Source organism: Periplaneta americana, chromosome 9, assembly GCF_040183065.1.
Source record: "Periplaneta americana isolate PAMFEO1 chromosome 9, P.americana_PAMFEO1_priV1, whole genome shotgun sequence".
Lineage (NCBI taxonomy): Eukaryota > Metazoa > Arthropoda > Insecta > Blattodea > Blattidae > Periplaneta > Periplaneta americana.
Window position 1 is genome coordinate 176667760 of NC_091125.1, and position 287007 is coordinate 176954766.

The 287007-nt window shown below is 37.5% G+C and overlaps 7 protein-coding genes across 21 annotated transcripts; 2 read left to right on the forward strand and 5 right to left on the reverse strand.

The window, feature by feature from the left end:
• Nucleotides 1-10466: 10466 nt before the first annotated feature.
• l(1)G0196 (inositol hexakisphosphate and diphosphoinositol-pentakisphosphate kinase) lies at nucleotides 10467-108797 on the reverse strand. 9 transcript variants are annotated; one of them, XM_069836481.1, is made up of 24 exons: nucleotides 108753-108797; nucleotides 90986-91164; nucleotides 79694-79876; nucleotides 67650-67790; nucleotides 67344-67434; nucleotides 67120-67274; nucleotides 66509-66610; nucleotides 66245-66435; nucleotides 63168-63362; nucleotides 62234-62320; nucleotides 57881-58069; nucleotides 53641-53732; nucleotides 51375-51512; nucleotides 45011-45245; nucleotides 37854-38062; nucleotides 37180-37786; nucleotides 30305-30422; nucleotides 30071-30229; nucleotides 29860-29945; nucleotides 29608-29780; nucleotides 11918-12292; nucleotides 11651-11839; nucleotides 11417-11567; nucleotides 10467-11343 (listed from the first exon to the last, which is right to left on the reverse strand). In XM_069836481.1, the coding sequence occupies exons 2-24, from the start codon at nucleotides 91097-91099 to the stop codon at nucleotides 10689-10691; spliced, it is 4635 nt and encodes a 1544-aa protein (XP_069692582.1). In that variant the 5' UTR covers nucleotides 91100-91164; nucleotides 108753-108797; the 3' UTR covers nucleotides 10467-10688. The 9 variants fall into 9 exon arrangements, with proteins under 9 accessions (XP_069692582.1, XP_069692586.1, XP_069692585.1 ...); XM_069836485.1 differs by lacking the exon at nucleotides 108753-108797 and adding an exon at nucleotides 108474-108632 and having other exon boundaries at nucleotides 51390-51512; XM_069836484.1 differs by lacking the exon at nucleotides 108753-108797 and adding an exon at nucleotides 108474-108631 and having other exon boundaries at nucleotides 79706-79876.
• A 4920-nt stretch (nucleotides 108798-113717) lies between these two features.
• On the forward strand, nucleotides 113718-145233 carry LOC138706793 (uncharacterized). Its single transcript, XM_069836498.1, has 7 exons — nucleotides 113718-114076; nucleotides 129323-129587; nucleotides 133792-133877; nucleotides 133946-134088; nucleotides 134160-134258; nucleotides 142496-142700; nucleotides 144815-145233. Exons 1-7 carry the CDS (start codon nucleotides 114062-114064, stop codon nucleotides 145031-145033), a joined length of 1032 nt encoding a protein of 343 aa, XP_069692599.1. The 5' UTR covers nucleotides 113718-114061; the 3' UTR covers nucleotides 145034-145233.
• On the reverse strand, nucleotides 129607-192705 carry LOC138706792 (methyltransferase-like protein 25B). 2 transcript variants are annotated; one of them, XM_069836497.1, is made up of 5 exons: nucleotides 192552-192705; nucleotides 165793-166003; nucleotides 159779-160514; nucleotides 153792-153981; nucleotides 129607-134172 (listed from the first exon to the last, which is right to left on the reverse strand). In XM_069836497.1, the coding sequence occupies exons 1-5, from the start codon at nucleotides 192557-192559 to the stop codon at nucleotides 134103-134105; spliced, it is 1215 nt and encodes a 404-aa protein (XP_069692598.1). In that variant the 5' UTR covers nucleotides 192560-192705; the 3' UTR covers nucleotides 129607-134102. The 2 variants fall into 2 exon arrangements, with proteins under 2 accessions (XP_069692598.1, XP_069692597.1); XM_069836496.1 differs by lacking the exon at nucleotides 129607-134172 and having other exon boundaries at nucleotides 151583-153981; nucleotides 192552-192704.
• LOC138706788 (presequence protease, mitochondrial) lies at nucleotides 176138-192555 on the reverse strand. Its single transcript, XM_069836489.1, has 2 exons — nucleotides 191143-192555; nucleotides 176138-178582 (listed from the first exon to the last, which is right to left on the reverse strand). Exons 1-2 carry the CDS (start codon nucleotides 192424-192426, stop codon nucleotides 176747-176749), a joined length of 3120 nt encoding a protein of 1039 aa, XP_069692590.1. The 5' UTR covers nucleotides 192427-192555; the 3' UTR covers nucleotides 176138-176746.
• A 71-nt stretch (nucleotides 192706-192776) lies between the features above and the next one.
• Prosbeta7 (proteasome subunit beta type-4) lies at nucleotides 192777-194885 on the forward strand. The gene is made up of 6 exons (XM_069836499.1): nucleotides 192777-193321; nucleotides 193872-194078; nucleotides 194157-194303; nucleotides 194380-194578; nucleotides 194654-194742; nucleotides 194820-194885. Exons 1-6 carry the CDS (start codon nucleotides 193191-193193, stop codon nucleotides 194830-194832), a joined length of 786 nt encoding a protein of 261 aa, XP_069692600.1. The 5' UTR covers nucleotides 192777-193190; the 3' UTR covers nucleotides 194833-194885.
• A 16135-nt stretch (nucleotides 194886-211020) lies between these two features.
• Nucleotides 211021-231200, reverse strand: Mgat1 (alpha-1,3-mannosyl-glycoprotein 2-beta-N-acetylglucosaminyltransferase). Of its 5 annotated transcripts, none has more exons than XM_069836502.1 (8): nucleotides 231058-231200; nucleotides 222345-222630; nucleotides 222042-222260; nucleotides 218335-218473; nucleotides 217920-218253; nucleotides 212779-212869; nucleotides 212525-212695; nucleotides 211021-211492 (listed from the first exon to the last, which is right to left on the reverse strand). In XM_069836502.1, exons 2-8 carry the CDS (start codon nucleotides 222606-222608, stop codon nucleotides 211379-211381), a joined length of 1332 nt encoding a protein of 443 aa, XP_069692603.1. In that variant the 5' UTR covers nucleotides 222609-222630; nucleotides 231058-231200; the 3' UTR covers nucleotides 211021-211378. The 5 variants fall into 5 exon arrangements, with proteins under 5 accessions (XP_069692603.1, XP_069692605.1, XP_069692602.1 ...); XM_069836504.1 differs by lacking the exon at nucleotides 231058-231200 and adding an exon at nucleotides 230755-230989 and having other exon boundaries at nucleotides 218335-218470; XM_069836501.1 differs by lacking the exon at nucleotides 231058-231200 and adding an exon at nucleotides 230786-230988.
• Nucleotides 231201-249794: 18594 nt separating this feature from the next.
• AspRS (aspartyl-tRNA synthetase) lies at nucleotides 249795-279984 on the reverse strand. Of its 2 annotated transcripts, none has more exons than XM_069836505.1 (12): nucleotides 279825-279984; nucleotides 279445-279503; nucleotides 270945-271032; nucleotides 270688-270871; nucleotides 270055-270157; nucleotides 267730-267910; nucleotides 259635-259778; nucleotides 254869-255040; nucleotides 254455-254792; nucleotides 250610-250690; nucleotides 250427-250538; nucleotides 249795-250005 (listed from the first exon to the last, which is right to left on the reverse strand). In XM_069836505.1, the coding sequence occupies exons 2-12, from the start codon at nucleotides 279483-279485 to the stop codon at nucleotides 249842-249844; spliced, it is 1608 nt and encodes a 535-aa protein (XP_069692606.1). In that variant the 5' UTR covers nucleotides 279486-279503; nucleotides 279825-279984; the 3' UTR covers nucleotides 249795-249841. The 2 variants fall into 2 exon arrangements, with proteins under 2 accessions (XP_069692606.1, XP_069692607.1); XM_069836506.1 differs by having other exon boundaries at nucleotides 279814-279981.
• Nucleotides 279985-287007: the final 7023 nt, after the last annotated feature.

The following is a 287007-nucleotide window of genomic DNA, read 5'->3' on the forward strand; positions in this document are numbered from 1 at the left end:
TGATGTACGAAATCTAATTGTTTTTAATTTTCAGTATACAATACCTCCCTAGCAACAATTATCACAAAATACTAAAAAGAGCAGATTTGTCTGCGTTTGTTGAATGCACATCATGATGCTCACGAAAAGGCACTAATTTATTTTGTGTGAACAAGATTACAAATTTTGAATATGAAGGAAAAGCAGGTATCCCTCTTCTGAAATTTATCCGAAAGGGGAAGAATTACAACTCCCTCCCCCAAACATGTTTCCTCTTTTCTAGGCCTATATGTTTTCATTTTACAGGTGTATTATATGATGCGATATGGAAGCAGATAAATAATAACTGTACGTTTCTCGTCCACATTAAATTCAACGTGTTCATAACGTAGACCTGATATATTGCTTCATGTAGGCTACACAGCTGGCAGTGTTCCTTTTACGAATAAGCGGTCGTACTAATCATTTTCTTTTCATCTGAACTATTGCTAGAATATGCATTTGTGTTTATATTTGCTCTGTATGTTGTTAAATAACTACTGAACATCGTCTTTGGTTAACAAATTGTTCTAGTATTCGTTTTATATCAGTCTTACGGTATTGAATTATGTCCATAACGTGGGCGAGATATTATCAGGCTGGAAAATTCGCTCTGAATGCATTTTTTTACACAATTTTCTAATTTTCAGCAGATTTACGATACCCTGTGCGGTTTCTCTGCCAATGCAGAGTTAATTGCAATTACGGTAATTCTGTTATTTTCCTGACACTTTTATATCCGTTCTCAAACGTACTGATTTAGATTCTTTACCCTACTGTAGGTATTTTGCTCTCTATAAATCATCGTTAGTCAAATGAAATAGCCTATAATAGTTGTTTGCAACGAATTAGTAGACAACCTCAATCCCTCCTGACCGCCTCCCTTACGAATTTCTTTCTCACTTTAATCAAATTTACTTTATACTGGTCCTTAAATTACTGAAACTAGTGCTGAGGTAGTTACGGTGATTTCTGAAGTGAAAATCGTTCAATTTATAAGGGTGAAATCAAAAATAACTTTTGTAGCCTTTCCTTGTCCTTAATTGGAAATTTGAGTAACTTCATATGACGACAATATTTCTTCCTTCTTCTACAGTTAACATAATCGCAGATGGGCATTTCTAAATGAAGTTTGTTACACAGAAACCTTTGAGACAATATTGACACTTGAAGTTCTTTATATAGTTCATCTATAAGAGTTAAATTAGCGCTGAGGTAGTTTCCTTCATACTCAGCTTATTCACCTTACATACATGAGTCTGTAACAGGTTAGGTTTGGTCAGTGCTGTCATGGTAATTTTTTTCTTGGCCATACACCCCACCCCTTGTTTTCTCCCTTGAAATATATTTTACTCTCCTCTCTCTATTTCTCCAATTGTCATTTAATTATTTTTTTTTTAATATTAAAGAAGAAGTAAAGAAATTGTTTTGCTTTACAATTTAATTGTACAAGTTTGATTTAAAGAATACACCATGTAGCACCACCATAGATGCACACTTGTCTCGATGAATCTTGGAGTGTATATTTGCAGCACTTCTTGTTTTTCAACCATTATTTTATATAATTCTGGATTCCAGTGCTGAAGAGGTGGATAATTTTTGTTTATGAACATCAAACAAAATAGGCGGTAGGTACAGTAGGAACAGGAAGAGATGATCTAAGATCTGTATAGATCTCCACGTACAAAACTTAGGCACCCATATGCCGTATGGCTCCTTACAGACAAAATTTTCATTTCCCCATACGATTAATTAAAAAAAAATTGTAGGTTCCATACAATATATGGCCTCGTGTGGCCTCCATGACAGCACTGGGGTCAGTTAGTTTAGGCACTTTTACACCTTGCATATACAATCAAATGCATCTCCACAAAAAAATTCCTTATAAATTGAACGGTTTTCACTTCAGAAATCACAGGAACCGCTTCACCCAGGTAAGTAGTTAGCAGTTAATCATTTCAAAGCTCTTGTTATATTATGAAATAGCATCACACATGCTGCCAAAATAAATGTTCCCAGTGTTAAAATTACAGAGTGTAAATTTCGCTTAGGACAGTTTTTGCTCTGGAAAATTAAAGGAAACAAACAGTATATCAAACCAGCAGCTGAGACACAAAGCACCTGAAATTCGAAAGTGGTTAAAAATTTTTATATTTCGTTCTTTCTTATTTACCAGCAACAGAAGTACCGATATCAGATTTTTTGCAGAGCTAATATCAGAGGCCCCTCCTATTAGAGAATGTTTTGAATATTATTATATTCTGGAAAACTACATTGGCACATCAACCTCCCCTCCCCCCGCCTGAATTCTGGGCTGAAGCACGAAAATTTCGAAATGTACAAACTACAGATGCGGCAGAATATTACCACAATGGTCTTCAGCAAGAATTTTGTAAGACATATCCAAATATCTTCATGGTCATTATATGTATTAAAATAAAATATATACTACATGTGAAGTACCTACTAAAAATGAGAGAAATAGAAATGGGAAGGACAATAAAAAAGTGGAATGGACAAACACTAAGAAACTATTCATCTTGAATCAGTATGAACAATAAGACACTTTTTTTTGGTGTTAGTGGTATAGAATATGAAATTAAGTTGCATCAATAAGTTTTTCGAGTTTAGCATTACTTTAAGTATTTATTGTCCCCCTGTTGGAAAGATGGAATTACTTTGTTTGAAACTTGATGAAATTTTATTGTACCTTAACTCAATTTATTAAGGTACAATAAAATTCAAAATAATAACTGCAGACCATTTTAAAATAAATCTGTTGGATGTAAATTATTTCTTAATTTATTAGGACCATAAAGGTATTGTTACAAGCGATAGATTGAATCATTTTTATCTTAATAATTTAATGTAGGATGATTATTTCGGGAATTGTTATGCTCTAAATTGTGAGGATATTTTAATACTTTTTTAAAATATAAATTTGGAATATGTTTCCAGTTAGTAAAGAGTAATTCAGAGAGACAGAGGTCTCAAGCATATTTATTGACACATGCCAGAATTATTAAATATGAAAAAAAGAGTTCTTGCACTAACATACTGTTTATAAAGTAACCAAATCTTAAGAAATACAGTATATGTACTGGTATTCTATATAAAGGCATAGGAGTGAATATAAATCTGTTTTAAGGAATTCCTATTTAATATTCCTGCTATAGGAACATGACAAAATAAATACAACGCAGCATGGAAGCTAATTCAACTCTTATCGAGTATTGTTGATGAGATGTGTTATGAAGGTAGACCGAATCATTCAATATAAATGTATAAATAGGACGAATAATAATAGATTAATTTCAGTGTATGTAGTATCAAAACTGAAAGCGGTAACTAGTCTATGAATGATGTTTTAACAAGTATAAATAAAATGGACTCTTGACAAGAGACACACATTTGGCTTCAGTAATAACTAGGACTTCAAGGAATTTATGGTAGCTCACCTGTCAGGCAAAACTCTGAATAGTCAGCATTGTCGAACTATAGAAGCGCGATTAAAAAGTATTTTTTTCCCCACCCATTACATATGATTGCTTTTTTCAAGTCCCGGTAATAACATTATTAAATTAATTATCCCACATATTTGGGTGGTGCCTTTCTTTGTTTCTGACATAATTTATGAGAGTTTCTCTTTTACACTTCAATAGAGAAATACTACTTTCAGTGGACAATGAACGTGTAACTCTAATGGAACTCTAAGAACCACAGCATTAATGTTTTCTTCTTTTCTTTCATGCCCTTTAGTTTTTGTTGCAGATAATATCATGCTATTGGATAATTATACATGCACCTTTCTAATACAATTGGCATATATTTCACTGGTCTCAGAAGTAAAATTAAATGTATAATAGCTTCTCGGTGCAAAATATTTACTGAAAATTATTGTAGGATTTGAATAGAAATGTCACTTCTCAGGCAAGGTTATTCGTGGATGACTGTATAATATACAGAAAAAATTAGTGATAAATCTTATATCACCGCCTTGCAAAACTAGCTTGACGTTATTGAAAACTGGACTACAACAAATAAAATTGAAATCAATGTGAGCAAAAGTAAATCAATATGTATCCTTCTGTAAAACACAAAATTAAATTCGTCTCATATACCAATTAAATGGATCACCAGTGTCACAAGTAAACACTTAGGTACTGTATATATTTTAGTAACAAACTGGTTGAAATAAGTCACTAATATTACAAGGATAGCCTGGAAAGCACTAACTTACATTTCTTTATGCGTATTCTTAAGAAAGCTAACCGAAAGTCAAAAGAATTAATGTACATAACCCATGTTCGGTCCACTGCTGTGGAGTAATGGTAGGCACAACTGACCGTGAAATGAGTGGGCCCGGGTTCAAATCCTGATTGGGGCAAGTTACCTGGTTGAGGTTTTTTCCGAGGTTTTCCCCAATTGTAAGGCGAATGTCATGTAATCTATGGCGAATCCTCAACCTCATCTCGCCAAATATCATTTCACTATCATCAATTCCATCGAGGCTAAATAACCTAGTAGTTGATACAACATCGTTAAATAAACAATTTAAAAAAAGACGTCAGATAAGCAGAGGAAGTTACAAAAGCTTGTAGTGGCGAAGAATTTAAAGCGTCTGTGTTGTTAAAAAAAGGGAAGTACTACAAATGACAGAAAAAGTGGATAGCCTATATTGATGTATTTGTTACGTGACATTACACAGGAGATATCACCACATATAGTTGTAAACAACCGTGGATATTTTAAATCTGAAACTGTACTTTAGTGTAATTTTTTTTATTGGGTTATTTTACGACGCTGTATCAACATCTAAATTATTTAGCATCTGAATGATATGAAGGTGATAATGCCGGTGAAATGAGTCCGAGGTCCAGCACCGAAAGTTACCCAGCATTTGCTCGTATTGGGTTGAGGGAAAACCCCGGAAAAAACCTCAAGCAGGTAACTTGCCCCGACCGGGATTCGAACCCGGGCCACCTGGTTTCGCAGTCAGACGCGCTGACCGTTACTCCACAGGTGTGGACATTTTAGTGTAATCAAGTGTTGCTTTGTATAATAAGAACTGTAGGCACAGGGCATACGGTAAATCTCTATATGCATTTGAAAAGATTAGTAATCAACTTGACAGAAATGTTCGTGTGTCACAATATAATTTGTAATATTTTATTTGTTAATGGCACTGTTATTTTTATTAAAGTATGCGATTTAGCATTTACATGTACTTCACAAATGTCTTAATTGTTTCAAAAACAACTAAATGCATTTATGACATTTGGCACAATAATATGAACATTTTCCATTTTGGCAATAAATTACGTGGCAAGAAAATGTTCATGTGTCACACCATATAATATTTAATATTTTTTACATTATTAATTATTCCTTTTCATTATGATTTTCTGTTTATATTTTGGAATGCTTACGTTAAAAAACAGTGATGTGTCTTTCATGAACTCCTAAATATTTGATTAAGTATCCTGTGAAGATCATAGTTACTTCGAAAATGTTACGTGTATGACTATGGAATGACCCATCAGTATTATTAGTATTGTTACAAATTACAAAACCTGAAACTGTTAGAATGGGATCAGGAGTAGTGACAAAAAATGTAATGTTGTAGGCCTACATCAACATGACTATTTTAATCCAGTTTCTAATAGTTTTTAAGGTTTGAAGGCCTTTTGAGGTAAACAGTATTGAACATGTGAGGGAAGGGCTATTTCTTGGTAATGGATTAGGCCTGTATATTTTATAATATTATTAACTATATATTGTTAAAGTACCTAGTAAATATCGTAATATGTATATTATATAATACTGTAAACGAGACAATATCACAGGCTGCAAACTAGATTATTCTTGTTTTTGTATAATTATACGAACATGTCTGAAATAAACAAGACTACCATTGGTTAGGTTAGGATAGGATTACTTATATATTGTAATCAGGCTATATGCACAAATTTTCCAATATACTACTACCATAACTAAATAGGTAATGTTAACATTAATTTTCATAAGTTTTTGTGGTGCAAATTAAAATAATTCAAAGTAAAGTATAACAAAACTCCGACAACATTATAATTATGAACGTCAAATTCTCTTATTTTATTTATTTTTCAGTGTTTAGTCCCTTATTTCCCATTGTTCTTTGAATTTATCATTAGTGAAATATCAATTAACGAATAAATTATGTTATACACTCAGTTGATAATATAAATAATATTCACGACAAATATATAAAAACAGAAGAGATAACGAATCATAATTTAGCCCACCGATAACTTTATAACATGGTCTAAAAATTCTAGCTAGATTGGCTTTGCGCGAGACTCTGCATTGCAGTGTTGCCAACACATAAAATGTGTCCCCGTCAGTATAACATCTGGAAATCCGTCAGAATCCTTCAAAATTAAAAAAAATAATAATAATAATATTAATAATAATAATAATAATAATAATAATAATAATAATAATAATAATAATAATAATACCCAATATATATACAAGCAACTTTAACACAACATACTTACTAATTCTTGATTAAAATAATTATTCGTCAACATTGACTTGGTTACGAGCAAATTTGAAACAGGACATTCTTAAACATAGTACGGAACAGGCAGGACTCTTCAAATAAAAAGTAAAATCTCCCAAAAATGAAACAATTAAAAATGACAGCAGCAAAAAATGTCAAAAGACGATGAAAATCGTAATTCCCGCCAGAAAATCCGTCACCCGTCAAAGCCATTTTTTTCCCGTCCACTACGTTGAAATTCCGTCAATTTCGACGGAATTTCCGTCCAGTTGGCAACACTGCTGCATTGTATTCTATTCAATACAAAGGCGTACTTTATCTTATCTCTCCGCTTCGCCCACGTGACAACTATAATTAGAACTCCCTCGTTCCGAACTTGCCTAGGTCATATAGGCCAATAATATTTATCCATGGTCATCAATTGTCGACAGTAGAATATCTCGTAAGCAAGAAATAATCGATTTAGACCGACCAGACCGGTTCAGAGTTCGTGTCTCGTGATGGTGTTGGTCATTGTGCCATCTGTTGACAATTATTGAACTACATCAAGCCGGCCTCGACTGCAAACCCTAAAGCCTATATAAAAGAGCTATCTGTTAGTATATATGATCTAGGGTATAGCAAATAGCTCATACCAATAAGCTACCGTATTTGATTAGTCACACTTTACTCTTGTTTACTTCCCTTGTGGGCTTCTGTCTTTACTAGCTCAATATGTAACCTGATATATCTACAATCTAGAGGCTTATGATGAATTGGGTTTCAATGCTAAAATATATAGGCCTATATACTTAGCTTCCCTAATTTATTTATTATATAAGAGAAAATTATTATAGTATAATGTTGCAAAATTAATATTTTGATTATGGGTGTGTTGGAATCAATAAAAATTGAAAAACAATATTATAATCAACTTTAATGAAAACGTGTTAATAAAATAAGCCGTGAATGACTGAAATTATGTTGTATTTAAATAAAGGAGTTTTAAATCCATTCAGCCTTGCTAAAGGAAAAGCAAATGAATGTGACATAGTGAATTTCAAGAATTATTTTAATAGATTAATAAATATTAAGAGTGCATATTTCATGGTAAATTGCAATCAATTCATGATCAAATAGACAAACATTTGATGCAAACAATAACCCATCTGACATTTTCGCTACATGCATGTTTGATATCGTATTCCATTCTGCCTGCGTTACATTTTTCAAGCACTCAAAATCCTAACTGTCCTCTCACAATAGGTATTTGATTTCGTTATGTTCCCAGAGAGATGTGGGAGGCCATTCAACTATATGACATGGACCACTTTATTATCTTAATTCTAGTCCCAAAGAAATCACCTGATGAAAGCGAGCAAATGCGATTCTGCACGGATTTCAGAGGTCTAAATTCTGTCATCCATGGCGATTCATATCCAATCCCTAACAACGTAGAAACACTCGAAAGTTTATCTGGTACTAAGTTCTTGAGCAAAATTGACCTATTCAGTGGCTTTTAACAAGTCGAAATTGAGAAAAAGGTCAAAGAGAAAACTACCTTCGGTACACCCATGGGAACCTTTGAATGGAATCATATGACGTTTAGTCTAATGGGACTAATGGATGATGTCCTAGCAGGCTTAAAAGGCGAGTCGGCGTTTGTTTATATTTATGACGTCATTGTTTACAGTTCAACAATAGAGGAACACGCAGAGCAGTAGCGGCCGGTGATCGAAATCCTCGGTGAGGCCAGATGCAATTAGTTTAAGTGCCTCCGATAGGAAATATTTATGATATTAATTATTATTGTTATTATATTATTAATATCATTATTACTGTATTATTATATTATTATTATTATTATTATTATTATTATTATTACTACTATTACTACTATTATTAGTCTATTCTTATTACTATCAATGAAAAATAATAATTTCACTCACCAAATAAGCTGTTATGCTCTGAGTTTCAGTGTGATGAAGCATCCCATATTATGTGTTGAAATTCCCCTTTCTTTCTTTTCTTTTTATTTTTTTCCTTTGACAGCAACAAACAAGGCCAAGAGAAGTTTATTTTGCATCACATTACCACATAACCATTTATGTTGTCCATACCAGGAGGCAATAGAAACTCGCGTTTTAAGATTATGTGTCAGAAAAATTATCCGCGATGTCGTAGGTATCTCGGTAATCTCTCTCTTTATTTAAAACTTCCTTTCTTTCAGTATTATTTATTCTCGAAAAAGGACACTCTAACAATGAATTAACTGCACCAGCATTATTTCTCTCATTTGTTTCTGTTTATATTTTCCAAAAATACATAACAACATTGGCCCAGATTCACTACTGTACTACCAAGTACAATAGTAGAACACCCTCGCTTATGTCATAAACTGAGACATAAGGGGAGAGAATCGAGTGGGTCTCTGCCTGTCAAAGAGCTGGTATTTTGTTATTTATGGCCTATATAGGAAGACAAGTCACCACTGCTATTCCCACCCCACTCTACCCTTGAGGCCGGCCCATGGATGGGAAGAGTGAAACCTGACCAGGCCAGACGAATTGTGCCTCAGCTACAACGTTTTAAACGTAAACTCAAAGCCCGCGAAAGGACATGAAATGCATTAAGCCAGACCCGGCACGAACGATTCTGGCCTCAGGAACAAATTTTACTGCAAAACAGGTCTACACATCACACGCACATAATGTAGCATATTTTCAGAATTTTGTTGCACAAATTGCCATATATGCAAACTTCGAATTTTTTTTCAATATTATATTTTCTCTAAACAAACAAAATATATTGTAGCCTCATATGAAGAGTATTCACTCTGTTGACAACAATCAACTATGATGCCGTTTTTCTCAATATGCACGAAACATAACATAGATGTTTGTTCTCACTTGAGAGAGAAAGCTTAACAGTATCAGTCCAGGGACAATTCTGTGTGGTTCGTGTGAATTCGCTACAAAGTCACAGTTCCAGAACACCATAAAGCAATGGGTAACAAATAAAGAACGCTTGAGGACAGACGAACGACCGTGTTCTGCGATTTTTGTGAAAAACATGTAAGTACCTATTTATTTAAATATTATAATTTGTATTTTGATAGTTAATAATGCAAAGGTAATAATGGTAATAATGTCAATCGGAAACAAGAAAGAAATTTGCACAAATGTGAAATTAATAAAATTAAGTAGGGCTATGTTAAAATTTATCTTCTTAAAAATAAAATTGAGTATGTTAAAATTTATCTTCTTGGAAATGGTCTTTTTTCTCTAACAATTCATTTCAAATGTGCAGTACTATAGAAACAAAATATGGGCAGAGTCTTAGTCGAGAATCACCTTGTATGTAGGCAAACAAGTGTTCCCATATTGCCTAACTACAGAGCTAGTATTAGCATAGGTTCCTGTGCCCTGAGTGGTTTCTGCCGAGTGCAAATCATTTCTCCGGCTGAAATGATTTAATGACTGAACATGTTTCCAAAGCTGGATTATCATCTCGAAAGATATCTAGCCCTTTCCTCTAAACCCACTGTGTGCGAGGAATATTGGAGAGCAAGAGAGTTAATGGCTTTATTGCCAAGAACTCAGTATCAGTTAATAACATAAAAGATATACATGTGGTAGTGACGAGAAGTGATCTACCACACGCACTGGACCTGGTAGGCAGCACAGTAAACTAGGGGGATTCTGAACTCAACCCAATGCCTTCATACATAAGAACAGCAGGGTCCAACAAATTTCGTGAATATGGTTAAAATCGAATGTCCAGCAGTTATTTTGCTATTTTTAGACTGAATGTGATTAAGTTACCTGCCTTCAGAAATAGGGAACGAGGAGAGGATGGGAAGTTGAAATTTTACTGATCAATATATTGCTGATTAGTTGTTACTGCATTAAAAATGCAATATCTGTATCATTCCAATTAACATCTTGTTACAACCAAAATAGTATACATAAAATTGCGAAAAATATAAAACTGAAGTTTTACTGTACATTTTTCATTCACATTCGTTTACTTAATATCACGTAAATAAACACTACTCATCACATAAGCGAACTTGTTCATAATGACACACAAGTTTTATCACCAACTGCACTATCATGTCTGTAGTTTGTACAACCTAAATACTATATCACTCTACATTAAAGCCTCTGGAAACAGAGGCACTGCTGGCCAGCGTGAGAACAGGAACCATCTCTTCGTCATCACAGCTCAGGTGCAGGGACCCGAAGCCCTCCTCTGCTAGGCCGGCAGCCAACGCACTGGACGTGTCCTCCCCAAAGCCAGGAGCTCGACCTGCAGACTCTGGCTCCTTCACCGACTTGTAGGAACCCTCAGTGCTGCCCCCCGAGTCAGATGAGTACAGCTTTGCAGGATGCTTGGGTTCCAACTCTGCCACTTCCTCGCGGATGGGCATCACGGGGCTGCCAAACACCTGAAAGATGGTCTTGCGTGCTGGAGATGTGGCAGTCATGGAGGACGTGATGGTGCGCTCTTCCTCCTCCACAGCCAATGACGCAGAGCTCTCCAGCACCCACTGCCCCACCAGCTTCGCCGGGTCCTTGACACCCACGCGCTCCACACTCGAGGCCAGCAGCAGCGAGGTGCCCTCTTCCACCACATCCGTCGTCCCCTCGAAGTCGAACTCGGAGCTTGCAGACACCGACACAGGCGTCACATCGCCGCTATCTACGGGAGCCTCCTCCAGCAAGATGCCTACATTGCTCAGATCCTGGTCCAACACTGCAGGGAAGATGTTGGCGAATGTGGCCGTTAGCTCACCATACCTGTAACCATGACAACGTGACAACTGTGCCACACTACACTACTGCATCCACTAGAAGTACGTGGCCAACTCACCCTTCATTGCTGATCAGACTTGCTGAAAGAGACATCTCACTGCTCTCCGATGTACCTGTGGCACCGCGCGATGAGAAAATGTCTGACATGCCATTTGGCGAAGAGGGTCCACTGCTGGATACAAAGGATGGGGGTCCACTCCACACAAGGCCTGTGCAAGAGGGCAAGGCGACAATGGCACCATCACAGAATACGCACGCGCACTGACATCAAGAATGTGCAGCCGATACTCACTACTGCTTGGGGACTGCAGACGCAGCACGGACGTGCACGACGGGTTCTTGGGTGGCGAGGACGCAGGTGTACGAAACAGCGGAGCAGACGTCATCACATCCAAGAAGGCGTCCAGCTGCCTCAGTGACAACGCGTTGTGCAGAGTCTCCAAGGGTCTGATAGGAGGCACGCCTCCACACCCCTCAATGGCTGCCACAGACAAGCTGAGAGGTGACGACGGAATTCCCGTGTAACAAAGTAGTGCGACATGTTTCGTTATGCTCTCACCTGACACCGAAGCAGAGTTGGAGATCGCGTCGCGCAGGTTCGGAGCGCTGGACGAGCCACTGATCACTGCCGTGCTGAACAGGCTGTTGGTGGAGCCGCCAGCACCAGACATCTTCTTGGGGCCAAACCCCAGCATCTTGAAGTAGCTCATCTGGCCCGAGATACTGTGGCGATGGCGTCGGCCACCCATGACTGCAAGGGCTCCACCCGTCGAGCCCTGGTCTGTAGCGAGACAGTTAGGGACTGGTGGTGGGGTCAGGGACAAGGAGCGCACAGGCGAGGGAAGGCTGGGACTGGAGTGCGAGTGAGACAGGGGAGCCGCTTGCAGCCGGCACAGCGGGCAGGGTGCAGGCACACACAAATGACAGGGTTCCTCTACACCAAGCAACACAGAGGTGGGGAAGAAGAGAAAAACAGAAATTATAAAGCAAATAGGATTCCTTGCCTGAGGGCAGCGTGTAGAAAGCTGTGCAGTGCAGTAATAAGAATTCAAGACATCAAGATAAGGAAGTTGTGCAAATAATAATCTGTGATCAAACTTATTTCAAATTTATTCGGCTTATCCACAGTTAACCTTGGCGACATTTCTTTTACGTAATTTAGCACCTAACATCTTAATCTGAAACATTTTATAGAAAATCTGGATGGCGAGCACATGTGTAATAATGTACAACGTATTTATCACTATTATTATTATTATTATTATTATTATTATTATTATTATTATCACTATTATTATTATTATTATTATTATTATTATTATTATTATTATTATTATTATATTTGCTTATCCTAATGTTCTACAGTTTGTAATATATCATTTTAAATACTAAGTATGTAAGACTGACTGACAGGATTCACTACTACCTGTGGTTTTGTGAATACAAAGGCATTAGTCTACATATAACGTATTTGAAATATAAAAAAAGCTAACATTTATATTTTCAAAAAAGATAATGTTGTCAATATAACAATCTGCATCAACTAAACCCCCAATTATATACTTACGACTTAAAAAACAACTATTCTGTATTCAGGAGTCAAAGAGTGTGTGTGTTCCGAAATTGAGTTGTGTGTTGAGAATTTCATTTGGATGTGTTTTTGTGTGTCTGTATATTTCGTATTGTTCTAGTGTGTTTAGTTTCTGGCTTTTTGGTTGGATGTGTAGAATTTCCATGTCTGTGTTGATGTCTCTGTGGGTGTGGTTAGCATTTGTGATGTGTTCTTCATATGTGGAAGTGTTCTGTAATTTTGTTATGACTGTGATGTGTTTTTTGTAACGTGTTTGAAATGATCTGCCTGGCTGTCTTATGTAGAAGTTATTGCAGGTGTTACATTTGAGTTTGTATACGCCTGTGCGGTTGTATTTGTTTGTTTGTTTGTGTGTTGAATTGTTTTTGTAGAGTATTATTTGTTCTGTATGCGATATTATAATTTAATTTCTTGAATGAGGTTCCAATCGTGTGTGTTTTTGTTTTCGTATGGTAGTGTGATGTATTTTTTTGTGTTCTTGTGTTTGTGTTGTATTCTTATGTTTTTTGTGATTATGTTTTGTCTTTTTATGTTTTCTATTATGTTCGGGTTGTATCCGTTTTTTTGTGCTATGTATTCCTTGTAGTCTTGTTGGTTCATTGAGTAGTCTGTGCACCATTGTTCGGAGTGCAGCTTGTTTGTGTTGTGGGTTTTCCGTAGAGTTTGAATGTGTGTTTGTTGTCTACTTTTGTTATTGTGATGTCTAGAAAATTTATGGATTTGCTGTTTTCAGTTTCTAATGTGTAGTGTAGCTTTGGGTATATTTTGTTTATGTGTTGATGCAGGTTTTGGATCTGTCTTTTGTTTCCTTTGTATAGTATTAGTATGTCATCTACGTATCTGTGCCAATATATGATGTTGTCTGCGTGTTTGCTGTTGTCTTTGTTTAGTACATATGTCTGTTATATGTAGTGTATGAATATTTCTATTCATATGCTGGAATTGAGTGATCCCATGGGTAGGCCTTCGGTTTGAATGTAATATTTGTTATTGTATGTGAAGTAGTTTTGTTTTGTGATGATGTCTGTGATGTGGATGATTTCTTTAATGTGTTCTTGTGGTGTGTTGTTGTTTTTGAGCAGTTGTTCTAGTATCTGTAGTGTATATCTATGGGTATGTTTGTGTATAGGTTAGTTATGTCGAAAGTTGCTAATGTTGTACTATGTGGGATATGTTTGTCTTTTATTTTATTCACTAGATCTATGTTGTTTTTTACTTTTGTCTGTTTTTCAAATTATATGTTGTTTCTTATGATTCTGTCCATGTAAGTGGCTAGTTTGTGTGTTGGTGCACTGGAGGGAATTTTAATTCAACATCTAGTTCATCACAAACTTGTTGTGCTTTCTCATAGATAGTTTTGAACTCTGTTAGGACATTATCGCGATGAGATTGAAACGCATTCGTTAGTTTTGCTACGTGATGGTTCAGTCATTATCTTCATGTTCACTTGTTGCATACAGGTTCAAATTTGGAGCAATCACTAGGAGGGTCACAATATAGGTCGGATTTGGAGCGGCACATAACCAAAGAATTCCTATAATTTATCAGTTTCTTCTTTTCTTGAACTCTTCCAAGTGTTACGATTTTAAAAAGGTAATGTACTTTTAATTCCATTAATAATTTATGCAAGTCTTCTAGATATTCTGATAATTTAGCGAAGTCTTTTCTTAATAATGCCATCATCACTCTATTGTTTTTTAATGGAAGTTTGTCTCTTGTGATGAAATTTTAAAGATAATTACTACATTCAAAAATTCTAAATGAAAAGATATATTTTCTTTCTATTGCTCTTATAAAAACTGTAATTCATCTTATTTTTGAGCCACTAACATATTGTGTAAATAAATGTCATTTTAATTATGTTTTCCTCAGTTGCTTAAGACTGCCAGAGAGGTTCCTATATTAGAAAGGTGATCCATCAGGACTCGAAAATTATAGACCAATTTCCCTTCTTCCTGTTTTTTCTAAAATATTTCAAACTGTAGAAGGGTTCAATTATATGATTATTTTGAATATAATATATTTTTTCAGATTTTATGTCAAGAATCTTATCTCCTCCTTATATTGTATTTTGGGATAAACTGTCAACCTTACACCACTTATTTTCTCACGAAGCAATAATAAGCAAACTTCAATTGTTGTTTAGTCAACCATTTCAAGACAAGTCTGAACCTCACAAGTGCTACCAACAAGGCACCACTTATGAGGCAATTAGGCCAGGAAATAATGGAGAAGGGTTGTCATCAAAGTTCAATATTATGGCATAAATGATATTATTCTTGATTTATTTGTTAGTAATTTGTCTAACTGCTATCAAATTGCTTTTTATTATGGTCAGTATTCTGATGTTCCTCAGGGATCCGTCCTTAGACCTTTTTTTCTTATGATGATTAATGATTTGCAATCTAATATTAGATCTGAATGCATTTCATTTGCCACTTGCTTTAAATGGAGCTGCAACAGCCCTGGCTCCGCGACCTGAAACATCTACAGAGCTTCCCTGTCCTTCCAGCTTTGGATCAAACTACGGACTGGGCAGTCTGGCCAATGTGCTGTAGGGTTGTCCCTAGCCTCTGTTTCCTAACCCCTAACTACAGACTGGGACAGGTGATAGCTCAATGAGCTGGGTTGATGTTATATTCTTCTTTAAGGGCACAGTGTCCTTTATTTGCTAATGATACCTTCCTATTTCCCACTAACAGTAATGGTTTGGATTTAAATTCTATGATGGCCCAAGTATATGGGTTTAGTTGTAATACAAAACGTAAGTCATAATTCTAAGTTCATAGTCAAGTTAATCTATTACGCATTACTATTGACAGAAGACTAACTTGGAAATCCCATGTTGATTCTCTTTATACATGGGTTGTAAGTAAAGTAGTGGCAACACTGCTGGGAATGGGTCATGCACATTCGTATGCGATACGAGGCAACTGGTGATCGTAGTTGGAGATACCGTCGATGTATTGAATGATAAAACCGGTTGCTGTGACAACAGATGTTGTTATTGTGCGTGGTTAAATGTAGAGCACTATTTTTAGCTGCTCTAAAGCATGTTTACTAAACCTGAGCAGCAATCGTAGATGAAAATCGAGGTAGCCCGTGGTAGAAATGCATGCCAATGTCCGACAAGTGGAGTTAGTGCAAGGTCTCCTTGCTATTGACCATTGCTGGACTGTACGAGAATTATCCATCGAGATTGGACTCAGTCATCAAACTGTGTGGCACATCCTGAAGAAAAAATCTCCACATGAGAAAAATCGAAGCATGCTGGGTTTCTCATAACCTGACAGAAGCACAGAAGTGGCACCAATATGCAATAGCTCAACTCCACCTACAGAGATATAACAATGAAGAGGACGTATTCCTGCAACATGTTGTTGCCATTCACGAGACGTGGGCATGGGCATACGAGCCTGAACTAACATGTCAGTCTAATGAATGGCACCACAAAGGATCACCACGTCCAAAAAAGTGTGATACGAATCCTCTAGGGTGAAAATCATGCTGATAGTGGCATACATTAGCCATGCCGTACTTCAAGACCAAGATATTAATGCAGCATACTACCAACATTTTCTCGAACACAACCTACAATCAGCTATGCGGTGCAAACGTCCAGAGCAGTAGCTGAATTGCTCCATATTCCCCTGAGATGAGTCCTTGTGGCTAGGACTTGTTTCCACGGCTGAAAGAGCTGCTTAGAGACGAGAGGTTTCCAGACATTGCATCAGTGTTCCATGCAGCAGGGCAGTCCATCAGAGAGATTGACAGAAACAACATCGCTAACAGCATTCAATGGTTACCATGGATTTGGCAAAAGATACAGGAACATGCTGGCGATTATACTGAAGGGATCTAAATATATTTACCATGTAAGTTCAACAATATGTTGCCACTACTTTATTTACAACCCTCGTATTAGATTGTCCAGGATAATTAATTTATTATGATGTCTGAAATATTTTGCTCCCAAAGAATTCCTTAAAATTTCTTACTATGCACTGTTTTACAGTATTATTATTTACGATATTAGTCTCTGGATAATTGTAATAATGCTCATTCTACAGTAAAAGGCTATTGTATTTCAACTGATGCCATTGTAAATCTTTAATTATAGTTATTAACTTGTATATTTTTAAGAGTCTGACCAAAGTCAAGAGTAAATGAAGTCAGTATTTTAATATAACTAATGTTCATCCGCGTTCAACACGTTATAATTCTCAATCAGTTGTGCAAATTCTTGTTTAACAACTTCTAAAAGATGTTTTAATGTATTTTCTGTTGATATACTTTATAGCCTTACCATGTTGTTCAAGAGGAGTCCTCCATGAATGTTTAATTAATAATCCGTTTTACAACAATAACTAATTGTTTTATGATTCTCTAAATATTGTATTTTAACTATAAATATAACATTAATCTATTTATGTTGTATTTATATACATTACAATATTGTTGTATCTTTGATACTTTGACAATGAATAAATGAAATAAAAATTAAGTTTTTTTTATGATGGAGAGAAAACTTTTCCTTCTGCCCAGAAATTGACAACCTCTCCAATTTGCACTTCGCATCAATATAAAAATCTAGGTTTCTATCTTAATGTCTCCAACATTTTATTAAAATGATTAAGGCACGTGACTAAAGTCGAATTCTTATTCTGTATCTGCAATGCTGTGTTATGCAAAAAGGGAAAGCATGCCTTTTACACAGTGTTTAAAAATGACTAAAAAAAACTTCGTAGGGTTGTAGACTACGACATTTTGAGCCATTTGAGATAGACAATGCATGTCTGCAAAGCCTCCTTTGAGAGCTACGCCTACGTCACTGTAAAAGTGCTAATCTCTGCAGGCAGGCAAGTTGCTTGAAACTGAAGGCACTTCTGGTGCCTGTAACTCTGTCCATGTTTCAAAAATATTGTAAAAACCTTCGTGACATTGTATGACAGTGCATCTGGAGCTGGGTCAGATACGGAATGCATTCTGCCACATACTCATGTTGCATTGTAAACAGACAGACTATAACTCAGTATTAGCACAGTGGCACAATCGTAAAATGCACGCGTCGAAATAAATGTTATGCATAAAATACTGTGTAATGTTCTCCTGTTATAAAGTCAACATTTCCAATTTGAAGTGACTCAGTTTGTAATATAGCCACCGGCGTGGCTCAGTTGGTTAAGGCACTTGCCTGCCGGTCTGAAGTTGCGCTTGGGACCGGGTTCGATCCCCGCTTGGGCTGATTACCTGGTTGGGTTTTTTCCGAGGTTCTCCCCAACCGTAAGGTGAATGCCAGGTAATCTATGGCGAATCCTCAGCCTCATCTCGCCAACACCAATCTCATCGATGCTAAATAACCTCGTAGTTGATACAGCGTCGTTAAATAACCAACTAAAAAAAAAGTTCATAATAAATGAAATGTAAACACCTTACGTTGTTACGTTCTTTTCTTATTGGCCTGAAGGAGGAACGAACACTGACAACATATTCAATGTGCACTGTCAACACAGACGACGCAGATGTGTTACTCCTACTGTTGATGTATGAGGAGGAAGGGCCTGCTAAAACAACCCAAATGTACTTAATTCTAGTCTATGGTATTGCTTGCAACTTACCTATCTCCAGGGTTAGCACTTTTACAATGACATAGCTCTGCAAGGAGGCATTGCCTAACTCAAACGTCTCCAAATGCCCTGCCCTACTACCCCACGAAGTTTTTACAATCTTTTTGAAACACCCTGTACAGAGAGAAGAAAATAATAATAATAATAATAATAATAATAATAATAATAATAATAATAATAATAATAAAATATATGTATGTTTAATTTTTCCATTACAGCTGCAGCTCAACTCAAGAGCCACATGTGAATAAAACTCATAAAGTGAAATGTGCAAGCTAAGTTCAGGCAATGAGGAGTACACACACAATCAAAGCATTCACCAACTAGCATATATTGATAGCAAGCACCATTTTTATGCGTGAAATGAATTGCTAATTTCGAGTTCATATACCTATATTGTGGAGGAGGCACTTACTATGGAGACAACTGAATGAGGAACTTCAGTGTTGTGATTGTCCTGGCTTTTGTTTCTTGAAATGGAAGATTTGCATTCTTTAACCAATTTAGCAACATTAAATTTTGTACAATTTACAATTCTGGGGACCCGTCCGAGAATGTGAAACACAAGTTGACAGATATGCTGTATAGGACAGTGGTAATGTAGTAGATAGCGTGTTTACGCTGATAAAGGAAGAAGCACTCCAGTTAGAACGAATTTAGGTAACGTAATAAAAAAATTATGCAAAATAATTTACAAATGTTTTAATAACATGAACTAGAGGTTAGACATTCAGGATGGTAGAAATAAAGAAGTAACAAGAATCAGCTGAAACATTTCTACAGCATTAGTTAAACTACACGATAGAGATAATCAGAAGCAGCTACAAATATCTAAGGGATTTCCATTTTCAGAAGGACCTGAGAAATGCAAAGAAGGTTAGGTTAGGTTTATCAAAGATAACTTCATCACTGGAGTGGTCCAAAAATATAAACTTTATGCTGGAAACTCGGGCAGTTTCAAGTTCCTAGTGTAAGTGGAAGGCAATGCTCAATGACTTCACATTTTTTTTTTTATATTAATTCTTTCATAATAATTTTATTTAGTTTCTTCCAGGTCTGAAATCAGGCACACACTGTATATTTACTGGGTGTCACGGATCTAGAACCACTCATAATTGTCGACTGTTTGACAAGTTCTTTTAAGATTTCACAATGATGTTAAATCAACTGGTAATGCCAGTCATGTAGAATTACAATGTGTGGGGAAAAGTTTTACCTGTAAAACTTTCAAAGTATATAATTCACAAATTAGAAAACTACCATTAAACATGAAGAAAACTAAAAGACGACCATCCAAATCCCAAAAGAACCGAACATTTTTATTTGCTGAGCAGTTAGACAAAATTCTTAACGTTGCTCATCCTGCAGGACAGAAACTTCGTACTGGTCAGAGAAAGATACTATGTCTTCTAAAGATAAAAAAATAAATATACATATTTTAAAATCTAGAAACATCTCTGAAAAGAAAAACTAAACGGCAGAAGCTAGAGCTACAGATGCCTCAACAACATACAAATCATCCTATAGGAAGACATTATAGACTTAGCTCTACAGAGGAAGATTCAGACGAGTATGAACCTTCTTCTAAGATTGAAGGTAGCTACAGCACTTGGACACGGTCCATTTAAATTGCACAATTCACAGACAATACTGAGACAGACTGAGAAAATACATTGTTTGCCAGTTTTAGTTTCTGTAAATGGAAAGAACAAACTACTCGGAGTTCCCAAGCTTGCTGCAGAAACAGGCAGAAATGCAGGATGAATGTTTGTGCTTTGTTGGAGAATAAGCTTGGAAAGGAAATTTTGTAACTAGCATGCCACCACCACATGCTGAAATTACATGTTTACACCACCAAGTTCAACTGAAGAAATTCAAGACAATGGAATGGAATTATCCGTGACAATCATTTAAGTTTGCATAATTTTTCCATAGATGACTACTTCAGAAATGTAACGAACATCATGTATTATATAGAGCTGCAAACCAAGGCACACTCTCATCGATTCATTCATTTACTCAATTATTTATTCATTTATTCACTCTATTTATTCATTTATTTACTCACTTATTAACTCTATTTATTTACACTCTTATTTACTTATTTACTCACTCACAATCTATTTATTTATTTACTCATTCATAATCTACTTATTTACTTATTTATTTACTCACTCACAATAATCTATTTATTTATTTATTTACTCACTCACTCACAATCTATTTATTCATTTACTTACTCACTTACTACTCTACTTATTTGTTTATTTATTTATTATTTATTCAATTTATTTAATTTACTTGTTTGTTTGTTCGTTTGTTTCTTTATTTATTTTTTAAGATTACTTAAAGGAATGTTTTAGCATAGTTTCAACTGTATATCTTAAGTGTAAAAGAGTGCTCAAAGCCTTGAAGTATTCAGAAAAGTAATCAATTTTTGCCGGCTTTACTCAAATAACTATGGAAACAAATTGCTTATTAAGACAACATAAGTTGGCAAAATATAAAATCAATGTACAGGCTGAGTCAATGTTTCATATTGCTATGTAACTAGAAGAATTAGACTGTCCCATACTTTCCACCATGGCTGTTTGTGTGATGTAACAGCCTTGAGTAACATGTTATATTAGTTCAAACAGGAACACGGCCAGTTCTCAAACATCAGGATAAAGGTGTATATTGGGATTCATGTAAGATTAGTTCCTAAAAAGCTAATATGGCGTCTTTCCAACTGCTCAGCAAAAGAGGTGACACCAATAAAGCATCACTCATGAGGCAACTAAGTCAGGAGATAATGGGCTAAGTTGGCCAGTTCCTTTTCCCCTCCATTGCATACATCGCTGACTAGTTACATATTACACTAATCAGACTTCACGCGTATACAAACAATAAATTGTTCTTCCTCTGACACTTATCGTCAAGTGAGATGTACTGCCTGATAATAGATGTACAACTGTCAAAAAAAAAAAAGTGGTCCCTCTAGAAACTAAGTTTCCTTCGGGTATCTCCGCTACAATTCGGAGACAGGCGATGTTACATGTAGTTCGACCACGCTGCCTGATATCTACAGTTATGATTAAAGTGTTATGTGATAGCATAATGGTAGCGTTTTGGGCTGGTATTCGTGAGGTCGTGCATTCAAACACAACCTGTGTTTTTGTTTTTTTGTCTTTAAGAGAGAGAGAAAATATAATTGGTCCTGTCTCTTATGACTGTTTTAATAATTAACATCAGGTTCATGAATATATTACGCCATGACTTTATCATTATTTATTATGACATTATGGCTGCAAATGGAAAGAAAGAAAGATTATGTTCTCCACAAAAATATCTTTCGTGGCACAAACGAAACAAACTTACTGGCATCTGCCTTAGAAAATTCAAACAATTATAAGTTCAAAAAACAAAACAAAAAGCCACGATTCAATATTTAGTCCATCTTCCTCCTGTCTCGATCACATCTTGCAGTCGAGTGGGCATGGAATTGACTATCTTTTCAAATAGCAACTGTTCTCAATCACGGCATTTCAGACATCCTGGACGAGCTTCCATAAATCATCAGGATGTCTTGGAAGAAGACTGGGCCAATTTTTCCGCATATGCTTCTTCACCTGTGCCCTGTAGCTCAGTCGGAAGAACGTCCGAAACGTCCAAATTTAGGTGTCATCGTCTCAGGCTCAAATCGTGGTCAATCCTTTTCATTTTATTGTGTTACAGAACAGTATAATGTAATAATACACCAATGTTTGTGGAAATTGCAACACCAAGAAGAATACATGTGACTGGAATGAAATTGATACCACAGATTAGATACATGACAATACACAAATGATTAGAATTATAGAACTGTACCTGATCTGTGACCGTGAGATTTCAGTACGGTGTGAAACCTCCATGCGCTGCAATCAGAGCATCTAAGCATCGTGGCATGGAATCAAAGAGGACCTGGATATGTTCCTGGGGAATCTCCCTCCACGCAGTTTGTATGCGAGTCCACAAAGTGTCAAGAGTGGGTGATGGAGGACTATGACGAACAAATTGCCGACCAACCATATCCCAGACATGTTCGATGGGCAGCATGTCTGGTGAACGTGCAGGCCAGGGAAGCAGTGATATCCATCGTTCTTCAAAGAAGCCTTGCACAATCCTCGCCACATGTGGCCGGGCACTGTCCTGCTGAAATATGGCGTGTGGAGTTGTCTGAAGGAGGGGCAGTACCTAGGACTCTAAAACTCCCTAATGTAGTGGTTGCTGTTCAGATTGTCTTGAATACGTAGGAGGCGAGATCGCATATTGAATCCAATGGCGCCCCAAACCATCACACTAGGCGTTTGTCCGCTATGCCGCTCAACAATGCAGGCTCTCAGATTGCGTTCACCACGGTAGCGTCTAACACATATGCAGCCATCATTGTAGGGCAAGTTGAAGCAGGACTCGTCCGAAAACACTACATTTTGCTACTCAACACGCCAGTGATGGCGTTCACGTGTCCATTGCAGTCTGAGGCGTTGGTGGTTGCTGGACAATGGAAGCCGACGCAACGGCATGCGAGCCACTATTCCAGCCCTCAAAAGACAGCGACGAACCGTTGACATAGACAGGTCCACACCCGTTCAAGTACTCCAACATCGACTCAACACTGTGGATGAAGCTATACGGTCTGTCACGGCCATGCAGACAAGATGGCGGTCACCCCGTGTTGTGGTCACATTAAGTGGTCGTCTCTGCATACGACCCTCTTCTATCCACTGATTCCACACACGCATCACTGTCGCAGCAGCATGCCCTGTACGAGCCGAAATGTCACGCTATGACAAACCTGCTTCTTGGAGACGAACCATTATGCCTCGTTCGAACTCACTCACGTGCTGATATTGCACCCTTCCTCGTCGACGAGGCATACCTGCACTAGCTTCCACGTTTCCACTTCGTTTGGAAGCTCTGCACTGACTGAGCAAGGCATAACACTGACCTTGCTGGTGACACAAGAGACCTCACTGTTGGGCCTATGTGTTTGCCATCTCCCTGGAAACGTAATCAATTATTGGTGGTACACTGTTCTACACGTTTCCTGAGTTTGGAGTCATTCGAGCCATTCTTTCTGGATGTTGCACTTTTCACAAACAGTAGTGTATATGAAGAAAAACTAACACTACTATTATGCAACTATATTGTTTCAAATCTAACATTAAATTTATTACTTTTATCGCTAAAGAACAATAACAGAATACAAATTCATTTATTCATTCATTCATTCACTCATTCAGTGTTCTGCCCAAGGGCAGCTCTTTCACTGCAAGCCCAGCTTTCTCCAATCTTTCCTATTTTCTGCCTTCCTCTTTGTCTCCTCATATGATCCATATATCTTAATGTCATCTATCTGATATCTTCTTCTGTCCCGAACTCTTCTCCTGTTCACCATTCCTTTCAGTACATTCTTCAGTAGGCAGTTTCTCCTCAGCCAGTGACCCAACCAAATCCTTTTCCTCTTCTTGATCAGTTTCAGCATCATTCTTTCTTCACCCACTCTTTCCAACACAGCTTCATTTCTTATTCTATCTGTCCACTTCATACATTACATTCTTCTTCATATTCACATTTCAAATGCTTCTCTTCACTTCGTCGTAATAGAATACAAATGATAACTTAAATATTATTTATATCGCTAAAGAACGATAACAGAATACAAATAACTTGAATATTATTTATAATGTTAAAGAACGATGACAATATAAGTGATAACTGATAACAGAATATAGATGATAACTTGAATATTATTTATATCACTAAAGAACGATAACAGAATATAATTGATAAAGTGAATATTATTTATATCGCTAAAGAACGACAACAGAATACAAATGATAACGTGAATATTATTTCTATCGCTAAAGAACGATAACAGAATACAAATGATAACTTGAATATTATTTATAACGTTAAAGAATGTTAACAGAATATAAGTGATAACTTGAATATTATTTATATCATTAAAGAACGATTACAAAATAAAATAACTTGAACTAGGCTCGAACTTACAACCTTCAAATCATTTAGCAAACACACTACCGCTCCTCTACGAGACGCAGATGTGAATGACTCCTGCTTAAACACCTTGGTTCCAAAACTGCTTCTATAAGTGTATGCATCGTGTAACATCATCATTATTCGAAGTGGACTTAGAAAATATTCGCTGTTCACGAGTGCCGCCATTTTTTATTTTGACAGCTGTATATATTGGCCACAAACTCAATTAGATTGATCAATATTAAAAATATATGTATTTTGTCTGGCAAGATGAAATTCATTGGTTTAACTAAACAGTTCATGATTCATGGGAAGTAACCTAAAAATTGATTTTGTTTGACCACATGAAATGATTAGTACGAACTCCGAAAACCGAATACACTTTAAAATATTTATTGATTAAAGTTCACGTTAACACTTTGTTAAAAACATAAAATTTACTCTGTCACACGTTAAAAGTGTTAAAATTTTTAAAAAGGTATTTACCTTCGACAGACGGCCCGTTTCGACGCTATTTGTCGTCGTCTTCAGTGTCTCTGGAACCACTGCTGATTTTGGCTCTGCGATGTGCAGTTGTCGATGGTAGGGGTGGGGGTGTGTTGTTCCTATGGTGGGGGTTGGCTGTCTGTATGTTATGACGTATTATGATGTCAAACAATGTGTGTGTATTGAACTGTAGTTGCGTATTAAGTATGTAATGTGGGTGTGCTATTGTGTTCTTATATATTTCGTATTGTTCTAGGATATTTAACTGTAAACTTTTTGGTGTGATGTGTAAAATTTCCATATCTGTTTCTATATTATTGTAGTCATGATTATTGTCGATAATGTGATCTGCATAATTTGATGTAATGTAAGGTTTGGTTATAGCTTTAATATGTTCGTTGTATCTTGTATAATACGTCATAACATACAGACAGCCAACCCCCACCATAGGAACAACACACCCCCACCCCTACCATCGACAACTGCACATCGCAGAGCCAAAATCAGCAGTGGTTCAAGAGACACTGAAGACGACGACAAATAGCGTCGAAACGGGCCGTCTGTCGAAGGTAAATACCTTTTTAAACAATTTTAACACTTTTAACGTGTGACAGAGTAAATTTTATGTTTTTAAAATATTTGCTATATATTATTTATAAAATTGTTATTGATTTTTTATTCATATTATTATGTTCAAATTTCAAATAACACTTGCTACTAACTTTCGTTTCATGAATAATGGCAGCTTTTCCAAAGGCAAATGAAGTTGTCAACAGAAAAATTAGAAAGTAACTGTTACTTATAATATCTGTCACTATCGAAATTCGAAACAAAGTTGGCAAAAGAACATTTAACCTGACAACTAGAAAATCACTATAATCCACTAGCACATGTAGTAACGGGGAGAAAATGGTTAGGTTTCACTGTTAGAGTATAATGTAAGAAGACCCAGACTATACAATGACTTCATTGTCAAACGCCTGGCATTACAAAACAACAACAACAACATGCTGACTGTGACTCACGCAGAATGAAGCGGCAGTGACATCAATCCTCACATTATGCAAAGCAATAACGATATTACACATTTAAATATACAGATTTTATCAGTTGCTTGCCATTGGTATTGTGCTTAGGAAGTGGGAAATTAAGATATTAATCAAATTCGTATTAGATTGAGCACTTGCCAATAGTTATTTTATTAAAATAATTTAATTTCCATATGCTTACTTCGACCAATGTTTTCGGCATAAGTAATAACCTGGTTACTGGGATGGTTATCTGTGTGTGTGTCTAATGCTCAGGATTTAACAATGAAGTCATCTTCCTTTTCGCTTCCCAATATTTGGACGTAAGATTCACAAGAGATTCGCAGTTTTCCATGTCCATACCCTCTCACTTTATGCATACCAAGCATTTAGGAGAAGTAAATAAGCCAATTTGATGAAGGCAATCATGACAGCAACCAATGTTCATGAACATGGCCACAGCAGATTTTCGAGGTAGATCAGGAATTAATTTTTAATCTTTTCATGAATTTTTCCATCTTGAATTTTGGTATTTCACTACTGAATTGCTGTTGAAGTTAACTCTCCCTTTTATAACCCTTTTATAACCCTTTTAACAGATTCATATGAAAATTTGTAATTTGTTTTTATGTTGATTAGTTAATTTCTTGGCTCCCTCATCACAGTGATGGCAAATCTATTGGAGAACTATATTCTTATTTAAATTTTGAATTTGTTTTACTATGCAATGGATTTCTTTAATTTTTCCCATTTTAGAAGATACAGTTGAATTGATGGCATGGATTGCAACTTTAGAATTGGATAGGAAAACTATGTTTTTGCATTTGTGTACACAAATAAATATATTTTGGAGTAATGTGTAAATAGCTCCAACTTTGCTGTCAAAACTTATTGTATAACTGCTAACATTTTTATATAAGGAAAAGCAGCTCCTGCTCCAGATCCTCCATCTGTGTAAATGTACAGCCAATCTTTTTCCGGATATCATCTGTTAATTGTTTCCAGAACTGTTAGTAACATTATCTTGGGGGATGTTGAGATTATCAGTTATTGAAAGAAAATATTTGCTAAATATATTTGCAATTTCATTTGGGGCTGACGTTTTTGTATTGTTAGATGTAAGGGTATAGTTTTTTCTTTACTTTTTGATCATCCACTTTCTTTTTTAATTCTGTTCCAAGTTCTCTTGATTTTATTATCAGTGTTTTGTATTGTTGTATTATAGTGTAATTTTTTAGCTTTTTGAATCACTTTGTGTAATATTTTTTAATAATTTTTATAGCTTACTTCTAAGTTTCTATCATTATTATTTCTATTCTGTATATACAGGATGGAAGTGAAATAACCTTGCAGAATGAAAGGGTACACGTAAATGAATAGAAAACCTATATTACGTTTTGTGATTAAATGCACGGTTAATTAGAAAATTAAGTCTGAAGTTTCAGCAGTCCGGCAACAACGCTGCTAACACACACTACTCGTGATACCAGATGTAAGAGGTCAATGAACTCGGTGTGTCTCAGTAGGTGAGCTGCTCTCTGCAAGACGTTACCACTTGCTCGCATCGTGCAATGGGAGAATTTAGAGGTTTTTAAAATTAGATTTATACCAAAACCATGCATGCTATTGAAATACGCCAGAGGGATAAATTATTCTTTATTAGATTTCTTATGGATCCTAGTTGCAATAGTTACCGAATAAGAGATTGTCAAACATTTGGGGAAAAACATTTTTTTCTGAAAAAAAAAAAAACTATAAACTTTCCACCAATATGATATTACAGTTTTTGTTACATACAACATGAGCTATTTGCTCTGGAAATCTGCAAGGCTATTTCACTTCCACCCTGTATAATGACCTCTTGGCTTTGAATGAGATTTTAATACCTTGTGTAATCCATCTATTGTCGGATATTTTTGCATTTTTATACAGTATAGGATAACTGAATTCAAAAATATTTAGAAATGTTTTATGAAACTCATTGAATTTACTGTTCATATCACTTTGACCATATACTGATTCCCATGTTTCATTTTTAAGTTTTGTTTAAAAATTGTGTTTGTTCTATATTATGTATGAATATTTCTGATACGGTAATAAGTTTGATATGGATGAACCCATTCATTATCATTCTGTTTGCGCGTAATATTTGTTGTTGTATGTTAAGTAATTTTGTTTGGAAATGAAAATGAACTGAAAATAACCTCTATAGCCGAATATCTCCATGACTACAGCAAAACTGGTTAGAACACAACGTTTCAGGATACTCAAACAGATGCTCTGGTACATCCCCAGAGGAAGATGGCCAGGCCACTAGGCCTATTACTTTGATCATTGATGATGACGAGGACGATAATGATGATGATCTTTGTGATTTGTATATTTCTTTAAAGTGTTTGAGGTACGTTGTTTTTGATGAACATTTGTTTGAGTATTTTTAGTATTCCTATTATTGCCATATTTGTGTATAATTTTATATGACAGCAGTAAAAAACAAATCGTACAATTGGTGGATCACTGTCACGATGCCAAGCCAATATGGCGTGCAATGTAGCAAATATCGTGATGTGATTCAGAAGGATTCAAGTTTAGGAGCAGTGCTTATCAAATAGTAAAATATATTGAGTTCTTTTACGTAAGTAATTGTTTGAAATGCATATTAAATTTTTCTCCTCGGTGTTTCAAGAACATGTAAAATAAGTTTCGGTTTAAAGCTTTGGTCTATCTAATTACACATTCCCAATAGTGTGCTTGATTTTCTACTTAGGATACTAGTATTATCAAACAAACTCCTGTGTCCACAGTTGATGCAATACTCGTCCAGTGATGTAACCTAACGTATCGAATGTATTTTAATTTTCTTGTTTCAATACTGTGCCTTGTTTTATTGATCCAGAATAAATTTCTGGTCCTACCTATGAACCTGTATGCAGTTCCGAAATGCTGGAATACCAAGTCTAATTGTGATCACATTCAAAAACGCATATGACTTACATCACTGGATTTAATTCCGCTCTTCTTCATTCATTACCTAAAGAAAAACATCAACCAGTTGATAATAGGAAGGGAGACAATCAAGCACCCACATGCAGGACAAGTGAGCTGAGGGGACAGCATGGGTTGTACCGGCAGATCCAGGCCACGGGAACCTCGAACCAGATGAGCCCGATGCATTAAGTTACAATATTCACCATCGTCGAGTTTACAGCATCCCCTCCTGTATCACTTCCTTCAGACACATGAGGTAACAATTCATGCACTCTAGTATCAGAACACAACCAAGTCCCTAATTGCATTTGGCTCTCATTTACATATCAAGTGCAGAGGCACACAACAGCACGGACTGCAGTCTGCAGATGGGGTCGAGTGTCTACAATCAAATTCAGGAGTAAAACAAGCAGTCCCACAACCTTAACAGGTGCAGAACGAGAGGAAAATATTTCCAATCAAGTGCAAATCTATGCTAGAGCTCTAATGTCCCATTCAATACCTTTGTCCACATTGGACTCATCCCGCTGGTGGTCGAAACTGCGAGACCTAGGTTCTGCATCTGGGCTAACAGGACGTGCCCCCGTGTACGACAGGCTGCGTTGTGACTGCTGAGACAACAGCTCTGTTGACAGACGAGATGCCAGGTCCAGGGGGTCACGGACAGGAGAACCCCTGCATCAACATTCACGTCAGATCCTGTTGCACCACAGTAAGGCTTCTGAAGTGTCACACAAACATAAATTGTCCATACCTGATGGGAATGGGTTCAGATGCCAGACGCATCTGCACTTCGGGCTTCTCTGATGGGGATGATTCATCTGACAGGGCAGGTGAGGTCTGCAAGTAAACCAAGACTGTCTCATGACAGCACTTCTATGAGATGTGTTAATGATAGTTGATGGATTTCCGAGTGTGAAAATCATATAGAACTAGCTGGAGGTTGCATGTTACACAAGACTCACAGACTGTGCAGGTGTGTAGTCTGCCTTGCTCTGAGCTTCATCGTCCAGCAAATTCAGCTCCGTCTCTTCCTCATCAATGCGACTTGAGCCCTTCTCACTGCCCTCACACTGTGCACCTCCTGATGACGTACCCTCTTCACTACCGCCCCCTGCTTCTGACTGTAACCAACAAATAATGGTGCACTTAGCTGATCTCTACCAAACTCCACACTGCCTACGCTTTTCTATACCCACCACAGTCTTAGACCCTACAGACTCATTGCGGCTGTGAGGTCTGAACCCTGGACCTGGAGGCAGGTTCTTCTGAACACAGCAGTTCACTCCTGGACTGAAGTGCAGCTCCACGTGGAACCTGCAACAAACACAGTCTTACTTCCTCACCCCGCAGCATGTGAGAGGAATTGCATAGCACCTCGTGAAGATGATAAATGAAGCAATGGCGGAATGCCAGTATCCCATGAAAACCTACCATTAAAGGGTCTTTGACCACTTCAATCTGCCGGAATTCGAACTAGGATTACCAGCATGGAAAGCTAACACTTTAACAATTCAGCTAACGGCGCATCTAGTTTTCTAGAATTCTTGGCCACCCAAAACAGTGAGGTCTGAGTTCTATATAAGATAGAGGCTATGACTTAGATTTAGATTGATCAGTTATTATGTTTACCATTATGTGCTATTTTTCATACAATGTTGGATCTCCAGATTTGTAGGCAGGTATCTGCTGCTCTTGATTTAACAATCGAGTTATTTTCTCTCTTGCTTCCCAGTATTTAGATGGGAGACTTTTATTATGTTGAAGTGCTTCATAGTGTGTTAAATGATTCATATCCATTTCTTTTTCTCGAGAGTATTGTTTACCCAGACAATCATGACCTGTAAGGAGTCTGAACATGGCCACAGCAGATTCACGTGTTGTTGTTCTATGACAGGTTTGAACCTCACAAGTGACATCAATAAGACATCACTCATGAGGCAACTAAGCCAGAAGATAATGGAGTAGGGTGGCCAGTTCCTTTCCTCCTCCATTGCATATATCGCTGACTAGTAACATATTACACTTATCAGAGATTTACGTGGTACGTCAGGAAGTAAATGAAGTTTTTCTAGTAAATTTTTCTGATGAGAATTTTATAGTGTCAGTTGGGAATCGGAAGGAAAAAGACCTTTGGGAATGTCGAGACGTAGATAGGAGGATAATATTAAAATGGATTTAAAGGAGATCGGATATGATGGTAGAGACTGGATTAATCTTCCTCAGGATAGGGACCGATGGCAGGCTTATGTGAAGGTGGCAATGAACCTTCGGGTTCTCTAAAAGCCATAAGTACCTAAGTAAGAGAATTTTCTGTAAGTTAATATTTAATATTTAAATATTATACTTGTAGTTTTTTTTTTTTTTTCATTTTATTTTTAACTAGCTGTACACATGGACTCCACTGTGAACCTTGGTACTAGCTAGATGTGTGCAGCCAGTGGACTCTGCTGTGAACCTTTGTACTAGCTAGATGAGTGCAGCCAGTGGACTCTGCTGTGAACCTTTGTACTAGCTAGATGAGTGCAGCCAGTGGACTCTGCTGTGAACCTTTGTACTAGCTAGATGAGTGCAGCCAGTGGACTCTGCTGTGAACCTTGGTACTAGCTAGATGTGTGCAGCCAGTGGACTCTGCTGTGAACCTTTGTACTAGCTAGATGAGTGCAGCCAGTGGACTCTGCTGTGAACCTTTGTACTAGCTAGATGAGTGCAGCCAGTGGACTCTGCTGTGAACCTTTGTACTAGCTAGATGAGTGCAGCCAGTGGACTCTGCTGTGAACCTTTGTACTAGCTAGATGAGTGCAGCCAGTGGACTCTGCTGTGAACCTTTGTACTAGCTAGATGAGTGCAGCCAGTGGACTCTGCTGTGAACCTTTGTACTAGCTAGATGTGTGCAGCCAGTGGACTCTGCTGTGAACCTTTGTACTAGCTAGATGAGTGCAGCCAGTGGACTCTGCTGTGAACCTTTGTACTAGCTAGATGAGTGCAGCCAGTGGACTCTGCTGTGAACCTTGGTACTAGCTAGATGAGTGCAGCCAGTGGACTCTGCTGTGAACCTTTGTATTAGCTAGATGAGTGCAGCCAGTGGACTCTGCTGTGAACCTTTGTACTAGCTAGATGAGTGCAGCCAGTGGACTCTGCTGTGAACCTTGGTACTAGCTAGATGTGTGCAGCCAGTGGACTCTGCTGTGAACCTTTGTACTAGCTAGATGAGTGCAGCCAGTGGACTCTGCTGTGAACCTTTGTACTAGCTAGATGAGTGCAGCCAGTGGACTCTGCTGTGAACCTTTGTACTAGCTAGATGAGTGCAGCCAGTGGACTCTGCTGTGAACCTTTGTACTAGCTAGATGAGTGCAGCCAGTGGACTCTGCTGTGAACCTTTGTACTAGCTAGATGAGTGCAGCCAGTGGACTCTGCTGTGAACCTTTGTACTAGCTAGATGAGTGCAGCCAGTGGACTCTGCTGTGAACCTTTGTACTAGCTAGATGTGTGCAGCCAGTGGACTCTGCTGTGAACCTTTGTACTAGCTAGATGAGTGCAGCCAGTGGACTCTGCTGTGAACCTTTGTACTAGCTAGATGAGTGCAGCCAGTGGACTCTGCTGTGAACCTTGGTACTAGCTAGATGAGTGCAGCCAGTGGACTCTGCTGTGAACCTTTGTACTAGCTAGATGAGTGCAGCCAGTGGACTCTGCTGTGAACCTTGGTACTAGCTAGATGTGTGCAGCCAGTGGACTCTGCTGTGAACCTTTGTACTAGCTAGATGAGTGCAGCCAGTGGACTCTGCTGTGAACCTTTGTACTAGCTAGATGAGTGCAGCCAGTGGACTCTGCTGTGAACCTTTGTACTAGCTACATGTGTGTAGCTGGTGGACTCTGCTGTGAACCTTTGTACTAGCTAGATGAGTGCAGCCAGTGGACTCTGCTGTGAACCTTTGTACTAGCTACATGTGTGTAGCTGGTGGACTCTGCTGTGAACCTTTGTACTAGCTAGATGAGTGCAGCCAGTGGACTATGCTGTGAACCTTTATACTAGCTAGATGTGTGTAGCTGGTGGACTCTGCTGTGAACGTGGTACTAGCTAGATGTGTGTAGCCAGTGGACTCTGCTGTGAACTTGGTACTAGCTAGATGAGTGCAGCCAGTGGACTCTGCTGTGAACTTGGTACTAGCTAGATGAGTGCAGCCAGTGGACTCTGCTGTGAACTTGGTACTAGCTAGATGAGTGCAGCCAGTGGACTCTGCTGTGAACCTTTGTACTAGCTAGATGAGTGCAGCCAGTGGACTCTGCTGTGAACCTTTGTACTAGCTAGATGAGTGCAGCCAGTGGACTCTGCTGTGAACCTTGGTACTAGGTAGATGAGTGCAGCCAGTGGACTCTGCTGTGAACCTTTGTACTAGCTAGATGAGTGCAGCCAGTGGACTCTGCTGTGAACTTGGTACTAGCTAGATGAGTGCAGCCAGTGGACTCTGCTGTGAACCTTTGTACTAGCTAGATGAGTGCAGCCAGTGGACTCTGCTGTGAACCTTTGTACTAGCTAGATGAGTGCAGCCAGTGGACTCTGCTGTGAACCTTGGTACTAGCTAGATGAGTGCAGCCAGTGGACTCTGCTGTGAACCTTTGTACTAGCTAGATGAGTGCAGCCAGTGGACTCTGCTGTGAACTTGGTACTAGCTAGATGAGTGCAGCCAGTGGACTCTGCTGTGAACTTGGTACTAGCTAGATGAGTGCAGCCAGTGGACTCTGCTGTGAACCTTTGTACTAGCTAGATGAGTGCAGCCAGTGGACTCTGCTGTGAACCTTTGTACTAGCTAGATGTGTGTAGCTGGTGGAGTCAGCTTTGAACATTTGTCCTGACTGGATGTGACCTGGCAGTTGCATCATCTGCGAGCCTCAGGCCTAGCCAGAGCCTTTGTATTAGCCGAACTGGTGCCGCCGGAGAGTGACTGTGGACTTCGTAATTAGTTGATGTATGTTGACAGTAAGCCAGCGAGGAATAAGACTGTGTTCAGATAATAACGCAACTATCCATGTAGGGGCAGAGTGGAACACTGGAGTAGAACTGACAACCTCTCGTTCTGCACTGATTGTGTCGGGGCTTTCCCATAGGCTCCTCGTACTATGTTGGGGCATAGTGAAAGTGTACATGAAACATTGTACTGATTGTGCCGAGACTTTCCCATAGGCTCCCCGTACTATGTTGGGGCATGGTTAAAGTGTACATGGAACATTGGAGTTGAACTGAATTATCCTCTCCTTCTGCCCTGATTGTATCGGGGCTTTCCCATAGGCTCCCCGTACTATGCTGGGGCATGGTTAAAGTGTACGTGGCACACTGGAGTTGAACTGACATCCTCTCGTTCTGCCCTGATTGTGCTGGGGATTTCCTGTAGGCTCTCCATACTATGTTTAATATTTGTTTTTTTTTTTAAGGGTGACTGTACTATTGAGTATATATGGTGGGCTTCCTCGCATTGTACAGTATTTAGACATCTCTCTTTGGGGCAGTGTATTCACTGAGTTACGAAACATTTGTTAAGTCTCTACCACTTCTCCTTGCTTATTTAGTGTGTTAATATTGTCTTATTAGCGGCATGAGTTAATATTTCTAGGGATTATTAATGTCACATTACTCTGAAGTTCTAGTGAAGCTATTCGTTTCATCTTAGTTCCCTAAAGGTGGATTTATTTCAGTTATCTTTCGTTTTATAATGTTTGTTAGTTATCCACCCTTTTGGCAGGGAAAGTGAAATGCAACTAAAAGTGTGTGTTGGAGTGTTTTTCTTATGATTCTTTTATAGTTGCATGTGAAGGCAACATGTTGTATTAAAGTTGGTCGTCCATTGTATATCTGTTCATTATATATTACCATGTCCATTATTTTTATACAAGAGAACTTGATAGTTTCCCCCCGATTTAATTTATTCCTCACCACGTAACCGATTCACGGATAAGTCCAAGAGGGCGGGTAGGCAACCCACGTGCCGGCTCTCTCATTTCTGCTTGTACCACAATGTACAGAAACACTGAAGAACTACGATTTTATTTAAACTTTGGATTAGTTTAATCGATCATTCAATGGTTTTCATTTATTTTTCACATTTTTGGTTGATCTGTTGATACTATCAATTCTATTGTGGCTCTAGAGTCACTTAATATGACTATATTCTTGCAATGATTAATCTAAAGAAATAAATTTTGAAGGGATGTATAAATAGCTTCAACTTCTGCATCAAAATTTGTGGTATTTTTCCCCACATTCTTACAGAAGGCAAAGAACTGACAAGTACCACCTGTTCCAGCTTTCTCAGAATCCATGAGAGAGCCATCTGTGTATATAAAAAATTTAAATTATGGTTTATTTAACAACGCTCGCAACTGCAGAGGTTGTATTAATGTCGCTGGTGTGTCAGAATTTTGTCTTGCAGGAGTTCTTTTACTGACATGAGCCTGTCCCATTTAAACACAATTAAGTGCCATTGACATGGGCTGGGATCGAACCCGCAAGCTCGAGCATAGAAGGCCAGCGCTATATCAAGGCCGACATCTGTGTGTGTGTCTATATATATATGTTCAATAACTTAATGGTTATGTTGTATGTAGAGTTTCTATTGTTATAATTTTTGCTTCTAGAGGAGGAAGATCTTTATTGTTAAAGGTTTTATTTAAGTTTAGGTATCCTGTATATCTATCTACATGATGAATTGGGTTATTAGTACGTAGAAAATTCTCTCTTTGTTTAGGTATTCCTAGAGTTTCTTTTCTTTTAATTTTAGAACTTCTTGTATGAAACTTTTCTGGGATTTTTATATTTGTTCCATTTTTCAGAATCTGGAAGCCTTATTAATTTTCAGTAAGTCAACAGGGCTTGAGTCTCTAGTTCTAATACAATTGGTTTGTTGGCTCAAATAGCTTCTAATAATATAAATTGAGTAGTTTTAACTGCATCAGTTATCAGAATTACAGCTACATTTTCAGTGTGTTCAAGTAATTCTTCATTTGTTTACTTACTTACAAATGGTTTTTAAGGAACTCGGAGGTTCATTGCCACCCTCACATAAGCCTGCCATTGGTCCCTAGCATGACCAAGATTAATCCAGTCCCTACCATCATATCCCACCTCCCTCAAATTTACGTCTCGGCCTTCCCAAAGGTCTTTTCCCTTTAGGTCTTCCAACTAACACTCTATATGCACTTCTAGATTCACCTATACATGCTACATGCCCTGCCCATCTCAAACGTCTGGATTTAATGTTCCTAATTATGTCAGGTGAAGAATACAATGCGTGCAGTTCTGTGTTGTGTAACTTTCTCCATTCTGCTGTAACTTCATCCCTCTTAGCTCCAAATATTTTCCTAAGTACCTTATTCTCGAATACCCTTAACCTCTGTTTCTCTCCCAAAGTGAGAGTCCATGTTTCACAACCATACAGAATATAACTGTTTTCTGAGAGTCTTTTTAGTATTTTAATTCTATTTAGTGCTTTCTCATTTACATGCTTATGCTTTTTCCACGTCAGCTTGTATGAAAATATACTGCCAAGTATTTCGCACTTTCCGTTCTTTGTAAACTAATATCTTGACAAGACAAGTTAATTTCAAATGGAACTGTCCTTAAGCAAAATAGTTGGAAATTAGTTTCTGCTGTATTTAGTCATTAAATTATATATTTACTTAGTTGGTGTAAAGCTGTTTGTAAAGTTGTCTCTAATTTTGTTTTAATTTTATTAGCTTTTTGTGAATTCCAAATAACCAAATCAGCAGCAAAAAGAGCTGTTTTTACTTCAAATTTTTCTAAATGTTTTGGAAGATCATTGATATAGAAGTTAAACAATGCTGTACTAAGAACCAAACCAGAATTGAGGGTCGAGTTCTGTTATAAAATAAGAGGCTATTATTCAGATTGATCAGTCATTATTTATTATGTTTACCAAAATTTCTGCTCATCTTCATATTTCATCGGTTTTCTTCCATTTCCATTACACTCTAAAAGAGAATATGTATACTTTTAATCATGTATCCCAAGTGAAATAACAGATTAGCCTAATTTAACTCTATCTGCCTTAGCCAGAGGTACCTCTCTTCAGAAGACGGGTCCTTGGTGGGGTCCTCATACAGCATGATCACGATCTGTGACATGTAGTTCAGCTCGGACACCATGCTGACGTACTCCATGGCGCGGCGCCACTGTTCATCCTTCCCCACGTCCAGCAGCCCCCCGTAGCGCAGCACAGTGAGCAGGGAGTGCACGTGACTCTCGCTGGTGAAGTAGAGACGCGTGCGCACGTGGCGGCCTGGGCTGGACACGCCGTGTGAGTAGCGTGGGTTCAGGCGGTTTACAGTCTCCTCACCCGACTCTTCAATGTTGCGCTGCAGGTCTGCACGGATCTTCTTGAGCAGTGGCGTGCAGATGCCCTGGCCAATTGTCAGCTTTTCCTGCACTGTGAGTCCGTATTCCTGTGGAATCACGATGTCGGCCAGGTATTTGGCATAGATGTACAGTTCCTCCGCCTGCTCGAACTGCAATGTGTGCTGGTTGTGCTGCAGATCATACTTGATGCAATCATAGATGTCGGGGATCTTCGAGATATCAAATGTCTTGTTCTTCGTGCAGAAATCCTTCTCGATCTTGCCCCATCGCCGCCCCATCAGTTCCCAGGTCTCCCCATGGTACAGGACAGCATCTGCAACCAACAGTCGTCAAACAGTGCTTCGCAGACTAGGAAATCCACACAATCACTCACTGTTTACCTTTGGTCTTGGAATCGTCCTTCTTGACGCGCACTATATTCATGAGCCGCTGAATAAGGTCCTGCACGTGCTCACAGCACTTGACTGGGTTCTTCACGAAATCTAGTGCCGTTGCAATGCTCAGTGCGTTGCCAGGGTTGATCTTGTCACGGTCCTCTGCTGTAAAGTCTCGGTCCTGCTGCATCAGTTCGTGCAGACGGGACTTCGCCCTGCACAGAAAACAAACATTAGTACGAAATTTCGCCGTCTGTAAAGACGTACTCAAAGAATAAAAGCTGGGTTTACTGGGTTCATGGACGAACTGACTTCTAACCTGAACGCCCCTAGTGAAATAAGCTGCTGCAGTGACTGGCTTCTGGCTATAACTGATACTGCTGGTATTTCACTGAATGAAAAGTTTTAAAAAATCTGTTTATAGTAATTTCAAATGTCGAAGCTGATAAGTAACTCTGTTAATATGCTTGTCAGGGCAGTGCAGCCTTAAAGTGTAATACGTGGGACTGCACTATAGACAGGAAATGAAATTGAGCCTACTCTTATTTTATTGTGCGTTAGTTACACTACAAAATGCAAAAAAGAGCTCACTTTATATGGAAAAAATGTTAGATTGTTGTTTGCACTACTATTATGAATGATAACATTTTCTATGCAGTTCAAGTAACTACATGATACACCACTAGGAGCAACACTAATGTATTTTCGAGAGCTTCGTTTATGTGGGGACACTTTCCTATGCAGATTCAATGTCTTCATCTTGGGCAGCATGGTCCGTAATCATGTCAACACTGTGGATTTCTGAAGTCGCTAGACATTGCCAACTGGCACAAAATCCTCCATGTTGACTTCACCCAACTTCTCCTGTACAGCAACCTAATCCTCGTCATCATCCATTATGAAAGGGATATTCATTTCACAGATTGTCATGCCATGTTCCTAACAAATTAAAAAATAAATTAACTCCTTATCAAAACAAAACAAGTTTTATACAGTAAGTCAATAATAGCAGCCTAATCTGTTGTTGTTGATCAATACTAAGGACCTTGGATTTCTTCCATTCTCCTGCAGGAGTCCCAATAGTATTTGGTGAGCTGCGATCGTAAATAAGCATCTATTTTCTTTATCGCTGGGCATTGTAGCAAATGTTCTTTATCCATGATGGAGTCCTGATTTCTACAGAGGTGCACTGTGGATGCTGGTGAGAGGCGAGCCAATCATGTCTGGTTGTTAAGCGAAATATAGCAACAGCCTTTCTTCGTGGTAAATCTGGGATGTTATTACTGTCTAGCAGAATGTTCCCAGGTTTGCTTTAGCTTTACTTCAGGAATTCCTGTTTACAAAGGACTGAACTGTGTGTTTGATCCTGACTTTTGAGGCATGAAAAGAGATTGTATTATTTTGAGTTTGTTCCTTTTTTGGCCAGGATAGTCAGCCTTCTCATTACCTACTGTTCCACAGTGTGAGGATATCCATTGAAAAACTACCTCTTTACGAAGCCCTTGTAGCATTTTAAGAGCAAAAAGAATTTCTCTTACTCGTCTGTTTTCTGGAGGACTCGATGTTACTGCTTGGAGTCCAGAATTATAATCACTAAGTATAACCACTTTGTTAAATTTATGTATGTGATGGAAAAGCTGTTTCAGGGCTGTACTGATTGCTTCTAATTCACCATCATAATGAGTGGACAGTGTTCCAAGAGATACGTAAAAGCTAAAAATGTCACTTAGATTCCTGCTCCAGCGTTACCGTTTATCAAGCAGAAATCCATCTGTATAAATATGAAGCCATTCAGATTTTGGATATCTTAAACCAGCACAGTGTATTCAAGACTAATTTACAAACATGTTAAACGAATTATTCTTGCAACGAAAACGAATGCTCCCCAGACCAAATAGTCGTACTTCAATTATGTAATTACCTCATAGTTTCATCTGGTATGATGTTATGACTGAGATATCTATGTTGTTAATTGTTTTTATTGTAACATTCGGCCATAACTGACCAAGTATATCAGATCTCGCACTCAGACGGATGCAGTTCGGGGTTTGAGATGGTCTACAAGCCACAAGTCATGCTAAAGATGTTTGTTTGTTAATTATTCAATATGGAGTATTGTGCACTACAAAGAACTGTTACCTATTAAGTATACATTACCATAGCACATCCAAATACGTAATTAAGCAATAAAAATATGTACTGTTATGTTACTGAATAATTAATATTTAATATGTGCCGCGTGTATATTTGTAAAATTATTTCATCTCTGGCTTTCATTCTTTCATAAAAAACGCAATGCAAATCAGACATCAAATTTCAGTACGGTACCTCCAAATAACATTAAATTTAACTGCAGTACATATAGCAAATTATTAGTTTCGACAATATATAAAGTTTTCTGTGTGTAAGGTCCTGTTTAGTTCTGCCTTTTATGCATTTGTGCCCAGTCCTTGATTCACTTATGAGCTTCTACAATGACATAAAGCCTACGTCCATCTAAAGGAACTACACTTTCCAATGATGAAAGAATTATTTAAATCTATTAAATGCATATAGAGTGTTAGTTGGGAGACCAGAGGGAAAAAGACCTTTAGGGAGGCCGAGACGTAGATGGGAGGATAATATTAAAATGGATTTGAGGGAGGTGGGGTATGATGATAGAGACTGGATTAATCTTGCACAGGATAGGGACCGCTGGCGGGCTTATGTGAGGGCGGCAATGAACCATCGGGTTCCTTAAAAGCCATTTGTAAGTAAATAAGTAATTAAATAGTTTCTTGAGATTGCCTCATACAAACACACACACTCTCTCTCTTTATAATATAATAATATTTAGTATATTATAAACACATATATTATATCCGTATATTAATCCGATTGTTGTCCAAGGACTCCAAGGCCGCCTTAAATAAATGCAGAGTCATTAGTTTTATCTTTATTACTCTTATATTCGTGGCTAACATCGTATATTAATCTGACGTGGCCATGATATAAAAAGCATTGTTATTTTAAAGCAGATATATCTCGCCATATACAGTAGCGTGCAAATTAATCCGAACACGACATATTTTTACATTTTCTGTCATTGTTGGCCTCACAGCTGCTCATACCGCTTTAATTGACATCTGTAGTACGTGTAATTCCATTGTTGAAGGTCTGTCGTTATTATTTTTTTTATAATATGTGACATTTTGCCTGTCGTTTTGTACTTATAAGCATTTCAGTTGTGTTGAAGACTTAATACTGCAATCCTGTGTACATTCTGTCGTCTTCACAAATGGATACAACTCCACGAAAACGGTCTAAAATTATAACATTAGCAGAGCATTCTTCTATGACACAGAGGCAAATTGCTGCAGAATGTCACATCGGTTTGGCTACTGTTAATTCGATCATAAAACGATACAGGGAGACTGGATCCATCACACCCCAGAAAAAAGGAAACTGTGGCCGGAAAAGGAAGACTTCACCTGCAGATGATCGTTTAATTGTCAGGAAAAGTAAATTAAATCCTAGACTAACTGCTGTCGACTTAACCCGCAAGTTAATGGCTACCACTGGGGTGAATATTCACGTCACAACAGTGCGGCGTAGGCTTTTGGAAGCTGGACGAAGGACTCGTAAGCCTATTAAGAAGCAACTGCAGCAACTGCTAACCCCTGTTATGTGCAAAAAACGCTTAACTAATGTGGGCAAAATTACATCAACACTGGACAGTGAATGACTGGAAGAATGTACTTTTTTCCGATGAGTCTCATTTCGAGGTCCACGGTCACCGTGTTTCTTACGTACAGAAAGGATCCGAAAAAGTACAGTAACAGCAGCTCATCTCCAACAAGCACCCAAATACTCCCCTAAAATAATGTTTTGGGGTTGTTTTACACATGAAGGGCCTGGAGCATTAATACCTATCAAGGGAATGATGAATTCTGACAAATATATTCACTTATTGGAAACTAGAATTGTACCCCAGTTGCAAAAATCATTTCCGGATGGCAGAGGTGTGTTCCAACAAGACCTGGCACCATGCCATACGTCTCGAAAAACCACAGAATTCTTCAACAAGAAGAATATTCAGGTACTCCCCTGGCCAGGTAACTCACCCGACATCAACCCCATTGAGAACTTGTGGTCAATTTGCAAAAGAAGAATGCAAAAAATGGATTGTTCTACAAAGGAGAAGATGATTTCTGCCCTCATTGGTGTATGGTTTTGCAATGAAGAAATGAAGAATATTTGTGGGAAATTAGTGGAATCCATGCCAAATCGTCTCAGAGCTGTTATTAGGGACAAAGGAGGCCACATAGATTACTGAGGTATGTCTTAGATTCTTTTTTTATCCCGTTTGAGTGTTTTTGCATAAGTAATTACGTTGTTCGGATTAATTTGCACGCTACTGTAGTAATGCAGGATTCCTGCACGGAAATATTATGTACTTTGGTACATCATAGCAATATCAGTCCTATCAAAATCTTGCACAGAATAAAACTTATCGGAAATAGTTTTTAAAGAAACTTTTGTTATGTAACATTTTTCACAAAAATGAGTAATAAGCGAGATATTTCGATTTATTTAATTCAGGCCCCCTTAAATAAAGTATTCTGAATGGCATATAGCCTAGAATCTAAGTTACTTACTTACTTACTTACTGGCTTTTAAGGAACCTGGAAGTTCATTGCCGCCCTCACTTAATTTATATTCCAATTTTCATCGAAATCCGTTCAGCTATTTATTATCGCGTGAAGAGGTAACAAACATCCAGACAGAGACAGACAGACATACAAACAAAAATTTCAAAAAAGCTATTTTCGGTTTCAGGATGATTAATTATACACCAATTATTTTTAGAAAAGCGAAAATTACCAGAAGAATTTCGGCAGCAATAGCAGCAGCAGCAGCAGTGTCGAAGTAATGGAACAGCAACCTGCACACCCCTAATTATCATTCAAATGTGTCCGAGTACAAACGAACGTTGGACAGGCCTGCGCTACATTTCTTAAAAGTTGGAAATAAAGTTTCAACATGGGAGTCACAATGAATGACAACATAGCATATACATACGATCAGAAGACTATGAAGAAACAGAATATAATTATGATGAAAATGAGAATTACAAATAAATACTAATAAAACTTAATGTAGTAACTGGTGAAAGCAGTCTAAAACTATTATTAGGAGATGCCAAAGAGTTTATTGATATTTGTGATAACTAGAGCCCAGATGTTTAGGCATTTATTTTGATTAAAATAGGCAGGCATATAGGCACTAAAAATAGTAAAAATAGGCAGTGAAATAGGCATTTATTATTCATGGAAACAGACAAAAAAACTGATAAATACTTAATAAACTATCCCATACAGTACTCACGTTCCTTGGTTACATGTCACAACAAGATGCTTTTTCAAGTTGTCAACTGTCATAGTGAGCCGCCTGTCAGAGAGAAGTTGAAATGTTAAAGTATAAAATACTTTCTTTCAAGGTTAATTGTTTTTTCACAAACTCTGCACACCATTGGTAGATAATGTATCTGAACCGAATTCGCGGACATAACCATGCAGTTTACTACTTACGTATGCACTCACTTTAGGCATGATAAATATTGCAATAATCACGAGAACTGGATATGTTTAATACAAGTTCAGTCCCAAAGTAACATACATATTTGCTACAGTGAAGAGACTATCTTTCCGTCTCTACTTTCTTTCAGAGATTGGGAAAAACCGACTGTGTATTGTCTCAAAAAGAGGGGTGTGAGAAGGGATTAGAGACTTCAAAGTACGCGTGACTTATGCGTGCAAGCAACAAAAGTAATGGGACCTGGAGACTTGCTTTTAATACTTCCCTCTCCCCTTTCTTTCGCTGGTAAACCCCGAAGTGACCTGAGCACTGAGGGTTTTACTGTTCAAACATCTTTGTTAAGTGACATAAAAGATAGAATTGGTAAGGGAGAAAAGTTTACGACTTCTTGAAAACATATATATTGCTGGGGAATAAGATTCTCAGCAAACATTTGTGTGAGGTGAATATATATTTTTAATTTGTGCAACTGTTCTTTTTTTGTTTTTTGATATAATTTATGTGTGGTTTATTTTAAATGCATTAAAAATATACAAAATGTACAATAATGACGTAAAAAGGCTAAAAAAAAAAGGCATTTAACCTTGAAATAGGCAACAGAAGCTAAAATAGGCAAAAAAAAAAAAAAAGGAAAAATAAAAATTGTGCATACATACACTCAGTTTAAAAAAGGCATTTTGCCTAACATCTGGGCTCTAGTGATAATATTCAATATTTGGGAGTTGAAATTACAAAAGAAGGAAGCAATGATTCTGAAGTAACAAAGAGAATAACAATATTAAGGATCACCTGCAACAGCGATGCTGAAAGTAATTTTGTGGAATAAACAAATATCAGAAACATGGAATGTAATGTAAAATTAAATCAATTGGATTTTTTAAGACTCAGCACGACTCGAGCATTATTCACAGATATCTCTGTTTGGCCACTGTTCACTTGCTTTATGAGTGGTGGGCTGCTTGTGCATAATGGTTGTGTGCTGAAACAATTCAAAATTGCAATATGCTGATCTGAATGCTGTTGGTATCTCTCAATATGTACAGAAGCTTGTTGGTGGCACATGAAGGTGACACTTACTAATATTCGTAATGACAATAACTGAATTCTACCCAGACACTAACTAACTTTAAAAAGTAAACTATACAGTTTGTGAAAACTAAACAATTAAAATCGTTTGGACATGTGAAGGGTGGATGCAAACAGGTTGCCAAAGAGGAGTTAGAATGGGTCCAAATGGGGAAAAAAAAGAAGAGTAAGGCCTAAGAAAACACGGCTGCAGGATGTTATTGCAAAATAGTGACGGGGGATAGAAATAAATTGGGGTAGAAATATTCAATTGTACAAAAATTGGGCCCAGAAGAAGTATTACATTTACTGCAGTCCTTCAGCCATAGTTGCATATGAACACTTCCAATGTTCAGACAACTCTTTCACGCTGTTTACAATGACATAATTTTCCCTCCTCCATGTCACCGCTTCACACAGACTAACCTTAAGTTTCAGAACTAGAAATTAAGATATTTAGGAACTTTTCTATAAGGACAGTGCTGACTTTTATTTGCAATGCAAGTAATACTTCAACTCACATATTCTGGTACTTGCTGGAGTCACAGTCGTTGTCCAGGAGTCCATTTGTATTGGCAGACTTCACCATCTGTACTAAAATAGGGGTCAGCTCTCCTTCCAGTGCAAGCAGACCCTTTGCAAATGCTGCTGCAGTCATCTGCACACGACCCTCATCCGATGCGTAGATCTTGAGGTCATGTCGGAATGTGGAGTGCAGGCGGAGTAGGCCCAGGCCTTGTGTGCCAGCATACTCACCTAACAGCACACAACAACGATATGCTCTATTACTACCACAAATCTGTTGTTTCTATTGATTTGCCTATTCTTTATGCCTAAAATTGTCAAGGATAATTTTTCTACTACAAAAACTGAAATCTTATCTATGTAACGATAAGTAGACCGCGGATCTTTAGGAAAAAATCTATTTTTTTTCTATTGATAACATATAGCTTTGGGACTTAGTATTTAAACGTTTCATGAACATTTATACTATTTGAGAGTCCTAAAACAGCATATTTTGACGTTTTAATCTCTCCCTCCCTCCCCCCCCCCTCTCTCTCTCTCCCTCCCTCTCTCTCGCTCTCTCTCTCTCTGAGTGGAGGAGTTCTTCTATTATTCAAAGTTTGAATCTAGCTAACTTTACTGACAACAATGGGCGCAACCAACAGTTTGGTAATTTAAATATGCCTGCCAAGAATTTCGAAATTCAGTATCCAACTGTCATCTAATTCTAACCCAGAGCTTGATTCAGATTATCTTTTTCGATTTAAAAATTTGTCCATGATAAAATCTAAATAAAGCACTTTTGATAAAATAGTTGCATTATTACCTGCTCACACTACTATGTACTGAAACTGACCAGTATGTTCTGACGATTCTAAACTCTATTTTTTTTATCAGAACTTCCTCAAATTAGAGGCTGCCATTAGACAAAGCATACAAAACAATACAAGAACAAAATAGAAGATGAGAGCTAAAAGAGTAAGAAAAAAGGCAAACAAATACACAAACAAACAATGGCAGTTAACAGAAGAAAAAAAATTCAAGTAAAGAATCAATGAAAGCTAAGAAGGAAAAAGAAAAATGATAATGGTGCGTAGAGTACTGTTATATACGTCACCAAACATCGTAAGATGAAGATTACATTTGTAAAGTTTCTTCACACCCATAAGCAGTGCTGACTAGATCAGATGCTATGGACAGTACTCTATAACAGAGTCGCCAGTATGAAAGGATAATTCCAAGCCTTTGGCGTGAGACGAACTCGATAGTTCAGTGGTAGAGCGTCTGACCGGAGAACAGGAAGTCGCAGGTTCGATTCCCGCTCGAGGTTGTGAAATTTTTCTTTCATACCATGGCATGATTGTGACTATAATAGTATTTAAATTCATTAATATATCATACGTCACCAAACATCGTAAGATGGAGTTTTATTGTATGTTGTGGGCTGGAGATATAATATTATGATATGTTTTTCTAATCCATGATATCTTTGAAATAACTTGCAAATCACTGAATAATTTTAGTCACATAATCAAATTTATTGTCTTCCAAAAACAAAGGTTTTGCAAAACTAGATAGATGCAAATCAAAAGTTACATAATGAACACAAATTACATATCTTTTATAATTAATTTTACTTGTATAATATACAAAATCTTCCCTTTATTACTTGGACATCTTCAATTTCCTTGTAGAACAGTTTTGCCTCATCGGATACTTGGAAGAAAAATCCTTACTTTTTTCTGTGGTGACCATGTTACATTTCGGTAATACAGGCACCTGGAATATTTCTTTGTTGCATATTTTGAAACCATCTTTAAAGACTGAAACCTCTATAGGTAGAGCTGTGAAAGCTTGTTGAACAGATTACGTTACATTTCGTCTGTTGTTGCATCGATCTTGTTGTAGGAAATATCACACTAACCTGTCATTTGCAATGGGAGTTTAGTTTTAAGCACTTTCTTTGCACTTGTTTTCAAATCAAGTGCTTCCCAATCAGTTGTTAGGATTTTAACTTTGCCATGATTCTCCAGTATTCGATGGTATTCCTGAGGTGAGAGAATGCTCTCTCGTTTTCTGAGATCTTTCTCTATTCTGCCAAAGACTCTATCAGGAGCCATACAACTGGAAAGAGAATACTCTGCTCTTTTCACATCAGCATCGCCCCATTACAATGCTGGTCTGAACACGAGTCTGAGAATAAATGGATCTGAAACTTATTTTCTAGCTCATTAATGATATGCAATAAAGTAGAAGTCACTTGATTGCATCCCCTGTTTGATTCAGTTTCTAGCCAAGTGTAGAATGAAATATCTTCCTTCTCCTGCGTATTCTTGTGGATCATTATACATACGATGTAAAACCAGATCTGCTCGCAATAAAATACTTCACTGACTATAAGTTTTGGTAAGGGTTGATTTTGCTCCATGTCGAAACAAATTTTGATGATGCTTGGGTTCTCTTCTTGCATTATTGAAAGTCGGTCATCTATCGAGTTTTGCTATAACTATGTGCTTGCATCTATCAAGTTACGATTTCTTCATCCTCTACACACGGTATGAATCGAGTTACGCAAAATCTGACTGCATAGGATGATGCAGAAGCTAAACATCATATGATTGTGATGTATAACTCATTTTCGCAAAATTCTGCATCTATCGAGTTTAGCAAAAACGCTCCTCAATCATTTGTCAGGTTATGCAGGTAAGTAGTTTTACAAAATGAAATTGAAGGAGCCTAAGGTCGATAACAAGTTCTACTCCTTGTGACAGCAGACTGAACAGGGCACAGGCGAATAAAAGTGGGTTCTACTGGCCAAGGCAATATAAACTACTGAAAACATGCATATCCAGAGGCACACATACATACATACATACATACATACATACATACATACATATAGTGTTGTCAAATTGCAGGTCCTTCACTAAAAGCCCAGCATTCTCCAATCTTTTCTATTTTCTGCCTTCCTCTTTGTCTCCACATATGATCCATATATCTTAATGTCTTCGAAGATATCTTCTTCTGCCCTGAACTCTTCTCCCGTTCAATATTCCTTCCAGTGCACCCCTCGGTAGGCAGTTTCTTCCCAGCCAGTGACCTAACCAATTCCTTTTCCTCTTCCCAAACAGTTTCACCATCATTCTTTCTTCACCCACTCTTCCTAACACAGCTTAATTGCTTATTCTGTCTGTTCATTTCACACGTTCCATTCTTCTCAATATCCATATTTCAAATGCTTCTAGTCGTTTCTCTTCACTTTTTCGTAACGTCCATGTTTCTGAACCGTACACTGCCACACTCCACACAAAGCACTTCACTACTCTCTTCCTTAGTTATTTTTCCACAGGTCCGCAGAAGATGTTTCTTTTTCTATTAAAAGCTTCCTTTGCCATTGCTGTTCTCCTTTTGACTTCCTGGCAGCAGCTCATGTTACAGCTTATAGACCCCAAGTATTTGAAGCTGTCCACTTGCTCTACTGCCTTATTTAATATTTGCATGTTATCTTCTTTATTATTCTTCTGATAACCATGATCTTCATCTTGTTTGCATTTATCTTCATCCCATACTGCTCACAGTTGCCATTTAGCTCCAGTAGTATATCCCTTAATATCGTCTCTTCTGCTAACAACGCCATATCATCAGCAAATCTTATGCACTTTATTCTTCCTCCTACTATCACCTCTCCCAGGTTCTGAAAACAGTTCTTCATTAAATCCTCCAAGTAGATGGTAAAGGGCATCCTTGTCGTATCCAGAGGCAATTCCACAATTAATCTTATCCTTGCATATCTATAAAAGGGACATTTCACTTACTGGCACATCTCACAACAATACAACAATCGTGGAACATTAGATGCTTAGGAGAGAGACAGAGAAAAAGAATTACACAAAACTGTGAACTAACATCAAATCCAAATTACATCCATCACAAAAAGATATTTTTTATATACTAATAGTGGATATACTGAGAATATAATAAAAATGTACACTTATTATTTGTAGATTTTTCAAAAGCTTATGATAGTGTGTTTAGAACTCAATGGAGTGCTTTAAGAGAAAATGGAATACTGGAAAAATTAATCAGATTAATAAAATTGTACATAGAAAATTTCCAATGTAAAGTAAAAATTTCACGACAATTATCAGAGAATTTTAATGTTAACACTGGTGTACGACAGAGTAATAGATTATCGCAACTTCTTTTTAATTTTATCTTGGAAAGAGCCAGTTGTAGCACACGTGCAATACAAGTGGGGACAGATTTCTTATCAGTTTTAGCCTATGCCGATGACATAGTACTAAAAAGCAGAACAAAGGAAGGGGGCCAAACAGTAAAAAGGCACTTAAGATGGTAATCAAGAATATGAAAAAGTCAACGAATTCCACTATCTGGGACATAACTCACAGATGAAAATTAAATAGAAATCGAAATTTTTCATTGCTTATCAAAAGCAAGCAGTTGCTTTTTTTGCTCTTAAATCATTAATGATTTCCAAAATGCTTACTACAGCTACAAAAGTAAGATGCTATCAAACAATAATTCTCCCTATTTTAATGTAAGGAGCAGAAACGTCGGTTTTAAAAAAAGAAAACAGAGAGGGCACTGCATCGGACACCCTGGGTTCCCTACCTCAAACTGTATATCTACAGCCCCTCTATAATTCAATTCTGTACCACTCCGTATATTACACCCAGCAGCATACAAAAGCCTAGGTGAAGCTAAAACAAGTACCGAAGAAAATATGGCATAACAAAATAAAAGGAAAGATAAAAGACAAGAAAAATGCTCACAAAAAATGGCAAAATTGGCAAAAGAGAACTGACAAAAAAAGAGAGAGGTTCACAAATTTAGAACACGAAACTTACAAAACAAATCTCATAACCTTATTCCTTTCGTTATTATTAGCCACATAAAATGAAACCTTTTGTGACATAAATGATATTGTTACATAATTACTTCTTATAAGAAAGTACAAGAAGTGTTGGAAGACCTACAACATGATGGATAAATGACATAACCCTCTACAATCGGAACAGGCCTTGTGGCCTAAACCCTGATGGAGGAGGAGGAGGATGAGGAGGAGGAGGAGTAGGAGGAGGAGGAGGAGGAGGAGGAGGAGGAGGAGGAGGAGACCAATATTAACGGAGATATAGCAAATTTACCTTTTGAACTTTCTCTGAATTGCAACCCCAGGCACAGAAAGCCAGCACTCTGTTGACAGGCATATATCACCTCCAACCTCCAGTATCTATTTTTCAAGCACCAAGCATTTACACATAGCTCCCCAACATGCATGTTCTCGTAATCAGGATGTTTTAATCGTATTATTGTGCTTTACATGCATGTTGAACTCCACAGCATTTAGTGCTCAATTAAAACAGGGCCAGCCTCTTTATGTTTTCGTGAGTGTAGTGTCGCCACAGTATTCTTAAAACCAGTAGGAAATCATCGAAGCTTACCAACTTGTAAGACTCATGAATTAAAGATGTGCCTTGCTACTTTGTACTCAAACTGCGCATGTTCTTGCGACAATAATTAACAACCCATTCATTGGAATCATTCAGTTGTTCCTAAAGCCAACAGTATTCATTAACTTGTTGAAACAATGTGTGACATTTATTGACGGAAAAATCCAATAGATTATAATGGCTTTAAAATCGGGTCTCTTCAATATAAAAGTCTTAAATGATAGCAGTGAGTAAAGCTTCGTGATCTAATGTACCAGTATTGCCAACATATAAATTTTAATAATTCAAAATCCGAATAAAATAACAACAGTAACATGATAAATAAAAGCTCTTACAAATTTGATGCATTATTCTTTGAAAAATCTACTTAAAGTAATGATCATGCAAGTTTTGAAACTCTAATATGATCACTATGTCTGCAAAAGTGGCTTTGTGCACTTTTTACAAAAATGAGAGGAGCACAATAGTCTCTATAACTGTTCTTAAAAACTGAAAGTTTATATATTTGCACTTTTGCTAAAGTAAAAAAGAAAGCAACATCGATATAAACATTACCAACATTTTGTGAAGTTTTTCACTCATCTGCAAAACTAAACTGACTTCGGATCACACACGCACAGCGATGAAATTAACTATCACTTCACTAAAACAGTTCTGACAAAATGAAATAATGGCTATCATAACATCCTACTATGGTAACATGAAATGATGGTTTCCTTAACATCCTAATATGCTAACTCCAAGCAAATATGAATAAACAACTTACCAAGTTCCTGTATGATGAAACTAATTTCCTTCCTGCTAAATAACTCAACAGAACTACCAAGATGGTAAATTGCAAAGTTGGCAATACTGCCACTGTGAGCAAGCAACTAGCTACTGAATATAATGGAGGTGTTGGACTACGAACCACTGAGGTGTCTACCTTGGCCACCAGGGTACATGCACCGGAAAATGCGACCCAATTCTTCTGCTTGGATACGCCCGGCTGGGGTCAGCTCTCCCCCCCACTTTAGTATCAGCACCAGCGATGGCTCCTTGGGAGCATCTGTCAACATAACAACACTAGGAAGACAACGAACACTTGCCAAACGTCCCACCACTTGACTTTCATCAGGGATAATACTACTGTCTCATTTTTAGCTCTAACATACAAACTTTTCGATCATTACATAGTAATTTTTTCCATGTTGATTCTTTCGTACACTACTTTTAACACTTGAATATAAATAATTGATTAAATGGCGATCTTACTCGTGTTAATTATGAAAGCATGTGCGGCTTACAGCTGTTTCGGTGCTATTTGACACCATCCTCAGAGCCTATTAGATATCGGTGCTATCTCAACTTCGCTGTCTGTTGTGTGGGTGCGTTCATGTGATGAAGAGCTGTATCAAATAGTGTGTATGTGTTCTGAAATTGATCTGTGTGTTGAGAATTTGATTGGGGGTGTTTCACACGCACACTCCTCTCTCTCTCTCTCTCTCTCTCTCTCTCAATAACAAGAATAACCTCACATGTAGTATTTACAATCCAATGACTTGTCAAAGAAGTGTAAGTGTTAATAACAAACATAAATACCCATTGTTGAGTAAATACTTCATTGTTAAGAGTTCTGTATTGTATTGTACAGTGCGTCTAGAGATAGAGTGGACCGTAGCAGTGGTGGCCTTGCACTGAGTGATAGTTCCCGTGCCTGCCACCATGTCAGTGTTGCAGCTCACGGCTGTTAGTTAGTTGTATCTGTTGCGTATGAAGGATGGCTGTGCACGTCAGGAGTAAAACTGTGTTGTGTTATACTCTTCTGCGAGACAGTAAGCTTCCAGATGTACAATTCCTAGCAGGTCATCAACTGTTCATAACCTTGTGAATAAAGTCAGGAGAACAGGATCTTTTTTGAACAAAAAACGAGTTCAAGAACGCCAAGAGTTGACTGAAGAGAAGCTGGATGAAATAGGGGCCAGATTAGAACACACACCCAAAAATCACTGAAATGTTTAGCGCAAGAGACTGGCACTTCCAGGTCGTCAGCTGCTGTGGCAATGAAACATCTGAAACTGAAGCCATTCGAGGTGACTGTACTTCATGCCTTACAACCACAACACCTATAAGTAGAGCACATCCGTCCATGTGTATCCACTTTCAACCTTCTTCATAGATGAAGTGTGGTTTCAACTCAATGGTTACATTTCTACTCAGATGCTGGGCTACCGAAAATCCCCATATTATTCATGTAGTTCCTCACCATGATCAAAAAGTTGGTGTACAGTGCGCAATAAATGGGAATAGAATATTTTCAGAAGTTTATGCGACAAATATGTACACATTACAAGCATTGAAGAACAATATCACGACAGAAATACAGGCAATCAATCAACAAGAACTTTTGCGAATAAACAGAAATCTTTCTTGGAGATGTAATGAATGTGTTCGCACTCAAGGTCATTATTTTCAACACCTATTGTGATGCAGTATAGTGCGCGTGACTTGCCAGCTGTTTACATGCAAACCTGGCAACTCTCACCCAGTCCAAGGCCACTGCCAGTTCAATTTAGCTGCTTTGAAAATCGTATGTATATTTCATCATTACAACTACTAAAAATGGAACAATATACTATTTTCTACGAAAAAATATCAGAATGCATGTCTAATAAATTTTATTTAAAATGTTCAGTATAAAGTTGCGATGGTACTCCAATGGCTAAGAGTGCTGGACCCAAAATCCTGTGGATCCAGATTCGATCCCCAGCTTATCTCCGATTTATGACTTATGTTGGGCAAGCCCATGGCCCAGATAACACGGGACTTTCCTTGGGAGCTCCAGTTTCCCTGTGACATCCCACAAGTCTCCATCACCTCATCTCATCATGGGTGCATCATAGACCAGTTTTCTAAGGCAACCCTACGCAACGACTCCATCAGTAAATTGGTCTACACAAATGCTTTCTTCATATGCATGAATGATGAAGAGTAAAGTATCCGCTGTTAGTACAAGAAAACAAAAAACTCTAAAACTAATATCAAATTTATTACTAAAATGAGATCGGAATATAGAACTACTTTTGCTCGTTTCCTAATGCATTTCACTCTACTAATCAAGTAAATGCCACATCTGTGATTAATATTAACTGGATATAATTCTAGCTGTAGTAATATCAAATGTTGTGTACTAAAACCTTTACCGTCATCGGAACTGGAGCCACGTGGTCGGCCCTTTGGCTGGTACTTCATCTGCACTTTGCGGTTGATGCCTGAGAAGTGTCCATACCTGCACACACAACAATCAGAGTTCCAGTATTTCTACTTCACTTAAATTTAATACAAAATAGTTTGATTACCTTACACATAAATCTGAAGTCAGCAGAAAACAATCCTAGACCACCTTCCTACTCAAACAAACAAGGCAGATCTTATGTTGTAGTGGTGACTCATTACACTCAGTCGTCCTGGCTGGCTAAGAGGACTGCAGCTACAACACATTTTCTTGACATTGTAAAAATATGACACTGTAAAACAATATTTGTATGAACTTTTCCTTCTATTTTTTATTTATCATTTTTTACTCACCTTGATGTGGTGAAGGGGCTTAAACTTGTTTGTTGTTTAAGCTAACAAGTAACGAAGAGGTACCCACAGAAGCTGCATTAACACCAACATAGTCCCACTATAATTTCCACTATCTAAAGCTTATGATACATGGAGTCCCTCAGTGTAAAATTCTCCGGAGGTAAAATAGTCCCTCAATCGGATCTCCGGGTAGGGACTGCACTGAGAGATGCCTAGAATCGTACTAAAGTACTTATTTGGAACGCCAAAAGTCACACCGTCCAGTCAATCAGAGCCAAGTTTAATATTGAAAAGAACCATATAATGAGACAAAGAGGCAAATATAATACCAAAAGGATTGAAGCATGGTGTCAGTCCAATGCAGAAGCAAAATCCATTCTCCGTAATATAAAAAATGAGGCTAAAAAGAATAAATTCCGTGTCTCATTGGGTAGTACATTTAAAGGCCGAGAATTAAAACGAAAAGGCAACATTAACGAAAGAGATACAGACACACTAAAAATTTTACAATGGAACTCTAGGTCTTTAAGAAACAAAATGAATTTATTAAAGCAAGAAGTTCAAGACAAAAAGCCTTCCATAATATGCAAACAAGAATCTTTTCAGATTGATGATATTTTAAAATTTTACAAATTTGCTGACTATAACATTTTTAATCTGTTTCGTGAAGATAGAGGGGTGGAGGTGTTGTTACCATGATCCACAACTCCATTCATGTAATTGAATCTAAACATCAATTTAAAGGCCAAACTGAATACATCAGGACAAAATTATTATTTCAAAATAGCATTTCATTTTCACTTGTCAATGTATATTTCCAGGCCTAAACCTAGTAATGGATGATATAGAACTGATCCCATCTGATCGCAAGTTCATCATAGTTGGACTTTAACAGTAAACATCACATATGGAATAATGGACCTTCAAATCAATATGGAAACATAATCTACAAATGGTTACTGAATAATGACATCATTTTACTTAATGACAAAACAGCAACAAATCAGTGTGCAAGTACAGGATCGACAAATAACTTATTCTAGATCTCTCCTTCTGCATAATTTCAAAAACTGGAGTGTTGGTGAAGATCTGTCCAGTGATCATCTTCCTGTTTACATTACATTTTCATTCTCTACAAATAACTCGCCAGATAACATGCTACCTAAAACAAAATGGAAAATAAAGTCTGCAAACTGGTGTACGTTCCGTAATGAAACTACAGGATTTAACAATTTTAATGACGAAACAACATTGCCTCAAAAAAGTATCGATTCAAGAACTTCAGAAATTATCGATATCAGCATAACTGCAGCAAAACAGTCTATTACCACTATCGAACAACAATCTTGTAGACTATGAACATCTAATGGAATAATGATTTAACTAAAACAACAACAATCTGCTTGGTGACAATGGATGAAAATGAGGACAGTTGATGACAAAATAAAATAAAATAAATCAAGGGAAAATCTCAGAAGAAGTATTCTTGAAGCCAAAAGAACAATTGGCAGCAATTTCTTGCCTCCTTAAACCCAAATACTCCGCCTACAACTGTATGAAAAAGTTTTAAAGCCATAGAAGGCAAGAGTTATTTATGAACACATCACTCACCTTAAAGATAGTAATCAAAAAAAAAAAAAAAAAAAGCAGAACTCTTAAATTCACACTATGCCCAAAGGCTGGCTAATTATTCATCATGGCCTAAATATATGAACAAAAAATACAATATCTTACAAGTAATTTTCAACTCATTTTTCATCATAATGATATAATAGACAATGCTTTTATCACTGAAGAAATAAACTTGGCAATATCAGAACTACACAATTCTGCTACAGGAGAGGATGAAATCCATAACAGCATGTTATTAACTAGGTTTGCCGTGAAAATACCATATTTCCTATTCCAATATACTACACACACCAATTTTTTATACTAAAATCCAGATTAAAAACATTGGCAAAGATAATACGCACCTGTGTTAAAAATCACTCAAGATTAAAATTATTACCTCTAGCTATACATTCATCCTCATTTGCAGTACTGAAATTGAAACTTCTGGTCAACAGGTCTGGGTTGGTGTCAGACAATGACCAATGTCATGCCACCCTTTCATCAGTATCGGTAAATTCTTTTGGTTTAATTGGAGACGTGGAATTGTTAAAATGTATATATACATAAAATCTCTTATCACTAAGTCATTCTCGTAGTTAAAGATATTATTCATATTAATAATGATTGTAGTCAAAAATGAAATTGAGAAGTGTGCAAAACACGAGAAACACGAAGTCTCAGTGGCCGTTTCTAAGAGTTGTTTCTCACCATGTCTTGTAGCATAAATAGAGCATTAATTTAAATTTGAGTCTCTTTGCGTTTGAATGTAATATGCCAGTTTTGAAGAAGACATTTTCTTATAAAAAAGTGTATTGTAATCGTTTAAATATGGTATAAGGTGTGTTCATTGTTAAGATGTGACTAGTCTTGAAATTCCTGGAAATTCGAAGCAGCCCATTCTTGTCTCCACATATGCTAGATCACTAAATCTGTTATGAGCCAGTGGGAGAATCAATGCAGAGAAGTATGTGCAGAGGGAAGAAACAGAGCATCTTAAACAATGGGATCCAGTGTCGAAGCTGTGACCTCACTGAATACAACTGCCCCAAGACCCCTTCAAACGGAAAATATTTTAACAGTAGACTCAACCTTATATGACAGGAAGGATGCTGACTGGTCTTTGGTGATTGCAATGCTGATGAAGATGGTGATGTTTCAGTTTGTGATGAGTGGGAGTTCATTTGATGACTATGTGGATGTAAATGCAAACATCATCACCAATGAAGCCATGACAATCTCCGAAATATTGAAGATATTCAACAAGAGTTGAAAGAGAAGATGACGGTGATGTAGATAATGAGCCAGCCTCCAACAATCTTGTGACGTTTAATGAAGCTGTTGGGAGATCGGAATTAGAAACTGTGAAATGTTTCGTAATACAGCACGAAATTATGGAACAGATATCACAATTTGAGGGCATGATTTGTTCTTTAGTGCGAAATACTGATACTTCACCCTGTTTCGTGACATGTGCAACATGCTATTGTGTCCTGCCTATCAAACTGCGGTTGCTGAAGATGCGCACAACAGTATGCACATCATTCTCATTACTTACAATATTTCCTAAGTCAGCCTTCACATTAAATAACTAGAAGTCAATAAATTAGCAACGAAAATAAAAAATTATTGTTAAAATTTATAAAATGAAAGTTGAGGTTATATAAATCTTATAGACACTGTCGACTGTTTTAAAAAATCATGGTCAATTTTAAATAATCAGTGTTGACAATTGTACTAAAAATATAGGAAGCAGTTACTGCAGTTTATCCATTATTGACTTGTAAGCACTATTAAAAGATTATACAGTACTTGTAAGTATGAACTACTTAATACTAACTACTTCAATCCACTGCGAATTGAAGCCAAAATTATTTAGGTAATTAATTTCTCTGAGGAAACATTCAAGACATTCATCTTATGCTATATATAAAATCATGAAAAATCATAACCAATTTTGAGAAAACTAACATTTTGAGTTCTTTCAAACAAACTTCTATTCATTCAACATTTAATAAAAATTATTACACTTCATATGCATTATTTACAGATCAACTTACTCGTAAAAATAAAATATGTCCTATATTGCTGGATGGAGAAAGAACACAAAGAAAAATATTTTCGTCTTCAAAAACACACAGCTTCACATGGCAGAAACACTAAGCAAAGAGAACATACAAGAAAAACAGTGGGAAGACACTGAAGAAGCTATAGAACACATCTAAGCTGTGGACTCACATCTCCAGCACACTCTTGAGCTGCTCCAACTTGCCCTGCTTCTCCTCGATCTCAGGATCTGCTGCCCGGTGCTGGATCTCGTTCAGCAGGGAGCGGGCAATGTCTAGGATTTCTTGCAACTGCTTGGGACGCTTCAGCTTCACATGTCCATCCTTGTAGCCATCATACTTCTCGAAGATCTCGAAGAACCTGTGACAAAATATGTAGCATTACCAGTCAAGTGATACAATTCGTGAGGAAAATGAACAAGTCATCACTGTAACATTTTTACCTAATGATTACTCTCGCACAACTTGGGCAATCATTAAAGCTGTCTTAATTGATCAAAATGTGAACATAAAGAAAAACTGCAATTTTCGAATCTTGTTGTTGTTTTCTAATGCCAGGCTTTTGACAATAAAGTCATTTGACCTCTTGCACTCCAATATTTTTCAAAGATATTATCATGGTCAGCCACTGAAGCACAGATTTTGAGGTGTTCCGAATCCATTTCTTGGTTTGAGTTGCACAATGTGCAGTTAGGGGACTCATATATTCCAATTCTATGCAGGTGTTTGGCCAAACAATCATGGCCTGTTGCCAATCTAAATGCACCTACCGACAATTTTCGTGGTAAATCGGGAATTAACTGTGCATTATGATGCAGAGAGTTCCATTTTTTCCCTTGGGATTGTGTTATCAAATGTTGTTTGTTGAAGTCTAAGTATGTAGATTTAATAAATCTCTTCACAGAGTAATACGTAGATTTAGTAACAGGTCTGTAAGTAGCAGTGCTGCCCTTCTTTGCTAAAGCATCCGCATTCTCGTTTCCCAGGATTCCGCAATGGGATGGTATCCATTGGAATACAATTATTTTATTGAGTGACATTAATTGAGAGAGCATTTTAGTTATTTCTGTTGTTTGAGATGAAGGTGTGTGTTTAGAGACTATTGATAGAATAGCTGTTTTGGAGTCTGACAATATAACTGCATTCCTAAATTTATTGATGTGGCATAGAAGATTCCTGAGACATGCACTTATTGCAATGATTTCTCCATCAAAACTTGTTGTTCCATATCCAAGAGATCTATAAAGTGAGAAGAGACAGCACGTAACACCTGCACCGGCACCTTGTTCTCTGGAGATAAAGGATCCGTCGGTGTATAAATGAAGCCAGTTTTGTGGAGGGTACCTAATATTAATTGTCTCTAAAGACAATGAAATTTTCGAATGTTAAAATGTAAGTACAATCATTATATTGTGAGTTCTCAGGTTCCCTCGCTAGACGTCATGGGGCAAAGCGCAGCTGACCTTTCAAGTTGCACAAATTTCGCCCTGATGTTGAAGTTCTGAAATGCCGGAATGTTAAGTTCCAGCACTTTTGAATCATCACAACTCAAAGTCTCAAATTGTCTCATTTCTGCAAACTTTAGATTCTCTAACAAAGCAGCTCACAGGGTTCGACATTATTATTTTACTCCAAAATATTGAATTTGAAGCGTTTCAGTGCACAACTATCGAGATTATAATGACCAAAGAACTAAATTTCACCTGTGACACTTATTATACGATAATAAAAATTTTTTGCTTAATTCTGACATACAACAACGAAATTCCACCAAAAATTCATGAAGACTTTTTTTCTCAAAATGCATGCACACATAGAAAACGTTATTCCAATAATAGACAAATACAAAATGTATGAAACTGCCACCATCTCACCTCAGACTGCAGAACTGTGTGGGACGCTGCAAAAAGCAAGGAGTGTCACTGATATAACAGAATGCTCAACCTTACAGGCTCACTATGCTGCCATCTACCTACTACATAAGAAGTCAAGTTATAACTCTCATCTGAATTGCATGGAACAACTGCACTTCCATCCAGCAGTCGTTCTCAATCGACGGTGACGATCCTGATTGTTGTTCCCTTCTACATGGAGCTGGTCAATCTGTTATGTACGTGATCTGGGTTGCAGGCATGCCATAACATGTAAAGGAAGTCACGGATTGTAACAAAGTATTACTATGGTAAATGTTTTATTTTGCAAATAAGGATCCATTTTCATTTTGTCTGAATATCAAAGCGAATGTACATTACTATAAAAAATAATATATTTATTATCTATTAAGGTTTACCTACTTACAAATGGCTTTTAAGGAACCTGCAGGTTCATTGCCGCCCTCACATAAGCCCGCCATTGGTCCCTATCCTGTGCAAAATTAATCCACTCTCTATCATCATATCCCACCTTCCTCAAATCCATTTTAATATTATCCTCCCATCTACGTCTCGGCGTCCCCAGAGGCCTTTTTCCCTCCAGTCTCCCAACTAACACTCTATATGCATTTCTGGATTCGCCCATACGTGCTACACGCCCTGCACATCTCAAATGTCTGGATTTAATGTTCCTAATTATGTCATGTTAAGAATACAATGCGTGCAGTTCTGTGTTGTGTAACTTTCTCCATTCCCCTGTAACTTCATCCCTCTTAGCCCCAAATATTTTCCTAAGAACCTTATGCTCAAACACCCTTAATCTCTGTTTCTCTCTCAAAGTAAGAGTCCAAGTTTCACAACCATACAGAACAACCAGTAATATAACTGTTTTATAAATTCTAACTTTCAGACTTTTTGACAGCAGACTAGATGACAAAGCTTCTCAACCGAATAACACGCATTTCCCATATTTATTCTGCGTTTAATTTCCTCCCGAGTATCACTTATATTTGTTACTACTCATCCAAGATATTTGAATTTTTCCATTTCTCTGAAGGATAAATCTCCAATTTTTATATTTTGTTTTTATATTTTTTATTTTATTCTTTTGTATAAAGTTTATAGAAAGAATATTTTCTTAAAACAGTACTAGTTAATAAAATGTAATTTTTTTATAAGAAAACATTTCGATTTTCCATTTATATACAGCAATCAATTGGTTGAATTCCAAAATGTTTAAATATTAACAACTGGAGTAACTGCAACTCATTGCATCATGTCCAATGTAAATGAAGTATGAATGAATGAATTGAAATGGGTCGAGCTCTTTCGGTCGTGTGCACGCGGCGACTTAAATGGGCTGTTGTGCCTCAAATGACTTGAACCCAGAAGCCTCCTTCAAGGCCAGAATTTCTCTCAGTCTGCTTTCCTTATATCCTTTGATCCCAACCTATCTGACTCCAAGACGATGCAGTCCCAGCACATTAGGTGTTAATAAGCCCACTACACTTCTAAGCTGTGCACAGTTAAAGAATATGCTATCGTTCTTTCTCCTAGGACCCACTGTCAATGTTCAAGCTTGCCATGCTGGTGAATCACTCATTACGTGATATTCCATCTGGTCCTGATCCCAACATGTCCTGGTACCCAGCACAATGTTACAGGGCATCGAGAACAGAGAAGATCCAGTGTCCTCGGCATTGCCATACCAATCTGTACATTATTTTGACTACACTTAATGTCTGGCTATCAGAGGAGACGCAAATCCGACCCTTGATCCAAGGTATTTCTAGGAGTGATATGCACAGGCCAAAATGGCAAATATTTCGGCCTGCAACACCCAGAGAATAACATAGCCCCATCTTAGGCCCATGACTGCCAGCCCAGGGTCCCCTCTTCTGTCTTAAATCAGACCAGACCCTTGTGGGCGATGATTCCACTCTCCCTGGTGGAATAACAACCATATATAACGGGTCAAAATTGTATTTAGGCCTCATGACATCACAATCCATCGCGAGAATTGGCTGCAACTTCTGAAGCCTTGTGAGGCTGCTGCCCGAATGCCCTTTCAGCAGATGTTTGAAGGACCAGCAGCCAATGGGCAGCCACTCTGTACTACCAAGTCTTAGTGGAGTAGCGTGCATTAGATCCTAGGCTATTTAGCTTCTTATCTGTGTCACCATACTAAAGATACAAAGGTGAGAGAAGGACTAATATCAGAGATATTGAGACAATATCTGGTCCCAATTCTTACCTAAGGCTCTTCAACAGGCCCACAAAAAATTTTAGGCTTTAGTAACCTTGTACCCAATATGTTCTCTCCAAGTCAGCCAAGAATCCAGAGTAATTCCAAGGTAGCCTACTTGACCAACATGAAGCTATGAAACTTCTTCCCAAAGAAGAACATCCAGTCTTCTCTTTCTTGTAAATACAACAAGGTCAGTCTTGTCAGGATTGACACAACTCTCCACAGTCTTAAGGCAATTCTGAACGAGTCCCGGCACTGTGTCAGCAAATTTGCGTATGACCTGCATAGCCTTGGGTGTACAGTCTGCTTTCATTGAGTCTGGCAACCACTACCACTACTGCTACTACTACCACTCTTGTTCAACACAACTGTATGGAAAACTGAAATAAAAATGCAGTACACTCACTTGGGGTGTCTCACCTCCACTTTCATCTTCTGCTTTGGTGTGCGGTCACCGTGTCTGATGACGGCTACCACACAGCGCAGCTCCATCCTGCAAATGCAAGCACTTCAATATCCTCAATGTCATTCAACACTCAAACTGGGGCTGTTGCCTTGAGTGAAACTTTTGACATACAAGAAGTCTTGGAGTTCAGTATAAATGTCACTTCCCTGCAATAATCAGCCACCTCGGTAAATTGTAACCCTTATCCATAATTAAAGTAAAAGTGTACGTACCTACTGTTATAATTATACAGCAGATGATTGAAATGAGGACCATCTGCCTGTATGTGCATCTCCCATCTTAGGAGCAGGTTTTCCAAAACTTGGTGAAGTTCTTCAAACGAAACATTACAAATTTCTCCCCTCATATGTTTCAATTCAACCTCAAAAGATGTCAGATTTATATCTGAGGTCACAAATAGAGATTTACAAATTGATCATCAAACATTTAATGAATGACATATTATGAAAGTTCACAAAGAATTATTATTTTCTTCATAAAAATGCAATCAAAATTAAGATATTCATGTTCATTAAAAAAAAAATACTGAGGACATTGATGATATACTGTAACATTTCAGCTAAACTTCTGCAAGACCTTCATGAATGTTACACAAACAGAATTTCGCAACTGACTGCATTTATGTGACATCGTTCCAATAGTACGAGCACTAGTTGCAACTCATGTCAGTGGAGAATGAAAACACAATTCTCAATTTATAACAATTTAGTTTTCAGAAGCAAAGCAAGACACATAAAGACAAAAGCCTATGCTTAGCATCATATCAACACTGCTTGTGTTTGATTTGATTTCTTTACTACTATAAATTCCACAGCTCGTGAAATAAGTCCTTGTCCTGTAACATGGCAGATAATGCAAAAACTTCATTACTCACATTTTTCCGAAAGTAGTGGGCACAATTGGTGGATCATCCAACTGGAAAGGTACAGACCAAGGAATGTGCAGGGTGGGAGCAAGCTCCCGCAGAATCATGTTCCCCAGGATCTTAGCACAGTCGTCATAATACTTGTTGGAGTTCTTCACGAAGCTGAACCCATTCACATCACATACGAATGACTTGCCATTGGCCCTTGACAACAAAAATAAAGCATAATGAAACTGAGACGTTCAAGCATTATCTAGTGCAAGAGTGAGAAAACCATACCTCTGGAACAAACACTGCAAAGTACGATCAGTAGCGTGCAAGCTGTACTGAGTATAATGCCACTTTAGCTATTAACTCGACAGCAGACATTCTAGCAATCATTTTACTTTTCGTAACAACTGAACGGTCATCTTGCGGTGAAGTCTTCCTTTTCCTTTTTTCTGAAGTGTGAAACACCTCACTCTGCCTCTGTGTTCTGCTATGTCACAGTGTTCCATTTATGAAAACATCAGAATGAACAAAGCAACACAGTATTAAATCTTCAACACAATTAAAATGCTTTGGGTATGAAAATGAGACACATTGCAAAAAATATTAACTCCAGATCTTCAACAATGAAAGTCTGCTACATTGCAGAACTAAATTAAACAAGAATGTGCAGCTGATAGACCAACAATCAAAGAAAACGCTGAAAATTGTCATAGTTCAATTAAATAAATAAATGGTAATACAAAGAGCCTTCATTTGACTGTCTATTTATTTTGAATCATTCAATAAGTGAACAGCATGTAAAATCAAGTAGTGACTACAAGTACCTTCGCACCAAAGAGTCACCTGAAATTATCATAAAAACATATTATAAAGCCAGCTGATAAGCATACTAATAATGTTGTGGAAGAATTCTACATAGCAAAATTTCACAATAGCAACATTCCACTAATCAATGAACAGTTCATGAACGTATCCAACCCATTATATAAACTAGTCAATAGAATTCCTACGTTTTAACTTGAATCTCCCTCAATATGTACGTAATCTTTAACGCCAGCTTTTGTCTGAGCCAATTGTTATAGTGAAACGTTGCATAATACACTGTTTAGCATCACATGTAGGTTGAGCTCCACTTTACATCTTTTAAATTCACATTTGCATATGATGATCATTTTTACTCTTAACACCCACTACTTAGTTTCTAAAGTAATTATCTTTCTTCTCTTACGTTACAGACACGTTTTCACTTCATGGCCTATCTACACACAATGTAATCTATGTAACACATTTATCATTAAGCTTTTCTCCGGCAACATCCTACCTCATGAACTGAAATTTAATTTCATTGGTACTAAGTTATATACAGTAAAATCCCTCGTATCTGGCACTCAAAACAACGGCACTTTTGGCTAGGCCAAGGAAAAAAATGTTTAAATCTGTCAGATTGCCACAGTCTAGGCCGTCAGTGTTGCCACATTAGCAAGTTCGCACGAACTTTAATTTTCAGTGAATATTCGAACCTAAAATTAGTGTATTATTTGTGTTGTGTTTTAATAGAGAAAATCCACACACATTTTATGTTTATTTAATTATGTTCAGGCCGTCAGTGTTGCCACATTAGGAAGTTTGCACGAACTTTAATTTTCAGTGAATATTCAAACCTAAAATTAGTGTATTATTTGTGTTGTGTGATGTGTTTTAATAATGAAAATCCACACAGTTGTCAGCTTGGGTAGCACAGTCGGTATAGCGCTGGCCTTCTGTGCTGGAGAATCCCGGCCCAGGTCGATGGCATTTAAGTGTGCTTAAATGCGACAGGCTCATGTCAGTGAATTTATTGTCATGTAAAAGAACTCCTGCGGGACAAAATTCTGGCACACTGGCGACGCTAATATGATCTCGGCAGTTGCGAGCGTCGTTAAATGAATCATAATTTATTTTCCACCCAGTTTCTATGTTTGTTCAGTTGTGAGCAAGTGATATAGAAATAAGCTTCACATGGCTGCAGTTTCAACACTTGGCACCTTGAAATATGAACTTCTTTTTTGTACCGGTATTTATTCAATTATCCGTCAAAATCTCGTACCTGGAGCCAGCCTGGTCCCTTTGGTGCCGAATAAGAGGGATTCTGTTGTACATTCATTACGTTTCACATGAACACTGAGTCATATTATAATGTTTAATGGTTTTATATTCTTAATTAATTTAAACTTGTCTCACCCGATACATCACGTTGTGAGTTCACAATTTTATATGTTTCGTCATTCTTGTACACATTTTATTAACTCAATGTTGCTTATGCTCTTTCAACTTGTCTAATAGATAATATGTTGTTATGATACCTTCAGATGACCATTTGGTGCAATTTCTATTTTTACGTTCATGCATATTAATTTCTTATGCTGCGTGACGATGCCGGATAAGGCAAAAGTATTTGTAGCCATACTTGTTTTTACATGCTATTCACTTACTGAGTGATTTAAAATAAATAGACAGTCAAATGAAGGCTCTTTGTATTACCATTTATTTGCTTGTATTGACTTATATATAATGTTTGCATTAATTTGCACTCTACTGTACTAAACCCTGCTTGGTTCATTCATCCTCTTCAAATGACCGAACCATTTTAATCTCATTTTCACTTTTGCATCTTTTAATTTTTGAACTCCTAATGTCTGCCTACTTCGTTTCACTTTTCTTGCCTGGTGTATTTTATAAACATAACCGTATTACTACACAGCGTTTTTCATAAGTAATGCGCAAACCAGTCAGACACACCAAACCTTGTAGTTTGAAACAAATACTTTTATGACCAAATTTGTTTGATAACTTTTAATGACACTCCGTACCTTTTACGTTATATGATAGAGAATAGACAAATATATAAATGAAAATATACATGTATTTCCCAAACGCCAATTGTGTCATGAAACTATAAAAATACATTATTTATATATTTCACTGTAATTTACACGCCAATATACTAACAAGATGCATTATGAAATTAGCTCAGTTTCACCTTTCCACTAATCAGCCCAAGAGGGATTCGAACCCGCCATCAAAGTACTAGTTACACATTGCCTTGCGCAAGCTACCTGAGGAGATCGAAGCCACAGACAGTCTGCTTGAAGGCCAGGCACACCTTCCTGGAAATGAGTTTCTCGTCGTTGCTGAGGATCACAGGGTAGCGGATCTCCTTGCCTTCGCTGTCACGTTCCACCTTGCCATCCAGTGCAGGGGACTTGCGTGCCTCGGCATGTGCGTAGTCGGGCCCCACTGTGTACACCTGGCAGAGAACCGCACGTCAGCACAATCTGCACCCACTCTGGCATTCCTCAACCTCTACGGGACCTACAAACCTTCACATCAGTGCCATCGGTCGGCATGAAGTCCTCATAGATGAATGAGCCTGTCTTGCGCACCCTGGACTCTGGAGAGTACACACTGCTGCGACTGCCAATCTGCACAGAGAATAACAAACCTCATGTCAGAGTCTGCCTAGGTATTTACTTCATGGTAGTACAAAGCATTCAGAAATGGTCCATAAATTCTGCCTTCAGTCCTCTTATCAGGGACAGGGTTCTTTTACTCAACTCAACAGTTTTACTTCTCTCCCAGAGGAAGGTATGCGAAGAATTTTATCATTCTTGGCTGAGTTTGAACCTAAAATCTCCAATCCAAAGGCTTGTATGGTATATACTAGACCAATAAGGACAAATGAGTCTGATGTTTGCAGACTGTAAGACAGCTCAGAACATCGGATTTTAAGAGTGATAAAAGTCTACTGCATGACATTTTTTTGAAGAGAAGTATAACCATGGTCCATGCACGAGAAGGCTCTGTTCCTGAATCAAAAGCCAACCTGAAGCTATTTATTCGCTCAAATCTCCTGTAGACTATAGTTTGCAAGCAGGAAAATTAGAGGTGTCAATTTCTAGCATGCTAGACTTCAAGAAACAGAAGTGGCTACCTTTCGGAACAGACGCTGACTGCCTCCTCCTGCAGAAGTAGGGTAGTAAATATAGATGTTGTGATCCTCAGCCGACACCGGCTTCTCCACAAACGGCTTATTGAATACCACGCCATTCACCTCGACATGGTCCTCAGACTCCACCAGTTCGTGATCTGAAAAAGAAGCTCATGTAAGACACCAACGCCCACATTGTTAAAGGGAAACAGAACTGACATACTCACGTTTGGGATCTGGAGAGTCACGATCAAGTACAGCGTAACGTGGAATCTCTATCCCTTCTCCCTCCAAGATGGAATATACTTTCCGGCGATCCTGCACCAGGAAGAAAAGTCAGTACATTAATTCTCTGCAGTGAATACGCATATTTTTATATTTAATTTAATATTTAACAAGAAAAATGTTCTTATACTACATGACCATTACATTCCTTCCAATGGAAGCCACACTGTCACCTTAGAAATCCGTCACTCTCAGACTGGTTTGAACACGTGATCCTTCTATCTAATTAAAGACAAATCTGAACACACCTGAATGTCGTACTGCATGTGCAGATTGTTAATGATGAAAGGGTTGCGGAGGTTGGCATACTGGATGGCCTTATCCAATGGGAAGCCCTTTGAATGGAATGAGATGAGGCAATCGCAAATCGGCCACTCTTCCACCGGCTTCTGTTCAACACATCAACAGATTTGGAGATACCACAACATGCACACAAAATGAAAGTTAACAGATTTGGAGATACCACAACATGCACACAAAATAAAAGTAAAACAGATTTGGAGATACCACAACATGCACACAAAATGAAAGTTAACAGATTTAGAGATACCACAACATGCACACAAAATGAAAGTTAACGGATTTAGAGATATCACAACATGCACACAAAATGAAAGTTAACAGATTTAGAGATATCACAACATGCACACAAAATGAAAGTTAACAGATTTAGAGATACCACAACATGCACACAAAATGAAAGTTAACAGATTTGGAGATGCCACAACATGCACACAAAATGAAAGTTAACAGATTTAGAGATATCACAACATGCACACAAAATGAAAGTTAACAGATTTAGAGATACCACAACATGCACACAAAATGAAAGTTAACAGATTTAGAGATACCACAACATGCACACAAAATGAAAGTTAACAGATTTAGAGATATCACAACATGCACACAAAATGAAAGTTAACAGATTTAGAGATATCACAACATGCACACAAAATGAAAGTTAACAGATTTAGAGATACCACAACATGCACACAAAATGAAAGTTAACAGATTTAGAGATATCACAACATGCACACAAAATGAAAGTTAACAGATTTAGAGATATCACAACATGCACACAAAATGAAAGTTAACAGATTTAGAGATACCACAACATGCACACAAAATGAAAGTTAACAGATTTAGAGATATCACAACATGCACACAAAATGAAAGTTAATAACAGAAAACATGCATAATTATCATCCTGACACCTCAATAAAAATGAAGAAAAACGAGATTTTGCAAAGTCAAAATAATAATAATAATAATAATAATAATAATAATAATAATAATAATAATAATAATAATAATAATAATAATAATAAAAATAGTGGTGGTGGTGGTGGTGGTGGTGGTGGTGGTGATTATGATATCGTTATTGTTTCATGCTACTGAGTTCCTTAATTTCTACAATTTTCACCATTTAAGTTTAACATCAGTTAAATACTGTCAAAATACATGTGCACAATTTTTCTCAAATGTTTATGTTTGAAAATCGTGTCCGAAAAAAATGTTTATTTACACATAATTTCTATTTTTAGTAAACATTTATCTGGACCTCACATAAAGATAATCGATTTCCTAAAAATTTAGAATGTAGCTAAGACTCCTTGTAACGAAATGGAGCATTGCATTGGTTTTTTATTCATTGGTGAAAGAATAGTTTGAAAATTTTATTTATTTTTTTTTTCTGCCCGAAATAAAAAAAATCACAGCATTCTTAATAATAATCATATGCGTAAATGAATACAGCATTTCACGCACAGACTTGTTCTGAATTTGGGAATATGTGTGGAAAGTTTCATTACTCCAGGTACAGCCATTCAGGAGACATTATTTCTAGTAAGTTAAAATGTAAAAACTTTGCTTTGTGATAAAATCACTTTAAAGTTTATAATATGCATTCTGAAATATAGAAACCACTTCTATGGGACAAACTGAATTTCTAGCTTAGAATAAAGATATCGCGATCTTCACTACAATATTCAAGACCAGCCTCATGAGCTAGTGGTCAAAGCTTCTGACTATAGTTCATTAGGTCCCAGGTTCGATTCCTGGTTAGGACACAGGAATTTATCCTTAAAGGGGAATGTTCCTGTGTTCGTCCATGGTCTGGAAATTAGGTTAGGCTTAGGTTTAAGACCTCTCCTGGAACTTCATAATCATCCTATTATAATATCATCGGGGCAGCACCCAAACCTCCAAACCTCAGAAGTGGGTTACAAATAAGCCATTGCCAGGAGAGAGAAATAACAACCTGGTGGCATTGAGGGTGGGGGGAATATTCCTCAAGAAACCTTACATTTTTTTGGCACCATATATTAAAAATGAAGAAAATTATTAAAAATTATCCAAAACTCAGTAGTGCATCCCCTTAAAAAGTCTAGCAGTTACCGATAGATAAGCAAATATTTTTGCCTGCAAGAGGCTCAAAAATCAATTAAACTTACTATCCTACGGTGCAGAAGCTGACCGATGACCAAAACAAAATACAGTAGAACCCCGTTTATCCGAACTTCAGTCAATCGAAAGTGTTATTTTTTTGTCAGACACAAGACAGATACTGTACTCATTCTTTAGTTCGGGAAAGTTACATAATAATACCCATACTTTACTACTACAGCCTCTGGTCCTTCACCACAGTGGTGCTCACTCTGGAAATCAGTGGAGAGCCAATAATAATAAACATCCTCAGTCTTATCCTTATTGTTGTCATTATTATTATTATTATTATTATTATTATTATTATTATTATTATTATCATCATTATTAACCAAGTTAAAAACTAAATTCCAGTCATATTCCTTCTTTGACATCTCTGTAAATGAAAAAGATTTTCAATTAATAAGTAACGCAGGTGTCTGGCCTGCACCTTTGAGAAATTGAAGCCTGAGCAACATTTTGTTAGGAGGATGCCTCTTAGTTTTACAATCGACAAACAATATAATAATTCAAGTAGTTACCTTGAAATTTATTATCAAAATGTCAGAGGATTAAATACTAAAATGCTAAAATGGAGAATTTTTTTGAAACTGCAGTAATAATTATAAAAGTATCTGTCTCACTGAAACATGGCTGCACGAGATTGTTGAACATAATACAGTAATTTATTTCCTATTATAATATCTTTCGTGGAGACAGAACATTACAGGATTCCAATAAAACTCGTAGTGGTGGTGGTGTCACAATAGCAATCAATAACCAAATACAGTGAAACCTCTCCTTCACGGACATCGGAGTGACGTAACAATCTGTCCGCATCTAGGAGGTGTCCTTTATTGGGAGGAAGGTTCCCCAATCTAACAGTAAATTTATAATATGCATTATGTATCCCTTCACGCTTTAAATGAAATGTATTACTGTAGTTTAGTTCTAATACAGTCTACAGTACTACTCTGAACTGCAGTAGATAACACTGTACAGCATTGTGACATGCAATTCTATTCTAGGTCTACAATTGTGCAGTATTGTAACTTACAGTTTTCAACTTAACCTTTACGGAATATGTATGATAAGACTTTCTTGTGTTTACATGTTTCGACCTTTTATGGGTCATCCTCAGAAACATGCAAACAAGGTACGTTAAAATTTAACACAAGAAAGTCTTATCATACATATTCCGAAGTGATACAGTGTTAAAAATTGTGTAATCAAGATGTATTAACCTTTACGTTCAGGTGCCATGTCTCTCGAAACAGAACAACTGATTGAAGTGAAGAGAATAATCCCATAACCCTATCATGCGTCGAATACAATTTCACGATCGCGGAAACCTTGGACCCATCAGACAGATTACATTTTATGACTGTTTATCCACTGGCTTCCAGCTAACAAGGGTTAGCCGGCTGGGCTAGTGGTAGCCTACGAGACCCTTATGTTATGTTTCATGTTAAGGAATTTCTGTACAGTTCTCAAAACTATATTTTCCATTATTGTAACACATTAGGTCTTGAAAACCAAGTTCTGTCCGCAGTCAGGAGGTAAAGCAAGCTTTAGAACTGTCAAATAGCTGTCCGTGTCCGTGTCTGAGAGTGTCCGTAAACGAGAGTTAAATTTATCATTATTTCTATATTAGTTCAGTTGGGACATAAAAATCTGTCCGTATATGAGGAGTGTCCGTATCTTGGAGGTGTCCGTAAGGAGAGGTTTATTGTACCGGAGACATGATCTAGAATTTATCATTGAATATGTATGGATTCAGATATTATACATCAATAGGCAATCATTACTTTTCACCCAATACATAATCTAAAATTTTAAAATCCTATCTTAATTTTCTTGAAATTAATCTTCACTCACATAATTATAGAATATTCATCCTTAGTGACGTCAACATTCCTGGTATGAATTGGACATCTGGTTGTTGTGCTAATGATATACATTATTATGCCAAAATTAAACCATATGCTACGTTTTATCGGCCTCTGCACAGTTAACAACAGACTAACGTATTTCAAATTGGCCACTCATTCTCTAGATTTGCAAGATAACTATCACTCAACCTTTTTCAATAAATCTAGAAGTAAAACTATCTTACTCTACTCATAGTCAACGAAGGTCTTTCCTAAATTATGCACAAGGTGATTACTTGAATCCTTACGTAGTCTGTAAAATTATGACTGCAATTGTGTGTATCAGACTGCTGACGTTCTATTGTAAAAAAAATGCCTTATGTCTGGCATTCCAGTCACCACGACTAAAAGGTCTAGATATCCTAAATGGTTTCAAACAGTTTATGTCAACTTATTAGACGAAAGACAATGCACAAAAAATTATAAAAAAAATTCAAAACTGTTATCTATTATCAAACTTTTACTAATTATAGAAAACTGATAAAGTATTATTCGTTTCAAAATATCGATGAAAATTAAAAAAATGAACCTAAGAAGTTTTGCAAATATGTTGAATCCTTTCGAAAAACTGATAACTACTCTTCTGAATTAATCATAAATGATAAATCAAAAAGATATTGTCAATGCATTTGCGAATCAATTCAATTCAGTTCTGAAAAAGCTTAATCTTAAGTTTGAAAGCAATAAAATCAATTGTACACACTATCTATTTATACCTACGGTAACACAAGACGATGTTAGGAAAGCAATTAAAAAATGACAGCTGACTAAAACAATGGGCACCAAATTTTATAATTAAAGCATGTTCCGAAATTCCTATACCTTTATTAGTTCACATATTTACTGATAAGTTTAGTAATACCTGCTTCACTGTGCTAACATAAATTCTGACTACCCACATAATTAACTGGGTTATTTCCATCATTTTGAAAAAAACAGCAATAATTTCTGTCTTTAAAAAATACAAAAGAAATTAAGTAAGCAATTACAGACCCATCTCTATTTTAAATAATTTCTCAAAAAATTTGAATCACTAATTCACAAATATATTTCCTTTTATGTAAAAAAACTAAATAAATTCTGCACAACACAGATCTTCTAAATCCAAATCCACTGCAATTATCCTGGTCTCATTTAAATCAGATTATACCAGTAGTTTAAACTCAGGGCAAATCGATGCAATATATTTTGATTTCAGTAAAGCGTCTGATGTAATTCCACATAATATTTTATTGTGTAAATGAATGACACAAACACATTTATAAAAATAACAATAACAAACTTAATACAAAAATTGCATGAATGTGCTCTGTGACAAGATTTACAGTGTACATGATGGAGTTATATAACTAATATACATTCTAGTACACATACGGTATATAAAACTAAATACAAATATTTACATACAGAATACTTAATAAATTTTACAGGAGAAAGTTCGTCCAAAGGGCTGGACTCGGGAAGAGTACCTAAAACGCTCATTGCATTTCCGCGTTAAATAGCAATACTTAAGCGTTGAAGCAAATAAGTAGTGCAACAACGATCACCAGTAATGGAGATCAAAATTTGGCTGATTTGAGATATCCAAACTTTAGGGCCATGACTCCAAGGACCGAAGGTCTCCACAGCAAAGGGGACAAAGATATAATTGTCTAAAAGATGAGCATATTTATTGACTTTTTTCATTCACGGCTAATTCAGCAGCAGATGCTGCACGTCTGGAGGTATTCGGCAAGTGAGATGGAGCTAGAGTGTCAACGCAAGTGGAGTCCCAAATTAAAGATTTTCTTCTAGACCATGGAATTAAGGTGAGACCATCGGGTCGTTTACCATCCGTGCGACTACCGGTAATACCTGGTGGTTCCAAAAGAGATGGGATGCCACAAGAAGTCAGAGATCTTTTAATGATATCATTGAGTGATGTACGTATGTCTGGGAATGCACAGCTGAGTGCATGATGGCCATAAACATCAGCAACTCCTCCGCAAATACATTGGTGTGGCTGGCAGAGTTTACAACCAAGGCATAAAGCCATTGCAACTTTAAAGGATGTACTATCTAAAGGGTGCCGATGTGAGGAGAAGGTAATGCGTGTAACCAAGCTCCAGATTCACTCTCTTGAAGAGCTAGGAGACGTGCAATGTCTTGTTCGGATTTGAAAGAAGAAAGGAGTGTATCTAAAATTTTTTGGGAACAGATAATGTCCACTGCTTTTGAAATTCAGGATGGGCAGGAGGATGAGTGGTTTGTGAGGAAGTATACCAACCAGTCAGAGCATCACGCACATGACAGATTTCAGCTGCATCACTGTATAAAGGAAAGAGCGATTTGATGCAACGGAAAACTCCAAAGGCAGAAGAAAGAAAAGCAGGTATACAAACATCAGAAAGTTTCCGAATGCCCACACCACCAAATTTAATTGGAAGACAGGCTTGATTCCAACTAGTATCGGTAAAACATATATTTAGGATCATTTCCAAACTGGATCAAAAAAGAGCACCAGCTTTATGTAGGAAAGATGGAAGAAGCCATAAAGGACTAGTACGCATAAAGTAAGTAAATTAGAAAATATAGGACTATCTGTAAGCTATGTAAACTGGTTTGGAAATTATATTTTATATGACAGACAATCATGTGCACTACTGTTTCTGATGTGGCGAGCCCTGAGGCTCAACTTTGGGAACTCTCCTACTTTTAGTCTTCATTGATGATATGTGCAAAAGAATAAGTTCTGACTGTATATTATTCGCTGACGATCTTAAAACTTTTTGTATAATTAAAAGTAACGCTGAGTGTCAATCCCTTCAAGATATCAATTCAATTGCAAAATGATCGGATGATAACGGGATGCAAATTAATAAATCTAAAACTTACGTAATTTCATTTTCACAAAAAACTACTATGCTAAAAAGTAACTATTACCTAAATAATATATTAATAAACAGGAAAGACTGCATTAGAGATTTTGGTGTGTTAATTGATAATAAATTATATTTTCACAATCTCATTGATTACTTATATAATCATGCAATAAGAATGTTAGGAATAATAAGGTCAATTACTTATTCTTTTTCTACACCTGATTGTCTTTTAATGCTTTACTATACATTCATGACATTGAAACGTGAATGTGCCCCGCAGTTTGAAACTCTATTACAACTACTGATTCGGCTAAACTGAAAAATATTCAAAGAAAATCTATATCCTTATGTTTATTCAGATTTCTGCAAAACAACACCGAGTATAGCTATAAGCAAGTCATCAAAGAGAGATGCTCGGCAAACTACCTGAGGTAGCATGGAAGTCCCACTACAACAATTGCGACCCATTTCAAGGACTTGCGCATATTGTTCTGTCAGCTAAGGAGCTTGCATGCTGATCTGGAGATGCGCTCGGACGCAGGTTCGATTCCCGCTTGGGATGATTACCTGGTTGGGTTTTTTCCGAGGTTTACCCCAACTGTAACGCTAATGTCAGGTAATCTATGGCGAATCCTCAGCCTCATCTCGCCAAATACCATTTCGCCATCACCAATTCTATTGACGCTAAATAATCTAGTTGAGTTAATACAGTGTCGTTAAATAACCACCTAAAAAAAGAATAGGACGCAGAATTCGTTAATGGTGCTATAGGACTGGTTAAGAGATTGGAGGACTCACATTCCTCTTGTATAACGAGATATTTTGTGCAACAGATCATTTATTTAAAATACTTCAAACTAAATGCACATCTAATGTAAATACTTGCAACCATCAAATAAAACAAACCATACGAAATTTTAAAAAATTATGAGTGAAGATACAGTGAACGAGTATCAACATCACCAAAACTTTCAACAGTGATATAACATCACAGTCTTTTCCAGTATCTTACTTACTTACAAATGGCTTTTAAGGAACCAGTACCAACACTTAAAATTCTTACATATGAAAAACAAGGGTCATTTCATAAATAGTGCACAGGTTGGCAGTACTGCATATTGAGTGATGCAACAACAGTGAAAATTACGTCAGTTGCAGTGAAAGCTTGATGAAGAAGCACGTGTTTTGTTTCATCCATAGCATACTCTGTGTTTAAATAACGAGAGCTAGAAATGGTGCCTGCATGTGTCTCGGGTAATGTTACTTTTGAAAATCAAAGATCGAAACTTTACAATGCAAAAACTCCACAGAAATCCACAGTGCTTTAAGTGAAGTTTGTGGTGAATTCACAGTGGACCGTAGTACAGTTTCTCGTTGGGCTTATTGGTTCCCTGTTGGTCGCAAGAGCACAGACGATGACTTGAAAACATGAATGACATCGCAGCTAAATTCTCGCTGTTCCTGCCATCAAAACTCAGCATCTTGACCAAAAAAGCCAACATACTTTGTGAATAGTACGCTACAGATTCATCTCCTACTTTCCCCCAACAACTGATTAGTTTTCGATCCATAATGATGGAAGAATTCTTAAACTTTCAACAATAAAGGAACTGGCCTAAGTATTAATTGCAGAAAATCCATGTGCACTTTTCCTCACTAGAGCAATGGTCAAGTGGTCATTCAGTTAGTACGTCTGAACGTGGAATAAGCAGGCCCAAGTTTAAATTCTGGTTGGGAAAAGTTACCTGGTTCGGGTTTTTCCCTCAACCAATTGAAGCAGAATTGCTGGTTAACTTTCTCGGACTCATTTCGCCATCATTCATATATCATTATCATCCATACCTCAGTCCTGGTTAAGTTCACAGTGCAGTATGCTGTACTTGTATAAGAGCATGGCTGTTTGGCTACTCAGAATACGAGTGGTAAGCACAATATGCCTCAGGCTGCAGTGTAAGCCTCTGAGTCTCTCCTCCATACACGGGAGGGAAAAAAGCTAGAACTATTACTTTTCTGCAAAGTACAATGTCGCAGTTGAGACTCAGTTCATTACATTTACTCGCCATTGACATTAAGAAAGTTCCCAGTGAGTTCCTGTCAATGAACCAATGATGCTTTGGAAAGTGTTTGGTCAGAACATATCTCCAAAATGGCCATTTCCTGCTATCCACGCTTACCGGCAGGCTATAGAAACTATACAAAAGCGTGAGCATCTGTATATAATCAAACAGTGTCCTAATCTATGTTTTTTCATTCACATTCGTATGTAAACTGGAATTCTGATTTTTAAAGGAAAATAAAAATGCTTGTATCTCAAAACAGCGATTTTGGAGTTATCACCACAGAACTGTGAGACATGACCGTTATTATTTTTATGTGGTATGTTGAAATTCACCAGTGAAATAATATGGCATGTATAGCTGCGAAAGGTACATTGTTAACACAGCAATACAACAACTTTGGGCATGGGCGATAGCAAAAAGGGGAGTCCAGCTGAAGAGGGCGGTATTGGGGGAAAAGTGAATAAAAATGGAGAGCATTATACAGAACTACAATAAAAATTAAACATGTCATGAGAATCTTTTGCAAGTGTGCAAGATATTTTGTAGCTCTTTATTTTATTGGACTTGAAGAGAGTGCAATTTATTTTTAACATTGTCTTCCAATATTTGCAATACACTAGTAACTTCTGTTAAAGCAGATTGTCTTTTACTTTTTTGTTATGGCAATCGGCATTTGCAAATTTCGTTAACACTCAATTAGGTCTATTATTGTCCTAACTAGTAATCAAGCTGATATTTTTACTATAAAAACAACTACTACCATTACTCTGATAATAACCAATAACACTGTTGTCGTAAACATACACCGACTTGTACTTGTAGCAACTACGGTACCACAAATTGTTTACTTCCATTGTGTCAAACACTAAAATATGTTTTTAAAAAATATTAAGTATTATTGCCACATTTGGGTGGCAACTGGTGCAGAAGTTTCAATGAAAGCAATATTAAAAATGCTATGGTTGGGACCACAATAACCCTTTTCGCAAGTCCTCATTTCAAAGCTGTGTGCAGCATGGAAAAGTTGCGAACAGCTGTTTCGGTTGATTTGTACAGATTGCACAGCACCGCAAAAGTAGTGACTATGCCTTTATAAGTTAGAATATCTGATTAACAAAGGCGGTTCAACTTTCGCACATGCGTAATGAACAATTGAGGATATATACCAGAAGTAACATCTAATCGCTACCTTATAAAGAGTAAGATGATTACCGGGTGTACTTCTGTTATTATTTTAGCCTATATAGAAAGGAAACCTCCAATATCGAATATTTCATTCTCAAAACGCAAGCAAGAGTAGAGTGCATTACATAACACATTTGTTCTAAATCGCGAAAGTTGGTTCTTTAATGCAAGAAAATATTATACTAAGCAATCAAGCAGGTGGCCTGTGGTTCCAGTTTCAGTCAGACATGGCATTTTTCATTTGAAAAATCCATAATGACACTTGTATCAATCTTGGGATTCTTTCATTTCCGCATTAACATCATTCTAGCTTATGTTCATTTTATGTCTGCACGTGAAAATAAATGCACCTAGCTAGTGTTTAGCATAATATTCACGTGTAGTGTGGTAGAACTATGAATTATTATTATTATTATTATTATTATTATTATTATTATTATTATTATTAATATTAATAATATTAATAATAATAATAATAATAATAATAATAATATTAATAATAATAATAATAATAATGCCATCACTCATCATCATCTAATAGGCGTAGTGGTCTGTTACGTTCTCATGCCTCTTTGTAATGGTCGACCCTGAGGATGCACCATAGCATCTGATTTGGTATCCTGGAATGTTGCATTCTATTGACGTGTTCTAACCAATTTTGTCTGTAATCACGGAGATGTTCAGCTATACGGATTGTTCTGAATTATTAAATATTGCTTCATTTCGTTTGTAATCTAAAGGCAGCAGATGTTATGCATCTTTCATCTTGGTTTCATATGGTCCATGCTTCACTGCCATAACAGAGGCTGGGTTGCCAAAACTTTATAAACCTACAATCTTGTGTTTTTAACCTTCGTCATTCTGAAAACTAGGTTGATAACTCTGAGGGATCTGTTATAATTTTGAGTATTAAATCGCATTCTTCAAGGTATAACCTAAATACTTAAATGTGTTAACATAACCTGTTCCAATACTGAACTGTTAAGTTAATCCAAATTTTGCTTCGGAAGGGTAATTTTCCTTGAAAGGCCAAGACTTCTGTTTTTGTTCTGAGATTCCCATGTTAAAACCTTCTGCAATGATAGTAAGGTGTGCATCGAGTGCTGTAATTCATCTTCTGTCTTAATCAGAAGAACTTGGTCGTCTGCGTACAAGAGGGTATCTATGGTGTTGTTACTATGGAGATGAATGTTTCCATGAACTGTTAGTCTCCAGCATCTGATGGCATTAATATAAATATTAAACAAGAAAGTTCATAAAGGGCATTCCACAACTTAGCAGTTTCCAATCAGAAAATTCTGCTCCTATTTTTAGAGGAGGAGGAGGAGGAGCAGTAGCAGTAGTAGTAATAGTAGTAGTAGTAGTAGTAGTAGTAGTAGTAGTAGTAGTAGTAGTAGTAGTAGTAGTAGTAGTAGTAATAATAATAATAATAATAATAATAATGGTAAGCAAGTGTGAATGGAGACTTTCTACTAGAGTTTTAAACTTCAGTAACTTCAAAAAAATATTTAAAACATTAAAAACAATTTATTTAAAAAATAAAATTGTCCTAAAACCTCCACTTTGTGCTTGGGACCAACCTTACAAAATGCATTTCATTCCACTTTCTCAAAATCGTTAAGCCAGAATATAAGAAAATGTATGCAAGGGATTTTGTGCTATTATGTATATATTCTGCAGAAGTACAAGAATTTTTTTTTTCGTGAACACTGTACACTGCAAGAACAAAATCAAAATTCCACATCTTCAAAATAACAGAATATGAAAATTAAAAAAAAGTCTCTTAAAAGCTGCACCACTTGTGCAGGTGAGTATTTTAGATAAATGAGACCTTTAAGATAACCTCCTCTGGGAACACCACCATCTTGAGGTACTCAAACTCCTGGAGGCGCATCAGGATCTCACGCATCGGCTTGGATTGCGACTTCTTGGCCATGGCACACACCCCCACCACCACCTGCTTGCCCTCCTCGCCAGCAACCTGGTCGTCATCACCCAGCTCCGTCAGGTCGCCCTGCAACACGAGTGGAGTGCTGCCAGCCATCTCACCATGCAACATTTAGCATAAGGAAAACTTTTGTAGCAAGATATTACACTTTTTTCAAGATTTAAATTACTACATTCCCCAACCATAAGACAAATGTCAGGTAATCTATGACGAATCCTCGGCAAATACCATCACGTTATCACGATCTCATCGACGCTAAATAACCTAGTAGTTGGTTCAGCGTCGTTAAACGGCCAAGTAAAAACAATTAATACATAAATTGTATAAAGCCTCAGCTTGTTGGCTTGGCGTAACTTTGTCTGGAAGTCTTTTTTGTTTCTTTCACATGTCAAAAAAGTATAACATGGAATCCCTCGAGAACTGTGAATCTAATGACATTAAGAAACGTGTAGAGAATTAATAAATTACACATGGGATGGTACATTAACAGACAACACAGCATGTGTAAACAATTGCTTAAGTCTATACCGGGACTTTTTATGTCTGACATATAAGAAAACATAGAACACAGCAACAATGGACACACAGCCATGCCTTAGGTGGGTTTCATTAATAAGAGTTGTGAATGACAGTTCTACAAAAGATAATCGCCCACTTTTTATCAACGCAACCTACCATGCCGTTCCTTGTTGTGATTTTCCATCTGTGTTCTACCCATAGTTAGTTTCTTTGTTACGTCAGAGGTCTCATACAGTTCCCCTGCGTTTTCGAGATAATTATTACTCTTAAAGAGTCTAGTATAATACTCCTATACTGAATGCTTTACTGAAATGTTACGCAAATATACTTACTCCAGTTCCTTATTTTCTCAATAGCACATATTCGAAGCATGCATATAGGGGTAGGCCAAAAACTCACGTCGTGGCATAATTACACACACAATAAAAAACAATTTCGGTTAGTATAAAATTTCTTGCTTGATACGAACTCCACAGTTTCATATCAATTTATTCTACATAATACAAAACTAGACTGATTTTCATTTAACTGGATTGCAGTCATATGTTCTTGTTTTGTTTTCAAATAGTTACATGTCACGCACAACAATCTTTGTTAAACTGATTCGTAGGTACTCAATACCCCAAATATCATTTTCCGATAAACTGATTCGTCGGTACCAAATCCCCAAATCGTATTCATCGGTACTAAATACTCCCAATTGGTATTCATCGGTAAACTCATTAGTTGGTACTAAATACCCCAACTGGTATTCAACATTAAACTGATCCATCGGTACTAAATACCTTAATCTCTTTCATCCATTAAATGATTCGTCAGCACTCAATACCCCAAATGGTATTCATCGATAAACTGATTTGTCGGTACCAAACACACCAAATCGCATTCATTGATAAACTGATTCATCGGTACTGAAAACCCCAAATGGTATTCATCGATAAACTGATTTGTCGGTACCAAACACACCAAATCGCATTCATCGATAAACTAATTTGTCGGTACTGAAAACCCCAAATGGTATTCATCGATAAACTGATTTGTCGGTACCAAACACACCAAATTGCATTCATCGATAAACTAATTTGTCGGTACTGCAAACCCCAAATGGTATTCATAGATAAACTGATTTGTCGGTACCAAACACACCAAATCACATTCATCGATAAACTGATTCGTCAGTACTGAAAACCCCAAATGCTATTCATCGATAAACAGATTTGTCGGTACTTAATACCCCAAATCGCAATCTTCAATAAACTGATTTCGTTGGTACTCAATACCCCAAATTGCATTCTTCGATAAACTGATTTGTCCATAATAAATAACCCAAATAGTATTCATTGATAAACTGATACTTCGGTACTAAATACCTCAAATAGTATTCACCGATAAAATGATTCGTTGGTACTAAATGTTATGATTTTAGACACATGTAAAAAATAATTGTCAATGAACACGACAGAATACCTTACTTCTTTCTGTATCAGGGATTTTGAAGTTTTGATTGTGGAACTATCTCCACTGTGTAAGAAGTTAATAACTTGAACCATTTTGTTACAGTGTCATTGGCAAAAAAAAGCCATAAAAAATGTGCTTGTTTACCTGCTAGAGATACACACAAAGTGATAGGTTGCCCACTGTTCCTCTCCACGACTTCTGTTCACCATTCCTTACTGCTAGTTTGAACTTTCTGTACCTCCCCTACTCCAAGGGCGTGATGTCATGCTATGTCTGTGTCGCTGTTAACATCAATCTCGGTGAAATGCAACTGCTGTCGAAGCATAGTAATCATTCACGTTTAGAACCCCTGACACTTGTGACAGCAAAAGTGAAAGATAGCAAGGGAAGAATTGAATATAACATGTTCCAGCCAGCAGATGATCCAACTCCATGTGGGGCGGGTTGTCGTTGATCTAATATTTCGTAGACCATACGGGCTGTCAAAGTCTGAAGCCAAAGTTTTCTTGGCCTATCCAGACAGTGACATTCTCATGGTAGTGTCGCTAGGAATGACATACTCAAAATATCTTTCAATAAATGAATAAACTGTATTAAAACTCTATGCTTTCTGTTCTTAAAATTACTTTCTATAATGTCCGTTAATAATTCTGAATGAAACAAAACAAATTAATCTGAGGAATTCGAGAAAATTTAAGCATTAAGAAATAATATCGGGAGTATAAAAAGAGTAAATGACTCAATAAAATACTACCCAATAATAAACGTTAGAAAGCCGAATGAAAATGAATAATTAACAAATTGGCTGCACATATTTAACATAAAATTATCATATGAAGACTTTCACATAGATGCTAACACACACCCCTGATTCCGCCTGTGAAACCATTAAATACCTTCCACAGGTCTGGCCTACTTAAACAAAATGAACGGCTTAACACTAGAACCATAACCGGTCATTCTGACCCATTTTCATATTTCATTTATTTGTATCTCCTCTGTGTATTTGACTCATCAAGTTCGTTTTTGGGACTTTCAATGAATTTACTCTCTTTAGGTCCCCTGAAAATTTCAAGTCCCAAATATTATTTATGGGCGTAACAAGTACAGATACCTAGAAGGACCAACATAGGTAATTTTGATTGGTCTGCATTCCCTTATTTTCATGCAGCAGCAAACGATAAATATTGCTATTTTATGATCATCTCCGCCATCTAACAATGTATTCAATACATTGTCACCATGTAGCAAATTTATTGAATGTATGCGGCAAGTCTTTCATATTACTGAAAATATTCCCTTTACGCAGACTGGTTGATAACTTAAAACATAGCAACGACAATAGGGAGTTTATACCTGCTTTACAATGCAGTCAATATATTTTGGATAATAATGGCAATTCTTTTGACAACTGTGTGAAGTACTTCATTAGTCTATCTCAAGATTCCTATTCGTCATTTAATGTAATTCTTTTGCAAACAAGGCACGAAAGGTTTGAGTGATGAACTTCTGTCGTATCAACTGATTGGGGGACAAGATATTGTCAAATTTATAAAATCCCAGAGGTTGAGATGGCTGGGACACATACAGAGAATGCACGAACATAGAATTCCCAAGAGAATACTACAAGGGAAGTCCACAGCAGAAGAAGGGAGGGAAGACCTAAGAAGAGATGGCTGGATGGGGTCATCAGGGACCTAGAAATAATGGAAGTGAGGGGTTGGAGAAACAAACTGAACATAGGACAGAATGGAGGACTGCTGTACGAGCGACCAAAACCCACCCAGGGTTGTAGTGCCAGTTGATGATGATGATGATGATGATGATGACGAACTTCTATCGTGAAAATTATTAGTGATGAGGAATTCTGCATTATTTAGAAACATTGTCAGATATAGATTCAGAAAGAGAATACCCAATTAGCATTTGTGACAAAGATGAGAATGAGACTGGTGATCCTAATATTTATTTATTTTATTGGGTTATTTTACGACGCTGTATCAACATCTAGGTTATTTAGCGTCTGAATGAAATGAAGGTGATAATGCCGGTGAAATGAGTCCGGGGTCCAACACCGAAAGTTACCCAGCATTTGCTTGTATTGGGTTGAGGGAAAACCCCGGAAAAAACCTCAACCAGGTAACTTGCCCCGACCGGAATTCGAACCCGGGCCACCTGGTTTCACGGCCAGATACGCTGACCGTTACTCCACAGGTGTGGACTCCTAATTATATCTCGCAACATGTATACCCCAGCAATATCCAGGAAACCAGGGAAGAAGGCCTGTCAGATTTGAGGTGTCATAGCAGAAATAAGACACCACATATCTAAGCAAAGTGTAACAAATTTTTGTGTGGCCAATCTTCTGAATCATGTGAGTGCGAGATGTGATTATAATAACCAATAGACGACAGATACATTCAGAAAACACAAAATATATATTTTCAAAATACATTTAATGTAAAAGTGAGTGAACACGAATAACTATCCTTCATCTCATTTTCAACTCAACTCTTAAAATAAATATTAAAAATCACGGAACAAGAAAAAATAAAATTGTAATGTTGGCTTCAGTGTGTAATAAAAAAAAATCTCCCTCCCTCTCTCTCTCTAATAGTAACATTATACACAAAAAATAAAACAAATTTTTTTTATCTAAGCATAACCTAATGTTTTCTTAGAAGAAGAGTGCACACCAATCTCAAATTATATTTTGAAATTAACTCTGTAATTAGAGTCACTAATAAGATAAAAACGTGCAGGTCAAACTGACCGGTGCTGGTCGTACTACGTAGTTTGAAAGTCCCAGTCCTCATAGCGTTAAATCAGACACCCTGTATATCTATTATCAGCAGTACATCTCACTTCACGAAATGTGTCAGAGGAAGAACAACTGTTTGTACGCATCTTAAGTCTGATTACTGTAGTATGTAAATAGTGAGTAATGTATGCAATGGAGAGGGAAAGGAACTGGCCACCCTACCCCATTATCTCCTGATTTAGTTGATTCATGGGTGATGCCTTATTGGTGTCACTTATGAGGTTCAAACCTATCTTCAGACAGTTGATTAAGCAACAAACAATATGACTAAGAATGGATGCTACAAAGCAAACCCCTCCTTCACCAATTCCTATCCCTTACACTCAAACGTTATGATATTTCTTCCATTTGATCAACAATTTTCAGGGAAAATGTATGCAATGGAGAGGGAAAGGAACTGGCCACCCTACCCCATTATCTCCTGATTTAGTTGATTCATGGGTGATGCCTTATTGGTGTCACTTATGAGGTTCAAACCTATCTTCAGACAGTTGATTAAGCAACAAACAATATGACTAAGAATGGATGCTACAAAGCAAACCCCTCCTTCACCAATTCCTATCCCTTACACTCAAACGTTATGATATTTCTTCCATTTGATCAACAATTTTCAGGGAAAATTGCATGTCATGTTTCCTCAACTCACCTAGAAGTGTACAATTCGTTGCTCTCATGCCAGACACACATTTGTGCATTTTTGGCTTTTTGACCTAACTGCAATTTTCAAGTTGTTGGTCAATATTTTATCGTGTAGAATTATTTTTAGAATTTTAAATAGGTCGCTAGTTTAAATTTTGATCCAAACTTTATTTTTTCCATTCTAAGTAATTAAAAATTTGAACTTTAGATACTGTTTTCTCAAACATCTATTTTGCACATAAGGGTGACAACTTATCTAGAACAATGCACATTTTTCTATCCTGAAAGGCCATATTACGTACACATTCTTCTTCTTGTTGGTGCCACAAGTTCCACGACTCCATGATACCTGCAGCAGTTCGCATCCACCCGGCAATTTAATTAGGCTTATCAGAGCTAGTCAAGGCCAAAGCTGATATCCACTGCAACTCCTGCTGATTACATATTGGTCTGGTAATCACATGAGATAAATCTCAACTTCATTCCCCAAAATCACTATGTTAGCACGGAAATACAAGAAACTTCCTGATACATTCATTTTGAGGAAGAAACAGGGTTGTTTTTTTAACAGAACATACAAATAAGGATTTATGATACCTTGGAAGTCCAGCAAGTCTTGTCTTCATTTTAGTTAGTGCAGGATACTAAAAAACAATTTTCTGCATTGAAGGGATAGAAATGAATGTCCGTCAAACAGTGAAATCAATAAATTCATAATATTAAAACGACATATCCTCAGTTCACAGGGTGTTCTCAAATTGAAGCTGCTGACTTGCCATTTATCTATCTATTTACCTATTTATTTACTTATTTACTTACTTATTTCCTTATTTATTTATTCCTTTCTTCATCTATCTACTTATTTATCTATTTATTCATTCATTCATTCGTATGTTTGTTGGTTTGTTTGTTTATTTATTCATTTACTCACTCACCCACTTATCACGTCATTCATTCACTCATTTATGTATTTACTTATTTATTGTGCAATGGCAGAGTTCTTAACTTTTCACTATTCATCCCGTTGCTTACGAGATTATACAAGCTGGCGCATAGAGCTTGAAAAACGAGTCTGAAGTGGTTCCCTCGTAATGCCAATTCCGCCGCTCGGAGCGCTGTTTTGCCCTATATATTCATAGCAGAACACTTAAATGACATTGACATTTGGGACATTTAAAGGACTCACCATTGCTTATTAAATGCTTCGTACAATATTTTATGGACAATAGACGTAATTTCCAAACTTCTACTCCTCAATTATATTACAATAAAAGGCTGTCATTCGTGATATTAAAACATATTACATATAAACTGAGGGACTGTCTGCTCTGTACTTCAGTTCATACACCAAACATTTCCGGAAATAAATTAACTTGACATCTTACATATACGCACTATAGCCTACCCTTTTCACCTAATATTATTAATATTGTTATTAAATAAGATATTGCAACTAATTAAGGTACTGCATTATCTTTAATTTCCTTGAATTCATAATTACGCATTTGCAAGAAGGCGTAACTTTTCCCTCTCTTTAAAAAAAAAAAATACGGACGTCACAATAACTGAGAAGTATAATTATTGCGCGATTTTTTCTTGCAGTGGTGAAAACATTTCTATAGGCCTACTGATTAATCTATTGAGCATAGTAATAGTAAACGCTGTAGTATTTTAGTGCGTGTACGCGTAATGTATTGGTAATGATACAAGAATAAAAAGAAATTAGGCTAGACATAACCTCACAAAATTACAAACACATGCTAAAACAAAAAAAAAAAAACAAAAAAAAAACCTTTACGTATCCGTATATAATAAAACTAGATATTCTAGATATAATTTGTTTCACACGATAATCACCTCAGCCTATTTCGGAAGCAGCCATTATTAGTTACAGTTTGAGGTGCATTACCTAATCTCATACTAACCTTGTTAAGTTCTCTTACCTAATTCACTGATAATTACGTAACAATACACAGGTCTAAAATACAGACAAATACACATTAATTACCTAATAAGTACAGCATGAAGATAATTCATTACTTTTGTCGGTATTTTCTAAAAGAGAAAGGGAAAACAGTAACAACATTATCTTCAATGTTTACATCACGTCGTTAAAATTTTCATTAGGCCTATATCAGTAATGCTTGGTAAGAGAAACAATGCATGAAATTATTTTACATTTCGGGTCACATCATTCGAGAGTCGGAAAATGCAATTCGCCACTTTTAACATAGCATTGCTTGTTATATGAGAGAACTTTGACATTTACCTTAACCTATAAATATACGACCTGTTGGTACAGAGTTCTTCACATAGCAAAACACAGACAATTTTCGAATATAACTTAGCTGAACAAACTTCAAATAACACTGTAATATGCTTGGCATATTTATAATATTCGTACTCAATCAGTAATGCACAATTAATCGAACTATTTTCACGATGCACAATGCTTTGTAATGGTACTATTCATCATTTCATAGGGCAGAGAGGCGAACCTAGCGGCAGAAATTGTCATGACTCACAGAGACCTACTCTCGATCGTGCTATGCGCCAGCTTGTGTAATCCCGTAAGCAACGATTCATCCCATCTCTACAAATGTAGCTTATAGATGTCGCTAGTGATGATAAGTGTAGGCCACTTAGTTCGTCAGTGCACCACAGGCAATGGATCTACATTACAGTCGTAATGGAAGATTATGATGATGATGATGATGATGATGATGATGATGATGATGATGAAGTCTTTGGGATGTTACAGGGGAATCAGAGTACCTGAAGAAAACCCCCATGCTGTCTGAAGGTATACATTCAGGATGGATCAACCATGATTTGAACCTAGGTCCTCTGGCTTATATGGCCAGTGCACATGATAATTTCTGGAAATTAAACAAGAAAGAATTTATATAGTAGGCGTACTATTCTTAACAGTAGCCACTTATTGCAATTTGTCCAGGCAAATCAATAATTCGACATTCGACACAAGTGCAAAGGAAATGCAGTGAGAGGAAAGAAAATAAATGATGGACAGATCCAAATGAAACAAATGAATGCCACAAAGAAAGCTGCAATAATATTAGCCTTATTAAATATTCGTATTGTGAAAAAAGCTTTTGTCTGCATGGAATTATACATTACAAATTAACACTGAGGCCTCATATGCTCCTCTCTTCGTCGCCTGTCTTTGTCTTGCTCTTCTATCAATTAATGGTTATTACTTTGGCAACACCAGTAATACTTTTAGTGATGTCAAATCACACAGATAGAAGTTCTCAAACTGACTATCATACCAACACTCAGTTTCTCATGCTTGAACGTGTAAGTGCTTTTACGCTGGACGCATATTAAAATACCAACAAGAGGAGTTGCCCGTCTCTCATCTTATTTACACTAACGATTCATCCCTTAACATAATAGATTGAGGTTTGTAGTTACCAACATGTGAATTTCACTGTTTACTGTCTCTCTCTTCCCACACATCACAGGTGCAGATACTGCCTCCAATATTCATTAAGTTACTAAAATCTAAGAGGTTCGTTAGAATATAATCATTTTCTCATATTTTTTAAGTACAATCTTATTGTGCCTTGCATGCTATCTGCAGTGTTCAGGTGTCAATGTCACACAAGACATGCAAATCAGCATGTTAGTAGACAACTGCATTAGTTGGCCAAAATGCATGCAATCAACACTATGTTGCGAGTACCATCAGCTGCCAATACGGCTCTGCAGTGTTGTCCACATCAACAATGCAAACGTCTGGTATTTGGTGCCAAGGGAATTCAGCCATTACGACTACCAGCAGAAAGAAACACACACTAAATAAAGAAGGCAGCGAGATGTGATGGCTCCAGTCAGAGCTTCCTGCACACAGAGAAAACTGAACTGGAGTGCATCCAGGCAGATGGGCTGATCTCAATGTTCTATCAAACAATTACTTCTGTAAAACCAAACAGATTCCAGCATCTTTTCTATGAAAGTATGCCATTAATCATACATAATTATGTTCCCATTAAACATATTACGCAGCAATTAAAATAACTATTATTCTTACTACAAGTTCTTTCTTTTAAAATGCTCCATTTCCTATGAAGACTTCCCTCAGATTCGTTTATTTTGAAGTCACAACATTCCCCATGCCAGACATCTTTCAAATCCCTTTCCTCTCAAAAGTCACAACATTTCTTATACAAGATATCTTTCACATCCCTTTCATTTGAAATCACAACATTCCCAGACATCTTTCAGATCCATTTCTTCTCAAAATTCATTTGAAAACACAACATTTCCTATACCAGACATCTTTCAGATCCCTTTCATTTCAAATCACAAGATTCCCCATGCCAGACATCTTTCAGATCCCTTTCTTCTCAAAAGTCACAACATTTCTTATACCAGATATTTTTCAGATCCCCTTCATTTGAATCACAACAGTACCTATGCTGGACATCTTTCAGATCCCATTCATTTGAAATCACAATATTCCCTATGCTAGACATCTTTCAAATCGCTTTCGTCTGAAATCACAACATTCCCTATGCTAGAAATCTTTCAGATCCCATTCATTTGAAATCACAACATTCCCTACGCTAGATATCTTTCAGATCACTTTCATTTCAAATCACAACATTCCCCATGCCAGACATCTTTCAGATCCCTTTCTTCTCAAAAGTCACAACATTTCTTATACTAGATATTTTTCAGATCCCCTTCATTTGAATCACAACAGTACCTATGCTGGACATCTTTCATATCCCATTCATTTGAAATCACAATATTCCCTATGCTAGACATCTTTCAAATCGCTTTCGTCTGAAATCACAACATTCCCTATGCTAGAAATCTTTCAGATCCCATTCATTTGAAATCACAACATTCCCTACGCTAGATATCTTTCAGATCGCTTTCATTTGAAATCACATTATTCCCTATGCTGGACATCTTTCATATCCCATTCATTTGAAATCACAATATTCCCTATGCTAGACATTTTTCAAATCGCTTTCGTCTGAAATCACAATATTCCCTATGCTAGACATCTTTCAGATCGCTTTCATTTGAAATCACAACATTCCCTATACCAGACATCTTTCAGATCCCTTTCATTTGAAATCACAACATTCCCTATACCAGACATCTTTCAGATCTCTTTCATTTGAAATCACAACATTCCCTATACCAGACATCTTTCAGATCCCTTTCACTTGAAATCACAACATTCCCTATACCAGACATCTTTCAGATCCCTTTCACTTGAAATCACAACATTCCCTATGCTAGACAACTTTCAGCCCTTTCTTTTGAAGTCACAACATTCCCTATATCAGTCATCTTTCAGATCCCTTTTTTTTTTAATTGACACAATATTCCTAAAGCCAGAATTTTCCTCTGTGATAATACAGACAAAATCAACATAAGTTTCCTGATCAGCACTACATAACAAGCATTTTTGTGACATAGTCTGTACTGTTCCATTTAGTAAACCACTGTTTTGTTGACTTTTGGCACAAGAGCTGCAAGTACCTTCAGTTTAGTATGGCATGACAAAAACTGCTTTCATCGTGAATACTGAAGACACACACTTGCGTAAAATTGTCAAACTGAATTTTACAGCATTACAATATGCTCCTTCTTCTCACCTCGAATTAGGAGAAAATAAGACGTTACATTTAGTTGAATAATTTGTTTATAAAATTTGGTATCACTGTATCATATATCACTATTGCACTACGACTCACTCTGTTCTTTGCTGCCCTCACTGTGGGGCAGCCGTTGCCATCAACACCAATGTAAAAGGCTGGTCGTGCCCTACGGAGGCCCTGGTAGCCATGCTCCAATTCAGTGTAGGACATGGCAACACTGGAGGGATGCTGAGTGACGCCAACATCACAGCCACCTCACCGCACTGAGCTAAGACCTGCGAGCACAGCAGTGCAAACCACAATGTTATCATGCTGGTAATGGAGGAGTGAAATACTCTTGGAAAACCTATGTAACTGTGATTTCAATTACATGACTGATCTAATAAAACAAAGTGGCTGCAATGACCACAGAGCAAGTTACTTTGCCAGGATCTTACAGTAATAAATAATGGTGTCAGATTTTCTGCATTACGTCGCCAAGTATGGAGCTTATACAAATATGCAGTGAAATATAAAACGCACATAAATTTTGTCATATATTCCAGTGTTTATTAGAAAGTTGTTCGTCATACAGTTATCTATCACAGTTATTTAAGTAGTGCAAAAAAACTCGGCAAATTACTGAAAAGTGTAAAGGATTCTGCTGTCTGAATATAAAAATACTACAACTGCCTTTCTTCTAAATGTCTAATTGAAGACCTCCCCAGAAAAAAAGATGTAACATGAGGTTCTTGAAATATGTGATGTAGGTGGAAAAGTAATTTTAAAGCATTTATTTATAACATTAAATTATAATGTCCAATGGCTGAATGAACTTGAATCCTTGTTCAGTCAAATGGCTGTAATAGTAAATATAGGCCTTATGAAATATGTCCCTGAAATTATTTTTCTTTACTTTGAAACATGAATTACTGGTACAGTTATGTTGGTTACATCCTTATTCCAGGGACGTCTTCAATTCATTCATTCATTCATAGTTTTCTGCCCAATGGCAGGTCTTTTACTGCAAACTTAGCATTCTCCAACCTTTCCTAGTTTCTGCCTTTCTCTTAGTCTCCGCATATGATCCAAATATCCAATGGCATACGCAGAATTTTGCAAAGGGTGGGATTATTATAAAAATTGTTTACAATTTACATTATCAGTATTTGAAATGCGTGTATTATTATTATTATTATTATTATTATTATTATTATTATTATTATTATTAAAAATATTAACTGTCAAATTCACAAAACGTTAAATGAACATTTGACAATAAAGTCAGAGCTCAAATTAACAAACAGGTGAACACCACTCTTAAAATGACTTTGAAATCGACAATGCACAATATTTAACATCTGCACTGCAGGACTGTCAAAACAACCTTTCCAATATGTTTCACAACAAGTTAAATTTCATGTTGTGTCGGCTTCATTTTATTACAAGGTCGGTACTAGGCTGTAGGTCTCTCTATAATAAAGATAGCATTCGCAAATCTAGTCTTTCAGGTAAGGGTCCCTGTAAAGCAGATTTGAATAATTTCAAGGGAAAAATTGTACCTGAAAGACTAGATTTGCATAATATATACGTCACTGTGAACGTTAACAGAAAACCACAATTCCAAGTCACACAGAGTTTGTGTGCACTTGATGTGGGTCTTAGGCGCTTCGTCAGCCCACGCGAGTTGTGTGGATATAAAGGGAAAAGTTGAGATGGTGTTGGGTGGAGTTCCCAGGTAGCTCAGTTGGCAGGGCGCTGGTACGTTCAACCAGAGGTCCCGGGATCGATACCCGGCCCCGGAACAATTTTTCCCTTGAAATTATTCAAAGATAGCATTGTTATAATTCGAACGTGCCACAGCACCAAGCACAGGGATTATATTGAAGGAGGGATAGGAGGACTATGCCTCAGGATGAAAAATTAGAGAAGGGAAAAAGATTATGGATTAAAAAAATATTCAAATCTTTATACCTAATTTTTTTAAGTTCAATGGGTAAGGGTTCAAACCCGACAACCCATCTTTGCGTATACCCCTGCATATATTTTAATGTCGTGTGGGTCATTCCATGTCAATTCATCCAGAAAATTCTGAAAATGTCACCCTATGTCAGGGATTTTCATAAAAACGTGTTGAAATGTGCTACAAGCACATCTATGGACAGTCTTACAATTCAAATGGATTTTGTGGCTTGGTTGCAGAGTACTGACTATTGGAAGTTACAGACTTAGGATTGAAAACTGTTACATGTTAACACACAAAATGTTCTGTACATTCTACAGTTTTTGAGCTAGACATTTGATCTTTTGAAATGAAACTGAATCAGATATGCAGTTTGCTAATTTTATTTGAGTTCGTGGTTTATGCAGTCAGCCTCTGTACATAAAATTTAATTCCGAAAGTTCACAAGTTTTTTTTTCATATTGCCATACCTTCAAATACCATGAATGGTCTATGGAATTTATTATGGACTCATAAGGTTTTAACATTTATTTTAACATTATTTCCGTTCTCGTTCTCATTATCATTTTCGTTCCTGGTTTGTGAACCAGTCTTTACTTGGTTGAGGTTTTTCCCCCTCAACCCACTGAGAACAAATGCTCGGCGCTGGACCCTGGACTCATTTCACTAGCATTATCACCATCTCATTCAGACGCTAGATAACTAGAGCACTTGATAAAGTGAAGTAAAGTAACCAATTAAATATAATAATAACCATCTTTTACTCTCTATAATTATGATAAAACAAATATCAATTACACTCGGGAGGAAATTAAACACTGAATAAGTATGGGAAATGCCTGTTATTATTTTGGTTGAGAAAATTTTGTCATCCAGTCTGCTCTCAAAAAACCTGAAAGTTAGAATTTATAAAACAGTTATATTACCAGATATTCTGTATGGATGTGCAATTTGGACTCTCACTTTGAGAGAAGAACAGAGATTAAGGGTGTTTGAGAATAAGGTGCTTAGGAAAATATTTGGAGCTAAGAGGGATGAAGTTACAGGAGAATGGAGAAAGTTGCACAATGCAGAATTGCACGCACTGTATTCCTCACCTGATATAATTAGGAATATTAAATCCAGACGTTTGAGATGGGCAGGGCATGTAGCACGTATAGGCAAATCCAGAAATGCATATAATAGAGTGTTAGTTGGAAGGACAAAGGGAAAAAGACCTTTGGGGAGATCGAGACGTAGATGGGAAGGTAATATAAAAATTGACTCGAGGGATTTGGAATATGATGGTAGAGACTGGATTAATCTTGCTCAGGATAGAGATTGATGGCAGGCTTATGTGAGGGCGGCAATGAAGCTCCGGGTTCCTTAAAAGCCATTTGTAAGTAATTATAATGATCAATTTGTGAAAGGATCTACTCCATTTCGTAATTTTGTCTTTCCTTATGCAAAAGTGTTCCCATTTCGCATTCAGCATTTTATCAGTTAGGAAACAAAAATATCTTTTGTCAGAGCCTCTGGTCCTTCATAATAATATGAATAAGTACTAATTATTTTATTTCATCCATACACAGCGGAATAATTACTCATGCTGATGAAGATGCCGTTGCATAACAGAACGAAACATTCAGATGTCAACATGCAATATAATAATATAGTCGTGTGATATCCATTACTATAGTGGTATTCAAAACAGTATCGAATGATTAAAAATGGAATGTCAACGAAATACTGACAGCGAGGAAGCACATCATAGCTCCAACCACAACTTGTTATTGTTTTAGACGAGCTTTGGCATTAGGCAACGACTGAAAGTGGTGCATTATTTTTCTTCTCCAGAAAGGCAATAAATAATTCATTAAAATAATGTGACTTTTGTAAGAATGTCGACAATCATAATGTGCTGTATTGTTACGTACCACACTGCTGTATCTTCTTGAAATTACTTTATGAACATTAATATTTCAGCAAGAGTCACGAATGCAGTGATGGCGGCAGTCGGTATATGTATTTCTTAAGGATAACAGGCCAAGTGCCGGTATTCCTCATTCCCGAGAATGGCAGTCTCGATAATACGATTCTCAGGACTGGCTACTACGAGAACGATCGGAACTAAGAGGCTGTTTGGCCACCTCTAATTAGCAAACAAACCAGAACTCGAGACAACAGAAGAGAAAGCACAACATTTTGATGAGTTAATGGGGCAAATTAAAGATAAAATTAAACATGTCAACACCAGGGAAGGAATCCCACTACTTACACTGGTACCACTGTCATGGCCTAGAAATAAGGTTAGTGAAATGTTTGACGTACATGATACACCAGGCACATGCACTTATGACTGAGAAAGGTATTCTAGCATTGCCCAAACCAAGGAAAGGGATGAAGCTATCAGAAGGGACAACCAAGATAGTGATTGATTTTTACTTGGATGATGACAATTCAAGAATAATGCCCGCAATAAAAGACAAACTAAGCATAAGTAAAAATGTTTATAGACAAAAACAGCTTGTTTTAAGCGAGCTGCATTCTTTGTTCAAGACAACATTCCCTCACAACAAGATAGCCTAGTTTATCTAAATTTGCAATCCTCAGACCTAAAGAATGTGTGCTTGCAGAATCCTCAGGTACACATGCTGTCTGTGTATGTACAATCCACCAGAATGTTCAGTTGCTTCTGGAACGGTATTCATATGAAAGGAAATTACCATGATCAGATTACACTAATAACTTGTGACATACATAACAGAGTTTGCATGCTACGTCTTTGTGAAAAGTGCCCTAGCATTCTTGTCCTAAAAACACATCCAACAACAATTCCCACATGACTTTGATCCTGACGAACCAATCCAGTACCTACAGACAATGGGTAGTAACAGATAGAGTAAATATGGTTGCTGAAGTAAGCGCTTTCTCTGAATTTTGTCATTTACTAATACAGGAAACTGAGAAACTCATTCCACATTCATTTATAGCTAAAGCCACAGTCTTCTTACTTGAAAATGTTGAAAGAGAACCTGGATAATGAATTAGCTATCATTTTATTGGATTTCAGTGAAAACTAGTTTTGTAATTCAAGACGAGACCTAAGGGTAGCTGTACACTTCGTGCTGCAGTGGTATATACAAGATGAAAAGTGCCTGTGCCTAATTTCTGATGACATGGATCATGGATCATGATGTATCTTCCGTTCACCACACGCAAAAGATCATAATCAATTTCTTGAAAGCAGAGCTCTCTCTTTCACATGTTAAAACTGTACAATAATTCTCAGAGGGTTGTGCTGCTGGGTACAAGAACCACAAGATTTCATTAATATATGAAGCAGACTTTGGTATGAAATGTAAATGACCATTTTTGCTACTAGCCATGGAAAATCTCCTCTTACGGAATTGGGGGTACTTTGAAAAGGATGGTTACCAAAGCCAGTTTACAAAGGCCATTTAATGAACAAATAACCACTGTTGTGTTTTTTGTAACAAAAGAGGAAATGGTTCAAGTTCGAAATGATCTCACTGAATGGTTTGAAAATGCAAAAACCATTCCTACGACATGCTGCACAAATCAATTTGTGCCCTTGTCTACATATGAAATTGGAGCAAAGCGATCAAGTTCTGATATGGACTACAGTGTGACATTTGACATATTTAAACCTGTTGTGAATCCAAATTTCAAGGCAAATTCTTATGTTGTTTGTGTGGGTTTATTGAAAAAGTTAACTATGAAGGTGATGCTAGGCTACAGTAAAATTCATGCATCCACATGGGTCCTCTCCAGCATTTTATTGGCCTGACAATGACAGCTGTTCTATTTTCAAACATTTTGTGCCAAACTGATGTCAGCACAGCCACAGGAAGAACCTATACTTTAAACCAAGATTCTTACAAGAGAATTGAAGCCAAATTGTCTAAGTTGTAAAAAGTTACATTTTAAGAAATGTTGTGCCTTACACTTCTAGATTTCTCTGCCAAAAAGTAAGTTATCATTTTCCCATTATACATTTTTTTGTCTACAGATACAGCACGGTGTTCTCATTACTATACATAATTTTTAGCATTTTCTAAGGTGTGGCACTTTGGAAAAAAAAATTGAATTTCAATAAACGCAAAAAAAAAAAAATCCTAAAAAGATAAAAGCATCACAGTAATTGAAATATGCACTTTATATAATCTCCAATAAAAAATCTCAGTTACAGAGCAAGTTAAATAAAAATCCAGTGATTACATTGGAAACTGTGGCGTTATTTGTAACTTTTAATTGCTGACATGCAACTACATTCATAACAATATTAGGTACTATTTTCTGCTTCAACGACTTCACGGATTTCAATACAATTTTAAAGGAAGCCATTCACTGAGGCATGTAACACAAATGCAGCAAAGTCTAAGCAAAACTGGAAACAGTGGGTGACATTCATTTCTTATTCGATCTGTCCATTTCACACACTCTATTCTTCTCCAGACACACATTTCAAATTTAATGTTTCTAGTCGCTTCTCTTCACTTCGTCGTAATGGCCATGTTTCTGCTCCATACAATGCCACACTCCACACAAGCACTTCACGTCTCTTCCTTAGTTCTTTTTCCAGAGGTTCGCAGAAGATGCTCCTTTTTCTATTAAAAGTTTCCTTTGCCATTGCTATCCTCCTTTTTACTTCCTGGCAGCAGCTCATGTTACTGTTTATAGTACACCCCAAGTATTTGAAGCTGTTCACTTGCTCTACTACCTCATTTAGTATTTGGATGTTCATCTTCTTTATTCTTCTTCCTATAACCACGGTCTTCGTCTTGTTTGCATTTATCTTCATCCCATACTGCTCACAGCTGTCATTCAGCTCCAGTAGCATAACCCTTGTAACATATCCTCTTCTGCTAACACCACCATATAGTCAGGAAATCTTACGCACTTTATTCTTCTTCTACCTACTATCACCTCTTCCATGTTCTAGAAAAAATTCTCTACTAAATCTACCAAGTATATGTTGAACAGAGTTGGTGATAAAGGGCATCCTTGTCGTACTTCCCTCCCTATTTCACTTCCTTCTGACACTGCTTCCTATCCTGACTTTGACTCGTTTCACATGAAGATTACTCAGGATTATTCTGAGGATGAAAAAAACAGATATTGAATTTCTTTGAACATGTTGATGATTGTATTTGTGAAGGCATAATTATTCCTTCCAGTACGATCCAAATCTCCTTGCGTATTCACTTATACGGCAACAGTGCTGCATACTGACATTTGTTTACGCCACTTGTAAAAATAATACTGCGCTGGGACAAGTTCTTCGTTACAAAGTCTCTACATGTGATTAGGTTGAGTGACATTTTTTCTGAATATATAGAAACAACAATCTCATTTCTACGCCACACCACACGGTTCGTATTTTATGCGTCTTAATCGCATCCCAGATGATTCATGGTTTTATGGTCTTCCACCAGTGATGTTTATACAGCTGCATGTCGATAAGAAAGCCTTTCAAAGCACCAAGACTATTAACCATAAACAGCACCCATTGAGCAATATAATGCCAGTTCTATTTCTGTTTGCATTGTGTGTAGCCGTTCGATGTGCTTTGCGTCTAGCGAAATCAATCATTTGTTTGTAATAACCATTTTCTGTATATTATCAGTTTATTTATTTCTTTGTTAAGTTTATTTATACACGTTTTAACATCGCGTGACCAGTAGGCCATTGTTACTATTGTTGAGTTCCTGTTTTATTGTGTGTTGTAGATGGCTTGTGTTCATGCAACTGTTTAGATTTTGATTAATGTTCATGATATTGGTGATGAATCATGGCATGTAAATTTCCAATCTAGGATTTGCCTTTGTGACTGAGGGAAACTATGATTGGCCAGCCACAGGGTTTGAACCCAGTCTCAAACGCTTCCGCCTAAGCCAGTTATTAATTTATTTGTTTAATGCAATTATGTCATTCAGCAAGTCCAAGGCCGGCACTAGTAAAGTAATAGATCCAGTGGCTATACTCGTAGTAGCAAAGTTCGTAAAATTATATTTGGTATCTACAATTTCTTCAGAAAATACTCGTCCGAAGAAAGCCATAAAAATCTTAACTTTTCTAAGTGTCAAGAACTAACCCGTAAGGTGTGTTCAATAAGTGTACCAACAGTGTCACGTGTATCCACAGAAGTGCAAAAAGTAGACACACATGGTGCTAAAAATTGTTTGTCTCGCCTAGAAAACATATTAATACTGTACACTTAAAAGAGTGACAAATTTAAATGAACTTCGAGAAAGACATTGTAGGCTACTTCTATGATAAAAAGAATTCCCCACGACTAAGAAATTAACACTCCTGCTGAACGAAAAAATAGGTTATGGTGGTTCAGTTTCTTTCACTAAGAGACTACTGAAACAACTCGTATTCCGATGCAGAAAAACGGACGAAAATTTCTAATGGAACGAAACAATATAACTGCAGCCAGGTTCAAGCACCCCATCAGGGATTCAGGCGACACTCGGCCTGTATTTTACCTGAACGAAACGTGGGTGAACCAAAAGTATACAGCAAATATTTTTGGCAGGACTCATCTGGAAATGGGGGTATGAAAGTGCCTGTAGGGAAGGGAAGCAGATTAATTATTATTTGTCACGTAGGATCGGCGAAAACTGGTTTCATTCCTAATAGCAAAAGGATGTTTAGGTCTAAAAGGACTAGTGATTATCATGAAGAAATGACGTCAGATTTATTTCGTGATTCGTTTTTAAGCAATTTTTCAATTAATGGATAATGCACCATATTTATTCTGTTCGCATAAACAAAATCCCCAATACACCCAACAGAAAACACGAAACCATGGAGTGGCTGGAACATAAAGGTATTCATTAACTTCTCTTCCTTGGAAACAAAATCTAAACCAGGCCTGCAGAACTCGTAAGTAGGGGAAATATGACGTCAATCTCGCTTCACTTCTATTGGGGATGATCGACTTCTGGGTAGAGTTGTTTACATTCTCTGCCCGTGCAAGGTCCATCAGTGGCGGCACTGTAATTTTCAAAAAGGATTGTAATACATTCATTGTATTTATAATGCCAGATTTCCTGTCGGTAGTTTATTTGAGATTTCTTTGCACCTAGCCTGCTTTAGATTTTCGAAAACTTTCCTCCTATCATCACCTACAGAAACATAAATTCATAGCATTTAAGTAATGAATCTTGAAAGTCACTATTCATTTCAATACAAAATGAACACGAGTGATGTCCTTAATTTAAAAGTATATATCAATAATCAATATACAGTTCGTAATAATGAACTTACCCGAAAGTTTGTGATTCCATAATTCTTAGTATGGGCTTTGTTGAAATGTGGTTCAATATTGAAATGACGAATAGAAATAAATTGGATAGGACACAGTATACAAGCAATTCTTTCGTCTTCAACAACAAAATAATCATATCTCCATTTCCTTTGGAACTAGTATTTTTTCACGGGTTTAGATTTTGACATGTTCCAGTTCTCTTTAAACTGTAAGCCTATTGTGTATTTATTTATTTTATTTGTTTATTTTTTATTTATTTATTTGGCTGGAGTGTGTTACAATGCTGAATGACAGCATTGACATCCCATCATATAGCTATCACTCACTTATGAACGTACAATTTATATATCTTCCTATTACTAGTAAAACCAGTCAAGACCATTAATGCAAGTTTCGTAAAAACAGGAATTAAAACTTTATTAATGCACGAAAAATCATAATTTTTTCAAATAAAGTACTTAATTGGTTTGTTGCCTGCATGCAATATTTCGGACTTATTCCCATTTTAGTAGAATACAGAGCACGGAAAGACAAGTCAGGGACTGTACTTAACTTATTTTACACAAAAAGTGGACTTAATCGGCTTTACTAGTAATAGGACGATAAATACATAGACCTTCGTACATTATATGCACACAAACATTTTAAAAATTATTTTACATGTCTTTTAACTTATTTATTTCCCTCTTTCATTTTTCTCTTACTTTCTAAAGGTATGTTCCTAACGATTTTATTATATGTTCATTTGTAATTCTTGACAGCATACTGTATACCTGCCGCCGCGAGAATGAATGTTGATGCAGCCGAGTGTAACTAGAACGCTATGACAGCACTGGTAGAAAGGTGGGCGGGGTAGAAGGGGTACGAAGGCAGTCGCTCTGAGGAGCTACAGTTCTGCAGGGCTGATCTAAAGTTTTGAATACAGTGCACCTTTCAAAAGTAGTAATAAATATACGAACTTGATCAAGTGGCATGAAGTTGTGAGACTCCCACCATATCGTTGCCAATATAATGCGATTGAATTTTTGTGGGCCCATGTGAAGAGGTATTTCGCTAAAAAAATACGACCTTCAGAATATTAAATGTAGAAGAACTAGTTAACAGCGTGACTAGGAAAAACTAGATTGCTTGTGTGGCATGAATATTAAGCGAATGAAATAGAACGTAAAGATATTTTAGAAGCAATTATTATTATGTTACAAGACGAGAAGGACACAGATGATAGTGAGAACAATGGTGTCAGTGATAGTGATATTGGTATTGGTAGTGGTGGTGGTGTGCAAGGCCGTAACCAGGGAGTTGCTAACCCTTAAAATTGTTCCTAATCTCGTACAAGAATAACTTAATGCGCAAAACATCGCATCGTATTGAATGATCGTAACTAAAAAATCGTACTGTAAGTATAGTAAGAGAAAAAGAAAACTACGGCTATTTTAAGTTCATCAGGTTTCACTTCAATCATTTCAACTGACATTTAAAATATTTAGTGTTCCATGTTTCATTATTGTTGTACTAATGATGATTCCAGTGTTCTGCCCAAGGGCAGGTCTTTCACTGCAAGCCCAGCTTTTTCCAATCTTTCCTTTTTCTGTCTTCCTCTTTGTCTCGTCATATGATCCATATATCTTAATGTCGTCTTATTATCTTATATCTTCTTCTGCTCCGAACTCTTCTCCTGTTCACCATTCCTTTCAGTGCATCTTTCAGTAGACAGATTCTTCTCAGCCAGTGACCCAACCAAATCCTTTTTCTCCTCCTGATAGTTTCAGCATCATTCTTTCTTCAGCCACTCTTTCCAACACAGCTCCATTTCTTATTGTGTCTCTCCACTTCACACGCTCCATTCTTCTCCATATCCACATTTCAAATGCTCCTATTTGCTTCTCTTCACTTCGTCGTAATGTCCATGTTTCTGTCCTAAACAATGCTACACTCCACACAAAACACTTCACTACTCTCTTACTTAGTTCTTTCTCCAGAAGATGCTCCTTTTTCTATTAAAAGCTTCCTGGGCCATTGCTGACTTCCTGGCAGCAGCTCATGTTACTGCTTATAGTATGGTAACAGGGGGTGAGGTAGTGCAGGGGCACCTCATGATTTACCCAAAATATTGCAGGAAGTAGCTATCCTAACCGGAAGTGTCAATAGAGGCATCAGAGAAGATCTTGTGTTTGCAACAACAAGAGAAGGAAAGATACATCAATTTGTGAGAGGTCAGTTCTCTGGTAAGTACAACAATTTTTTTCTAAGCTTTATTTTGTGTGCAGCTTAAGAAGGGAAACAATACTGTTAGGGTTTAGGTTGTACAAAGAAACTTGTCCTTATTCTTTATGACGGAGTTCAATGCTCTCCTCCAACAACTTCACATCTTAGAATTGGCACAAAAATATGTATGGTATTCAGTAGGCTCGTTCCAAGAACAGTCAGGAACCGTCCGTAACTATCGTGAGCATGCGCAGTACAGAAAAAGCGTTCCAACACACTCCAAACCAGTCCTCAATAGGAAACATGTATTGCAGTCAGGCATCCCAACAAACTTTTGACACGGGTTCGGAACTGTCAGAAGTAGTCAACATATTGAGGCATGTACTGAAGAGTATGCCCAAAAGTACATCGAAGCAGCAAACTGTTCTCACGAAATTAGCATCGAAAATTCCACCTATGTTTAAGAAGACTGAAGGCAGCAAACATAGGTCCCAAATAGCTATTAGAAAAGAACAAATTGAACTCGTGTAAAACTTTCATTGCAGAGATGATATTACTTACCGGGCTTCAGGGAAAAGAGATACAAAGTCTGTCAAATATCTAAAAATAGGCAAGTGACATATTCCCCAGAAGAAATACGTGCTTGTTATTATAAGGAAAGTCTTTCAATTGTCTACAGAAGAAAATGCTAAGGGCAATGAAAGAGTTGGGCTATGCAAGTTCTACAAAGTACGATCTCATGTGCTCCTATCCTCAATGTTTGTGTCTGCCACTATCAGAAAGTTGAAGCTGTAAAAAGTAAATACCATATTTTCCTGGAACACCTGGCGAACTTTTGGAAATCTTATCTTACAACATTGGTGAGGAAAAATGTATGACTAGACTGTGTTATTTTTGTAAAACTAAGATTTTTTCACAGTATCATCCAAACTGAGATAAATATTGAAAAAAATGTTACTTAGAGACAGTGGGATGAAGTAGCCTACATAGTTGGTCGAAATCTAGAGAAATGAAAGCTTCACTCGAAGATGTCATCAGTGAGCTGAATGTTGAAGGTTCATTACATTGTTAACAAGATTCAATAATTGTTGACCACAGTAGGCTAGGACTTAAATTCAGAATTAGTCATTAGAACGTTTGTCACAACCGTAACCAAGCTTTAAAGTTAAGTACTTAATTTGTTATAATGATTTTTCTAAATCTATTTGTTGGAGGTGTTTGCTCTTCTTGAGAAGACATTCCAATAATTGGTGTGCTAAAATAAGCATTGTACAGTAGATTAAAATTAATTTTAAAACAAAAATTGAGTGCAAATGTCATACCTGTAACCATGGAATGGCCCAGAAGACTTGTTAAATATGTATATCAGCAGCACATGACATTTGTCAGAAAAATGATTGCACAATTGTCGAACAATGGAAAGCTCTGAAAGATAACTTGGAAAGACTAACAGGAAGACAGGAAGCATCCCAAACAAAGATATTTCAAAAGCGCTACTACAATAAAACACTTACACCAACACATTTTTTGGCTTTTTGGTTGAACCTAAGCTTCAACATCCCTCCAACTAACTGTAGAAGAACGTGAATCTGCACTTCAGATTGCTCAAACTAACTATAGTGGATCCTCATTCTCACCTGCAATAGTGAAATATGAAGCAAAATCTTGCCTATCTTCAAAAATTATGTATACAGATTAGATTAAGAGGAGGAGTGTCTGCACCGCAGTGGTGGAAGTCACAAGAATCTATCATTAGTAATGGCAAAGTCGTCATGAATGCAATTAGTCAAGAGCATCTTCTGCTGGTGTAGAAGTGTTGTGCATTCCAAGTTACGCAACAGGCTTGGTACAGACAATGCATCAAAACTTGTGTTGCTATACAAACATTTGAATAAACAGACACTATTAAACACAATCCAAGATGAAGGAACTATTTGAAAATAATTTGCTCACTTTTCATCTATTTGTGGTTGTGGTGCGTTGTTGTCTTATATGTTCTAGTATTTTTATTGTTTCACGTATGGGTATGTCAGTGAGTATATAGATTGATGATGTCAAATGATGAATTGTGGGGTATGTATTTGTCCTTGATGTAGTTGACAAGGTCTGTGTTGTTCTTGACTGCATTGTGATTGGTGAATTGTATGTTGTTTCTGATGTATTTAACTAGCTGGCTTGTATGCTGGTGCAGGGTTCTGATTGGTATATGAGGCTTGTGTATTTTAGGTTGAGCATTCAGTTGTGGAGCTTCCGGTTCAATTTGTTTCAAGTATGTTTTTTTTTTTTTTTTTTTAACTTAAAATCGGAAAAAGTTTAACTCCTATTTGGTCACTGGTGTGACTTGTTATTAACAGCTTCAATAAATCAAATTAAAAAATAAATTAAAAGCATTAAGCGTAAGTAAAAAAAATTATCGAAATAAAAAAAAACAGATTTAAATAAAAAAATCACTGATTTTTATTTTAATTTAAAAAATCATGGTTCTTTTCCACCCTGCTATTCAAATATATTCAAGGTAGAATATCCACCTGCCATTGTGGCGCTGTAAACCAATTTTCAATACATTTCAATTTTTATTGCACTAACCCTATATTCGTATATGGAATTATCACTACTTTTATACCGTACATTGATTATTGTACAAAACACACACTTCACGAACTAAATGTAATTATGAGCAGTGCTGATAATCTCAACATGTTTCACTTCTTCCACTACGTCAGGGATGCAGAACTGGGTGTCAATTGTGGCATGTACGTTACAAGCCGGAATACATCATTCATCTCTTCTTTAACCCCACGCGTCATTCACATGATAGGGTAGAGAGGATTTGTATTCAATGTCTAGTGGAAGAATTCAGCGCAATGTCGTTCCGAAAATACCAGTTTAAAGAACAAGAATACTTCTGTATTGAAAACAATCACAAAGCGCATATGAGTTCTGTGTTTGGTTCCACATACATGTGTGGACAAACATTCTAGAAAATGAACTCCATTAATAATAACGATGATCAGTCTACACTGACAGATGCACATCTCAGGCTATAGGCCTATACATCTTCAGTACAGCCTAATATAACGAAACTTGTACGCATAAACAAAAATAGAATGCAGAGATGTGGTGTAACTACAGGAATGGGTTTTGTTGGTTAAGTTTAAGTGTTGCAATTACTGCCGTGGTCGGAAATAATACTTTCGACATTTTGTCCATGAGCGCAGTCTGTTGTAATCCGCCATATTACTAAGGATGGATCATGGAGACGTCATTTAACGCTCGTGGAAGGGGAACCAATGCTTTCCCCATGCTTCCACCCCTCTCTCTCCCAGATCCCTGCACCAGGTGCTTCCCAACACAGCGTATAGCAGGGACAGTAAAATTTGCAAACGAAATTATACTAAACATGTGTAGTATTATGTGACGGGTTAGCTTAGATTTGGTGAATATTGACAGGTATGGTTAGGTTTGGTTAGGTGTGGAGTATTATGTGAAAGGTTAGGTTAGGATGGGTTAGGTTAGATTAGGTAGGCCTATGTAGTATTATGTTAAAGGTGTTGGAGAGACACTGAAAACCCCTTTATTCCCTCCCTCAAAACGTCACATTCAGGAAATATGGCAGTGTTTTTCATTCACGCACGACGAATTTGATATGTATTTATGGCGAGCTGGGTATGCATAATGCTCTCCTAGTGATCACATCCCATTTCCACTAACTTATTCCATATTATAATTCCTAGGCATTTTGAAGGAAATTCAGCAAATTCCTCTAGTGGCAAGTACGTAAGTAACCTTCACAATTACATTTTGTTACATACCATATACTTTGTAATTTTATGCAGACCACTCTGGTGGTAAGTTTTGCCAATTAAATTAGATGTAGACGGGAGTACGTTATATGGCAATAAAAATTTTCAATAGTCTTCCTGAAGACATTAAGAATCATAATCAAAATCGTGCATTATTTAAGGTAAAAGTAAAAAATTATTTAATATCTCACACTTTCTATTCTGTAAACGAATTCTTGACATTTCACAGTACGTCTAATATTTTAATACATTATTAAATGGTAGCCATATTGCATTGTATAATATGTTACAGTCATTTGGGGTAACTTCGTACTGGTCAGTATAACTTTATACCATGTCCCAATTTTACTACAAGATTTAATTTCACACGTTTTCTAAGTGTGATGAGGCCAACCTATGATCTCTATGCTTTGCTTTTCTATCAATTATGTCTGGTCCCTGAAAGATATGTAAGGCTCCATGTGGTTAAATAGCCTATTTCATATTGTTTAAATAGTAGCTGCTTTATAAATGATTTTCAACTTTATACTGTAAGAAAGTTATATAATTTTATGTTATGTAACGTTACAATTTATTGTAAAAGTTAATGCTTATCCTTCTTTAAAATACGGTAATAATCTCGTGACATACATAATCCTATGTCTTGTAAATTATACAATTAATCCGAAAGTGCCGTTTTACTTCGATTTCAGGATTTGTACTGCTACAAAGTTTGCATGATAACATTTATTCTATTATAAGCATTTAAATTTGATTATAAATAAACATAATTAGTTCATTAAATAACATCAGACACTTATTACATAAAATTAATGTAAAATGTAACTATTACAGACACACTAAGTTAAGTATGTATTGAAGAATTTTTTTTTTTTACTAAGTTCCGCATAGTTGGCTTATTAATGAAATTTCTTTCCCGTTATTTATTCCGTTGCTGTTCTAATTTTTACACTCATGTTGGATTTCCATAATGCGTTGAAATTTTAAATGGCAAGAGATGAAGACAGTGCGCCATAACAGCACGGTATTCCAGCGAAACACCACAGCAGGCACTGGATAATATAAACACTGGAAAATTTGGTCACGTTTGTATTCCATCCCAAAGCAAACACTAGTGAATAAATTGAAAATAAACACAAATAATTTTGGGAGGCCAAATACGTTTTCATGGAGAATGTTAATGCTCTATGCAATGATGACTTTGTAACAGTCTCATATAGGATCACTGTTCCCTGCTAGGCCTACAGTCAATGACATTGAACTACATGGTCTCATCTCCAGACACAAAGTCAGTTGTAAGGTCAAGAAGGGAATGTATTGGATGTGGCCTGACCAGATTGAATAAAAAAAGTTAATAAGTTGGTAAATAAAAGAGGCACATCTGAACTGATTATGTTAAGACTGTGAATAATTTGATTAGTGAATTAAAAATAACTCATATCAAACATGTAGGTAGGTAATAAACAAATAAAAATTATGTTTATATTTTCTTTTGCAGTGCTAACGTAGTATAGGCCTATTTTGTTTCTTTTTTCTCTTGTATGGAGAAGGGACCCGAAGGCTTGCACTGCAGCCTAAGGCTTATTGTGCTTACCACTCCTATCCTTGTGAATGATTGAGTATTGTTATAGTAAATGTGTTACGTTTTCAATAAACTTCTGGGTAAATCTTAGAGAACAGATCAGCAGTAGGGGAAGTTATCCCCACTCTTGCCGCATGATCACCACACACCAGCTGCTCCCTGTCTACCCCCGCTCCGCTGGTTCATTTCCTTGCCAGACATAATGAAATGTGCATTCGACACACCATGTCTTAACAGGCATGCTTCTCAACCCATAAAATAAGTAGTTTCCTTAAATAATTTACTTTAAACATCAACTTCAATACACACTATTTTAGGTACAGTAAGCATAAAAATATGATAGAAGGATGTTGGAAGACACCGACGCACTTAGGTTAAGTTAGGTTAGGTTAGGTTAGTTTAGGCTTTTATTATCCCGTCAAGATAAAGGTGAAAGCGATTGAGTGTGATTTTTTGTTTTCTATGTTGGCAGTTCAAGTGCAGTTCCTATAGTGGGCGGGACATAAGTAACATTCACCTATTTTAAAGCATTCTGTATAATGCATGGATCAATAATTCATTCATGGTTTACGTTTCATATTTCCATTTTATACGTTTAACATAAAAATTGGGCATGTTCTTTATTCTATGCTGTAAAGCAACTGTGAAGTTGTAAGAATATTGTGGGCCGAATAAACTTATCAAAAATTAGTCCTATGTCGTATCTTAATTACTGACACAGAAGGAAATGCAACATCTAAGAATAACTAACATACTTAAATGTAGCTACATACGAATATTTTTTTTCGTTTTTCTTCTCCGAATTCAAGAAAGTAATGTCACTGCAGGAAGATGTATACAAGAACCACAAATAATTTAACACATTCATTCCTACACAACGCCATTTTATGCAATGTACATTTGTACGAAAAATTCGACCAGCGATCAGTATGGCCAACAGGAATAAAGATACACCACAGATTACGTTTGTATAGTCACGAAGGTTGAGTTGTTGCGGAAACTAGAACTAATAGCACAGTCTAGTATATACAGTCATGAAGCTCAATACTTACTAAATATGCATACCGTACATAGACAGTTGAAATAAGCATCCATAGATAGTTGCTAGCCACCAGGATCGCTACTATCGCCTCATCACAGACTCTTTCCATAGCAAACGATAAAATGTATTGTACTTTCGCTATCGTGTTCTTTTGAAAAAATTAACACCTTCCTTCCACTATTGAAATACGAAATACATAAGGTTCATATATTATTTTCATAAAGCATATATTACATTTTATAAACTCACCTTCCTGGATCTTTCGGAAGAAGGACAACTCTAACCTATTTTTCTTACAATTTTTTTTTCATTTATTTATTTATTGTCGCTTTAAGTTATAACAAAAGTCATATCGCGACACGAATTAATTTTAATAATAACTTAACATTTAGCAAGTTAAAAAAGTAAACAAAAAAAAAATAAACATTACACAATTTTATCAAACAATCCAGTTAACTTGAAAAACTTTATGACACTATTGCAGTAACAAGGTTCACCAAGAGTTCTTGTTATATCGTTGGGGATTTTTAATTGTTGTCGTAACTGATTGTATTGAGGACAGTCCTGGATGATGTGCTTCACAGAAAGAGTTTCACTGCAAGTGTTACAAACTGGAGGAGGTTTCTTCTTTAACAAATAACCATGTGTGAGCTTGGTATGTCCAATACGCAGTCGGTTGATGAAAGCTTGATTCCTGCGTGATAGATGTTTAGTTGGATATGATAAACTTGAAGCAGTTCTAATTGCCTTGAGTCTTACTTACTTACAAATGGCTTTTAAGGAACCCGAAGGTTCATTGCCGCCCTCACATAAGCCCGCCAGCGGTCCCTATCCTGTGCAAGATTAATCCAGTCTCTATCATCATACCCCACCTCCCTCAAATCCATTTTAATATTATCCTCCCATCTACGTCTCGGCCTCCCTAAAGGTCTTTTTCCCTCCGGTCTCCCAACTAACACTCTATATGCATTTCTAGATTCGCCCATACGTGCTACATGCCCTGCCCATCTCAAACGTCTGGATTTAATGTTTCTAATTATGTCAGGTGAAGAATACAATGCGTGCAGTTCTGTGTTGTGTAACTTTCTCCATTCTCCTGTAACTTCATCCCGCTTAGCCCCAAATATTTTCCTTAGCACCTTATTCTCAAACACCCTTAACCTATGTTCCTCTCTCAGAGTGAAGGTCCAAGTTTCACAGCCATACAGAAGAACCGGTAATATAACTGTTTTATAAATTCTAACTTTCAGATTTTTTGACAGCAGACTGGATGATAAGAGCTTCTCAACCGAATAATAACACGCATTTCCCATATTTATTCTGCGTTTAATTTCCTCCCGAGTGTCATTTATATTTGTTACTGTTGCTCCAAGATATTTGAATTTTTCCACCTCTTCGAAGGATAAATCTCCAGTTTTTATATTTCCATTTCGTACAATATTCTGGTCACGAGACATAATCATATACTTTGTCTTTTCGGGATTTACTTCCAAACCGATCGCTTTACTTGCTTCAAGTAAAATTTCCGAGAATATCAGAAATCAGTGCCATAACCTGAAAGCAATAAGACACTCTGTATGCAAATAATCGTGTGTATACTAATTTCATAGGAGTGGTATAGTAAATTTTCTGTCTACAATTAAGGAAGGTAAATGCGCTAAATTAAAATCACAATGTAAATTCTTTTGAAACAGATGCATTATAGGGGCCACCCATCACACATTATACGCAAAAAAAGGTCAGCGGAAGTAATGGTTCCATGAGCGTTTTTAGCATTCGATATTCAATAAACATTAAATGCTACAAATTAAAAAATTAAATAAAAAAATTTAAACAATTTGTTACTACTGATGTGATTTTAGTCACTTTGTATTATATTTTTGGGTGAATGTTACTTATGTCCCGCCCACTATAGGAGACATAGGCCAGTTTTATACTAATCCTAAACATATTTAGTATAACTTGTTGCTTGTGAACCATCCCAAACCCCGACCTCACCCCTAAGAGCGCCAGTACTTCTATACCCGTCAGTCAATGCCTACTGACAAATAAAAGCAATTGACAATAGATATCTCAACGATAATTTGGTCCAGGGAGCATTCTATTTGGCACAAGGATGATTTATGTAACATGTTTCTAAATTAGTCTTTTAAATACCGGTACATTCTTTAAAAAATCACTGAAAAACAAATGTGAATATAGGAAGTGGAGTGAGTACGAAATTATTATTATTTTTTGGCGTACCATTTTTACGTAAATAACGACAAATAAAAAGGGATTATTAGCAAGTACGTGCACTGCGTTTGTCAAATGCGCATCACCATGCTTTCGAAAAGGCACTTTTCAGTGCCCGACACCCCGCTTTTTTTACATCATGTGCTACACGTCGGATCATCGTCGGGGCAGCCCCGATACCTCGCTTCCTACATACAACATAATTATATTATATTATTACCCATTTCAGCGAGTACTGACGACCAATGCAAAATACGATAATTTGGTCCAGGGAGCATTCTTTTTTGGCACAAGGATGATTTATGTAACATGTTTCTAAATTATTAGTCTTTTAAATACCGGTACATTCTTTAATAAATCACTGAAAAACAAATGTGAATATATAGGATGTGGAGTGAGTACGAAATTATTATTATTTTTTTATTTTTTGGCGCATCATTTTTACGTAAATAACGATATATAAAAACTAACATGCCACATAACATTATTTTAAGAAACACAGGAAACAAGCATCAATAATATTCATCATTCTTAATGATCTTGGGATAGAAAAAGAACGTATGGAATAGAAATTACATGTGCGTGTAATAAACAATAAGCAAGCCATCTTCAATTAATCATTTCAAAACGACGTGAATATAGCGTCGATTGTGTAGGAAAATAATTTCTTATATGTTGCTCCCAATGTGCATCATTGTTAACTTATGAAAACAAATGAAAATTAACATGGCATATAAACACTATTTGAAGAAAGATAGGAGATATTAAGTAATGTTCATCGTTCTTAATGATCTTCGGATGGAAAATAACAATGAAATATGTATAAAATATAAATTACATACAGGTGAGCATATAAAAAAAACAGTAAGTAGAATCATATTTGATTAATAAGCTTAAATTACTCCAGGTTTAGTGTAAGAGTGGCCTATATGTAACGATGTCTCCCAGCAAAGTAGGCTACAAGTCAACAAAATAAAACCGACTGTTAATTTAGAAGTTGGCAATATATTTTATGTCGATTATAACAACAATACATATCGATAGTAGCATTCATATCATTCAACCAATAAGGAGATTGGCCCCTATAATGTATCTGTGCAGAACCTTCTTTAGTTACAAGCCGGGGCATGGGTAGGTTTGGCAACGCAGAGTGGAGGCGGGAGATTTTAGAGTGATATTGTGTTTGCTCATTGCTTTAGTTATACGTAACGCGTATTTTTTCAATATTACTTCATGCACAAAGGTAAGATCAAGATTCAGAGTAGTGATGTAAATTATTACGGGTTCGAAAATAGTGTTTTATTGCAATCAAATAGCTATACTTCAGAATACGGCGTGAGTAGGCTACTTACATACAAAGGCTGCCACTTAAAATAATTACAAAAAAAACATGTTTTTGATAGTACGAAGATAAATAAATAAATAAAAAAGATATTCCTTGCACCGAAAATAATAAAATCAATAATGCAATAAAGACGTAAGTTCCTATGCAGTATTCTTAAGTTCCTTTCAGTTAACAAATTTGTGGCTAGCAAATTGACAATGTTTTGCGACTTAATAGTGTTTCATCTGTGAAAGGTTTAGGATATATTTTAATATTATCTTATGCGATTATCTATCGTGTTTTTCTACAAATATTTCAGATGCCTAGAAAGTGCTGTGTGCCTATGTGTCGTAGCAACTACACTTATAATTAAAAAAAAAATAAAAACATACTTGTTATTTTATTGATGGTACAAGGGAAAATAAATAAATGCTTAAAGAAATGTTACTTGTACCAAAAATAAATAAAATAATGACGTACTTTCGCAATACCCTATTCCAATCAATTAACCATTATGTGGCTAGTAAATTGACAATGTTTTTGCCGCTTAATGTTGTTTCACCTCTGACATGAAAGGTGTAGGATATCATATGCATTTTAATTTCATGTGATTATGTCGTGCTTTTCTATAAATATTTAAGATGTCCAGGAAGCCAGTTTTAGTTTGAACCTGGCCAGTCACCATAACAATACTGTTATCCTAAATTATTTGTTGTAAACTTTTAAAAATATAATTTTAAATAAATATAAATACAGAAAACAAGCTAAGAATGTGAATTATGCAAATAGGCCTAAAATAAAATGTAAACAGAAGAAACTATTGACATTCCTATTATAATAAAAGTATGAGGATGTAAATATAGTTAAGCCAAGTAAAACAATCTATGAAAAAATGAAAACACATCCCTTCAACATAATACGTAACAAAACGCAACATTATCTATTAAGTAGGCCTACATGTATGTATCAATTAGCGTAAACTCAGTGGACTTTAAATCCTGTAAATACCAAGTGGGTGATTGTAGAGTATCCAACGCCCACTGAACGAATATTTCACTTTTATCACTGCCAATGTTGCGCTATAATCGTATATGCAAGGTAGGCTATAACAAAAACCTAAACTAACCAAACCTAACCTGTCAAAGAAGCAACAAGTTATACTAAATATGTGTAAAATTGGCCTATGTCTCTATAGTGGGCGGGACATAAGTAACATTGACCAAACCAACAAAGTGATTATATGCATGTACAAATTATAGATAGTTCTGTTCACTTCTGACGTATAGCAGGCATTCCGAATCTTGAACAAAACGGCAACATTTATGGGATCACAAAACAGCTGTTTACAATGACTTTGAAAACCAACGGCGTAACTTTATTGATATAGCAGGCGAGACCCAACAATTTGACTAGAATTCTGGGTAAATTCATAGAAGACGGGCACCTGGTTGGATGTACTAAGTATTACCAACTTTTTACTTTAGAGTTAAATGTTAGTGATCTTTTAGTGACTTTTATATGTTAGTTCTAGGTTTTTATACTAGGTGTCGCCATGATGTTGTTTCAATTTGATTGGTTATAGTTGTCATTTGTTCTGGAATTTTTGTTAATTTTGAATGGGTAATGACGTTGTCAGTTGTTTGTTTGACGTGAGTGTTGTTATACTGTTTTGCTGGCTAAAGCTATTGGAAGTTTGTCATTTTGTGATTTTCCTTCAATTTGATTGTCACCATTTGTTCTAGAATTTTCGTTAATTTTGAATGGATATGACGTCAGTAAGTTGTTCTTGGTTGTTTGACGTGAGTGGTGTAATATTGTGTTTGATGGCCAAAGTTATTGAAAGTTTGTCATTTTATGATATCTGTGAAAGATGTGTGAATATAGAACAGAGTATTAAATTTTGTGTCGATTTTGGTTTATTCTTTCGCTGGTGAATAAGAATTGTGTCGATTGTTGAGGAGAAAACTGTTCCTATGCTGCCAAGGAATTATTTTCTGAATTTTCCTTACAAGTTAAGGTGTAATAAGAGTTCAAAGAGAATTTCATTTTGTGTAAATACATGGTTATTTATGTGAACTTGACTGTACGACGAAGTGTTGGTTTAGTTTTTTGTTGGCTGCATGGTTTAAGTTTAGATTGCCTTAAAGCCTGTGTCATAATGGAAGTGAAGTGGTTGTCATTGAAGACGTCAATGAGGATTCAATTTTGTTTGAGGTGATAAATTATTGTTTTGTTTTGTGTTTTAGTGATTTGTGGGGGTAAAGTGCGGACGAAAACTGCTAGAAAAGTACTACCAACTATGAAGTTCGAAACCCACCAAACACCATAAAAATCAAAGATGAAAAATTAAACATATTTTCATTTTTTGAAGGGCTTGTTCTTCTTTAAAAATATGAATATATGTTTGATTTTCCATCTTTGATTTTGTGATGTCTGGTGACATTTGAACTTCATAGTTGGCAGAACGTTTTGGTAGTTTTCGTCAGCCATGTTGGATTTTGCCCGTCTTCTAGGAAATTACCGAATTCTGATACACACAAATCACAAATAAGAATATAAAAATGTGGTTATACAATATTTAATAGAATAGTCAATTACTTTGTCATCCATAACCGTAAAAATTCCCAAAGACTGCAACCATTTTATTTTCATTTATTGTCTTGTTTTTTTATCACCAACACGCATTTAGTTTATAATACATCAACAATTAACGTTTGGTACTACCGCAAACATAATTCCATCGACACATACTTATATTGTAACATTAATTTACATTGGAAATCGGCATTAGCACAAACACGTATACTGTACGGTCAGCCTCCGGGTGACAGATAATTACAGTGTTGCCGACGTATGGCCCCGGCTTGTAACTAAAGAAGGCTCTGTGCAAGGAATATCTTTTTTATTTATTTATTTATCTTCGTACTATCAAAAACATGTTTTTTTTTGTAATTATCTTAAGTGGCAGCCTTTGTATGTAAGTAGCCTACTCACGCCGTATTCTGAAGTATAGCTAATTGATTGCAATAAAACACTATTTTCGAACCCGTAATAATTTACATCACTACTCTGAATCTTGATCTTACCTTTGTGCATGAAGTAATATTGAAAAAATACGCGTTACGTATAACTAAAGCAATGAGCAAACACAATATCACTCTAAAATCTCCCGCCTCCACTCTGCGTTGCCAAACCTACCCATGCCCCGGCTTGTAACTAAAGAAGGCTCTGCACAGATACATTATAGGGGCCAATCTCCTTATTGGTTGAATGATATGAATGCTACTATGATAATATTAAAATGGATTTGAGGGAGGTGGGGTATGATGATAGAGACTGGATTAATCTTGCACAGGATAGGGACCGCTGGCGGGCTTATGTGAGGGCGGCAATGAACCTTCGGGTTCCTTAAAAGCCATTTGTAAGTAAGTAAGTAAGGCACTGATATTCTGATCTACACTTCGATTCATAATGGTTTTCTGTTGCGTATCCTTTTGTAAAAGTGGAGATAAAAATGGAACTGACATCACTTTCCATCAAATGTTGACTTGAGTGAAAGCGGCAGGACTTGAACAAAAGTAGTTCGTGGCAACTTTCAAAAGATCTGTAGTGTGCAGTTCACATTTTGACATAACTTGTTTTAGTATTCCCACTAAAAACAGTCGACTCCTTCCAAATGATTTGGAATCCGTCCTGACCATTTTTCAAGATTATCCATAATGTCTTCAAGGACACGACAAAGGCATTCGCAAACGTAGTTAATGTTGCGGCTAAAAGAAACTATAATTCTGCATTTCCAAAAACAAGTCGAATTTTGGAGTCAAGGTCAAAACCAGAACCAGCGTGTGACGAAATCCATGTTTCTGTAGCCATCCAAGTTGATAATGATAGGCTTACTGCCCGTTATTTGAACAACATAAAATTGTAGAAAATTTATTGCAACGCAATTTTTTTTATAAATCCATTTAAAATGATATATCTTGGTTATAACTATTCAAATTCTTAATTTTATTTCATGCTATGTAGTGCAATTTGATTAATTTGACAACTACACCATTGAAAGCAATGTGTAAATAGTGTGTAATCGCCTGCCGTCTAGCGGCGCATTTGCAACTACGTCAATGGAGACAATTCTGAGGTCGATTATCGCAGTAATGCAGAGGCCTTGAATACTATAGCGTAGGCAACGATTCTACACGTAATTACGTTCTTTCGTAATTAATAATGATAACAATGGAGACAATGATTGCAAAGATGGAAGGTGTCTATATCTCGGTGTTGTATTTTGTGTCCTTTTACATAACAACTTCAGATGGTCATGTCGTACCAGTATTAATGTGGCAAAATACAAACAGGTATGTAAATCTTGTATAGGTCGCGCAAGAACGGATTACCGACGGAAGGAATGCGAATCAAACACTGCGATAAGGAAGAGCGGGCGACAGGAAAGATCACGAGATAGCTTGAATGATATTCAAGAGTACAGTCGGAAGAGAAATGACATCGATAGAATCAGTCTTGCGTTGTGATAGTTACATTACGACTTCAGTTTGTTCCATTGCATGTGAATGCGTGTCTTGTATCGCACGGTATTATTTCATTCGTAAATATGTTGCGCGTTTAATTAGCTTCCAATTTTTCTCTTGCTACGTTCTTTATTTCCACAGCGATGTCCTCATTTGTTCATCTTCTTTGAAGAGACAGTACTTCCATCGGCTCGCACCTCTCCCCCCTCGGCGTGCCTACATACACACGACAAAACAGACAGCAACGCCACCATTGCTTTTCGGTAATCGTTTCTTGCGCGAGCTATATATTTTAACAATTTAAAACCAATAACAGTATCAGGTCATCATCTGAACATTATGAAGACTACTGGGTGTTCATTTCAAAATATGTCATGATGTCACTGTTGTGAGTCAGCGATTTGAAGCATGTTTCAGCTTTTATGTCAGAGAAGTTGCCTATATTTAAGGCGTTCAATCTGAACTTGAGAACGTGTACGGTATAACTTGAACGTCGTAGCAACAGATGGCGGTCTGTACGGTCTGTGTGCTACCATAACCTCTTTCGAATTGTGTTTTGCTCGGGCAAGTCGTACGCAGGGTATTAATTGTTATCATCGGTTGCGTACGGCAACATTCCACAATACAAATCAAATGCTCCGTGTCCATGTTGACCGTCGAAGTTAATGTCAACAAATACGTAAGTAATCGTTTTGACTCTCTCCCCATATCCCGACAGTAAGAAAAAAAACTCACCTCTGTAGACTACGTGTTTCTAAACAGTTCACATTCCTGCCACTACCAGCGTTACCGTACGTATCGGTACGTACTCTTCAGAATGAACGCCGTACTTGCTAGGCAACTTCTCTACCACATAGGTAATTCGCTTTTGCGGAAGTGTAGGAAGATCGAATTCTCTAGGCTCATCGACTAGCCACATGACGACATACAGCGAGCCATGACACACTTTGAACTGAACACCCAGTATATCTTGCAACAATCAATCAAAACATAATGTTGTCTGTCACATCCATCCTCATTTGGATCTTCAGATATGCGACTAAAATTGCATAGAGAAAATCCTATTTTCTCAACATTACTAAAGTATTCGTAGAGTTTAAGATTAAATTATTAACTGTTATTTTCTGACAAAGCATTAGACTATGGAGCTGGTCTCTTCCAGGAACGAATCAAGAATGAGATGGCCCCCCACCGAAAGTATAATAATTGGGCTCTCTGAGTAAAAAATAAAATAAAATATTCATAGTAATAGTAATAATAATAATAATAATAATAATAATAATAACAATAATAATAACAACGGAGTACCTACTCGCCCGACAGTTTTTGAATGACTGCAATAAGCTACGATGCAGTTTCTATGTTCCTGACTAATTTCATATTCTGATGCAGCTTTCAGAGCACGTTTCCAACAGTAGCTCGCCGTAAAAAAAATACAGTAGGTGAAGTGCTGTTCACATACATAAATGCATGAACAGTTTCATCGCCTACTATTCGTAAGCTGCGTACAATTTTACTAGTTCTAGAACAAATGCAAACAGGAAAATTAATTTATTTTAGAACTCACCCAATTTCTTGCATACCAAGTCAATCCTATCTTTTAGTGATGTAGCATTCCAGGTGAAATGTTTAATATTTTCAAACAGAAAAGCTCCTTTCATCGGAAGAATTTTTAAAGTTTTTTATACAACTTCTCTATTTTCTTAGCACTTTTTAAAAACAAGGAACAAATGGAACTGTAGGTCGTCCAGAATTTAAAACATCTTTTTTATCCTCATATTTCAGTCTAAAAAACGGCATTTCTAACAAATTACAAACCGTGTCATTTTCCGGATATACATTTCACGCATATTTATCAACATTTTCTATGTACTGGTACCCAGGGTGCGAATTAACGTGGGGATTCCCCTGTTGGAAAGTTATCCCCCTCTCATAAATTTATATTAACATCCCTGCCAGGGATAATTTCTATTTCCCTCCTCGCAAAATATAATTGTTTTAATACGAATATACTTTATAAAGTACAGTATAAAGTAAGCAAAGAAAATAATATTGATGTACGCGGCAGGTCCATAAAGTAACTTTCCCACTCGTCCCACAGCTAGCAAACAGGGCATAGCGCCGATTGAAATTGATCGTCAGCTGTGCCAGTTCTATGGGTCTAACGTCATGAGCAAGCAGATGGTGCGTTGCTCCACAAGGTCGTCTGTGATGATGGTTGGCCTCCCACTGCGCTCCTCGTCATGCACATTTTGGCGTCTTGCTGAAAATCGTCTACAGCAGCAACGCACCATCTGCTTGCCCATAGACCTGGCACAGCTGACGATACATTTCAATCGGCGCTATGCCCTGTGCATTCAAAAACTTCATCACTGACCGCACTTCACACTCGGCGGGAGCTGGAATAGGAACGTCCATCTTCAACCAATGCAACGAAGCTACTGAGAGCACTCGGGAAGTTCCGCTAGCGCATGCGCCATGCCAGGACATTACTCTATCACGTACACGCAGTCGCTTCACGCAACATATGGTTTGCTAGCTGTGGGAAGAGTGGGAAAGTTACTTTATGGTCACGCCTCGTATTATCATCACCGGCAAGCTGACAACAATCAATAACTTAGGAATTACACACCTTATCTTAAGTCTGCTCATAGATACAATTATTACTATAATCAAGATGCAAGAGCAAGACAAGCAACTCAGTGCGACCAAGCGTTGAGCTGTTTCCAATGAGGATAATAATAATTTTATGTATAGTATTCTCTATCTAGGATTCTACCCCCCCCCATCAGTAATCATAATTCGCACCCTGCTGGTACACAAGTATTTATATATTACTATAATGATTATACACTATGATGTAGGAATAATATTGTGAATTTATTTTACACTCAACAATAGGATTTTATTCTTCCAACAATAATTCCTTTCTACAATTCACCTTAAATTCTCTCGTCAACAATAGGATTTTTACTCAACACAGTATTCGTTATAGCCTCCACTAACGGCAATGTCAATTTACTTGGACTATTACGAACAACAATGAACTGTTAATCTTAACTAATATTTACAAATCAGAACTATCAGTTCTCAGTTCACAGTTCTTCTAGCTCAGTCACTCGAGTTCACAGTATCTCGAACCACAGACCTTCAGAGACAGTTCACTGTACTCGAACTCAGGTCTCTCCAACTGCGGTCCACTGCACTCGAACTCAGGTCCCTCCAACTGCGGTCCACTGCACTCGAACTCAGGCCTTCGGATGCTGTCACAGTCGCGGACGCACACTCGAGCCGAACTCCGGTACACAAGACTGGCTTGCTTGCTCTGGCTTGCTCACTGACTGGCTGACTAATCAACTGAAAACTGCTCGAGTTCGCTGGCGTTTCTTTTATAATCACAGCGACGTAGCCTCGAAAGTTCGACGCGTCTCCAGAGATTGCACTCCAGAAAAATCCAGAGCCCTCTCCTCTCTACCAGCACCAGATGCGCGCGCACTCTAGTCGCGTTGACGTAATACACGCCCTCTCTTCTCTCCGCTGCGTGCCGTCCCAAGTGCTCCGCGCAATCTTCTCTCTTGCGGGACGCTGTCACAATATACTATATACACTTATCACTAGTATAGGCCTACTCTAAATACATTAAATAAATTATTATATACGTACACACTATTAAACAAAATGTGTACATTTACGCGCTCGTTAAACTTTCAAATACAAGAGCTGCAACAAAATTGGCAAGGTCATGAGAAGATATAATACACGCTGCGAAAAAATAACTTTTACACTTAGCGAATGTATGTGGGGTGTATTCCTGATAAAATAACATAGAGTCAGCTAATTTACTGCTCCAGGGGTAACTGCTTGGACACAAGGAATGAAGATACTTTTCTCGAGTCAGGTAGTAGGCTACATACTGTAAAAATTTCACAACCCTTCAACAACAGTCCCCGGCTTTGAAGATCAGCTTCAACCCTTCTCTATTCTAGTACCACTAGATCTGCAAACTGGTTACTCCACTTACAACAAATGACAGCTCTCCGTAAATGAAAGACTCAGAAACGCGCTTCACCCATACAATCTTCCTTCTGTGCGTGACGTCACATTACCATGGAAACCAAGAACTGGATGAGAATGGGAGCCCAAATAATTTCATCTCTACAGTCACCTACAGTACTGTGAGTTCCAATAGACAGCGCTTGGTGCTCGTAACAGATGATATTATTCTATTCAGCAAACGGTTACAGGTTCTTTTTATACAAGTAAACATGTTGTTGATAACTAATGCCGGGCTTTGGCAACGAAGCCATTAGCGTTCTTGCTGTCCAATATTTCTCTGTGGTGGATCCATCAGGTAGAACTTCACAGGTTATGAGATGATCTTCAGTCATTTCTTCTTCTTTGTTGCATAGAGGGCAATTGGGATTTGTGTAAATTCTTATTTTATTCAAGTGTTTGGCCAAATAATCGTGTTCTGTAAGCAGTCTGAATTTTGCTACTGCAGATTTACGTGGGATTTCTGGAATAATTTGTTTTTTTTTTTTTTATTATTAAAATGCTCCATTTTTTATCTTTGGCTTTGGTACATAGTGCTTGGTTTTGCTTGATTTTATATTTATTTTTAATTAGTCTTTTGATGGATGTAAAAGGTAGGCTTGTATTTGTATTCTGAATTAAATTGGATCCTTTTTTGGCAAGAAAGTCAGCAGTTTCATTTCCAGCAATTCCACAATGTGCAGGTATCCATTGCAATTGAATTCTTTTCTGTAGTTTTTGAAGTTGTTGGATCATTTTGTGACATTCTTTAATTTGGATTGACATCATTTTATATGAATTTATTGCATATATTGCTGCTTTAGAATCAGAGAGAATGACAGCATTTTAAAATTTATCTATTCTCTACAGTAGGTGTTGGAGTGAGATATGAATAGCCATTATTTCCGCATCAAAATTTGTTGTATGATGTCCTGCTGGTTGATAAACTGAAAATAACGCACACGTAATTCCTGATTCGATAGTAGACCCATCTGTGTAGATACGTAACCATTCTTCTGGTGGGTATCTATTGTTCACAGCTTCTAATGCCAGCACTTTTAGTACAGGTTTGGAAGTTTCAGATTTTGTAACTGGTTCTTCTAAATCTAGTTGAATGTTAATTGGTTCGAAGGTTAGAGGGTTTTCTCTGCTTAAAATGTTTTCTTTAGATTTAGGGAGATTCAATTCTGTTTTTATTTCCGTGACTTTTGACAGGAAATTTGTTTGTGTAGAAAAAAACAAAGTAGAAATTATCCAAATTGAAATCTGGAAAAGAAATTCACATTACACCATATATGGAATATACAAGTAAACATTATTCATAACTACTGAAAAAAGTTTTTTTTTTTTTAATTTTAGAAATATGGTACCGGTAATAACTAGAATTAATTATTAATACGAGATAAAATTGTGTTTTACCCGTAAATAGGTGAAGTGGAATTTCACCTACTTCACCTGAGTAGCCTCCCCTCGTACATACACCAGCGTTGACAGAGCTGCAATTATTTTCTCCTTTTGTCAAATATAAATTTGGAGGACTGCATGTTTATAGGCCCTATTTTTTTTTTTGTGAAGTTTGTCTGGTTAGGTTTGCTTTTGTGACGTTGTTTATGTGATAATTGATATTTTAATATCTGACAAATCTTGTTTATTCTCTATAGAGACCACAGATCATTCCATTGACATATTGACAATTTTATAATTTCTACTCAATAAACTACCGGTATTCGTGTTTTTTTTCTTTATATTTTTCAAAAGTTGAATGTTATATTGCATTTAAGTAGGGATCATGGTGTTAATTTTTCAAGAATTCATGGAGTATTGTAATCCTTTTGCAAAATATTCACTTCTTGAATAAATCCAGACTGTGTCGATAAATTTCTGATGTGTTGGTATAGATTCATGTGGTAGACGTATTAAGTTTTCAAGAAATAAAAGAGCCTTTTTAAATTTAATATAAAATAGCAACGTTTTCTGTAATAATTTGCATGACTATTATTGGTGCTGATTTTTGAGTGCCAGTGGCAGAAAATAAGAACGACTGGAAAATGCTGGGTTTGCATTGAAAGACCTGTCCTTGGGCAGAACACTATGAATGAATGAAAGAGTTAATCTCTCATATTCTCCATGACATTTTATTAGGCACCTACGACCTAGTATGGTGAGCAATACACTGACAGATAACTGTCCATCCTCCAGGCCTACTTGGTACTCAGTACAGCTTTATTACTAATACTTCCTTACCATTAGTCAAAGTTTAAGCATTGGCTAAAGCATCGGCTTTTCAGCAGATCGGTCCAAGTGGACATGAAGCTTGGTGTAGGTTTTCCTACCAGCATTCCACCATTGCTCCATTATATAGTTCACCAAGGGCAGTAACTGCAGAGATATCCATTTCCTCCTACTTTCTTATCTTTTCTCTTCTCAGCAGTTCCGTCTTCACATTGTGATCACTGCTTATTGCTTCTTCTCAGCAGTTTGCAGTGATCAGCACTTCAACGTATTTCATGCAGTATTCACCTATTAATCCTTTCACATTTCTTTATAATAAGATGATCACAACTGTTCATGTTCATAGCTAAGCCAATCAGTGTAGTAGACTGAATATATTTCTCTGATTTCAGTCAGGCCAATGTCTACTTCAACGGCTCCATGAGAGATGTGCTGACTGGAGAACAGTTCCTGCAGATCTTGCTGCAGTACCAGGAGGACGATCCTGCAGTTGTCGTCTTTGTTGAGAAGACAGTAAAGAATTTAGAAGATTATTCAATAATGCAGTTCTCATGCAACATAATGTGGAATTCAGGCCACAAATTGATATCTTGATATCACTTGGATGATTCCTTGCTTTAGATGCTGCACCTAGAGTACGCAAAGAAACTCTAGCATAAAGTCAAAATGTGTTCAGTGGTCCCTAAGGCTTTACTTTGTGTCATCACCATATGGCAGTTTTCTTCGCCATAAGTATTTTTTGATCCCCCTTTCCTTTCTCGTTTATTTTACTTGTATATCCATTTTTTCTTTTTCTCTTTCCTTTCTCCTTTATTTTAGCTGTATTTCCGTTTTTCTTTTTCCCTTTCCTTTCTCGTTTATTTTACTTGTATTTCATTTTTTTCTCTTTCCATTGTCCTTTATTTTGGTTTTATTTCCGTTTTTCTCTTTCTTTCTCATAGTACGCAGTATTATCTGTTGCGTTGCCAGGGGTTTGGGGCTTAATGTGATCATTTCCTTTCTGCTAGGCTGCGCTGCTTACCACTTGTTTGTAATACGGTGTTCAAGATTAATTGCATTCGTTTATTTGATTTGTTTTATATACTTCCATTTTGAGTGGCGGAGAGTGTATTGTGAGTCGCCTATGAGCAAGTAAGATGTTTGTTAACAGGGAGTCGCCTGCGAACTATTGATCTACAGTGGAGTCCAAATCTCCTGATGTTTCACAAGAGCCAATAACGTGCAAGCACGAGGTTGTCAAACCTACAGAGCGGTTGAACTGGTCTGGTGGTTGATGTTGAAAATAGGATCCATTCTCAATAACAAAACAGTGTAATGCCACAGTCTACTACATATAGTCACGAAGCTTGAGTTTTGAGGGTGCTAGAAACAATAGACTGTGCCGGTACTATTTTGCATTGCCTGTAATGAGCCGATATTAGCGATCCTAGCGGTGAGCAACTATCTAATGTTTGCATATTTACTATGTATTGAGCTTCGTGACTGTATATACTAGACTGTGGTAATGCAGTAATAAATAATACATCTTGGTTTCACAACTTTTAACACTATATCACTTCGGAAAACGTATTATGTCTTTCTTGTGTTAAATTTTACATTACCTCGTTAACATGTTGCAGCCTGTTATCGGCCATCTTCTGAACTGGTTGTTGCTGGTCTTGGCGCCTTTTGTTTGTGTTTCCTGTGGGGGTGTGTTTGTGTAGTGTAATGTGGAGTCTTCTGAAATTGAGTTGTATGTTGAGAATTTCATTTGGATGTGTTTTTGTGTGTCTATATATTTCGTATTATTCTAGTGTGTTTAGTTCCTGGCTTTTTGGTTGAATGTGTAGAATTTCCATGTTTGTGTTGATGTCTCTGTAGCTGTGGTTAGCATTTGTGATGTGTTCTGCATATAGGGAAGTTTTTTTGTAGTTTTGCTATGGCTGTGATGTGTTCTTTGTAACGTGTTTGAAATGATCTGCCTGTCTGTCCTACGTAAAAGTTGTTGCAGGTGTTGCATTTGAGTATGTATATGCCTGTGTGGTTGTATTTGTTTGTGTTGAGATGCTTTTCTAGAGTATTATTTGTTCTGTATGCGATGTTGTAATGTAATTTCTTGAATGAGGTTGCAATCGTGTGTGTTTTTGTTTTCGTATGTTAGTGTGATGTATTTTTTGTGTTCTTGTGTTTGTGTTGCATTCTTATGCTTTTTGTGATTATGTTTTATGTTTTGTCTTTCTTATTATGTTGGGGTTGTATCCGTTTTCTTGTGCTATGTATTTGATTGTGTTTAGCTCCTCTTTGTAGTCATGTTGGTTCATTGGTACGTTGAGTAGTCTGTGTACCAATGTTCGGAATGCAGCTTATTTGTGTTGTGTTGGGTGATTGGATGTGTTGTGTGTGTTGTTGTTGTTGTTGTTGGGGGTTTTCTCTAGACTTTGAATGTGTGTTTGTTGTCGACTTTTGTTATTGTGATGTCTAGAAAATTTATGCATATGCAACACTTGCAACAACTTCTACATAGGGCAGAGAGGCAGGTCATTTCAAACATGTTACAAAGAACACATTACAGCCATAACAAAACTACAAAACACTTGCGCATATGCAGAACACATCACAAATGCTAACCACACCTACAGAGACATCAACACAGACATGGAAATTCTATACATTCAACCAAAAAGTCAGAAACTAAACACACTAGAATAATACGAAATATATATATACACAGAAACACATCCAAATGAAATTCTCAACACACAACTCAATTTCAGAACACACTCTTTGACTCCACATTACACTACACAAACACACCCCCACAGGAAACATAAACAAAAGGTGCCAAGACCAGCAACAACCAGTTCTGAAGATGACCAGTAATATGCTGAAACATGTTATCGAGGTAATGTAAAATTTAACACGAGAAAGGCACAAAATATGTCTTCCGAAATAAATAATAAATTCATGTAATAATAAATAATACATTAAAAATCATACTTCTAAAGTGAGGTTTGCAATTCCAGGGGAGAAGCCAAGGGTGTGTTTTCGAAGTCATGTACCGGTAAATGTTTCATTTTTTTTAGGTATAGTAATATGTTTTCTAGGCGAGATGAAAATTTCTTAGTACCTTGTGTTTCCGCTTTTTGCACTTTTTGCATACACGTGACACGGTTGTACACTTATTGAACACGCTTCGACAGTTCTTGACTCTTAGAAAAGTTAAGATCTTTACGGCTTTCTTCAGCCGATATTTTCTGAAGAAATTGTAGACATTAAATATAATTTTCCGAACTTTGCTGGATTAATTACTTTCATACTTTCATCAGTACTGGCCTTGCTGAATGGCGATTCAATTTAATAAACTGACAATAACACAAAGAACATGGTTATTATAACAAATTACTGATGTCACCGACAGACACAAAGCACGTCGAATACCTACATACAACACAAACAGAAATCAAACTTACATTCTGAGCTCCCACTTCATAATTAGTTTTATCAGATCTTTATGTTGCTGAATGGATACTATTTAGTTAATAGTCTGGGTGCTTCCAAAGCTTTCTTACCGACACGCAGCTGTCAGACATCACACGTGGAAGACCATAAAAACAATGAATCAGCTGGACGCGATGAAGACGCATGAAATGCGAACCACTTGGCATAGAAATGAGATTCTTGTTTCTATATATTCAGCCTAATCTCATGTAGAGACCCTGTCACGAAGAACTTGAGTCCACGTATTATTTTTACAAACTGCGTAAAAGAATGTCTGTACGAGGCAACACAGCACTGTTGCTACTGGCTATTGCAGTATAAGTATACATGCCCCAAACGTCAGATTTGGACCATACTGCCTGCTTAGGTATGGAGAATGATGCGCGTGTTAGAAGCGGGATTGCAAGAAAGATGCTGCAGCTGAATTCACTGATCGACAAGCTATTATTTTTACATGACCTGCTGAGAGTATTAATTACTGCTATAAGGGAACAACTTAGTAAACTCCGTTGCTCTGCGCATGCGTCGATCTTAAAGAGTGATACAACATACTATTCACATACTCCTTCCTAATTGTCAACCAAGAGGGCGTTACTTACGTAGACTTTCAATGAAGCAGAATATTTTCGCATTTTATATACTTTATAATAACTCAAAAAGTAGTAGTCAGATTCTAATAAGGAAAAAGGCATATTGAAGAGTAAGCCTATTGTTTGCAGATTTTTAAGATGTTTGAGTGAACGCAATAGAACAAATGTAAGACTTCTTAATTGAGGCTTGTTTTATACTATTGTAGTGTGGGAAGTAGAAAACTCGATCAGCAATATAAACTTTTTTCTTGGAGATAAGTGAGTAGATGCAGTGTATGAAATCGTCTAAACAGATTCTACTTTATGTTGAAAAAAAAAACATGTTAATGAGAGAGAGAAATAAATCGTCCGATCTTAATTAAGGATGACCACGAGGATCCGCAAATTAACAGCAAATAAAAATATAATTAATTAAATATGAGTATTGTTATAAAAATAATATGTAATGAGTCAACAGCTTTTGTTAAGTTTATGTCTGACTGCCCGCAGTCCGTCAAGTAGCACATACATAAACATTATTTATCTTCAAAACCCAACAGTGCTTTAAAAATAAGTATTTATTGTTTTGTGTAGTTTCATTTACTTAAAGGTACAGAATAAAATGTTTAGTCAGTTGTCCCCAGTCTTTTGAATTGGATTTTTGTAACAGAAATTGGGTTCCGATTTAATGTAAAGTAATGATTGTGTTGCCACTTTTTTGCAAAATATGAAAAATACAAGTGGAAGAAATGCGTTGAACACGTTAAAAATAACGAAGGACAATATTTTTCTAGAGCTAATGTAATAGACAGTGACGCATCAGATGACTTGTCAATCAGTAGCGACAATGGTTCAGATTAATGGAGAGAAACTCCGACTCCGCCTCCAGCGCAGCGGTAATGTTTAGTAACCTCCTTCACCTGAGTTTTGCCAGTTGGTAACCTATAGTCTATAGTTACGTCAGTCGCTCGTTTGATAAAGTGCATTTTATGAGGATTGTATGTTCACAACCCACGGCCCTATTTAATTGTGATACTCTCACCGCTACTGTGTGTGCACTAGCTTTATCGGGGTTTTCCGATGGTATGTTAATAGGATGTTTAATATCCAATTTGGTGAGAGTGATTGTTTCCATGGTGATTCTACAACTCTGTAAATACCGCGGTTATCTTGGTTCTGTTCTCCGCATTATGCAACATTTAGTATTTTCTTCAGATGTATACATGCGTAAGTTTCTTGCTTCGCAACGAGACATTTATCAATGTACTCCTTACGTAGGGCATTCTTCGATACTTGTCTTTCACTGTGTGTGTTAATATTCTTCTATTAGGGAGGACCCTAGTGACGTGGCTTAATCCTTATGTATGGCGACTGCGATGTTACTGTTAAGCTAAAGCTGTGCTGATATGTTTCACCTTCCTTGCCTGAAGCTGGATTTTCATGGTGTCTGTTCGTTATCCATCCTTTTGGCAAGGAAGTTGGAATGGGAATGAAAGTGTGTACGTTGGGGGCGTTTCCCTCATGTGTGTTTTATAGTTTGTATTATAATTCTGTTTGAAACTAACGCGTTTGTATTAAAGTTGGTCTTCTATTGAATATTGTTGCTATGTATATTTTTGGTTTCCTTTTTCTTTATAGACAACCCAATCATTTCCCTCTGATTTATTCTACCCCTCATCACGTACATCTTCAAGCAACATACGTCACAACCACTGACCCAAGCGTGTTAATTGTTGCCACTGCACCAAAGATGACAGAGAAATAATATAACGATAACAGCAGAAATAGTAGCATCCCACAAAACTATCCTAATCTATCTCAATTACAAATTCCAATTGGTGCCACTATAATTCAAACCCAGATCTCCCTAGATGTAGACGAAGATATGCGTCTAAATATGAATGTTCAATATTACTCATATTATATGGCGATGCAGAGAAAGTTGGTTCATAGCTAACACAGTCTGCTAGTCTGATTGCTGAAGTGTGGGGTCAATGGGAAAAAATGCATTAATTCCACTGATAGGCAAATACATTATGAAACAACTGGTTGATTTTACCTGCAGCCCTCTCAAAAACACTGATCCCCATGGCTCCACTTCCATGTCAATGATATTTACTGATCTCGACAAACTTGAATCTACTAGGTCTAATAAATATGATCATTGAGGACTAAATCATTCCAGCTGAGCCATGAGAACTTGGCGGACCGACAGAAGCTGCTCCCCCAGCTCTCAGAGCTTGTGGGCCGTGCAGGACGGATGACATACCTGCCTGGCGTGGAGAACCCTCTGCTGCAGATCCACGATCATGTGCGGAAACCATGGCGCTACATGACACTGCGCAAGGGCTCTCCTGCTCTCGAGGTCCCTAGGGACTCACGAGCATCCCTGGTTATCAACCTAGATTCGGCCCCCTACAGGGACAGAGCCAGATTGCTGCGAAGACATGGTGAGACGAAACTCTGTGCTCGCGCGATTCAGTACTGTCAGTGGAGGCTCGTGTGCAGCCCTATTTTTAAAATAAGGTTCTAGCTGTCTACTGTGGGATGGTGGGTTTGAGGAGGCCAAGACGTGATTGATGACAGTTTGCATTTTATGTATTCAAAAAATATAGGGCCTGTCACGTACCTCATTACCAAGCGCCGAATTTTTAGGTTTCAAGAAACTAAAATTAGGGTTTGCAACATATGTTTTAGGATTTTAAATCATTTATTTGGAAATTTATAAGATTTACGGAAAAAAAAAAAACATAAAAACAGTTTGTTGTTAATATATTACAATACTGTTAGAGTTACATTCAAATATCCGTTATTATAGGCCTAACATTATAAATCTAAAAAGTAGCCTGATGATTCACGTGGTGGTAATGGTATGTTTTATGGAAATATTTACGAATATTAATACATATTAATAGTCTAGTATGTCTACAACATATTTTTATCTTTATTTAAATTATTACACTGGCAAACCACTCATTGAAATAATGTTCTTAATATGAATTAGAGCTCTTTAGGCCATTTTAAGTCTCACCTACGAATTAGGTCTTCTTATGTCACATTAAATTTAAGAATGTTATTTGTTGATACATGAAACGAATAAGAAAAGCAATACTTCGAGAGTAACTAGATAACAACAAAATAGGTTCGAACCTATGAACCCGGGGCTTGCTCATTACTATAATACATAGCCTATTTGTACAGCAAATTCACTCGACGATCCTCTTTCTTTGCAAACTGCTCAATTAGGTCACAACATACTGAACAACTAGAAGAAGCTAGAGACAAATCTTCATTTCTTTCTAAACTGTTATTATATTTAATATGCTGTATAAATAAATATATCTCGTAACACAAAAGAAAGAAATACCGGTAACAGGAACACCCGCAAACAAGAGAAAAATCTATCAACATAAAAGAAAACTTTTACGCAGGGAGAGAAAACTAACGACACCAAGAAGAAAGAAAGAGAGAGAGCTTGCCAATACAGCCGAAAGCAGCCATGACTAGCAGTATTGTTGTCAGCGGTGGGTAGGACGTTTCCAAATTCGGCTCCCCTCGCGCGTTCTAGTCAAGTTTAAACACTCCGCTAATCAGTTACCTTATTGCTTGAACTGCTGTTGTCATGGTTACTGGGGAGTAGAGTGATGTAGCCGTCTCCTCTCTCCCACTCTTGCTAGGTTCTACTATACAGGTTACAGTGCTATCTGTTATTCTTCGGTACGAATTATTTGTACATAGCAAGCGGGCACCACCAACTGGATGTGGTCGACTTGATGTAACTTACATATTAGTCGTACTGAATAGTAACATTAATGTAAAAGGGAAAATGTTCGTCATTTGCTATAACTTGTTTATGATCTTAATTCAGCTGGAATTAGTACTGCACGGGCTCCCTTGCCTCCCCTGAAAATCCGCTGCTGCAAGTATGAGGGAGAAGAAATATATAGGCCTACATAAATGCACTCACATTTTTGTACTATCTACTACTAAACCAATACCGAGACAAAAATGAGAATCGATATACAGCATATACAGTAGACCTATATAACGTGCAGCAAGAGCAGAGTATAATAGAAAAATGGAAGAATAAAATTAATATTGATGTGCTCACAAGCTTGTATGTCAGATCGATCCTCCAATCCTTCAGGGCTGCAAACTTATCTATAATGTCTTCATAGAAGGGCAGTGTATTCATCAGTTCGCTGAGCAGCGACTTCGCCAGTGAAGTTAGTCTTTCTTGAGATGTCAAATTCTGTAATTGTGTTTTCATTCTCTTTAGGCAAGAGAAGCTCCTCTCTGCCAAACAACTTGTTGACAGTACAGTTATAATGAGAGAAAATAATTTGCAAGCTTCTTTGAAGACAGCTTTCATTTCATTATTATTAAGAGTACAAATCATTTCTTCCAAGGTTACATTTGTGTAGCTGGCATTGCATATTCAAGTTCATTTCTCAACCAATTTGTGTCAAACACTGGGAGACAGCCTGTACAGTATGTACACTTCGGAGAGCTCCAAGGGGAAAAGTATTTTGAAAATTGTTCAAATTTTTAACTGTCTCCTAAGCAGAGAAATTCAAGTTTTTGTATGTCCTCAAACCTCAATTCCATCTCTGAAGAAATCAAATGTAATACTTCAAAGTAAAGTATTCTGTATTTCTGTAAAAATCTGCTGTTCTGTTTTTAAACCACAATGCCTCTTTGATTCAGGTTTACATTTCTTCTCAGCCATATGAAAATAAGTTTTGAATTATTCATCATTTCTTTTGTTTGATATGAACTGCTTTGTGTTACTTATTTTGGAAAGACAGAAGTGGATGTCTAATGACTTCTTCTGGAGTTTAAATAAAATATTGGCAAGATCAAATATGTCATTCAATACAATTGCTAGAAATGCAAATGAGAAATTATTAAAATCATTTAAAAATCACTTTGCTTGAGTTATTGATTTTCCATCTGATTGGGGATCATTCAAAAGTTTTTCAGTGATGTCTTTCAGTCCGTCCCATTGTTCTACAACAACTTTTAGCAGTTTTCCATGCGATGACCAGGGTGTCTATGGCCATTGGTATTCTCCTTGCAATTATGGAATCAGCAAAAAAGTTCTCTTAGCTGAGAAATTGAAAAATGATGGTATACCTCCTAGGCTGGCAAAAAAATATAAGACTCAGATATTCATACCTTATTTAAGTTTGATATGCTCCAATTACTGTGGAAACCGAAAACACTGACTTGCAAAACAAGTTATGTGTACACTACTTTAAACTATACATCAAATAATAGATTTATTTAAAATGATGATGATGATGATGATGACGACGACGACGATAATAATACATCCTCTGACTGAGGTTCTGGCTGATATGTACATCTATATCAGCCAGCACATCTCACTTGACGATATGTGTCAGAGGAAGAACAATTGTTTGTATGCATCTGAAGTCTGACTAGTGTAACATGTAGCTAGTCGGCGATGTATGCATGGAGGGGGAAAGGAACTGACTACCCTACCCCATTATTCCTGGCCTAGTGGTATCACCTGTCTTCGGACAGTTGACTAGTGGAAGCTCACTGCTAGTCTTCAGCTCACTGAACACCAGCAGATAGTGTTGCCAACCTGGTGAAACAATATTCTGCTGCCAGCACTGGAAAAGTATGCTGCTTCTTTGTGCAATTAATTAATTGTGGAGAAAGCTGCAAATATCGTAACATGTGCGGGTAACATGAGTATCTGTAACTGATTCAACAATATATTCAAACTTTTTTCACAAACTCACAACTAATATTGAAAGTAAGATGGAAATCAGTGAATTTTAAACTGCAGGCAAGTCTTTGAGAAAGGGCTTGTAATGATAAGAAACTTGTTTCAGTTGGGCTGCTCTTAATTCAAGTGCCGGTATTTAAGAAATGCAGCACGAGCACAACTGCTTATTGTAGCCATTTTCAATAGAAGGATTAATTAACAATCCTAAAATGCTGATGCTCTGAGACTATGGAGAAAATATGGCAGTGTGAAACCATAAGTAAATATCACAAGATGAATCATCGAATAAAATTCCAATTAGTGGTTCGCAATAACAACATAACATATCATTCAATTTATTCCCCACAATATCCACTGAGTTGGGATCAAAGTTTCAAACAATGACATAAAATTTTCCACGCTACAGCTCTAGCACATTAAAGATTCTGTAACCACGAAATTATGATACAGTTCAGCATTATTCTGCGATTGGTATGCTACATGCTATGAGACATGAAGATGAAGTCCACTATGCATTGCCTATTATGCTAATGTTGGCAACGCTGAGCATCAATCACATAAATGTAACTGTATTTTAATTTTCAGTTCTCGACTCTTTTTTCCTTGACAGACGCAACCCACAGATTCATTCATAGTTTTCTGCCGAAGGACAGGTTTTTAACTGCAAACCCAGCATGCGCCAATCTTTCCTATTTTCCACAGATATAAAATGAAAACAGAAATGTATGCTGATCTGATGTCTTGTTGGTGTTGTTAGTCAACTGTCCGAAGACAGGTTTGAACGTCACAAGTGACAACAATAAGGCATCACTCATAAGGCAACTAATCTAGGAGATATAATAAATTACTATGCATCTACATGTCCCATAATAATGTATGGCTTTCATTCGCAGACGTCATCATCGTGAAGACTTATGACGAACTGGTGCACGACCGCGGTAGTGTGCTCGCTATCTACACCTCGGTCTACCCATTCTGGGTAAGTTGCTGCCAGAGCCAAGCACACAGCAAATGTTCTACTATTACTGCAGGCGCCACTTTCCACAGTTCACAGACGATGAGGGGCCGCAAGTCGACAGTCAGCGGATGCAAAGAGAGTGGGCACAAGGTGCCACGCTGTTTTCTGGGGCCGATATTCTTCTCTACAGCGTGCAGAGCCCCGTGCTGAGTATCAAGACGACGACGCACACGTAAGTCGCTTCTTTTATGTCGCACAGGACGCCATTTTTGCAGAACATGACGACTCTTGTCTTCTCCACAGGGAAGATCTGTTCCTGCACAGCACAAACAGCAACAGGTCCGAGTTCGGCACGCTCTTTGTGCAGGCGCCTGCAAATGACTTGAATGTGGGGCATTTGGAGTAAGTATACATTATGCCACAGCCATTATTAAATCTGACAACACTGCATACTGCTTGTTAGGAGACCAGTTCACCAATACTCCACACAGTGGACCACCACGGGTCCGTTCCAAAATAATAATAGAAAGCTTTTTAGTGTTTCCACATATCTGCATCTATTATTTATTTTTAGGTGAATGGAAAATGCAATTCAAAGGCAGAAATAGAAAAATTTGCGAAACTAGCTGAGTTCTACGCAACTCATTTGAATAGTGTTGAGTTTGAACTATGGTTGGATACATGGCAAAAGCAAGTGTGAAAGATAACAAGTGATATTTTAGTGTCCAAATGTTAATTGATCCTTTAAAATTTGTGACGACAGTTTCTTTTCAAATATGTATGTACTTCCGATGATCTTTTCGTCTTTGTTTCTACTAGCACACCTGAAAGAACGTTTTCAACTAAGACTTACTTGAACACTATAGCAGAGACTTGGTTGAATGGTCTTCAACTCTGAACACTATGTGCAGAGACATTTCTGTCAACTCATAGAAAGCAAATGTCATTTTGGTGCAAAAAGAACAGGAAGACTTAACTTTGTTTAAAAATTAGCTTTAGGCCTTCTGTATAATTGTTACAACAGATTTGGGAAAAAAAATTACAGATGTCACTATCTTCAGATTAAACATGTTTATTGTTCTGTACACTCCGTGCGTGACACTGATTATAAACAGGCGCCACTGCATCACACATTTTCCTTTACCCACCTACAACTATTTAGCTGTCTTGTCAAAGATAGATTTATTTACTCAGTAGTGAAATTGGAATAGAATAATTAAACATATATCAGGGAATGGTCTGAGAAATACAATTTGTTTTAAGTGAGGATGAACATTTACCTAATATGCCCTTACAACAGATTATAATATCAACAAACAAGTACAGTAATCAGCACAAAATAATTTCAATATGCTAAGAGCACGCACACACACAAAATTGTTTGTATACAACTGAAGTCTGATTAGTGTAATAATGTTACTAGTCAGTAATGTATGCAAAGGGGGGAGGGGGGAAGAAACTGACCACCCTACCTCACAATCTCCTGGGTTTTAGTTTTACTTCGATTTCAGATGCAATGCTGTGTGTGTGTGTGTCTGTGCGTGCGGTTCAATAAGTAATGCACATCATTTTCTTTCTCGGCTGCCTTTCATTGGAAAATAACGAAATTTTATACACATCATCTTTAAAGCTTCCTGCATTTCGTCATATAGTTTCGCCGTTTTCCGTTAGATGGCTATGGTGTAGTTTAGTTTCAAAATGGCGACTGCACGTGAAACACGTACAAAGCAGAGAGCTGTGACTGAATTTCTCTTTGCAAAGCAGGAAACCACTGCAAACATTCACAGTTGCTTACAACATGTCTATGGGGATAGGAGTACTGTCAATCATTGGGTTAGCAGAATGAGGTAAAGTAAGATGTCAGATCTTCCACGCTCGGGATGACCACATGCTGCTATAACACCAGAGACAAATGAATGCACCGATAGGCTTATTTGGGACAACAGGCTAATAACACCCAATTTGCTGATCAAGTCAGCTCCTGTATGGGTAGTGTTCACACAATTACCCACCACTTAGGCTATTCAAAGGTTTGTGCCAAGTGGGTCCCTAAGTGCCTAACTGATGACAATAAGGAACAAAGAAGGACTATTTGTGCAGAGTTGCTTGGAGATCACGAGGTTGACGCTGATTTCTTATCCAACATTGTCACAGGGAATGAGACATGGATTCACCATTTTCAGCCTGAGACCAAAAGACAGTTTGTGGAATGGCATCACAAAAATTCCCCTAAGAAGAAAAAGTTCAGAGCAGGACCCTAAAACAAAGTTATGGCCACAGTCTTCTGGGATTCTGACTGACACATTGCCAGTTCGAGAAGAAATAAATTCAGAGGTTTACATCAAGACACTGAAGAAGTTGAAGAGATGATTTAAGCGTATTCGTCCCCATAAAGATGTCAACAAAATTCACCTTCTCCATGACAATGCGAGGCCACACACAAGCTTGTGCACTCATAAAAAAATCACAAAACTTGGGTGCACTGTCCTTCCTCACCCGCACTACTGTCCGGGTCTTGCACCATCTGACTTTCATTTGTTTGGTCCCCTGAGGAATGTGATCCGTGGCAAGCGATACGATGACGACGAGCAGGTCATAGGAGAAGTCAGGACATGGCTGAGAAGAAGACCAGCTGAACGGTGCCGAGATGCATACAGGCCATGGATTTGAATGGAAAATAGGTATACAAGCCAATTAATCGGGGAATAATGTAGTATATTTGGATTTGTAATAAAACAAACTTTGAATGAGAAAAAAAATGCTCTGCATTATTAATTGAATTGCCTAGTATATATGAGCATGGGTACTTATCCATATCTGCTTCCTCAATCATCTTGTTAAGCAACATAATTTTCTTTTGGGCCTCTAGAACCTGAAATACAGATACATTATAGTTGTCACCAGATACGTCTATATTAACTAAACCTATTTTCTAGCTTGTTAGCTCGAAACTTATCCAGCAAGACAACATTCTAATAAAGTATAGGTTATATGAATAAGTACGTTAAGGAAAGGTTTATAAGCCATAACACAAACTGTTTAAAAAATTCCAACCTTTCATCATTTTTGGATGTGAAGGCTGCAGCATCAGGTTTCCTTCTCCTCAACAGTCCACCACTGGTTTATTATACATATTTAGTGGCAGTTCTCCTAAGGGTGACAAATGTGAGTTGGTAATATGAGCTGGAGTGGTGTCTGACAACATATGTCATATATAAGTTACAATCCCATTTATACTTTATATGCAGTGATTGCAATAAAAAGACTGTCATCTGCAATGCCCTAAGGCAAAAAATATAGACATGAGAGTTACGTTCACTTGTTTATGATTATGAAGGTGTATTAATCACTCATTCTGTTTTCATAATTGGAATGCCCGTTGATGCTGCATATTAGAGTCACTTTGTGGAACACCGTATACGACTAGCACCAAACTCTCTTTGTAATGGCTGCTCAAGTGAATAATTTACTATCAGGTGGAATTGGATAATTCTGGAGCATCCTCTGTATTCCCTGCGCCTGACAGGTGTAAGCTTTAGAAATCGACAGTCCATTAGAACAGCTGTAGAGCTTAGAGGAAACTGACCATCCAGAGGTGTGTGATACTGGACTACAAGTATGTCAAACGTTTATTATTAATTAAATTGTTGCCAGTAATTTTAGGATGATCAAGACAAATTAGAACTAATAAGAATTGAAGTATGGAAAAATCAACAACATTTCAAAATCTACAGTGCCTATAATCCACCTAACAATCCCCTTGATCTAACTTTGTTTGATATACAACCTAAAACTATCATAATTGGTGACTTTAATGCCCACTCCCAACTTTGGGGCTACGATAATGTAAACCAACCTGGAAAAATGATCATGGCCTCCTAAATACTACAACCGCAGAACTTGTCTACAGAAAAGAAGATCCCCCTACTTTCATTCATTATTCTGGTTCTGGTACAAATCCAGACTTATTACTAGTAACATGAGATATCCATCACGAAACCAAGAAAAAAATAATTGAAGACCCTGGATCTGGCCATAGAGTCATCATTGCTTCTATCCATCTCCACCAAAACCGAAGAAAGAACCCTACAATAACAAACCAATATGGAACTTTAAGAAAGCGAATTGGAAACTATTTACAACAGAACTCGACAAATACCTCAAGCTCAACACACCACTAATGGAAAATACAAACTCAGATAGAGTGAACAAATATTTCTGTGAATCTCTTCTTAAAATTGCAAAAAAGCATATTCCACGAGGAAAACCAAAAAAATACACCCCATTCTGGACAGAAAACCTGAATTTATTGAAACAAGACAGAGATAAAGCAAGAACCAAAGCAGAACATAGCAAAACACCAACAGACACTCAAGATTGGAGGAAGAAGACTGCCATTCTTAAAAAAGCAATCATAACAGCAAAAAAGAACAGTTTCAATAAATTTCTTGAAAATATTAATTACAGAACCGATAGCGCTAAAACATATAAATTTCTGAAGAATATTTCCAATACACAGGAAAATACTAGCCAACCTATTATTCATAAAAAAAAACACTAACAGATAGCAGAGATATAGCAAACACATTTAATAAACACTACTCAAACTCTTACAGATTACATCCCAATATCAAAAAAAAACTGACAAATTTATCAAAAGAGAATTACATAAAAATAATAAAAACAATATTACTAGTACAAAACCTGAAATATTTCATCAAAATTTTACTTCCAAAGAATTAAATATAGCTATACAAAATTTAAAAACCAAGAAATCTCCTGGCCCCAACAACATTCATTCCGAATTTTTTAAACATCTGGGGGAAAAAGCCAAGTCTGTACTTTTATCCATTTTCAATTTATCATGGAACACCTCAATTCCTGCAGCTTGGAAAAAAGCAATCATTGTACCAATTCACAAAAAAAGGGAAACCTGCTCATGATGTTAATAGTTATTGACCAATAGCACTGTTAAGCATGATAGCAAAAACCATGGAGTCCATGATCTCCAACAGATTAACCTGGTATTTAGAATCCCAAAATCTTTTATCACCAAGACAAGCCGGCTTTCGACAACTACACTCTACTAATGAACAAGCCATACGCCTCGGCCAAGAAATAAAAGACAGTTTTAACAAGAAAGAAGATACCTTGGCAATATTTATTGACTTTCAGTTAGCATATGACTCTGTTTGGAGAAATAAATTATTACTAAAACTCCAGAAATTAGGTATCTCCAGCAATATGTTCAGATGGATATCAGAATTCCTTAGTCAAAGATTCATTGCCACTAAATTCAATAACTCACTTTCTAGTTACAGACAAACATATCGAGGTCTACCTCAGGGCGCTGTCCTTAGCACAACTTTATTCAATATTTATATAAATGACTTACCCTCCCTATTAGAGGAATCAAACATGAAAACAGCACTATTTGCAGATGATATAGATTTGTGGACTTCCGGATCTTACAGACATAGAGACAAAATTCAAAATTATGCTCTTAAAGCTCTAAATCAACTACATGAATGGAATACATCAAATTTGATGACACTCAATTTAAGCAAAAGTAACTACCAAATATTTTCACTTGGTAAAAAAGAAAGAGAATTCAATATCCAATACAATGGCCAACACCTTCCTAGGACTTATGAATCCAAATATCTTGAACACTACATACAAAATGTTTATACAGCCAGTGCTGACATACTGCGAAGAAATTTTAATTACTTCACCTTTCATAAACGAAATAGAATATGTTCAAAACCAAGCTCTCAGACTCATTACTGGTGGAATCAAAACAACTCCAATAGATTCTCTGAGATTCCTCACTAATATTAACAGCATCAAAATGACAATAGAAGAAAAAGCACTGATTCAATATGAAAAACTTATCAGATTACCAGAAAACAATTGGCATTCATACAGTCCTCTCTGTAGATTGAAAACTCAAAAAAGTTTCATATCCATTGTTCAAGAATTAAAACAGAAAATCAATATCCCGAATTTAAAAGAAAACCTACAAATTAAAGCAAACCGTTTAACTCTATTAAATATAGAATATAATCTAAATTTAACAGAAGAAATACTAAAATCAGAAGTAAACACTGAAATACTAAAGAAATTGTCTTTAGAGACAATTAATATTAGGTACCCTCCACAAAACTGGCTTCATTTATACACCGACGGATCCATGATCTCCAGAGAACAAGGTGCCGGTGCAGGTGTTACGTGCTGTCTCTTCTCACTTTATAGATCTCTTGGGTATGGAACAACAAGTTTTGATGGAGAAATCATTGCAATAAGTGAAAGTCTCAGGAATCTTCTATGCCACATCAACAAATTTAAAAATGCAGTTATATTGTCAGACTCCAAAGCAGCTATTCTATCGATCGTCTCTAAACACACACCTTCATCTCAAACAGCAGAAATAACTAAAATGCTCTCTCAATTAATATCACTCAATAAAAGAATTGTATTCCAATGGATACCATCCCATTGTGGAATCCTGGGAAACGAGAACGCGGATGCTTTAGCAAAGAAGGGCAGCACTGCTACTTACAGACCTGTTACTAAATCTACGTAGTACTCTGTGAAAATATTTATTAAATCTACATACTTAGACTTCAACAAACAAAATTTGATAACACAATCCCAAGGGAAAAAATGGAACTCTCTGCATCAAAGTCCACAGTTAATTCCTAATTTACCACGAAAATCGTCTGTAGCTGCATTTAGATTGGCAACAGGCCATGATTGTTTGGCCAAACACCTGCGTAGAATTGGAATATATCAGTCCCCTAACTGCCCATTGTGCAACTGAAACCAAGAAATGGATTCGGAACACCTCAAAATCTGTGCTTCAGTGGCTGGCCATGAATATCTTTGAAAAATATTGGAGTGCAAGAGGTCAAATGACTTTATTGTCAAACGCCTGGCATTAGAAAACAACAACAACAATTTTAGGATGACTCATGTATTTAAGAAATTCCTATGGCAGAAAACTGCATTAACAACCTCAGAGTTAAAACGCTTGATCACTACAAAATTTTCTCATTCATACCTACAAGAAATAGAATCAAATGCTAAAGATAAAAAATGGATTACACTACTTTCCAACCCAGATATAATCCCCCAGAGACCAAGGAAAACAGCAGTTGCAGCCTTCAGACTATTGACAAATCATGACTGTCTAGCAAGTCCTCTCTACAGAATAGGTATCTCAGCTTCACCAATATGTGTCCTGTGTAACGATCCAGCAGAAATGAAGACCACTTGAAGACCTGTGAAGCATTAAGATCAGAAGAAACTACAGTTCAAAAGTATTGGAAAGCATGACTGCTAATGGCTTCATAGCCAGATGCAAGGCACTAGAAACAACAACAACAACCTCGGAGTTGAAGACATTGCAAGCCAAAATTACCTCATGTCTTTCTAACATAGAGGGATTTGAATGTGGAAGCACATTTCCATAATTTATTACTTTATTAATTACTATATTAGGTTCTAATTTATACAGCTGCTCAAAAGAGTGGAGACCTCAAAATGTTGAAACCTCTGCCAGTATCTGTATTAAATTAAAGGTACAGCCGCTTATGCACAGTTGTCGGAGGTACACTGAATTACCTTGATACTCGGGCTTCTCTGAAATCCTGCTCGCATTTCTTCCACCTTTTCTTTTGTCACGGAATGCCGAGCTCCACCCACTGCCAGTCGTAAGCAACTTACTGAACCAGAGCCTAATTGATTTTGTATCAGGTGCAACTCCTCCATGCACCAGTCTGTAATTTCGTTGCGTTGAAATCACGGATTTTGTCTCCGCATACCACACAACATTGCTGTGGGCCATTTTTGCTTTTGCGATTGTTGCGCAGTGTGGTGGCAAAACAATCAACTTCAAACAAATGAAATACAAATTCTTTGAGTTTCTCTTTCTTTTAGTACCAGTCTAATTTCATAAATCCGCATACCTTGTTAGCAATGATACCACGTGTAATTCAGTTTTTGAAGAAGAATTCTCATATTAATGTGTGTATTGATGAATGGGTTGTAGTTGTCTGTTCTCGTAACCTACCATATAACTTATAATAAAAAAAATATCCAACAAGTAAACTACATAAACCTCGTGAGTCATTATTACCTACATATTATTACTTATTATTATAACACCAATTTGATAGTTTACTAGAAGAGAAAACAAAAATTCCACTATGTAATTTAGATATTGTAGAAGCAAGTTGTATCTGATGATGCCGTAAAAGGCAAAAACGTTTATACATTATTTATATTTAACACGTATTAACAAATGCTAATATTAAATTGATAAGTCATAAGACTGAACATTTGAAGATCATTTATCGTATTTAATGAACTGGTAAAATCTATTAATGAAACTCCTTAATGATGATTAATTAGTGTTATACCCTTTGAAAACATGTCATAATTATTTATATGGATAATATTAATTAGTACCATAGTGCTGAATTAACCAGTTAATGCTTCAAACATTACTGTTCAATTTATAATTTTCAGTAATTCAGTTATTAAATTATTATATGGAATGAGGTCGTATCTAAAAAATAAGATGACACAGAATTTCTGGTAGCACCATTTCCAAATATCAGGACTTTTATGGACAGGTTCAGGTACTACCGCTATGGAAGGGAATGGTGGGAGCTAGGAGAGGTGCTGGTGATGGGCAGACCCAAGAGTCTGGCGCGACTCGTGCGCAGTATGAGCAGCAGTCGTGTCTGGGGTCCTACTGGCTTGTCCTATCACTGCAGCGACCACACCATCTTTGCAGATGGAGAAAAGGGCGTGCAAATCGTTTTCAGGACAATTCAGGTGATTGCTGATGACAAGAGCTGAAATTTATGCCAAATTCCTTTTTTTATGGTGACTGTAAGAAAAGATTTAAGTATGCAGACATGACATTCGTTATCTATCAAACATTATAGGAAGGTTTCAGTTCTTCTTTTTGTACCTTGCTGCCTATTTCGTACTATTCTGTCTTCTTTTTGTTATTTTTTTATTTTTCTCTTATTGCAGTTTAGTGCTTGTTTGGGAGGGATTAGAAGTAAGCCCAATTGTTTGTTCCAGCACAGCAGGCTGTTGTAAGGAATTTCTTGCGTCGGATTTCATCATATAAAGGAAATGTGCTAACAACGTGTTCAAGTTTAAATAGGTTGCTACCTGATCATAGTAAATGCTCACTAAGATGTCAATTTAGAACATTACTGAGGAATTTCTAGCAGCATCCTTTGTTAGACTCGACAAGGGTAGGCTGTCCTTTCATAACATGTTCATTGTTAACACAAAAATATTAAGCAGGAAAGTCAGTTTAGTACATGACATGCAGTTCACAAGGTCAAAACAAGTGAGCATTCAGTACCAAACTGAACAACTTTGTTGAAGAATTTGGAAGTCATATTTTTTCAACAGATGAAAAAATTTTACTGTATAAAGTTTGTGAAAAGTCTGTAAACCACAAGTAGAATTATTTTGTGACACAATATATTGCAGCAGCTAAACATGTCCCTGCTGTGGCAAACAGAAGAAAGTGTGTACTCTATCGTCGATTTTAATGAATAAGCAGAGACATTTTTTGGAGAAGTACACTAAACAGTCCATAGTACGTGAATTCACACTTAAAAAAATTATTTACAAGACTGTTATGAAGATATGAAAAACATTTGACATCAGGTTAGGGGAAAAAAATATGAATCTTCATCGCTGAGACAATGGACATAGTTGGTAAGCATATAGCCAAAGTAATCATCAGAGCCAGGAGTTTGTACAGATTATAAAGAGAAATGTACCCCAAAGTAATTATCAGACCCATGGATTGTACAGATGATGAAGAGTAACGTATCCCAGGTAATCATCATAGCCATGAATTGTATGAACGATGAAGAAGAATATACCCCAAGTAATCATCAGAGCCATAGATTGTACAGATGGTGAAGAGGAATGTACTCCAAATAATCATCAGAACATGGATTGTACAGATGATGAAGAGGAATGTACCTCAAGTATCATCAGAGCAAACCAATAATAATAATAATAATAATAATAATAATAATAATAATAATAATAATAATAATAATAATAATAATAATAATAATAACAATAACAACAATAATAATAATAATCTGAGGGAGGTGGGATATGATGCTAGTGACTGGATTAATCGTGCTTAGGATAGGGAGTGATGGCAGGCTTATGTGAGGGCAGCAATGAACCTCCAGGTTCTCTAAAAGTCATTTATAATAATAATCCATGCCTACCCATCATCTCCTGGCCTAGTTGCCTCGTAAGTGGTGTCTTTTTGGTATCACTTGTGAGGTTCAGACCTGTCTTCGGACAGTTGACTAAACAACAATAACAATAATCCATGGTGCTACAGCCCTTTTAAGGACTCACACGAACCAGCTGGCTGTTGGCCTCACATCCACATGCCAAAGCAGAGGTGGACGATCATCCAAATGCAATGGATGTATGGTATGGTTAGCACAATGATCCCCCCAATCAGTCATTATAGTTGGCATTCGTAACCAGATTTCGCTACCTATCGTAGATCCCCAAGTGCATCACAGTGCTGGGCGGGCACCAGTCCTATACACTGACCAAAATGTCATGAGAAAAATTTTTTCCCACTAGGACGTGAACCAGCATGCATTGCATAATGTGATGCCTTATACCATGACATGGAGTGATCCAGACAAATAAGGGGTTTCAAATGACATCCCTGAATACAGGTCAAGATAAAAATGTAACCAAATGTGTTTCGAATCAAATCTTTAACCACCTCTGATATTCACAGAAAACTGTTCCAAACTGCTGTCCGTCACAGACAGACCTCATAGATTCTGTCGAAAAGAGATCGAAACTGATAATCATTAGTCTGTAGGCGACGACAGCAATATGGCTATTAATATCAGTTTTGCTCTTCATTTCAGACGCAACCATTTTTAGATGAGCTGACATTCGGGGACTCAGTGGACTGTGTACCGTTCTTCCCCCTGAGCAGCCTGCTGTTCCTGGGCGTGGCAAGTCTGTACATCGGCATCCTTCTGCTCACGCTGCGCTTCACAGCTGCCATTCAGTGTCACCACGCCTTTGAGGTGCCTGGCAGGCACCTCGTCGTCCACAAGGACACTTATTTCAACACACAATGATCGCGACTTGTCTTATTATATAAATTCGATTGTATTTTCTTGTGAATTATGGTTAACACAAACGTTCGTTCTAAATTGAAGAAACAGATCAATAACTAATATGACTGAAATAGTTCAATATCATCACGCATTTGCTGTTGAATTGTAAATCACCAGTAGGCTGCATTACTACAATAATAAAAACCTTAAACTGAAGCTGGGATGCGAGTTTTTATTACCATGGGCATTACCACGACAGGCACATACTACACGTGAGGAAGCACATTGCACTGAGGCTGCACAACCTCACATCGCAAATCAGTCATGCAATTTTTTGCTCACTCCCTTTGACTTGTTTATTACTCCCGTTGTATTGAAGTAGAAGGGGACGATTTTAAAAAAGATCATGTAAACATTAAAGGTGAGTAATAAACATCCGAGAAAAAAAAACAATCTCAGTCTTTCTTGAACAGCCCTCATATTAATAACAGTAATAAAATGATCTAGAAAGAAAGAGAAAGAAACTAAATAAAGTATGACTTGAGGCTTTCCCGGCGTTTCATGTAGAATAACTCTTCTCAGGTTCTCAGCCAGGTGAGTTGGAGATTAGCTTCCAAGCTTTCGACGGCTAGCTCTGCCATCTTCTTCAGGGACGAAGTGATGTGGGACCACGTGTAGCCGGTATATATGCAAAAGTAGAGCTTCCCGCTGCGGGCCAATCAGGAGCTAGTTCCTAGTCCCGACTGCCAGGCGCATTCTGGTTGGTGGACACGTCAGCCAATCAGGAGCCACTTGCTGGTCCCGACTGTCTGCCGTGTGCTGGTGGTCTAAGCGTATTGATGGCAGGTTTCCATGCTGTACTCAGCTGTAGACCCCCGTCTCTGTTGAAATTATTGCCATCTAGCTGGATTTCGATGGCTTCCTTGATAACTAAGTCCCAGTAACCTGATGTCTTGTCCAAGATGGTGGTGGCGCTGAAATCTATCTTGTGGCCAGTTTCTAGGCTGTGTTGGGCTACTGCAGACTTATCAGGATAATATAGTCTTATGCTGCGTTGATGTTCCTTGCAGCGTTCCATAATAGTTCGTCCCGTCTGCCCGATGTAGCATTTCCCACACTCACAAGGTATTCTGTAGACACCAGGTGTCCTGAGACCAAGGTCGTCCTTAACTGGTCTCAGCAAGTTCTGGATCTTTGTGGGCGGCTTATGGATGGTTTTAATCCCGTGTTTTCTTAGCATTCTGCTAATTTTGCCCGAGATGGGGCCGTAGAACGGGATGTATGCCATGCCCTTATTCTCCTCTTGTTCCTCGGCAGGTGGTTTGTCCGAAAGGGCCCTTCTGAGGGCCAAGCCGATTTCCCTGTTGCCGAAGTTGTTCTGTAGGAACGTCTTACGTAGGTGACAGATCTCAGAAGGGAGACTCTCTTTGTCCGAAATCCCTCTCGCCCTGTGTAGAAGAGTCGACAGGACCGTTCGTTTCTATGCCGGATGGTGGTGGCTGTGTCCATTGAGATATAGATCGGTATGAGTCGGTTTCCTGTATACTCTGTGACCCAGTGTGCCATCTGACTTCCTGGAGATGAGAATGTCTAAGAAGGGGAGACATCCGTCTTTTTCCACCTCTTTCGTGAACTGGATGTTCGGGTGGATATTGTTCAGGTATTCTTGGAACTCCTGAAGTTTTTCTTCTCCATGAGGCCAGACGACCAAAGTGTCATCTACATAGCGGTAGAAGTGAGCTGGTTTCAGGGGCGCGTTCTCCAGGGCTCTGTGCTCGAAGTCTTCCATGTACAAATTGGCTATGGCGGGTGACAGAGGTGAGCCCATGGCTACACCGTCGGATTGCTCATAGTACTGCCCTTTGTACATGAAGTAGGTGGAGCTGAGCGTATGGTTAAAGAGTCCAATTACCTCAGGCGGGAAGTGAAGTCTCAATAACTCCAACGATTCCTTGAGTGGGACTCTAGTGAAGAGGGATACAACATCAAAACTCACCAGAATATCAGATGGATTTGTTCTGATGCTCTGTAGAGTCTTGATGAACTCTGCCGAATTCTTCACATGGTGGCTGCATTTTCCCACAAGAGGATTCAGAAGACTGGTGAGGTATTTGGCCAGCCGGTAGGTGGGAGAACCTATGGCGCTGACAATAGGGGAACCTCCTTCTTGTGAATTTTCGGCAACCCGTAGAGTCTAGGTGGTCTCGTGGAATGTGGAGTCAAGGACTTCGTCACTTCGGCTGGCAGATTGGCCTTCTTTAGTAAGGCAGTTGTGCGCCTTTCTAGGGAGCTCGTGGGGTCGCGGCTGAGTATCTTGTATGATGGATCCGCCAGTAGTTCCAGGATCTTCTCATGGTATGTATTGGACTCCATGACGACCGAAGCATTTCCTTTATCTGCCGGTAGCACCACAATACTTTCATCCTCTCGTAACGAGCGGAGTGCCTGGTGTTCTGCCTTTGTGATGTTGGGTGTGGCTCTACCGGCCCTTATGAGGGCCCCGCAGACGTCCCTGCGAATCTCTTCCGCAGTGTCGGTCGGGAGTTTGTGGATAGCTTGTTCCACCCCGCTTATGATTTCCTTTACTCCGCTCGTTACGAGAGGATGAAAGTATTGTGGTGCTACCGGCAGATAAAGGAAATGCTTCGGTCGTCATGGAGTCCAATACATACCATGAGAAGATCCTGGAACTACTAGCGGATCCATCATACAAGATACTCAGCCGCGACCCCTCGAGCTCCCTAGAAAGGCGCACAACTGCCTTACTAAAGAAGGCCAATCTGCCAGCCAAAGTGACGAAGTCCTTGACTCCACATTCCACGAGACCACCTAGACTCTACGGGGTGCTGAAAATTCACAAGAAGGAGGTTCCCCTGAGACCTATTGTCAGCGCCATAGGTTCTCCCACCTACCGGCTGGCCAAATACCTCACCAGTCTTCTGAATCCTCTTGTGGGAAAATGCAGCCACCATGTGAAGAATTCGGAAGAGTTCATCAAGACTCTACAGAGCATCAGAACAAATCCATCTGATATTCTGTTGAGTTTTGATGTTGTATCCCTCTTCACTAGAGTCCCACTCAAGGAATCGTTGGAGTTATTGAGAACTCACTTCCCGCCTGAGGTAATTGGACTCTTTAACCATACGCTCAGCTCCACCTACTTCATGTACAAAGGGCAGTACTATGAGCAATCCGATGGTGTAGCCATGGGCTCACCTCTGTCACCCGCCATAGCCAATTTGTACATGGAAGACTTCGAGCACAGAGCCCTGGAGAACGCGCCCCTGAAACCAGCTCACTTCTACCGCTATGTAGATGACACTTTGGTCGTCTGGCCTCATGGAGAAGAAAAACTTCAGGAGTTCCAAGAATACCTGAACAATATCCACCCGAACATCCAGTTCACGAAAGAGGTGGAAAAAGACGGATGTCTCCCCTTCTTAGACATTCTCATCTCCAGGAAGTCAGATGGCACACTGGGTCACAGAGTATACAGGAAACCGACTCATACCGATCTATATCTCAATGGACACAGCCACCACCATCCGGCATAGAAACGAACGGTCCTGTCGACTCTTCTACACAGGGCGAGAGGGATTTCGGACAAAGAGAGTCTCCCTTCTGAGATCTGTCACCTACGTAAGACGTTCCTACAGAACAACTTCGGCAACAGGGAAATCGGCTTGGCCCTCAGAAGGGCCCTTTCGGACAAACCACCTGCCGAGGAACAAGAGGAGAATAAGGGCATGGCATACATCCCGTTCTACGGCCCCATCTCGGGCAAAATTAGCAGAATGCTAAGAAAACACGGGATTAAAACCATCCATAAGCCGCCCACAAAGATCCAGAACTTGCTGAGACCAGTTAAGGACGACCTTGGTCTCAGGACACCTGGTGTCTACAGAATACCTTGTGAGTGTGGGAAATGCTACATCGGGCAGACGGGACGAACTATTATGGAACGCTGCAAGGAACATCAACGCAGCATAAGACTATATTATCCTGATAAGTCTGCAGTAGCCCAACACAGCCTAGAAACTGGCCACAAGATAGATTTCAGCGCCACCACCATCTTGGACAAGACATCAGGTTACTGGGACTTAGTTATCAAGGAAGCCATCGAAATCCAGCTAGATGGCAATAATTTCAACAGAGACGGGGGTCTACAGCTGAGTACAGCATGGAAACCTGCCATCAATACGCTTAGACCACCAGCACACGGCAGACAGTCGGGACCAGCAAGTGGCTCCTGATTGGCTGACGTGTCCACCAAACAGAATGCGCCTGGCGGTCGGGACTAGGAACTAGCTCCTGATTGGCCCGCAGCGGGAAGCCCTACTTTTGCATATATACCGGCTACACGTGGTCCCACATCACTTCGTCCCTGAAGAAGATGGCAGAGCTAGCCGTCGAAAGCTTGGAAGCTAATCTCCAACTCACCTGGCTGAGAACCCGAGAAGAGTTATTCTAAACTAAATAAATTTTTTAGACTATATTCTTTTTTGTGACAGATCACAGATGACGTATCTATATAATCCCCTGCTTAATCCGTAACTATTTTTCTTTGTACTCTTCCACTAATAAACTGACATTTAGTTAAACATCAAAATCATTCAAATTTGCCTCCTTATTGAACACTGAACAGGAAAACCAACTTTGAGGCTTTTTCTGTTCCCAATCTGTTTCTAAGTTTAGAGTGAACTAGTCCGAATAATTAAAAATGCGCTCAACATTAGCAGAAGAGGCCTTAGCTGTGACTAACTGTTGAATTACAGGGAACACTTTGTCGTTAAATTATCCAATTCATTTTTATGACTCTTCCACCAGCCACAAAGCTCTCACTCCCTATCATCTCAACTTATGGAATGCTGGTGATGATTTAGCTTGGAATTTAATAATTAATGCTACAGAGAAGTTCCTGGATAACTTTCTCTAGTAAAATTAAGGGGAATGTTATTTTTCTTCTGAGTTGAAGTCCATTTCTGCCATTTTCCCCATGGGACGTAACATCTATGCTAGAAGGTGTGCTGGAGATAAGGCCATTCTTCCTAGAAGACTGCTCATTAAAATTCTTCATCAGTTCTTTGCACTAAGAAACAATCTCTGAGATGGTGCAGTTGTTTCTCTGTACTTCATCCAATGCTGATGAAACAATGAGATCAAATCTTCAACATTTCCTTTCACACACACACAATTTTGTCACACTTCACATTATTCATGTATTAATCTAGGGAGATGCTAAAAGTATTGGAGTCCATAAATGGACTGGTGGAGCAAAAAGCAGAGAGGAGTGGCGAAGACTTCTGGGACAGCCAGGACTCTTGATGGGTTGTGATGGAAGAAGGTGGGGAGGTAATTTCTTGTGATTTTTGCATACCAAAAGGATCTAAAAAAAGACAGCTTATTCATTCGAATAATATAAATTGAGATTTTATACTAATTAATTAAACTATTTTTCAATTCAAAAGAACAAAACTTCTTAAACTTACTGAAGAAAATAAAACTGACATATTTTTCATTCAAGAGGCGAACCTAACATCTGATCAACTAAAATACTTCGAATTCATTGGTTTACATTACATTTATTGTCCCTCCTTTCAAAGTGTTAAGGAAATTAAATATAAACAAGTTAGAAGTTTGTTGTTTAGTCAACTGTCCGAAGACAGGTCTCAACCTCGAAAGTATTACCAAGAAGCCACCAATTATGAGGCAACTAGGCCAGGAGATAATGGGATAGGGTGGCAGTTCCTTTCTCCCTCCATTGTTAAGTTCGATAATCTTCTTTAAGTTCTATAATCTTCTGGCTTATGCATATTTTTTTCTGTTTCAGTCTTGTCTTAGGCATATCTTTAACTTTCTGTTGTACTAACATTAGATTATCATGTATTTCCTTCTTATCCTCTGGTTGAGTGGAAGAGAAAGCCTTACGACCTTAACTCTGCCAGAAAAAATAAAGCATTATTATTGTCATACACGGTGCAAATGTTCCTGGCTGGTTTCGTCTCTCTACTGAACTCAAAAAGAAGGATATGTCAGAAATGTTCCACTTTCTCCACTTGACACTCCATTTTCTAGTGTCCACAGCTCCACTCACTATCTTGAAAAATTAAAACTTCAATATGTAAACTCAAGCACAACAATTGAACTTCAAATAAAAAAATGACAATAGATAAATAAACCCATAGTAACCAGACACCAACACGCAAAACAAAAACGGTACGAACTTATGCACCAACCTAATAGTAATGTGGGCCTTCAAACCAAGAAATAAAAAAGCACTGAACTTAAACAATAATGGAAAATTCCTTAAAAAATTAAGTAACTCGTCTGTAGAAAACTTAATGACACTTAACATTAACAAATCTAACTACCGGTTTTTTTTTAAGCCAATGCAAACAAAGGTACATTAGCATATCATGGAAAACTATTATCAGCTACGAATTCAGTAAAATACTAAGAATAATTTTGATACTAAACTTACTTGGATAAACCTACAGAATATACAGTACAGAAACCTGAAAGGCGTTAGTTAGGTATGAAATGGGAATGTTGAAGAAAAACTCCTGCTACTACTTATAATGTCTGTATAAAACCTGTAATTACAAACTATGATGAAGTTTTAATAACAGCAAATCTTAAAAACATAAAACGATTACAAAATCAAAATCTCCGATTAATAGCAGGCGTTGTCAAATCTACTTCAATACCTGCAATGCAACTAATAGTTCACCAGTCTTCTATTAGAAAAGGATGCTCTTATTCGATATGAAAAATTGATCAGACTTCCATTTAGAAACTGGGAGCTAAGAAACTTCATACTGGTAGTTAACTTTAAATCTCAGGAAAGCTCTCTGTCATGAAAGTAAGAAAAAGATAAATCTTCCAACAAGTAAGAAAAACCTAATTCATAAAACTAACTCTACACAAGCAATAGAAATAGTAGACTATCATCTGGACGTGGTTGAAGATACCAAGAAAAGTGACACTTCTAAGCAATGGGTACCAGCACGCTGTGGTAATAAATCTTATGACTGTCTTGATAAAATCTTACAAAACCCCACATCAACTTTTATTCTTTTCAACAGTTAAAAGATTAATCAACTAAAATATCAAGCTACATCATCACACTATTTCCATGAAACTTCAGAAAAAAAAAAAAAAAATGGTTGAATCTCAATGTACAACACAATATAATCCGTGAGTATCAAAGGAAAAGTGCAGTTACATCCTTTCGATTACTCCTGAACAAAAAAGGAATTATTTCTTATCATTTTGTCCATTGTCCTTCAGAAAGAAATGGTTCAGAATCAACTTCAGCCTTTTCCTGTAAAGCCACTGGGTGAGAATATGAGACAGCAAGAGAGTTAATGCCAAGAACTCAGCAGTAGTTACGTTAACTGAAAACTGCAAATTAATTACAGGTAATTTTGCATGATAAATTATCACTAACATTCAATTTTTGCACAACTACTAATACTGTTCTTCTTATTCAACTATTTGTGCTGAATATTCAAATGTCTTTCCCACACGTTACTTCGATATGGACGAGCATGCTGTGAAACACGAGCATAAGGATACAAACCCCAGCCTATTTAAAAGCAGAAGCAAATTAAACTTTTAGGTCACTCTTATTTATTATTAGGTTTTACAATTTCCAGGACATTTTTCCGTATCCATTTTCAGGATTGTACAGCCATTCTCTATTCTCCCATGTCTCATCTTACAATCTTCTTTCTCTCATGGTTCTAATTATTCCTTGTGGCCTTGGTCTGCCCCTATTTCTTTTTCCCATTCATACACCTTCTGTCATCCAAACCATCTTAATTGCTCTGTTTTGATACATTCTACTTGCATTTTCATTTTCTTCCCTTAGAACATTATTTCTAATTTTGTCCTTCTTCAAATGCCAGGTTTCTGAGCTGTCTAATTAACAATTGCTTTTTACAGGGTGAACAGTAGGTAATGTCATTAATTTCAAGGGTTATTCTTCGAGATATTTCAAACAAAAGCGTTTCATACAATTTTGCTAGTTGTTGCTTCCTTTTTAAAATAAAAATTGTTCTATGTGAAAAATTTCATAGTATGTTTCGAGAAAGCCATTGATTGAACTGGCAATATGCTCAGTCAATTTAAGAGAGCAGTATATTGTGATAATAAATGATTGAAAGAATTTTAGTTTTGTCCTTTAAATGTACAGAAATTTGCTTTGAACAAATGTAACTTCTTGTTCTGCAAAGGAATTTTTCAACGTTACATTTCTTCAGATCAAATTTCTGCACATTTAAAGGACAACACTAATCATTTATCATCATAATACACTAACCTCTTAAATTGACTGAGCATATTGGCACTTCAATGACTGCCTTTCTCAAAACATGCTAGGAAGTGTTTCATATAGAACAATTTTTATCTCGGAAAGGGAGCAAAAATGAGCAAAATTGTATTAAACTTTTTTGTTTGAAATATCTAAAAAAATAAACCCCTGAAATTAATGACATTGCTTACAGTTCGCTCTGCACATGATTAGGTGTGCTGATGTTATGCATCAAGAACAGAATTCCAGAGCTAAATGAGGAGGTCTGAAGTAAAACTGATATCGACAGTTTACTTCCTGGCCAGCAAGGCAAGGCTGCGTGGGGAGATGGCCTCATTCATTGCCCTGACAATGTTAACACAGGCCACACCATGCTCCTGCAGGTATGCAACCCTGTCAACCAGCAACAAGATTTCAGCCACTCCTTGAATCGCCATCTGGAGAGCTGTCAGCACCTCCACCAACCTGCAAGATGCCCGATGCTTGTGCCACAGTTCTGTGACCTGGCGACGTGCGTCTGCGATGCAGGGACTGCAGGAATCCCCTGCAGCAACGAATTCAAAACGCTGTAAGGCATCATCTATGTAGTTTTCAAATGAAGAGCGCTGGGTCTTGCGAACAGCACGACGATGCATCTTGCGCAGTACTACACCCTCTGCAAGGAAAAGAAAGCACTTCATACATACAGACCTCAACTACAGATACGGCAGATTAGGGTCCCAAGCAATGACACATGAGACAGTTAATACAAAATTATACTGAAACATGCCAAAATTCGTGTCCGTGATCTTGCTGTAGTTATTTTCATAACTTCCTTCCTACAAGTTTCTTTTAACATGTATTAGTTTTCCTTTCAATTGCATTTATTTATTTATTGGTCCTACTCTCATTGACACTCACAGGAAGAAAAAATCTACAGTTTCTCAAAATTTATTTCGCTTTATGATGTAATAACCAGGAAACTCATTATAAAATGACAAAAACAATGCTTCTAAGCAAATAAATTCGTTTTATTATTGTTTTTGTTATTATTTTCAACACAAAACTCTAGGTATCATTAAACGTGTAAAAAATCTGCAAAAAGTACCAATTTTCTTCCATATGTTTAATTGGTTTTGTGGCTAACAGCAGGTATTGCCTCCCCACGACTGTAACACTGCTACCAATTGCCAACTCAACCCCTCGATCAGATTCTAGATGACACTCTGGTCGATGCTGTTCCATTCTTCATTTAGAGCATTTTGGTGCTAATGTAAATTTCTTTGAGGAGGTAAGCAACTTCTAATTCGCTTTACTAGCACACCCACACATGTGCAATAGGGTTCATGTTGGAATTTCGTGCTGGCCATGCCATCCTATTCAATCCAACATCGTGATCCTTGCAACATGGGGAAGGGCATTGCCATGCATTAGCACCAATAAATGAGGTATATGGTACCACATGCTCAATTAGAATCTCGTCGATATACTATTGGAGCAGTCAAAGAACCTCCATCCATGAAAACGAGCTTCAAAAGAAATGCCACTCCACCTTGAAAACTGACATGTGCATTAAAAAACTCCTTCTGACGACTTGTTATAGTTCTCTCCCTGGTCCCAACAGCTGTGGCATCATAATAAAGCGGTCGTCATGAGCCAAAGTTGCTCGTTTTCTCCCTGAACCAGATCTTCTGGAACAACTTCCTGCCTCTCTGAAGTTGCTGATATACCCTTAGTATGGTCAATCAAGGAATCCTCCCATCTTTCATTAAAGTGACCACTCCTGCTGAATAAGTAGGACTTACACAATAAAGTAACTCAAGCATTGCCACAAAACAATTTACCAGTCCATTAAATTCTTCTGTTTCACTTGAAATGAGTCTCAGAAGTTTACACACAATGTTCCAAGAAGAAAGAATCTTCTTTTCAGATCGTTGTTAGCTATTACGTATTTATTGTTACATTGTTACTGTATACATCACAAAATGAATGAATGAACGACTAAATGAATCACAGCACACCTAAACTTATTTTCAGAAAAATAAAAATGACGAAAACTTTATAAAGAAAATGTAGGTGATCAGTTTTTTGCCAGTGAGTGTTGTTCTGAAAATCCTTCAATAATTCTCAAGATGCTCATTTCTTATGTCTGCATTCTGCTTTGTTCCCTTCCTAAGTCTGGCCTCCCCTCCAGCTGTGCTGCATAAAGACTTCACATCCTGAACAAGGTTCAACAACTGTACTCATACAAGTACAAAATCTCAATTTTCCCTGGAAGTTTGTACTGACAATGTATCCAGACGCCATTCTGATACTGAGGATACTCGAAAAACAAGTGAGATTGGAACAGGTGGACGTCCAAGAATAATGATAAAAGAATGTGTACATTTTTCACAAATGTTATAATCAGCCGTACTAGTCTCTGTAGGGATATTCAGCTACTTTGGCAATGAATCATGTTTTCATCTAATTTGGGACTATTTTTTAATCTAGAAAAAAAAATAAGATGCCCCATGAAGGCATGGTTGAAAATTTCTTGCAGACTGTAACAGTTCTTACAGGACAATAACATGGCAAGATTATAACAATAATAATAATAATAATAATAATAATAATAATAATAATAATAATAATAGTATTAATATTTTCGTATCTGAAGTGTTCTTAAGCTACGAAACAAGTAAACATGAACTTCCCTAATCGTTTGAGAACAATATTGAATTCATACGTGATTACAGTATTTGTTAGGAATAAACGAATTGATCAGCAATGACAATTTTTATGCACTGGTACATTACTGGGGTAATTTCGCAACTGCATAGCAAACTATATTTTTTTCGTGAAAATTTTATATGATGAAAATAATTTTGTTCAGTGTACCGGTGTTCAAATCAAATACAAACATGTACAACATCATTCAGAACCACTGTTGTACTGAAGACACTCAAAGTTTCTTCGGTAGGCTACATTGTCTAACCTCAACATTTTTCCTGGTGCCAAGATATCCAAATTAAACACTCTCCATGTTCATCATCTTCAAACCTAGTTTGGTAACATTCAACACATTATTTCCCACATTTCCGATTTTAGAGAATTTGGTTCCTCCCCAAGCACTGATGTATCAGTGTCAAAGAGACGAAACATTTTTGTTTTTTGTTAAATTTCCAGGTTTTAATATTTTCTCTTACCTGACAGATTCAAACCTCTGCTTTTGATCTATCTTACATTTAAAATATACCTTACACAACGAGCTTCTCTCAAAATGTTCAAAACACGTGACATCCAAAGAACTCAACACTAAAGTATTCTTTAGCCCTTCGTATTAGTTCCCAAATTCTTCACTACACGGCTCATTCATTTCGGTGCAGAACAAACCCAAACTACCAAGATGCTGCACTGCAGGGGCAAGTCACTAAACTACATCGAAGATACACTATAACATTTTAACAAGTAACAAGATCTTACACATCAGTCTTACTGTACCCCTTGTGTGCCTACAGCTGCAATACAGCTTATCTGAGTCTCCACTATAACATTTTAACAAGTAACAAGATCTTACACATCAGTCTTACTGTACCCCTTGTGTGCCTACAGCTGCAATACAGCTTATCTGAGTCTCCACTATAACATTTTAACAAGTAATAAGATCTTACACATCAGTCTTACTGTACCCCTTGTGTGCCTACAGCTGCAATACAGCTTATCTGAGTCTCCACTATAACATTTTAACAAGCAATAAGATCTTACACATCAGTCTTACTGTACCCCTTGTGTGCCTACAGCTGCAATACAGCTTATCTGAGTCTCCACTATAACATTTTAACAAGTAATAAGATCTTACACATCAGTCTTACTGTACCCCTTGTGTGCCTACAGCTGCAATACAGCTTATCTGAGTCTCCACTATAACATTTTAACAAGTAATAAGATCTTACACATCAGTCTTACTGTACCCCTTGTGTGCCTACAGCTGCAATACAGCTTATCTGAGTCTCCACTATAACATTTTAACAAGCAATAAGATCTTACACATCAGTCTTACTGTACCCCTTGTGTGCCTACAGCTGCAATACAGCTTATCTGAGTCTCCACTATAACATTTTAACAAGCAATAAGATCTTACACATCAGTCTTACTGTACCCCTTGTGTGCCTACAGCTGCAATACAGCTTATCTGAGTCTCCACTATAACATTTTAACAAGCAATAAGATCTTACACATCAGTCTTACTGTACCCCTTGTGTGCCTACAGCTGCAATACAGCTTATCTGAGTCTCCACTATAACATTTTAACAAGCAATAAGATCTTACACATCAGTCTTACTGTACCCCTTGTGTGCCTACAGCTGCAATACAGCTTATCTGAGTCTCCACTATAACATTTTAACAAGCAATAAGATCTTACACATCAGTCTTACTGTACCCCTTGTGTGCCTACAGCTGCAATACAGCTTATCTGAGTCTCCACTATAACATTTTAACAAGTAATAAGATCTTACACATCAGTCTTACTGTACCCCTTGTGTGCCTACAGCTGCAATACAGCTTATCTGAGTCTCCACTATAACATTTTAACAAGTAATAAGATCTTACACATCAGTCTTACTGTACCCCTTGTGTGCCTACAGCTGCAATACAGCTTATCTGAGTCTCCACTATAACATTTTAACAAGTAATAAGATCTTACACATCAGTCTTACTGTACCCCTTGTGTGCCTACAGCTGCAATACAGCTTATCTGAGTCTCCACTATAATATTCCAACAAATAATAAGCAGACAGCAGATTTTTGGTTCCTTCACAGTGACAAGTCGTATCCCTTTGTATACAGAGGTTGTTGTTGTTGTTTTCTAATGCCAGGCGTTTGACAATAAAGTCATTTGACCTCTTGCACTCCAATATTTTTCAAAGATATTATCATGACTAGCCACGGAAGCACAGATTTTGAGGTGTTCCGAATCCATTTCTTGGTCTGAGTTGCACAATGGGCAGTTAGGGGACTCATATATTCCAATTCTATGCAGGTGTTTGGCCAAACAATCATGGCCTGTTGCCAATCTAAATGCAGCTACAGACGATTTTAGTGGGAAATCGGGAATTAACTGTGGACTTTGATGCAGAGAGTTCCATTTTTCCCCTTGGGATTGAGTTATCAAATTTTGTTTGTTGAAGTCTAAGTATGTAGATTTAATAAATCTTTTCACAGAGTAATACGTAGATTTAGTAACAGGTCTGTAAGTAGCAGTGTTGCCCTTCTTTGCTAAAGCATCCGCATTCTCGTTTCCCAGGATTCCACAATGGGATGGTATCCATTGGAATACAATTCTTTTATTGAGTGATAATAATTGAGAGAGCATTTTAGTAATTTCTGCTGTTTGAGATGAAGGTGTGTGTTTAGAGACGATTGATAGAATAGCTGCTTTGGAGTCTGACAATATAACTGCATTCCTAAATTTATTGATGTGGCATAGAAGATTCCTGAGACATTCGCTTATTGCAATGATTTCTCCATCAAAACTTGTTGTTCCATATCCAAGAAATCTATAAAATGAGAAGAGACAGCACGTAACACCTGCACTGGCACCTTGTTCTCTGGAGATCAAGGATCCGTCGGTGTATAAATGAAGCCAGTTTTGTGGAGGGTACCTAAAATTAATTGTCTCTAAAGACAATTGTTTCATTATTTCAGTGTTTACTTCTGATTTCAGTATTTCTTCTGTTAAATTTAGATTATATTCTATATTTAATAGATTAAAGGGTTTTGTTTCATTTGGAAGTTTTCTTTTAAATTCGGGATATTGATTTCTGTTTTAATTCTTGAACAATAGATATGAAACTATTTTGAGTTTTCAATCTACAAAGAGGACTGTAAGAATGCCAATTGTTACCTGGTAATCTGATAAGTTTTTCATATTGAATCAGTGCTTTTTCTTCTATTGTCATTTTGATGCTGTTAATATTAGTGAGGAATCTCATAGAATCTATTGGAGTTGTTTTGATTCCACCAGTAATGAGTCTAAGAGCTTGATTTTGAACATATTCTATGTCGTTTATGAAAGGTGAAGTAATTAAAATTTCTCCGCAGTATGTCAGCACTGGCTGTATAAACATTTTGTATGTAGTGTTCAAAGTATTCCTAGAGCATGTATACAGAGGTAGTATAGCATTGAATTCAATGATCTGCCTGTGTGGCTACAGCGTGAATTGGAGTCAAATGGTTATCTCGGTCCACTCATGGCCATCATGAGAATCGCCTAATATAAATAGGCCTACATGTTCAAAGTTCTAAGAAACAAAGGAATTGCTATATTAAACTCACGTTAAACGTGCATTTATATATAAACTTGTTCAATGTCAATGTGAAGACTAAGAATGTGAGAATGTGACATTGCTCAGTAGCCTGTCTATCTCCCTGCAACTGACCTATCATGCTCAGCATTGGGACCTAAAATCTGGTAATAAGATCTTACATACCTCTGTATGCATACAGTTGCAATACAGCTCGCGCCATTACTTGCAGACTGTGGTGCTTATGCTCATCCTCTGTCCACTGCTGCCATCTGGCAGAGGTTTCTTGAGATGCAAGTCGAAGGAAAGGTCCGTCTAGGAAAGCTGGAGAGCTGCCATTCAATGCTCGGTGGAGAGATTTGCTCAGAGGAAATCCACAGGACTGCAAGCGCATGCGGTGGTAACAGCAGGGTACGAGCACCAAAAGATGCAGGTGTGGTATGCGTACAAAGAGACGCAGCGTATCCACAGAGAGGTCCCCACAGGCATGCAGTCCAGTCACACACGTCTGATGGGGAGCGCCCCAAGCAGACTGCATGGCAGCTTCCACAGAGTTGCTGGTGGAGCACAGAATGTCACACACAGCGAACTGCACTGCTGGAGATGTGCGACGTCGTGCGGCCTCCACCAGTGCGGCATCCCGCTCCAGGCCAAGTACGTGGAACTGGGATTGTTGGTGCAACAGACCACCCAAGTAACCCATCCCAGCACCTACGTCCAGAACATGGGTCACACCCTGTCGGTTGCACTCCCCAGCCACTAGAGCAGCAAGGCAGGCCACCTCGTGCTGTTTCTTGGGCGTCAGTCCACGACACATCTTCTTTGGGAGCAAGGGACAACTGAGCTCAGTAACTTGCTCAGCAGGAATCTTGAGAGCTTGGCACCGTCGACTGAACTCGACGAGTGTTGGGGGCCAGTCTTCCTGCGTGAACATGGCAGAAGGTTGAACCCTCATCATGTCACATGATATAGAAATGTACCCAGGTACAGCAGTGCCACACTGTTGTATGCCTCATCAGAAAAGAAATGGAGATGTTTATAAGGAATTGTGCATCTTACATTGATACACAAAATAACGAAATACAGAAATAAGCCTAACAATGACAGGAACTAATAATTAATTATACAAACTAATAACAAGGAAAGGATGGCTTTGACAATTTTAATTTCATGAACCTGGAACATGCCATCTGTCATATTGTAACCAGGCATGGAACACAAACAGTGGCGGTGCTAGCAGCCCTATGCCATTCCTGACAGATATGAATGTATTATCTATTTCTATTGTCTTCGTCTACTGACAGATGCTTTTATCAAACCCTGCAGTGGCGAGTTGTCAGACCTCAGGCAGCCCGGGTTCAAGTAGGCGACACTCATGACGGACAAGGTCGCATTTGGTTTTTCTCGGAGTTCTCCTGTTTTCCTCTATATTAGGCATCTATGTCATTCCGCCACCATTTCTCCATTTCGTTGTCGTTCCATAGCATTCTCCAATTGCCAGCTGGCGACACACAGAAGGGACTGGCCTAGGGACAAGGAGGGGTTGCCTGCTTGAAACCTGGTTCGTGTAGTCAGTCGGTGTGTGTTTGGGAACGTGTCTAGCTTGAGGGTTAGCACAATAGATTGTAACAGATCCAATGCTGGACATAAATCCCATTCCATACTTTTGTCAAGCTGTATGTAGGCTGACTGCTGTTGGTATTGAATATGAACAGCTTCGGAGTGCAGCCAATGCAGACCATATGCCAATGCAATACAGGTAGTGATTTCATATCTTTTCGTGGTGTGTTTTGTTCTTTTCACTGTGCCAGTGAATGTGCTGTCATAGTATAAGGCTGTGCAGTGTGCTTATTTAAACTGTTTCAGTTTTAAGACGAATATGAATACGAACAGTGTTAAATATCTGCAAGATATCAGTTTCCATCGCTGTCGTTTGCAGGAAGAGTGAAATAAAGAGTTCACATCATGACATGCTGACTTAGTTATTTCTCAGGCATTATCAATCAGAAATCGGACTTATTCTAGGAAATTTAATTCTTCTATTTATTATAAGCATAAATGGCTGTATGAATGTCTTGAAAAAAGAAAGCGCTATTTTGCTTTCCATGTTTATTGTTCGGAAGTGATGCGACTTGGACAAAAGGAGGGCTAAATGATTTAAAACATTTAGCAGAGAAAACTAAAAAAACACGAAGATTCTGCAGAACATACTGTGTTATTGATTTGGCTATGTCAGGAAAAGTAAACATCGCAAATCAGGTAAGTGACGCTTACAGACAGCAAACAAACAAACCCAATGAGAAAGTCAGGCAAAATCGAGAAATTCTCTCGAAAATTATAGACTGTATAAAGTTTTGCGGGAAATTTGAACTTCCATAACCTTACAATCATCGAATCCTGGTATTTCGAGGATTATTGGAATTTGCTGGAAAGTTAGATGAGCCTCTCAAGAATCATTTTTTGAACTCAAAAGTGTTTACAGGAACTTTCAAGACAATCCAGAATGAACTTCTTGACTGTATTTTGGAGGCTGTCGTGATGAAATATCTGCTGAAATACAATTTAAATTTCTGTCACTCATGTCAGACGACACAACTGATGTAACAGGTCATATGCAGCAGATTATTGCTTTCCGTTATGAATTGGGAGATGCTGTGCGTGAAAGATTGTGGGGTTTGTTTAATCCAAAAGTGCAAAATGCTGAAGTATTAGCAGAAAGCATTTTAGAGCAGTTGAATTCAGTTCTGAATGGCGACAGTCACATACTTATCACGCAGATCTACGACAGAGAGGCTGTAACAAGTGGAGAGAAGGCAGATGTAGAATTATTAAATAATCCTATAAATATACACATCAGCTGAATCTAATCACAGAAAAAGCAGTGTCACAGAATTCACGAGATAATTTTTTTTTTCAGCAGTCTTGCCACTATACCTGCATTTTTTTCTACGTAGCCATGACGATTACCTGTGCTGGTTAGTGTTTCTCGACAAGTACCTGGAGGATCAAACACACGATGGAATTTTCATAGCCAATTAGTCAATACTGTTTTTGAAAATAAGGAGAGTTTAATAGAATGCTTTGAGAAACTTCAAATTGAAAGAAATCATTCCACTGTACAAGGAGGTACAGGGATTCTTCATATGTTGAATGATCAGAGCTTCAACTTGGGACTAGAATTTTTTTATTATATCATGCTTCATGTGGGTATTTTGTATAATCAGCTGCGACATTGTAATGTGAATTCCGCAAGTATCTACAATGCAGGAAATTCATTCCTTGAGGCAATCATGAAAGAAACAAACTTCCTTGTGTTACTCATCAACAAGAAGAAACTCCTGCCATGAAGAAAAGGAAAACTGAGTCGCAAAATCTTGTCTCTGTGAAAGAGGTGTTTGATAACTTTTCTTGTCAGGTAAAAGAGAGATTTGCTTTCAATAACCATTTGTATGCAGCAAAATTGTTATGATATGATATGACATATATATTTCTCAACATATTCGGTCCTGTTGGCCCTTCACATTTCATCAAACAAAATTGTTAAATTTCTCTCTTTTCAAAGACACTATAAATTACATGCAATTTTCTCCAGCTGAACTCAGAACCATTGAAGCTTATTCTTTCTTGTGTAAAGAAAACTGAACTATTTGTTTTGTGCGAGAGGCAAGAATTCTATAATATTTCTGGACTTATGAAAATGTATGAAATCATGTCATCGGAGATTCCTGTACAGAAGTGTTCTCTCTCCTCAAAATAATTCTTACCACTCCCATGACTACTGCTTTTTCTATGAAGTACAATGACACAAGGCCGTCTTGCTACTTTGGCAATGTTAAGTGACGGTTAATTTTCCAGCCACAAAGAAAGAAGGCTAGACTTCGTGTTCATATAAAATTGTGAATTGAACAGTGAAATGTTATCTTCAATAAAATTAATAACACAATTAATACAGTAGCGTATTTTTAAATTAAATTTTATAGTGTATAGCGTTTCAAAGCTTCAATTGTAAAGAAACATCAATATCAACAATGACAACAGCAGCAGAACCAAAAAGAACTGGCTCAGTGGTTGATTATGGCTTCAGCTTCAATACGGGTAAAATTTATTAGTACAATTGATTTTTGCTGTAGTACCAATACATAACACATAATAATGCTGTATATTGAAAATTTTAGTGCAGCCCTACCAAGCTAAAATCTCATGAGTCGTCACTGAACACAAATCAACAAAGTAAATTGATTACACAACTTTTAACACTGTATCACTTCGGAATATGTATGATAAGACTTTCTTGTGTTAAATTCTAATGTACCTTGTTTACATGTTTCGACCTTTTATGGGTCAAGAGGTGCCAAGACCAACAACGACCAGTTCTGAGGATGACCCATGAAAGGTCGAAACATGTAAACAGGGTGCGTTAGAATTTAACACAAGAATGTCTTATCATACACATTCCGAAAAATTAATTGTTTGGAAAGACAGTCAATGCAGCTTCATAGACGGGCCATTAATTCTTAATTTATAAGAACAATTTGATAGTCAACATAAAACAAGCTTTTTAAATTAATGACAGCATTCAAAATGTATAGACTGATGATGTAACAATGAAAGTTTCGTAAAGAAAACCTGAAAGGAATAGTTCTGCCCAAGAACTCCAGTAAAATCGTCATGCATCACAGACTATGAAATAAAATTCAAATTATGGTTTATTTAACGACGCTCGCAACTTCCGAGGTTATATCAGAGTCACCTGTGTGCTGGAATTTTGTCCCACACTTAAATGCCATCGACCTGAGCTGGGATCGAACCCGCAACCTCGGGCATAGAAGGCCAGCACTATACCAACTGCGCCACTCAAGGCGACACTGTGAAATATTGTACACTGTACAGATCATCATCATCATCATCATAATATACGTGCACGTATTGGGCCATCTCCTTTCAGGCTTTGAACAACTTCTTGGTGTACCTATACGATAAGATCACTCCGGGAAATCTAAGGTTGTTCATTCTATTCACATGATATTTTCATTGAGTTCTGTAGCTATGGATATATTGCAAAACTGGTTCAACTTTCAGCTCCTGAGGATGTCTTCATTTCTGCAATGGTAAATGTGTGTACATCCTATTCTTCGTCTCATGAAACACATTTCAGCAGAAGTCAATCGTCTATCTATTTTTGCTGTATAGTCCATGTCATTCAAAATATACAAGCTACCAAGTTTCGAAATACATGGTTGGCAAACCCTCAAGAGTCTAACAAAACACGGTAAGGTTTAAATAAAGTTCACTTTACAATTCTGTACTAATGTAACGCACAGTACATTATGTTCTTGCCAATTACAACAGAAATCTTAATTTACTTTTGTATATATTATAGAGAATTATGTACTGATTACGAATCTTTAACATCGTTTCCCTGGAGCTAAAGACTCTTTAATATAATGCGAAACTGAACTGTTTAGAAACTGGCGAGAAATAGACAAAACGAGAAACTGAAGGACAGTTTTGACGCAGATATTCAGGCAAGAATGCACCAAAGTCCTAGGAAATCTTATGCGATTAGGACAAAAATGCGACATATCACAAAGATTGGCATTAAAACTGAAAATGCTGCACTTTTTTCTTATAGAGCAACAGTGGTTCATCGATTGCAACAAGGAGATCCAGCTACTCGCTGAGTGGATGTTGCAATCTGCAGTTATGTACACTCTCAGAACACAAGGCACTGAAGTTCCTCTTCATGATCAGAAAGCTGGTATGTGGTGTGACTTCACCCTACGCAGGCTAATTGGGCCCAGTTTCTTTTATGATATAGTCAACTGCATATTGTTGTATTTTCGTATACAAGATTACTAAGTTTAATATCAAATAGTAAGCTTGTACCTACAACTTGGGATTCGTAGCAAGTAGTGTACAGATCATGCTGGGGAGTTGCAGAAGGTATTTCAGAATTTTCTACTCTGATACGATTCTTGCATCCAGATAGGTGACTTGCAAATTATGTGGCAATTCACCGAGCTGACCCAACAGTGAACAAAGTCATTTCGCTGTTGTTGCCAGAGCTTGATACCTGGCACATTGAGAGGTAGCAACAGTCAATTATTTTCAGTTTTCTCTTTCGTCATCTCATTAAAAAGGACACAGTGTAAAGAAAAAAGTAAGAAATTATCGAAGTCAGACTAGGAATCTGTAGTTACCTGAACAAAGCCACGTGGCAGATCATTAAGATTCTGGTTGTTAAGAGACAGTATGGCCACTGCCCAGTCCGGGGGGATCTGCCCCAACACGCCTCGCACCAGCAGCTCTGTCACAGGGAAGTCATATATCCAGCGATACTCCTCCAGGAACCGTGAGGCATCTGCGAAGTAGACCTCATGGCTGGAGTATCCAGGAGGCAGCTTCCATGCACTTCAACAAAATGTGCCGGTTATTATTATTATTATTATTATTATTATTATTATTATTGGAATTTCACATATACTTGACATTTATTACTGGCATCAGTCAGAATGCCATTCTGCATAATGCTTTGCATTCAGCCTCCACGCTTAGTGTAGGTTAAAAAGAAAACACTGTTTGTGAATGGCAGCTACATCTATTAACATCAGATGTTACTTTTCGGTTTTTCTGAAGATAGTTCACATACGAAGGGTTTTTTACCATACATCAACTGACATATTTTCACTTCAATTTTCTGAATGTTTTTGCCAAATTCCATTAAAATAGGTATGCTGTGAAAAGGTGAGCTTGAATTATCAGTCCGTAACATTTTCATTATCCTAACAGATATGATGGACAGTGTCTGACCTGTGAACCACATTCCAAACACGATAGCAGCCGAGACTGACCACTATCAAAATTCCGCAAGTGAGATTAATGGATTTATAACACGTCATTCCGAACTTAACTCAATGGAATTTCGTTAACACTGAATTGGACTGTGATACGAGACTGAGCTCACAAGCCCTGTGAATAATGCAAAAGGAATGTATCAATTCTTACTCACTCTAAAGCTACTTGAAACCACCCAGCTTCCGAACTGATAACATACAAACATTGTCTGAATTATGGACCCATACACAAAATGGATCTGAAACGCTACATACAAACATTGTCTGTATTATGGACCCATACACAAAATGGATCTGAAACGCTACATACAAACATTGTCTGTATTATGGACCCATACACAAAATGGATCTGAAACACAATTAACACAGGAGTGATAACATTTCATATACACAATTAACAAAATTCAAATCATGTCTGTAGCTCAGCACCAATGCACATTGGTTCGATCCCTGGCTAGTTCATGATGGAATTTGTGGTGGACAAAACAGACATTTTACTCCGGATACTTCTGTTTAAGTCTTTGATTCCATTTCATCCTACATCTACAGCAGTTAATAACAGGCTGAGATTAAGCTGTGGGGATAGGATGCGTCTGCATACTGAGGACTTCGGTCTCCAGGGCCAGAGTTGTCACATATTTGTCTGGCCATATCCGGGCTGAGACAAGATGACGCACCTGTTGGATTAAGATAATAATAACCACATATTGCATATAGGGCGAACAATGGGTCAATGTGAGCCAAAGTACATGAACGCATCTGGGATTCGTCCCTAAAAAAGCCAGTCAGCTAACACAATTCAAGTCTCTCACAATTTATAGAACGTATTACACAGCAAACTGAAATCAGCATCTACATCTGTTTAGTGCTAGTCAAAACAAGATATCTGCATCAATGTTGTTGGTTCTGCAGTGATGGCTTGATAACATGTGATGCGCATGCTATGATATTAATTGGAATGTGATGTTCCTCTGAGACAACTTACAAACTGATCTCCAGCTAAATACAATACAGTTTGATGAGTTTCCAGGTTTCGAGGAGTCAATTCCACCAGATGGTCGAATAATATGGAATGGAGATAAGACAGTATGTTGATGCCTGACGTGTGGAAAAGGAAGAACCCAACTACGAACTTTGTCACAAGTGTCACTATGGCTTTCTCAATAAAAAGTCCCAGGTTTGATGAGGACAGCTTACGTGACAGGTACAAGAATTTAGGCTTATGCTATGAAGCTATGATATAAATCTTAATCGCAACACTGCTTCATAAATTTCCTGAAGTTCGATTTTTCAGCAAGTTCATGATATACAAGTTTGCATGTAATACAAAAATATTAGTGTCCAAAATTAAGAGTTTTCATTCAGACCAGTCCTCACTACTCTCCCACTCCTGCCAGAGGGTCAGCTAAGTCCCATACAGTACTGTACTCATTTTTTTTCAATGGCTCCATCAGCACTCATTATGGCTGACTGCTGATTGCGACCTAATGTTATAAGTTAACAGCAGGAACATTCAATCATCATTAAGCTTCCTCATCTAAAGAAAGCATTTTATATTACATCTTCCAATCAGTAGAGATATCTGCCTAAAACTTGTGGATCTAGCAATAAATATCATTGACAACGTTCTGTAAACTGTATGTGAAAATTCTGATCGTAACATTCATCAAATATTATCCTGAATCGAAGAGACAGGCGAGTACCACTCCCTACTTCACTCTAGTTCCCAAAAAATCCCCTCATCATCATCATCATGATGGGTGTAGCATAGACCAGCTCCTATGGTGCACCCTGCTAGTAAACTAGTCTACACAGCTGCCTTCATACAAACAGTCAAGTACATACATGTACTGCGTATTCCACCACACTGGTGGAAATCATTCGGTGGACATCAATGATGTCCCACTGCAGCGAAATTGGAACAAAACTGATGGAAGACACAAGGGCTATCATGGCGGTTGTGCGAGTTGTTGTATGTGCTACTTCAGCGAGATTTTTCGAAATTTTCGTACGATCATCTCACTCAAATAAAAGAGAGCATAAACAATTTATTTCTTGAACCAATAGTTGTAATGGTCCACTGACATGTTCGTTCATAAGCCATTAACATATTCTTTTTTGTTGTGCTCATTACAAACAATACAGCAGAACACAACAGTGCACGATGTCTTTCGTCTGGCAATTCCTGCCCTTTACAAGAACCAATCAGATTCACTCATGGAAACTACCACCACCTCCGCACGCTAAAGGAAGCGCTCGAGTATCAATGATGTCATCACTGAAATTCTAACACCGTGATGCAATCTGATTGCTCAGCACTGAGATTTGGAATACGATGAATGCTCAATAAATACTGGGAAGATATCACACAAAACAATACTTTGATTATTGTAGAAAAGAAATTTGGAAATGAATTTCATATGTCAGCCAACTTCTCCATCTTTAAGGGTTTCAAGTATGACCACATACTGGATCATTAATACTTTGCATTATGAGACAGGATTACAAGTTTCCAGTGGTTTATCAGGCATTCTAATCCCCATACATTTTCTATATACTGAGTCATAATGCTACGGCAACAGCAGGTTTTAGAAAAAAAAAAATTACCATGCAATTGTAGCAGTGTATACCATCATTTCCTGGCTATGTCAATTTATATCTCGACACGAAAATCATGAAATAATCTAGATGCTGAGTAGTACAGATTGGTATGTTGTTTGTTGGCAATAAGAGAACACAGTAGTGACCATGACGTCATTGGATCATAGATGGCTGGCATGCAGAGTTGTGCTAATGTTCTACATGCACGGTGCATAGCTTTATTATTTAAGTTACGTACAAGTCCTCTTTTTATTTGTGTTTTAAATGAGATGAAAAAATTCCATTCTGCAATGTATATACTGGAACACAGAAAGTTAATATGAGGGGCATTAAAACAACAACACACATTTTCATAGGTTTGCATGAGGTCCAAGGACCATCATTAAAGTCAGGAACAGTCCCTACCATCACATTAAATGAAGTCCAAGGACCATCATTAAAGTCAGGAACAGTCCCTACAGCTTGCAGGCCAAATGCAAACCAATGGGTTCTGGAAATGTATTTCTTATAATCTTCACTATACGTGATTGTGTTCCCACTCTTCACATCTACTAATCCAGGATGTAAACTGCTTTAACAGACATAGTACCAAGTAATATGAAGTGGCACAGTAGAGCAAGCTGTAGTAATGCACTTCAATCCTTTCATTCCGCACATGAATTAAATATATATAACATGTTCACCAAATATGGTTGTAGAATTGAAAAGTTCACAACATTCTGACTGAGACTGTACAATAACCGCAGCTCTAACCCAACGGTTCCCTAGCTATCGCTTGTAGACTAAAAAGTAGCTCCATATCATTTAAGCAGAATTGAAATGAAACAGTTGGTGGGTTTATCAAAGATCTTAGTTTCAATTGAGCATTGTTATTCGAAGGTTGTGTAGTGACAGATCAAGCATGTATTTTACTTGTGTATAAAACAATCCTTTATGTTTCATTATTTGGTTTTTTCAACTTACTTCTATTGTGTGTCTATACTGAAACTAAAGTATTTAAAATTATCTCTAAGTAAACTTAGTATAAATCAAACAGGCAAGCCTGTGGTATTCCTGAAGGAACTCTCTTCTAAGAAAGTGTGTAAGAACACACGATTTTGTCAGACCCAGTTACTTACTGAAAAGGCATGAGGTGTGGGTGTACACTCAGCATCTCATAATCTCCCGGAAGCAAGACAGTGGCATACTTTTATTTAAATTCCCAGAAAACACAGCAAAGCAAGACCATGAGTGACCAAATTTTGTTAAAATTGTGATTTGTAATGTAATATTCTAAATGTACGACAATGGGGAATAACCTACGTTGAAAAAATTGACATGTATTATGAAAGTTAAAATAAGCTTTAATGGCTGCTACATCAACCAAAATATTATTGTGCAAAGACTAGCTTCTAGATGATGATGGCAGAAAGAAGCTACAGTACATCACTGCTGCGAGAATAAAATTTCTAAGAACTATGGACAATCTCAGACTGTTCCATTTTTTAGGACACGGTGGTTTTGAGTTCCTGCTGAAAAAGATAGCAGACTTATTGTGTCATAAAGGTTTTATACTCGAGAGCAAATGGGCTTTCCATTCAAGTCCCCAAGCCAAATACTCCAATAATCATAATGAAATGGATGCCAAGAGTTACAGACAATAGTTTGTAGAGAGGTTCCTCAGTTCTCTTAAAAGCATTCTGTAATCATTATAGAAAATGTGAGATACAATTATACGATCATACATAAGCTATCCAACGCAAGTTCCTGTAAAGATGAAATTAATGTGTGGCACATATAACATATTCAACTCATGAAACAAGAATTGAATTATTAAGCCGAATTAAGTCATAGCCAAACCAGACAAAAAAATATGAATCAAATCAGAAAGACGACCACCACATGATTGCCACTATAGTTAATTGGGCCAAAGTAATGGGACATTGTAGAAAAGAACATTTCGGCTTGCAGAGTTGACTCACGTCACTCTGGAGGATTGGAAAAGTCGGGTCACACATGTCGAAAGATTGCAAGAAGAAGATTACGCCAAGAATTCATATGAGATGAAGCAATAAAGAATATTATGATAAATCTTCAAGACCTGACACAAGTGAAGAAGAAGAAGAAGAAGAAGAAGAAGACGACGAGGTACTGGCAGTTCCTTTGCCTGAAAACTTCCTCTCTCTGATAATAATTTAATTATTTTTTTAATTCGTCCAAACTGTGCAAACATTTTCACATTATATTGTACGATATATCAGTCATATAACTCGCTCCCCCCCTCTTTCCATGCTGCCCTACACTCTGCTTGTGCATTGACCAAGCCACATGCCTTCTAATTCTAATTACAGTACAGCAATTATTTCTCAGCTTTATTCTTTGCATTTACTGCTATGTTAATTTGTAATCGTTAACACATTGCAGTCTAAATTTATTTTGTGAATGGAGTGATTTTTGTCATGCACAGAAATTCACTCTTCAAACTAGTTTTACATTTTCAAAATTCCACCAGCACATTGTTTCATCCTGGATGCTCTTGCTGCACATTTATATTTACAGAATTCATTTATTTTGGCTTAAACTGATAGGATAACTCACTCAAATTCATTCCCTCTCTCTTACATTTATGAGCTATGAATGAAGAAAGCATTTTTGTGTTTTGACCCCTTAAGAGGTAACACCAATGCAACCCCACTATTTTTCGCTGTATCTTTTAGATTCATAGATTTATGGGGTCACTCAGTGTAAAACTGGTCCCTCATTCGATCTCAGGGGAGGCCAGAAATCACAAGATTAAGTACTTACTGATCAAGGTCCAGACAAACAGAGTTACGCCAACAGCTGTAAATAACATTACAACTTGGACATATAACAGGGTTCACACAGAAATTGTGATATCTCCCCGACTCAGTTAAGAAATTTTCCCTGACCAATCATGAGCACTATTGTGAGTGTACAGTTCCGGTTTTACGTCGATTTTCAATATTGTCTTTAATGTGCTTGAATATTATGGCACACCCATCAAAATTAACTGCAAATATAGATTTTAAAAATATATATATTATATACACACACACAAATGTAATATATTTTCTATTGCCCTCCACCATCCCCATAGCTACCCAACGCTTCCAATGCTCACCTTAACTCTTCTTATTCTTTATTTTAAAAACTACAGATATTGAAATAAACAAACAAGCTACACAAACAACATAAAAGAGTACAAACCACATAATCAGGCAATACAAACAACATAAAAAAAACTATACGAACATCTTAAAATATTGTTTTTAGAATGAAAGGGATTCTAAGTTAGGCCTATATAAAACAATTACGAACTCCGCCACTGCCAGTTCCAAGTCCAGGTGAGACAGAAGGAGGGGAGGAGTAATGCCTCTTTACAAAACCTTGGTTTGGTTTGGTGATAGTACCTTGTAAGGGTCCACGGCAAACACCTCAATGGCAGCAGACTGACGGGAGAGGCAATCCAAGGCACAGCGTCTGTATCCAGATTGGGGTGGGCAGATGAGGCTCAAAGGCGTAGTGAAGTCAACTCTTCTAGGGGAGGAAACCCCAAGATCTGGGTAGACTGGACTCCATAGCTATGGCTATGGTGGAAGCAACCAATCTAGGGGACGAAACCCTAATATCAAATGACCTGGTCCTCCAGGTTGGGGTTGGTCATAAGGTTGACAACCTCATACCTTAAATAAATTGTCTCGAAAGCATGGGGCTGGACTGTGTTGAGAGGAATTTGAACATCATGGGAGTCAGGAATTGGAGGAACAAGGCAATCAATAGGAACCAACGGCAAGACATTCTTAAGCAGGCCAAGACACGCCAGGGATGATGATTATGATGATGAAAACAAAGTCACACATCATATACAGGGTGATTAAAAATAACACCGACAACTTTTAGTATGTTGTGCAGGACAGCAAACAGGTCATTCTTCAAGCAGGGACCAATGTCCGGAAATATACAGTCTGGGTGCTGTCGGGTGTTGAAGTATGACACATGTGAAGGATCCTGCACCAACCCAACAAGAACATCATATTACAATTGTCATTTCACACTCTAAAGCTGAATAGACAGTCTTCACAAGACGGTATACATAACCTCGCATTTACCCAAACAATCAGAAATTCAGTACAATGGAACTTCTAATATCCTAGGATTAATTTTATATATATATGAGATCCAAACTTACTTATGATGGGAGGAACATCAAGTTATCCACACAAAATTTTTATTCTTCAAATGCAGCTTTAAGACTATGTCCGAGAGTACCAAAAATTATATAAATTGTCTTAGAAATTGAATGTAATACTCAATCAAATGTCATGTGGTAAAAAAAAAATCCTAAAACTACATAATGTCTCATCCAGACATCAGATGTTCTTTAAATTGTCACACAATATCCTTTACCATTGTGAAGACATACGATACACAGTACTTTGGCAGAAAATGTAAGCAACAGAAGACTTGATATATTGGCCTATAAAAGCAATTCGTGATCTTTCACTTTGGATCAACCTTATGATGTTGAAAAATATTTACAAGTCCACCATTCCCCATTATTTATAAAAATATAAACTTAGAGAATTTTATATCGTACTTAATAGGCCTTATGATACGAGCCAGAGGACCTATTCCTCAATTTGTACAATTATTTTGGCAAACACATAATCTGGAAATCAATAAATTAAAATTTCGTGTTGTTAGCTTTTAAAAGATCCACAGCTCTTCTAAGTGCCTGATTGATAATGGTATAAAATCAAATACAATGGAAAGTTCAGCTATAATCAGTGTTCATGGTATGGATTGTAGTGGTAATTATATGGGGAGCAGATGCCAAGAAGTATAATAGAACATTTATTACCTGAAAAGTAATCTCCAAAACTGTTTATACAGTTATCCCACTGCGAGACAAGACGATCAATCCCATTCTTGAAGAAGCTTGTGGGCTGTCCACGAACCAGTTCTTTACCCAGTCACACACGTCTTCGTCCGTTACAAAACAAAGTCCACGAATGTCTTTCTTCAACTCTCCAAAAATGTAAAAATCGCATGGGGAGAGATCTGGACTGTGGGGGGGGGATGTTGAAGTGTTTCCCAACCAAATCTCTGAATCGTACTCCTCAGGGAGTTGGCAGCAGCCTATGTGGGCGGGCATTATCATGAAGAAGGATAGCTTTCCAGGCCGTTTCGACTTAATGGCATGTCTCAGTTCTGTAAAGTTTCTTCATAAAGCTGTGCATTGATTGTGGCCCCATGCTCGAGAAATTCAACAAGCAGAGGACCCTAGAATCGATGAAGAAGGCGAACATGACTTTACCGAAACTTGTGCGCATTGCTTTGGACTTTTTCGGTGGGGGAGAATCCATGTGTTTCCAGTGTTGGCTCTGCCATTTGCTCTCCGGTTCACAATGGTGACATCACGATTCGTCCCCAGTGACAATACAGAACAGAAATGCATACTCTTCCTCGTGATATCGTTGCAAGTGACCCAGTGAAACAGCCATTGTTTTTTGTTCCTCTGTAAACTGATGTGGAATACATTGCGTGCAGATTTTTCGGTAATGCAGGTCTTCGTCGCAATGGCCTGTTCGGAACCGTGACTTATTCCCATCAAACGACGAAGTTCTTCCACAGTGATCCATTGACTTCCCCGTATAAGACCATCAACCTCAGCAATAACAGCAGAAGTAATAACACGATGAGTCTCTCCTGGGCAGTGACATTCGCCCCTCTCAGGATCTCTTGTGCCATTCCAGTACATGCGAACATCCATAATCAGTTCAGTGCCCCATATTCACCAACATGATTAAGCATGCCTGGAAGAAAGCTACTTTTCCAGTTGAATGTGATGCCTTTGAAGCTCCTGCCAATGTTATCTGGGACTCTGAAGATTCGAGTTGCTCAACTCCCGACTGCAAAAATGCATCATCATTCATCCAATGTGCTTACTGTCGTTTACATTGAAAGGGTCACGAGCCATAGTGGGCCAAACGCCATTTATTAAAAACAGAGAAAGCAAGGGTTAAGTTAAGTGTATACCGTAGTTTAATGAAGATTGTCATATCATTTAGCTTTAATGTATATACTTTATATTATTTGCTATATGTTTTATTATATTATGGTAATCACTCAATTTTTAACCTTTGTTTTCTCCATTTTTAATATATGGCGCTGTACCCTTCACTTGTACTTAACGGATTTCTGCATCAACACCCACAAACATTGAAGTACATGTATATGTAGGAACAGCTAAAATTAGCAGAATAATTATTTATAGCTGAGTTTCCTTCTGTATTCATTATATATCGATATCTATCTAGGCTCATAAACATTGTATAATTACCACTATGGGCAGCTACAATTGGTACCATAAACATTGATTACAACTGAAATTTCTATCGTATTTGATTTTATGCCATTATCAGTCAGGTACTTCGCGAATGTACCTTGTAAGCAATCACTGTTACAGCTTACAATTGTATTTGTCACACTCTTGTTCTTACCTTCAGATAATGCTTAGACCTTTATGTGTAATGTTAATTTTCTTACATGAAATCAAACAAGTTGTTAGACTATACTTCATCCTCTTAGCAATCCTCTAATAAAAAAAAAATACAGCTATTACCAAAACTGCAGTGAAATTGTGAATGAAATTCCTCCTTGGAAGTGGAGCGTTCCAGAACAAGTATAATAATAATTACACAACACATGCCTTCTGTAGTCAGATGCCATGGAATTAATATAAAGACTATCTTCACATACAAGGATCACGAATTCCTGATAATGGAACATCAGAAGCAGGATAACAGACACTCCAAAACATCTTCGTCCAATCTTGATAATGAACTCTGTTCTTCTGTGTGTTTCCTCGTATACTCGTAAATATTTTTTCTCATATTTACTGATTCCACACGGAATATATTTAACACAATCAAATGCGCACCAGCTACATGCACATAGAACTATTCCTGTACAAAAACAACTGAGTAAAATAAGAATCTCCACAAGAAAATATTTCACTGCATACCTATCTACTGTGGACATCTGAAAATGGGAAAGTTGTCAACACTGCAATGTATTTGCAACCAAGAACTTTGCAAATGACATCTTTATTTAGTCTCTTTACTTCAGCAAACTTATTCTACAAACTTATGAGCCAACAATTTGTTCTGACAAAGGCAAAATTTTACGGGCTATACAAAAGAAATCAAATGATCTGAAAATGTACAAATCTTTCCAAGACACAGTCAAACGTTTCTGACAAGAGCCAGACAAGAGTTGTATCTACACTGATTTCACCTTTCCGTCAGTCCTGGAACACATTCTTCATACTATACAGCCAGAAAGCAAACTGGCATCTCAATAGCACTCTGCTACATGCAGTGACCCACTTCAGCCTATGTGCCAGGCCTCCATATTGAACCCTAGCTGAAGGCTACAGTGTACACAGTGCACTCTGTTATCAGCATTCTGATGTTTACATTAAGAAAACTGATTACCTATTAAATTATTTTATATTCATGAAATCAATATAAAGCAAATTAAATTACTTGAGTAGCAGCATCTTGGAGTGTGAATCCTCATCCTTCTTTGCTACTAGACGAGATTCAACCACTAACGGAATTCTAACAATACAGAGCGTGCCACATGTATCACGATGTGAAGGTCAAAGACACGAAATAAAACACGCAAATATATATTATACAGTTTTCCAGTAGTGCGCTGGCTGCAGAGCCCTGTTCTCAGGACCCAGCAGTGCACGTCCGTGGTGCGGCTGTGCCAGGTAGGTGTCCGCCACTCGGAGCAGATCCTGGCGAGACACGGACATAAGGGCAGCCCGATGCATCTGCAGCAGCAAGTCGTCGATGCCATAGAGGAACTTATTCATTCCCTTCGAGCCGGGGGGCACAGGGGCATCCACCACCTGGAATACACCTAGCTTCGCCTCCTCAATGTCCTCATCACTAAATGCATTCTGCTGCACCCATGCCGAGGCCTGGTCGAATGTATCAAATGTCGCTGTTGTGTTTGGGTCACGGTATGAATAAAAGCTGAGAACACCCGATGGCGACAGCGACAGTCCTGACCCATATGCGCCTCCCTTCTCTCGGATATGGGGGTGCAAGAACTTGGAAGTGACCAGTCGTGCTAGCACACGCAGAGGAGCAAAGTCTGCATGGCAGTAGTATATTGTAGGCAGTGATTTAGCTGCAAAGTTAACAGGAATCGGATGCACGTGGTGAATGCCTCGTGCCGGCTGTTCCAAGTCTGACTGTCGAGTCTTGAGGAGAGGACTGTCCACTGTTCCAGACAGCGAAGTGGTGAATGTCTCCAGTTCCCTCAGAACAGACTGCTCACTGCCAGGGCTCACGTTTACAGCACAGCGCAAGTGTTTCTTATTGAAGATGCTCTTGGCAATCTGCTCCATGCTACGGAGTACAGGACTCAAATCAGACATCTGCGCAATTTCACGCATCTTTGCTACGTGGCTCAGCCCCCCATAGAGCTCCTTCCTGTGTGCGCTCGGGCTCACCAGGCTCGCCGAGCTCGCAATGGCATAATGATGACCCATGTCGGCAACACCGTTGACGAGCTGTGCTGCCGACATGCGAACCAATGTCTCAAAGCGCTTCACATCTCCGAACACTCCGTCATTGAACAGCTCGCCCCACAGCGACATCATGTCCGGCACATGCCGGTCCAGACAGTATGAGGCAAAGAGCACGCCTTCCTCATACGTGGCTGTGTCCATAGTGTCGTCGGCGATATGCGTGCAAAGAGAAAGGCCTCCGGTCTTCAGCTGAGCCAATCGATCCAGCTCTCGGTAATCGTGACGCCGAGTGCCCATCTTGGTGGCCACCTGGCAGAACAGGGGCAATAACCGTTTCAAGTCCTCGCTCAGCTGGCTCGTGTTCACAACGCCCCGGAAGTACACGACCCCGTTTGTGGGCTGGCTGCACAGCTGCACAGGAATGTGCCCCACCTGCAGTTCACTCAAGGCTGTCAGTTCTATCTCCTTCTTCAGATCCTCTGTGCGCAGTGTCGGCAGACTGGATGTGTCCTCTGCTTTTCCTTGCTCTTCACGCATTTGCAGGCCTTGTTGGTACAGGAGTTCCTTTTTCTGTTTGGACAGGGCTGCCAATTTCGTCTCCAAGATATCCCTTTCGAGAGAAGCTTGCCTTGCCTCATATTCTGTGTCAGGAGACATGGTAAGTACCAGACGGTGTGTGTTAGCAAGCATGTGTCGCTGCACCATGTCCTGCAGGTGACGTGGGTTCTCCAGGAGGTGGTGCCTTAGCCGGGCCACCTGCTGCTCCATCTGCAGTGCCTGCACCAGATCACCGTCATGGTTCCATAGAGGTGTGAGTCCAAAGAGCAGCCCCAGACCAAAATCTGCAGACTGATGCTTCATGTTGAGTTCAATACCGTGCAGCACTGCCTCCAAATGCTGGGCTTCGAACCCCGTATCAACCACCCTTGTCAGCGTCTCATCATACAGCGTCACCACGGTGTCAAAGTCAGCTGGGTTCACACCCTGCAGAGAGAGTTGGGTAAATCTCATTACATCTGTCAAACTACTGAAACATAAATTACACAAGAAAATTTCTTCCTCCTCACAAGCTGTTCAATCTATGTTAAATTCACCAGACTCACTAAGTTGTTGCAACATATACAGGACCTCAAAGCAAGGCGAGTCCAAGTGGAACAAATATGGCTTTTTTTCTATGAGAGTTTAACCCTGATACAATGTTCAAAACTTACAGAGATGATGAGTTAATGAGGTAAATTAAAGATAAAATTAAACATGTCAACATCAGTGAAGGAATCCAACGACTTACACTGGTACCACTGTCGTAGCCTAGAAATAAAGTTAGTGAAATGTTTGACGGTTCTGAGTACATGGTATGCTAGGCACATGCACTTGTGACTGAGGAAGATATTCTAGCATTGCCCAAACCAAGGAAAGGAATGAAGCTATCAGAAAGGACAACCAAGATAGTGATTGATTTTCACTTGGATAATGACAATTCAAGAATAATGCCCGCAATAAAAGACAAACTAAGCATAAGTAAAAATCTTTATAAACAAAAACGGCTTGTTTCAAGCGAGCTGCATTCTTTGTTCAAGACAACATTCTCTCACAACAAGATAGCCTAGTTTATCTAAATTTGCAATCCTCAGACCTAAAGAATGTGTGCTTGCAGAATCCTCAGGTACACATGCTGTCTGTGTATGTACAATCCACCAGAATGTTCAGTTGCTTCTGGAACGGTATTCATATGAAAGGAACTTACCATGATCAGATTACACTAATAACTTGTGACATACATAACAGAGTTTGCATGCTACGTCTTTGTGAAAAGTGCCCTAGCATTCTTGTCCTAAAAAACACATCCAACAACAATTCCCACATGACTTTGATCCTGACGAACCAATCCAGTACCTACAGACAATGGGTAGTAACAGATAGAGTAAATATGGTTGCTGAAGTAAGCGCTTTCTCTGAATTTTGTCATTTACTAATACAGGAAACTGAGAAACTCATTCCACATTCATTTATAGCTAAAGCCACAGTCTTCTTACTTGAAAATGTTGAAAGAGAACCTGGATAATGAATTAGCTATCATTTTATTGGATTTCAGTGAAAACTAGTTTTGTAATTCAAGACGAGACCTAAGGGTAGCTGTACACTTCGTGCTGCAGTGGTATATACAAGATGAAAAGTGCCTGTGCCTAATTTCTGATGACATGGATCATGGATCATGATGTATCTTCCGTTCACCACACGCAAAAGATCATAATCAATTTCTTGAAAGCAGAGCTCTCTCTTTCACATGTTAAAACTGTACAATAATTCTCAGAGGGTTGTGCTGCTGGGTACAAGAACCACAAGATTTCATTAATATATGAAGCAGACTTTGGTATGAAATGTAAATGACCATTTTTGCAACTAGCCATGGAAAATCTCCTCTGATGGAATTGGGGGTACTTTGAAAAGGATGGTTACCAAAGCCAGTTTACAAAGTCTATTTAATGAACAAATAACCACTGTTGTGTTTTTTGTAACAAAAGAGGAAATGGTTCAAGTTCGAAATAATCTCACTGAATGGTTTGAAAATGCAAAAACCATTCCTACGACATGCTGCAGGCATCAACTTATGTCTTTGTCTACATATGGAATTGGAGCAAAGCGATCAAGTTCTGATACAGACCTCAGTGTGACATTTGACAGATTTAAACCTGTTGTGAATCCAAATTTCAAGGCAAATTCTTATGTTGTTTGTGTGGGTTTATTGAAAAAGTTAACTATGAAGGTGATGCTAGGCTACAATAACATTCATGTAGCCACATGGGTCCTCTCCAGCATTTTATTGGCCTGACAATGACAGCTGAGGCACTCAGAAGCAAAGTGATACAAGTGACATTTAGTAAGTTTGAGTTACTTTGAAGTTGAAATGGAAATTAAAAAATCTGTTACAGGACTATGTTGCTGTAAATTTACAGTTGTATATGTTGGTACCTATATTTTTTAACTTCTAAATAGAAATTATCTATTCTAAAACAGTTTAGGTAAAATAGGGTCCTAAAGTCACTTGTATTATTTTGCCACGAAAAAATTTTTGTGGAAAAGTAATATAAGTGCAAGGGTTTTCAGTATTTTTATATTATTTAAAACAAGAACAAGGACATTGCTTACAACATTGAAACATTTCTATCTTAACAGCACTTGAGCTTTCTTATTATCATATTATAACAAAAAATGTGTCGGTATAACCGAAAGAATCAATCAATCAATCAATCAATCAATCTTCTTAATGTATCCAGTTGTTTGCAGACAACATGAAGTCAACTATAGTCCACTGTAGTATTTTCAGTTCTTCTTTTTCATAGTAAATTAGGGGTATTTTGATCGGTGTTCATTATAGACTCCTGTTGCCAGTAGCCAGAGTTGGGGTGTAGTCAATATATACTGCAGGGCTGTGTCTTCTGCAACCGGTACTGATGATTTTAATTTACTTCTTTTGTGGTTTATGGATGGACAGTATAGAAGAATGTGTTCCAGATCTTCATCATGATTATTACACCACAGACAAGTAGGATTATCAGAACGGTGAAATCGGTGTAGGTACAATTATGTGACAATGTGACCTGTTCTGGCTCTTGTTAAAAATGTTTGAACATGTCTGGGCAAGTTTTTGTAAATTTCCAGGTCATTCGGTTTCTTTTTAACGGACTGTAAAATTTTTCCTTTGTCAGAAGAGAGCCAATTGTTGATCTATAAGTTTATAAAATGAAACTTTACTGAAGTAAAGGCATTGGATAGAGATATCACTTGAAGAGGTGTTGGTTGCAAATATGTTGCCTGTTTCGCAACGTTATCAACTTTCTCATTTCTAGGTAGACCACAATGACTAGGTATCCATTGAAATTTTATTTTCTTTTGGAGTATTTTAGTTCACTTAGTTGTTTCTGAATTGGAATAATTCTTTGTGCATATAGGTTTGGTACATATTTGATTATATTAAATATAGCCCCCTTGGAGTCAGCAAGTATTCAAATAGATTTTTCAGAAATTTGACTAACACACTAAAGAGCAGCAATTCAGTGTCAAGACTGGAGGGGGCTGAACATGGTATGAAATAATTTCCTTGATATTTTGGAATATAATACCCTGCTCCTGATGTTCCATCATCAGGGTTTAGAGATTCATCTGTATAAATTTGAAGGTAATCCTTACATGAGCTGCAGATTGTTCCATGGCATCCAACTTAAGAAAGTATGGAGGATAATTTTTTAAATGATTTCGTGTAATTTGTAGGCTATGTTCTGGAATTATCCATTTTCATGGAGGAATTTCATTTACAATTGGCGTTTTAGCAATGAGTGTGTCCATGATATAGAGGTATTTCTTCTTTGTTTATTCTGTAGAAATTACACAGGATATTATCTGACAGTGTGAAGAACATCTGAGATCTGGACGAGGCTTGCAATTTTAAATGTATTTTTAGATCCTTTTTTAATACATAGTGTCTGATTGGTTGATTATTATATTCAATTTCTAGGGCAACAGTTGATGTGGTTTTTGGTACTCCGAAAGAAGAGGGCTAAGAAAATTTCAAATTTTAAATGAAATTCAGCCTTAGCCACTGTTCATTACATCACTAGCCTCATCTAATGAAGTCACATCTCTCTCTGCTGAAACATTTACGTATGTTTCTGTCATGAAGGGCATCTGTAGTGTTCCTACCGCGAATATTCCTTCAACTTCCTCTTCCACGCACTTTTTCATGTTCTACAGTCCTTATTATAAGCCCATCCTAATGCTTCAGGTCATCAAGGAAAGAGTGGGATGAATTTCATTGGCTATTGCAAGTTGCTCCACTTAGCAAAAGTTACGCTTATTGTATAGTTGGTCCAGCTCAATGTATGCAGGCCTTCCACGAAAATGTTTCGAATATGTAATCTATTACCTCTCTCCATTATGGCAAATGAATTAGTCTACACAGAAGAAACGCAACACTATGTAAACAACGCACCTGTATTAGTTTGCCTCTCAGTCAAAGCTCTGTATGCATTGTAATACAAGTGTAAGGCCAACATGGAGCAGCACTGACTGGAACTGCACTTCTATTACTTTTTCTCTGAACAGAAGTGACGTTAAAGATTTAGAATATATACATATCTCACTTTTTAAAAAAATGTCACTTACATTACTTTGCTTCTGAGTGCCTCAGTTGTGAAGTTCCATTTTCAAACATTTTGTGCCAAACGATGTCAGCACAGCCACAGAAAGAACCTATATATAAACCAAGATTCTTACAAGAGAATTGAAGGCAAACTGTCTCAGTTGCAAAAACTTACATTTTGTTCACATTTTTAGGCCTATAAATGTTGTGCCTTATACTGCAGGTATTTCTATATTTCTCATTCAAAAAGTAAGTTGACATCATTTCCCGCCCTTATAAATTTTTTTGTCTACAGATACAGCACTGTGTTCTCATTACTATACATAATTTTCAACATTTACTAAGGTGTGGCACTTTTGAAAAAAAAAATTAATTTCCAATAAACACAAAAAAAAATCCTAAAAAAGGTAAAAGTGTCACAGCAATTGAAATGTGGTATTTCTATAATCTCCAATACAAATCTCGATTACAAAGCAAGTTTAATAAAAATCCAATGATTACATTGGAAATTGTGGCATTATTTGTAATTTTTAACTGCTGACATGTGACTACATTCGTAACAATACTAGGCCTGCTATTTTCTGCTTCAACGACTTCACGGATTTCAATACAATTTTAAAGGAAGCCATTCACTGACGTATGTAACACAAATGCAGCAAAGTCTAAGCAAAACTGGAAACAGTGGGTGACATGGTCTGGATGAATTGACATGGAATGACCCCTGGTGCGAAAAGATGTGATAAAAAATTAGAGAAATACAAAGATAGGATCCATAATGCTTAAATTAACGAGTTCATACAAATTGAAAATAGAACTACACTATATGGTACTGTTACAAATTGATACAAGCTAAAATATATTCGGAACATAATAATATCGCTAAAACTAGTCAATTTTTCATCCAAGTTTCACTCAACAATATTTCCATTTCAAATTCTACGAGGGCTAATCAGAAATCAGCTTCCGATTGGCTACAAGAAAAACACAAACAATGTTACAAACTATTTATTGCCTGGAAAACGTTCCTGGATAGTGACACTATTTTCAAACACAGTCGCCATATAAATTCAAGCACTTGTCATAGCATGGGACTAGCTTGTGTATTCCTTCTTCATAAAAGGACGCCATCTGTGTACTCAGCCAGGTTTTCACTCCATCCATGAGCTCCTCATTGTCACTGAAGCACTGAGTGGCTAACCAGTTCTTCATCTTGGGAAAGAGGTGGTAGTCACTTGGCACCAAGTCTGGACTGTAGGGGGAATGTTCGAAAGTTTCCCATGTGTACTTGTCCAATAAAGCCTTTGTGCGAGCACCATTCTGGGGCCTCGCATTGTCATGAAGAAGAATGACACCCTTGGAGAGCAATCTGCGGCGTTTGTTTTGGATTGCTCTCCAAAGCTTCTTTAGCGTTTCACAATAAACATTTGTTGTTATTGTGGTCCCAGGCACCATAAACTCTGTCAACAATACTCCTTTGTGATCCCACAAAACTGTAGTCATCATCTTTCGATTCGAGAATGTTAGTTTGAATTTTTTGGCTTGTTCAGGGATTGGGCGTGCTTCCGCTGTTTTGACTGTTCTTTGGTCTCAGCATTCAGCATGTCTCATCTCCAGTCACGAATCTGTCCAGAAATTATCACCATCATTGTGGTAACACTGAAGGAACATTAAGGCCGAGGTCATTCTCTGAGCTTTATGCTGGTCAGTGAGATTTTTCGGAACCCATCGTGCATACAATTTCATAGAGACTTGTCCTTGAAATTTGTGGGAAATTTTCAGAGAGTTCAGAATTTGTGAAATGACGTCTTTCACGCACAGTTTGTTCAATTTGTTGAACGAGTTCGTCAGTCACAATTCAATGTCGTCCTTGACCTCCCTCATTGTGCACATCTTCATGCCCATTCTTAAATTTTCTGCACCAGTCCCATATAGCACTATAACTCATAACTGTTGCCATAAACACGACACAATCCACGGTGAATCCCAGCAGCATTAACTCCTTCTGGGTGAAGAATAACCGAACGGACCTCACAACTCGCGGGACGAGTAATAATCGCGTCCATTATCAACAGCTGTTTCTCACAGATTACTCAACGGAAAGGAGTGCATGATGCATGGGATCATTATTACGTCTTTACTCATGGCTACTGCGCAAACGCTATCTTTCTTCAACGATCTAGCAATCGATAATTGGAAATTGATTTCTGAATATCCCTCGTAGATTCAAGAGGTTATTCGGTAAAGGAATCATTCTTGTTCATTGCATAAAATTCGAGTCTTTTTCGAAGAAAAAAATGTAGCAGCTATCAGAGTTTCCTTAAATTATGTTAAAGGAATTATGCCTTTTTTGCAGTGTATTTCTGATTGGTGGAAAATTGTTAATGTAGAACCAGAGCATCTAGAATAGAAAGTGTGGTAACTCGGCAAGGGTCTAATGGGACTTTTAAACCCTCTAGTGTTGCCATGGCAACTGAGCGAAACACTGGCGTGGCGATCATTTTCAGACTGCAGTTTTCCTCTTAATCTCGTAAGCAACGCTTAATACTGTGGACAGGACAGAACTCGTTCCGGTTTGGAATTAAACAGATATTTCTTGCGATGTTCGTGTTCGGGTGATTTTTATTGTGCCGTTTATGTCAGTGAGTAGTAATATGCGTAACTGTTTTGTTCTTGGTGTAAATCCTGTTATATAATCTGTAAGGAAGTAAGATGTTTCTTTTTTCCACCCAAAGACTAGACTATTTTTCAGAAGTGGTATAGCGCAATTTCATGGAGACAGAAAACTGTATGCTCATTCTTATATCTGTAACATTGATAATATCTTTGAAAAATATTGGAGTGCAAGAGGTCAAATGACTTTATTGTCAAACGCCTGGCATTAGAAAACAACAACATATCTGTGACATGCATTTTTCTGCGGTTTTGATAGTAAGAGCCGATAAATTTATTACCGACGGTAAAGAGGTAGGACTTCCACGGAAGAACTAGTGACCAAAATCGGATGTCATACCACATATTTTCCCAAACTTGCCTTGATACCTTAAAAAATTAAAAGAAGAGAAAATCTCCACCCAATCCTTTTTCATAACAATACACTCTTACCAAACACCATCTGGCTATGACCAATTCCATCGATGCTAAATAACCCAGTAGTTGATACAGCATCGTTAAATAACCAAGTAAAAAAAGAATTGGACGTAATATCCGAAAATCAGAACATCTTAGCTGATCTTGCGCTTGAGTGCATGTATGTGCCATTACTCCTAACCTGGATGTCCAAAATTGTCTAGTTACTTTGTCCGTAATCTGTTTTTTTTTTACTTGGTTATTTAACGACGCTATATCAACTAAGAGGTTATTTAGCGTTGATGGGATTGGTGATAGTGAGATGGTATTTGGCGAGATGAGGCCGAGGATTCGCCATAGATTACCTGACATTTGCCTTATGGTTGGGGAAAACCTCGGAAAAAACCCAACCAGGTAATCAGTCCAAGCGGGGATCGAACCCGCGCCCCCCGAACGCAACTCCGGATCGGCGGCAAGCACCTTAGTCGACAGATCTACGCTGGTGGCTCGTAATCTCTTCCAGTGAATGAACGCCAGACCAGCATTTCAGCTGTTTAGTGCGAGTTTTTCAAAATCGATACATTTTTTAGAGCCATAAACTGTGATGGGTTCGAAGAAAGTGAAAATACAAAAGAATTCACAAGGTGAATGAACGACCTTGCAGATACAATGAACTCAAAGACTCCTTTCTCTGTCCTGTACAAAGGATTCTAGCATTACAAGATTTTACATGTAGACCTAATTGGCAACACAAAGAACACGTTTGCCTAAGAAAGAACCCTTGAATTATTTAGAGCAGGGGTCGAAGCACAGAGCATGCTGGGGCTAGCCTCTCTTACCCGCGGAAAACACAGTGCACTACAGTGCTCTCGTAGCTGCTAGCGGGTATGCTCTCTATCTCTCCCTGCTGCATGACCGTGCACACGGGACGGCACAGCATACCCATTGCACATTTCAGCGAGTGCTGACAACCACTGATTTAGAGTGACAATTCAGAGCATTCACGAAATATATTCATTCTTGTGGGATAGCAGATTTAAATATATTCTGAGAGAAAAAAATTTAACCAAGATCCTCTAGAGCGACATTTCGGAATTATAAAATGATTATCTTGTTATGATCACCACAGACTTTCTACATCTGAACATTTTTCAATCTCTGTGCGGTTAAAAAATGTGCTGTATGCAAGTACTAATTGTGAACCCCTAATTGAACCCAAGCACCTAGCTTCTACTTCATTAAATGTACATGTTTAATTATTAATTACATTTTTAATAATAGCACTTCTGTCGTAATCAATGAAAAAGTTATTTCAATAACAAAAATACAGTAGGCCTATAATGCTGCTTTGTATGTAGACTACAGGTTAATCCGTTTTACAATTTTAGGGTTACATTTGTTTATTATGTTTCCACATCATAAGAGATTTCTGATCAAGCATATGAGAAAGTAAATTGGTCTCATGGAAAAGTCGTTAATTTAATATTCTCCAATAAGTAGCATACAACAACTTAATACAGTACTACTAAATTGTTTTAATTTTACAAAACACAAAATAACTTATACTTGTTTTTTTGAAAGATGGGACATGACAGGAGTATTGCGATCGGAAAAACAACCGAATGTCACATAGCATGGTAGACCTGTTGCTATGGTAACAATGGTTGAGTTGCCAAACTTACCATTCCCACGTGGCGAGTGCGTAATAGCTCTCTTGGCGACATTTACTGTGCACACAATGTTAGCATTCATATGTTTAGTCTTTGATTCTCTGTCGATTTTTGTATTGTTTTCTTACCTTCGCATCAATTGTCAATGAATGTTTCAACGTCAGCCATCTTAACGTCAATTGCTAGCTTCCACCAGCTGACAGCGTGGTAGTCCATATTGGCAACACAGCACTGTAGTTCCAAGCTCGGCCACTTAACTGTCATGTCCCATCTTTCAAAAAACAAGTATAGATAGGCTATTTCAAAAGATCAAAACTTGCATTATCATAGATATAATGTCGAAGCTTAATTTGTAAGTCTGAGCTGCAATAATAGGTATTTCTTGTTCCCCCTGAATTATGTATAAACCAGATACAATTGCAACTAGTGGGTAAACAGTAGATAAACTATTGATGAAAATAAAGTGTCTTCTTTATTATATTACATTCTTTTTTGTGTATAAAAAACGTAATTTCATAGCAATGCGTACTTTGTAATGACATAAAAATGTTCATATTTGCGAAGCTGTACTTTTTTCGTACTTCTGGTTGAAACCGGCACAATGTTCCAAATTTCAGTTAATTATTATATTTACTATTCAGGGGTGTATTATATAGCTCACAATTTGTTAATGTAGTAATATTGCATTTTTTAAATAGTAAAATATTGCGATAAAGTACTCTACAATACATTCTTATCTAATGGGTTATTTTTAAAACCTTTTGCATTCACTCAAATAGCGATCCTGAAACTGCGGTCAGACAACAGAGCTAGCGCCACTCGGTGACGAACCACTAAACTACAGGAAGTTGCGTCACTTTCTCTTCTACCTGTTCTGGTAGAACTTCAAGAACACATTAGATTATATAGTAACTTAAATTTCAGAAGTATGAAGTTATTACATAATTACTGATATTTGGTTAAAAAATAGGAAGATCAGAAACAAAGAAATCGTCAAAAAATAAATTTGGAAAACTTTCAAATGATACAAAAGTTACCCTATAGACTTACCAGACCATATTAGAAAAACTATAATTTTTATTGCAAAATTTCTTTTATCTGACATGGGACATAATCTTATATTACAGAGTCTTCATCAATTAAATCGGCAACATGTTGAATTTTTTATATCTGAGATTTCAGATACTGTAATAAATAAATTGATACCAATGATGAAGATACGAACTCTGGTTCAAAAAGTCAGTTTCCCAATATAATTTCAGAATGTCAAGTGGTTGAAACTAGTGTTTGTTTTTCAATTTCTCATTTCCGAAATTCATGCAAAGGAATGTATTAGGAATCAAAGATCATTAATTATCTCAGTGGAGTTAGAATTATGTGCAAGTGAAGATATTTTCTGTAAGTGTGATGTCAGTGGTGCAAGCAAACTTGTTAAAACAAATGTAAAAGTGGCGACAAACATTTTTTTGAACAACTAGGAATGTACAAAAATGAATTTTCAGTAAGTGCTGGAAAACCGAAGAGGAAATTACAGATTTATAACTAGGGAGGGATGCAGATAATTCGTAAATAATTAAAGGGCTCAGAACCATAGCGGGCCAAGCACCATTTACTAAAACCATAGAAAAAAGGGTTAAAATGAAGTTATCACCATAATCCAATGGAAACATATAGCAAGTAATATAAAGTATACACATTCAAACTAAATGATATGTCAATCTTCATAAAAATATGGTATTCACTTAACTGTCACTTGCTTCAGAGAGACCAGGTCCCGGAACAATTTTTCCCTTGAAATTATTCAAATCTGCTTTACAGGGAGCTTTACCTGAAAGACTAGATTTGCATAATAAGTATATACGTCACTGTGTACGTTAACAGAAAACCACAATTCCAAGTCACACAGAGATTGTGTGCACTCGATGTGGGTCTCTGGCATTTCGTCAGCCCACGCGAGTTGTGTGGATATAAAGGGAAAAGTTGAGACGGTGTCGGGTGGAGTTCCCAGGTAGCTCAGTTGGTAGAGCGCTGGTACGTTCAACCAGAGGTCCTGGGATCGATACCCAGCCCCAGAACAATTTTTCCCTTGAAATTATTCAGATCTAAATGAATTATACAAGTGGTCACTGAAGAATAAACTGTATTTCAACTTGAATAAATGTCATTATATGATATATACTAGGAAAAGAACTTATTTTACTTACAGATACTCAATGGGTGGGGAATTCCTGGAAATGACTGACAAGGTAAAAGATTTAGGCATAGTATTCTCTTATAATATGGATTTTTCCAGTCATATACTTGAACTTGCGTCTCAGTCTCTTAAACTTCTAGGATTTATCTATAGACGTACCACAAAATTCTCTCTAGATAGTTTAAAAATTCTATTTTTTTCACTAGTTAGATCAAAACTTGAATATTGCAGTACTGTATGGAACCCCTATCAAATTAAATATATTAACAAAACTGAGAGTGTTCAAAAAAGATTCATCAGATTTTTGTTTCTTAAATCATTTGGTTACTATCCCTCCTGGAATAATGAAAGTAGTATTTCGTACTCTTCTCTTTTGTCTCTCTTTAATTTTGAAAGTTTGCAACACAGAAGAAATAATATTGATATAAAATGCCTCCATAATTTATTAACAAGTTCTGTAAATAGTCGTCTACTGTCCAGGATAGCAATGCATGTACGAAGAGAGAACTGTAGGACCAGCAAAACATTTAATATAAACTATGCTAGGACATGTTATTATAAGTACTCTGCACTTCTTAGAATCTGTTCCTCCTATAATAAACTGAGCAATATTGACATCTTTCAGAATAGAACCACACTCTTGAGAGAAATAAATACCGGTAACGTTCAAAACACTCCATAAGTATTTTGCTAATAAATAGGTCTTAACTGGTTAGCATATTGTATTTTTGGTCTTCTTTCTTAAATTATTTCATATCAATTATCATTACGAACTCACTCCTAATTCTGACTTAACGTAGTCTAGTCCCTCATCATTTATTGTATTATTGTTACTAATCTGTGACTAGTTATTTGCATTTCATCACTGGCTCTATTACTTTAATATAATCTAAGTTTTCTTCATACTGTAAATACTTTTGTTTTTGTTTACCGAGATGTACATGTAATATTTGCTTGATATCTTTTGTTGAGTAGTATTGGATTGTAAATGTTTAAGTTTAAATACCATTATTATATGTATTACTACTGTTATTTTCATTTTATCTACTCTGTAATTACATTGTTGAGTGGATTAAATAAATAAATAAATAAATAAGCTTTAACCCTTGCTTTCTCAGTTTTTAATAAATGGCGCTTGGCCCACTATGGCTCTGAACCCTTCAATTTTCATTTGTAGTTTTAAAAATAATTGGATTAGGGAAAATTATTTCAAATTTAGAAAGTATCACTGAATAAAACTATTAGCCTATCATATGTTACACGGAATAACACATAGGCCTATATCCCAATATTTTAAGTAGGCCTAGGCCTAACAAACAAGTTGGATTAACAAATAAATTAATAGGTAGTTTTATTTTAATGTAATAAATAACCAATTTGCATGTAACTAGGCCTATTTGAGTGACAATTTGCTTCTTACAGTCTTGTAATCGTGAGGTGACAGCTATCAGAGTCCTTCAGACTAGTTATCACGTACCTGCAGGCCCACTGTGAAGACTGTGTCCCTGGTGTGGGAGTCGTAACCTGTGGCAGGTGCGAAGCCGGCACCAATGCCAGGTTCCACCAGGCTACGGTACATCGGCGCGCTGGGGCCCTGCACCAGCAGCTGCGACAACACCTGCAGTTCGAAGGTTTCCTGCACGTCTCTGATGTCAGAGCACAGCACACTTACAGCGATTGTCGACTGTTTCCGGGGGTCTGCTGCCAGTGGATCCGGACGACAATCCACGTGCCTGCGCTTCGCTGCAGACCACCTAACCTCCGAGGGAACACGTGTCTTAATGCCGTCTTCGGGCGAAGCGTCCTTGAAATTGGACAGGTAGTTTCTGTTTATATATTTCAGATGATCTACGAGTGGAAAATTTCCATAGGAATAAAACCGAGAGTTGCAGGGACTGTAGTACCGCGAGTGGAAGGTTTTCAAGTCTTGGTAGGTGAGGTTAGGAATTTCCAGTGGGTGTCCGCCGGACACAAATCCGTATGTGTGACTAGGCAAGATGCTGTTCAGAAGTTTCTGCTCGAAAAGCGACTGGTTTTCCGAAAAGACTCCCTTCATCTCATTGAACACAACGCCCTTTAAGATGATGGCGGAATTAGGATCGTCGAGATCCGCGGGTTCCAGTCTCCACCCCTCTTGCCTGAAGTCCAACTCTCGCAGCTGCGGGCAGAACACGGCGTCCAAATACACTGACATCAAGTTCCTATAGTCCTGCGCGTTCTGAGTGGCGAACGGATAAATTGTATAGTCTGGCCCAGTCATTGCGTTCATGAACGTCGCCATTGACCGATTCAACATTTTGAAGAAAGGATCCCGGCATGGATAGCGCTTGCTACCACAAAGCGTTGTGTGTTCCAAAATATGTGGTAGGCCGGTGGAGTTATTTGGAGTAGTCCGAAATCCGACAGAGAAAACGTTGTTTGTATCGTCACGATGGATGTGTAGATACTGAGCTCCTGTAGGATTATGTCGTAATCGATACACCGAAAGGCGGAACTCTGGAATATCACTCACTTCTTGCACCACAAACCCTTCGAATTCCTTTCCTTCATTTAGTCCTACTAATTTCGGGCTCTTCCCAGATTCAAAGTTTAACTTTCGTTGAGCTAGTTTCGAAGTACAGGTGCTAAACTCTGTTTTAGCATAATAATTAGCAAAAAACTTATCCTTCTGCACAAATCTTTTATTGCCGTATAAGAAACAGCTTTTCCAATGTCTATACTGTCCCTTCCATTGCGAAAGTAAGAAATTTAACTTCGACATGTCAAAATCTGTTAATATTTTATCATGTAGAAAAGTTTGGAGAAAAGGTTAGGATTTCCGATTTACCTGTACAATCTACTAATAACTGAAATACCCAGTCTAAGATATAATAAAAGATCATTCACCTGTTCATTAAGAAATAATACAGTCGCTGATAAGAGTCGAAGGAATTTTCACATAACGAATGCAGTACAGTAAATTACATCAGTGCTCCTCATATTACAACACAACATGACTTCGAGGATAGATTAGATATCACTTCACTTCACTTCACTTCACATCCGGTTTACCGACACTGTTGCCAACCTTGTTGAGAGGATAGATATCCCCTCAGAGACATGTACGGATTACGCCAAATACCATCATACAGAGTGGCAACTCCAGAAACACGAAATCCACTACTACGGAGTTGCCAAAATTCCGTACGAGTGGTAAAGCCCTAGATCATAGAAGGGATACTTGCGCATTTCAGTGTTCAAAATAGAGAGCCACCTGCCATTATCGTGGTTATTTAAGTTCAGTACTTTCCACGGTGATTGTTTCGTTGCGTTCTAGTTGGCATTAATTTAATTTTAATTTGTATTGGTTTATTAATTTAATAGTAGTTGTTCTTGACGAAAGGGACAGTAAGGAAATCGCACAAAGAAAGTTTGAAGTGAAGGAAAAGAGAAATTTTGCCAAAAGATATTACCATCACTGGAAGAAAGCCAGAAACAGATAGATCAAGAGGACTTGTTGAGACAGATCACACATAGAAATAGAATATGGCGGCGCTGAGTAACGGTGATTGGTATTCTCCAATACAATTTTGGCGAAATGGGCCTGCACCAGGAAGCTTTTATAACTTTCCTGGGAAATTATCTATTACGGATTCCCATCTAGCTCAACGATCTCAGTAAGAAGACAGTTAATTTTATAATTGTAATATTACAGAGGAAACATGTTTAGTGCATGTCATTCATAGATCAAGCAATCTGAACTATCATTAGGTAAAACAGTATAGGCCTACTTATATTGATAACCTTACAATACATAGCAACTTTAGTAAGATTATCTCGTATGCGTTTACATTTATTTTGTGTATTTTTAGTGGTAATTCACCCGATTAACTATCACTGAAGGCACAGCTTTTTATCCTTTTTTTTTTCTTATATTTTTTTGGGCTTCCACTTTATCGAGAAGGTCCAGGACGAATTTTAGTATTGCGTCCTCAGTGTTAGTATATAGTATAGTATATGGTCTGTTGCCCTAGTAATAATTTCTGCTGTTCATCTTGCGGCAGTGGTACCTACATTTAATCGGGAGGTTTACCTAAACTAATTTACAAATAGACTTACTCCTTGGCACTTTGGAAAGCGAAGCGTTATACATTGTCAATGTTATATGTGGACAATGCAAGGATCTGCTAAATGTATTGTTTCGCTAGACAACTTTAATTATTTCAGAGCTCCTATTACAACTGGAACATCCGTACTCGGAATAACATTCGATGGAGGTGTCGCAATTGCTGCAGATATCCTAGGCTCATACGGGTCTTTGGCAAGGTTTCGGGACTGCCCTCGAGTGATGAAGGTGAATGATAACATCATTCTAGGGGCCGGGGGTGATTACGCAGACTTTCAGTATTTGAAAGACGTAATCGAGCAGAAGATGTAAGTATTCAGAAGCATTGTCATGTCATGATAGCAGACAGGAGGCCGACAGCGCCATCATTTTCGTGCTTTGTTCAGCCTGGAAGAGGAGTGCTTGGACGACGGGTTCTCCCTGAAGCCCAGGGCGCTGCATTGCTGGCTCACCCGCGTCATGTACAACCGGCGCTCCAAGCTCGACCCTTTCTGGAACAACTTCATCGTGGGTGGCATGCAGGACGACGAGCCGTAAGTAACCCCATGCACTGTTTTCAGTAATTTACACAGGAATCATCTGCTGAAGCACGAACTGACTCTGTTGCAGGTTCCTGGGAACAGTAGACAAACTTGGAACGGCATACTTGGACCGTCACATTGCAACAGGCTACGGGGCATACATTGCTCTGCCCCTGATGAGAGAAGAGGCTGAGAAGAAGCCCAATATGACGGAAAAGGATGCCCACAAATTGTTGGTGAAGTGCCTGCAAGTGCTGTACTACCGCGATGCTAGATCCTTCCCCAAGGTAAACATCCAGCCCCTCGGCGTGTTCCCACACTTGCTGCTTGTTCTCTTCCTATATTTATGTTTTGCTTTGCAGTTCCAGTTGGCCACCCTGACCCGTGATGGGGTTCGAGTTGAGGGTCCGTTGAATGTGGAGCAGAACTGGGAGGTTGCCCACTTAGTGAGGTGAGTGCAGTCCTAGCATGTGCGTCACGTGGAGTAATGCTGTTCAGATAATCATTTCGCCTCTCTCTCATTTGCAGGGGCTACCTCTGAGGAAATACTGTCATGTATGACTTCTCAATAAATGCTTTTTTTTCGTGCTAAAATTCACTTTCTTTACACCATCATCACAACATCCAATAAGAACTCAAGCGCGATGGGTAGACATCACTTCAGGTGAAACAACTAACTGTAGTATTTTTTTTTTTACTTAATTCCCATTCTTCCTTGCCAATGATACTGTACCTTCTGAAAACAGGGCTCCCCACTACTGGAAAAATAAATAATAAAGATCTGTGTATCAACCATTCAAGAAATGGAGTAAAAAAATTCTTGTTGGGAACATAAAATGCAGTATGACGATTGCTCCACTATTCAGAAGTCGGTACATTTGACTTTGGTACACAATTACGTAAATAAGTATTTAAAACATACTGTGTTTCTGTTTCCTTGATGAAACTTACGGAGATAAGTCCTGGAGGTTTTCTTTCATACACCTACTGTGTATATCTGGGAATACTTCTTCGTAAGTCCTAAAGCTAGTTTTGTGAAGTTAAAAACATCTATTGCAGTGCTGTGCTGCAGCAAGGTTAGACTTTAACGTGTTTTGTTGTATAATTCAAATATTTTCTTAAATGTTCGATTTTGTACCATTGATGACGATTGATGGAAATAAGATTATGTCCACTGAATAATAAAAACATTTACTCTGTAAAATAAGTAACTCTAGGATAGCAATTACAGGAGGAAAATATTAAGTATTTTATTATGGTGGAAAAGTTAAACTTCAAACCATAAGAAATTGTATATCGTCGTTGTTCCGGCAATAACTCCTATGTGACATATTTATCGATTTTCAGATTTTTGCTCTATTAAATAACTTAAATAGTGATACAGCAAATAATAAAATCTCCTATATGTAATTATATTTCTTTCTTTCGAAAATGTAAGAATTCACAATCCCCTATGCACTACTGCCATAGAAGAATAAATGTGTTTTTCCTTCCTACTGAAAAATTTAATATTTTGCACATAGGAGTTACTGCAGGAACGACGACGAGATATATATATATATATATGTGTGTGTGTGTGTGTGTGTGCGTGCGTGCGACCACGAGCCTCACTCAGAGAACACACGAACCTTGGATCCATTGTGACGTCAGAAGAAGACAACAGTGCTTTTGGTATTACCCGTCACAGATCCATTATATCACTATCTCTGAAAATTGGAATCAAATGCTGAATGCTTGAATTTCTACATTCTTTTCTTAATAAAAATAATAATTCAAACATCTGTAAATAAGCCACCACAGTGATCTAGTGAACTTACAATCCTGTGGACCTGGCACACTCCGATTTATAACTTGTGTTAGGCAAGCCTGTGGTCCTCTGTGTGCACAGAGGTTCCCCGTGGCATCCTAAGAAATCTCATCTCATCGGGTGTAGCATAGACAATCCTTGTTTGGCACACCTTTGGCAATGACTCTGTCAGGAAATTGGTCCACACAACTGCCTTCATATGGGTGAATGACAAAAAAAGTCTGTAATATACGAGGGTCATTTCATAAATAATTCACACGTTGGTAGAATTGTCAAGTGGAAATTACGTCAGTTGCAAAGTGTTCATTTCTTCCATAGCATACTCTGTGTTTAGGTAACAAGAGCCTGCACGTGATGATTGGAGATCAAAAATCGTATATTACAATTACGTGGCAGAAACTCATTTCACTGTGATTTGAAGTGTCTAATCCATGTTCCATCAAAAGCGACAATTATTAAAAAAAATGCTTGACCTTCAACGTCGAATCTTTGTTTCTGCATTTCTGCTTCTGCTTCTGCTCAACAGTCGAGCAGAAATTTGTCTCTTCTTCAAATCATTTGTCAAAATACTGAATTCTGAAGTTGGTGGAAACCCCATAGCTCCTGAAAGTTCTTCACATGTCCCTCGACAATCTTCTTCAAGAGCATCCGCTCGACCTTCCTGGTCTATGCTGACACGACAATCACGAAAATGAGTAGCCCAACAAGAAACTGTACTACCATCCACTGTAATTCACTATAAAATACACTCAAAGCACTGTGGGTTTCTGTGAGGGTTTTGCCATGTAAAGATTCGATCTTTAATCTTCAGTGGTCACAATATCCGAGACACGTGCAGGCTCCATTTTTAGCTCTCGTTGCCTAAACAGAGTATGCTATGGATGAAACGAACACACTATTTGTTCCTCAAGCCTTCAGTTAAACTGACGTAATTTGCATTGGTATTGCTTGATCCACTTCACAGTTCTACCAACGTGTGCATTATTTTATTACATTAACTAGGGTAATGTTCCTTTGCATTGCCTGTCACAATTAAATCTCATACATACTCAATAAAAAGTGGGGATTACATACCATGACAAAGAGTCTGTTTCATAATTCTTATATTGGATCCAAAATTATTTATGGGTGTGAAATTTGAAGAGCAACTTACGTACACAAAGTTTCTGTTTTTCAAAATACAGCTTTAAAACTATGAGATTTCCGAAAACTACGTAAATGCAGTATTCAGCCAGTCAAATCAATGTCCTTAAAAGAATTCTACAACTACATTTATAACTATAAACCTCTCTGAGACATCAGAAGTTCTTTAAATTGTCACACAATATATGATGCAAGTTTCATAAAATAACAAACAATTACCACTGTATATTAGGCTAATCACCAAACACCTGCACACAAATATGATTTTTGCTTTTTTACTGTAGAACAAACCTTTTTATATACTAGGCATACACTTCTGTGTTTCAAAGTTCAATGACAGACATTTAACACATTCACCTGTCACTTCTGACATTAAGCTCTGGAGTGTAATAATGGGATTTTAATTACACATTGTTGTTGCACTTGGTAACATTCGTACTTGTGCTCGTTACACCGGAGAGAATGACAGGAAAACATAGATTGTTGCGACCAATTACAATTTTATTGTTCAGCCAATCAGTAATCGTTTTGTCTCGTCGTCAGTTGAGAAATACACATATAAGCCTTATAAACATGTTACGATCAGATTTCAGTCAGGAAATAAAGTGCATTGTTACAGACTATTTTATACCAAGGTCATTCCAAAACCCCCTGCACTCGAATTGCAATCTCAGTTCACACGTACCGGTATTCAGAGTTTTGTGAAATGAACTTCGTTGGTGCATGGAGATAATCCACACACAGATAAGAGAGTACGCTGTACTGCGAACATATGTAGTGTGTAATATGGATTATGAGCAAAACAAACTAATAATTTTCGGTGTCAGATTGGGGAAAAAGAGATGGAAACTTTGGAGGCAATAAGCAACATATGTAAAGTGATGTGAAAATTTTATTTTTTTTTTATTTTATTGGGTTATTTTACGACGCTGTATCAACATCTTGGTTATTTAGCGTCTGAATAAAATGAAGGTGATAATGCTGGTGAAATGAGTCCGGGGTCCAGCACCGAAAGTTACCCAGCATTTGCTCATATTGGGTTGAGAAAAACCCCCGGAAAAAACCTCAACTAGGTAACTTGCCCCGACCAGGATTCGAACCTGGGCCGCCTGGATTCGCGCCCAGACGCGCTGATCGTTACTCCACAGGTGTGGACGATAAAGTGAAAGTGAGTGCAAGTAGGAAGAGTGAATAATAATAGAGAAAAAGTGTTAAGAGAAGTGAGTCAGTGATGAGAGTAGTACAAACATTGGAACAGTAAATCAACATAGTGTTGTTTTCTTGGTAAAAGTGACAAAGTCCAAAATGCAGAATTGTTGGAAAAAGGCATTTAAAGGTTTAATGATCCATCCAAAGATAACTGTACTTCTTTAGGTGCTGGTCATAAGTTATTTTGAAGGTAAATGTGCTATATTATTAGTTTTTAATATAAAATTATGTCTTAAATTTTCATAATGCTTGGAAGCCTTGGAATGTGACCTGGTCACTTTTACCAAGAAACCGACGATAGGTCAATGGAGAAAAAAAAAGGGGGGGGTGATAAATAATAAAATATGGTACGGTATAGGAAAAGTGAAATTGAGATTTTAGTGGACGTTAGTTATGGGGGAAAAGGGTTCAAAGTAGTATAATATTAAGAGATGGCACTGACAAAGGGCTAATATTAGGATTAGAGAATAAAGAATGGCATGTAGGCTAGAACAGCAACTAGACACAGTAATAACCACTTGAATATTTCAAAGTGCGTTTACCTTTATAAAGGTGATATAAAAGTTATAACCAAATTAATAATGTGTTCGCATATACAAAAACACTCCCAAAAATAATATACACTTATGAAAAAAAAATTATTTGATTAACAATATTTTCACAGTTACAATTACACATATATAAAAACTAAATATAAACATTTACATAGAGATAATAAATTTTACAGGAGAAAAAAAGTTCGTCCAAAGGGCTGGACTTTGTAAGAGTACCCAAAACGCTCATTGCATTTCCGCGTTGAATAGCAATACTTAACTGTTGACGCAAATCAGTGCAACGGCGATCACCAATAATGGAGATCAAAATTTGGCCGATTTGAGATACCAAAACTTTAGCGTCATGACTCCAAGGACCGAAGGTCTCCACAGCAAATGGGACAAAGATATAATTGTCTAAAAGATGAGCATATTTATTGACTTCCTTCTTCACGGCTAATCAGCAGCAGATGCTGCGCGTCTGGAGGTATTCGGCAAGTGAGATGGAGCTAGAGTGTCAACGCAGGTGGAGTCTCAAATTAAAGATTTTCCTCTAGACCATGGAATTAAGGTGAGACCATCGGGTCGCTTACCATCTCCTCCAAAAAGATTGAGCACACTCTTGATGGTGCATATGACAAGTCTCGACACTGCGTTCACACGAGCACGTTCACTGCATTTCAGGTAAGTTTACATGTTAACTGGATTCTTATTCGGATATGGAAGAAAGAGAAAGAGAACAAGTCGGAGAGCTGCGTGGTAGCCACACTGTTAGCAGTACAGTACTGTTGGAGACTGGCGTAGGTTCAAATCTCCTACCAATATTTTTTTTTTAATCAGTTCATTCCACGTTATGAGAGATGTGGATATGGTTGGTGACCCGATCTTGGAAAGTCCTTTATGCTTCCAATTTCAGTATTTTCCTTATGATCCCTGTCACTGGTGGAATTGGATTGTGATTCAGATCCATGTCATTAAATAAATTTGCCACTTCTCGATGAGATCGTTGCCTGTCCCCATAGTCAACCATGATTAAAATTAGAATTCTTTCTTTCACTCAACATCAGATAGGATTATTTAACGCACTAGATATCAGATTCAATCCCTTAAATAAGTTGTTTCTGTATCAGTAAACTTATTCCATGGATATAAAGAAAGAATAGTCAAATCACAGTAAACAGAAGAAGCATTTTATTCGTATTATTCATTAGACCTACACTTACCTATTTTCTTGATTTAGTAACAATAAATTTATACAGAAGTATCTAGTTTGGGTACTTTTTGAAAGCTCTTAATTAGCATTATTCGAAAATATAAAAATATATTGGGTAATCCATTTAAAATAAGAATTGAAGTTACTTCTGGTTAACCAGAAGTAGAAAACTCTGCAATACCATTATTGAATTATTATATGGCTATCCACACACACCAAGTTTCAAGTCACTGAACCACATGCTTCAAAAGTTATTTAGGTGGTTGAGGCTTCTAACCAACCCTCTGTGTGTGTGTGTGTGTGTGTGTGTGTGTGTGTGTGTGTGTGTGTGTGTGTGTGTGTGTGTGTGTGTGTGTGTGTGTGTGTGTGTGTGTGTGTGTGTGTGTGTGTGTGTGTGTGTGTGTGTGTGTGTGTGTGTGTGTGTGTGTGTGTGTGTGTGTGTGTGTGTGTGTGTGTGTGTGTGTGTGTGTGTGTGTGTGTGTGTGTGTGTGTGTGTGTGTGTGTGTGTGTGTGTGTGTGTGTGTGTGTGTGTGTGTGTGTGTGTGTGTGTGTGTGTGTGTGTGTGTGTGTGTGTGTGTGTGTGTGTGTGTGTGTGTGTGTGTGTGTGTGTGTGTGTGTGTGTGTGTGTGTGTGTGTGTGTGTGTGTGTGTGTGTGTGTGTGTGTGTGTGTGTGTGTGTGTGTGTGTGTGTGTGTGTGTGTGTGTGTGTGTGTGTGTGTGTGTGTGTGTGTGTGTGTGTGTGTGTGTGTGTGTGTGTGTGTGTGTGTGTGTGTGTGTGTGTGTGTGTGTGTGTGTGTGTGTGTGTGTGTGTGTGTGTGTGTGTGTGTGTGTGTGTGTGTGTGTGTGTGTGTGTGTGTGTGTGTGTGTGTGTGTGTGTGTGTGTGTGTGTGTGTGTGTGTGTGTGTGTGTGTGTGTGTGTGTGTGTGTGTGTGTGTGTGTGTGTGTGTGTGTGTGTGTGTGTGTGTGTGTGTGTGTGTGTGTGTGTGTGTGTGTGTGTGTGTGTGTGTGTGTGTGTGTGTGTGTGTGTGTGTGTGTGTGTGTGTGTGTGTGTGTGTGTGTGTGTGTGTGTGTGTGTGTGTGTGTGTGTGTGTGTGTGTGTGTGTGTGTGTGTGTGTGTGTGTGTGTGTGTGTGTGTGTGTGTGTGTGTGTGTGTGTGTGTGTGTGTGTGTGTGTGTGTGTGTGTGTGTGTGTGTGTGTGTGTGTGTGTGTGTGTGTGTGTGTGTGTGTGTGTGTGTGTGTGTGTGTGTGTGTGTGTGTGTGTGTGTGTGTGTGTGTGTGTGTGTGTGTGTGTGTGTGTGTGTGTGTGTGTGTGTGTGTGTGTGTGTGTGTGTGTGTGTGTGTGTGTGTGTGTGTGTGTGTGTGTGTGTGTGTGTGTGTGTGTGTGTGTGTGTGTGTGTGTGTGTGTGTGTGTGTGTGTGTGTGTGTGTGTGTGTGTGTGTGTGTGTGTGTGTGTGTGTGTGTGTGTGTGTGTGTGTGTGTGTGTGTGTGTGTGTGTGTGTGTGTGTGTGTGTGTGTGTGTGTGTGTGTGTGTTTTTTTTTTTCAACAGTTTTTTTGTATATGATAGGTAAACGATTATGGATAAAAAATACTGCAATTTAAATGTCATTTTCTTTTAAATTCAAGGAGGGGGGGGGGTCCCTCAAACCAGGTAAACACCCTCCCCCCTTTCATATGCTCCACAGTTCACTGTTTTTAAATTATTCAAACATTCCATTAGAACACACAAAAGAAATCTACTCATTTTTATAATAAACATTAAAGAATTAAACATAAGATTACTTCTCGCAAAATATTATCTTTAAACACATTAACCAAAAAGTCATCTATGAAATGAGGTGGAAAATTTATCTGGATTGGACTCTACTCGAACTCGCCATCTTCAGATTTTGCTCTATGCCTTAACCATCTACGCTAAACTTCCACATGTGAGAGTAGAGCTGCTGTATATCATACTACTAAATGTTGACAGATATGCCTAATTGAAAGCGATGTATTTCTTAATATACTGTAAGTGATTGAAATTAGTTAATTTAAAGGTCAATCTATTAAATTCAACCATTTCGTTCTCCAGAATGATGTAATAAAGTTAGGGACAGAGGAAAAGGTTTCAAATAACACAATATTATTTTCCGTATGATCGAGATGGTATAATGCATGAGCAGATGTGCCCAAGAGATACTTTGAAAATATGAAGAGCTCAATCTTCTGTACATTGTGTAAACTGTGTAGACTTATGCTGCAAATAATGTGTTAATGGTGGCGAGGTACACCATTACATATATATCATAATTACAATATAAAGATTACTGTCACATACAAGGTTCACGAAACCTGATAATGGGACTTCAGCAGGATAATAGTACATTCCAAAATATCTTGATACTGGACTGGCCTGTTGCCACTGTTCAATGCAGTTCCCAAATTTCTGATGAATCCTTTTCTCTCATTGGTAATTGATTCCATGCATATTACCATTGTACAGATACGGAAATAAAATTTCGAGCTCCCTTATTGTGTATAAGTTTTGCTGACAACACACTGCACGTGTGCAGTAAACAAGAGCCCCTGTATGTATGTTACTTGTGAATACTCTTGCGAAATTTTTGCCTACATACAGGTGGACTCCCATCAAGACTCACTCCAAATTTTGATTCCGTATCTGTACATTACAGATCTATCTGTGCTTCAGTGGCTGACCATGACAATATCTTTGAAAAATATTGGAGTGCAAGAGGTCAAATGACCTTATTGTCAAACGCCTGGCATTAGAAAACAACATTACAGATCTGTGATTGTGAATGAAATTCCTCCTTGCAAAGTGCATTGTTCCATAACAGAGCATATACTTGGTTGAATATGTCTTGGTACTCATCAGATACAGCTGTGTTGTTTTCTTACGAAACCGAGCAAACTCAAGAATCTGCACAAGAAAATATTTCGCTGGTTACCTAGCCACTGTAGTGTACTTGCAAAGGAGAAAGTTGGCAATGAACCAACAACTGTGCAAAGGACATCTTTATTCAGCCTCTGTACTTCAACAGATTTAATTTAGCAATCTGTGGGCCAACAATAATTGGCTCTGTTCTGACAAAGGCAAAATTTTACGGGCTATACAAACGAAACCAAATGATCTGAAAAATGAACAAAAACTTGCCAAGACACAGTGAAACACTTTGCAAAGAGCCAGAGCACACAGTTGTATCTACACTGATTCATCTTCCCATTAACTATAGTTGTGTATGAAGAGGGAATGGAACACATTCTTTATACTACACATCCAGAAAGCAAATTGAAGTCGTCAATAGCAGTCCTGCACCATACAGTGACCCAATTCAATCTCTGTGCCAGGCATCTATACTGAACACATTAACGAACACTAGCTGAAGGCTACAGTGTTATCAGCATTCTGGCAGATACATTAAGGACATTGATTGATTGATTGATTATATTTATCATTTAGGCATCGCTCTTGAACTGTAGAAAGTCAGTTATATAGGGTGTTTCCGAGGTGGTGTTATAAACTTTCAGGGATGATGGTGAAGGGCACATGTATCAATTTGAGATAAGGAACCCTGGTCCGGAAATGACCGAGTCGAAAATTACAAGCAAAAATAGTTCTGTGGAAATGAAATAATTTTATTCCTCTGTACACTTTATTTATGTGTATTTATCTGTACATCTCACACATACTGTATTCATCTGACGTTGTTTACGTTGTCTACTTACAGTATTCCATTCAGTGCGCTGTCTGAGGGATGGGGACAGGAAAGTACACTAATGCAATGCAGATAGCGTAATGGTCGGCCCTGATATGCACGTCTGTAGACAGCAGTGTATGTGTACAAGTTGCAGTGTCCAGTCGATCAGTCCTAGTGAAATGCAGGAGTACACGAGAGTGGAATAAGCAGACCTGATTTTCGAATACGGATGAGCCAATGGGAACAGTAGACAAGCTCACAGATTGTATCGGAACAAGTACCCACATAGGAGACATCCGGACCATACCATTTTAGGTTAGATAATAATCCTGACCCAGAAAGAGTTTGGCTATTTTCTTTTTCTTATAAAGTTCTCATCTATGCTTAAAACTGAACACAGTACAGAATTCAAATTTCTAAGAACAGGATTTTATATTGCATTTTCATATTATTGCACGACCACTTTTTCCAAGTGACAGACAAATTTTTCGGGAAGTGTCTGAAAAATGAAACTAGTGCTAGCCCAAACCACTTCATATTAACATTCCCACTCCTTTTCAAATTGCTAAACTCACAAATCACAGAACTTAAAAATGTATCATCCTACTTCAAGACTCCAGCCCAGGCCCTAACTTCATGCTGATTGCACCACATATATTTCAGTTTATTGTTAATGTTCCATGCCATTAGAGAAATAAATGAATATTTCAGTTTAATAAACATTTACCTACATATACTTTTATTTTTAAAATGTGAGATAATCTGTTAATTTAAATTAAAAGTGTTGTTGATAGCAAAGAAATGAAAAACACTTTTATTACCATATAAAAGAAAATTTTTTTTACAAATAATTTTTATAACTTTGCATTCTGAGTAAGGTGTCAAATGTTTCATTTTTTTAACTTCCTCCCCCCTTGTATGGACGAGCAGCCATGAAGGCTTATTTTGACTCAGCACTCCTTTATGTGAGACAAGACATCATGACTCAGCTACCTATGTGGTGCCATCTGTAGGCTCAAGCTCCAATGAAGTCCCACTAAACCTCTTGAGCTATGCTGGTCAGAGATCACAATGCTACATTATGGATGGAACTTATTTTCAATACGAGTTCTGTATATGTTACATTTAAATAATATATTATTTAAAAATAAAGAAACAAACATAATTACTACGAAAATGATAAAGTATGCAAGAACATGACTTGTGATTGAATAGGAGTGTATTGCCCACAACATAAATTAGGAAGGATCTGCAGCAGACCATTACTGGTGTATGTTCAGTGCATCTGACTGATAATGATATAAAATCAAATAAAATGGAAAGTTCAGTTTGTAATCAAAGTTTATGAGCCTAGATACGAGGCGTGTTCTTAAAGTAAGTTCCAAAAGGGTGCAGTACGTAAACGGGAAGATATTTACAAACCATTTTTGTTGCACTGTCTTCCCCACACTTCAATTACTTCTCAACATAATCTCCACCATTATTGAGGCATTTATCGAGTCGTGGCACGTCTTTCTATCGCCCGCCTGCGATGCGAACCACTCCCACACTGCTGTTTTCACTTCATCGTCGCCATCAAAACGTTGACCACCAAGGAACTTCTTGAGGTGCAGGAAGAGATGAAAGTCACTCAGAGCCAAATCCGGGCTGTAGGGGGGGATGGTCAATTTGTTCCCAGCCAAATTTCGAGATGAGATTTTGGGTGTCACGAGCTGTGTGTGTGGCCGAGCATTGTCATGAAGCAACACAACTCCGTCGGTCAGCATTCCACGTCTCTTGTTCTGAATTGCGCGATGGAGCTTCTTAAAGGTCTGACAATAGGTTTCTCTATTAATGGTTTCACCCCGAGGCAAGAATTCGATGAGTAGGACTCCTTTTCTGTCCCAAAAAACAGCGCACATGATCTTGCGTGTTGACATGGTTTGTTTGAATTTCTTTTTCCTTGGCGATGCAGTGTGCCTCCATTCCAAGGACTGCTGCTTCGATTCAGGTGTCATGTGAGACACCCAAGTCTCGTCACCTGTCACGATATGGTCAAGAAACTCATCGCCTTGCTCACTGTAACGTGTGAGAAAGCTGAATATTACAATAGACTAAAGATTCTCCAGCAATATTCTTCAGTTACGTTTTAACAACTAGTACATGTTTATTTAATATGAAATAAAACCTATACGAAAAAATAATGCCGGTAACTTAATTTATGAGCTAATGTAAGCCAATTCAGTTTATATGCAATATGTAAAGAATTATAATTAAGGTGAGATAGCTAGTTGGTTAAATGATGAGAATTAATTTAATAGAAGTTTACTAGAACTATGTTATAGGGAGCAAAATATAAATCTAAAATATAGTGATATAATGAGAATAATATTAATGTAATGAGATTTTGTCAGAGGTTTTGTATTCTATTGAGAGAAATTAATGGTAATAAGAATGGACAGAAGTCAATTTCATTATGAGTAACAAATATTAATCTGTTACGCAAGAATTTATGTAATTTTGACCTAAATGAAGTTACTGTCCAACTACCCTTACACTGAAACTGTATAGGATGAAGAATATAAAGCTGTCCTGTGGTAGGGTATAATGAGTAAATTGTTATGATGAGACCTGGTACTTGCTGATGATATGCGGATAAATTTTGAAAACGAGAAGCCAAATAAATTGGAGTAGCGGAGCACAGAATTTAAATAAGAGAAAGCAGGGCTCGTCGATCGCTCAGCCTTAACCAAGACAGAGTTTGGAAAGAGGGGAAACATGATCATACTTACGAATATTGCAAATGTGATGGACGCACACATTATGCACAGGTTGTAGCCTGCTGCTCAAATTTGCATTTAGGTTACTTAATATAACATCGCAGTAGTCGAAGTGTGGCATCACGAGTGTTTGTACAAGAATAATTAATTTTAGTTTATCAGGAAGAAAGCACAGGTATAGGCATGTCACAATATTTCAGCCCAACATTTTCTAGGACATCCAACATCTCGGCGTCTTCTTGCTTAGTAATTGAAGAGGTTACCAAAAAAAGGGCCCAACTAGTGATTTTTTTTTTAAATTAACTTTTTTCAATTTCCTTGCATTTCTTCTGTAGGCGCATTCGGTGAGTCATTTCTATAATTTACGAGAAATCACACATTGTATTGTACAGTTGGTAGAAGAAGGGCCCAATTACTCCACTTGGGACTTTGCTGTAACTCTCCAGTGCACGTTTGTAGAAGGGCCCAATTATTCCACTTGGGACTTTGCTGTAACTCTCCTGTGTACGTTTGTAGAAGGGCCCAATTATTCCACTTGGGACTTTGTTGTAACTCTCCTGTGTACGTTTGTAGAAGAGTCCAATTATTCCACTTGGGACTTTGTTGTAACTCTCCTGTGTACGTTTGTAGAAGGGCCCAATTATTCCACTTGGGACTTTGTTGTAACTCTCCTGTGTACGTTTGTAGAAGAGTCCAATTATTCCACTTGGGACTTTGTTGTAACTCTCCTGTGTACGTTTGTAGAAGGGCCCAATTATTCCACTTGGGACTTTGCTGTAACTCTCCTGTGTACGTTTGTAGAAGAGTCCAATTATTCCACTTGGGACTTTGTTGTAACTCTCCTGTGTACGTTTATAGAAGGGCCCAATTATTCCACTTGGGACTTTGTTGTAACTCTCCAGTGCACGTTTGTAGAAGGGCCCAATTATTCCACTTGGGACTTTGCTGTAACTCTCCTGTGTACGTTTGTAGAAGGGCCCAATTATTCCACTTGGGACTTTGTTGTAACTCTCCTGTGTACGTTTGTAGAAGAGTCCAATTATTCCACTTGGGACTTTGTTGTAACTCTCCTGTGTACGTTTGTAGAAGGGCCCAATTATTCCACTTGAGACTTTGTTGTAACTCTCCTGTGTACGTTTGTAGAAGAGTCCAATTATTCCACTTGGGACTTTGTTGTAACTCTCCTGTGTACGTTTGTAGAAGAGCCCAATTATTCCACTTGGGACTTTGTTGTAACTCTCCTGTGTACGTTTGTAGAAGAGTCCAATTATTCCACTTGGGACTTTGTTGTAACTCTCCTGTGTACGTTTATAGAAGGGCCCAATTATTCCACTTGGGACTTTGTTGTAACTCTCCTGTGTACGTTTATAGAAGGGCCCAATTATTCCACTTGGGACTTTGTTGTAACTCTCCTGTGTACGTTTGTAGAAGGGCCCAATTATTCCACTTGGGACTTTGTTGTAACTCTCCTGTGTACGTTTATAGAAGGGCCCAATTATTCCACTTGGGACTTTGTTGTAACTCTCCTGTGTACGTTTATAGAAGGGCCCAATTATTCCACTTGGGACTTTGTTGTAACTCTCCTGTGTACGTTTGTAGAAGGGCCCAATTATTCCACTTGGGACTTTGTTGTAACTCTCCTGTGTACGTTTGTAGAAGGGCCCAATTATTCCACTTGGGACTTTGTTGTAACTCTCCTGTGTACGTTTGTAGAAGGGCCCAATTATTCCACTTGGGACTTTGTTGTAACTCTCCTGTGTACGTTTGTAGAAGGGCCCAATTATTCCACTTGGGACTTTGTTGTAACTCTCCTGTGTACGTTTATAGAAGAGTCCAATTATTCCACTTGGGACTTTGTTGTAACTCTCCTGTGTACGTTTGTAGAAGGGCCCAATTATTCCACTTGGGACTTTGTTGTAACTCTCCTGTGTACGTTTGTAGAAGGGCCCAATTATTCCACTTGGGACTTTGTTGTAACTCTCCTGTGTACGTTTGTAGAAGAGTCCAATTATTCCACTTGGGACTTTGTTGTAACTCTCCTGTGTACGTTTGTAGAAGAGTCCAATTATTCCACTTGGGACTTTGTTGTAACTCTCCTGTGTACGTTTATAGAAGGGCCCAATTATTCCACTTGGGACTTTGTTGTAACTCTCCTGTGTACGTTTATAGAAGGGCCCAATTATTCCACTTGGGACTTTGTTGTAACTCTCCTGTGTACGTTTGTAGAAGGGCCCAATTATTCCACTTGGGACTTTGTTGTAACTCTCCTGTGTACGTTTGTAGAAGGGCCCAATTATTCCACTTGGGACTTTGTTGTAACTCTCCTGTGTACGTTTGTAGAAGGGCCCAATTATTCCACTTGGGACTTTGTTGTAACTCTCCTGTGTACGTTTGTAGAAGAGCCCAACAGTTTATAGTGGGCCAACTGGAATTCTTGAGAGTAAAAATATGTATTAAAATACCTTAATTCTTTTTAATATGGCTGTTTAGTGTTCATATTTGAATTTATTACCATAGATGTCAGGCTAGAATCTAGATTGGTTAGACAAATATGGCACGAATAAGAATGTAATAGGCCTAGAACCTCTTTCAGTGTGTCTGTGATACTAGCATAGTGATCTGTCTGAGAGCAGAAGGACAAGAATATATAAATCAGAAGAAAATAACAATTCCCGCTAGATGCCCAGGAAGCAAGTGCACGTAAACATTATTTCATTGTAGCAATAATTTTGTTTTCTGAAATCTTAAAGATTATTAAGTTAAGATGTAGGCACAAAAATATAATATGAAGGAACAATGTATTTATCAGCAATGACTATTGTGTAAAATTTTAATTGTAAATTTCTATATTAGCGCTCCACAATCTATTATTACATTTACGATTTTTCAAATGCGCACAACATTGTCTCATTACTTTCATTGGCAACATAAAGCGCAAACTCTAGTTTAAGAAAAACGTTACTAGAATTCAAAAAGATGCAAAATAGAAAATAAAGACGTTACGAATGAGTTAGCCAAGTGTCTATGAATAAAACAGTCGAAATGCAACAAAGGTCGACCAATAAAAATATGGAACAACTATACTTGTTTTTTTGAAAAAAGGGACATGACAGGAGCATTGCGATCGGAAAAACAACTGAATGTCATATAGCGTGGTAGGCCTGTTGCTATGGTAACAACGGTTGAGTTGCCAAACTTACACTTCCCCTTGGCGAGTGCTTAATAGCTCGCTTGGCGACATTTATTGTGCACACAATGTTGGCATTGGTACGTTTCGTCTTTGATTCTCTGTCGATTTTTGTATTGTTTTCTTACCTTCGCGTGAATTGTCAATGAATGTTTTAACGTCAGCCATCTTCATGACAATTGCTGGCTTCCATCAACTGGCAGCGTTGTAGTCCATATTGCAACATGGCACTGTAGTTCCAAGTTCGGCCGCTTAACTGTCATGTCCCATCTTTCAAAAAAACAAGTATAACAAGTTGACAAGAGAAAAAAACTTGACTGCAGAGAACTGCTGGATTTGGTTTTTAGAACAGTGATAATCTGCATCACTGTGAGAAACTATTCTAAGGGCAGGGCCGTCCAAACTGCATTGTAAGCCCTACCTACACAACCACTCACAGGAGTAAAATGTAAATTATCTACAAAATAAACTTACGGTTATTAGTAGCTCCAACACAATCAGGTTTTGACATTAAAAAAAAAAACATTATGTACAGTAAAGATTAATCATTACAAAGATTTGGACAATGCAACAGGAGTCTTGAACTTGAAAACAAAAATTTTGGTAAATTATACGGAGATAACAGGCGCACATTATGAAATTACCACACATTATTTATTATTAATCAAGTTTTCAACACAAATATTTGTGAAATTTCTTTACAGAGAATGTCTTTATAATTGGCTTGAAGTCGATGGTCTTCAGGATGTCAGACATGCCAACTCTCTGCTACAAGTCGTAATTTTTCTCCTTCTACTGAGTTAGCAGATGATTTGAATGTTTAGGCAGGTGACTGGGAAATTAGTGTTAAATTCTGGTCTGTGGATAGATTAACATGGGGACCCCCGGGCAACTGTCCACCATGCCTATGCATTAAGTGGCCTTAAAACTTACAGCTATTTCCATTGAAATTTGAAAGTGTATATTTTATTTTCTTCATTTATCTGTATGAAGGAAGCATAAATAAAAAATATATAATTTGAGTTTCATCTGCTCTTCTGTGTAGTGTGATGATCCTCCCTCAACCATTCTGTTGTGACTCACATCCACTAACTGCTTCATGCTTGAGAACATAAGAGAATCTCTTGCATCAAGAGAGAAGGATAAGGAGAAGTGTTCATCTGAACTGAAAATTCGAGAATAAATCATTCCGTAATTTATTGTAATAGCAGTCATCACTTCAACAACTCCCCCCCCCTCCCAATTGCACAACTCAATATGTACAATAAATATTTATACAGCCAAGCTACAGAAGAACAACAAAGTTGGCAGGAGTGCATCGCACACGCAAGAGGGGGAGAACACAAAGAAACTGTGTTGTGTGCTTCACATTTAAATCTACAAACTAAAAACTTTATTTACATGAGCCTGTGAGATCCAACAATGTGGAGGGTCCCAACATGTAAATGTTGGTAGCCCTGCAAAGGAAGAATGTGGTGCACTTGTCAGGAAGTCCCTCTTGTGCTACAGTAAGCCTCACTCTAAAAGGAATGTTAGTGCTAGCTCCATCCAGGGTCGTAGCCCTTCCAGTTGGCATTTGGTGCCAGGTACACTCGTCGTCCCTTATAGAGGAAGCTCACCACACCGCGATACCCTGTGCGAGGTACCCCACTCTGCAACAAGCACATCAGGTCAACAGATAAGCACATAGCTACACAGTCAATGTACAACAGGTCAAAATCACAGGTGAATTGTATACAATTTTAGCATGAGAACTTCAAATAATCTCATGTTGCTTACAGCATAACATTATTGAAATTCATGTTCACACTTCCTGGATTAACAGAACAAGATCCAAAACCGATCCAATAGTTCTGAAGGCTGTCAGTATCAGAAAAATTGGAAATGTGTCTTGAAAAATATTCCAAACATCACAATACTTTGCATAACGAGAAAGTAGAACAGAGCCTGAGAAGTATCAGAGGTTGCTGCACTTGTCCCCGGCTGTATTGCAGGTTCAAACACACAAGAACAGAGCTGGAGCAAGTGCAGCAACCTCGGATACTAAGTGCTGCAGGTTCGAATGCACAATACTTTGCACAATAAGGAAGTAGAACAGGGCTTCAGTCAGTATCAGGGATTGCTGCACTTGCCTCCAGCTCTAAGTGTTGCAGGTTAGAACACAATACTCTGCACAATAAGGAAGTAGAATGGAGCTTGTGTCAGTATCAGAGGTTGAATCAGACACGACAGAAATATTATGCTTAAAATAAGTTCAACATTACTCTTAGACGTTGAACAAAAGCTGCCCTTGTCCTAAGCAATGCACTAATAAAAAGAATAATGCTTTCTAAGAAATTCAAAATTGACTGCATTATGAAGCTATTCACTACCATTTCAGAATACAATGGATATCAAGTCATGCAATAAGCCTGGTAATGGAGCACAGAGGTCTCAAACACTCCATTCCAAAACAAATAACAAATTTAATCAAATGTGACGAATCATAGTAAAATTCTAGTCTCACAAGAACATTGGTTATGTGAAAAAACTAATAACTATACTCATGAGAATAGAGGTAAAAAAAACAAAGAGACAGTTCACCCTACAAAGTCTGTCAGACTAGGAGGGGCATAAGAAATGGATAACTCCAATGGAGAAGTGCCTTATGTTAGATTACGTTAGTGCTTAAACATGCCATTTACCCTGAAGTCATCCATGAGGCCCAGCATCTTAGCCGTCCTCTTGTAGATGTCATTGGTGTGGTAGGGAATGCGCACTGAGCCCTCCGTCACGATGGAGCCACTTTTCAGCTCCTGGTATGTCACCACCAGGCTCTCGTACACCTGCTTCACGAACTGGACGTCATAGTTATCCTGAAAGCAGCGTGCACGTCAGTACGATTCTCAACTCACCCACTCAGCTGCAGGTCACAGGTCACACAGTTCAGAACTCTCACCTTGGAAAGGTATGTTAAGTTCTTCTGGGTGAAAGGCACGAACTTTTCATTGAGTTTTATATACTTAAGATGCTTCTCGTAGAAGTGACCACTGCAACACAAAGCATAATGTGAGCATGACAGTCAGTTTGCTTAGTGAGTTAAAATTGTTATCATTATGCATTTCATTTAGAATAAAATTTGTTTGTGAGTTGACGTGTTACTCAGTTCTCAGTTAAAACTCTTATCTTTGTGCGTTTGATTTAGAATTTGTTTGTGAGTTAATGTGTTACTCAGTTAAAATTGTTATCTTTGTGTGTTTGATTCAGAATTTGTTTGTGAGTTGACGTGTTACTCAGTTCTCAGTTAAATTTGTTATCTTTGTGTGTTTGATTTAGAATTTGTGAGTTGATATGTTACTCAGTTCTCAGTTAAAATTGTTATGTTTGTGTGTTTGATTCAGAATTTGTTTGTGAGTTGACGTGTTACTCAGTTCTCAGTTACATTTGTTATATTTGTTTTTGATTCAGAATTTGTTAGTGAGTTGACGTGTTACTCAGTTCTCAGTTAAATTGTTATCTTTGTGTGTTTGATTCACAATTTGTTAGTGAGTTGACGTGTTACTCAGTTCTCAGTTAAATTTGTTATCTTTGTGTGTTTGATTCACAATTTGTTTGTGAGTTGACGTATTACTCAGTTCTCAGTTAAATTTGTTATCTTTGTGTGTTTGATTCACAATTTGTTTGTGAGTTGATGTATTACTCAGTTAAATTTGTTATCTTTGTGTGTTTGATTCACAATTTGTTAGTGAGTTGATGTATTACTCAGTTCTCAGTTAAAATTGTTATGTTTGTGTGTTTGATTCAGAATTTTGTTAGTGAGTTGACGTGTTACTCAGTTCTCAGTTAAATTGTTATCTTTGTGTGTTTGATTCACAATTTGTTAGTGAGTTGACGTGTTACTCAGTTCTCAGTTAAATTTGTTATCTTTGTGTGTTTGATTCACAATTTGTTTGTGAGTTGACGTATTACTCAGTTCTCAGTTAAATTTGTTATCTTTGTGTGTTTGATTCACAATTTGTTAGTGAGTTGATGTGTTACTCAGTTCTCAGTTAAATTTGTTATCTTTGTGTGTTTGATTCACAATTTGTTAGTGAATTGACGTGTTACTCAGTTTTCAGTTAAATTTGTTATCTTTGTGTGTTTGATTCACAATTTGTTTGTGAGTTGACGTGTTACTTAGTTCTCAATTAAATTTGTTATTTTTGTGCTTTTGATTTAGAATTTGTTTGTGAGTTGACGTGTTACTCAGTTCTCAGTTAAATTTGTTATCTTTGTGTGTTTGATTCAGAATTTGTTTGTGAGTTGACGTGTTACTCAGTTCTCAGTTAAATTTGTTATCTTTGTGTGTTTGATTTAGAATTTGTTTGTGAGTTGACGTGTTACTCAGTTCTCAGTTAAATTTGTTATCTTTGTGTGTTTGATTTAGAATTTGTTTGTGAGTTGATGTGTTACTCAGTTCTCAGTTAAATTTGTTATCTTTGTGTGTTTGATTTAGAATTTGTTTGTGAGTTGATGTGTTACTCAGTTCTCAGTTAAATTTGTTATCTTTGTGTGTTTGATTTAGAATTTGTTTGTGAGTTGATGTGTTACTCAGTTCTCAGTTAAATTTGTTATCTTTGTGTGTTTGATTTAGAATTTGTTTGTGAGTTGACGTGTTACTCAGTTCTCAGTTAAATTTGTTATCTTTGTGTGTTTGATTCAGAATTTGTTTGTGAGTTGATGTGTTACTCAGTTCTCAGTTACATTTCATCACTGTGCATACGCTAAACTGTTCATAATTTGTTATGCCATGACAGCAAGAGCTTTTATGAATTATGCACATTACGTAAAAACAAACTCGTGCAGAATAGTGTCATGAAGATTTACAAGTTAAATTGTTATCTTTGTGTGTTTGATTCACAATTTGTTAGTGAGTTGACGTGTTACTCAGTTCTCAGTTAAATTTGTTATCTTTGTGTGTTTGATTCACAATTTGTTTGTGAGTTGACGTATTACTCAGTTCTCAGTTAAATTTGTTATCTTTGTGTGTTTGATTCACAATTTGTTAGTGAGTTGATGTGTTACTCAGTTCTCAGTTAAATTTGTTATCTTTGTGTGTTTGATTCACAATTTGTTAGTGAATTGACGTGTTACTCAGTTTTCAGTTAAATTTGTTATCTTTGTGTGTTTGATTCACAATTTGTTTGTGAGTTGACGTGTTACTTAGTTCTCAATTAAATTTGTTATTTTTGTGCTTTTGATTTAGAATTTGTTTGTGAGTTGACGTGTTACTCAGTTCTCAGTTAAATTTGTTATCTTTGTGTGTTTGATTCAGAATTTGTTTGTGAGTTGACGTGTTACTCAGTTCTCAGTTAAATTTGTTATCTTTGTGTGTTTGATTTAGAATTTGTTTGTGAGTTGACGTGTTACTCAGTTCTCAGTTAAATTTGTTATCTTTGTGTGTTTGATTTAGAATTTGTTTGTGAGTTGATGTGTTACTCAGTTCTCAGTTAAATTTGTTATCTTTGTGTGTTTGATTTAGAATTTGTTTGTGAGTTGATGTGTTACTCAGTTCTCAGTTAAATTTGTTATCTTTGTGTGTTTGATTTAGAATTTGTTTGTGAGTTGATGTGTTACTCAGTTCTCAGTTAAATTTGTTATCTTTGTGTGTTTGATTTAGAATTTGTTTGTGAGTTGACGTGTTACTCAGTTCTCAGTTAAATTTGTTATCTTTGTGTGTTTGATTCAGAATTTGTTTGTGAGTTGATGTGTTACTCAGTTCTCAGTTACATTTCATCACTGTGCATACGCTAAACTGTTCATAATTTGTTATGCCATGACAGCAAGAGCTTTTATGAATTATGCACATTACGTAAAAACAAACTCGTGCAGAATAGTGTCATGAAGATTTACAAGAAAATACTTTGGCAATCCTGTTCCACATAACGATTAATTTTTTGGTCCTACAGAATTATCTGTTATGGTTACTATTGGTTATTAATGGAGAAAAATTCGCTCCGGGACCAGCGCAAATTTTTCCCCATTAATAACCAATAGTAATCCTGTTCGGCTTGTTAAAAAGTTATGACAAATAGGACCTCTAAGACAAAAAATCTGTTACCAGACAAAAGTTTCTCATGGGAAGAAAATTAGATGAAATAGGTGGGCAAGTGTGTCAGCTTGCTCAGGAAATAGAGATTTCAAAATCTGCAGTAATAATTGCTACTAAACTACTAACATTACAATGGCTCACGAATTTCTACCATGCGATCACAAGGGCAGAATCTGATTTTGTAACAGGATGCTGAAAAGTATTGCTGAAAAGTATTGCTGAAAGAAGACTGAATCCTGAATGAATCATGTTTTCAGATGAAACATGGTTCGAATTACATGACCACGTAATTTCACAAAATACCATACTGGAGCATAGAAAACCTCCAGTCTGTTCCACTAGTCCATTAAGAGATTGGTTGGAATGCTCACAGAATAAGACAATCTATTATTTATGAAGACACTATCAATGCTGTTAAGATAATGAGCAGCAATATAAAGACTTTTTTTTCGAACAGTTAACAGACACTGAATGTCAACAATAATTCTTCTGGCAGGATTCTGCTACAGCACATACTGCTTACGAATCACTGGAACTTATTTATCAGTTATCTGAGGAAAGAGTTATTAGCTCCAATCTCACTCAGTTGTTGTTTAATCAACTGTCCGAAGACAAGCGATACCAACTTGGCACCACTTATGAGGCAACCAGGCCAAGAGATGATAATGGGGTAGGTTGGCCAATTCCTATCCTATTCATTGCATACATCGACAATTAGCTACATATTACACTAATCAGACTTCAGATGTATACAAACAATTGTTTTTTTTTTGGTATGTTTATTTATACACGCTTTAACATCTGTGGTCATCTCAAAATCTGTGCTTCAGTGGTTGACCATGACAATATCTTTGAAAAATATTGGAGTGCAAGAGGTCAAATGACTTTATTGTCAAACGCCTAACATTAGAAAACAACAACTTCTGTTGTCATATCGCGCGTTTAGGATCTTTGAGTATAACAGTAGGTCGTTTTTACTATTGTTGAGTTCCTGTTTCTATTGTGTGTTGTGATGGCTTGTGTTCATGTAACTGAATTTAGATTTTGATTAATGTTTATGATATTGGTGATTGAGGCAGTGATGAATCATGGCATGCAAATTTCCAATCCGGCATTTGCCTTTGTGACTGAGGGAAACCATGAAAAACCTCAGTTAGATTTGTCGGCCATGGAGTTTGAACTCAGAACCTCCCAAATGTGAGACTCAAACGCTATTGTCCAAGCCAACTCGCTCGGTACTATTGTTCTTCCTCTGACACATATCGTCAAGTGAGATGTACTGCCTGATAATAGATGTATATATCAGTCAGAACCTCAGTCAGAGGTGTCTCACTCAGTGCAATTTTTATTTGTGGGGAACTTAAAAGCACCTGACATAATTAGGAACATTAAATCCAGACGTTTGAGATGGGCAGGGCATGTAGCACGTATGGGCGAATCCAGAAATGCATATAGAGTGTTAGTTGGGAGACCGGAGGGAAAAAGACCTTTAGGGAGGCCGAGACGTAGATGGGAGGATAATATTAAAATGGATTTGAGGGAGGTGGGGTGTGATGATAGAGACTGGATTAATCTTGCACAGGATAGGGACCGCTGGCGGGCTTATGTGAGGGCGGCAATGAACCTTCGGGTTCCTTAAAAGCCATTTGTAAGTAAGTAAGTAAGGGGAACTTAAAAGACAAAGTTTAAAAGAATAATCTTCATACAATGGAGGAACTAAAAGAAAATATTAGTCGAGAATTTGCCTTAATCACACCTTATGCATATTAAAGGCAATTTTCTATCTTGATGTCGGGAATGTGTTACTGTTGAGAGACATATTTTCAACAATTTTTGTAACACAGATTAGTGCTCATTATCATCAATTTCAGTAATAACAGTTACATTGCATGCTCTTATTAGCGGTGATGGCTGCGTTTCCTTGGTTGCAACACGAGGTATAGCATGGCACGGAACTCAGTCTGACTACCCCAAGTACTACTAACCGCACAAGCAAGTCTGACACTCACTTGCTAACTCCGATCTTTCCGAAAGTTCTCGTCCTGGAGATCTCGGGGCGGATGCAGGCACGGTTGCGCCGTTGCTCTGGTTGTCGCACCCAGTCGTCCCAGTAGCTGGAGGGCCACTTGGGCGCCAGCTCTGTCCAGATCGACTTTGTCAGCATCCAGCCAAGGCCCGGGAAGAAATCAGTTCGGTACAGCAGGTCGGGGGCATTCTCGTCCACCAGCCCTACCTTCCCATTGTCATTCCAAGCTGACACACACCACAGTGTCGGGTCACGCTTCAACACGGGGTATGTCCCCAGGAAGTATTCAAAGAAGTCCGGTGCAATATCGAGGTCATCTGAAACCGAAGAAAACAGCTCGGACACATTGCAGCAATGCTTTAAAGCTGAGGAATGTACCAGTACGAGCAGGACTTCACCTTCAACAATGATGACTGTGTCGAAGTTGAACTTGAAGAAAGTGTGGTTTAAGGCCCAACCATAGTGCCGTGCAATTTTGAAGTAGCCCTTGAACTTCTTCTCTTTAGGAGGCACTGGAATGTCGCTCTGGTCTGGCTGCTGCAAGTATACAGAAGTAGATTCAATCCAAACCTCCCATGATTATCAATGAGAAGTGAAGTTTTGTTTCATCCTGACTCTTGACACATTTTTTTGCTTTGGAAATTTTTCTACCTACAGATAATCTTCATGGTGTACTGTAACAAATAAATGACGTTTTGCAAGCATACATGGCATTATCACAGTCTAGTACATACAGTCACGAAGCTTGAGGTGATTTTTTGCGATACAGTGCTCCAAGCGGCTAGCAACTAGATTGTACCATATTTTGCATTGTTGTGAAGAAAATGAAAAATTGTGTAAATTGTGATATGTTTGTTATCGGTTCTAATAAAATGTTAACGAGTAAAATACAATAATTGCAATAATAATATGGTACAAGGAGGAGACGTTTGTAGCGCTATAAATTATAAGAAGAAGAGGGCAGAGTTATCCTTCTTCCGAAAGATCCAGAGAAGTGAGTTTATAAAACTTACTATATAGGTATTTCATTAAAATAATAAATAAATCTTATATATTTAATATTTCAATAATGAAAGGAAGGTGCTAATGTATCACATTTTGTCGTCTGCTAGGGAAGGGATCTTTGATGAGGCAATCATAGCGATCCTAGTGACTAGCAACTAGCAAGTTCAACTGTCCCTACGTACTGAGCTTCATGACTGTATGTACTAGACTGCGGTATTATTATGATCTATAATGGAACACAGTTGCAAAAATTAAATTTATGATAATTATTAGGCTTTCTCTTCCCCCCTAAATTAGCAAACAATGATTATTAGTCTTCTTCGAATGTAGGCTTTGATGGCTGGCATCGATAGGGTGTTTTCTGGGCTAATGGCGATGTTACGTCCAGACTTTTCATTCATATTCATACTGCAATTTTGAATATTCATGGAAATATCGAGACAATATCGTCATAATTGTTGATCATCCATTTCATCACAATGTATAGTATTTATAAAATATTTGGAAATTTGTACATTCGGGAAAAATAATTCGAGAATTTCGTCATTCGGGATAAAGAATTTGGGATTTACAATTCAGGAAAGTGGATTCAGGGAAAAAGACTGTTAGGAGAAAATGGGTGGGAACATGATGTTGTGTCAACTATTAGGTTATTTAGTGTCGATGGAATTGGTGATATGGTGATAACGAGATGGTATTTGACGAGATGAGGCCGAGGATTCGCCATTGATTACCTGACATTCGTCGTATGGTTGGGAAAACTTTAGAAAAAACCCAACTAGGTAATCAGCCCACGTGAGAATCGAACCCACACCTCAGCACAATTCCGGATCAGCTGACAAACGTACTACTGCATGAGCCTAGCATCAAGAGACTAGCTCGTTACCTGGGAGTAAATCTACCTACGAAACAACTTTTAATAAAGAAATTCATGTCCTATATACTTTACTGTTTCAGAAAATATTTGAAATTGAGTAATCAATAGAAAAAGGGGGGGGGGAATGTTCTTTTAATGATCTACAGCCTTAGACACAATAAATGACCGATCTTCTGCACCACGAATTTGTCTAAGTCAACTTCAGGTAGCGCCTGCTTCACATGACTAGGGAAAGTATGTTTATTTTGCACCTAATTTAGCTCTTGAATGTATCTTCATTATAGATTACTCATAAAATTTTATCTATAAACAGACAGAAAAAGCAACAAACAAAGGAAAAACAGAGCACAGTCTTCTATAAGAAATTCATGTAAACTTTCATGGAATCAACTGAAGAAGACTTAGTGTGTGGCAGCTGATCTTTTGTATACATTTCCCTGGAACCAGGACATACAATATTTTCAACTTATGTAACACTGAAGTACACTTTACAAATATCAATTCCAAGCATACAAGCTGATATGTTATGGTTGCCAAATAAGCTATTTTTTTTATTTTATGATTATTTTTATACATTTGCATATGCAACATGTAAAGGCCCTTTAAAACAGAAGATAACTATGTCTCTGATCTCACATTGTTTGAAAGATAACCAAAACGTTAAAGCAAGGGAAAGCATTTTATATATGGAAGAAATAGTCTAATTCTTTGAGCACTTACTGTTTCCAATTATCACAAGAAAATAGAAGATATGAATCATGAAGTCTCTCCCTCTCCCCCACTCCTTCCTCCCCTTGCCTAAATAAATGAAATGCTGGTCTCATGTCGCAATAGATCTGTGCTTAGGAATTTCAATTCTACCATCACAATGTTCCCCCCTTGCATTAATATGCATCAATCATTCGTCAAAGAAATATTTTCAGAACATGGGAGGGGTGATAGTAGAAGGAACAAGAATAACGTATATAAGATTTGCTGACGATATGGCATTGTGAGCAGTATGGGATGAAGATAAATGCAAACAAGACGAAGACCACGGTTGTTGGAAGAAAAATAAAAAAGGTAAACTTTTGAATACTAAATGAGGATGTAGAGCAAGTGGACAGCTTCGAATACTTGGGGTGTACTATAAGCAGTAACACGAGGTGCTGCCAGGAAGTCAAAAGGAGGATAGCAATGGCAAAGGAAGCTTTTAATAGAAAAAGGAGCATCTTCTGTGGACCTCTGGAAAAAGAACTAAGGAAGAGAATAGTGAAGTGCTTTGTATGGAGTGTGGCATTGTATAGAGCAGAAACATGAGCATTACTACCAAGTGAAGAGAAGCAACTAGAAGCATTTGAAATGTGGATATGGAGAAGAATGGAGCGTGTGAAATGAACAGACAGAATAAGAAACGAAGCTGTGTTGGAAAGAGTGGGTGAAGAAAGAATGCTGCTGAAACTCATCAGGAAGAAAAAGAGGAATAATTGGTTGTGTCACTGCCTGAGAAGAAGCTGCCTACTGAAGGATGCACTAGAAGGAATGGTGAACGGAAGAAGATACGAGATCATAAACGACATTAAGATATATATATATATATATATATATATATATATATATATATATATATATATATATATATATATGGATCATATGCAGAGACTAAGAGGAAGGCAGAAAATAGGAAAGATTGGAGAATACTGGGTTTGCAGTGAAAGATTTTCCCTTGGGCAGAACACTGTGTATATACCCATTCCTCTTTTTATGTATGAAGCCTGAACTCCGCTTTAGTCTGTAAGTGGACGAAATATTGCTTTTGAAAGCTACAGTTGGAAATTCATCTATGTCAAATGAACCAATAAATAATTATTTTTCAATCTTGAAGTCTGATTTTCATTTTATTTGGCGTATGAGGAACACATTAAAATACAAAATTCTGAATCGACAGTTTTTCTTATATTAATTTTTTAAAATCGCGGGGGGAGGGGGGCCAAAACAATTTTTCAGTGACCAAGGTTCACAAAACGTTAAGTATTAAAGCTAGAGTTAATTTTATAGCTCATTCAATTTGATGTAGGTTCCATACAACACATCATTCTCTAATAGAAGGTCGACAATTTTTTTATAGTTTTCCAAAATGTTATAAATTCTAAAATCCACAAAAATACCCACAATGGTGCGAAATGATCCACAAAACAGATAATTAAATGCACTTTGGCAACAATGATGACAAGAGCCAGTTACCTCAACACGGATGATCTCATCACCATACGATTCAATGACATCAGCAGTGGGGCGGTGCCCACAATCCTGACTCACGATGATGGGGAACTGCTCCCGTGATGGTCGGTACTTCAGCAGCTGGTCGATGCACTTGCTGACAGTGATTCTGTTGCACGCGAACACCAACACAGCGATCACAGGCGCCTGGTCAGACTCGGCCAATGCCCGCACTCTGCTTATCTGCAACAGATGCTCCTCGTCTTCATCCATTCACGTGCTCGTCCTCGTCCTCGTCCTCGTCACATGTACGTTCATCCTGCTCACCTGCTCGTCCCCGCCCTCACTGTCCTGGGCCCTGGCAGACAACTGCTGCTCCTGCAGTGTGTCCCGCACCTGCTGCAGCAGCCGCTCACTGTCCGCAAACTGCTCTCTCAGTCTGGACTCCAGCAGGCTTAGGTGTTCCTCAACTTGGACACTTGCCTGATTCGGCTTGTGGCCGAGAGGTCGATCCAGGAACAGATAGTACGTCACGAGAGCCCACAAGCAGACAGACACAAACGCGAAGCCTATGAAATGATTCTTACGCATGGCAGTCCACCGATCACATCATCTGCAAACAATTTGCATCCTGTGAAAAATTATTCATAATATGATTTATCATAAAGTAAGATTTAGCCATTGCTAAACAGAAACACTCTGACCCACTCACATTCCATGATGTGAGCATTATCTGTATTAAAATATTGTAAAGGTTTGTACAAAAATCACCATACGCTTGGTAAGTGTAACAGATGTTTCCATCGAGAAAATAATTACACAAGCTGATATATGAAAGTGTTCCTCAAAGAAAAAAGTAACTTAAAGAACAACAATAAAATTTAGTTACACTACAAGTGCACAGTGATTTTGTCATCCTGTATTACAATCAAACATCGACAATAACCTCCAGTAGCAACTCTTCCATCGTACCTGAATCTAACTTCAGAAATACATCACATCATTCTTACATATATTCTTGTTCCAGTTCTTGTATGAATCCTTCCTTATACATCCTAAATACGGCTAAAAGGAGTTAGGAGCCTAAAAGAGGCATTACAAAATCATTCATATTAATACATAGCTGAACACCGAAGTGTTTTCAATTTTTAATGGAATTTCATTATTTCTGTGATACGACAGCTTCGGCTTTAAGATCTCTTATTAGTCGAGACAGTCCCTTTTTTTGAGTCTCCGTTTGAATGTAAAATAAGATGCCGAAATTTTCCATTTCTTGTGACTATGACTATCAGCATAGAATTAGACTACACCATCTCTACTACTGATTGCATCAGTTTTATCCAGACTTTTAAAAGTGCTGGCAACAGTGTGTTCATATGAGCACTCTGTACCTCCAATTGTGTGAAACGGGGACATACGAAGCGAATGTCACACTGACTTTCCGCTTTCGTCACTCTGAGCAGGCCAACGGGCACCGTGCCAGTCGCATTAGTCAAAATTTGATAAATGTTGCCGGCACTCTCTTTTATTTCAACCGTCGCCCATGACACATCCAGTAATAAGACAAAACCAACTAACACATAAGTAATGCTTTATATAAATGACACTTCCATTAAAAAAGTGTGCTTCTCATAGAAAACAGTGCAGTGTTCTTAATCAAATTAAATTTGTTTTTCTTTTTTTAGTAAACTTAAGTACTAAAAATGTGTGGAAATATGCCACTGAAAAGCAAGTGTTTTTCAGTATAGGCCTGCAGAAGGAATATTCTTATGTTAAAAAAACAATAAAATTACAGACTCTGATGTTCAACACAATAAGCTGCAGTCGGATAGAAGACAACATATAAACAGTGAAAAGCATAAATGTATGGTCTGTGTAGGTGCGTCTATTTTCGCATGGAAAGATTTTTTAAAAGTGAAAGTTTTGATAACAAAGATAATTATGAAAGTAAGAGTGTTCACTTATCACATAGCCTAGTACAATCTTTCAGGTCTATGGATTGTTCTCCTAAACTTATCTGCTGTACTTCTGAACCAAAATTTATATTTCCTGAGACAACTGTACTAAATGTTTAACCACATTTCCAACTTCTGAATTAGACTATGATTTACAGAAAGCTAACTTTACTTCTTTCATTCACTGTGTTCTGCTCAAGGGTAGGTCTTTCATTGCAAACACAGCATTCTCCAGTCTTTCCTATTTTCTGCCTTCCTCTTTGTCTCCTCTTATGATCCATATATCTTAATGTAGTCTATCATCTGATATCTTCTTCTGCCCCGAACTCTTCTCCTATTCTCCATTCCTTCCCGTGCATCCTTCAGAAGGCAGTTTCTTCTCAACCAGTGACCCAGCCAATCCTTTTCCTCTTCCTGATCAGTTTCAGCACCATTCTTTCTTCACCCACTCTTTCCAACACAGCTTCATTTCTTATTCTGTCTGTCCACTTCACATGCTCCATTCTTCTCCATATCCACATTTCAAATGCTTCTAGTCGTGTCTCATTTCATTGTAATGTCTATGTTTCTGCCCTATACATGCTACACTCCACACAAAGCACTTCACTAGTCTCTACCTTAGTTCTTTCTTCAGAGGTCCGCAGAATATGTTCCTTTTTCTATTAAAAGCACTCTTAGCCATTGCTATCCTCCTTTTGACTTCCTGGCAGCAGCTCATGTTACTGCTTACAGTACATCCCAAGTATTTGAAGCTGTCCACTTGCTCTACTGTCTCATTCATAATTTGCAAGTTTACCTTCTTTATTTTTCATCCTATAACTATGGTCTTCGTCTTGTTGGTATTTATCTTCATTCCATACTACATACAGCTTTCATTTAGCTCCAGTAGCATTTCCCTTAGTATCATCTCCTCTTCTGCTAATAATGCCATATCATCAGTAAATCTTAAACAGTTAATTCTTATTCCTCCTACTATCACTCCTCCCACGTTCTGAAGATAGTTCTTCACTAAATCCTCCAAGTTGATGTTGAACAGAGTAGGTGATAAAGGGCATCTTTGTTGTACTCCTTTCCCTATTTCACTTCTTTGTGACATTTATTTCTAAAATGACGGATAAATCAAATCATAAGGACGTGCCGATATTGCTATTACTTCTCAGGTATTTCAATCCTGCTGAGGGGATTCAAGCAAAAGTCCTTGCCTGGAGAAACTTCAGACACCATTGCTACATTTTTGAGCCAGTTTTTCAAAAATGCTAACTTAAAAAAACCAGTCACTTTTTGTGTAGATAATCTGAATTGCAATTTTGGAGGCGTATCTAGAAAGGGAGTCAACGTCTTCACAAAACTAAAAAAAAATTTGGGTCATAACTTACGTGGGGTTGATGTTACGCTTTTATATTTCACAACAATGTACAGACGGCTGCAATATTCTTTCCATTGATATTGAAGGTAATGTTTCAAAAGTATATTATTTCTACGTGTATACTAACTGGGTTGAAAGTCAAAGAATGTAGCGAATTTGTAGACCAGGAGCAAAAACACGTTTTAGGGTTAGAGCAAAACAAGAGAGCTTGCTCCACTCCCTGCAGTTGAACGTCCTCCTGTGTTTGTTTCTCTAATGTCATATTTTGAATCATAAAATAAATATCTACTTCTTATCAAAACATTCTTTGAAAATCCTTTGTCAGAAGCATGATTATATTTTCTTCACAGCCATGCATAGACTTTTCACTGTATACTTCAAAGAGTAGAAGGCCAAATAATTACAGTTCAAGTCATTTTTATCTTACAGTAAATGATTTGACAGTTAATGAAGACTGCTTGCTAACATCAGCTGTCAGAACAATTGGAAAACGAGGATCTTTTATCAAACAGTATGTCCGTGTATTCATTCTAAATAAATATTTAAATAAAGGGATTGCATTCCTTGATACTACAGCTGAACAACACTTAAGCAAGTGCTAATAGATGGTACTGAGTGCATGCATATTGGCTAGTACATAACATCAGGAATGTTGCAAAACTGGAAGCTGCAAAAAATCACCTAGTGAATGATGGGTAAAAGTTATTTCACACTTTAATGTCAACAATGTGCCATATTCCAATTTTCTTAAAATATTTGACTTTCTTCTCTACTTACCTGCAACCAACACCCTCCTTGAACGAGTGCTTTCCTACATGAATGCTTTGTGGACACAAACTTTGAAAGCCATGTGAACTTCAATGACATCTGTGTCAACTCTTACCAAATACTGTGCAATGAAAAGGATGTATTAACATCGGCAAAATATCATTACTAATACTACAGGATCATATTATGAAAGTTGTTTACAAAATATTTATTTATTTTTTAACATAAGTATTTATTTTTTATTTTAAACTATGTATTGTTCATGATGATGATGATGAAATGTGTACATTTTGCCATCACGTCATGTCCCTTTCTTTTTTACAAGAAAATATGGAAAAGTTTAAAAAAATCTGGTCTTCTCAGAACGGGTCATCTGGAGTTCAGCGTAGAGAAGAGGTTTTTGACAGCTAGTCACTTTTCCAATGACAGTGCTGCAAAATCTAAAAACTGGAAACTTTTCCTAACATCTTTATCTTTCTTCACAAAATAGACTATTAAACTGACGCATAATAACATTATTTTGCTAGACTCATGGTAGCAGCACGTGAATAAGAAATGAAGCTGTGCTGGAAAGAGTGGGTGAAGAAAGAATGATGCTGAAACTAATCAGAAAGAGACATAGGAATTGGCTGGGTCACTGGCTCAGAAGAAACTGCCTACTGAAGGATGCACTTGAAGGAATGGTGAACGGGATAAGAGTTCATGGCAGAAAAAAGATATCAGATGATAGACAACATTAAGATATATCAATCATATGCAGAGACTAAGAGGAAGGCAAAAAATAGGAAAGATTGGAGAATGCTGGGTTTGCACTGAAAGACTTGCTCTTCGGCAGAGAAAACTATGAATGAATGTATGGCAGAAGTGCTTGAGATGCACTGGGGGTGCTATACAAAAAGCATGTTATGACACCCAGGCAAGTTCACGATTTTGCAAAAGAAAATATTTCTGGAATCCACTTTGAGTTTTGCATAAAAGAAGAATATAAGGGGAAAAAAAAAAGAAGATTATTAACCCAGTTCAGTGTATCAAAAACCATCCAGGAACTCATATCAAACTGCATATTCTTAACTCCATATCAGAATTTCAAGCTGTGACCAAACCCTATTCTTTCATCATTAAAACGAGTATAGGAAGTTCTCAAAACTTCCACATTGTAATGTAAAGTTTATCGTTTTGTAAAGAATGTCCAAGTAAAATATTTCAACCAAAAAAAGGGTCAACATTTCAAAAAATAAAGAAATGTTACGGGTAGGTAGACTTTGCAGAAAATTTATCAGGACAAGTAATCATATTTACATGTTGTGTTATGAGATTTGGTACTTGAAATGTTACAAGTAAGCTTAAGTTTGCCTTAACAATGGAGTGAAAGAAAGTTACGTAGTAATAAGTCACATGATAAGTAGGCTTAATATATCTGAAAAAATGCGAAAACTTTCAAATGAGATGAATCCAAGATATCACATGTCACTTTTGAACAAGTCGTGGCCACACTTCCTGAATCAGCTATTAAAATGGCTGGAAAGAAGCTGGTTTATGAATTTCCCAAGATGTTGTGTTTGAAAGACCTTAACATGTAGGCCTGTGTCGGTGATCTGCACTGAAATTAAAGTAATACAATGTTCAGTTACAATGGTGGAAATAAATGAGAATTGTGATAATTTAAAGATAAAAATATCGAGTATATTCATGTTCCATGGCAAAAGAAAATTAAAATGATTTTAAATTAGAAGTACATTATACAGTTTCATCGGGTGCACTCTGTCACACCCATTAGGAAGTGAAAATCGTTAAATTTATAAGGGATTTTTTGTCGAAATACAGTTAATCGTACATGCAAGGCTAACTAACCAAACCTGTCACAGATTCGTATATGCAAGTGGAGTACGAAGGAACTACCTCCATGCTAGTTCAGCCCAAATTTTGTTATGGAAATTAAATGGCTGTAGAATTAAAATAAATTAATTTCTGTGTCTGCTTTTTATGAAAACTGTTCAATTATCTGTATTTTTTAGTAAAATTATGAAATTGTACTTTTACATTTTAATTCACAGACTTACTGAGTAATTAACATTCAAAATTTTAAATTAAATTATGATTTATTTAACGACACTCGCAACTGCCAAGGTTATAGCAGTGTTGCCAGTGTGCCGGAATTTTGTCACACGGGAGTTTACATGCCAGTAAATCTACTGACATGAGCCTGTCGCATTTAAACACACTTAAATGCCATTGACCTGGACCGGGATCAAACCCGCAACTTCGGGCACTGTACAGACTGTGCCACCCAGGCCGAGTAACATTCTAGGATGCAATGTCTAAGGTACTTTAAATGTAAGGTATATTTTATTACATAAAATTTGGAATTTTAATAAAATATTAAGTGATTTAAACATTTATTTAGCCTACACTTACAAAATTCAGATATCCACTTTAAATACTGTTGTTATATAATTAAAATAAAGCCTTAAATGATAGATTTTGAAGTCCAAATGTCACACCCGTAAGCACAGTTATGACCGAATTATTTACTTTTCCAATACCATTTCTCTACTTCTCCATTAAACTAGGATAGGCCTACATTTATGCTGCTCGCACATCGCACACAGATGTCTGGTGATGACGGAACAAGCCCAGTAATCTTTATCGGAGCATTTATCCCACAGCAGCACTGCCCACCTGACTGCTCACTGGTATCCTCACTACAGCGATAACAAACTTGTTTGATTTTCGAGCCTGGACCATCGCCAGGCATCCTGAAACTTGCGCTGTGATTTGGTTCTTTCAAGGAGTCTTTCTCCACTCATTGTTTGCTACACTACTCATTCCCGTGTCATCGCTGAGGTTCTATTTGACATTTTTTATGAAAATAGGTCCCTTTTATCGAAATGGATTATACTTTTCATGTATTTTTAACACTCAGTCTAGTAATATTTTTGTTATTTTTGCTCCTATTCATATTTTTCCGAGGTTCTATTCACAAGTTATTTGAGAAAGATAAGCTTTCATTTCAATCTTTCTTTCATAGATACAGTGCACAACAATACAAATTTTAATGTCGCTTTAGATACACTTAATTACCATTACTTAATGCCTGAAGCCTTATCCTCGCCATTCTATACACCAATAAGTTATTGTTATTCAGAATGTAATAATATAACCCCAAACTGTGTTCGTCCTGAAGATCATACACTGACCACACGGTGCGTAGTGCAACATTATACATTCTGCACTGTGAACGCGCACACTTCTCATATAAATCGTACTTGAGTTCATCTTAAGAACTGTTCTTAAAGTTTTGACAAGAATACTGGAAACCAAATACTGTCTATTGAATACTGTTGAGGGAAAAGTTGCGGATGCGTAAAGAAAAAGAATCGCAATCATTGGACAAGCATAATGATATTGCCTTTTTCCCCCCATGTGAGGCTTATGGATTCTCTCAGTAAAATGATTTTTAGGACTGAAGTCCAAAATCTCCTTATAGAAAGAACAAATGTCGTTGGCTAGGAAGGGCACAAACCATCACAGCTCAACTCAGAAGGTCATGGGCAGTTTCATCCTTCGCCATCATCAAACTTCGAAACTCGAGGCTCATCTCATGTACCATCGACTTTATCGCATATCCTGGTAACTATCAGCTTCGGTACTTCATTACGAACTATGTACACAGACTGGTGGACATACATCACAGGGACAGAGCAACTCTCGATTTTTAGTGTCGAACAATTGACGCCTATTGCAAAAAAAGCCCATGGGAATAAGGAATTCATTTATGGCACTGCTGTAAACCGCTATCACTGTCATCAGATGACGAGATCATCGAGAAAGTCTCCACTATACTAAACTACAGCGCTGTGAACAGCTACAGGCTAAATGTTCCACAGCGAGCATTGAGGTGCGAGGCTGAAGAGCAAACGTACCCTAAACTACCTCTCACCCTCCAGAAGTTGGTTTAGGTTAGTTTAGGTTATGTTCGCCTGAAACCTTCCAACCACACTTTCTCGATTTGTTTCTTGGCGATGTGTTATACATGCCGCAGTTAAAAGCAAAACTGTTTCAATTTACTTTCAACGACCGTTCACATACCCTGTTATTCACAGTGTCGTTCAACACTTGTTCAGTTACTTCCATAAATAAGAGAAAAGTACAGCATTGCTGAAATAAATAATTACCGATTGTGCTGCTGTCACAAAGACTTCGTTCGCCGTAATTTACAGCTCACAAAACAGTGAGTATGAAAGTAATTTTTCGCGTCTAAATGCAGACTGCTCCACACATCTTTTTATGTTATCTTAAATAAAATGCGACGTGACAAACGTACACACATCTAAATGTATGTTACTAGGAACGTGTACAAAAAAAATCTTAATTAGTTAATAGTGGTGACGGATAAGTTCCTCCTACTGCATCTTTAGTCTTTCTTACTTCACATTTCCAGCTAGGATTACCGAAACGGGTTAATATACGTACGAGGAAGTTACAGTATGACGGTGTATAATGTAACCACATGTAACATAGGCTACAAATCGTATCTTTATCTTTTGTACTATTTTAATTGATAAATGGACGGAAATGTACAAGTATTAAAAATAAAGTTATAGCATTCAGGAATATGAATACCATACATAAATTTAATTTTAAATACCCAGTAATTTCGAAGGCAAGTTGGAGGTTACCAAATATTTATGTTGAAATTAAAACCATGTCTTCGTAGGACGGCACCTTCTTCTTGTATGAATCAACCCATTACCAATAGATAAACTTATATTTATCTGGTGATAACAAGCAGACTCTTGATATCGCTAATACTACAATTGTATATCCGGCGATTTGACGTTAACTCCCCACCAACCCAACCTCGTTGAGTTGGCACACATACTGTTCATAAACTTGCTGGTCATAACTCAAACTCGAAACTGTCGTGAGAAATCATGAACTATATACTTACTAATGGTTATTCTGAACCAATAATTTCATACTGAACGCCATCAAATGAATAATTAAATAAACCAGTATTTAATTATAAATACTTGTCAGAAGTGGATATACGCAATGAGCTAGAAAGACAATATAGAGCGGCCATTGCGCCGCCATGTTTGAAGAAAAGTGAACGACATCCGCTATTAGCTTAAGCGCCCAAAACAGAGTGGGCGTGGCAATAAGCGTTGAAATCGTGAAGCTGTCAAAATTTCTTTTGCATAAATCAGTTAAACTGAAGTGGAAAAACCTAGTATTTCGTCAAATACATCCCACTAACTTAATCTAAAATAAAGAATTTATCTACGCTAAATTCAAAACACTTAAGCTATTCCTAGACGGAAAGCTAATAACCTAAGCAAAATTGTCATGTACGTATGACAATAAGTCCTAGCAAATATACTGAAGAAAATGTTAATATTCCTAGCTTTTTTTTTTAATGCGACCTGCAACATAGCTTATAAAATGAACGAGTATGATTCGAATGATTTTATTAAATTGTTTTCCCAGTCTCTACACGTTACAAAACTATTATATCATAAGATATAGAATGAAAGTAGTAGACAATCTTTACCTCTAAGCTTGTAACTTGGGTATAACATGACCAAACACCCTTTCAGTTTTTATTTGTGTTACAATTATCAAAATGTGAACAGGAGGCCAACAGCCGGCTGGTCTGTCTGGGCCTTCAAGGGCTGTGGCACCACAGATTATCATTATTATTATTATTATTATTATTATTATTAGCCTAGATCATATATACTATATATGATCTAGGGTAGTAGTAGTAGTAGTAGTAGTAGTAGTAGCACAGTCTACTATATACAGTCGCGAAGCTCAATATGTAGTAAAAATGCAAACATGGGTAGTTGCCCACCACTAGGATCGCTACTATCGCCTCATCGCAGATCTCTCTCCTAGCAGACGTCAAAATATGTTACACTTTCGTTGTCGTGTTCTTTTGGAAAAATTAACACCTTCCTTCCATTATTGAAATATTAAATGCATAAAGTTAATTTATTATTTTAATGAAGTATATTAAATTCCACCATAAACTCGAAGATACCTGCAAGAAATAAGTAATATAATTTTTGTTTGTGCAAAACGAACTGAAATTTACTATAATAGCTTCACTCATTCAACATTATAGCGATAATTAACTATGAAACCAATAAATATTAATTTGCATTTCCCCTTACAACAATAATAATGGAAATATGAATTAATGGAGTAACTTACGCGTACCGGTACTTGTAGTGTAGGCTTACGTAGTTAACAAAGTGGGATGAGGTTAAGCATTAATAATCACACCAAAATTGGAAATAAAACGTGATCAATAAATTTTATTGTAACAGACTTTTTCTACGTCTCTAGTAAAGCAACAAATAAAAATTACAACAAAATTAACAGCTATAATTAAAAACATATCCTTTGAAAAAAATAGGCCTAAGCAATAATCCCACCAGAATTGAAAATAAAACGTGATCAATAAATGTCATTAAAACAAACTTAATTTTTCTACGTCTTTAGTAAAATAACACATAAAAATAATAACAAAATTAATAGCTACAATTAAAAATATATCCTCTGAAAAAAAAGTAGACCTAACCTTTATTTCTCTGGAAATTTAGCAGCCTAAGTGACAGAACTTTAACCGATATCTAATGTCCTTTCGGTTAGACTGAAATATTTCATTGTGAAATTTAATGCATTCTAACAGTCACAAAGAACTTCAAAATTAAGAGTTTTGTTTCTGCACAGCATTCTTGTGGAAACCCAGGAACCTTTCTGAATCTTTCAGAAATCGGACAAAGGATAACTCTGGCCTCTTTCTCTTACTGTTGCTACAATTTATAGCACTACAAACGTCTCTTCCTTGTCCCATATTATTATTCCAATTATATTTTAGCCATTAACATTTTCATTACAACCAATAACGAACATTTCACAAGCATCAATGTGAAATACGCAACGAGCTAGCACTCGATAGAAATACGACACAGTTCAAAGTCGACCATGGACAGTCTATTGTTTCTAGTTGCTAACCGCTTGGAGCGCTTTATCACGAGATTTGCAAAAAAAAACACCTCAAGCTTCGCGACTGTATATAGTAGACTGTGGTAGTAGTGTATAATTGAGCACCCACGTGAAATAATGGTGTAAGTAGTTACGAAATACATTCATGCTTACCCCATTATTGTACGTGGGTGCTCAATTATCTTTTTTTCATGCCCTTCCAGTCAAAATACTAACAACAATACGGTCTACCCGAGAGTTCTGCGGAATTTTGGATGCGAGTGTTGAAATACAATTAAATATTTAATTATTAGTTTCTCACTGGGTTTGAAACGGAATTGTAGCATACTGGTTTTATCCGCATTTAGGTTTAAGTCCATTACTACTGAACCATTTATTTGGTTTATCGTTTGTCTTCGAAATAGGCCTACCGGTACTTTTTATGTGCTACAGCACATCGCCCTCTTCTATAAGCAGTAAGGAAGGACACAAGAAGTGTCGTGAACACAAAAAGCTATTCTCGGAGGGACACAATTTGTCTCATTTCATATTTATATTTCACCAGTTCCTTTTTTTTTTTTTTTTTTTTTTTTAAGAGAATCTGCAAGAAAGAAAAATACTGTAGTACATAGTACACACGGTATGTATGCCTGGCTTTGTTACACATTTACGCATGAAAAAAAAATGCTTACTTACTTACTGGCTTTTAAGGAACCCGGAGGTTCATTGCCGCCCTCAAATAAGCTCGCCATTGGTCCCTATCCTGAGCAAGATTAATCCATTCTCTATCATCATATCCCACCTCCCTCAAATCCATTTCAATATTATCTTCCCATCTACGTCTAGGCCTCCCTAAAGGTTTTTTTTCCTCCGGCCTCCCAACTAACACTCTATAATATAGAGTCTATATGCATTTCTGGATTCGCCCATACGTGCTACATGCCTTGCCCATCTCAAACGTCTGAATTTAATGTTCCTAATTATGTCAGGTGAAGAATACAATGTGTGCAGTTCTGTGTTGTGTAACTTTCTCCATTCTCCTGTAACTTCATCCCTCTTACCTCAAATATTTTTCTAAGCACCTTATTCTCAAACACCCTTCTTATTTGAAGGATTCGTAACAAGCTGTTTTTTTACGGTGATGGGTTGTTAGTCCTTCGCCCAAACCCCAAGCTGGAGGACCACCCCTCATCGGCTGTCCGCGACTGCTTATTCAATATATTCACAGCTACCCTCCATATCTGGAGGCCGTCTCCTCGATCCGCAACCTGAGAACGCGATGCTAATTAACAAAACTATGGCCGTAACTTCATAAAATTTACCTGAAATATATCAGTTGTATTTTTTCTTTTGATATTGCAGTCACAGTCTAATAGATACAGTCACGCAACTCATACGTATAAAATATGCCAACATTTGACAGCTGGCGCGACAGTAGCCCTCTAGCGGCAGGCAAGTTAAAAGTGTGCACACGACATATGATAACACATCAGAAAATGGGTTTTGCGTAATTTATTTTATATTTTTATGCTATACAATAAGTGTATATGGTTCTTATTAATTCTACTTTAGAATCCTGGAAGAATTTCACACGTAGTTAATCTACAAGTTTCAGAAGCTGGGAATAAACGTAATTCTTTCTGCTCTTTACAACTGAATCATGGCCCTGATCACGTATCTTGGTTTGAAATAATATAATTGTTCGTGCGTGGTCGGTTAATTCAATTCATTCCTAAATATATTTATGAATCATTGGAACTTTGTATTTCCTGTGAGAAGAGTAAAAATTAGTAGCTTCAAAATTGTAGGGCATATCGCGTGGTGAACTCTTCTCCCTATTTCCTGAGAAATTAACGATTTTGCATACCGCAAATTGGGGTAAACTCGGCCGCTGAGATAAACTTGAAAATAAAGAAAAGGGGAGGATTTAAACATTAATATGAAGTTCATTATTTTTACATTTCTTAAAAACCGCTATTTCCTTTATTATTTTGAGTCACAAATAGTGCTGATGTATGGTTTAAATTTTTATGCCAAGTTTACCGCATTTTACATTACATTTCCAGTTTTCACACATAATGCCTAATTTTAACTTATCCTACCTATATAATACGTAATTTACATGCACTTACTGTTAATATGACGTAGGTGAGAACAAATAAATGAACACACAATTTTGTTGAAAAAATTGTAACTTCAATTAACTCAGAAAATGTTGGCCTAATTTTATTTTCAGAGCAGAAGTGATGTAAGTCAAAAATGGGTAATGAGGGGTTAAAGTAAACATTCTGTAAAATACAGCGCAAAGTGGCAGTTAATATTGAATTTATTTAAACTATTAATAGTCAGTGAATAGCACGAAGGATATATTAATTGCTACTTTGCGCTGTATTTTACAGAATTTTTACTGTAAACCTCATTACCTGATTTTGACTTACACCATTTCTGCACTGAACGGCTCAAATAATCACTGGGAATGTAAAATCAACACCAATAACAGTCATGCAAATTATTACAGAAAAGATTGCTTTTTATATTAAATTTAAAAAGGCTCTTTTGTTTCTTGAGAACTTAATACGTCTTCCACATGAATCTACACCACCACATCAGAAATTTATCGACACAGTCTGGATTTATTCAAGAAGTGAATATTTTGCAAAAGGATTACATACTCCATGAAATCTTGCAAAATTAACACCATGATACCTACTTGAATGCTATATAACATTCAACTTTTGAAAAATATAAAGAAAAAAACACGAATACAAAAATTATGGAATTACTTGCATTAAAAACTGTAGATATATTATCCAAAATCGGAATGGTTACACATTTACACATATGATCTCTGCAAAAAATAATACACTGTAACAGGTATTTACTTTGTTTTTATTTAGGCTAAACTGTCCTTCCTGACATACAAATAGGTAACTGATAAATAATAAATGTTTTATAGAACACAATACGTAGGCTACCTACAACGTGGATTATAGGTTATGACTGAGTTATGATTTTCTCTTGGTCTTTAGAGAATCTGAAGAACGACAAATTCGGAGATTTAAACTTGTTGTTACTGCAGTTTTCGTCATTGCACACATTGCCTTTATTCCGACGCATGATTAAAACGTTATTATAACATCTCGCATCCCTTTAAAGCACGTGCTGGCTGTATCACCCCTATGACCAGTGCCTTGCCTGCCGCTTGGGCGCTAGTGTCGCGAATGTTGGCAAAAAAAGTGTTGAAGTTGCGCGACTGTATCTATTAGACTGTGATTGCAGTTATATGCAGCACTCACAACAGGCATATTTTTTTTTTTTTTTCGTAGCTCTACCTCCGTATATATACACAGCGTTGTGTGCAGACGAATTTTTACAACGGTAGGCGCTTAGCTCATATCTGCCGTATTTCGCGGTGGCACCGCAAAGAGCACTGTACAAGACAACATGGCCGCTCTATATTCTCTTTCTAACTCGTTGGATATACGACAGCAAACATATCATGATATATTGAATTAAAATATGGTTGTGACACACAGACTGAAATATGGCACTTAAATTTTATAACATTTAGAAATTTCGATCAACCAGCGTTCTGCGTAGAGATTACCATTATGTAATTTTTTTTAGTTGATTATTTAACGACGCTGTATCAACTACTCGAGTATTTAACGTCGATGGGATTGATGATAGCGAGATGAGGCAGAGGATTCGCCATAGATTACCTCACATTCGCCTTATACTGGTGACAGACTAGTCACTAATCGCGATCGGGGTTGTAGTGTATCACCGTCCCGATCGCGATCAGGAGGTAAATCCTGTTTCCAGAACTAGATACATTAGGAGACAGAAAAGCTTTTAAGGTCGGTTTCCCGTACATCTATCTGGAAGACGCACAGAGCTCGGATTTCTGGCCACAAGGAATAACGGTCAGAAGATTTCGCTTTCGGAGATATGGTTGGAGACCGGAGGAAGACATCGGGGCGGAACTACAGTAAACATCTCATCCAATTGCCAAAGAAGAAGGAACATCGGCCGAACTCGGAAATAAATGCACTGTTATGGAATATTGAGGGAATAAGAACGCAATGCCTCACATACCAGAGGAGACAATAGACGGCACGGATGTTATGATAATGACAGAGACCTTCCTTACGGAACCTATGGAGCTACAAGGTTATTATGGCATACACGCGCTAGCGACCCTGACGGAAGGAAGACCAGCAGGTGGAGTCACAATCTTCATAAAAGGGAAAGTGGAGATAATGAACGAATCGCCAAGGAGGAAAACGTGATCAGAGTAAAAACATCACAAATCACGATAATAGGAATGTATATCTAGCCAAATACACCCATAGAAAACATAATATATAACTGTAGGATCGACAAGGAAAACACCAAAACACGCATCCTTCTTGAGATGCTAGAAGAAGAAGGCTACAGAATAGCGAACAAAAAAGAGACCCCTATCTAGTTCGCACGGAACAGTCACAGCACGATCGACCTACTATTCTTTAAAGGAGACAATCTAAAACTATACAAGCAAGAAGGCCTATGGAACTCACCGGCAGCCCCCATAAGGAAACACGCCTTCACACAAAAGAGGGAGGAGGCAAATGGACCAAGTATATATACCAGGCAAATACAACGGGAAAAAATAGAAGAAAACGAGGAAAACATCGGGAAAGCAAGAAACCTAATAGAAGAAGAAAGATTAGAAGAAGCCCTAGAAACAGCCAACAAAGTAATAAGGAAAGCCATAATAGTAAGGGAAAGAAGACATGCACAAGCATGGTTGGACCGAGAGTTACAAGGAAAGGAAAGAAACTCAGCTGCACAGCAAAACTATACAAACGACCAGCAGACCTAACAACCTATGCAGAAAAAAGAACATACAGAGAAGCTAGCAGAGGAAGCAAAATCAGACTCATTCATAGCACTGAAAAGGAAGACCTCAATCGCAACAGGAGTAATTCACATGCAGAAATGGGAACAGCACTTCTCGAACATTCTACACAAGAAAGCACTGGAGCGAGCACACGACTCAGAAACAGCGGAACCCACACGCCCTGGAACCAACAACAACAAATGAAAGCAATACAAGGGGGAGAAACATGAAATCCGCAGGACCAGACAAAACCTATATGGAGCACCTAAAAGACTCTATCGGCAAGATGGAAGAACTATGGAAAGAACAGATGCAGACTGGAAAAATACCAGAGGGATGGAACACAGCAACCCTAAAGATACTGTACAAAGGAAAAGGGAACAGAACATCGCCAGACTCCTTTAGAGGAGTAGCGCTAGAAAACGCATCCTTTAAAGCAGTGGTCGTCAGCACTCGCTGAAATGTGCAATGGGTACGCGGTGCCGTCCAATGTGCACGATCGTGCAGCAGGGAGAGATAGAGAGCATACCCGCTAGCAGCTACGAGAGCACTATAGTGCACTGCGTTTTCAGCGGTAAGAGAGGCTAGCCCCAGCCTGCTCTGTGCTTTAAAGTATCACGAAGATACTAAATGAAAGACTACTAGAAGCCTCCAAAGGACATATCCCGGAAAACCATCTGGGTTTACGAAAGGCAGGAGCACGGTCCAGGCAGTGAAATATCTAATAGATCAAGTAGAAGACACCCTGAGAGACACAAAGGAGGGAAGAAGTACCACGCAGTCTTCGTCGACTTCAAGAAGGCGTTCGACTCAATAAACAGGCGAAAGCTGATCGAGAAAATGAAACGGGCGATTGGCGATGGAGACCCACTAGCGAGAATAATTGAAGCCTGTCTACAGAGGAACATAATCCGAATAAACAACAATGTAGAAATCTCTGAGGAAATAGTACAGACAAACAGAGTCATGCAAGGAGATCCCATGAGTCCCACACTCAACATTTACTCAGCAGATGTGAACCACATAGTAGAGGAAGGATCGAAAGCAGAACTGATCCTATACGCGGACGACATGGCAGAGAAGGAGGATGTGCAAAGGGAAATCCACAGACTAGAGACCTGGGCGGAGGAAAACAACTTGCAGATAAATGAAGAAAAGACATTACAAATGACCTTCAGAAAAGGGGGGAAATCAACGCCCAAACATAACATCACATTACACAAGAAGCCACTACAAAAAGAAGGAAACTATAAATATCTGGGGATCACGCTGCAGACAACAGCGGCGTCGTTTGGACTGCAGCAGCAGCAGCCACCAGGGCCGCGTACAACATCCCAAACCTAGCAAACCTGTCAACATGCACGGCGATAAAACTCTTCAAGACAGAAGCGCCAGTGATAACATATGGAACTGAGACTGTGTGGGGAAAAGCTAAAGATCGGAGACCTGACGAGACTAGAGAAAATGAAAGCAATGTTCACGCAGCGCCGATTGGTCTACGAACTGATGAGAGAGACGTACTTCGTAGAAGACATACGATCACAATTCTACCTACCATCAACAGAAGCAAGCAAGAAACTAGTAAACATCAGGGAAAGGAAGAAAAAGGAAATCGACCTCGACTTCTACACCTCACCAGCAATGATGGACATGACTCTCCATACATGGATTTCACCACAAGGTATGTGTCAACAAGAAGTTCCACGAGCCGACAGAAGACTGCTAGTGTGTCTTATGTGGACAGAAGAGTAGTAAATACATCATAACATGCACGAAAAGAACCAGGACAATCACAGACTATAGCAAAGACTGAAACGTGAAACTAAAAATGAATACTCAACCAGAGTGCACATTTCTGTATATTATTAAACTAGATAATCGTGCTGAGGCACGACCCAGTGGACGAAAGTAACATTTTAGTAATTTTTGGGTTCATACTAGGGATGGGAGGTTCTTGGAAAATAACTGGTTATTTAACCAGGTATCGGTTCTAGCGAAAGGACTGAACTTTGCCCTAGCACCCAAGAAACCTCCAGTAAAGGAAATCATAAACGTAGTGGAACAAGCCATCTACAAACTCCCACCCGACACTGCGGAAGAGATTCGCAGGGACATCTGTGTGGCCCTCAGAAGGGCCGATAAAGCCACACCCAACATCACAAAGGCAGAACACCAAGCACTCCGCTCATTACGAGAAGATGTAAGTAGTGTGGTACTACTGGCAGGTAAAGGAAACGTCTTGGTCATCATGGAGTCCAACATATACAATGTGAAGTTCCTGGAACTACTAGCGGATCCATCATACAAGACGCTCAGCCACGATCCTATGAGCTCCATAGAAAGGCGCACAACAGCCTTACTAAAGAAGGCCAATCTGCCAGCTGAAGTGACGAAGTCCTTGACTCCACATTCCACGAGACCACCTAGACTCTACAAGTTGCCAAAAATCCACAAGAAGGAGGTTCCCCTGAGACCTATTGTCAGCGCCATAGGTTCTCCCACCTACCGGCTGGCCAAACACCTTACCAGTCTTCTGAATCCTCTTGTGGGAAAATGCAGCCACCATTTGAAGAATTCAGCAGAGTTCATCAAGACTCTACAGAGCATCAGAACAAATCCGTCTGATATTCTGGTGAGCTTTGATGTTGTGTCCCTCTTCACCAGAGTCCCACTCAAGGAAACGTTGAAGTTATTGAGACCTCACTTCCCGCCTGAGGTCATTGGACTTTTTAACCACACTCAGCTCCACTTACTTCATGTACAAAGGGCAGTACTACGAGCAATCCTCACCTCTGTCACCAGCCATAGCCAATTTGTACATGGAAGACTTTGGAGAACGCGCCCCTGAAACCAGCTCACTTCTACCGCTATGTAGATGACACTTTGGTCATCTGGCCTCATGGAGAAGCAAAACTTCAGGAATTCCGAACAATATCCATCCGAACATCCAGTTCACGAAAGTGGAAAAAGACGGATGTCTCCACTTCTTAGACATTCTCATCTCCAAAAAGCCAGATGGCACACTGGGTCACAGCGTATACAGGAAACCTACACATACCGACTATACCTGAATGGATGCAGCCGCCACCACCACCCGGCACAGAAACGAACAGTCCTGTCGACTCTATTGCACAAGCGGAGAGAAATTTCGGACAAAGAGAGTCTCCCTTCTGAGATCCGACACCTACGTAAGACGTTCCAACAGAACAACTTCGGCAACAGGGAAATCGGTTTGGCCCTCAGAAGGGCCTTTTCGGACAAACCACCTGCCAAGGAACAAGAGGAGACGAAGGGCATGGCATGCATCCCGTTCTACGGCCCCATATCAGGCAAGGTTGGCAGACTGCTAAGAAAACACGGGATTAAGGCCATCCATAAGCCAACCACAAAGATCCAGGACTTGCTGAGACCAGTTAAGGACGACCTTGGTCTTAGGACACCTGGTGTCTACAAAATACCTTGAGTGTGGGAAATGCTACATTGGGCAGACGGGATGCACCATTATGGAACGCTGCAAGGAACATCAATGCAGCATAAGACTGTATTACCCCAACAAGTCTGCAGTAGCCCCAACACAGCCTAGAAACGGGTCACCACCATCTTGGACAAGACATCAGGTTACTGGGACTTGGTTATCAAGGAAGCCATCGAAATCCAGCTAGATGGCAATAATTTCAACAGAGACAGCATGGAAACCTACCATCAATACGCTTCGACCACCAGCAGACGGCAGACAGTCGGGACCAGCAACTAGCTCTTGATTGGCTGCTGCTTCCACCAACCAGAATGCGCCTGGCAGTCGAGACTGGGAACTAGCTGCTGATTGGCCCGCAGTGGGAAGCCCTGCTATCACATATATACCGGCTAGACATGGTCCCACATCACTTCATTCCCTGAACAAGATGGCAGAGCTAGCCGTCGAAAGCTTGGAAGCAAATCTCCAACTCACCTGGCTGAGAACCTGAGAAGAGTTATTCTGTATCAGTTTACATTGTAAAGCATATAAAAATTTTAACAAATAAATTCCCATATCAAGCTGCAAGGAAAAAAAAAAAAAAAATCAAAAGAAAGTATGAACTTTAGTGTTGTCCAGTCCAGACATATACCACAGTCTAGTATACACAGTCACGAACCTCAACACTTATACTTGTTTTTTTTTTAAGATGGGGCATGACAGCAGCGTTGCGATCGGAAAAACTACTGAATGTCACATAGCATGGTAGGTCTGTTGCTATGGTAACAACGGTTGAGTTGGCAAATTTCCAGTTCGCACATGGCAAATAATTAATAGCTTTCTTGGCGACATTTATTGTGCACACAATGTTAGCATTGGTACGTTTCGTCTTTGATTCTCTGTCCATTTTTGTATTGTTTTCTTACCTTCAAGTCAATTGTCAATGAATGTTTTAATGTCATTCTATATTTGACTCATTAAATGATCTTTTATAGCTGACAAACATATTACTAGCTTTAGGTTTAGCATTTGCTTCTAATTTTATATGTAAAAATGTACCATTATGGTCTGAGATTCCCATTTTTATATTTTCTGCTGAGAATGGGTAAAAATTATCAATAACCATTTGGTCCAGACATCTCCATGATGTAGGAGTTATACATGTGGGAGAATCTATAGTCTCCATTAAATTAAATGAATGAATCAGTGATCTGAAATCAGAAGCTGCACTATTGTTTTCTGAAAATCTATGTCGAAGTCACCACACAAAATTACTGGCTTATCATTGTTTTTAACGAGTGCAGTAGAATTTCAAGATTCTCTAGAAATGTTTTCAAAGATCCACTTGGTTATCTATAAATGCAAGCACTGTGAAACAATAATTTGAGTATTTTATTTCTGTTACTACATGTTCAAAATCCTTTTCTTGGTTCAGGTAGTATGTTTGTTTTTTTCTCAATATGAGTTATGCTACTGGTATCTTCTGCTGAGAATGGGTAAAAATTATCAATAACCATTTGGTCCAGACATCTCCATGATGTAGGAGTTATACATGTGGGAGAATCTATAGTCTCCATTAAATTAAATGAATGAATCAGTGATCTGAAATCAGAAGCTGCACTATTGTTTTCTGAAAATCTATGTCGAAGTCACCACACAAAATTACTGGCTTATCATTGTTTTTAACGAGTGCAGTAGAATTTCAAGATTCTCTAGAAATGTTTTCAAAGATCCACTTGGTTATCTATAAATGCAAGCACTGTGAAACAATAATTTGAGTATTTTATTTCTGTTACTACATGTTCAAAATCCTTTTCTTGGTTCAGGTAGTATGTTTGTTTTTTTCTCAATATGAGTTATGCTACTGGTATCTTTTACAAATATAGCTGAGCTTCCATTTTTATACTTTGTGCGACTAAAGAAACTTGCAAGTTCAAAATTTTTCATATGAAATGAAGTTACTTCTTTTTCATTTAGCCAGTGTTCTGTACAACATAAAATATCTGCATCTTGTAATTCATGACTGAATAGTACTTCTAATTTAATTTTTAAGGCATTGAACATTTTGGTAATACTTTAACATACCAGTAGAGTTAAATATATTATTAGCATTACCAGAAGTCTTTTTAACATCAAGTGTAAGCATTCTACTATTATTCACACTAACAAGGCCCTCATTTGTTATATAATGTTGCTTACATGATGCACCTCTTCCATGGTTTGAATTATTGGAAATATCTGTAGACCTACCAGTACTACAAATTAATTTACCATTATCTATCCTACAGATTGGCCTACTTATAAAAAATCATCACTTAGCTTTTGAGGGGCCATCTTTTTTCTCTGAGATTTACGAACATCAGTAGTTCCTTGTCAAATTCAGATTCCTTGGGCAGCTTCTGTTCCCACCCAGACTATTTTAAAAGTATTACCAGCTTCTCCTTCTTTCTACCCAGACTATTTTAAAAGTATTACCAGCTTCTCCTTCTTTCTACCCAGACTATTTTAAAGTATTACCAGCTTCTGCTTCTACTCAGGCTATTTTAAAAGTATTGCCAGCTTCTGCTTCTACTCAGGCTATTTTAAAAGTATTACCATCTTCTGCTTTTACCCAGGCTATTTTAAAAGTATTACCAGCTTCTGCTTCTACTCAGGCTATTTTAAAAGTATTACCAGCGTCTGCTTTTACCCAGGCTATTTTAAAAGTATTACCAGCTTCTGCTTCTACTCAGGCTATTTTAAAAGTATTACCAGCTTCTGCATCTACTCAGGCTATTTTAAAAGTATTACCAGCTTCTGCTTCTACTCAGGCTATTTTAAAAGTATTACCAGCTTCAGAAGATAATAAATATCAAAGTTTCTTTTACATGAAGTACCAGTTCTTTCAAATCTGGTCAAACTTCATACTGTCTGTAGCCAGCAAGCTGGTTCTCTGTGCCCGCTTGTTGTTTTGTACTGAGCAAAATGTATGAAATAAGGGGGATTACAACAATTTAAATAACCTCTGCAATGCTATTATAAAACATGAACGATTGGTGGCTCATTTGCATTCACTTTTGGGAATGTCTGCATCGATACTGAACTTGATCAACAACTGAGAGCAAATGTTGCCTGCCACAATGAAATGGCGAAGAAGAACAAAGAAATTGTGAAACACCTAATCGATTCTACTTGCAATTGCATAATGAAAGTGAAAATTCAAATAATAAAGGAAAATTTGTTGAGTATCTATGACAGTACTCTACGAGAATATGTAGAATCAGCTAGAACATTTAACCCATTAGTGCATAGTATCCGAAAACATTCATAACACACAAAAACTTCGAAAACTAGAAGTTAACTGTTATATGAAATTTAAACTACTTTTATAATACTGGCTCTGAGTGATGTAGACAAGGGATCCTGAACAGTAATAAAATATGGGAGTGAATGCAGCACCACAAACTAACATTTTAAGACACTGTCATAGCAGATGCAGTCCAAATAACTCAGTTGCAGCCTAAACCAGTAATAAAAGAAATAAAAACAAGTAGCAATTACATTTCCCACAGCAAAATCCCTACAGCAGACTGCACTGATGAACATTCAGAACACAAATGGAAGACAGTACCTAAACCTTGTGTATGTACACTTAACAGCAAAAAGAATTAGCTGGTGACAATTTCTTAAGTCCCAGACACATAACATTGCGCATGCTCGTCTCGTCAAAGCCGTAGTTCACCAGGTAACACATAATTAAACCATTTAAATTTGCTGTATTTTGTTTAAGAGTCTAAAATATGTTATAAAATCGAATGGCGGGTTGATTCTAGATACATCAGGGCCTCTGAAGAGTGAAATAATAATAAAATTGATAAATACAAAATCAACCGAAGCGAATATGAACAGGAATATCACGTATTATGCCAAACTGATATTAACAGTCACAGTAGCGTAAGTCGTTACGGCATTGGTCTATTGAACAAGTTGATAGTAGTAGCTCAAGGTTCGAATCTCCCACAATCTTCTTTTTTTAATTACAAATTTGCCATCGTATGTGTCTCACAAAGCTATAATTATGTGGCGATATCTCTTAGAATATGCCCAAACTCTAATAAATAATAAACCTCCCTCTCTCTTTCAAGCAATACTCCTATCTGTTAATAAAACGTTCTGTCTCGTCATTACGCTTGAAGATGACACAGAGACAATAACTCATTGCCCTGGTTCGCATAGGTTATTCTGCGTATGCTACTCTCTGACAGGACTTCGATTGGAGAAATGTCATTTTCTCTGACGAGGTAATTGTCTCCAGTAGCAACGGTAGTCCTGCCCTAGTTTATCGTATGGATGGCCATCGATACAATGAACGTTTTGTGACACAACTTAACAGATCAGGTTGCGTGAGGGTCGCGTGTTTGGGGTGGATGTCATATGATGGGGCAGGACTTCTGGAACGCATCCACGGTCAGTTTACAGCAGAAGTCTACGAACACATTTTGGCAAATGTAATGATCCCTTCCACGCAAAAACGATATCCAGAAGGAACACTTTTCTTCCAGCAGGGTAATCATCCGATACACACCACCAACTGGATTCAAAGATGGTTTACGAGGAGGTGTGATGTCGACCCAGTCGAGTGGCCTCCAAAATCACCAGATATGAATCAGATTCAAAATTTGTGGGCTGCAGTCAAAAGGATCCTACACTCCAAATCGGGCAGAACCACCACCCGTTCGGACATCTGAGGAATTGTGGGACAGAGTTCTAGATGCGTGGGAGGAGGTAGCCGAGAATTTAGACCTATTCCATAATCTTGTGGACTCCATGTCGCACAGAATGAGGGCAGTTGTTGATGCAGGTGATTTGTGGACGAGATACTAGTCTCCACCACAGGCCCTTTTTTTATTAATATTTTAACAAATTGTTTGTTTTTGTTAATTTAATTATTTATTTGTGTTTGATATGCGTCCAGTTTTTTAGGATGTGAAACAAGTATTTTTGTTTATACAGACCAAGTCGCGCCTATTAATAGCCCACAGGTGATGGGTAATAATATTTTTACAAGGCAGGCATAACGAAGTTTGTTAACAAATCCCATTTCACATTTACTAATAATAAATTAATTAAAAATTAAAATAAAATAAATAATAATTTTACCATACCGGGAGGTGAACTCAAAACCTCTGGTATGGATGTCAGACATCTTACCACTGGACCACACACAGCTCGTAAGGTTTACTACATTATAGATGGACGACTTTCAATGAAGAGACACCACAGCAATGCCTTGCAGTGGGTTACGTTTACAGAAGTGAACAGCGCGACAGAACTTAGCATTTCTATCGACCAAGAGTCGGCCCATTCTTTTTGCTGTTAGGTGTACATATGCATGCGTGTGTGTTTAATCCTCCAAAAGTCAGTTTACCGAAAATAAACGAAATTCAGTGTCAGATGTTAGAGATTTCATACGGAAAATAGTTGCAATCTTCGTGAGATCAAGGGATAAATGATGTTCAGAATGTTTACCATGTCTGAGTTTAGACTTCCACAGTATAAGAATCAGGCCTTTGGGTATTCTGCAACTTGACACTGACTACATGCAGGTTCCACCATCAGACTAGGGAGGGCGTCCTTGTATCCTGTATGTAGTTACGAAACTGTGGAATATCTAATTCTGATCTTTACCATGTTACAATGACCAGAGCAAAATTCACTTTGTGTTCACTGCCAATGACAAAATCACACAGTGTCAGATCATAAGACATGGTGCCATTCTGGGAATTTACTGTTAAGGAATTCCCGCACCTGTACAGTGTAATGTGAAGGAGCACTGTCTTTTTGCTATTTTTTTCGTCGACCTGGTTGGCAAGTTGGTATAGCGCTGGCCTTCTATGCCCAAGGTTGCGGGTTCGATCCCGGGCCAGGTCGATGGCATTTAAGTGTGCTTAAATGCGACAGGCTCATGTCAGTAGATTTACTGGCATGTAAAAGAACTCCTGCGGGACAAAATTCCGGCACATCCGGCGACGCTGATATAACCTCTGCAGTTGCGAGCGTCGTTAAATAAAACATCACTTTAAACATCACTTTGCTATTTTACAGCTCAGGCAAAACAAATTCACGTAACATGACAATATACTTGTCTTCATTCATAGTAGCTTCAAAGCAATGACGCATTATTCCACCACTCCACAGCTAATCCAGAAACATTCCCCTCTTTTTCTATTATTATTACTATTTTTTTACTTGATTTAACAATGGTGTATCAACTACGAGATTATTTAGCATTGATGGGGTTGGTGATAGTGAGATGGTGTTTGGCGAGATGAGCCAAGAATTCACCACAGATTACCTTAAATTCGCCTTGCAGTTGGGGAAAACCTCCGAAAAACCCAACCAGATAAATCAGCCTAAGCCGGAATCGAATCCACGCTATTTTTCTATTATTAAATGTGAATTAGAATCACTCCAATAAACAATGTTTTGTCCACTTTGAATGAAGCTTCGTCCGTCCACAGAATATGATATGGAAATTCTCGTTTTGTCTCACAGCAAATCGAAAACATTTTAGCAAATTATACCCGACGATCAAGACTTTAAATCACAAGAGGGCAATATGGTTTAAAGTTCAACTGTTATAAGGCTTTGTGCCTGAATGACCGAGGCCTTCCACTTCTTGGCAAATCATCAACATTACCCATCTCCTCAAATCGTGGATTGCTTATTGAGTCAGCACTGGGGAATCAGGACACTTCTCGGCAAACATTGTAAAAGAACACATGCACACCTGAACACAGATGCTTCAGGAAGCTGTGTAGCCAGGCACAACGATGTGACCAACATTTACAAAAATAATATAATACAATTACATTGCACTCTATAAAACTATTCTTTCGGTAAACTTACTTTTCAGAGCATCATGTGAATTCTGGACGAAAATGTTAGTGACAAAATTTCGTCTGAAGAATTTTTAATTGCACAACTGGGCAACACTGAAAAACACAGACTGTCTTAGTAGTCTATTGTAATGTAATGTTTATAAACTGAAAGGCAATAAAATAACAAGAAATTAATAAACAATTTATTACGAAGTTATGAAGGGAAATAATGCGACATAGAAATACTGTAAGTCCTACATTACAGAAATAATTAAAAATTAAAAAACAAATAACGAGATGGCTTGAACCATGAACATTTAGTTCTAAAGCAGTGCACGGATAGCACTGTGATCATAAGAGTAACATTTGCAAAAAACAGTGTTGTCACATTGTGCAATTAAAAATTCTTCAGATTAAATTTTGTCACTAACATTTTAATTTCCATTTTCATCCAGAATTCACACTATGTTGTCCTGTGAGTGAATTTCGGGACACACACAGTATACAAATGGCTCCATGATGAAAAGCTCAGATACAGCAGGAGCAAATATACAGTCGTCCCTTTTCTCATATTACACAGTAGTCGGACAATATACATCAAATTCTGATGAAGAAGGCGACTTATATGTTCAATAATTCAGTCCTCACGATTCACTGACAAACAACACTGCACAAGAATATACAGCAAGACAAGAAAACTCGTTGAATTATTTAAGAATTTGAAGAAGAAGAAAAAAGTATATGATATGTATTCAGTAGAGCCCCTAACATACTGGCATCTCAGGAAATAGAAAAAAAAAAAAAAAAAAAATGGTACCGTCGCGAGGGGCAACTTTGTGCCATTCGCGCATTTCATAAAAAAATGTAAGGAAGTAGTCTTTAAGACCGTGACAAGGTTTTAAAGTCTACTTCCTTACGTTTAGTAATCTTTAAAACCTTGTGACAGTTTTGAAGACTACTTCCTTACGTTTTTTTATGAAATGCGCGAATGGCACAAAGTCACCCCTCACGATGGCACCAACTCACAACAACATACCAATATCCATGCACTAACATGTCTCATCTCAGGCAAACATCAACTACTTGAGAAGGAAGCCACTGCAGAGCTCCAACTAGTGCCTGGCGGACAGAGATAAGGTATCAAATGCATCCCAGGGACTGAGCCACTAGAAACAAACCAACCAACCCAAATGAACCAATCGACCATATATATGCATACAGTTTGTGAGCAGAGAAGAATTCATGGTGACATTGGCAATGTTTCTTTTTTTCTTCCATAAAATCTAAGGTACTATATGTACAATCTAAGAGCGAGTGTGCGTGTATAATCAGTGTTACACAGAAAATTTGCAGTAGTTCGGTGCAATAACTGTTACCATGACAGTTTATAACGGTAAACAACACAGCAAAGTTAAACAACCTACTGTGGAGTGAGGAAGAGAGAGACAATAGCCTTGAGCACTGATTCGATTCAGATAAATGCATATACTGTGTAAGTATCTAAACTCAGGTTTTATTACTTCTGCATTTCTATACAAGTTCAGGGTGTGATCCTCTTGGGGTCACGTGGGAACATGGAAGTCTTGCGGATGTTGTCGAGTCCCAGGTACAGCATCACCACTCGCTCCAGTCCAATGCCCCCTCCTGCATGTGGCGGACATCCAAATCGAAACGAATCTATGTAAGACTTTATCTTCTCCAGGTCTGAAAGAAGAAAGAGAAGGGACTCTCAAGTTAGATTATTACTTTCTGTAACATAAAATGTCTTTGGCAGGTTTGGGGGATTATAAAACTGTTGCAATTGGTATTATCAACATCCACAGATAGATGGATATGAATGTGCGCATATGATACAACAACAATCGGCCAGGATGGCACTCTACTCTTCTTCCACGCTCATTACCACAATAAATCCACCGTGTTCTACCTGCGAACTTTGCATTCGATGCCCTATACACACGGAGGAGGACTATCCTAGTATCGCCTTGACACATTTCATTTATAAAACCAAAACTGGACACTTAACATTACATTTTTATTTGAAAGCAGACTCACAGATTATTTTCAAATTCGAAAAACAATTTCAAAGCTATTATTTACTGCCTTTTCTAAGTCACATACATACCAATGCCATGCACCTTGGCACGTTCTGTGAGGAACTCCGGGTCGTGAATCCGCTGTGCCCCAGATAGAATCTCCTCCCCTCTCATGAACATGTCATAGGAGTTGGACCTCCTCTGCAACCAAAACATCTCCTTAGAACAGTGCAGCTTCAAAATTTGGCCATACAGGCACTAGTGATACTCACACTGTCCTTGGGGTCTGGCATCGTGTAGAAGGGCCGCACTGCCAAGGGATATTTGTCCAGGATGTAGAAGTCAGTGTCATACTGCAACAGAGTTCCAACTGTAATAATGTATTATGCAAGCAGAATGAAAACGCTTTCACTTTCTCATTACCAAGCTGCAGAAATGGATTTCAAATATTTCACGGAAAGTGGCGTTTTCTGTTCTCCAAATGATCTTTCATTTTGTAATTTCTACTAGTTTTTTGAAAGATCTTAAAATGAGCAGGATGGGTAAAGCATATTGTGTTCCCTTCACAGCACAACATGTCTGCAACTCATGCGGAGATGACCACAGTAAATATATATATACGAGGGCTATTCATAAAGTAACTTCCGTTTTCATATTGCGTGTGTAACAACAGGGACAGTGGCGCCGCTCTTGCGGTGGAGGTACCTTGAAGCAGTACACGTCGAGCAGCGGTAGAGTCAAGGTCGTGTCTTTGTTCCTCTCTGAGCCACGTGCTGTCAAAATGTGTGCTGCAATCGCAAGTCCTCCAGGTGTGAGGTACGTTCTGTAATAAGATTTCTTGTGGCCAAAAACTGTAAAGCTAGTGAAATCCATCGCCAACTTTGTGAAGTTTATGAGCCAGATGTAATGAGTGAAGGTGTTGTAAAACAATGGTGCCGTATGTTAAAAAAATTGGCGAACCAATGTCCATGATGAAGAGAGAAGTGGTCGACCGAGTATCGTGAATGCAGATCTGATTCGTTTGGTTGACGAAAAGGTTAGAGCAAACCGCAGGTTCACCATGTCGGAGCTTAGTGAGGATTTTCTACACATTAGTTGTACTCTTCTGTACAAAGTGATTACCAAAGATTTGGGCTACCGGAAATTTTCTGCCAGATGGGTGCCTAAACTCCTTTCTGAGGAACAAAAGACTCAGCAGATGGGAGCAGCACTGTCCTTTCTTGAGCATTACGAAAGAGAAGGTGATGTTTTTCTCGATCAGATTGTGACAGGAGATGAGACTGGGTGCGGTATGTTACTGTAACACACTACAAACTTGAAAAGGGCCATGCAAAACAAACGTCGTGGCATGTTGAGCTCTGGGGTGATTTTCCTGCATGACAAGGCCCGGCCGCATACAGCACGTCGAACTGCGACCAAACTTCAAAAGTTCAACTCGAAAGTATTGGATCAGCCTCCCTATTCAACTTAGTGGCATTCAGACCCACTCTATCGAGTAATGCAAGGTGACCCACTCTCGCTTTACCTGTTTAACTTAAGCACAAACCATTCTTAAATGAGCACCATCACAGAATCTTACAGGTATAAACTGTCAAGCTTCTGCAAGAAATTGATTTGAGAATCAACTGCAATGAATATTAATAAAGATAAAATTGACTGTCTTCTCAGACAGTAAATGGACCACAGCTGATGATGAAGTGAAATACTTGGGGCTGCCAATTCAACCAAATTCTGAAAATTGCAAAAAGAACTTGGAATCAATCACATCTACAGGATCAGCAAAAACTAATCGTTACAAACCAGCTCTGATATTCCCTTTTCAAATAGATCTAACATGATTAGGAGCTCACAAGCACACATTCTCTTTTTTCTTCCACCATGTTAATAATGTCAAAACAAGTGCTTATACAAATTTTGACCATGAGCACAATTGCAAGGGCCTTCCCGAAAGTAAGTTTCCCTGGGGCCATTTGCATAAATAAAACTCAATTTCATGGAAAGATTTATTTGAACAGATACAGCAATTGTTGAGCTATTTTTAAACATATTCCCCATCGGAACTGAGACATTTGTCATACGGTGGGATCAACAGAGGCGCTGACGGCTGTCACATGCTGGTTCCGATCCCAGGCCAGACTTCTACGACACTGTGCTAGAAAACTGATCCCACAGTATGTCAAATAGCTCAACAATTGCTGTATCTGTTCCAATAAATCTCTCCGTGAAATTGTGTTTTCTTTCTATAAACGTCTCCAGGTAAATTAACTTTCTGGACGGCCCTCGTAATTGTGCTCATTGCCAAAATTTGTATAAGTACTTGTTTTGATATTATTAACATGGTAGAAGAAAAAAAATAACTTTTTTATCTGCCCCCCTGCTTGTCAATTAAATTCTCCAATCATTTGGTGACACACCTAATAGCAAGCCATAAGTATATTGCAACAACTCAATATAAATAATAAACTTATAAATCTTGATCAGCCCTACGTTAACACTGAGAGTGACCATCAGATCTGAAGGAGACAAAAACTGTTCCACAATTAAGAAAACATCTCAGAGAATAAGAGTGCTTCACATGGTGTGGTTATCCTCACAAGGGCAGAGGAGTAGGCCTCGCGGGTGCTCGTGTAAAGGGAGTTAAATCAAATTGTAAGGTATGTAAGCTTCTCTCCTTTGGTACTGAACAAAACCCCTTTGTCACAAAATACAGAGCACTGTAACTGCATCATGGATGGAAGCATGATTTAACCTTTTAACACAAGACAGAACTAATCGTGGAGGGTTGAAATCTTTACTTATCCCGCTTTAGCCAATTCATACTTAACCCTCTTTACATGAACACCCGTGAAATATTCCACGAAGTAACAACAGCTAAGACAAAGGAAAACCAATCAAGTTATAGATGAATGGATTACTGCTTTGGTTGCACCTGTATGCACCTCCACCACAAACCATTGCTCACACTTCTGCATGTGCTGGGAATCACATGCGCGATAAGGCCAAGGACTGGAGGTTCACTGTCTTGCTGAGGATAGCAACCGTCATGACATTATCGCAATTAATCGAGCAAGAGCTGAAGCTAACAATACCGACCATACTATTCAGTAGAACTATTAAATGAAAGTCGACAAAGAGAAAAAGGACGTATATGAACCTACAAACACCGTATGTTTGACGTGAGTACGTCTATTTCTTGTGTTAAAGCCATCTCAGAAAGTTAATTGACATATTTTGGGGCCAGTTTCATCGTGCCTGTAATTTCTAAACTAAACGACATATTCCAATGAAGTAAACAGCGATCGACAAACAAAGATTCATTGCGACCTTGGGTTGGGACTGATAACGTCTCCTAGTAATTCAGTTACAGCATCCAATCTGATGGAGTCTCCGTGTTTATATTCTGCAGATCGATAGCATCTGTTCTCAAATCATGTACTACATCCTGCTGCATCCTACACTGACCTGAAGATCGCTGCACCATAGATATTGTGATTCACTGTGGTGCCATCTGTCTGAGGGAGCTACACAGCTCTGGTCTGCTGTAATCTGCTGCTCCCTCAGACAGACTTCATCTGTAGGCGAGTCATGGCATCACGTTTACAGAATCTCCGGTAGACCTGAAACTATTGAAGATGATAGATGAAGTTGAAATTAATAGGTCCGAGGTCAAATCCCGAAAGTTACTCAGCAATTCTGCTTCAAGTGCTCGAGGAGAGAAAATCTCGGGAAAAAACTCCAACCAGGATTTGAACCATGCCTCACTGTTTCACATACTAACTGTTACTCCACAGCAGTGAACATGTATTGGTGATGAGACCTCGTCTGTGTAGAAGTAACCTTTCAGTTCTTGTTCTGCCACCACAATTTTCATTCCCTTTCAAGTGCTCTATATGCTGTTGCAAGACTCGTGCTAATGTACTCGTATGTAATGATTTTGACAGAGCCTGTATCATAGTAGCCTGTCTTGTCTGTTTGACTTTCTCCACAAAGCCTGTTACGGAATTCTGGATTATGTGGAAGTGGTGTTCTGGAAATTTGTCAGAAAATCACATATTCAGCAAGAAAAACGCGTTTTACTTGGGAAAGAAGGTACTCGATGGAATGCAGCAATGCTCACCTTCGCTCTGACGAGTCGCCCCAGCAGCTTCTCGTCGGGCGTGCTCAGGTCGTCCTCCTCGCCCATGCTGATGCCTGCCTCACGCAGCATTGCCACTGCAGTCGAGAACTCCAGTCGCAGTGGGGGGTCCAGGAACTTGAATGGCTCCACCTGGAACTGCTGCCCTACCATGGCAATCTCATCAGTGTAGCTGTCACGCAGTCCCTTGAACATCTGCGTGAAGGTATCGCCAATGGTACCGACGACCTCGTGATAGTGATACTTGAATGCCATTTCCAGGTCCAGGCCCACAAACTCTGTGAGGTGGCGATGAGTGTTGCTGTCTTCTGCCCGGAACACTGCAATATCCAACACTCATTCTGAGGTGATGTTCTCAACACCAGAAAGTAAGCAAAGTCGAGTAGAGACACTTACCAGCTCCGACAGTGAACACTCTGTCAAAGTCGGCTGCTATTGCCATCTGCTTGTACAGCTGTGGACTTTGGGCGAGGTAGGCAGAGCCTTTGAAGTAAGACACTGTGAACACATTGGCTCCACCCTCGCTAGCTGCAGGGATTATCTTCGGAGTATGGATCTCGACAAAGCCCTGTGGCATTAGAAAATGTGTTATTTCTTTCTCACACTGTTCCATTAAATCTATATGTAAATACAATATGTGACACTGAAATGTTATTTAACTGCGTTGGTACAGTATGTGTTCAAAATGTGTACCATCACGTTTCTGGAGATATTGAACGTGTCAATGAACAAAGGTTGTTATCTTCTCGTGTTAGTCGGGAATATTTGTAGGTGGGTCATCTGTGTTGGAAACTGATTCTTTCAACATGTAGGCATCTAGGGTCGTGAGATCCAGGAGCAGGAAGGGTACAGGAAAGGAGTTCCACGAGGAATTAGGTGATCTCCAAAGTGTCGTTGCAGAAGGGTAGGTGACTCTCCTGCAGTGTGGGCTGTACTTCAATCTTGCTGCATCCACTGTCGTTGAAGGGTTAAGTTTCTGGCGCGACAAAAACGGCGCAAATCCCGCATGAATGGGCTAATAACGAGGTCTCTGTACAGTTCCTGGTTTACTGCAGCATCCTCGACGAAATAAGGACCCAATATTCCATGACTCCAGAGAACAAGGTGCCGGTGCAGGTGTTACGTGCTGTCTCTTCTCACTTTATAGATCTCTTGGATATGGAACAACAAGTTTTGATGGAGAAATCGTCGCTGTTGTAATGCCTGCTGTCACCACGCTTCGTAAGTACACATTCCTTCTGTCATTAGTTCAGTGGGCTTCAGTTGTTTTGTATAGTATGATAGGTTTACTCAAACATGAATATACGGATATGCACTTCATATGCAACAGAAAGCAATTCACGAGAAGCAAGACGAGTGTACAGTGAGCTGTTTCCGAATAGAAGTTGTTGTTGTTGTTTTCTAATGCCAGGCATTTGACAATAATGTCATTTGACCTCTTGCACTCAAATATTTTTCAAAGACACTATCATGGCCAGCCATTGAAGCACAGATTTTGAGGATTTCCGAATCCATTTCTTGGTTTGAGTTGCACAATGGGCAGTTAGGGGACTGATATATTCCAATTCTATGCAGGTGTTTGGCCAAACAATCATGGACTGTTGCCAATCTAAATGCAGCTACAGATCGTTGCAATAAGTGAAAGTCTCAGGAATCTTCTATGCCACATCAATAAATTTAAGAATGCAGTTATATTGTCAGACTCCAAAGCAGCTATTCTATCAATAGTCTCTAAACACACACCTTCATCTCAAACAGCAGAAATAACTAAAATGCTCTCTCAATTAATATCACTCAATAAAAGAATTGTACTCTACCTATGTTGCGATTTCAATAAAAAATTCTCACAATTGCCAGGTTTGAGTCAGTAAATAATCTGGTAATAGTCACTCACCTAGCTTTTCGCTCATTAAGGAAATATAACGTATTTAATTTCACGTCTTATACGCTGTTCTTACATGCAACATGGCACGCTATGAATTCGTTCGTACTGTAGGTACCGGTATGTGACCTTCAAATAATGTCTGTAGCTGTGTATTTGAGAGGGGGTTCCAGTTGTGGTACTGTAAGTTGTATGTTAGTGTCTTCTGATGAATAATGTTGAAGCGGTGCTATGAGAACAAGTGGTCGTTTGGTATATAAAGTTTGAAGAATACAAAAGTGATAAGACATTCAATTTAGTTTGGAAGCGTCTATAAGAATTATTATTATGTTTGTGCGTTATCCTAATTTGGGTATTTGAGAGTATTTGCTTTTATTTTCCCTATTTTAGTTTCCAAAAATGAGATCTATTACTCCAGGCAATATCATACACATTCTAAAGAATCTAGTCAATTCAAAATACAGTGAACTAAGGAAGACGGTATTGATAGTCATTCTTTCACTTATGAACTACTTGACCTGATTCAGGATAAACATCAATATAGAGGTGCAGTTGTGATGTAGACAGTGAATTCCAATGACACAGACACATCTCCATCAACAGTGTGTATCAAAATGTCATCTGCAGTTAAGGCACAGACAACCACTTTAACCGATGATATAATCAATAAATATCGAAAAATTAATGATCACGTGGAAACACTGACCACAAAAGGAACAAACAAGCAAATAATATCATCAACTGCAAAGAGATTCGGATGCACCACTAGTTTTGTATATAAGGCAGTAGGTTATTTTAAAAAGCCTCCCAAACATCTTGTGTTGTCAATAAAATAATAAATGATGGATGCATTTAAAACTTTGCGCCAACGAGGTCTTCTGGTGCATGACTATAATCTAAAACAGTGGGCATTGATGTTCGCAAAAAAATATAATTCTTTGGTTGGCGGAGAAAGGCACATAAGTCAAAAAAGTAGATTTTCCTGTTGTACGTAAACACAGAAGTCAAGTATTTTTTATAATTTTTTAATAAAATTTCTTGTATGTTAAATTGAAAAGGGTCTTACTTTAACCAACATTCATGAATTTCATTATTATACTTATATTCAGTTAAGAGTAAATTTAAAAAAGTCTCTCCTGAAAAATTATTATATTTTTTTTTTATTTATGTGCTTTTTCCCGCCGATCAAAGAATTATTCTCTTGGTGCCTCACAAACATTTATTTATTGATTTAAGAAAACTCATATCACCACACGTAAAATTACTAAATAATATCTCGTAAAGAAATTGAAAATGAATCCAAACTCATTGACAAAGCCAATGAATTCGTAAAAGATGTTAATGAAACCATTGATGAACAGTATTACAGTTCCGACAGTGTGTTTAACATAGACCAATCTCGTTTTGAACATGAAATGACTTCTGGCAGGACACTGTCTCATCACACATGCAGTAGTGCAGTTCATAGCACCCACAACACATTCTTATACTGTACTATCCAAAGTCATATGGCCTCTGCTGGTGTGTTAGGTTCACGACTGTCCTAGAGTAAAGCAACTGATAGAGAGATGATAATAATAATAATAATAATAATAATAATAATAATAATCTGTGGCACTACAGCCCATGAAGGGCCTCAGGCTCACATGCCGAGCAGAGAAGGACGATCATCCAATCAGACTGGAGGTATCGTGTGGTTAGCACAATGATCCCCCCCAGCCGTTATAGCTGGCTTTCGCAACCGGATTTCGCTACCTATCGTAGCTCCCCAAGTGCATTACAATGCTGGGTGGGCACCAGTCCCATACACTGGGCGAAATTTCGTGACAAAATTTCTTCCCCCATGAAGACTCGAACCAGGGCGCATTCCGTAATGCGAGTCCTAGGCAAGATCCTTAGGCCACGACACCACGGCGCGGGATGATAGAGAGGAAAATCCCTTTTAATATTGTAGTAATCGCTAGGCTCATCAGGTAAACTCTAAACTCCATGTAAAATCTTCACTGAAGAAAGTTTTCATTCCTGATGTACAGAAAGATACTTTACTACTTTTAGATTCCTGGAGTGGACAAATATATTCACAAATGAGGAAATAATTCACCTGCTGGATAGAAAAACTCTTAAGTATGGAAATCATCCCATCCAAATCAACATGGTTTATACAGCCATTAGACGTAAATTTTTTTGACAGTAGGCCTATAAGCTTGTGATTCGTAGAGTAGAAGATTATTTCAGGTCCAAACTAATTACTCAGAAAATTTATATGATAGAATCTTTATTCTAAAAATGCATTCTGTTCTGTTCCGAAACATGCTGGTATGTGCTTGGCAGAAACGATTGCAGTAATGTTCTGCTAACAATTCTGCGTACTGGAAATAGTATTTGTATGTGAGGAACCAGCTGTTGGGACATGTTTGTATTGCAAAGGACTCTCTGCCCTGACCAGCCACATTATTACAGAAGATAATGATTGAGGTATGTGTATTATACTATTGTATATGGGTTGTGTGTATACATTTCTTAAAATCGTATCATTATTTCGATACTGTTTGTAGCTAGTAATGGGTTTTCGAGTGGCGCTGTGTTGCTAGGCAGGTGAGCAGTGTTAGTTGCGTGTAACAGCGGCGTATAAGACGTGTTGTATTTCTTTAATGAGGGACAAGCTAAGTGAGTGACTATTACCAGATTATTTACTGACTCAAACTTAGCAATTGTGAGAATGTTTATAGAAATCGCAGTTCATAGGCAGAGAATGTTCCCTTGTGAGTGTAATTGTTATTCTGGATATCATGAGTCAAACGAAAATAATTAGTTGGTTACAAGAGGAATCGGACAATGATCATCAGCACTCTATACCAGCGGCCATGATACGGCTTCAGAACAGTCAGCTGAAAGTGATACTGAAATGTCTGATGAGAATGTTGGAGCTGAAGGCCAAGAACAGTAAATGCCATTTACAGTGACACTAGTTGTATTAAGCCTACGTTTTGTTTACAAGAGGACAATGTTTTACAAATAACAATTTTGAGTGCAGAGTTATGATACTTGCATATTCAATAAAATAAAGAATATAAATAATATCACACAATTAAAACAATAAAAAATAATACATTATGAATTTTATGATTTATAAAAAATTATCAGATGTTAGGTACCACCTAACAACGTGAGTGATTGTGTGTCTACAACACGTTACTCGATGAAATCTTGTCATATAATATACGAAGTGCATGAAGAAGAGGAAATAAAACAATTGGGATGTGCTAGCATATGAACTCGCCTTCTCTGTCAGGATGTCACGGAACAACTTGCACACTCCAGCCTCGAGACGAAAGACTGCCTGGTTAGCTGGTGTCCTGAGGTCTAGCACGCGGTTGTCTAGCCGCGTGTCCTGGTTTACCCGAATGTGCAGACTGTCTGGATCCTGAAACACACAACATAAGTGTTGCCATGTTAAATATGGATGGCATGACAAGTGATAAATTGGAAGACTGTAATAAATGAATACGGATTAAAAATAAACAAAGAAAAGACTGTACCAATTAAAATAGCAAGAATACCAAAGTCAAAGTTCAGAATTAAATTAAATGAAAAATGTTTAAGCAAATAGAAAATTTCAGGTATTTGGGACGTGAAATGAATAATGAAGTAAAATTAAACATGAAATTACTGGAAGAAAAGGATATGCTACTGAAGCTAAATTCAAACAAGACGAAGACCATGGCCACAGGGAAAAAATTCAGAAGTTAACCTTGCGAATTCTATATCAGGTAGTAGAGCAAGTGGACAGCTTCAAATACTTGGGATGTATATTAGCAGTAACATGAGCTGCTGCTAGGAAGTGAAAAGGAGGATAGCAATGGCAAAGGAAGCTTTTAATAGTAAAAGAGCATCTTCTGCGGACCTCTGAAAAAAGAACTAAGGAAGAGACTAGTGAAGTCCTTTGTGTGGAGTGTGGCATTGTATCGGGCAGAAACATGGACATTACGACAAAGCAAATAGAAGCATTTGAAATGTGAATATGAAGAAGAATGGAACGTGTGAAGTGGACAGACAGAATAAGAAATGAAACTGTGTTGGAAAGAGTGGGTGAAGAAAGAATGAAGCTGAAACTGATCAGGAAGAGGAAAAGGAATTGGTTGGGTTACTGGCTGAGAATAAACTGCCTACTGAAGGATGCACTGGAAGGAATGATAAACGGGAGAAGAATTTGGGGCAGAAGAAGATATCAGATGATAGACAACATTAAGATATATGGATCATATGAGACAAAGAGGAAGGCAGAAAATAGGAAAGATTGGAGAAAGCTGGGTTTGCAGTGAAAGACCTGCCCTTGGGCAGAATACTAAATGAATGAATGAATGAATTACTAGAAGAATACAGTATAGTGGTAGATGTAACCAACAAGTGAAAGGTTTACTTCGAATGGAGACATAACCTGAAAAGTGCAAGAAAATCATGTATAATTCATATTTTAAACCAGTTTTGACCACAGAGGAAAGTTGTGCTATGACAAAAAAAAAAAAGATCAGAGTAGAATTCATGCAACAGATGAAATTCCTTACAAGTATAGCACAGAAAACACGAAAAGATATAAAAATGAAGATATAAGAAATATTTTGGGAATTGCAAAATTGCGGGATATAATGGAGGAAAACAGAATCAGATGGTCTGGGCATGTTATGAGGGATTAGCAAAGAAGGCACTGAAAGTGTTGGAAGACCTGGAGCAAGATGGAGATATCAAATAAAGAGGGAGAAGTAGTGGAAGATAATAGCTGGGAGGATTGTGACAGAAAATGCTTGCTGATACACAACCAGGGACACAAGTTTACATGAAGAGACAGAAAACATTTAATGGGTTAATGTAACCACTTCAAGTTTGTTTCATGTTTTAATATAGGCACCATGTATGGTGGTGACAAATTTCATAACAGCCAAATGAAAGTTTTCTATACAGTATGCTATCTCAGACCATAAACCAAAGCAAATGATAATAGCACAAAAAAGCAGAGCGATAAAGCAAATTGCTGTATTTCCTATGTAGGAAGTTAATTCTTCTAAAAATATATCAGATACTATTGTCTCCATTCAGTCCTGACTTAGAAAACTTAAGCGGAAAGACATAAGTTGTATTCAGAAACAAAAAGTACAGAGCCTATATAGGATATATAAAAAATACTTCTACAAACTTTGGGGGCGAGTTCCTTACACCAGAACAAGAAAGAAAGTCCACATAAACATGTGTCCGAAAATCCTTCGTTTTTCAGTTATTAATGAAAGTTTACACTCAACCCAGTTCAAGGTACAATCCATCAACTGATGGCCATGTTATGGTTTATTTGTAATATTAGTTACTTTTTCTGTATTTAATTATATTAGATTGGTTAGTGGTGTAGTTACTTTAATTTGTATATGTCACACTGACTTGAAGCTATTAATTGCAGCTCATATAGGAATTGTTATTGGTGGAATTTGTGGATCACATGTTTATGTTCTTCTGGTTTATTTTGTTTGAGTAGTAATTCTTATGAGTGTTTAGGTAGACGAAGTTTATTAATTAATAAGGGTTCAATGGAATTTATGTGTTGTCATGGAGACTAGTTTACATTTGTCATTTATGTACATTTGTGTTCAACGTTGTGATGTGTTGCCATGGAGACATTTATCATTTGTGTAACCTCATGCTCAGAAATGACCGGAAAATATAAACAGATCACTTGCACTCCAAGCTTATTGTTTGAGATTGAACACACCTACTCTTATGCTGATAAGTAAACACTGGAGACCAAGTGGTGGACAGTAGGAAAGGAGATAGTCTTCGAAGAGGTAATGTGCAAAGACTAACAAAAAGTTACATTTGTTTGTATCAAATTTATGCACATTGATTTTCTTCTACGGTAAAAGTCTTTCTCTTAGCACTTGCAGCCACAGTTATCACTCCACTGGTAATTCATCCTTAGTTTTCTGTCCAAGCGCAGGTCTTTCACTGCAAACCCAACATTTTTCAATCTTCCCTATTTTCTGCCTACCTCTTAAGTCTCTGCATATGATGCATAAATTATCTTAATGTTGTTTATCATCTGATATCTTCTTCTGCCCCAAACCTTTCTCCCATTTACCATTTCTTCCATGCATCCTTTGGTAGGCAGTTTCTTCTCAGCCAGAGACGCTGCCAATTCCTCTCTCTCTTTATCATCAGTTTCAGCTTATTCTTTCTTCATCCACTCTTTCTAGCATGATTTCATATTTTACTCTGTCCATTTCACCTGATCTATTTTTCTCCATGTACAAATTTCAAATGCCTCTAGTTGTTTCTCTTCACTTCGTCATAATGTCCATGTTTCTGTCCCATACAATGCCACACTGCACACAAAGCACTTCACTACTCTCTTCATTAGTTCTTTTTCCAGAGGTCCACAGTAGATGCTATTTTCTTTTCTTATTAAGAGCTTCCTTTGCCATTGCTATCCTCCTTTTGACTTCCTGGCAACAACTTATGTTACTGATTATAGTACACCCCAATTATTTGAGACTGTCCACTTGTTCCAATTCATCATTTTGAATTCGCATCTTTACCTTTTTTTTTTTTCTTTCAATAACCATGGTATTCGTCTAGTCTGCATTTATCTTCATCCCACATTGTTCACAGCTGTCTGTTAGCTCCAGTAGCATAGCGTATCTCTCAGTATCGTATCCTCTTCTGCTAACAACTTATCACCAGCAAATCTTACGCATTTTATTCTTCTTCTTCCTACCACCGCCCCTCTCATGCTCTGAAATGCAGTTCATTAAATCCTCCAAGTACATGTTGAACAGAGTGGTGATGAAGGCATACTTGTACTCCTACCCCTGTTCCACTTCCCTCTGACATTTCTTCTTTCGTCCTGCCTTTAACTCGTTTCATAGAAAGGTTACTGAACAGCCTTCTCTCTCTCCAATCCACACCTACTTTCTTCAGGATGTCCATCAGTTTATTCCAATCCATTCTGTTGAATGTCATTTCGAGGTTCACAAATACTATATACAAGGGCTGGATAAAAAGTTATGGCAACACTGCTGTCACGTGACGATGGTGCGTTCGGGAGCTGCCAGCTGTGTGGACATGAACAAGGACTGTTAGATGAGTTAGTGCAGCCAGCGGCGTCCATCTACTGCAGTGTGTAGAACGTTGACTTTCATAGGGATAGTGCGAGCGCCCTAAGACCATGTTTACAAAACTAGAGTAATGTTCTTGGATCAAAATTGAAATGGCACAAGGTCGTAGTCCACAAGAATGTGCGTGAAGCATGTGGCGATGCAGTGTTGCCATATCGCACAGTGGCACGATGGGTTAAAGTGTTCCGGGAAGGCAGGGATGCCATTCAGGGCAATCTCTGTACAGGATGACCCCATGTGGAGAACAACACAGTTCAACTCCTTGCTTCCCCGTTGGGTGGACTGCACGTGAGTTAGCAGCGGAAGTCTGAGTTTGTCTGCACGACATTCTGGGTTACCGCAAAATTTCCGCTTTGCAGTCGCACAGGCCTTGTTGGACCGGTACCAAAGGGAAGGTGACGACTTTCTTGGACGAATCGTCGCTATGGACGAAACCTGGGCTTGCTCGTACAAACCAAACTTGAAACGCCAATCAAATGAATGGAAGCATCCTGGTTCTCCTCGTCCAAAGAAAGTGCGTCCTACACAAAGTAGCGTATGACATTAATGGGGTAATACTGCACCACGCTGTACCTCCAAGGCAGACGGTAAACGCGGACTACTACTGCAGGTTCCTGCAGCACCACCTTCGTCCAGCACTCAGGAGGAAACGACGACACTTGGTGGTACAGAACCCCACCAGTCTTCATGACACCGCTGCTGCTGTCAAGGACCTCTTGCGCCGCTGGCAATGGGAGATTCTGGAACATCCACTGTACTCACCTGATATGCGTCCATGCGATTACGATCTTTTTGTCAAAGTGAAAGAACCACTGCGAGGGACCCGGTACAATACCAGAGATGAGCTTATCCATGATAGGGCAGTCAATATGAAACAACAGCAAAAATGGATGCGCTGATGGTGTACGACGTCTTCCAAACATTTGGCAAAAGGGTGATAAGTAAGGGGGCGACTATATTGAAGGTAAGTAAATGCTGTACCCCTGTGAATAAAGCCATGTCAGAAAAATGTAACTGTTCCCATTACTTTTTATCCAACCTTTTGTACACATCTTTATTCATCTCTAAGTATCTTTCGCCGATTGTTCGTAGAAGTTCTATTGCATCTATTGTATCTTTTCCTTTTCTGAAGTCTAACTGTTCTTCTTCCAACACTCCTTTTATCTTAGAATATAAACGTCGATTCAGTATTTGCAGGAGAATCTTTGCCGAGTGCGATATTAGGCTGATAGTCCTGAAGTCATTTCATGGCATTATTTTTCTTTACTATTGGCAGCAACACTGTCTCCGTGAAATTCTCAGGCCATTCGCCCTTCTCATATATTTCCTAACATAATGATAGAATTTCCTTCTTGTCTTCACCCAAGCATTTCACTAATTCACCGGTAATTCCATCAACTCTGTTACTTTCCTATTCTGCATTTCTTTAAGTAAAGTTCAGCTTTTTAATCTGTTATGTCAAATTAAAATCTCTTAAGTACACTTACTACACTTACCTGGTCTTTCAGTGGGTAACACCACAGTAATGCTTCCTTGCAGCAGGCCTATATCAGTAACGCACCACAGTGTCAGACCCAGTCAAGAGTTAAGAACACAGAACAGCACGAGTTTTAAGGCTGGTATTCATAGTCGACACTTTCGATTAAAGTGTCCTTTGGAAGACGCAAAGTATCACTTTTCCGTTGCACAGTCGACACTTTGGTGCAAAGGAACACTTTGGATGAAAGTGTAGTTCCGACCACACTTTGAGCCGAAAGTGGTACTTTGTATAAAAATGGCGGACGTCTTGGAAGTTGTCGAATTATTAGAACGTGCGGAAGAGATGGCACATTTAGTGGACAGTGTACAAATTAGAGATAGGCCTGAAGACAAGCCCGTGGAATTTTATAATGATATAGAATTAAAAAAAAAACGGTTTCGATTTGATAAAGAAACTTATTGAGATTGCTTATATTTTCGATGACTGGTTGACAAAAACGAATAATAGACGTTTGCCAGTGCCTCCAATAATACAGTTATTGACTGCATTAAAATTCTATGCTACAGATATGTACCATACATTTATATATATATATATATATAATATTATAGTTCAGGTATTTCTGTAGTAACATTCGTATATTTATAACCTCAATTCGATGAAGTGATATGTAGGTAGATATGCCTATATAACCTACTTTTTATTACTGAAACGAATTTTTTAACTTAAATAATATTAAACCAACTTCAATCTAATGTAGCATAATTATTTTAAATTAGCATTGAGAGACCTCACGTGCCTGCCTTCTAAGCAGATTCCATAATTATATTGGGTTTAAAATGATTTTGATTTTTGTTGACTACCTGTATTTTGAGATAAGATTAAATCTTGATGTTGATATAATCATTACTGTTTTGATACCGGTAATATATATTTTCACGCCGGTAAGCAATACATCTACTGTCTCTAGTTCATGTGGTCATAACCTCACCATGAAAAGAGATCTCATACTATTAGGCCTATTTTGTTTTGCATTATAGAAACATTTGGCATTCAAAATATTCCTGAAGAGCAGGCAATAATGGAAACGAGAGAGAGAAAATAGTAGTAGTAGTAATAATAATAGCAGTAGTAATGTGTTTATCTCATTCTTTTTTTTACTTCTATTCACTATTCACGAAAAAGACAAAAATGAAAATAACGGAAATAACACGATATATCAATGAAGCAGATACATATAAAACCTAACCTAATGATATAAATTTAATGATTTTATATATATAAACTTAACCTACTCAGTCCAACTTAACCTAACTATATAAACTAATAGAAGATATGTAGGCTACAAAATCTAACCGAACTGTATAAATCAGTGGAACGGATACATACAAAATCTAACTTAATTTAATGAAAAAGATATGTACAGAACCTAATCTAACTATATAAATTAATGGATCAGTTATGTACTGTACAAAACCTAACCTAATTTCACCAGCAGTATCACTAACTATTTAATAAAATGTTATATATCTGAACTGACTGAAATAATCTAAACTATCGGCAACAAAAACTAGAAACTGAAATAAAACAACTTTAAATATATATTTTCTTCCTCGCGCAATCAATAGGCTCCCAATTCAAATCACAAGCATTGTAATTTGTAGGTTATACGTCATTAATTTGTTATTGTTTGTTCACTTGTTTTGAAAGGCATTGTGGGACTTCTATTACCAACCAAATTGTAACTCTACACTTTGCTGGCGTAAAGTGACACTTTGTGAAGTGCACTTCTTCAATCGTCTATGAATACCACTAATATGAAATAGCCACTTTAGTCAAAAGTGTCACTTTGCAAAGTGGTGATATAAAGTGTCGACTATGAATACCAGCCTAAGTCTATCAGGTTGCTGTACATTACTGCAGAGCACACTGCTGGTGTTCACAGGTAAAAAAAAAATAATGGGATTCACATTCCATTTAGCAAAAGTAAAATACAAAGAATAATGGATTAAGGTTTAAACATATATTTCATCTCAGTTCACTATCACAGCTTAGTGGGTAGTCACGACATATAATGTTTAATTACTTACAGCTTAGTGGGTAGTCACGACATATAATGTTTAATCAGGCACACAGTATTTAGATTATACTGGTACAGTGCTTGTTGCTGCCAGCGGCAATCTGTGTGAAGCAGCTCTTGAAGCCATAGGCAAGAGAGCGAAGAAAACAATTTTTACATGCAGAAAATTTTCCTTCTCACATCAATAATAGCGAGTTACAGCATAACTGGTTTCACTGTATTTTGTTTGTATCAGTTGGCTTTTCGAACTCAAAATACTCTGTAGCAGAATATCCCTGATTATAACAGAATGCAGGATAGGATAACAGATCTACAGTACATCACCAGGGGAAGATCATTCCAAAGATGGCGGAGAAATAGGACTAGTACTTGACAGGCAGATGATGATGATGATGATTACTGTAGTTTGTTATGTAGCTTGAGGAAAATGCGGTTTATCAAAAAGAAAAGAATGTGAACATAAAGTGAAATTAAATGGTAAAAAGTGTTCAATAAAAATTTTATTTAGATATTGAAATTAATGATACTATGAAGTGTTCTGGTCAAAACTCACACCTGAAAACATGCTCACTGTACATTTAGTGAATCTCATTTTACCTCTGTACTATCCAAAAATAAACTATATTAATTTCTGTAACTCTCTTCTTGTGTAGCCTACCTCATCCTCCTTTACAGGGCGTGCTGCGTCTTCGATCTGCAATGGCAGCTGGCCTCTGGCAGCCGACACGACGAAGAGCTGGGTCACGTGCAGCTCCACTGCCTTCTGGCTGCAGCCCTCCACTCTGGTGTTCACCGAGCGCACAACTGCCTCCACATCCACGATCGACTCTTTTGTGATGCTAAACAAAGAAAATCCTGTTTCACAAATAATCCTATGAGTGTCATCATTCCTCCACACTAAGTCATCATTGATAGAGCAGAAATCAATAACAGAACAACAATTTAAATTTTTCCATGATTATGAATAAAATGTGTCTGTTCAACACATAGGCCTATCTGCCATTCGTTTTTCTTATTGTCTGTAATTCAAGAGGTGCTGTAATGCAATAAGAAAATTGCTATCACAAAATACTTTTGTTTGCTTGGTTATCTTCCAGCAACAAAGGTAACATTGTGTTCAGCACACTTCATAAGCCAGTCTAAGACCAACATAAACTTTCCGTAACTGTTTTGAGAGGCCTTCAGACTGATATTTTCTTGGCAAGAATACATGCGAAATTTATGAAGAAATTATACACTTTTTCGTTCATTATTATGAAGTGCAGACTCACTGTATCAATAAAAATGCACAATCTGTATTCAAATCAATAATTTTTTACAGCAAATTTAGGTGATATTAGTGAAGAATCTGATGAATGCTTCCAGCAAAACAGTAAAGAAATGAGACAAGATACCAGGGACGTAGCAATCATATTTTGAGATTAGATTAAATATGTCATATATTACCCAGATTAAGTGTTATTAACATTCTTTTAGTATTAAAAAAATGAAGATTTAATTAATTAATGTAGCAATGATATTATTTTGTTTATTTATTATATTAATGCCATGAGAATCGAGAGTGAAGCTAGACAATTATGCACTGTAACTACAAATATAAATACAAGATAGAACAAATACATTTAAAATTAAAATAAAAACCAAAATAACATTAACAATATGCACTACTGAAAAATACTAAGGTCTACAGAAGAGTCGAAAAATTCCTAAATATCATAAAAGGGATTTTTTATTAGCTCACTTTGCTAAAATGTACACGGCAATTTATTGAACACAGCAACTTCAATCAGTATATCTCGTGCTTTAACTGTGAAGTTCAGATCTAATTGTTGAGCTTCTTCTTAACACCTAATAAACAGTTTAAAATGTATAGATTTACAATAGTCAAGATGAACAAGAGTCTGCACCACGCTGCACTGTAATGACAGCCTATAGGCATTTGTATAGCAATACTTTTGGTTCATTTATGATTACCTAAAGCTCATTTTGAAGACCCAGTTTCGGTTTCAAAACATGAGATCTGTAATAATTACTATTATCATTAAAGAGAAGTAGTAATTTTATTATATAACGAAGAATGAGAACTTTGGATAAAGTACTGCTATTCCCCCAGAATCAACAATAATTAATAATGAACACTGTCTGGAATGAATGTGGTAAAAACCTTTGACTTGAATGAATATTTCTAATATGGTATCAAAAGTCATGACACACAATAGTATTTGTGATCTGCAGTCGTCGTCATGGTACGAATTTTAATTTGAGGTGTATTGTCGCTGGGACTAATCTGAATGTGGTACGAATTGTCACAACACGACTTTCCTTATGGAATGATTCTGTTTCCACCTCGTGGCGTATTCGTTAAGGTCGGTTCTTAAAGGTTAATAGCAGAAGTTCTTTTATCAAAGTTCAAATCTCGTCAAGCACAGAAACATACTGCTGATTTCTAACAATAAATGCACCATAAAAAAAGGTCACTCAGAAGCATTTGCGTGCAATAGTGGCATAAGTCTTCCGGATTCTAAGGGTTAAAGTCCATGCAACAATAATACATACTAATTAATAATGGTAATGTATCAAATAAAGATGATAAATTACTTCGAAATGACCATACCTAGAACAAGATTGAAAGCTCAGGCAAAACAGGATGTGGAAAGAAGAGGATGGAAATAATGAAGGAGAATGGATGACGAAAGTTAGTAAAATTACGGAGTTCTTTCCTAGCACAACAGCATGGTATGACCCAAGACCCTTTAATAACTGCAACAAGGTTCAATTTTTAGATTTACGGAATTTGATTGTACTGTTGATGACTGCAATATTTCTGCCACAGATAAAGAAGTATTCAACATTTCAGATTTGAAACAGTTCTCGGTTCTCTGATGCGGAACTCATACACATGTATGGTATGGTGCAAGAACCAAAATATTTCGCACAACATTAATCAATATTGGCCGAAGATTGCAAATGCTATGAAACATACTTGGAGGCAAACTTGACCATGAGTTTGCTGGTGCATTCGCCGACTGCAAGAAGGCACTGCACCGAGTACTGCTGCTGGCGGAGCACGAGGAAGCACTGCTTGCCTGCAACAACACAGCAGCTGGAAATATGCACCGTGAACAGATCATTGGAATGCATTTCAGTAAGATTCTGAAACACACTGCAATGGATTTCATTTCAAATATTTCACTTTCATGTACCAATATTTAAAAATAGTTACCACTGTGTTGTGGAACCAGAATGTTTTGTTTTAGAAATCCAATTCACAGCAGTACCTGACAGTTTAGAGTTAATTAGAGGTAGTAAGTGTCCATACCCTCCTGAGTCCTGAGGGTATAGTAGGCCTATACTATAATAAGATGTATGTGCAGGGACCCAAAGTATAGTATAATATACCTACCTGCATTTGTGTCGTAACCTAACTGTAACCTGCAGAATTTTTTTAGCATTTTTCTTCATGTCAGTCACATTTTTTTCCAAGTGTACATTTAAGATATATTGAACTTTAAAAATGAAACAAATGTCTCAGGACTCATAGGATAAGAAATATAAATGAACTGATACAGTTCTGTAATGCTGACTCGAAGGGTCACCAATAAAGAGCATTCCAAACCTTTTGCTCTGCTGGTATGCAGACGACCACGCACCCACACTGTCGCATTGGGCAAGCTGGGCTGCAGGTCCCGCACGTGGACGAAGTCTCGGCAGATGGCTTCAGAGCTCTGTATCATGGGCAGCTGGCCGTACCTCCCCTCGGAGCAGTCGTATGCGTCGCCCGCCTCTGGCTGCTGGCTCGCCTGAAACGCAGCTCAACTTCAACTGACTGTGACAACTCTGACAGTCCAACATGGCTCAACCAGCAACACTCACGTTCTGCACTCTCCTTTCCTCCTTCTTGGCCGCTTTAGCAGCATCCTTTGCTTCCTTCTTTAGTGCCTTTTTAGACTTAACTTGCTCCCTGTAAGAATATCACACAAGCAGTTCAGGTTTCATCTCAACCATTTCCATTCTTTTACGTGAAATAATCGTGTTTAAAAGCACAGTTCACGTGCTTCATATTTATCAGCTATCAGCTGTCAAAATGGTGGCAGAGGCTATGTCAAGCATAAACACTTTTTCCTACTTCTAGATATCTGTTAGTGAATGACTTTCTTAAACCATAGAGCAACTCAACCATAAATGCCTGTATAAGTTAAATGGGACGCACTGTTGGCAAATGAACACCAAGTCACTGCAAATCAGATACTGATTGCGACAAAATTTATATCTTCCAAATATTGGCATCTACATAATTTCATGTTTTGACAGAACTTGCTTACATATATTTAGACTGTTTTATTTTTTATTTATTACATTCAACATATTGTATAAATAAACAGACAGATGACAGCTGAAGGAAATGAAGGAACTGATCTACACCAACTGATGTGTTCCTTCTGCAGAGAAATGTTAGATCAGCGTCTTTAATGAAGTCATGTGCAATCAAACCCACTTAACTTCAGTGTCTCTCACTCCTGTGCCTACATCTATCTACAACTAAACCATATAACCGATTGGGTACACTTTTCCCAAAAAATTACAGTTCCAAGAACTTTTTTCACAATCAATACCAAGAACCAAAATATTTTTTCCCAAAAGTAATCATTTCCAATTTATTATTTTATCAATAATGTAATAAAAGTTCCAAAGATCGTTTTCCCAGTCAATATAAATATCCAAACTATTTTTTCCAAATTATATATTTTCCCAAAAACGTAATTTTTACATCTATCATCAACAAGAACATATTCGCATTTGTTTACTTTACTAAAATGTTACTAATAATTTCAGCAGTCATTCAAAAATGTAAATTGTATCCAAGACTTCTGAGGAATGTGAGGATGTCATTCTCCGCATATTCTGCATACCTAGATAGTACATGCTTCCACTCTCTGTATCTGACTGCTCCTTCGGTGAGCAAGGTGTACAAGCTGGGATATTTGCATCCTATTGTGCCATCCTTCGGACAGATTGTTAGTTCTAGACAAATCTTATAGAACTGCATTGTACTGATTCCACAATTCTGGTGGAAATCGTTTGATATTATGAACAATGTAACTGTTTTGGAAAAACTGATAAAAATTGGAATAATTTGAATGAGGGAAAAAAATTGTATTGGGAAAAGTGGATTGGGAGATAGAAATTGGAATAATTTCATTTCGGAATACATTGTAGTTAGCAAAAAAATTTTATTTGGAAGAAAATTTTGAGAAAAGTGTCTCCCAACAATATACACAAGTGCTTTCCCTTCGGCCCTAAATGTTAACCACTAGAAAATACCATCCCTTTCCGAAAGCACACACTCATTTTATGAACAAAATGTTTCAAAGTGGTCCTTAAGAAATTCGGTAACTTATTTCCATTACTTTCTACAAAGTGGAGAGAATGAGGAACTAACAATGCAAATCATGTTGCTATTCCAGCACATCCTGTTGTTTTGCTTCGTCTACCTAACACCGACTACAGAAAATAATTCAGTACTGTTTTGCGTTCTTCATCCGCATTTCACACAGAACGATCCATCCCATGTGCAAGGCTACGTGTCTGGGACATGTTGTGTAGTTCAACAAATTATTTCTCACTTTGTGCCCACACATACAGTCATAAACGAAAAAGATTCTCACTAGGTGACTTCTTTTGTTATAGTCGGATCATTTTTACGAAATATTCCATATAAAATTATAGACTATATTCCTCTGTGAAAACCATTTCACCCACATGAACAATATCTCGTCCCCAAATGCCATCAAAGTGGCACGTCTGCAGACTTAGTTTAATACTCGTATGTCCACTCGCTTAGTAAGTATCAAGGTGCGACTACATTTGAGTAACACGGTCAAATGACATTGTTTGGACGGTCTCAATGTAGTGTCAGATGACACACGACTCATCTTTCTTGTTTCCAATAGCTGTCGCTCTTTATCAAAAGAATATCACTTGACCTGACAGAAGAATGACAAGCTCAGCCTGAAGTCATGCAACTATTCATCAACAATCAGAATTCTAATAACTGTGATGAAGAGGGCACATCCTGAAGTCATGCAAACTATCCATCAACAATCAGAATTCTAATACTTGTGATGAAGATGGCATATCTTGAAGTCATGTGACTATTCATCAACATTCAGAATTCAAATAATTGTGATGGAAAGGGCATATCTTGAAGTCATGTGACTATTCATCAACATTCAGAATTCAAATAATTGTGATGAAGAGGGGATATTTTGAAGTCATGTGACTATTCATCAACATTCAGAATTCAAATAATTGTGATGGAGAGGGCATATCTTGAAGTCATGTGACTATTCATCAACATTCAGAATTCAAATAATTGTGATGAAGAGGGGATATTTTGAAGTCATGTGACTATTCATCAACATTCAGAATTCAAATAATTGTGATGGAGAGGGCATATCTTGAAGTCATGTGACTATTCATCAATATTCAGAATTCAAATAATTGTGATGGAGAGGGCATATCTTGAAGTCATGTGACTATACATCAACATTCAGAATTCAAATAATTGTGATGGAGACAGCATATCTTGAAGTCATGTGACTATTCATCAACATTCAGAATTCAAATAATTGTGATGAAGAGGGGATATCTTGAAGTCATGTGACTATTCATCAACAATCAGAATTCAAATAATTGTGATGAAGAGGGGATATCTTGAAGTCATGTGACTATTTATCAACAATCAGAATTCAAATAATTGTGATGAAGAGGGGATATCTTGAAGTCAGGGAACTATCCATCAACATTCAGAATTCAAACTGGCATTTGCCTTAGGGTTGGGGAAAACCTCGGAAAAAACCCAACCAGGTAATCAGCTCAAGTGGGGATCGAACCCACACCGGACCGCAACTTCAGACTAGCAGGCAAACACCTTAACTGACTGAGCCACGTCAATGGCTGCATATTTGAAAAAAAAAAATGGACCCATTTTTTGTCAGTTGGTAAATCTAGGTTTTTAAGAATTTCAGTAACGTCTCTTAGAACAACGAATTCATCACCGTTTACTTCTAAGCTGTGGACATTCACAATTTCTGTAAGGCTATCAAATGTCACTACTTCTTTCAGATTCAAGACAGCAAATTTTTTAATGGAGGAGGTCTCGAAGTTGAACCACTTATTTAAATAATGAAGACCTCTCAGATATACATTAGTTGCATCTCTTCTAAATATTTCATGGTCCGAGTTCCTTAATTTCTCCAAATTTTTATTAACACGAAAACTATAAAATCCATCTTTTAATTCAGACTGAATATTTTTATGTAAGGATTCTAATATAACATACTGTAGGCTAAAGCTCTGTAAATTGAATTGTTTTATTTTGGAGCTGTAAAATTGTTGTTGTAACAGATTTTATATAATATGTAGTTATGCATGAAATGCATATTTAAAAAAAAAAAAAAAAAAAAAAGGAACTGACCATTAATCATTTTCGTCCACTCCTCTTACGAAAGTCCATACTGAAAGATTTGATTCTTCTTCTGCTTAAGAGAGAAAATAGGATCATGTAGGACTCCAATTTTTTAGCAAATGCTCTAGAGCTGGCAATAGGGAGAATTGGAATATGCCTTAAAATCGTTTAATATTTCTTTTCAACAAACTGAAAACAATTTTTGAGTTCATTAATTTTCTTACTAGAAGACGAAAACTCGTTATAAACTTCTAGTACTGGACATTCAACCTCAAATTTCATACTTTGCATGCATTTTTGGACATGTTATGAATAACATTGACAATTACAATTTGCTTGTTATCATTTAAAGATTTGAAATTCTGAAAAACTGAGTGGTGTTTTCCGTAGATGCCTGCTGCATTGTCTGCACCAAAACTTGATATATTAAAAAGTTTCAAATCGAGCCAATCTAAAATAGATTTCAGTTTCTTAAAAATACCGTCAGCTGTTTCATTCGAATCATCAAAAAAGCTAAGCAATTTTTCTTTACCTCCACTAATCTCAGAAAAATATTTAATACTGACTAGAAAGCACTTAATATTACATTTATTTGAGGCAGAGAAAAAAGTGTCATCTTTTAAGTCATTCTCTACTAATTGTACAGAATGAGGAGCCAATATAAGTATAGTGTGTCCGTAGAAACATTCTGGGGTTATAAACTACTACAATTATGTCACTGTCTTTTACGATATTCATACTGGTGTCATTAGAAAGAACAGCTTAAAGAATTTCAGGAAATGCATAACTGATAATTGTTGACCGAAACAACAGATGGCAGCACAAGAAGAAAGAAAAAATGCCGTTACCACTATTTCGCTTGTCACTAAGGCATTGTTGGATATAATAATGAGTAGATTATTTTACGACACTTTATCAACAGCTTAGGTTATTTAGCGTCTGAATGAGATGAAGGTGATAATGCCGGTGAAATGAGTCCGGGGTCCAACACCGAAAGTTACCCAGCATTTGCTCATATTGGGTTGAGGGAAAACCCCGGAAAAAACCTCAACCAGGTAACTTGCCCCGACCGAGAATCGAACCCGGGCCACCTGGTTTCGCGGCCAGATGCGCTAACCGTTACTCCACAGGTGTGGACATTGTTGGATATAAGCAAATTGTGTTAAATGATTTGAACGTTAAATTTTCAAGTCTGTGTGAATCCTGCAGCATTTAGAGGGTTATTTAGGTTATGGAAGAAGATGATGAAGACCTTCCAGCCAAATTTATTTTTAGTGACGAGGCAACGTTCCACGTCAATGGAAAAGTAAACAAGCACAATGTTAGCATTTGGGGAAGAGAGAATCCACATTTCATTTTGAAGGTTGAACATGACTCCCCTAAGTGAAATGTATTTTGTGCCATTTTGAAACGGAAAGTGTACATTCCATTTTTATTTCAAGACAACACTGTCACTGGTATGAGTTACTTGATATGATATGATGATATATTTATTCCACCAGCTTACATCGGTCGTGATGGCTCTTCACATTTCTGTATACAGTGTCATCACTCTCTTGGATACATGATTTTCTGCTTACGCTTTTTCTAAACCTCCGGCTATTGCATATAAATGACCCTGATCACTTTTCTATCACGTCCCTCACCTCTGTTTCCCTCCCTTCTTCTTATATTTGCCCTTCCCTTTCCTAGTTATCTATCTTATTCTTATTAATATCATTTAACTAAACAATGACTTCTCTCAATCTCTTATTAATTGGTCCGAACATTGTTTATATTTGTTGAACTCTTCCATAGTTGTTAACTTATTTATTCATTTGAATCACTAACATTCACTAACCACTTATTCCCATTAATCTAATCTGTATATTTCCAGACGAAGTAGTTTCTACCGTTTCATTACCTTTCCATTCCCAATTTCTTTATTATATTTGTATCACTACTTACTTATTATCACTCTCTGGTTATTACCTGTATCTTATCCTTTTTCACCATTATTCCCTTGCCTTACTGTCTTTTCTGTCACTATCACTCTTTTCACTTTGTCACTTTCTTACGTTTTGTCACTCATGCACCAACCTCTTAAGTTATAAGTTTTCTGCCCCTTACTTCTTCCCACTGACAAACCTCTATTCGGTGACCCTACTGTTACTTCATCCCTTCCGGTTCTTGTAGAATCTTGTCTTCTTATCTTGGTATCTTCTTCATCTCTCGATCCCTTCTGTAATTGCTCACCCATATTTGTTCTCCCAGTTGGATTCACTGAACTCTTTTTGCTGTTCTCAGCTCCTGTATGCCGTCCTTCTGTTCTCCCCTGTCCACCTGATGTCGTCATCATAATTTCAGTGCAAGTCTCTTGTTTCTTCTTTAATTGCTTGTTGACATCCTCGTCCGCTGCTGTTGCTGAGCTATGCATTCCTCTGGTCGCTGGCCTCTCTTCCTGGTTCATGTTACTCGCTGACTGGTTCATTCCATCGCTTGCCATTCTTTCCTGTGTGATGGCCTCTCCACCTTTTAATTTTTCAAATAGTTCTCCCATCGTATGTTTTACTATAATGTTCCTTATTTCCTCTTTCATTGTCCGTAACTCTTTATGGTTCAAATTTTCCAAGCAGAATTCCACATCAAGTTACTTGATATGCTTACTGAGTGGAAGAAGAAGGCAACGAATTTCCTTCCCAACACTGGCATCTTGACGTATGGAATGTTCTAAATCGACAACTTGCAGGAAGATGAATTGGGCGCGCTGGGAACCAAGCTGGCCTCTGAGGTTCCCTGACTTGACCGTCTGGGACTTTTTTTATGGAGTCACATAAAGAATCTTGTTTATATAGCTGCCTTCACTACCTCAAAATCTTCAAGAGCCCCAACTTCGTATCACTGTTGCCATCGAGTCCATCCATAAAGATATGTTGCAATGTGTGTGGCAGGAGTGGGAATATTGGCTTGATGTCTGCAGCGTGACAAGTGGAGCACACGTCGAATGTCTCTGAAGTAGGTACAAAAATGTCTGAGTTTCTCTTTCTAATGATACCAGTTTTATATAAATCCAGCAACTGACAGCGACACTATAGCAGTTTATAACCCACGAATGTTTCTGAGGACACAATGTATTTTGAACAAGATCTCACATTTTGTATGTCCACAGCGCAGTTTTGGACTTAACATCGAATTTTTTAAAATGCCACTCACTAACTTAATGCCTCAATCAGTAGAAAGATAACTATGGTTATGCATTATTGCATGACATGCAAACGACAATTCAGCAGCTGTAACTTCACTTTCAATAGGAGAATGTTTCACGCTAAAAAAATTTTCAATTGATTTAGTTTTAGCACTTGATGCAACAGAAAGTGGAAGTTTATGTTTCTCTCTTTGCAAATGTTTTCTCACCACCCCAATTCCCTCACTTTTTATTGAAAACGAAGCATGACACACTATAATTTTGTCATGTCTTCGTCATCACATTTAGCTAACTTACTTTTTAAACTGTTTATCTTGTAACCATTCATTAAGAAATGTACATTTTCTTTCTTTCTTTCTTTCTTTTCATCTTTTCTTCCGTTTATCATTTTGACTGTCATAACTATCACTACCACTCATTCACTTCCACTGCAGTTTCCTTTAATTTTGAGAACATTTTATTGAAACGAACCCCTAAAATGTCGGAAACAATGTCTGTGTTTTGCAAAACTGTCTTTGAACAGCTAACATACGTGCACTGCAATTTATATACTGCCACCAACCTAGTCTTTACTGAATTTTCACATCAATCCGCGACAATGAAACACGAACTGCAGTGACTTGATTCCTTAGAAAAAGAAACACGAACCCATTGTTACTCACTTTTTCGTTTGTAAATTTAAACAGTTACCAAGATGACCAACTGTAGGGTTTTAAAGAAAAAGAAAATAGGCCTAGATATTACTAATATTATTATATTATTGACGTAAAACTTTAAGAAGACTCAATAATAAAACTCGGTTTGTAACCTAAAAACAGAAAAGTATGGACATTTGGGGGTCCCATCATACTCGTGTAGGGGTACGGGACAGTTACAAAAAAAGGAGGGGGTGATCCCGACAAAATCGGGGCAGATGGCACAACCCTACATGATAACGAACCAAAGTAAGCTTACTATGTATGTATGTATGTATGTATGTATGTATGTATTTATTTTATTGGGTTATTTTACGACGCTGTATCAACATCTAGGTTATTTAGCGACTGAATGAAATGAAGTTGATAATGCCGATGAAATGAGTACGGGGTCCAACACCGAAAGTTACCCAGCATTTACTCGTATTGGGTTGAGGGAAAACCCCGGAAAAACCTCAACCAGGTAACTTGGCCCAACCGGGATTCGAACCCGGGCCACCTGGTTTCGCGGCCAGACGCGCTGACCGTTACTCCACAGGTGTGGACTGTATGTATGTTGTTTTCTAATACCAGGCGTTTCACAACAAAGTAATTTGTATGTATGTATTTTATTTCGTCCTAAGGATCATACAGGATGATGTTGGACACGTCAAAGAAATTAACACTACAAACAGTTCTAAAACTAATACACATTTGCAAATAATACTGATAAATATATATTTATCAAATCTTCACACAATAAACCTAGCACTAAATGTTTTATTCGGGAATTAAATTTCCCTATTATTCCGCTTGAATAAGTCCAAAACAGGCTGAATAGCAAAATTGCAGGCGCTAAAAGTTGTCTACTGTTCTTTTTTGCTGGTCTGTTCAGGCGGTAAACAAATACTATGTCGAAACAATTATTCTCAAAAATTCAGCCAGAACAAAACGAATTATTTGTAATGAGGACAACATTAAGGGATACATGGTATAATTTGAAGTAGTACATGTAACATGCCAGAACAGCTTACGTAACTCACTCACCCATCTGTCCCCAATTCTGTCTTATCGTCAACCACCATCATAAACTCCTGCTCTTCTGTCTGTAAATAAGTACAATAGCCCTGTAATATATTGCACGAATTGAACCTAACCTCAAACTACTAATGAAAGAGCAGCAATAATTATTTCCGTGATCATATCATTCGAAATGGTAACGATGACTTTATAAAATACAAAATCTATAAGATACAGTAAATAGATTAGTGACATATTTCAAACCCATGTGACACAATCCGTCCCTTAGATTTCATAGCTCGTTCATACTTTACAATACATGTAACTGAGTTATCTATTTCCGCGAAAGCTTTATGTTAGTCTTAATTCGATTAACTACAAAATTAGACTACTTACATAACACTCACCAATTAAAATTTCTTAGCGCCTTTAATTCCTGTTTCCTCACTGCTACTTCTCATCACATTCAAGAACTAGAGAAGTGAGACTACAAGATATAAATACTACAAAATAAATAGATTTTTTCCATTTTAGGCACGTGGTTCCACACAAGAGAAAGTAGTGAATATGACACCGACCAACGAGCTAGAAAGAGTATTAAGAGTCTATACAATTGCTAGCTTAGCGTATACGGCGCTCTGGGTGGTGCCACGACGAAATGCGACACCGGCAGCAGGAGGTCCTGCCGACAAACTAATGTCTCTGTGCCCAATTGTTTTGACAGCTGGACATGAACAATATTTGTGCATCATTATTTGAATTTACACTAAAATACGAAAAGGCAAAAAACATATTTGTTTTGGAACTTTATCAAAAAATTGCTGGGGGAAAAAAATAAATCCTGCCGACAGTCATTAAATCAAAGCCTTTCGTCTCTTGACCACAGCACAGTCTACTATATACATTCGCGAAGCTTGAGGTGTTTTTTGCAAATCTCGTGATAAAGCGCTCGAAGCGGTTAGCAACTAGAAACAATAGACTGTCCATGATCGACTTTGGACTGTGTCGTATTTCTATCGAGTGCTAGCTCGTTGCGTATTTCACATTGATGCTTGTGAAATGTTCGTTATTGGTTGTAATGAAAATGTTAATGGCTAAAATATAATACAGTAATTGGAATAATAATATGGGACAAGGAGGAGACGTTTGTAGTGCTATAAACTGTAGCAACAGTAAGAGAAAGAGGCCAGAGTTATTCTTTTTCCGATTTCCGAAAGATTCAGAAAGGTTCCTGGGTTTCCACAAGAATTCCGTGCAGAAACAAAACTCTTAATTTTGAAGTTCTTTGTGACTGTTAGAATACAGTATATCCTTAAATTTCACAATGAAATGTTTCAGTCTAACCGAAAGGTCATTAGATACCGGTTAAAGTTCTGCTAAATTTCCAGAGAAATAAAGGTTAGGTCTGCTTTTTTTTTTTTTTTTCAGATGATATATTTTTAATTGTAGCTATTAATTTTGTTATTATTTTTATGTTATTTTACTAAAGACGTAGAAAAATTAAGTTTGTTTTAATGAAATTTATTGATCACGTTTTATTTTCAATTCTGGTGGGATTATTACTGCTTAGGCCTACTTTTTTTTTTCAAAGGATATGTTTTTAATTATAGCAGCTAATTTTGTTGTTATTTTTATTTGTTGCTTTACTAGAGACGTAGAAAAAGTCTGTTACAATAAAATTTATTGAGCACGTTTTATTTCCAATTCTGGTGTGATTATTATTGCTTAACCTCATCCCACTTTGTTAACTACGTAAGCCTACACTACAAGTACCGGTACACGTAAGTTACTCCATTAATTCATATTTCCATTATTATTGTTGTAAAGGAAAATGCAAATTAATATTTATTGGTTTCATAGTTAATTATCGCTATAATCTTGAATGAGTGAAGCTATTATAGTAAATTTCAGTTCGTTTTTCACAAACAAAAATTATATTAACTTATTTCTTGCAGGTATCTTCGAGTTTATGGTGGAATTTAATATACTTCATTAAAATAATAAATTAACTCTATGCATTTAATATTTCACTAATGGAAGGAAGGTGTTAATTTTTCCAAAAGAACACGACAACGAAAGTTTAACATACTTTGTCGTCTGCTAGGAGAGAGAGAGAGAGAGAGAGATCTGCGATGAGGCGATAGTAGCGATCCTAGTGGTGGGCAACTACCCCTGTTTGCATTTTTACTACATATTAAGCTTCGCGACTGTATATAGTAGACTGTGACCACAGTCTATACCTCTATTTATTTGTCTATGCTCACAACACCATATCGCCACGAAGCTTGAGTTTTGAGGGTGCTAGAAAAATAGACTGTGACGGTACTGACCATAGACAAATAACTGACGGTAACTGAGGGTAAAATGGCGGCCAGTCAGATTGCGTGTACTTGTGCTTACAGGAATAATCGTAATATTGAAGGTAATCAAGATCATCAGTGTACGTCTTGTGCATTCTTACAATTGGAATTGTGTAAAGTTTCCGCTGAATTGAAGACTGCGTGGGAAATTATACGGATTCTCCAAGAAAATGCAAACCAAATAGCTACCAACCAAGCCCACACAATGGCGCCTAGGCATAATGTTTCCACTGTTGAAACTTGGTCTCAACCTGATCGAAAAAGAGGTAGAAATATTCGCACCAGCCTTGTGGAAAATATACCCACAAGTAATAGATTTACTCCTCTACAATACGAAGAACGGCATCAGATGAGTGAAGAAGGGAAAAAAGTTGATGGAGAAGGAAGTAGGCCAATAGCAGCGAAAGCAGTGAAGCAAACCAGTTCCAGTAGGCCTAATTTTAGCACACGTAAAAAACATAAAATACTGGTAATAGGTGATAGTCATGCCAGAGGGTGTGCATCTGAGCTAAGGTTACATGTGAATGAATATACGGAAGTGAGTGGTTTAGTAAAGCCTGGTATGTGCCTGGACGTTATAACAACTTCTGCAAAAGAAGAGATGAAGAAAATGACCAAAAAAGACACGGTAGTGATCTGGGGAGGTTCCAATGATATAGCCAGGAACAACACAGACAATGGACTACGTCATCTACAACAATTTGTGGAAAGAAATGACCAAACCAATTTCATAGTAATGAACGCGCTACATAGACATGACCTTCCTACAACATCATGTGTCAACAGTGAGGTTGTAAATTTCAATAGGAAACTGAAAAAGAGACTAAAAGTGTACAATCATGTAAAGGTAAATGAAATAGACTTAAATAGAGACAATTTCACTAGACATGGCTTACATTTGAACGGTAAAGGAAAGGAGGCAGCAGTGAGAAAAATAGCATCGATATTACATAGCAAGTTAATACTCCCGAGTACCCCCATTGCTCTTCAGTGGAATGACGATCAGTCCCAGGGATTGGATCAGCCAAATGATGAGACCTGCACGAGAGCTTCTTCGCGATCTAGTAAAGCACCTGCTCGTCTTCAGGATTCTTTATGTCCAAGTTTATCCCGGAAGAAGAGACAAAGGAGTCTGTCAGAGGAGAAGCTGTCGTCACCTGGACTGGATTTGAATTTGGGGGAATTGGAACTACCTCTTCAATGGAAGTCCGACTCGATGGTAGATAATGAAGAAAATCGATGCCTCCAAGAAAGTCTTCAGAGCCCGGAAGCGGCAACTAGATCCTCGGCTCGAATTGTGAAGACGCCTGCCCATCTACGTGATTTTTTATACCAGGGCCACTCACGGAGATTGGAACCACAGACCTAAATAGTGCATGTAAACTTAGCTCTTTCTCATTTGCTGATAAAAAGACTTCTTATAATGCTAACAAAATGGCCTCTGTCACATTAATGCATCAAAATTTTCAGTGCATTAGAAATAAGCTGTATCAATTAGAAATAATCATAAACCATGATTTAAAGAAGTTAGATATCTTATGCTGTACAGAGCACTGGCTAAACACAAAGGAAATAACATACTGTCATATTCCAGATTTCAACCTTTCAAGTTACTTCTGTCGGGACACTTACAAAAATGGAGGAACAGCTATTTTTGTGAGACAACATTTATCACATATAGAAAAAAAGAATACGTATTATCTAAACCAAGACAAAGTATTCGAACATGCTGTGACTGAAATTAGCGGTCAGGATTATAATTTAACTGTAGTGTGTGTCTATAGGTCCCCAGATGGCTGTATAAAAACCTTTTTAGAAAAGTTTGAACTTCTTTTAAATCACCTAAAAAGCAAAAAGAAACAATTAATTTTGTGCGGTGACTTCAACATAGGTTTTTTAAATAGTGATGCTACCATAATAGAATTCAGATCGCTAATTCGATCATATAATCTGATAGAAACAATAGACACTCCAACTAGAATAGCCTCTAATTCTAAAACATGCCTAGACCAAATAATTATTGACCATGATTCTTATCCATTCTCAGTAGGAAATATTGATATGGGTATCGCAGACCACAATGCTATATTCTTAAATATTTATGCATTTGAAAACCCTAAACCAAATAGCATTAAGCCAATTAGGTATAAAAGATCTTTTAATGATGAAAACGTTGAATATTTTAAACGTTTGCTAAGCAAAGAAAATTGGATTGAAGTAACCAACTTAACAGATGTGGATGCGAAAACAAACGAATTTATAAACTCAATAACTCATTATTTTGATGTTGCTTTTCCACTAAAAAAATGTACACTTACAAATAAGCAGTTCAACAATTCAAAAAATTGGATAACGAAGGGGATTGTAACTTCTTGTAGGAGGAAAAAGGAGTTATATAAATTGTGCCAAATTACAAATAGCCTAGATCTTAAATTACATTATAAACGATATACCAGCATATTAAAGAAAGTTATACATGCAGCTAAACTGAAATTCAATGGAGAATTCATTATGAAAGCACAGAACAGAGGTAAAGCTATATGGGAAGTTGTAAAGAAAGAAACTTGTAAAAATACCAAAGTCTCAAATCAAGACTTTTCAATAATACATAATGGTCAAACAATTCAAAATTCCTTCGAAATAGCTGAAATTTTTAATAAATTTTTTGCAAACGTAGCAGACAATCCTAATAACCAGGTAACAGGTAGTCAGGAAACAACCTTACATGGAACAGGAAATGTAAACACCATATTTCTATCTCCCGTGACTGCAGATGAAATTCTCGATATAATAAAAAAACTAAAAAATAATCTTTCCTGTGGACCTGATGACATTCCGGATGGTATTGTAAAGAAATGTGCCGTACTACTAGTAGCTCCACTAGTAAACATCTGCAATTCATCTTTAATTAGTGGTAAATTTCCCGAACAATTCAAACTCGCAAAAGTATGTCCTATATTTAAGAAGGGAGATAAACAAAATATTAACAACTATAGGCCGATATCTCTATTATCTACATTCTCCAAAATCCTTGAAAAAGTTATGTATAATAGATTAGTTCGGTTTTTAGATTGCAATGGTGCACTATCTAATGCTCAATTTGGATTTCAAAAAGGCAAAGGAATTAATAACGCCATATTCACTTTCACGGAATTAATTCTAAATTCAAAAGACAACAAGAATCAAACAGTTGGGCTATTCCTGGACCTGAGCAAAGCATTTGACACAGTTGACCACATGATACTGATCCAGAAACTACAATGGTTTGGCATAAGGGGGTTAGCTAAAAGTTGGTTTGTTTCTTACCTAAGTGCAAGGCAACAATTTGTTGAAATAGGCTCAATGAAATCATATCCCACTATCATGAAAAGCGGGGTGCCCCAGGGTTCCATACTTGGCCCAATTCTATTTCTCCTGTATATAAACGACCTTCCCTCAAGGATAACACAAGCTAAAACCGTTCTCTTTGCAGATGACACCAATATTGTTTTCAATGCTCTTGATAAAAATAATTTACAGGAGAAAATAAATGAAACCTCAAGACAACTAGAACAGTGGTTAGCTAGCAATAGACTAAAACTGAATGTCAGTAAAACCGTTTGTATGTATTTCAGTCAGAAACAACTACATGACTCCATTGAAATACTACTTAATAATACTGGAATAAAGGACGTCGATTGTACAAAATTTTTAGGGATATGGATTGATTCCAACCTCACGTGGGAAAGTCATATTCAATTCTTAACTGATAAACTAAGTCGTTTGTGTTATGCTTTCCGTGTCCTAACCAATATAACTCCCAAGGAACTACTTAGAGCGGTTTACTTTGGCTATGTTCACTCTGTATTATCATATGGGATAATTATCTGGGGGTCGTCATCAAAACTTGCACAAGTGTTTAGACTGCAAAAGAGAATATTGAAAATTATAAAGAAAGTACCTATTCGCTCGGATAGTAAAAAAATATTCAAAGAGTTTGATATTTTGCCCCTACCTTGTATTTACATTCTTGAAACAGTCTGTTTCATCCACCAAAATTATGATAGTTTTAAAATAAACTCTGATTATCACAACTACAGCACAAGAACATGCAATAATTTACATTTTAATCATCATAGGTTATCCAAAAGTCTCAATAGCTTATCACATACAGGGATAAGACTTTACAACAAACTCCCTGTTGAAACTAAAGCCCTTAGCTATGATAGATTTAAAAAGTCAGTGAAACATATTTTACTTTTCCACATGCCTTTTACTGTCAATGAGTATCTTAGTTTAGCACTCCAAATTTAGCTTACAGTAGTTAGTATCTCCTTTTGTGTTTACTGCTCTTCTTTTCTGTCTGATTCATGTCTGGGGTGAGACTGCCCAAGAAGATAAGGAAACCAAGAACCTTGTACAAGTAATGGTCTGAAGAAAACTGTGGAGAATTGACTTCATTACTGAATGTGTTGATTGTATATTATTTGTATATTATTGTAGACATCTTGTATGTCGGAAAAACATGTATGTAACCGCATATTTATTATGTATTCACTCTGACGATGCCATGAAATCATTGTATTTCCTAAGGCTAATAAATATCTATCTATCTATCTACTAGTATGCATTGACTGTAATGAGGCGATATTAGCGACCCTAGTGGTGAGCAACTATCTAATGTTTGCATATTTAGTACGTATTGACCTTCGCGGCTATATATATACTAGACTGTGATATTGCACTCTCCATTCCTAAACAAAGAACTCTTCATCTTTCACCATCTCTGCAGCTCATCCTGGAACTCTCTACTATAAAAAGTCTTTGGAACCTACCCTCGAAATCCAGCAAGCTAGCCATCCACTCCACGGAACCACCAGAGCGCATTACTTCCGGTGAGTGACCACGCAGGCGACCCATCCCCGTAGCCACCTTGGAATCCATCACAGAAACACGCACCAGCGAATATAATCCCTATTCGCTGCACGCACCGTCTGAACCGGGCTTAAGCTAACATAGCTTGCTGTCGAGGTTGCGTATGTTTTCATTAATTTTTCTTTTCTCTCTTCCAAAATGAAACTGTAACCAGCAATTCTTTATTTGAAGTGGTTCCTTTGTTTAATAGCTAGTACTTTCGAGGCGCAATTTAATTAGTTAAATTTTTTAGGTTTAAAGCATATATTCAAAATAGACAAAAGGCTTTCCCTGGTTTTTACATGTAGGAACACAACAAAAAATTAAACATTTTGCG

Bases quoted from the DNA above. Each gene is read 5' to 3' on its own strand.
- LOC138706793 (XM_069836498.1), top strand. The intron at 129,588-133,791 runs GTGAGACGAAAC...TTTCATTCGCAG, and splicing joins CAGATTGCTGCGAAGACATG to ACGTCATCATCGTGAAGACT. The intron at 142,701-144,814 runs GTGATTGCTGAT...TCTTCATTTCAG, and splicing joins TCGTTTTCAGGACAATTCAG to ACGCAACCATTTTTAGATGA.
- LOC138706788 (XM_069836489.1), bottom strand. From the start codon at position 192,426: ATGTCGAAGTTAAATTTCTTACTTTCGCAATGGAAGGGACAGTATAGA. The intron at 178,583-191,142 runs GTACGTGATAAC...CTCTCTCTGCAG, and splicing joins TCTTCACAGTGGGCCTGCAG to GGTGTGAACCCAGCTGACTT.
- LOC138706792 (XM_069836496.1), bottom strand. The intron at 160,515-165,792 runs GTAACTACAGAT...ATGTTCACGCAG, and splicing joins TGCCACGTGGCTTTGTTCAG to GAAGACTGGCCCCCAACACT. The intron at 153,982-159,778 runs GTATGTAAGATC...TTTTCCTTGCAG, and splicing joins GCAACTGTATGCATACAGAG to AGGGTGTAGTACTGCGCAAG.
- Prosbeta7 (XM_069836499.1), top strand. From the start codon at position 193,191: ATGGCGGCGCTGAGTAACGGTGATTGGTATTCTCCAATACAATTTTGG. The intron at 194,079-194,156 runs GTAAGTATTCAG...TGCTTTGTTCAG, and splicing joins GACGTAATCGAGCAGAAGAT to CCTGGAAGAGGAGTGCTTGG. The intron at 194,304-194,379 runs GTAAGTAACCCC...ACTCTGTTGCAG, and splicing joins GGCATGCAGGACGACGAGCC to GTTCCTGGGAACAGTAGACA.
- Mgat1 (XM_069836502.1), bottom strand. From the start codon at position 222,608: ATGCGTAAGAATCATTTCATAGGCTTCGCGTTTGTGTCTGTCTGCTTG. The intron at 222,261-222,344 runs GTGAGCAGGATG...CATCTGTTGCAG, and splicing joins GTGAGGGCGGGGACGAGCAG to ATAAGCAGAGTGCGGGCATT. The intron at 212,696-212,778 runs GTGAGAGTTCTG...CGCTGCTTTCAG, and splicing joins ACTTAACATACCTTTCCAAG to GATAACTATGACGTCCAGTT.
- AspRS (XM_069836505.1), bottom strand. From the start codon at position 279,485: ATGATGGTGGTTGACGATAAGACAGAATTGGGGACAGATGG. The intron at 271,033-279,444 runs GTGAGTGAGTTA...ATATTCTTACAG, and splicing joins ACAGAATTGGGGACAGATGG to GGAGCAAGTTAAGTCTAAAA. The intron at 250,006-250,426 runs GTATGTATGTGA...TTCTTCTTTCAG, and splicing joins TGCCAAGGTGCATGGCATTG to ACCTGGAGAAGATAAAGTCT.